At 42.3% G+C, this 288,358-nt stretch overlaps 10 protein-coding genes and 1 long non-coding RNA gene across 15 annotated transcripts; 6 read left to right on the forward strand and 5 right to left on the reverse strand.

Annotated features, from left to right (window-relative positions):
• Positions 1–1,100: 1,100 nt before the first annotated feature.
• Positions 1,101–3,859, forward strand: LOC139221343 (uncharacterized). The gene is made up of 4 exons (XR_011585880.1): positions 1,101–1,192; positions 1,429–1,488; positions 3,468–3,593; positions 3,728–3,859. It is a non-coding gene; the product is annotated as an uncharacterized lncRNA (long non-coding RNA).
• Positions 3,860–4,007: 148 nt separating this feature from the next.
• On the reverse strand, positions 4,008–8,313 carry cdv3 (carnitine deficiency-associated gene expressed in ventricle 3). 2 transcript variants are annotated; one of them, XM_070853281.1, is made up of 5 exons: positions 7,901–8,313; positions 7,053–7,126; positions 6,456–6,592; positions 6,075–6,237; positions 4,008–5,827 (listed from the first exon to the last, which is right to left on the reverse strand). In XM_070853281.1, the coding sequence occupies exons 1-5, from the start codon at positions 8,084–8,086 to the stop codon at positions 5,701–5,703; spliced, it is 687 nt and encodes a 228-aa protein (XP_070709382.1). In that variant the 5' UTR covers positions 8,087–8,313; the 3' UTR covers positions 4,008–5,700. The 2 variants fall into 2 exon arrangements, with proteins under 2 accessions (XP_070709382.1, XP_070709380.1); XM_070853279.1 differs by having other exon boundaries at positions 7,053–7,129.
• Positions 8,314–13,105: 4,792 nt separating this feature from the next.
• On the reverse strand, positions 13,106–55,862 carry tmem108 (transmembrane protein 108). The gene is made up of 5 exons (XM_070853136.1): positions 55,699–55,862; positions 29,954–30,037; positions 17,019–18,311; positions 15,804–15,955; positions 13,106–13,733 (listed from the first exon to the last, which is right to left on the reverse strand). Exons 2-5 carry the CDS (start codon positions 29,991–29,993, stop codon positions 13,617–13,619), a joined length of 1,602 nt encoding a protein of 533 aa, XP_070709237.1. The 5' UTR covers positions 29,994–30,037; positions 55,699–55,862; the 3' UTR covers positions 13,106–13,616.
• ccr9b (chemokine (C-C motif) receptor 9b) lies at positions 18,482–119,612 on the forward strand. 2 transcript variants are annotated; one of them, XM_070853137.1, is made up of 3 exons: positions 116,570–116,808; positions 116,963–117,021; positions 118,206–119,612. In XM_070853137.1, exons 2-3 carry the CDS (start codon positions 116,968–116,970, stop codon positions 119,262–119,264), a joined length of 1,113 nt encoding a protein of 370 aa, XP_070709238.1. In that variant the 5' UTR covers positions 116,570–116,808; positions 116,963–116,967; the 3' UTR covers positions 119,265–119,612. The 2 variants fall into 2 exon arrangements, with proteins under 2 accessions (XP_070709239.1, XP_070709238.1); XM_070853138.1 differs by lacking the exons at positions 116,570–116,808; positions 116,963–117,021 and adding an exon at positions 18,482–18,500 and having other exon boundaries at positions 118,225–119,612.
• topbp1 (DNA topoisomerase II binding protein 1) lies at positions 58,063–70,437 on the reverse strand. Its single transcript, XM_070853407.1, has 28 exons — positions 70,287–70,437; positions 69,927–70,020; positions 69,691–69,825; positions 69,446–69,589; positions 68,668–68,849; positions 68,286–68,479; positions 67,925–68,101; positions 67,609–67,775; positions 67,344–67,507; positions 66,952–67,196; positions 66,534–66,865; positions 65,916–66,088; positions 65,348–65,559; positions 64,927–65,243; positions 64,624–64,806; positions 64,426–64,541; positions 63,640–63,763; positions 62,646–62,804; positions 62,447–62,543; positions 62,120–62,321; positions 61,735–61,964; positions 61,304–61,446; positions 61,043–61,139; positions 60,368–60,531; positions 59,770–59,895; positions 59,580–59,669; positions 58,638–58,799; positions 58,063–58,268 (listed from the first exon to the last, which is right to left on the reverse strand). Exons 2-28 carry the CDS (start codon positions 70,011–70,013, stop codon positions 58,140–58,142), a joined length of 4,551 nt encoding a protein of 1,516 aa, XP_070709508.1. The 5' UTR covers positions 70,014–70,020; positions 70,287–70,437; the 3' UTR covers positions 58,063–58,139.
• Positions 72,009–103,146, reverse strand: LOC139220772 (dnaJ homolog subfamily C member 13). 3 transcript variants are annotated; one of them, XM_070852605.1, is made up of 56 exons: positions 103,120–103,146; positions 98,533–98,613; positions 92,739–92,814; positions 92,022–92,171; positions 91,544–91,585; positions 91,243–91,443; positions 90,924–91,130; positions 90,481–90,576; positions 90,211–90,302; positions 89,841–90,007; positions 88,782–88,861; positions 88,513–88,682; positions 87,523–87,622; positions 87,300–87,407; positions 87,043–87,198; positions 86,877–86,933; positions 86,637–86,758; positions 86,373–86,448; positions 86,091–86,186; positions 85,843–85,983; positions 84,781–84,798; positions 83,786–83,868; positions 83,373–83,526; positions 83,153–83,256; positions 82,888–83,047; positions 82,744–82,806; positions 82,548–82,649; positions 82,256–82,360; positions 81,924–82,126; positions 81,751–81,835; positions 81,479–81,633; positions 81,183–81,228; positions 80,915–81,069; positions 80,600–80,801; positions 80,385–80,500; positions 80,125–80,203; positions 79,905–80,040; positions 79,540–79,724; positions 79,342–79,416; positions 79,109–79,228; positions 78,159–78,554; positions 77,962–78,075; positions 77,644–77,760; positions 77,184–77,361; positions 76,981–77,072; positions 76,799–76,898; positions 76,627–76,701; positions 76,430–76,542; positions 76,150–76,319; positions 75,974–76,016; positions 75,710–75,883; positions 75,432–75,611; positions 75,073–75,213; positions 74,833–74,976; positions 74,619–74,718; positions 72,009–73,123 (listed from the first exon to the last, which is right to left on the reverse strand). In XM_070852605.1, the coding sequence occupies exons 1-56, from the start codon at positions 103,143–103,145 to the stop codon at positions 73,026–73,028; spliced, it is 6,825 nt and encodes a 2,274-aa protein (XP_070708706.1). In that variant the 5' UTR covers position 103,146; the 3' UTR covers positions 72,009–73,025. The 3 variants fall into 3 exon arrangements, with proteins under 3 accessions (XP_070708706.1, XP_070708708.1, XP_070708707.1); XM_070852607.1 differs by lacking the exon at positions 103,120–103,146 and adding an exon at positions 101,487–101,651; XM_070852606.1 differs by lacking the exon at positions 84,781–84,798.
• lztfl1 (leucine zipper transcription factor-like 1) lies at positions 104,715–111,047 on the forward strand. Its single transcript, XM_070853016.1, has 10 exons — positions 104,715–104,973; positions 105,311–105,435; positions 105,584–105,778; positions 108,006–108,063; positions 108,573–108,644; positions 108,745–108,810; positions 108,892–108,969; positions 109,256–109,432; positions 109,619–109,722; positions 110,023–111,047. Exons 1-10 carry the CDS (start codon positions 104,971–104,973, stop codon positions 110,039–110,041), a joined length of 897 nt encoding a protein of 298 aa, XP_070709117.1. The 5' UTR covers positions 104,715–104,970; the 3' UTR covers positions 110,042–111,047.
• Positions 119,613–131,653: 12,041 nt separating the features above from the next.
• gli3 (GLI family zinc finger 3) lies at positions 131,654–219,448 on the forward strand. Its single transcript, XM_070852789.1, has 15 exons — positions 131,654–131,740; positions 148,215–148,388; positions 165,548–165,793; positions 180,016–180,121; positions 196,923–197,128; positions 200,450–200,611; positions 203,909–204,110; positions 205,672–205,891; positions 207,020–207,133; positions 208,036–208,176; positions 214,086–214,235; positions 214,353–214,517; positions 214,615–214,905; positions 216,100–216,493; positions 217,036–219,448. The coding sequence occupies exons 2-15, from the start codon at positions 148,256–148,258 to the stop codon at positions 219,417–219,419; spliced, it is 4,914 nt and encodes a 1,637-aa protein (XP_070708890.1). The 5' UTR covers positions 131,654–131,740; positions 148,215–148,255; the 3' UTR covers positions 219,420–219,448.
• Positions 219,449–222,379: 2,931 nt separating this feature from the next.
• Positions 222,380–232,276, reverse strand: prpf4bb (pre-mRNA processing factor 4Bb). Its single transcript, XM_070852948.1, has 16 exons — positions 232,185–232,276; positions 230,796–230,874; positions 228,976–230,120; positions 228,453–228,620; positions 228,056–228,214; positions 227,486–227,567; positions 227,143–227,344; positions 225,862–225,935; positions 225,578–225,668; positions 224,977–225,124; positions 224,672–224,809; positions 224,434–224,587; positions 224,227–224,341; positions 223,991–224,142; positions 223,774–223,860; positions 222,380–223,578 (listed from the first exon to the last, which is right to left on the reverse strand). Exons 1-16 carry the CDS (start codon positions 232,241–232,243, stop codon positions 223,375–223,377), a joined length of 3,057 nt encoding a protein of 1,018 aa, XP_070709049.1. The 5' UTR covers positions 232,244–232,276; the 3' UTR covers positions 222,380–223,374.
• Positions 232,277–240,789: 8,513 nt separating this feature from the next.
• Positions 240,790–250,488, forward strand: pxdc1b (PX domain containing 1b). Its single transcript, XM_070852677.1, has 5 exons — positions 240,790–241,165; positions 246,728–246,819; positions 246,958–247,075; positions 247,184–247,295; positions 247,808–250,488. Exons 1-5 carry the CDS (start codon positions 240,910–240,912, stop codon positions 247,929–247,931), a joined length of 702 nt encoding a protein of 233 aa, XP_070708778.1. The 5' UTR covers positions 240,790–240,909; the 3' UTR covers positions 247,932–250,488.
• Positions 250,489–251,800: 1,312 nt separating this feature from the next.
• tmx3b (thioredoxin related transmembrane protein 3b) lies at positions 251,801–282,293 on the forward strand. Its single transcript, XM_070852676.1, has 16 exons — positions 251,801–251,862; positions 252,096–252,153; positions 252,678–252,717; positions 253,525–253,648; positions 254,811–254,856; positions 257,641–257,721; positions 258,159–258,258; positions 258,519–258,596; positions 258,878–258,944; positions 263,575–263,673; positions 265,387–265,444; positions 265,662–265,715; positions 270,949–271,005; positions 274,282–274,411; positions 276,013–276,081; positions 280,511–282,293. Exons 1-16 carry the CDS (start codon positions 251,829–251,831, stop codon positions 280,778–280,780), a joined length of 1,365 nt encoding a protein of 454 aa, XP_070708777.1. The 5' UTR covers positions 251,801–251,828; the 3' UTR covers positions 280,781–282,293.
• Positions 282,294–288,358: the final 6,065 nt, after the last annotated feature.

A 288,358-nucleotide genomic window follows, 5' to 3' on the forward strand; every position in this document is an offset into this window, starting at 1 on the left:
CTGCGGACAAACACACACCAAACGCAAGATGCATAACAACGCCAGCCGTGACGTAAATTATGAAAGCAAAAGTGGGTAGTAAGTCCTGACAAAAGTGAGCAAGACACTGTGTACTAACATGAGCATCAACACCAAATTAACCACCAAATGTTTTGATAATCGTTTAGTCTGTGTTCAATCCAAAATGCCAAATATTGTCTAGATTCTCTAATGTGAGGATTTGTTGCTCTTGTATCTTCGGGTTTTGGCTTGACATTTGGACATGTCACCATGGGCTCTGGAAAACTATAATGGATATTTTTCACTAGACAAAACAGATTCATGGAAAAAAAATCTGCAGATTAATCACAATAACTAAAACAAATTGCAGGATTACGTAACAAAAACATATTAATGCCCAAATTGTCTCAGCTAAGAGACCAATGCTGTCTGATGTCTGTTTGAAACAGGCTTACGGGCTTTAGTAATGCTTGATGAGTAAAAGCCCCAATTAAGTCTTTTATACTGGTGTTTACAAAGCACAAACAAACTATGAACACAATGAACTCAATATAGGCAATCAACCTTGAAAATATGCATTCTAAGTAGTTTTCTTGTCATAATTTTCTTGACAATGTCACACCTTTGACCATTTGGTGTGAAGCCACAGTAAAGAATTCCAAGATTACTTTATAAAGGCAGCTGCAGTACATACTAAAAATTAAAAGTATGTGATCTGGCATCTAGCATAATATTGTGAAATCTATGTGATCTTTGATTTCCTGTAGTGGGAGGACTGTTTTCTTTGGCGTCTGCCCTGTTTCCAAACAGACTATTGGGCCGGCTGAAAGCCAAAGACTTGTTTTCAATAAATTTTGCTTTGTTCAAGAGTACTCAAAGAGCTTTCTATCAAAACTGTTAGACACAAAATATAAGATCTGACGACAATTACACTTTTGAAATCAAATGTCAATTACCTTTTAGGAGCAGATCTCAAGAACAAAAGCTCAAAAAAAGGGGAAAAACAAGTTGGACTTTGATATTAAACTGCAAGTGAAGCACAGAACACTTGTGCATACAAGAACTGTGACAAACTCCACCTACTGACATGTCCACTATAAAGCAGGTTTGTGAGCAGACGGGAGGTTAATTTATGTTCAAGATGAGAGGGTTTACACTTCTGTGTTTGGTGGGATTCATTGTCACTGCCAAGGTAAGACAGTGTTGCTCTGTAGCTTTTACATGTTATTGACAAATGTATTACTCTGACTGTAACATTTGGTACTCACTGCAACCTGATTTGTGTTACCTGGAGCTGGGACTAAGCCAAAGGTTGTGTGCATTAGTCTTTCATGTTATTTAGTGTGCTGTGTATTAAACATTGTAAGTCTATTGTGTCTTTAGTATGAGGTTGTACTTTTTTTTTCATTTAAGTGCTATTTATTTCAGTGGTCTAAAGGAGTCCCAGTGGCAGATGACACTCAGAAGACAACAGACGAGAATGAGGAAGTAGGTGGACAAAGTGGTTCTAAGAGGACTTGTGCCATTAGTGGAGGCTGACTAGCAGTCATTACAGCACAGATCAAAAAGGGTTCCCAAACCTGCAGTTACATGTACACATTCTGGCTTTTTTTAAAAAGAAGAAATGTTTCACCATTAAAAAGACAAAGCATGAGGCTTTTAAGATGCCGTACTTCACTTTAGGAGTGTTACATCTACACCCATTGATGTATACGAGTTGGACTTAATAGAAACACCTCTCTATATAACTCAATACAATTAAACAGCATCGAATTACAGCCTCACTCAACATTAAAACCTTCATTTCAGGGCGGTTGCATTAGACAGTCGTTGCGGATTAACAGATTCCTCAAACTTATAATATGCATCATTATAGTTTTATGTTAAAATCCATTCATAGCTTTAAAAGTTGTTGTAGGTTGTACATTTAAATATGCTTTTTGAATATGTAATATAAGTCAATGTCTACAAACCAGTGCCAGAATTGTATCACTACACTAAACAAACAGGTCACACCTCTTCGTATTGTGTTTTAGTGTTTCTTTTAGTGCGTTTCTTCTATTTCATATGAATATTTCTCCTTTTAACCCTTTAACCTTCTGCTCAACCATATGGTAGAGCACATTTTGACTCACTATATCTTATTGAAAACATGTTTTACTTACGACATCTCAACCATTTGGTAGAGGCCAATATTTCAAAAAATGTGGTGTCTGTTCATAAAAAAGCATTGATTTTTGTAATTAGTGCCCCAAGGAAATAAAATATATAAAGAATACATTTTTTCATTGCTTTTTTCTTGGTGAGGAGATTAAAGGGTTAAAACATGTGCACATTTACATAGACACTATATTCCCATAGTCACCATATTGGACTGGGCAAGAAATCACACAGCCTTAAATATAAAAACGACTATTGTGTGTTTCTACACAGAAAAAAACGCAGTTCCTTGCTCACCTGTATGTTTCCAGACTAATCTTACCTGGTCCAAAATGGCGGCTACGTTAAAGTAGAGCAGCAACAGACTGAAGAAATCAATCTGGAGTCTTCTATGTCTCCATCTGTAAATATCTATATATGTGTGACTATAAATCAATACCGGCGTGTATTAGGGTATCTCCGGTATAACTAAAGTGAATATCTGTCGAATATCCAACTTAAAGCTAACCGAGGTGAGCCGCTGTCACCTCCGATGCTAACTGTTAGCTAATAACTAGCATCAACATAACAGCGGCAGTGAAACTTACTTCCACCGCTGGTTTTATTCCTCGACTTGTTGCCAAAGTCGGTGCCTTTATTCGCCATCTTCCTCTGTGTAGTTAATTGTGTTTTCACTTTCCTCTTCATACTCTTAATTAGTTTAAACTTGGGCGGCTTAGCTAGCCCGCCGTTTCCAATTCTTCCTGTTAAACATCCTGGACGGGGCGCGGTGCTCCGCAGCACCGCCACCGTGCGGCCGGCGACAGTATCGACACTCAAATTCACCTTCAACTGGTGAATTTAGTGCGACGAAAAACTTTAAACTTCAATTTATAGGAACAACGTGGAACAGTTTTCCCGCTTGCATTAACAGCAAACAGACATGTTGTGCTTTACGAATTAAATTAAGGAAAATAAGTATAAAAGTTAGTTTGTTGTCATTACCTGACTCTTAGCATTCACTCTGTACTGAGAGCCACATGCATTAGGTCAGATAAAACAGGGTGGAAAGTGGTTCAAGGTGGCCCATATTAACTTCTGATTCTATAAACAGTCTTAAGTATCAATCTATTTATTTATCTAATCTTTATATATATAGCACCAATTCATAAGTGTTATCTCAAGACACTTTCCATAAAGAGCGGGTTTAGATCAAACTCTTTGATTAAGAGAGAGCCTCAACGACTCAAGTATTCTAAATTAAAGAATCTTGAATCCATTTTGGAAGAATTATTCTCAGATTAATCAACATCTCTCTTTTCCCTCAGGCAATGATCTGGGGCTTTCTTGAGAACAGATCTGGTTTTCAGACTTTACCACCTGACGGAAATGGGACTCAACCATCAAACAGTTCGACACTCAACACAACCAGCGTTACTGATGTGGTGTTAGAGGTAAAATGGCATAAAGTCTGAAAAAACAATCTTGAAAAGTGCATGTTTTCAGAAAAAAAAACAAGTGTGTGGCAATTACAAATGGTTTATTTAAAAGCTGTATTCTTTGAATGTTGGTCATCTTGTCTTTTCAGGGGAAGCAATAGTGAAGATGGACAGGCTCCTCAAAAGATGGCAACAAAAGCGATCATTTAAATATTCTGCTGGTTACTGCTTCCTTAAAATAAACATTTCAAGTCTGATGTGTAGGAAGTTTTTTTTATTTGTTTATATGGTATGGTATATGAGGTCATTTGAGGTCTACTTTTTCACCGATTAACACAAGCCTAACAAAATGACAACACTTCCTCTTCCGGGAAAAAGACACTGTAGAAATGTCCATTTTCAACGTTTAAAGATTGAGACGAGACTTCATTCACAAGGATCACTTTATTTTTTGTGTTAGGCTCTTCTCTTTTCTTCACAAACGTTACCTACGTCCACCCAAAGTGTCTCAGCAGGGATCAGCGCTCCCTGACATCTTTGATTGAAAGGACAGAAACACAGAACATAAATCCAGTTCTTCAACGGTCTGAATATAACTATACTTGTAGTAAAAACCCATTTCATCTTAAATGGGTGTAGCACGGCATTGTAAGTGGGTGGTACTCTATTGGACTGGTGACAGTTGGTTTTGGCAGACGAGTAGTCACTGTAACTGTCTGGAAATTAAGCTACCTGTTCTACACAACTGCAATGAGGGCTGACAGCATGTTTACATGAGAAAAAATAAGTGTCTTAAAACTGGGGTTGAAATACACAACTTTACAACAAATTATAAAATGGTGTGAACTCAATATGGCCAAATGACCTCAACAAATATGCTGTTACAGTAGGTTCCTGTCACTTTTCTTGATATTGTAACATATGACCATCTTGTGTCGAACCACAGAAAAGCATTTGTTACCAAAAGAATGGTTTCGGATTACAAACAAGCTTTAATTTCTCTTTTGCTGATTCCTAAAAAGACCAAAATATAGTAAGGGCAGCAAAATCAAACAGTGGATATGAAATACAGTTAGTAGTTGTAATCACCAGGCAAACTAAAACAGAACTACATTCTCCAACAAAGGATTTTTTTTTGTTTGTATTTGGGTTTTTGTTGTTATTTTTTGTCACAAAGTGGTGAGATCCAGAGGCAGGCAGCAGCCTGTGAGACAACAAGCAAAGTTTTCTTCAGATGACAAAGCTGACAAAGTTTTTTCTCAATCAGTAAGGCCACTTTATATAGAAATTCTAAATGAGGACCACAACCTATTACTTCTTGTCCGTAGATCTTTGCAGAGCGTCATCATGAAGGAAAAAAAAAAACAAAACAAAACAACAAAGCTTCAAGTTTCTAAATTAAAGAGCCTGATGGCCAGCTTGTATGTGAGGGGGGCTGGTGTTTGCCCCATTCACCACAGCACAAAAAAAAAAAAGAAAAAAAAAAAAAGTCCACATCGTCACCACCAGCTGTACAGCTGAGGTAGTGTCCCCACTCCCGAAGCCCCAACCGCAACTCCAAAAACCACCCCAAAATACCATGTGCGATTGGGTTATAATGATCTTGCAAAAAAAAAAAAAAAGAAGAAAAAAAAAATAGATATTTTCACAGAAGTTTGTAAAATCATCTTGCCTAAAGTTATCTTTGATCCTCTGTGGCTTTATCGAAGCCAGTTGAAGTCCAGAGAGAAGTTACGCCACACAGCTGCTGCTCTGAGTACAATCCACAAAAGGACAACTACATTGTCTTTTGTTGCTGCTGCAGTACGTTTGGGTGTATTTTGCTAATTCCTTTTCAATTTATCCCTCTTTCAACAGCCCCTTCAGGTGCAGTCCTCAGTTTTGCCGACCAAATGTATGTAAGGTGTGTTACTGGTTTATTCAAAGGGAGTGTAACTGTATGTGCTGCGGTGGTGTTGCTGTGTGTATATGAGAGTGTGTGTGTGTCTGAGTAAGCAGTGTGGTGGTGACGGTGGCAGCGTGAGCTCGGCCAGGACTGCGGTCATCACAGCTGGAGTTCAGCTTCCTTCATGGGGCTGGGCTGGACCGTGCTGAAGGGGCCAGGGGACGGAGGGGAGTGGCTCTACTTATCCCCCAGGATGGCGTACTGGTTGTCAAGCTGCAACTGCTGCATAGAAGCGCCACTGGTCTCATCTCTACCACGGTTCCTGTGTTTGACGACCTCAAAGGTCTTCTCCATTTCTCTATCCCTGAAACACAGACAGGCGACGCTTCAGTGAAACTGCAAAGCGCCGTTTCTTTCTAGAGCAGCTTTAACTGACCGAAATGCCATCCAAAGACCTTTAAAATGTAATAAAGTAAAAGTACAAAGAAAAACAAACCAACAAGGCACAGACCACAGTTATGAACATGACAACAGATTGAGAACCAAGACATCAACCTCCAAAAAAAAAAAAACCCAGCTAATAAACCTTTTCTAACTTGTGCTCCGCTTACCTTCGCGTCTCCACATGCTTGGCGGTGGAGAGTAGAGAGGGGAACTGTGCGTCACTGAAGATCTCAGGAGGGCCCTGGTTGTGCGGGCGTTTGGTGGTGGTGAGCCGAGCGCCTGGCGGGCGATATACCCCAGCAGGCTTTGACTCAGGCACCTCTACCTCCTCTGTGATCACAGAAAGGACACCAGTTAGAAAACTGCATTAACCTTGGTTCAGGCTGTGTGCATTGATTGAAAAAAGGCTTATAAGTATAAGCATAGAGTAAACTAAATAAGGGTGTTTGTGAAAACCACTGGTATGTTCATCCCATGACTTTTTACAAAAGGCATATTTGTCCTGAGTACATTCACTGCTGTGTTCATTCCAGATCCTTTTTACTCACCCACAGGTGCAGCAACAGGAGCCGGAGCTGCGCTAGACTTGTTCCAGGGACCGGACACTTTGTCTCCACTGACCAGAATGATCTCTCCATCCTCACCGACCTCCTCTTTCTCATACTCCTCTTCCTCTTTCTCGTCACTGTAAACAGCCAGAAGGCAGTTGAGCAAAAGCGAATCCATGATCTAGGACTTCCTTTCTCCTCAGTTTAGAAATCCGCTCATAAAACAAGTTTATTTATGAATTTTTGAGTGCATACAATGTGTATTTAGGCATGGTGGCCTTATAATTGCATTTAACCGTCCTGTGATTGTAACTGAAATGCTGAAAAAACTCTGATCTGGACCCAGGCTAACTGTGTCATTACATCTTGAATCTGCCCCAAAACAAATGCACACAGGCAGCCACATGAACTCACTGTGTCTGAGTGCAGGGAAGTTTTAAATTCTTAGAAATACTGGCAGTAGTGTAGTTCAACGATGGTTAAATGGTATTTTCCAAGTGTTGGAAGATGGAGGACCACTCATAGGGGCCGTAGTCCATGCTGCACCCCCCCGTGATGGCAGTCATGACAGCCAGGTGCATGTTTGACTCTCTTTACCTTATTTGTAAAGCTTGGAGCCGAAGCCCACTGTAGTCCACTTCTTTCTGTTCAAACTCTTTCCATTCCTCGTCCTCCTGGGCAGAAGGAAGCATTAATTCACCGTACATTACAGCAAAATCACTACATTTTCTACATATTTTATCGTAACGAAAAAAGGGTTATTTGAGCAGTAAGGCTGAATTTAGTGAGGTTCCTCTGTGAAAAGCCACATGTACTCAGACTAAGTCTGGCCTAACAAACAGTCACCAGCTCACAACAGTTTGAGTCAACTTTACCAACCAAGTGTGACAATTAGTTTCACCTCATGACAGATAATTTAGCTTTGCCACACAACCACATATTCGTGTCATCTGGGGCTAGAAACGGACCAAGCCCCTGAAAACTTGTGACAAATGGCGGCTCGGCCTAGCTGGACAGCCACGATTCAAAGATGGGGATGACAGCTTCCCCCCTTCAAACGCAAGGCCACTGACAGCATACTAGCAAATAAATAAGCAGCACACATCTACATCCTACTAATATTTTGACAGGAAACGCGCGGCTATGGTTGTAAAAGACGGACAAGAGGAGTGTCGTGTCAAATGTCGTACCCTGTCTGAATGTGTGCCAGGAGGAACCATATGCTAGCTAGCAACCGGCGTTTTCTCCCATCATGCCAAAGTAACGTTTCACATCAGTAGTTTCACCCTCGTGAATTATCGAAATGTTAAGGAGTTGCTCGGTGGCAGGCTAAATGTAAGAAGGTGGAAGAAGACGGTGACAGGGGAAACAAAATTTGACACGACACTGATATCTGGAAGAGGCTCAAAAAAAAAGTTAGCGGAGAGCAGAACAGCGCCCGTTACCTTTTCAATCTGCGCGTCCTGATTCTCGTTTTTCGCCGATTTCTCCTTCTCCCTCTTGGTCTTCTTTGTTAAAGCAGACGTGGGCCCGGCAGCGGACTCCTTGCCCTTTCCTTTCTCTTTCTTCTTCTTTTTATCCCGCTTGGCAAAGAAATCGTCCAAGCTCTTCTCTGCTGGCATATCCGCCATTTTCAAAGAGCAACGTTAACTGTAGTTAGCTAACCGAGCAATGACAAACGTGGAAAATCTGCTCTCGGAGAATGTGAACAGCGGCTAAAAAGGCCAGAAAAAGACAGAGTTGGTCCTCAATCTGTCAGTTTAACTTGTGCTACAGGCTAATAAATGTGTCTACTCTGGATCCCAGTCCGAATCGTTAGCTACCCTGTCAACCATGCCATGCACGGGCTATTTGACAAATCTGCACCGTAACCCGGAAACGCTCCGGCCGTGAACCGGAAACACTTAAAAGCCTTAAAAAATAAAAGTACAACATCAGGACATTTTCTCATACACATCAAAATCTTTAAAATTGAATGAAAAACCTTTAACTACAACGCTTTAAACACTCTTTATCTTGTTACTACATTTTTTGGCCATTCTTCACATTCAAGGAGTCAAGATTTTATTATTGGTATTATTCAATATCAGTGCTGCATGATAAAATACAGTTATAGCCCCCTCTGTGCTACACACATAGAAAATGAATGAACAGATATTCAAATAATGACAGAAACAGTAAAATAGGCAATAAGATAGGAAAAACCTATACATTTAGTCATTTATATATGACTAAAGCCGGATTATTCCTTTTTTAGTCACATGGCAGGGGAAATTTACAAGAAAGAAGAAGAAATGAAAACTAAGTTTTATTTATCATTTATAAGGAGTTATGTAAAAATATATGTACATACGTATTTCTTTATAATAAGTAGTTATAATATGCCAGCAATTGCAGAAATTCAATCTAATTTATATGATTGATCTGTCTAGAAATTACAGTACAACAGAAATTCAATAGGCATATTTACTGTGAACTTTCAGGAGTCAAATCAATTTTATGTTTAAAGTTCAATATCACAAGTCCAATTTGCTTCAAGGGGGTTTATAATCCTCAGATCCTGAGGACCTCAGGAAAAACACCAGAGGAGGGATCCCTCTCCCAGGAGGGACAGATATGCAACAAATGTCATGTGTACAGTTCAGACCAACAGAGAAAAATGACAGTATGGACAATCAAAATGACAAAATTATCGATAGATTGTAAATATACATGAAGAAAAAGGATAGGAGAAGAGAAGGAGAATAATATGGGAGGACACTGAGCGCCCTCAGGTGACTCCAAACAGCTGGGACCTGAACCACATGACCTCCTCTCCACCATGGAGACGGACAACACAAACACACAAGAGGCAAAGCTCAAGCACAACATTCCCACTGAGAGGAGAAAAGAAACAAACACAGAGGGAGAGAGACAAGGACAACATGCACACAATGGGCAAGTTATGAATTACAGTTATAAGCTAATTTCCTCCAGGTGAAGAAAAAAATTTATATAAACATCATTAGATCCATCCATTGTCTATAATGCTTATCCTTAAGGGTCGTGGGGGATTGGAGCCAATCACAGGGAGCCAATCACAACCATTCACACACACACCTACAGGCAATTTAGAGTCACCTATTAACATCCATGTCTTTGGACTGTGGGAGGAAGACAGAGTACCTGGAGAAAAACCATGCAAACACGGGGAGAAGAAGACAACTCCACACAGAAAGGTTCAAGGTTCAAACCAGCCGGCCAACAGATTCAAACCTGATCACTGCACCACCTCATTAGATGATAAGTAAAAAACATGACCTAATCAAAATTCTGACTTTATCAGTTTGATTTATTGTCCCCAAACTTTGACTTAAAAGTTAATTAGATTTAACCACAAAACTCAACCATTTTAATTTCTGTAAAATTTTAAATTCATGACTTCATGTATTATTATTTTGCCTTCAAAAGTCATGAGCTGATATATAATTATTTAGAAATTCTGAATATCTTTCTGTTGTTATTTTTTTTGCCTGACATAATTGGGCTTTGCTATTAACGTGCATATGTTCTGAGCTTTTTGTAAGTTTAAATGCCTTGACAACTGTCATGTGGATCTCAGAAAAATTCTTCCTTTCTTCAGTTTTAAAATATGGCTCAAGGTAAATGCAATGTTGGCTTGTAATGTTTATTTCTATTAATCAAATCAGATCAAGAAAAACACATCTGTGAGGAGTGAATGCTTCTATGCAGTTATTTACAAAGGAGGTTAAATTAGGAACTGACTGGACATAACCATTACATTTTTAAGTAGAAGAAACTTTAAACTGCCTCTTTGGTAATGTCTTTGGATCAAACTTACCAAACAGGACGTGGAGTTTTTTCAAGTATGGGCATAAAAAAAGACACTACCAAAAGTTGAGCTGTCATGTTTTGACAGATTTGAACAGGCCTACAAATCTGTTTATAACACTCACATCAAATTAAGCCTCTCCTCAGCAGTGAAGCAGGCTCGTAAACAGATTATTGAACTGACGTCATATTCCCCGTGCTGGAGGTCACTTGACCAGATGCAGCACTGGTGCACAAAGAGAAAATTCCAGCACCCTGCATCACTGGATGTGCTGTGGTCGGCTGTTTGCACTGCTTTGTTATGTGGCAAACCAGGAAGTATGATACTTAACTCACACATACAGTACAGTGGTACTTGATATTCTCCAAAATCCATCACTTACAAGAGGATAAATCAGTCAAACAGAGCAGTCACTGTGTTTTTTCTTTGTTTTATTGCTCAGCAGTAAAAAGTACAGTGTATACTACAGTACAAAAAATACATAATGTTGAACACTGCTCCACCGTGCCACTGTACGTTTTGTAAAATATCCACTTTTGAGCGTGCAAAACAAGAAGCCCAGCTGTGAGCATCCAATGCAGGAAATATCAATATGTTTAGCTGTGTTATTCAACATCACCTTTTGAATCAGTAATTTCAGAACATCTCACAATGCAGAAAATCTTAAGCGACAATAGAGGCAGGCAGCATTGATTATTGAATAAAACTGCAGCAATGCAAAGTAAAACAGATGACAGAAGGACCACAAGTTTAATAATTAAACAAAATATTCCAACGCATTTTATTAATTAAATTGCCTCTGTATGTGCTCACAGTAAAATATTCAGCATACATTATTTATCTCAGTGTTTTTATTGGAAAAGATTTTTGACAGCCTCTAACACGTATTATGTGGTCCAGCAACTAACTCACAATCATTCAACATTTCAACAAACACAGTTTGCATTGATGGACAAACACATTATTTATGGAGGGAGACATTTACAGTAGCAAGGTTGGTCTAATTGTTTCCTACAGCACTGAGAAACTCTTTCTTACACTGGGCGATAACCAGTAGCCACTCCACGATACAGACAAGAGACAGACAGACACATACAGAGGCACACACACGCACGCGCACACACACACACACACACACACACACACACACACACACACACACACACACACACACACACACACACACACAGAAACAGATAAAACTGAGCTGAAAGGGACACAAAGTCTTTTTTGACTTAAAGTAACAGTGACTTTTGGTTGAGGGGGCAGCACATTTTAGCTCATCCGTCTGCACTCACATAGCTAACATGCACAAACAGGACATTCACACACACACACACACACACACACACACACACACACATAGTGATATATGAAGGGCCAACATAAGGAATTAAGACATCTATGTGGTCCCTCTGAAGAGAAGCTGGTGACACATGAAGGGGGAGAGCCATCTTAAGTCAGCCAAACTGCAGGATGTTGACCCCAAATCACCCAAATACTCTGCTTAAATCAACCATTAACATCTGGGCCCGTATTTATCAAACTGCTTAAAGTTCAATTTTGAACTAATGTGAAAGTAAAAACCTTTTGCTTTTACTCAAATGTAACAAATTTCTTCCGACTTAATAATGCTGTTACTCCAGCGGTGCCAAGGGTGAACACAACAAGAGTAAAGTTGGCATTGAATTTGTTTGCAATCACTTTTGATGCAACTTCATCACTTCATCATCTGCACTTGCCAACATTGTAATAAATTCCCCTTATATGATTTCTCTGATGTACCTTGTCTACCAGCAGCAGAATTTATTTCCTCCTCCAGTTTGCACATATATAAATGTGCCACATACACATAGTACATGACACACAATACATGTATGTGATGTATATGTAAATAACCTTTTTGAAACTGCTTTAAACCCACAATAACTGATTTTTTTTGGCCAATTGAGGCAGCAGAAACATGTTGTGAGCACAGCGCTGACAGCTCTTCACTTTCCATGGTGAACTTGTTAGGGAACAGTTGCTTATTTACACACCCAGCAATTATAGAGCAACATTATCATTAAATTGCAGTCTTGTTTCTGCTCACTTAGTGAAAGTCTCACTCTTTGAGGGTTTTTCTGTCTTTTCGCTCTGTTTTTGGCACAAACCCCCAAGAAAAATGTTCCACTATCAGAGCTTTTTCAGTGAAAACAGCTGGCCACTGTGGCTGGAAACAAGCGGTGAGAGTGAACCACAAACAGTAAAGTTGAGGCCAGACAGCTAAACAATGAGCTGAAACGCATTATAAAGCTGAGGGGAGCAGCAGAGTCAGGTGATGATTCTGTGCAGGTTCATCACTATGAGGACCAGTCACATTGTGACATTGTTTTCACATTGTTGCTTTAAATGTTTGTTTTCTGACTTGGTCCTGATCTATTCTGCTGTTATATCATGTTTAAGTTTCTCTAGGTTTTAGTTTATTTAACTCACATAATCCATTATAAAATGTATCATTACTGATCATGTATTATAAATAGATTTTTTTAAATTGTTAAGTTCACATTTTCATTGCAACTGAAGACATAACTGAATAAAATGTGAGGATTTAAGAAAAAAAGAAAGAAAAAAAACCTATGAAAATAGGGCAGATGTACAGCAGAGCACAGCAGCTGCTCCTAAAAGCTACTCTTACACTTTTCTGTAAGTAGAAGGTTGATTGATGAATGTCTTATTCTTTACTTTTATTAAATAACTTACATAACTTAATTCCTAAATTTGCTTTTTGAAGAATTGTGAAAGAAGAATGTGTCAGTTTGATAAATATAGGCCCTGATCTCAGTAACAGCCACAAATCTCTGTCCCCCCCCCCCAAATACGTAGGTGCTATATTCAAGTTCAACAGGCTATAAGTATTTTGGGATTGATTTTAAAGGAAAAATAAAATAACAAAGAACAGCTTTAATGTTTTCATAGCACATCTCTCTCTCTCTCTCTCTCTCTCTCTCTCTCTCTCTCTCTCTCTCTCTAAAGCAGATTTCATGTGGCAACATCCACCATGAAGCCACTCTAATGAAACAAAACCACATATACTCTGTATTTTATAAAGACAATAAAAACCTTTTATCACAATTAAGCCTTTTGTAGAAAATGTACATCAGAAAAATATGCGGGTGCATTCTCATAGTAAATAGTGTTTACATCACTCTTCTTTCAGGTTGCTCTTTGTGTTTGTCATATACAGTATAAAGTCAAAGTCTCTGAATAGTTACCACATATATAAAATAGACAACAACAGCAGGGGGAGTAGAAGAGGAGAATCCAACAGTGTCTTTCTTTCTTTGTCTCTAGATGGCAGAAGCTTTGTCTCTGTTGATGAAGAGGGTCTCCCGGCAGAAAGGGTTAACCAGGACCACACTGCTGCCGCTGTAGTCTCCATTAGGGGGGAGACAGGTGTCCTGCTCCTGTGAATGCACATGCATGAAAAAATTTAGTGCGAGAGGGTAACTGTTCCACAATAGCTGTGACGCATGATTCACGCTTCGGGGCTCACCATAAACACACACACTGCAGTCTACTGTATCACTAAGTCACTCTACAGGCAATGGGCAGAGTCAGACAATCTAGTGTGGAAGCGAACGAAATAAAATATGGGCTTGGTGCACCCTGGGGCTTTTAAGGAGATGGTGAATAAAGATATTTGACAAAGCTAGATGAGCAGAGATACAAAGGGAGGCGGCGGGGAAAATGTAAAAAGCTTCACGAGCGGAGAGACAAAAGGGAGGGCTGAGTCAGAAGAAAGAAGGCAACAGGGGGACTTAATGTAGTGGGGGAGTGATGTAGAAATGGTTGTTGATGGTGAGTCAGCAGCAATAAGGCAGTGCTAGAGGAGAGAGGTGTGAAAAACAAAATGATTTGTCTTACAGCAGGAATCAGGCCGTTTCATCAGCACGCTCCAATCAAATCAAACTAACAGTCATTTAGGTTTACGGTCATTTCTCCCAGAGCACTGGCATTTACCTACAGCACCAGGGAAGCTATGAGGCGGCTGCTCTACAGAGACAGGTAAAGCAGGGGAAAACAACACCTGGGTGTCACCAGGGGCATCCCACACATGATCCGACCTCAGCTTCCCTCTCCTGACGCCCCCACAGGTGGCAAAGGAATGCAAATTGAGCAATGGAGGTGGAATAAAAGAAAGGAGACACACGGTGAAATGGTCATTGGAGAGAAGATGACAAAAAACATGCAAACAGAACAAAGCAATGCTCGACCAAAATGATATGAAGAAGAAGAGGAGGTGGACCGCAGGTACAAACAAAATAACTAGGAAAAATGATGTTATATATGACACATACCACCAGATGGCGCTGCAAATGCACTAACGTCTCATATTTTGCACAAACTAATGCAGTTAATCCAAATAATATGTTGTTACTTTTGCTACTATAGATATATTCTTCCTCTATAGAAGGCTACATGTTCTGTGGTTTAGTGACTGAATATCAAACAGGAACGCAGTCTCAAAAATCATGACAATATGTACTGCAAACAGTGCACAATACATAGGCGCAGGAGATTTAAAGGCTGTATTTTCAGCAGAATATTCTTGAAAGACCTCACTAATAATCTGTTATTCTAATCTATAATCACCACCAGGGCTAAAGGCAGGATTTTTGAAATACTGAAGTCACGAGTCCAAATTTCCACTGTAGAAAACCACCTGCTTAAGACATGTTTGACCAGCCACCAACCAAACTCTGGATAATTTAGTATTAAAAAATAACACAGAATTTCTCATTTATTCGTGTAAATGCTCTTTTAAATTTTCTGTAATTTTTGCCACCTTGCATAATGTTATAAATATTCTTTTAAAGCCTTCTCTACACTGACTGGCGTGTAATTCTAGGGTGCAATACTAAATAACTTACGTTTTTTTTTGCAGCAAACACTAAAATGTTAAAACATTCAATGTAAACAGTGTGTACCTTGTGTGGAATCACATAATGAAAGCACCCCTTTGTGTCAAAACCCCTCATATACCCAGAAATATTACAAAGGACACAACTTCAGTGTCTAAATTGGTAGGTATGGAAACTATACTTAAATTAAACTGAAGAGATGATATGTTAATAACATATTTTAGAATTCAGCAGCAAGATTTTAAACACCAAAATGCACTGATATGCGCTCATGATAACAGTATACCAGCATACTGATACACTGACACTAAAATACTTTAAAATTAATTTACAAGATGTGAAAAACTAACAAGCAGATACTCTACAGGGAAATTTTCTTTTTGCTTGTTCCAAATAGCATCCCTATAAATTGTAGTAATACAGTGTCATGCTCAAGTGCACTTCAGCAGGCTCCAGGCTTGCTGACGGGAGAGATTGGACATGGATCGTCTTGTTGTTTCCATACTCATTAAAACCATTCTGCTGACTGATAGTGAAACATCAAGTAAATGTCCCTCCACTTCTGTGTGCACTGCTGTACACTAATAGAGTCAGTGTGCCAGTACTTTGTACCTCACTCTCCAGAGTGTGTATCTCTCTGGGCAGCTCCACAGCGTGCCTGCTGAAGTAGTCCATGGTGATGGCGTTGTTCCAGTAGCTGAGGTTGTTCTCCTGACTTGACGACTTCTTCTTCCTCCTCATACAGCACACAGTCAAAAGCACAGCTAGAGCAGGAGGAGACAGGAGAGGAAAACGACGGTTAGTTCAGAGACTGGAAGAGCTGCTGCTGCAAATAGCCGCTGAAAGCGCCCACACTAGGTGCTCAGGTAGCGGCTGCCATGTTTCATGACAACATGCCACTGTCGGGAGAAGAATATGGTTGAATGGAAAAGAATCCACCTTAACATACTGTTTGAAATGGCTACTGGTGCCTTGTAGTAATTCTGAGCTAAATCTAAAACACCAAACCTGCCAGTCTCTTGGGACGGGTCATTTTAAGGAATCATACAAGACAATAATTTACTATCAAAGGGGAAGAAATCCAGACTTATCCATCTCCAGCAGACCAAAATGCAAATATTGTGTTTTGCCTAAGGTACAACTCTTCTTGATGAAAGAAACTCTCCCTCCCTTGCTGTTATGATGTGATAGACCTCTCTCCAATTTAATGTACCAAGATAAGTGTAAACCAGGAAAGTGAAAGAAAAGTAAGGGCCAGAAATGCATACATTAACTAACCCTAATATTTCATTACAAAATAACTCTACTGTGACTTAGAGTGAAGGTTTCGCTAAAGGAATAGTTTGATATTTTGGAAAATACTTTGCTTTCTTCCTGAGATTTAAAAGCAAGGCGATACAGCCTGGCTCTTTCAAAAGTAACAAAATCCATCTATTAGTGCCTCCAAAGCTCACTAATTAATACCTTCTTTGTAACCCGTTCTTCACACCAAAGTACAAAAACAAGTTGTGATTTTACTTTGGGTCATGGGCTGGACTTTTTATTGGCAGGGTTCCTGGATTTTGTTACCTTCATACTGAGCCAGGCTAGCTGTTTCCCCCTGTTTCCAGTCTTTATGCTAAGCTAAGCTAACCTGCTGCTGGCTTCATATCTACTGTATGGACATGAGAGTGGCATATTTTTCTAATTAATTAATTACTCTAATTAAATGTTTTATTTTTTGTATGATAGTAACATTAATAGATTTAAAGTCAAGGGCAGTCAGACTCTACAGTAATCTGCCATTTTTTACATACATTAAATTCAAGCTGCTCCCACATTACTTACAACACGAGGACACCGGCACACTGATGGCCAGCACGATCCACACAATGTCCATCCTGCTCAAGCAGATGGTCATGCGGGATGGCGGGGAGTCAACAGTTGGGCCTGAGCTGTTGCCGGGCGTCCAGGGGTCCTGGGTAGTGGCAGGCACCTGTCTGTTCAGGAAGCTCCCAGTGTCTGCGGAGGGGGGCACCGAGCTGTTCCCCTGAGCAGGCGCCTCCTCGATGGAGCTGCTGTTGGAGAGCAGGCCTCCATATGCAGTTACATTCCCCAACCAGTGTCCCAGAGGGGCACTGTCTGTGCCGTTACCTTGAACAACCTGATCATGAATCTCCTCGGTGGTGGTCTCGTTGGATGTAGTGTGGTTGCTTGGGGTGATTGTTGTTGATTGCTTCTGTGTCTTGAGGCTGGGCTCAGTGGACAGAGCTGGAGTGGACGTGGTGGATGTTAGATTCTCTGGTGGGCTTCCGACTGGGGTGATGGGCCCTATCTTCGGCTCTAACACCAGTTCATCAGTAGGGGGCTCGTTCACTCCATGCACCTCCCTCAGGGTGATGGCGTGGTGTGCACCATGCTCCCTGAGTTTCAGGCCTAGTGCAGGGTCAGCAGCCACTGATGACGGGGAAAGGGAGGTCAAGGAGGAGCGCTCAGGATCTGGAACATAGTGCTGGCCAGGGTCAGAAGGTTCCTCCACGCTCAACTTCTGAAGGTCTACATGTTGTGCAGCGAGTGTATCTCCTCTGTCTGATCCAGGGCTGGACATGAGAGCCAGGGGGTTTAGAGCCCCTCTGGCTGTAGATTCCACATCTATATTTGGGTCCACTGTGCTGGGAGATTTAGTGCTGGCCTGGTTAGTGCTGACAGTATCTAGGTTATAGACTTGAGGTACCCTGACCAAATTGTGCATGTGGCCTTGGTTTACAGTATCAGAGCTTTGCTCCAGGGGCTGATGCACATTACTTTTAGTGCTCACAGTGTTTGGGGTTACAGTATTTGTGTCATGAATGGGAGGGCTGTCATGAGCCAGGCTGGAAGTTTGGGTTGTGTGAAGCAAGGCCGAAGGGTGGAGGATGACAGTAGAGAGGATGATGTTTAAAGGTTGAGCGCCTCCTTTGGATGACCACTCGCCACTACTGGAGCCTTCGTGATACAAGTCCAGCGGGGGATGTTTGGGGGCAGACAGGGGGCTGCTGTGGGCGGCTGCCATGGAGACAGAGTCCTGGGATGTCTGGCTGGGGTACAGCTCCTGTGCTGATGACACCAGTCCCACTGGCAGTGCTAGGAATGCTAGAACACCTACAGAGAAAAAGAGATAACGCTGATGATAAGCACATAAGTGATGTAGAATATTGTTTTAGCTCCACGAGCCTCGCTGTAAGTGTGTATCTTCAGCATGTCTGTCTGCTTATACATCATTTTTCTCAAGGATCTTGCAATGCAAAGCGAGAAGAGAGTGCAGCCCGGCAGCTGAAACTGACTAGTCAGGTGTTCAGAGGAGACGTGTAGCCTTGTCTTGCATTCATTATGCTCCTCAGCCTTTAATCTACTGAACCGCTGTGTTTGTCACTCACCTAGTTTAAGTAGGGTGCTTTATTAACTACATTATTCACTAGAGGAGTTCCACTGTGCATGTACAAGCTGGCAGCTAGGACTGGGAGGATGCCTCTGTCACTAGACGCAGAGTTCAAACAAAGGTGTTTTGCAGAGCTAACTCTGCGCTGCGGTAATAAAATAACAAGCAATTATTTTGTTTTCATCTCAAGATAACACTGAAAAATGTCATTCAATTGTATAACATTCAGTTAAATCTTGTCCTCTTTTCCACAAGTCAAAATAGAATTATTTATATTCATAAATTTTCTACATAGTTTAAATAGCTTTGATAATTTTTAGTGCTTTGAATTAAAATGCCCATAAGATCCAGTGTAGCCAAGAACATGTCAGTAAACTGAACAAATGCATTTTCTGAAACAAATTGTGAAATAAAAATGCATTCACAGTTGATGAAATTGTTACTTCCTTCATTCTCAACACTACACAGAATGATGAATAAAGATACTTTTGCAGTGAACAGAGATAAATAGATCACAGCATCAAAATAGTCCACTTAACATGCTGAAACGATCTCAGAGTGCCTGACAGATTCACTTTCTCGAGCTCAGTCCCATAAGGAGGATGTGTAGTGACAAGTCATTAGCAGGTGCCTGTGGGGAATATTGGTCCTATTATGTTATCCAGACAGCAAGAAAGTCATAGAGGGAGGAACGTGCAAAGGCTTATTAATTTCCCCTTTGCTCCCTCCCCTCTATTCCTTATTGACATTGTTAAATGCAGCGAATGCGACACATTAGCAGAGCTCCCACCGGGCTGTTTCCATGAATCCAGCTGAGAACAGAACATGCATTAATGCAAAGCTAACATAATTTAAATTCTCCTCTGAATGAGGTCATATAGCATGTTTTTGCCACAAGATGTTGAATTGAAGACGGTGTGAGAATACTACAAGTTCCTTGGTTATTTTGAGACATTTGTCACATTTGTGTTTGTCTTTTATTTCCATACATCCTAAACCAATATTGTGTAATTAATAGAGGGATAGGGCTGGAGATGTTCTATATTTTTCAGATTTTTTCTGACCAAAATCAACAGTGTGTTGGGTTGTCTCTCAATAGTCTCTGACTTCTGAAACCTATCTGTGGCACTCAGCCCCAAAACTAGTTATTCCTACTGAATATGTAAATCAAAAAGTCTCAATAATTTATATATATATATATATAAATAAACAGCTGGGCACCGTAGCTTTTAGCAAACTTTTATCAAACAAGAAGAAATGGTGCATTCACTGGGGACTATTTTCAGCTGTGGAGTCATACATATCTGGTGCTACACTGTGTGGGCTGTGGGACGGTTTATGTGGGAGTGAACAAAATTAAACTGCAGCGTGTGAGATGGTGGTAATAAAAGGAACGTGTCAACAGTGTGGCTCACTGGTGTGCTTTTAATATCTTTTGGACAACAATGGAGCTCTGTGGCACAGAGGAATAAGCTCAGGATTTGGATACACAAACATTTTAGCAGGATTGTTGGTTTTGATCTTTTCATTGGATTTGTTGACAATAAGAAAAACATACAATAGCCAGCCTTATCCTTTAATGATACAGATCCAGAGTAATTTACTGGACTGGCAAGTCAGATTACAAAAAATGCTTTTGTAAAGCCATTTAAGAGAAAGCATAAATGCCACAATAAATATCTATTGTCAAAAACCTTATAAAAAATATTTTAATATATAGACATACATGGTATTCATGAGGTGCTTTGAGGAGAGTTCAGGATAATGATTTGGACGATATTGTTTTGAAATGGCGCTACCCCAGTAACTATGAAGAACTGGGGTAGGAGGAGATTGGAGAAGAGGTGACAAAAGAAATGTTGAACATGTAGAAAGAAAATGGGAAGGAAGGGACAGATTCTTTAAGAAAATGATGAATTAAAAAAAAAAAGCCCAGGCAACAGTAATCTCAAATTTCTTTGCCACAGAAAGCGTCTCCATCCTCTTTCCTCTTTGTTCACCAAAGGATTTAAAATACACCACAGTAGAACTCCAAAGCACTGACTATTTAAACTCAGCCACTGAATCATTAATCATATTCCTCCACACTCAATCACACAGACTAGCAGGATTGAGGGTCCAGGCCTTGTCTTCCATTAACCAAGCCTGTCACGTCTCTAATCCACGGAGCCCACTCCAGACCCATATTTGAGGAGATAACGCACATGGCCATCCTTGATTTATGACTGCTCATCTTTCCTAAGATGATCCTTTAGGCAGGGAAATGGAACACAGACAAACCCAACCTATCAAGGCTTAAGTATTCAGGCTATTGTTGATCATCAAAACGTGAAGAGTGGTCACATTAGGACGGATTTAAAGTATAAGGGCCTTTGAGATGCTCACAAGACATTAAGTTTCACAAATTATTCTACACTGAAGAAGGTGCAAGAATACAAACACAAAGGGAGACAACAAGACAAAAGAGTAAACCTGAATAACACATAAAAGCATTATTATGACAAATACCTCAAAACCTCAAAACCTGGCATGCCAACCCTTTGAATAGCTATGAATAAAAAATACAGCCTTGACTCCCTGTATAAAAAAAATGATGTCTGAGATGGGCAAACTAAACGCTCTGGCACACACATAAACAGGAACACATTCTTCTGATTTGTCTGGCTGATCAGAGACTTGTGGTTGCACCCTGATCTGTAACCAACTTAGAGATTAATATTCATTTGGGACTTTGCAGTTTAATCAAATCATATTTTATTGAAGACTGCATCTAAAATGTTCAAGGGGAGTATCTGCCTTTTAAGAAAGCTTGCACTCAGACATCTGACTGCCCAGATATTCATTAGTGCTGAATACATAGCGAGGATAACACTGGCCTTTAGATTCTGCCTCAGATGCTGTGACGAGTTCTGAGATTTATTACTTGGAAGTTTTTGAGTAAGACTCCTTGTGTGACTTCAGTAGGAAGCCCTCCTCATTATCAAGGGTCATAATAACAAGGCACACAGTTTACCAAGTGGCTTGTGGGTGAGCTGCACGTGCATGCGAGGGGTGCAACATGTGTGACTTAGAGCTTATGAGGAGATCAATATGTGTTTTAGTGCCTTCAACCAGTGGTTCTCAACCTGGGTTACCCAGAAAGATGGAGAATACTTTAGTTTTAGCACACAGCAGCTACTTCATACATGCTAATGCTTTTTAAAATGCTAACATCATCACACACTTTTCTGTGTTTAGTCTTGGAAGCTCTGCCAAGAGCTAGCCAGCTGGTTAGAGTGAGAAAGGAACACTGAAAAAATTACAGTGCAGATAACAAAGTGGTCGATGGAGAAAAAAAACTGTCAGCAATGTAACTCTTGGATTAGCCTTACTGGGCAAATTTAAAAAAACAAAACAATGAATGGAACATGGAGACGGAGTAGATGCTGCATAGAAGAAGGTCTATTTTGGCCAATATAATATATATAATATTGCTGAATTTCTGCATGTGTGCAGGGATTACATGTGCATCCGTGTGGTTTACACATGCACTGAGTTGCACACTGAGGTAAATGGGTGTAATTTGTCAAAGCGGTTGGGCGTCTGGCTGATGGAGTGAGAGTGTAAGCAGGGTGAACGCAGACAGAGAGCCAAGCCCTGCCTCTACAAAGACATGCAGCAGAGAAGCAGGCACAGTGAGTGTATTAACAAGAGAAATGATTGAAAAGGCTCGAAAAGTGAATTGAGCTTTATGAACATCCATTATTGAGTTGAAGCACTGGGAAGAACATGAGAAAATTGGATGGAAAGGGGGAAGAATAGCGAGGTCGGACAGGGTGGGACAATGTGCAAAGAGGAGGCCAGAGGTGTAGTGGGCAGTGAGAGAGGGAGATGTGTAGGTGGTGTATTAGTGATAAGACATGAACAAAAGCAAAAAGGTTGGATTAGACACATTAGACCAAGGACCAGAAGGGACATTTAAAGGAAATTAATGTGTGTGTGAAATGGGAGAACATACGAGGCACTTTTCAAAAACATTTGTCTCGCTCACCATCACTCGTCCACTCAGCACAAAAAACACCCACAAAGAGAGTCAATTTTCAGTAGTGATGATGCAAAAGAGGAGGCGGTCAGGAATTCTCTGAATATTTCCTCACAAGAAGACATAAAAACAGCCAAGTTGTGTTAAATTTCAATGGTGACATTGAATTGAGGGTCGCTGTCCTTGTCCTTCTACTACATGTTTTATAGGACTGGAGGGTGACACATAGCCTGCACTGTTATCATTCACACAAACCTGTTGCCCTCACTATCTATATCACCCAGCTGATCACCTCAGAATAGCACACGGCGACAAACAACGGCCACGTAAAATTACGGCGAGATTATGCCCCCATTTGTTTGACTAATGGTGTCAACCTGTTTTCCATAAACTGAGCTCAGGATGTATGGAGGGAGGGGCAATTTATGCAGGAAAACCTGCTGAATTAGGGCTCCTTTGAATGCATAGGAAGCCGGTGACATTCGTTGAAGTCCTCAATTGATGCCATCAGGGACATCAATAAATCATGTTGCAAAGCAGGTTCCTGCGCACTGATCCGATGCAGGCTTTGTCCCACCAATCATTCATTATTAGAGTCAATGTCAGGGGACAGGGGCCAGAGCGGCCGTCACTGAATCTAAAGTTACACTGGTGAAATAAAAAACATTTATTCCTGCTGATGAAATTCTGTATTAAATGTTTGCCATGGATTCAATCATAAGCTAGGACTCAAGTCCAGAAGAACAATATCGTTCCGGCACATACATCATGAGTCTCCCAGCCTAATCAATCATACTGGAGCACTTAGTGTGCGGTATGCAAGCTATCAATGCTTATGCACTAGCCTGAGGAAGGGTGGATGTGTGTGTGTGTGTGGGGGGGGGCTATTTGCTGTGAAGGGTGGGATATTTGTCTTCTTTCCAGGGGTCACCTCATGCCTACGTGCAATAGAGAATGATATGGCTTGAATGCACGCCGACAATAAAGCCAGGCTGGTTGTGTCGCATCATCTGTGGGCAGCTGACAGTGGCACTATTCGAATTGGTGGCTCTACAGGAAGCCAAAAACAGGAGCTGCAAAATCATCCATCAATAAAGCTCGTCAGGCTCTACTTCTGAGCTGTAACTGCTCTGTCATCTCCCTGCTCAGGCAGCATGACGGGGAATGAAGGAGGGACTGTATGTATTGGGAGCAAAATGCATACATCGGAAGAGAGAGTGGCCAAGGTCACATGAAGAACTGACTGAAACCGCAGCACAACGGTAAAACCTGCATTAAGATTAAATGCCTGATAGCATAATGATGTCCTGTATGACATCTTTACTTGCATCAACTAAGTAATATCTTGATTTATGAACAATTCTGGTAACTTTCCATCCCAAACAGCAGCTGGTTCCTCTAAAGAGCAGATTAAGATCCACTGCGATTCTTCAAATACTTTTAATACTTTTGAATTTAGGAATCACACCAAAACCCCACAGAGAAATCACATTTAACATTTCTTTTTAGAAATGTCATATTTCGTTTTTGTGGTTAACTATTCATATATAGTTTCTGCAAATTCTGTTTTTCAACATGAAGGTCGAAATGGTTCAGAGACCTTCTCTTCTCTTCTAAAATCAGGAATAAAACTCTAGTAGAGAAATACTGAATCATTCCTATATTTAATCATTGAATGGCCCCACAGTAGGCGTTTCACAGAATAAGGTTAACCATCCCCAGGTTGCCACAACATCCAAATATCCAGAAACATTAAGAGAACATGACCTCTGTGTCCTCAACAGTAACTGTGACCCTGATTAAAATGTTAAGGTTTCTGACAAAGCCTTGGGATGTTTTGCAATCAAAACATTTCTTTTTAAAATATATTGAAGATATTTGTCAGTTTCCACCTTCAGTTTTCTGGCAGCTGTAATGTGGATGTGGATGTGCTTGACTATATTGAAGATGAATAATAAATACAAATCAGTATATGCTTATCAATAGCCATGCCAAAATGCTCTTAAGAAAGACACAGACCCTCTGCCTACATCCTCTTTGTATGTTGTTCTGGATACAATTATTAACTTAGATGTAAATGTTCAAGAACTAGAGGGAATTACTGTATGTCCACCTCATTATCCAATGGGATAAACATACATAACTGCTAGTTTATACACCCCAGGGCATTGAAACATACCCAATAATTAAGTATGTCCTCCTCACCACCCAGCAAGCCCTCCTCGGATCACATTTAGCCTTGTTTATGGTAATCACAACCACTTCACTGTAGTGGACAAACCTCAGTGGGCTTCTCCCCAAATCCCTCGGGGCAAATGGAGAAGGCTTTATCTGCAGTGTTCATCAGAATACCAATGAGCCTTTATCACATCATACCGGCGCACACACACCACGGCTCTGCTATCTAATACAGACTGAATTCATATCTCACTCTTGAGGATAAAGGCTCAAATCATAAGCCTTAAATGGGGAGTTTGGTTGAAGGTAGTCCAAGCCTTAAATTTTAAGCTTTGATGTGCCGTCAGAGCGCGTCACAGAAACAGATCAGATCCATCAGCTTCAGCCAGACAAAACCTTTTATCAGCAGGCCGACCGGAGAGCTGTCTGACTAACTGCTGCTAAGATTGGATTATCACGCCTGGACAGAGCGCTATCGGCCCTCACTGACTCCAATGGACCCACTGCACTTCTACAACTAGTACCACTACCAGCACAAGTACTGTAGTACTATTACTACCTGTGCCACCATCACTACCAATACCACCATTAATATAACTAACAGCACTACCTGCACCACACAACTAATAACAATACTGCTGCAACTCCTACTATCCCTAAAACTACTGCAACTACGTCTGGTCTGTACTGTAGTCCTGCAGCTGTTAGTTCAAATATCATTACTTCTATGAGCCCAACTGCCAACACAAGTGCAACCTCTAAAACAACTACTAACACTACTACTATAATTACTAATATCACTTTAGCTACTACTGCAAGTCCAACTGCTAACAGTACTTCCATGACTACATCTAGCAGCACTACTAATACTACCACTACTAATACTACCACCACTATTATGACTTTGATTACTACTACAAGCTACTAACACTCCTATCTCTACTGCCATTACTACTACAAATACTTCTTCTACCATTTGTGCTAATATCACTCATATCACCAGTGGAATCACTTCTACTACCACTCCTCACCTCACTACCACTTCTAATGCTACGACTTCTACTATTAATACTACTGCACACACTATTCCTACCACTAGCTGTCACTACTAGTTTCTGTTGCTGATACTTCTACCTGTAGTACTGCTTGTACTATTGCAATTACTACAGCATCTATTAATGCTACTACTAATTTCCCACCTGAAAGACTTCTATTTGTAAGACATTTGTCTTATCTTTTCCACACAGACATAAAATTACCAGCCACGAGATGGCTTATAAATCTAAACCTGCGTGAATCGATCAGCTGAGATCAATTGGACACTTATCTTGACCTTTGATCGATTATTCACTTGTTTTAAGAGGTTGAATTAGTGCTGCGGTCACCATTTTAAATTTGGGGGATGGGGGTCCTTCACTTGTACTTGTGGAGCTCAGTGGTGGAAAAAGTACTCAGATCTTTAACTTAAGTAAATACCACAGTTTAAAAATACTCACAAGTAAAAGCTCTACATTTAAAATGTAATTTGTGTAAAAATACAAAAGCATTAGCATCTAAATGGACTTAAAGTACCAAAAGTTAAGGTACTCATTATGCCGAATGGCACATTTCAGAATAATGAATATATCATATTACTGGGTTATAAATTGTTCTGTTATGTGCAAGCATGATGATTTCAACTACTTTATATACTGCCAAGTATCTATAATAATACATTATAATTCATTAGTTGATTATACTTTGTATTGATATTCTTAATATGCAAAGCAACTAAACCTTAACTAATAAAGGGAGTGGAGTCAAAGTAAAAAGTAGAATAAAATGGAAATACTGAAGTAAAGTACAAATATCTCCAAACTGAGTACATTTCACCTCTGCTGGGTGTGTGTGTCTTACTACTACGACTGCTGGTCATCCTCCTCTTCCTCGTGTCACTGTGAAGCTATAAAAGCTGGATGAGTCAGGCGATAACACGTCCCATCATCCATTTCACCCTAAAAGGAAGCAACCGCTTTTCCTTCCTGTTCGGTGATGTTTTAGGAGTGCCCTCATCTTACAAGAATGTCGCTCTCTTCAAGTAAAAGGTTATTATAGGTTTTTTGTTTTTAATTCGTTTTTATTTTTATTTCATTTATGATTTTTGTTTTAAATTCTGTTTAATTTCAGTTGGTTTCAAAGTGGATTTGCTCGTGTGAGGTTACATTTTATTGTTTTATCATTTTAGTTTAGTTTTTATTAGTTTCAATGTTAGCTTCTTTTATTATGATATGGGGGGTATTTGTGAGGGGCAGATTTAAGATTTAAGACGTTCAGAGTTTTTATCACAATACAAACACGACACTTTGTGAGAGCAGGACTGACAGTCACATAGACACCTCAGTCTCAATAAACATGAGCACCAACGCCTCCTCATGGTGGTTGTGATAAAGATTGATACTAAAGACAGTTCTTGTATGTCTTTATTCTATTTCAGTTAGATTTATTGTTTCAATTATTTTTTATTTCAGTTAAGTAAAATGTTTTTTTAGTATTTAGTTTAGTTTTAGTTAACTAAAATAACCTTGATTAAGATACCAAGTTTCTTTATTAACCCTTGTATGGTGTTCGGGTCTGTGGGACCCGTTTTCATTTTTATATCAAGAGCAAAATGATACGATTAATTATTTTTTCAAACTCAGACTCATCGGCCTTAGTTTGAAAAAATGATGAATCGTCTAAATTTTCTTTTGATAAAGAACATGAAAACGGATGAAATCGGGTCCACAAACCCAAACACCATACAAGGGTTAAACAATGTTTTCATGATTTTCATGAATTCATCGTCATGTAAAGACACATATGTGTCCTGGGTGTATAAATAGAGTGACATCTTTACAGTAGCACAAACAGACAAATTCCTTTGGTTTGCTCCTGGGTGTGTTCGTCTGCCATTCTGGGTAGAGTGCCTGTCTCACGGGGGGAAACAGACAGATAGGGCACGTCCTGTGGACCACTGGAACCATCCCGCTGGAGGAGGACTGCATGGGCGGAGTGGTGGAGAGGCGGAGCGGGGAGAGCGCTACAGATGTGAGGCCTGAGATAAGAGGGAAAGCTTTCGCAACAGGATAATGGCTTCCTGTTTGAATGCTCCACAAATTGTTTGTCAGGTTACAGCAGCTTTGAACAGAGCTGTGTTTATCTGGGAATCAGGCGGAGAGAGAATGCGAAAACAAGCACAACAAAGAGCCCTTGTGCTGTTTACTGGGATAATGATTTAGCTATGGTGACTGTGACAGCGGCGAAGGGTCGAACAGGAAGGAGACACGTAAAACAGGAAGTCCTGTGGAATCTGGGGCGCACACTACATTGTAGCCCTGCAGTTATTCACTTCCATTAAAGTCATTGCCAATGTTTTCCACAGAGTTTCGACATTTTCACTGTTGTTGGCGGCTTTAAAAAGACCACAAACTATTGCAACAACACGCTTTAATCATATAAGACAAGACAAAGTCAGATTGGAAAGATTACTCAAGCTTTGTGTACTTCACACCAGCTGGTCTTTCAAGTTATTCATTTCTTAAGAACTTCAAAACACAACTTGAACGCAATTGCCTTCTGTGTGCCTTTGCTTTGAAGACTGAATTGCGAGAAAAAACCTAATTGGCTAGAAACAAGAAAGTTCTCTCCATTGATTCAGGCGTATTATGTCATCACAACGTGATCACATAAGTACATGGAGAGCACTGACAGAAAAGGTAGAAAACAGCGGGACAGAAAAACGGCACGTAGAGGAAAAGGGAGAAACTCTTCCTGCTCTGACGGCTGTCATGATGCGGAATCATCCATCTTAGTTCTCTTCTATCTGCAGCCTCAGGATGTAAGACACATCTGTCGGCTGATGCAGAGAGAGATGTCTCTGTACTGCACAGAGACAGAGATTTCAGGTGGGCCTTTGAGCTCTGCACACTGTAAAGATGCAATGTACCCGAGGTAACTAAGCTGCACCTAGATCTCCAACTCCAACCACTTTGTTTTTAAAGACTGGATCAACCTGAACAAAACGCAAAAAAGAGGCTCTAAAATATGGCCTTCATATAAACTCTATACAAAGCTAGTCTGCAGCTGCGACTCAGGCTTCCCCCTTTCCATATTAAACCTCTGCAATGTGACCTCGCCCCACCTCTGCTACAGCTTAAATCACTTCGCTCACAGCAGTCCAGTCCAAGTTTATCACTTCTGAGGGATTGAAGCAGATTTGTCAGAGACGGCCTTTGGCTCTGCCGCCCTGAGTTGGAGCTTGGGGGTGCATACGAGATATCATCAGCCTGTTTAGCTAACCGTCCAGGAGCCTGGTGGGTCCCAGTCTGACCCCCATGTTCCATATTCATGTGACATTCTGCGCTGGTAGCCTGCCAGAGCTTCGTACATCCACTCCCAAAGACTTGATCCTGCCTTTTGAATTTAAAGCAGCACAGACTCAAACTATAACAAGGACTAAGGGGATACAGCACTGTCTGTACATTATCTGACGCATACAATTTGATGTTCCCTGAAGGCATTCATCAGGGCCTCCAGCAATAAGAAGCCAGATTTGTGGTTAGGGAAGGCATCATTAATGGATCAGTTCTACAGTTTGGTAAACACTGTACATGTTGTTGTTTTCTTTATGGGAGTCAGAGCGTAAAACACAGTCAGTAGATGGTTAGCTTAGCTTAGCATAAAGACTGGAAACAGGAGGAAACAGCTAGCCTGGCTTTGCCAAAGGTAAAAGGCCATATGTTGTTTGTTTAATGTGTACGACAGGTTTTACCTGGGATTTTCTGTGATAGGTAATACAAGTGTTCATTAATGAGAGTAGAGATGCTGGTAGGTGCGCGATTTTCATCTGGCTGATTTTCTTTTTAGTTGCTGTGTAAAATGTTTAGGAATTTACTCCTAACAAATAAATAACAGTAAACCAATTATGGTTCTCATTTTTCTTAAATATTTTTGGTTATCATGTTAATAAAAATGTATGTACTGTTTGCAATCTGTTTCGCTAAATTCGTATTTTTGTAAGATAGTAACAAATACAGAGATATTTTGATTTTGACTTTGCATATGCATTGCCTACTGGCATTCTGGGTCCCTGTCTGCACCCTGAAGAAACCCTGCTGATGCCCTCGTCTCCCCCATAGGTGCACTCACTCAGCAGCTGGCAGCGCAGGACCTGCAGGCTTGTCTTCATGGTATCATGTGATCCGGCTCCTCCTCCACAGTGCTCATGGTTCTCTAGTGAAGAGAGACAGAGAGAGATGGCAAAAAAAAGACAGAGACGTAAGATGAAACCCGGCTGTCAGATATCAAAATCACATTCAAGTCATGGTCAAGTATCAGTGGGATTTACTGTGATATTGTCTGAGCAGGTCCATGTAGGGTAGACACAGAAAAGGAAAAAAGATTGCAGACATGATTGTGCAGAGTTTAATCCTTAATGACTGCAAGACAACACCCCTCAGAATGGATAACATGAATAACACCTTGCTAACATTTCACAATAAATGACCAGGTAGGACTGCAGTGGCAGTCGGCCTCAGCTGCCTGGCTTCAAATCAGCACTGGCATCCTGCAGGCTGCGCTGGTCAGTAAAACCAATTATGGGGCATTAAACATTGACCAGTAAGCCTTGTTCTGAGACAGCCACTGCCTGTGTGTCAGCAAGACAAGCACCCAAGGGTGCTCTTTAGAATGACTCACTGATGGCCCTCAGTTAAATGAAAGGCCACACACACACACACACACACACACACACACATCTCATTTCACCCTCTGTGTAGAGCATGCATGTGTGTTTACCTCCCTTTTGGAAATGCCCTTGGGCAACACATGCGCCCACACAACTCATTCACAGAATCCACTTCTTATAAAGAAGTGTATACGAACATATATACACACACACACACACACGCACGCACGCACACACACACATACACACACCTGTGCACCCTCCACCCTACCTTCATGAATAATCTCTTGTGAGTGTGACATGTGAAATTGGATTTGCGCCCTCCAGGACGAGGGGTCTGGTTGCAGGCAACCTGTATTTTGGTGCAGGATGTGTGAGATGAGAGGGACAGACAACAAAGGCGCTGGGTAGTATGGTACTGATCCTTTCATAAGGCTTTATTTCTCATAAATGCAGCCTCACTCTGGAGACTGAGAGGAGGGAACACACAACATCTGAGTCATTCTGTTTATATCGCTGCCATTGAGGCAGCCTTTTAATGGTTGCAAACTACAGTATGTGGAGCTATAAATCTGAACTATGCAAGCAAAGACTATTTTGAAAATTCTGAAAACTTTGTTGGATAAGTGTGGGACTATGGGCTGAAAATGCACAAGGATGAAAGTGTTGAGGAACATAATTGATATTCAGTGGGATATCTTCTGATGCCAGCAATACATCACCAAAATGTGGAAAAATTTAATAGACGTCTGGTGTGCTTCTTAACAAAGGAAAATCAAAGGCACAAAAATAATGAGCACAACATTGCAGTAAATTCTCTATTTGTTCTCCTGGCTCCACTCCTCTATTGCAACAGATAAATAAAGAATCAAATGAATGAAAGCATTAGCTATCAAGGCATGTTTTATACAACAAATGCACACAATTTTTGTGCTTCTAAAATGAAAACAAAGATGGTCGCTGCTGTGCCACTCTTAACTCACAGCTTTTACTACAATAGTCTGGGTTCAGTCATAATTTAATGCGAGTGATTGAAAAAGAGATGAAGCTGCAAGAATACAGTGGTGGAAAGAGTTTTTCCTAGCTTCACATCAGAAGAAATGACACTAGCTGCAGCTATCCCAAACCCCTTCGCGCATCCACTCATAGAAACATCAGTGCTGCAGAGATTGCAACTCTACCATTGGAGCTTTATTCATTCCCTGTGCTTTATTTTTTTTAGTGTCATGTTCCTGGCCTAATGAGCTCAATGGCAGGGTGTGAAGAGAGCAGCTGAGCCTCTCCACGGTGATTACACCTCATCAGCGCTGCCAGGCCAACGCAGGCTCCCAGACACACTCTTTAATTTGTAGGGCACAAGGGGTGATGCTGTGGTGGGTGGGTGGGTGGGGGAGAGTACAGATAGTCACAGGGAGTGTTTCATTTATACTTGTTATCACAGAGGAAAGGAGAAAAAGCTGCATGGTCAAAACACAGGCTGCTCAGGCATCCTGCTGTGGAGCTGAATCATAGTTCAGCTCTGCACACACGTGCAGGTAAAAGATAATACGGGGCGACAGTCAGGGTGCGACCCTCAGCTCCGTCATTACTAGAGTTGCCAAAATCCCAGACAGGATGAGAGATTCACTGGCAGCTGCTGACAGTTTTGTTGCTGCAACGCTTAACGCTGTCCAACACAGAGACCTGGAGTCACTTCCACAAACATGGGCTTTTTCTCAGATGGGAAGCCGGTGAGGGATCATGTCCTTGTTGCTGCACAACTGTGTGGGTGGAGGCCCTGCATATGGAGGCTCACACAGATATAACCACTATATTATAAAACATTATCCCCTCATTCATTGCAATGACTCCAACACACAAAGGGCTCAGACAAAAGAAATGTCTGGCAAAAACAAAATTAAGCCATAACCACATGGGATGTCATCCAGCCTAGCTCTTTGGTGGCTAATCATTCCAGTGACTGAGAGCACATTCTTAATAGATGTGTTTTTAAAAGAAATCGCTTAAATCATTAACTTTTCCTTGTTAAAAATCCTCCCTAATGATTTTATCAACTTTTGAACGCGGAACAGACTTCCGGCATCAGATTTTTTTGTCTCACTGGCACCTGAAGGAACACTCTCCCACCAATGCAGCCCTTTGTGTTTTTTTAATGCAGTGCTGCTCTTGTTCTGAACTAGCAAGACCTGGAAGGTGAAGAGCTGAGTGAACAGCATGTGTTCATGCAATAATGAAATTTCTCACTGGAAAGTGAAAAGAAGGTAAGATCAGTGTGTTGCAAGAAAGCAAATGGGTTTCTAAACCCTCTCCAAGCCAAAATAGTGTTAAGATTGCAGCGCATAAGAATAAAATTGGCAGGAAAATTGGGAAAAATTAAAAGCAGAAACAAAAATGGAAAATAATAAAAAATCATACCTTTTAAATGAAACAACCTGACCTCAATAATAACAGAATGATTCACATGTAAAATGTAAAATGCATTACATGATCACAGCTTCTCAGCTTAGCACTTTGCATGTAGCAGCTTCCTACTGGAGAGGAGGAAAAAAAAGTTGCATGGCAACTGACATGCACATGGACGGCAGCCATCACCATGGCAACCCTAATAGCGCATTATATTCAAATTCATTCACAAGGACATTTTGGGGCTCAAAGAGAATTGGAAAAAAAAGAAAAAGGGAGGAGATTTGGAATTACAGAATTTCTCACTCACCAAAGGCAAGAGTGAGAAATCCAGTAACAGTCTGCTCGTCTCTTGGACTCGGTACAGGCTTTGTGTTTGCAGTCTTGCTGACAAGCCCTGGTCCCCAAAGGTCCCAGACTGAAGCTCTGAATAGTGTGTCTGGAGGGGGTGCAGACTAGAGGCCAAAGCCAAGGTCACCCGGGACGTCCCAATGAAATAAGCCTGTCATCTCCATCTCTCAGTGGCCACCAGCCGCAGGGATAACAATGCTTTTAATTTTGGACTTCCCTGTTTTCTGCGGTTATGTATAGGAGCTGTGGCAGCGGGCTGGCTGCTTGCCCACAGCGGCTGCAGCCTGAGAGCTTTTCCATAACGAGGGAGGAGGAGGAGGAGGAGGAGGAGGAGGAGGGAAGGGAAGTGTGGGAGTTGACGGCGATGGTGAGAACTACAGTGTTATGTTCTCACAGTACAACTGATAACTGGACCTCCAATCACAACAGTTCTAACTGATGCTTTTCTTCCTCCAGTTTTGGTGTCACACTCTCACGCTTTGGTTTATCTCTTTGTTATGCACTAGAAGGAGCTTTCTGCCAGCTCCTGTCTGAGGAGGGAGGTACAGAATAAAGAGAGGTGAAGAGTGAGGCAATTGGACAGATACATGCAGCAAAACACAGGGACGTGTACAGACCAAGCAAACTGGCAACAGAAGCTGGTCATGTCAGTGCTGAATTCATTGCATCAAAGGCGAGGCTTGATGTGCTCTCAGTTCATATCATGCCGTGTGAAACCAACTTCCTTCAGCCCTGCCCTTCCACACCAGTGACCCAGGAGACATGCCCACACAAAGGGTGTCCATTTTTCCTTTGAGGGTTTGGCCCTAGAAATCAGCACACAGTCCTAGATTGCACTGAGGCTGCAGTCTGTCTCTATCCATGTGTTTCCGGCTTTCATGTTGGTGAGGTCCAAACCAGGAGGAGATTGCAGCCGTGATTAAGGACTAAAGCTTTACCTCTGGGGGTGTTGCTGCCATTTGGTGACCTTGCAAAATGACCAACTGCTTGGTACCAATCATCTAAGACTGTGGCTTATTATGCAACGAGGAAGCTGATTACTGATTACAGCCTTGAACAATTCTGTTCTGTTATGAAACCCTTTTTTCCATCTGTGGGAGGGTTAAAAACCAGTGCCAGTGACTCAAGCACAAGAGAGACTCTGGGGCTTTGATGACTTAATTGACCAGCCAGGATACGCACAACAACTGAGTGATTACGGGTATTGATTCAATGCAACAGCAGGCCTAAATGAAATGCAAGCAGCAAGACAACAAAGCAAGTTTGCAGGTAGCTTTCTAATCCTGCTATCCCTGAAGGCGGCCATATTGCTGAGTCACTGTAGCAAGCTGTATGTGTGAGCGCTGACAGTGGTGGCCCTGGAGTTGCTGGTGCTGCATCATGAAGGCTGGCAGAGGATGGCCAGGTTATCAATCAGCGCCATCACTCCCCTCTGGGCTCTGCCCGCGGTACAGCAACACACCAGCCATTAAAAGAACATTAGGCTCCCAGCATGCCGTTCACTCTGAGTGTAGCACTAGAAGGAAACATCACCCTCCCCGTCCAAGCCACTCACTACTATTCCTCATACACCTCATGGTTATATAAAAGCAGGAAACACGAAGAAAAAAAGTCATAATGTGCATGTATTGTGTATGAACCTGTATGAGAGTGATGATATAACTTATAACTTAAGGTAAAGAGTAATGGGGATAAAAAGTAGCCTGGTTCCAGACCTCTGCACTCATCTCCAGTTTTTTCAGCTACTCAAATAGGATTGGTGTTGTGCCCATATGACGGCTTTTCCCTGGTCAGTAAAACAAGTGAGCCAGTCAGAGTGTTAGAGCTTTGTGAGTGGGATTAAGAGTGAGCACACCATCGTCTTGTGCTGCAGCAAGAAAAGCCTCCACAAAAATTAAAAAAAAAAGTGCAATCACTGGTTGAGATTGATGCAGTCGAACAGGTTACTATAAGTTGGCATAGAGAAATACCAATGCGACAACAACCTCATCCGGATAGAAAACCTGACCACCACGTCTGAGTAAACAGTGAAGTCAAACAAAATGGCAACTCAGTCCCATCATTAAGCTAGGGCTAAATGGCTACATGGACCATGGCTTTTATCCAGAGGGGGAGTTCAGCTAACCAAGTAAAGCTCTGCTATGTGTGCTTAGAGCATCTACTCTACGAGCAAATCTCCAGGTATGAAACAGTTAACTTCTAAAACACCTCCAGGTTCATGTTTATATGTCAGCATCATGCTTTCACAGATAGATTTAATGTGCTCAGTGAGCGAGCTGTCAGCTCAGATCCACGTCTTGGCTACAGACCCCAGGTTAACATACTGTATATGCCAGTACTGAAAAAGCAGGACAATGGGGCAGTAAAGATGATACACTTGTCAATAGTCATTAATGTAGAACCAGCAGAGCAGAGCACAGGAGCAGGAACATACTTTTCTGAGTATGTGTTAGTGACTATGTCCTCACAGACGTTTCTTTAGCATACGTCTTACACACCGAAACACAGATTCTCAGCTTCACTCTCACATCACATTGAATGAAGTGAACTGCTGTAGTTCTCGCAGGATGAATGAATCTTTAACTCGTTCAGTAGAGAACTCCCACTCAGGAAGAGCAGAGCACCTGTGCTCAGGGGCGATGGAGGCAGAGTTGAACAGCATCTCCAGCCTCTTCATTACTCATTACACTCACACACAGCCAGGGCCGATGACTAAAGGAATTCATCAAAGGGCTCATGGCCGAAGCCCTCTCTGTAGGTGTGTGAACAAACGTGAGACACAGACAGAGAGATAAGAAAAAAAAAAACGCCAGCCAGAATTCTTGCACGTTTGTACAGCTACCACAGAGTTCATTTACAAGAATACATTTTGCATCTAAGTCATCCAAGTCAAGTCTCAAGTCCCTTAGGGCGTGTCCAAGTCAAGTCCAGGGTATTTATAGTTTCAATACTATAATAAGTCAGGTCTCAAGTAAGTCACATTGGTCAAGGTCAATGTAGTTGTTGTGGCACAAGTTCAACTCAAGTCAAAGTCTAAGGAAATGTCCTCAATGAGTCAAGCCCCACAGCAGTCAAGTCCAAATCAAGTCTTAATACCTCATTTTGAGACTTTTTTGCGACTTCAGTCTGACCTGCATCCATGTTCCAAGTCTCAAGTAAGTCAACTCATAGAAGTCAAGTCCAAGTTAGGGTTAAAGTCTTTACTTTCATGACTTAAGTCCAACAAAGTCCAAATTAAATCTTTGGGAAAGTCCTCAAGGAGCAGAGTCTCAAGTAAGTCAAGTCATTTTTGTGGCCAAGTCTATAGTCCCACATGGGGGTCAAGTCCCTCACCAATCAAGTGCAGTCTAAACTCCTTAATCTGTTCACTTAAGTCCTACCAGAGATCAACTCTCTAGTCTCCAGTCAAGTCTGTTTTTAGTCAAGTCTCAAGTAATTAAGTCATGTCTCAGTTCAAGTCGAGTTCAGGTCGTCTCAAATCCTCATTTTGTTGACCGAAGTCTGACCCAAGTCTCAAGACTGAAGTCAATTCTTCTCTTAGTCAGGTCTTGAGTAAGCCAAGCCTGACAGCAGTCAAGTCAGACACGATTCCAGGTCTCAAATCTCAAGTCACGTCTTTAGAGAGTCAAGTTGAGCCAGGACTGGTACTGACTACGCTTTTTAAAACCGGGAGAGAAGGTGTCACAGTCAGGCAGCTTCATTGCATCACACTGGGCAGTCATTAAAACCAAGGGAAGGCCAGGCTGTGTGACAGATTCAGCAGGGGACTGAATCAGTGGAACAAAGAGCGAGACAGGTAACAGAGCCCCAGGAAAGAACCTGTGACAGACTTGTTATATCACTGGAAAGAGGACACCACAGACTGAACATCAAGCACTTTGAATGATTGGAGGAGAGCTGTCAGCTGATGTGTTAGATTAGCGTTGCGGTCAGACCTGACAGGCCAACAGCACACAGATAAAAACTTTTTGCCGCTTATGTGTTTGCACCCGCACTGTTGACTAGTTCAGCATGATATTAAGATATCACATTACAACATTAGCAGACAACGGAGAATCATAGCTAGAATCAGAGAGTAAGTTATTTTGGACCACAGTTCAACAGCCATTCAAAGTGAAATCCATTACAGAAGATACAAATATGTCAACCAATGATGTATTTTAAGAAAGGGAGTGGGCGATTATGGGAAGCATAAGCATTCAACTAAAACTAAAATTGAAGAAACAGGTTGAAAGAAAGTGCTTCATCACAAAAGTAACTCAATGTCCTGAACACCAAAGACTGTGAGATGATGTCCAACACTGAATCTGATTTGATGGATTTCTCCTATAAGACCTCCCGAGTGGGTGATATTTGGCTTTTCCATTATTGATATTTCACAGCGACTCACACACCTGGACACTCTGAGCTCTGCACAAGCTTATTCCTTCTCTCCTGAGAGAGTTCTTGAGCCAGGCAGTAAAAGAGCAGACATCGGGATGCAGCTCACCCTCGCCACCGTCTGAGTCGTAAATATCCTCCCCTCTATCTCGGCCTCCCTCCTTCTTCTCGTCGTCCTTATGTGACCCACTGACTGAGTGACTGACTGACTGCTGCTGCGAGATGGTGATGAAGAACAACGTGAAACTACAGCATGTCACGTACCGCCACGCTTGTCACAACCGGTAACGCAATCAAAGACTGACATCGCTGCAAAATAGGTGAGAGGGGCTCAGGATGACAGATAAATTCACCACACTTACTGGATGCATAACGGCACTCTTGTAGAATCAATAGCATCGTTTAAATTACTTCTTAAAACATTTCTCTTCTTAAAAAAGCCTCATTTCATTTGCCTGGTTTCTGGTTGCCTGGTTTGCCCTGGGGCAGTTATCTAAAGCACTTTCTTTTGATACGTGCTGTATAGATAACATTCATCATTACTATTAGACTACAGTTTTTGATGCATTGGCCTGAACACAATCCAGACACTCATGGAAATGCACGTTTTAATGCATCCCAGCTCTGCAAAGGTCACATCAGAGCCAATCTACAGCATGTATAAATAATAACGGAGTGGCTGTTTGCACTCGGGTGCAAATAACGAGACGGCCACTATTCAGCTATTTACACCCAGTCTGGTCACGTAGTATAAAGGCAAAAAAAAATCCACAGCTGGGGATAAGTGAGGCGGCTGAATGGTTTACATGCAGGACTTTTACCCATAAGACAAGTCCCATATAGGACCTGCAATGAACACAGGCTTAATTAACTACATTTCACTTTTCTTTATCATTATCGCTTTTCAGTCGCAGTTTGGTTAGGTTTAGGCACCAAAACTACTGCTTAGGTTTAGGAAAAGATCATGGTTTGGGTTGAAATAATAAATCAAATATAGTAGATATAAAGGTAGAGTCCATTAAACACAAAATATACTCCTCCCAACATACACCTGGCTGTAAATAGCCACATTGGCTGTTTCACCCTGGGTGCAGTAGCAGTAGTAGTAGTAGTAGTAGTGGTAGTAGTAGTAGTAGTAGTAGTAGTAGTGGTAGTAGTAGTAGTAGTAGTACTGGTAGTAGTAGTAGTAGTGGTAGTAGTAGTAGTAGTAGTACTGGTAGTAGTAGTAGTAGTAGTAGTAGTAGTGGTAGTAGCAGTAGTAGTAGTAGTAGTAGTAGTGGTAGTAGTGGTAGTAGTAGTAATGGTAGTAATAGCAGTAATAGTAGTGGTAGTAGTAGTAGTAGTAGTAGTAGTAGTAGTAGTGGTAGTAGTGGTAGTAGTGGTAGTAGTGGTAGTAGTAGTCATTTTCAATCCTAGAACGCCTCCTGGAATATAAATATTTCATCACACAAAAGTTAGACTGATCAAGTTGATATGCTTTCAAAATTACATCTGAAGAACATCAAAGGTTCCTAAATAAAATAGTATAAATGCTTTCTCACAACGTTTGGTCGAGAGAAGATTACCTTGTTTCAGGCTGTGCTGTTTTCACAGGGGATATTTGATTTTTCTTCACACTTTCCTCTTTCCTGTTTGTGATTCTGCACTAATGAAGTGAAATGAGGTGCTGCCTGGAGAAAGCACTGCTTATTACTTTGTTCACCAAAAGGAGAACAAGACAGGAGGCAGAACAGGTCAAAACGCAGAATGAATAATGTAAAAAAAAAAAGATCTCTTACAAGAGAATAAGTGAATGATTAGATTGCATATGGAGCCTAACCTAGCTAAAAAAAAATCTGTAAGCTAAAATGAAAACAAACCATTCTTTGCCCTTCTTCTCTGTCAGATCTACGACACTCAGGAAAAAAAACATGATCAAAGCCTCATTTTTGGCTTCTGTCTCACAGCCAGATCTCCAGACCGTTACATCTCACCGTACGGCTGGGAGCTGTCAGGCCGACAGACAGATTGATATGTAAAGTCTGCCTCCCTAGCTTGGCCACATTGATTATTGGACCAGCACTGCTCAATAAGGCCACAGTAACAGATAACAAGCGCATAATCCTCCACGTAATAGCTGTCAAAGATCTAAATTTACATCAGGATAACAGGCTGGAAGACCTTTGATGAAGTATTTGACCTCATCTATCATAGATTTTTATCACCGTTGGATAGATGCGCCCCTGTAGACTCTCCTTCTTTCTCTAACTTCTAAAGCTTTATTTTTCCTTTAAGTCAGACTATATTCAGAATTGATTTAGACTCAACTAATGTGCGTTTGACTACAGCTCTCGATTTAGCTTCTCAGAGACTGAGACAACCGGTTTGTTGAGTGTCTGTTTGCTGATAATTTTCATTGCTGTGTGTTCTGCGGGCATGGATCCTTGGCAGGCTGGGGATGATAGACTAACTTTGCATAAGTGCACGGCTGTCTAACTCCCTGAAGCAGCAGGCGTCAGTGGGAGAAGCTGTTACCGCTCTGTAAAGTGATCTCCAACAGCGGTTCTAACACAGGGCTTGATGTTGGAGAAAAGCCCTGAGCTGCAGGGCCTTTCTTCTCCTTCATCTCCCATCTCTCTTTGCTCCCCACTTCTTTAATGTCATGTCATGCTTTCATCCGAATACGTATCTTCCTTTTACCCTCCTCTCATCTTCACTTCAGGCTTGCTCTGCATGCTCTGAGTCCCTTGAACCAAAGAGGGCATTTTAAAGCTGGCAGAGTCTGGAGGCTGGCAAATGAAAAATTAAAAAAAAAAAAGAAAGAAGAATCGTCAAACCCAAACCAGCAAGTAAACAGGAAATCTCAACCTTTATTTTGCTATGTGTGTCTCTGTGCTCACTTTTAAGTGCATCTCACTTTTTAAGTACATCTCACACTACAGGCATCAACATCAAATAAAGAAAAATACTTTTACTACAAACACATAATATGAAAGGGGTTGCTCAAAGTGACAAATCCACTGAGCATTATCACCCAAACATGCAGCGTCTCTCTATGGCCCTCAGCTTCACTGTTTTTGTTCACTCAAATAAGTGAACAGCTAACATTTAGCGGCCAAACAGCCAGATATTTCCCTCAGGAGCTAAGAGGAGAGTGCATATAAGACTTTGTTGGGTTGCCAGACACCTGCCATTTCTCCACTGTGAACACAATTAAAACACAGTGAGTATTAGGATATAGTGTGCAATTTTCATTCAACATGCAAATGTCAGCTCTCAAAAGAAAAAGAAAACCATTACTATGAGTGAAGAGTGACATTCATTTGAATAGAGGCATTTTCAAACTTTATGTAAGCTGTACTTGAGCACTGGAGAGAGTTCTGACTAATAGGGTGTCGGGGAGCCGCAGAAGATTGACTCAAGAGGAAAAGTCAGGGTCACAGGCTTCAATTACAGACAGGTGGCTGCACAGTAGAATGAAATCGTAATAGTAGAATGAGAGCCAATATAGGAAATCATGCCAAATCCAATTAGACTGCGAAACAAACATTTTCTTTATGTCCTTATGTCTAAAACTTGTGATTGACAGATGTACTTTATCTGTTAGTGTCTAGGAGTGGTGGACGTTAGCACTACATCAGATTTCCCATAAAGCCAGGGACGTGGGTGTCCTCCATCTGACAGCCCGTCTGCAGCAGGTCGAACACCTGTCACACTTCACTTTCTGCCAATGAAGGTGACAGCTGACCTGCGGGTGACCAAACTGCCCTCCAGGGTGAGCTGACACAGTCAGAGCACAGCCAACGAAACAGAATGACTCAGCCGGAGAAGCGCTGCTTTATCAAAATGCTAAGCATGAGTCAAGATAGATTTCTTTATTTTGTACTTTTTGAATGAGTAATTTGTTGAATTTTGGTCCAAGATCTGAGTGGGGCATTAATATGAATATATTCAAAGTGCACCAGGGGAACTCACTGAATATACACATCCTTTTAAAAAGCAGAGACAGGAGAGCAGCCCTTCTGAATAAGAACCTACATCAGGGATGTTTCTAGGATTTGAGTATATTGGGGGCTTAGCCTGGACATCTGTAGGGGGTCCGGTGGGATCATCCCTCTGGAAAAATGTTTGATAAACAAGCTCAATTTTGATGCTTTTTCGCTCACTCTGGCACCTTATTTACATTCAAAGTACATTTCACTATCATTGAAAAATATTGAGTACCTCAAAAACTTGTTTACTTTCCATGTCCTGCTAGCTAAAATGGTGCCTACAATCATGATGAAGAGAAATGTGCTTCATATTATAAATCAACAGGCAATTTCAACCATTACTTAAAAGATGCTAAACAGGCTAATCTCGTACCCTTCTCTCTCCTTTGGAAAAAAGTTTGAGTTGTGTTTTTTTTCCACCTGGATTTATTATGCTCATCCATTTCTCCACCACTCTACCTGCTCTAACTAGAGTCCCTCAGCACTGACCACCAGACCCCTTGTTATATGATTATAACATTAAAGAATAGGGCCACGCTTTGTTTGTATGCGGTTGAGCGAGTGAGAGAGAGTGAGCGGTAGAGAGCGAATGCAAATGGAGCCTTGGGGGCATTTGGGGCAACATTCATAATACTCAGGGCTTATACCTTGGACCCTGAGGCCTAGCAACGTCACTGCCCTGCACCTTACCTTATTTTCACCTAATTATTTTAAAATTATAGTCAGACCTCCAAAATAATTTCAGTACGGAATTAAACTTGAGTGCAAATTAAAAAAAAGCAGCAAACAAATTGTTGAGAGAAAAAAAGGACAAGATGGAAGATTTTCTGCACCTCTTCATCTCCACCAGCTACAAAGAGGGAGAAATGTGCAGGCTGATCTCTGAATGAAGAATCCATCATTAAAAAAATGATCTGTCAGATAAGGCGGCCACTGAAGTGTGAATTTGCCTGGTGCAGCCTTAAATTCTGATTTTAATTCATGAGCATACTTTGCCACCCTGTTTTAGATTACTCTTTTATATTTGTTCAGGTTTGAAAACGGTTAGCAACCTCCACGGGACATGCAATCCAATCGCACCTCACTGTTCAATCTGTACTCTGCCCTGATTGGTGTGGCAGAAGGTATTTTTAGCTCCAGATATTCAATAAAAGCAGACAGTTCTCCAGAGATTTTAAATTGAGACAAACAGACAAGCCAACAACACAGCAAAATAGCATGACACAGCAGTAGCACCGCAACACCAAGGGTGCTGTCAGCCAGCATCTATCCTCCAGCCTCCCAGCGGGCATCACAGTTAACACAAGGCCTCCCTGAACGCACCTTTACCTCTTATACTGAGCAGGTAAATCGTTAAAGAAAGTCAGCGATACTTTATCATAGACACAACACAAGTCCAGGCTTTGATATACGGAGCGAAAACTTCTGGCCCAGTGAGAGTTGAAGCACTATTAGTGCACTGCAGCACAACTGAAGCACATTACACTGAAGAGGACCATTTGTTAAAGTGGTTCCCACTAGAGGTCCCCTATGTGAAGCTGCGTGTGTTTCTGAGGTTAGGGGAGTTAGTGGTCTTAAGACTTGTCCACTGGCCTCAGTAGAAATGTTTACTCATGCATCTATGAAAGTTAACTGAACTGCCCTCACGTCCAGACAAGTTGTGATGAAAAGATGGATATTAAGAAGAAGGACGCAGTTTGCAGTTGAGTTACACGTCTAAATGATTCATGTCATCTAACCAAGTATCATGTGTGAACATGAAAGCAATTTTATGTGCCTTGAGGGTGAGAGATTAAAAATGTAGTGGTGCAAGATGACAAACCAAGAGTTGTACCCTGTGGGGGTGAGCTCAGCCCCACTTTTCAAGGTTTGACTTAACGCAAAATAAGATGCCTGTGGTTGCCACCAACATAGTGGTTATAGTACCATAAACAAGCATAATCCTCTCCAATCAAGATTACAGATGTAACGGGGTGGGACAATGTGCTTATTTCAACATAAGGATAAGGGTTGAGGGCAAAAACAAACTGCTAAGAGTCGTGTCAGAGCGGTTGTCTGCTGGGATTTGCCAAAAGAATCGAGTACATTTTGAGATCTCAAAATTAATGATCCCAAATGAAAGTTTAAACTTTTCAGGCCACTAAGAATATTTCAAATAAAACAATGTGAGAATGAACGATCATCACTCTTTGGTTGAACAACCAATCATACACGTATTCAACTTATAGCCTTTGCTGTTCTTGAAAAGCTAACTGAGAAACGTTGGGAAATGCTGATTGTCTTTCACAAGTGAGCCTCAAATGCAACTAAGGAAACCAAAGAAAATGGAGTAACTATAAACGGAAACAACTAACATAAGAAATCCCTTTGTTCCAGGACAATACTGTTATATGCATATCAGAGGAACTCAAATCTGACAATGGGCAGTGGAATTCACTCTTTCCTGTGGACATACGATCTCGCTGAGAGTCTCTATGAACCACACAGAAGCCATGTCCGGAGCACGACAGGAAACAAGGCCTTTTGGTGCACACAGGAATGTCCATGAGGTAGACACAGCAATCCTGTGCTGTACACAAGGACTTGCATTGCAAATGAGGAAAATCATATTGTTTACTCTGTGTTTCTACACTCTCTGTCTCAGTTCATGGGCTCCAAACATACTCTCTACAAAAACTGCACAGCACACACCTCAGAGTCCAGGAAGTGCCTTGCTCCACATTCACATTCCTAATTTTACCTCTTGACGCAGCCTCTTGTCTGGTGACAATGGCAGGAACAAAAAGCAGTGTGGAAGGATGTTTTTTGGAAAGGGGGAGCGTATTGTACCTCGTTTCCTTGAGCGGTGCAGCAGAGACCGCTGAGCGCCAGCTGGGACGAGTGAGCGAGAGGAGCAACATCCGTAAAGAGCGTCCAAGGTCCAGAGTTTTCCCGCCGGGCAATGACCACGTGTCCGGAGACGGACGGAGGGAGAACTGTTGTATTGTTCTCCCCTCTCATCCTCCTCCTTCTTCTCCTCCCCCCTCTGCTCCATCCCCCACTATTAGTGAGACGGATTAACTCCAAGAGCTGCTAGTCCTGAGAGTGTCTGGCCCGCTGTATGCAGACACACACACACACACTCACACAACGCATCAATTAGGCCTCCTCCGTGTGATTCCGGGTGACAGACAAAGGCAGATGCTCGCTACAAAAACATGACAAGGACAATTGGCCTGAAACTGGAGAATTTACTCATGGATGAGCAGCCCAGTTGCTCAATTCTCCAAACAGACTAAAGGCCTAATAAGCCAATTACACCAAGGCTAAATTGCATGTTGTGCAACACAGACACACATAGACACACACACCAAAGAACGCATTCAAGTTTGTGATTGGCACACTCTGGAGGTAATTCAGAGTGATGGAGCTTGGAGTCTTTCTTCTGGACAGAGTTGACATTTCCACTTCAACCGCCAGAGGAGAGAACAAGAAAAAGTCGAAGAGGGGAAGCAGGGTTTGGTTTGGAGCTGGAAGTTTAAATCATGATGGAAACAGAGCAGTGGCAGCCACAGCTGTAATGACTTGAGCCGGCTTTCCCTGCGGCTCTGGGACTGGTGTTTACCTGGAGATGACAGAAGACATGACGGCGTGGGGTCCTGACAGGGTTGACATTTTAAAGTGAGACCGTACTGAGGCCGGTCCAGTGGGAGTCCAGTTACAGTGGAGGAGATGTCAGAGGGGCAGAGCCGTGACACATTATTTGGATTAATGTCACTAAGCAGACAGCACCCTGTGGTGCAAGTATTGTTATCAGTGGAGCAGCTTATCACGAATGGCATATATCAGAATAGGAACAGAATTTGAACAGTCTTGTGTGCCAGTATCCTGGAATAAAGTATCAAGTAGACGATCACTCGAAGATTTGTGAGAAAATAACTCTGAAAGAAGCCATGCATTGTCATGAATAGTGTCAATCACTTTATTAGTTTACTAAGTGAGAGCAAATAAATGTGACAATCTGGTTCTTTCTTATGATTTGTCACAGCTGTGACTTTAAGTGGAAAAATGGCCATCACTACATCTAAAAGCACAAACTGGCATCTTCAAACTGCTTCTTTTATCTGACCAACAGTCTAAAATCCCAAAAAATTCACTTAACACTGGAGATACTTGAACCACTAAACATTTGTCACTTTACTCACACTGTGAAAGAGACAGCTGGAAATCAGTGGATACATTTTTCGGGAGTCACAACCCCCACGAAATGACTGGTTTCACCATCAGAATTTGATCCACTCGGTCAGATAACATTTGGAAAGTCTGGAAGAGATGCATGGTTAAATCATTTCACTCCCATTCATTATAGTGGAGGGCTAGCCAGTTCAGCCCAACAATGTGGAGTATCCGGGTACTTTTATACCCAGGAAGTCAAACCTTTTTTTTGACTTCATGCACCACTGAGCAACTTTCATAGGACTGAACAGATCGCCGCCTCTAACGCTGTATCCAGTTCTCTTTCTACATCAAAGTGTGGCTAAAAATAACATGACAACCAAATTGTTGTGTACTGCTTTTCTGACACACAATAATCAATAAATTTAGCACTGAATTCAAAGCACTGAGCTGCATGTTGTTTACTTTTCTCTTGAAACTTCAGAAATATTGGCCACCTTGGAAACAATTCCAGTTTCAAAGACACAGATTAATTATTGTCAATCAATTCAGTGACTGAAACCCTAAATGAGGAACGATATCTTGTAGCATACAGAAATAATCCTTGTCTGTGAAACTGGGCCACGCCGGTGGATAATTGTTGTCCTGCTCACAGCATCAGGCTGAACCGCGGAGAGCAAAACAAGACAATTATTCGGACTCTTCCTATGACATTAAGCAAACCTCTTACACAACGAGCTATAAAAGGATTCATATGTTCAGGTTGAGAAACTGTGAGATGGTGGCTGAGCTGTGGTGTTGCATTGAGAGAGACTGATGCAAGAGGATCAGGACAGATCAGGGTGTTCGCTCCTCTGAGGCAAACCTGCATTCAGTAAATAACATTGCTTCTGTAGGTGTGAGGTAAAGTTTGAAGGGCGTGATGTTCACAACAGGAGCTTTAGCATGGATTACTGTCAAACATGCAACATCCATCAAATATCACAGATGCCTATCGGAGAAATAATGAAGCAATCAGTGCAACCACTCAACATGCTAATTACCAATGCTAGCCCGGGACGCATCTCAGTGTGTGTGTGTGTGTCAGAGCATGTGTGTGTGTGTGAGAGTTTTAAAAATGCTTTCCAGGAGAAAAATGCCTCACCAACAGACGTTTAATTACCAGAGGATGGAGAGCTTTGGTTCGCCCGTGCCATCACTCACGGCTGAATTAATGAATAGGTAAACAGCAGAGGAACAAGCCAGACTCAGCATGGTTTGGATGAGATCTGTGACACCACACAGCCTCTCACACACACATACACACACACACACATAGAGTCAGCAGTGCTTAATATTATGGATGAAGTGGTGGTTCAACGCCATGGTAGGCTGGAGCTTAGAAGAAGAGCCGAGCTTGTGGGTGATTTGTTTGGTAGGCTTCACAGAGCTGATGATTAAGCGCTAAACCGGTGATACACACCCCTTTGTTCTTACATCCAACAAGTAGAATAATGAACAGCATGAAGAACATGATTACTGTATTTCATCAGAAAAGTCCATGGAGTTATCATAAATCTTGGTCCCCGCCCATTTGGGGGACAAATAAACACAGATGGGTGACAAATTAAGAGAAAAACAAGCAAAAAGTATTTTTCCACCCTGAAGCACCAGAACAGATTTGATGGTCCTTGGTGTAAACTTTCAAGGTCTCTGAAATTGTACTAGAAGAATGAAGACCATTCTTCCAAAAGATATTTTGGATATCTACATATTTTTTTTTAACCTTTATTGTATCACTTTAACCTGTATTGTAAACAATGCTGTCTAACAGACCAACATGTCCCACATTTTTTCAGTTGTGGTGAGATCTGAGACTGTGGAGGCCACAGGTATTCACGTTCAACAGGTAAAGCTCCTTCGTGCACTGTGTGGAAGCATCGTGATTATCGTGATTAAGTCTACAAAGATTTACTTCCAGAATCAGGAACATCTTTTAGCACACTAATTTCCCTTTAAACTTAAAACCCAACCTTTCCTGGAAGCGTGTTTCTCTACCTATAAAGTACGTAAAAAAAATACCCATCACAAATTCTCAGAGCACCAGGTGATATCTTCAAATTGCTTGTTTTGTGTGATCAACAGTCAATTTTCACATTTGAGAAGCTGGAATTACCAAATATTTTATATTAAACATTTTCCTTTCTAAATTATAAATAAAAACACAATAATTGATTATGAGAAGAGCGTATGATTAGTTTTCCATTGATAGATTACTAATCTTTTAAGCACTAAGTAAAATGTTTACTCACTAAATTTGCTTGCTGCTGACTCCCATTTAGTTTCAGGCTCCAATCCTGGGTTTAAACCACCACGGAGCAGAACTGCGGAGACAAAACCCACCCAGCGAAAAAAACTGCGCCAGACAAAATGAATGTCAATGGCATTCCAGTGTCCTGTTTACGGCTATCGTAGTTAAATGTCAAATGCTTGCCCCCGCAGGGAGACAGAGATGGCTGGGAGAGAATTTGCAGGTGTCTCTCCCTCCATCACCCAGCTGCCTCTCTCTTCTATGTGGTGCTTCGGCATGCATGGGACAATACGTCGGGATGAGCGGCAGGATCTATTATTAGTGGAGGAGTGAAGAATGGAGTGAATGCCCAGGGGAGAGCAGTGGAGCCGGCCAAACCTCACTGACATTATTTTAAGAGTTGCTGTGGTGACAGTTTCTGCAAAAGATGACTTCTGCACCGCAGATTACAGTGAGTGCATCTCAATTTAAAGAACCATTCCACTGGTTCTGCATGTTAGCTTATGTACTACAAATCACTTATAGTGATTCAGTAAAATGTCAAGTATACCTGTTGAAGTATCATTTTCATTAAGCCAAGCCCCATTTTTCATACAATCTACGGGCTGCTTTAATCTTCAATAGTCCACAGTTTGTTTGGCTGCACTGGAAACAAATTCACATCTCAGTTTTCTTTGTCGTGTTTCTGACTCTGTCGTTGCTTAAGGCATATTTGCTACTCCGTGTCCGCAAATCAACAAGGGCTGAATTAGATGAGAAGATGAAAAAAAATATGGAAAACTCTAAAGCTCAATAATTGATATGTCATGTTTTAATAATATGTCCACAAACATAAAAGACAAACTTTGTAAACAGTGGTTGGGGTTTGTTTTTTTTACCTTTGGCCAAAGCCAGGCTACTTGTTCTTATCTAAAGATAAGCTAATTGCCTTCTTGCTCTAGCTCAGTAATTAACATACAGACATGAGAGTGGCATTGATCATCTCATCTAACTACCAGCAAAAAAGCAAGTAAGCATACTTAGCAAAATACCAAACTATTTTTAGGGATAATAACTTTAATGAGGTCAAATTTGCAAACACGTGGTCTTTAAAGTCTGTGTGCAAAGGAAACAAAAAAGATCCAATGGCACCAGATGCATAAATTCTCATTACAGTGTTGAGAGGGAGAGAAAAATCACTGCAGTTCCAACAGCATGTTTGACATATTGTATACCACAGTGAGCTGCAGAGTTTTTACAGCACAAACAGCCTGCACAAAGACCAGTGTGTCCAATTTATTTGCAGCTTCTGACAAACCCAAAATGTCCAGTCATCTTTTCTGCCCAAAGGACATTCTCCTCTTCAGGGAGGGAGGGATGTGGGATGAAGGGGGGGTGGGGGGTCCAATCCAGCAGCTGCAGCAGCAGTTTCATTTGGCTTATGCTGCCTGTCGTTCACAGCAGTGCCATTCTCAGTGTATAAGAGATAATCTGGGTGTGAACATGGATCTTGTGGTTCAGTGGATCAGGGGCAGATCCACGTGAAAGTATAACTGTGAAGACAGTGAATTTAGCAGCAAAAGGCAGTGAAGGACAAAGAAGAAAGAGGAAATATTTCCAAGTGCCTTGCTTGACATAAAGCCAGACGTCTACCCAGTGGCCCGGCGGATTTTGTTGTTGCCATGTTGCTCCTTTCTACTGCCAATGCTGTACTCACTCCGGCATCAATATCCTCCCTACACGATAATGCCACAGTCTCCATGGTGATGTAGCTGCCACAAACCACCAACCCTGCCACCACTTCCAGCACCACAAACACGTTCTCACACAAACACATACCAGACTAAATCCCACTGTGTCATTTTGCAGGTTTTTTATTTTTTTTTTTAAACGCCGCTCTGTGTATGGAAATTAATTTGCAGGGCCAACGCCTTGCTCCATCTTATTCAGTATTAATGCTGTCTCAGATTACTAGACAGCTTTCCAACCCCCTGGGGCCATGAAGCTCTTCGACTGGAGAGCGAGACAGAGGAGGAAAATGGGAGCTAAACCATATAAACTGCTCTCTAATTGGGATGACAAGCGCTGATAGTTTCATATTTGGGGAGTTCTCCCAGAGGTGGTTAACGCAGTGATTACAATGAAATGTCAGCTCCCATGACATCTTTGGCAAGGAAGACATCAGAAACATACTGTATCACCATTCTGTCATGTCGGAGACTTCCAGGGAAAGACACCTTTAGAGCAAGAAGAGCGTTATAGCATTCTGACGAACCCTCCTCCTCCTTCCATCTTCTATATATTTACTTTTACCTCATGTGACCTCGCCGCGGACTCTCGCCTTGCCAAACAGCGTACATGAGGAACAACAGCCCCACTGCTCTTCAGCCCATCAATCAGGCTCTCCAGCAGCCATGAAATGAGCCATATGCGGTATGGGCAGGGGACGGGGAGAAAACAATGGTTTTATATACTCAAGAGCTCCATGTTTCCTTTCCTGGCATTCACACTCAACTTGGACTCTAACAGCTTGAAAAAAGGTCGTGCAGGTCACAAAAATCAAATGCTGGCTTTGGCAAGGTGATTACAAATGCAGATGGTGAGTGTTTTGCATGTTTGGAACGGGAAATGCTTTGATTTGGGCTGCAGGGTAAAGTTGAGGAGCTGTTCCCTCCGTCACCTCAATCCTCCACAACAATTAGCTGCTGACAGTGACATAGAGCTCAATAATAAGCTCTAACATGGGGTGGGGTCTTGTCAGTCCCCAGCATATGGTGCCACTTTAATCTGCAGCCTCTGTCATGTGAGTCTGGCCAGTAGGCAAGGTTTGATTGCTACTAAAAGCTTGTAGGCTGGATGGAAACAAAAAGACACAGACTGTGACTGTGATTTGCTGGATCCAAAACTATGACTGACATTTATCACAAATTGCAAATGAAAGGATGTTTATTTTTTTGATGTTGCAAGAAGTTCAGCGCTGAAAGACCAAATATCCAGATTAAAGAAGTTGCCAAGGAAACCAAAGACTAGAGGCTCCATCTCTCTCTCTCTCTCTTTTTTTTTTTAACTTGATAGAATAGCACTTCTCTGGGTGAGAAGGTGGTGATTTGCTTCCTCACTAGCCAGGGCCATAACCTGCCATCCATTAGAGACTCTGAGTAATCCCCCTAGGTGAGCCCAGCCTCAGCTCTCGTAATCATCGGGCTGACACCTGCTAGTATTGTCCCCCTCTATCACATGACCCCACCAGAGGCTGGCCGCGGTTGGGTTTGCAGGGGTAACGTGTGCCCCCCTGGATTTCTTCTCCTCCCACCAAGCCTTCTCATAATCCTATTAGACCCAGTCATCTGCGCTGCATTAAATAATGTGACAAATGATCCTAAAACACAAACCCTCTGTGTCCCGAGTGTTTCACTTTTCACATGCAGGTACAAAATAAACCACAAAATACGAGACAAATATTATACTTCTCTAAGATCTTTTTTTTTTTTTAAGTGTGGCAAGACAGTTGGATTAAAGGAGCTCTCAGATGTTAACAACACAAACACTTCTCAGACAGACATCAGTCCTCAAACAGAGGATAAAAATTGCTGTTGTGTTACTAGTAACACAAATCATAAGCCCAGCCTCATGATTTCCTTACACTAAAAGCACCATAGATTCTCTCAAGCCTTCATGTTTCAGTTATAGATATTCTAAGTTATGACCCCACAGTTAACAAAGTATAGTATATATACATCTTAACCCTTAAAAGAGTGAAGTTATTACAGTTCATGTTAGGGGAACATAACTGTGCCAAATTTCACGTCAGTTTATCCAACTGGGTTTGAAGATTTTCACTCAAAAGTACAAAAGTGAACCTAATGCTGGTGCTATTGGAAAAGTCAGGGGACACTGACAAAAGTCATTATGATTCATCATGATGTGATGTTTGCACTGACATTTGTGAAAATCAAGTCAAGTAGATGACAAGATAGTTCACTGGATATCAGATAAGTAAAAACTTCATTTCAAAACTTCACTCATTCAAAGTCATTAGGATTCATTCTCTGAGTTATCATGAATCACTGTATGAAACTTCATGGCAATCCATCCAATGGTGCTCAACACACGATCGTGCCGCTTGTTGCATCACAGCTGCTCGGCTCACAACACAAATGACACCTAATTTCATCACTTGAGTAAATAACGTGTGTGACATCGTCACCCGATTCAACAACAGCAAAGTGAAATGAATGAAAAAAGCTCCATTATTTCGCTTAAGCTCGAATTTGTGGAAAACTACAGATTCCAGCTTCGACTCAAAATCTCCTTTGTTCCGCTCAAAGCTAAAAAAAAAAACAACCTTTGTGTGAATTTTTCATCTCTCCGGGGATCAACTGCACGTGTTTCTCAGACTGCTGTATTAGTTCTATCAAATACTCCTAAAAACCTCTAAAGCAACACTCAGAAATCACCTTACATAACAAGTTTACAGCGGCTACTTCCTGAGAAGGAACTTATTGGGCCCTTTCACCCCTCGGGTCCCTCTTGGCACAGAGGGTGACCATCAGTGGGTGGAGGTGCAGATTGGAGTGGCATGGCTGCAGCTGAGGAATGTGAGGAATTCCCCTTGTAAACACCTCATGCTCGGACGGTCACTACACTCTTATCTCCCCGTGCCCATCTGCCCCTTTAATCTTCATAATGGTTAGTTATTCATTACCAGTGCCTCCCTCTTCCTCTAGCTGTGGCCTCTGCTTGGCCGGGGCAGGTGGGGGCTGCTTCACCTCAAGGTTTTTGTTTACCTGAGGCCCCACATGGTATATCAGTCACTCTGATACCCCCCAGTGGGCAAACAGAGCTGCTATGATACTACTGTATACAGCACAATGGATTTCAAATGTCAACAACTTGAAAGAGAGAGGTTTTTTTTTGTTTCTGCACGACTGACCCAGGCTCCTTATGGTCCGATGGGAACGCTCTTTAGCTGATAGGATCATAAGTGGCTGAGGGGGGGGAATTTATTTTTCTTCTTGGTTGAATAGAGCGGCTTTCGCTTGCTTTTCAGCGCGGCACCTCCCCCTGTGGTTCCTGTACATGAGCCCCATCACAGCTTAAATGAAAGTCATTTCCAAAGCAAGCTGAGAGCCTTCGTTAATACTGCGTGGCATTTAGAAAACACAGGAAACGAAAATGGCGCAGGCACAGGCCGGCTTTTTCCTCCCTTTGCTTAGGTGAAATCCTGTTTTGGCTGCTCGCTGTTTTGGCCAGAGCTGGAGGAAGGTGCGAAGTCCATCCTGAGCACATACTGCGTAGCATGAGGCGCCCATGGGGGCTGCATTCCTCCTCATGGTGTACCACTCTCCACCAGTCATGAGGGACGCTCACTTACAGAGAATCCCGCTAACACTGCCATCGCAACATTCCCCAACAGTTTCCCATCAGTTCTGCTGCCAGAGTCAGAAACCAGAGTTTCCATTTTCCTGGAACCTCCTGAGAAACATTTGTCCAAGGGAAGTCTGTTGCTCTGGATGGGAAAGCTGATACTTTCCGGGTGTTTTTCAGTGTTAAGACTTTTCCTGACAATGGTGATAAGAGAGCAGCTGTGGAGATTGTTCAGCCGCTGCCCTTTTTCTTTCTAATTCTTCCTGATGTTGACACTAGAATAGATATCGCACCAAGTAGGAAGGCGTTGAAATGACTGACACACACTTTCATTTCAACGCCTCCATCATAGAATAACATATATAAAGACTGTGAAGCCCATTGGGACAAAGTTAATGTGATGATTATTTTTTGTAGTGCTCAACTAATTTCTAAAGAAGTCATCACATATTCCTAGAGTACAATGTATTTCTGATCACCACACCAAAATCAGAAAATGTTAAATGACATAAATCAGCAAATCTTCACAAGTAAGAAGCTGAACCCAGAGAATATTAGTGTGTTTAGTGTTTCTATGTCTCAAGCAAGCCCCCAGGAATTGCGTCAAAGGGGGGCAATGCTCCTTCACCACTTTTAGTCCAGGCTTGAAAATCACCAAATGGATTTTCATGAAATTTTGAACAGATATTCGTGGTTCCCAGAGGATGAGCCCTAATGAATTTGGCAATCTCCTGACTTTTCCTCTAGCGTCACCATGTGATTCACATTTGTGATTTTGAACGAGGTTTCGTTAAATCTGGTTAAGACATTCATGGTCCCCAGAGGATGAATTCTTGAAGTTTACCTCTACCACCATCAGGACTAACAGCATTCCCATCAGACTCAGCTATTCCAACACGCTAAACTGAGATGGTGAACATCGGTTCTGACGATCAACGTACCGATTAATCGCCACCTTGTTCCTGCACTAGATTGAGGACGATATCCTGTAAAGAAACTTGATTTAATATTTAAAATTCTAATTATAACAAATAAGCTCAACGAAGTGAAACGTCACTGAAAACTAAAGGATTTGCTGGAAGAGAAATCTATAACACAACTCGCCTTCATGTGCCAAATTACATTCAATAAATGTGGACAGAGTTTGCAGCATTGCATGATGTCTCTCTGGATGTCCGACTGGTCCCCCGAGCATCCAAAGAATAAATGTCCTCATTAGTGTTAAGTGCTTCGCTCATATGTTCCCTAATACCCATTCATAGTTTCACAGCATGTCAGCTCACCCAGAGGAAGCTGCCATCTACAGATGTCAGTACCCCCGCTGACCTCTCTCTCCCTCCCCCCACCACAGCACACACATGGCACTGGAGGATTGTCCCCCAGAACAAAGGAATGGGGGGTTTCTGTGGAGAACAGGCAACCAAACATTCCTGTCACAATGGAGAGAGTGGCCGGCAGGTTCAATTAATACACACTTTAAACGGTGCTCTGTATGATCTCACTGTGCTGGAGAACAAAGCTGGAGCCCCACAGTCCAGTCAGGTTTTCGGTTTGTTCGTGCTAGTCTTACGTTTTAAGAGAGTTTCTCCTATTATCTGCTTTGTTGCTGCCATGTTGCCAGAGAAATAAACCACTTGGAGGACACTTAGGGCAGAGATCTTCCAGTTCCAAGACTGGTGGCTTCCTCACTCTCCAAAAACTTTTTATTTCTGGAAACAAAGCAGCATTACCACTGCTGTAAATAAACTGGGACTACAGCCACCACTAGGAATCTTTACCATTAATCTTGCAGAGAATAGTGCCACCAAGTCTAATGAAACACTTCAGTGCACATGTTCTCTTTTGCCCATGATGCCCCCTCTGATGTTTATCAGGAGGCTAAACCTGATCAGATGGATCCACCAAGTTAAACATGTAATGATTCCTTATCTTCTCTCTACTCTATTCTACCTATTCTTTTCCTGGAAGCTTCCAGAGAGCTGACCGACTGCAGCCTAACTTCTGATGAAGGCATTCTCCTGTCATGACATCAATGCCTTTCTGTATCATGCAGTGCATTCAGTGATGCTCCACACCAACAGGACACATATTGAGAAATGATGCAGTGTTAGTTGGATGCAGCACTGACAGCGATTTGATGCTTGTCACAGTCACCGCTGCTCATAATTGCCTGGAAACCAGGATTTGATGCTCAACACTATCAATACGCAGAGGGATTGTGAGATTGGAGCAGCCAATAAAACCCGCTACAGGCGCAGAGTCGAGGCTGAGCTGTCTGGTCTGAAGTGGGGAGATAAACTGATGTACTTACCTATTAGACAAGGTGCGCCGTAACGTCGGGTACTTGGCGTATCCGAGAGAAAAGAATCCCCAGAGCCGTTGTCTCGCACTTCACTCCATCCGGGCGCACATGTTGCCAGTCCCCGCTGAGAAATGTCACAATCATGGGCTGCTGCGAGGAGCCAGTGGATCCCGGGCAGCGGACTGCAGGAGCGGACCGCGGCGCTGTGGGTCGCGGCTCAGCGTGTCCAGGCGCTGGATGAGATGCGTAAGGCGCCACCCTGCGCTGGACCTCTGCGCCCACCTTCCCTCCTCTCAGCCTTGACGCCGTGAAAAGCGGGACATGAAGCAAACTCTCCGCGTCGGGGCAGCGTGATCCGCGGACACTCTGGTGACGAAACTGGGATCGCTCGTTAATGCGTGGTGCGCAATTAAGAGGCGCGCAGGACGCCGGTGCCACCCACTGAAGGAGGCTTTCGTGGCGAGTGTACGGGCAGGGAATGTTAATGAGGACTGCTGCAGAGACTTTGCTCCCTGATCGGAGAGTCGTGCTCTGTGAAAGCCACCGTCCCGACTAGTAAACCTTAAAGTTAGCCCACAGGAGAGGAGGGGGCGGCCTCCTGCCAGTCAGCCATGTGGGAGAGGAGCCCACCTCGATGGGACACCTGTTGGCTGAGAGCAGTTCAGACACCCTGAGTCAGTGCTCAGACCCTGCTAAGCCCACTGTGACGGACCCTGCACCACTTCATCTCTACCGAGCTCTTCCTCAGTAGTTACACTAAAGCTGCAGGGTTGTTTAAAAAAAAAAGAATCAAATAAAGCTTTTAAAGCAGCTGGAGCACATTCCTGTGAAATGTCCCATTGATTAAGCAGTAATCCTTTCATAAGCCATTAATTAGAATTATAAATAATACCTGCAGCTTCTCAAATGCCAGAATTTGCTGATTTTATTTGAAACTCAGATCAGACAAAATAAGTATAAATATTCAGACATAATTTGGCCCCCAGAATCTTATCATGAGCATAATTAACTAAATTAATTAATAAAAAAAAAAAGATATTGCTATTGCAGAACAGTCCTGTTCCACATCACCTCTGAGTTATATTTTGGGACGTTAAAGAGAAACTAACTAACTTGGTGGCAACATTTAGACAATTATGTCTTTGAGTTCGTATTAATCAATGGTAATAATAAATGATATTGCAGCCTGCAGGCTACAGCGGTACCCAGATAGGTTTAATCTTTTTTAATCTAACGACTAAACCATGGGTTTTCCAAACCTTTTAGTTTGAGATTTACTAAAATAGACACACATTAGACTATTTCATAAGACTTTGGATCAGTGCAACAGCTCAGCAGTTCTCAACCTCAGCCTTCCTAATAAACAAGGAAGAAGAGATGATGAAACATTTTTCTTTACAGGTTTTTTGTGTGTGGAATGCTGGTTAGTTTTACCTCTTCAGGTTGTAAATGTAACAAGAAGAGCCTCTTGAAGTGACCTTAAGCCACTTCTTAGTTATCTGGAGGCTCCTTTAGGCTGCCGGACCCCACAGCCTGAGTTCCTCTGTCAGTCTGGCTCTTTCGCCTCTAATCCCACACCCACCTCTCAAACAGCAGCTCAGCTCTGAGTCTGTAGGGAGGCTGTCAGCTGGTCCATCTATTATGAGGTTAAACCACTTATCTGTCCATATGGGAGGGAAAAGGGGCATCTAACCTCAGCTGGCACCCTGGTATGAAGCAGCACATCTACCACACTCTACCCTAAACCAACACCGGGTAAACAAAATCTGGTGTTTACTGCATGTGGAGATCAACAGCCGACACAAGTGGCCCATAATCACATGGGTGTGGAAAAGTACGCCGGGCGATTTAGGTTTTAGAGGGTTTTGATGAGTCATTTTGGCTACTAGGTGCCTCTTTCACTTCTTGTTACTAAGTTAACAAGAGAAGAGACACAAGAGCTGCCAACATTAAACTGCTGTCCTAATAGATACAGGGGTTTTATTTTGAAAAACAACCAAAAAGTGATTAATCATATGTATCTTAATGAGGACAGAGCTGCTGGAAACAGCCAAAGGAGGAGCTGTTTTGGTTTGAATGTAATGTAAATATGAGTCATCCCCTGACATTAAATAAAGTTATTAAATATGCACGGCAATCAGTTTTTAAAGAAAGAAAACAGCACATTAGAAGATTGCTTTCTCATTCTGTTGCTGAGGAATGACTTCAGAGCCATAAAGTGAGGATGCACTGCCCCCTACAGGCCGCAGGACATCACTGCACCTAATTACAAAACGTGACTCAACATTTTCTGCAGACCGTCATTGAGTCATCCATCACAGCTGCAGGGCTCTTGCATTAAGATGCCAGAGTGACTTAACATATGGGCTACATTTATTTTTATTTTAATACAGGAAATAAAATGCTATCTTATTTACAATCATTTAATGACAAAATTCAGTGGTGCCATTTCAGTTCAGACGTGTCTTTTTCAGCCTGGAGTTGTCCGCTTCTGCTTTACGCTTACGTGACGGAGTACCTGGAGTTTCCTCAGAGGGACCTTCAGCCAGGTAGTACAGCTCGATAGGTGAGGTTGGCTCCTGGAGGGAAGGAAAAAAAAAAAAAAAAAAAAAGGCACCTTTAACACTGAAATTACAGTCATGAGAACTCACCTCTGACTTAATACTAATGTCGAGGTCTCATCTCTTGCAACACGTCATTTAAAAACCCTGAAACATGTTAAACGGTTTATAAAAGTGGGATCATGTCATTCTGTTGGCATGTTTTAGCTCCTCTTTAACAGTTAGACCATCTGAATAAAACATTTGTTATTTGTCCATTATCACAAAGCCAATACCCTGCTTCACTTTCAGCATGCAGTTATTGTTGATTGGTTATATTTTCATGAGTATTACAAAGAGATTTTGTGATTCAGTCCAATGATAATTCATATGAAGAGCTCCACATACGTGCATGAGGTAGTCTGCAATGTACTCTGGCCTCAAGCATATGACTCCTTGAGAGGTAGCCTCTGATACATTGACTCTGAAGTCTCCGGGCTTCAGCCGACTGAAGTCTGCAAACAGGTGAGTGGCCTCCTTGTACAAGGACGGGGAGGGACTGGGCAGGACCTGGAGAGAGATTACAGCTAAGAACTATGGCTTCACAGAAAACCATGTCAGCCTTTTGATGAAAACACAGTGGAGAGGTGGGTCACGGTAGGGGAACTGACAGACCGGCCGGCTCTGACCGCACACAGGAGAAGTTTGCCTTCAGGGCTGTCTGCCAGGAGGCCTTCCTGACAGAAATCCAACTCGTCTCCTTCACAGTCAGGGTTAGGGTTAGTGTCACCCTGAGGCTTTATGGCAGAAAGCCCTGACGGCAAACTTGTCCCAAGTGTGCTCTGCCCTCATATTGCTGTCATAAATCATGACATCCTTTTGATGTGAACAGCAGCATCTGCTTAATTCTTCTATTCATCTATAAAAAAACAAAAAAACATCCTGTCTTTTTTTGCTTAGTCCACATTTCATTTCTTGAAGCAGCATTTTTGCATGCCTACAGTCTGGAGTAAGACCGAATGTCTGAATCTTAATACAACAACTGATCAACTACAGTCATTTAAAGGTAAGAGTCAAATGTCAAGCTCTGGGTGGCTTACTGCCTCGGCTGAACCATTTCTGGAGGAAACCCTGTGTTTGTAAAGATTAGATTCACAATAAAAGTAACCCTGCTGCTGAACTAACTCTGTTATCTTGTGTTGGATGTCTCTTCAGTTTGCTGTTTTTATGTTGGACAGAGATTCTCTTCAGAGCCACTGATAAACAACTGACTGTCTCGCTTTGAAAATACAATAATCACTAAAGGACAGGCGATGCTGGATTTAACAGAGCAAATAAACAAGCAGCAACCTTGGCCGTGCCAGACTGCAGTAACCGCCTGAAGCCTGATTCTCTGCTCTGGTCGATGTTCAGCATGACTGTCCATCCACTGAAGGCTCCCTGAAACCCAGGAAAAGAATCCTCAGTATACTTTAACACTCAAGTAGCAGTGCAGCGGTTCGGACTGTTCTGTAAGTGATGTGTGTATGTGCCTCAATACCTCTTCAGAGCGTCCCTGCAGTGTTTTTCTCCAGCGCATGGCAGCTAATGCCAGTTTGCTCTGCTGGGCGGTGATGGAGGGCAACGCATCCAGAATGGAGCTACTGCCCCACTCATACTCATCCTCCTGGAGCACAGACACATGCATTTGTCAGCATGAAAAAAATTCATCCCTGTCCAGTTATTGGTAGTTCAATCAAAACTCAATCAAACTTTTCGCTGATGAAAACCTTTAAAATCCTCTGAGTACGCTAAAATGTTTATAAGATAATGACAAGACTGCATGTCTTAGTTTCTGGACAAGTAGATGTTTTGAAGATTTTTAATCCTACAGATGCTCTATTGTATGAGCTAAAAATGTAGTTGGTTGTAATAGAGAGCTATTTTAGACAATAACTCTTTTTGTAGTTGATTAAAACACAGTATTCTAAAATGAACATAGCAAGGAAACCCTGAACTCTGGTCAGTATAACAAGACATTAACCAAGGTGCTACACATTAAACCAACTTTAATATTACATAACAAAACTCTAACAATACTGTAATTGCAGGGTGAATAAAGCTTCTGCAAACACAGTGTTAAATCTTCAGATCCTGACCTTGATGAAGCGGCCCACAGAGCGACAGGCTTCCAAGTACGAGCGGTGCAGGATCCATTTACCGGCCGCCATCGCTGCCAGGTACTTCTCGTTGCGCAGAGGAGTCCCGACAATAATGTGGGAGCAGCTGGGGTCGAAGGACTGCTTATCCAGGACGACACCACCTACAGTACCCAACAGGAAGGGACCGAAAGAAAATGAAGAACTATAGATGAGATACGCTGAACCTAAACTGGAGTTATAGTCATCCTGGTTAGACATGATAATTAAAGATTAAGACTGCTACATAAATGGATGTCAGATTCCCTGAACAGCTGTATGCCCATAAGACACTTATCTGTTCCTGCTGACTATAAGCTGCTATACGTGAGCACAACTTTCTAGGAAGTATTTAATCTCATGTCATCAGTCCCTTTATTCTTAATGTTCCTGTTTGTAAGGGATGAATTTTAGTTCAATACATCAGTTTAAATAATGGTTCAACTTCTGAACTTATGAACTCATTAAAAATACTGAGCTCACAGCATTTATGTCAGAGGAAGCATCTGCAGGAGGAAATATTCCCTGACCCCAGAGGCAGATCCTCCTTTTTAAGGAGGCCTGTGATGTGCCCCCTTTGTTTTTACTACAGCATGATGAAAATCTATTTGAGCCCTAATTAGGTGGAAGACTCACCAAGCTCTTCTATGAGTTGACTGTAATCAATCCGTTCCTGAGGGCTGAGGGAGGACAGCTGAAATCTGGGCGGCCGCTTTTCTTCCTCCCGCACATCCTGAGAGAAAGATCGATCCTTTTAGCACCAGCAGCTTGTTTGAGAGGCAGTATATGGTGCAGCTGATGTACAGTAAACTAGATGTTATACATGTTATGTAACAGAATTTGCTTGTGTCTGCGGAGGTTTGTAGACATGTTGTTGACGTAGACATGAATCTTCACCTTCGGCTCCGGTGCCACTGGGGGATTGGCGAGAGGGAAGGCGATGCTGGGGGCTTCAGGAGTGAGGAGGTCATTTGGTTGCCCCTTTGTTGGAGGCGTTGTGACTTTACAGCCCATATGCTGGTCGATGACATCGCAAGCAGCTGGGAGAGGATACAGTGGTTACAGTAAAAGTCAAATTCATTAGTTGAAACCACACTTACAGTATGTCAGAGGACATGTTACTTCTTTTACTCTTCCATCTAAACGGGTCATATGTCATATGCAAAATAAATGTACTTTTGTCAGTTTGTTCAGTTAGCTAGGTAACAATCACACATGGCAGTCAGTGTCACTTGAAAACACCACATTAAAAATCAAGCACCCTCACAAACCCTGAGTTATAACAAGGCTAAGTCTGGACTTGGTGCAACCAGTTCCTGATCTCTTACCCATCTCCACCAGTTCAGAGTCTGTCATGGAGTCCCTGGACAGAAGGCCGTTTTCTGCAGTGGGAGGAGGTGGAGGTGCGAAGGGCTCTGAGTGTTGTGAGGGACTACCAGGCCACTGTAAATTATCAGCCAGCTTGGCCCTCTCCTCTCTGGCTGTAGGGTCATCCCAAACTATCTGTTCACTCTGAGACGGCTCTGTGTTCAGGTCCATGGCTGCTTCTCTGGAAACCCTGAAACCACGACAGAATGAGGTGAAAATATACATTTATATAAAACCATTTAAAGTACATCAGATTCATGGGTACGAGTCTGCTTTGAGATGCTTTACATGAACAGCTGTTCTACTTTGAACATAAACAATATTCTCACTCCATGGCTTCCTTACCTCAGAGCTTCCAGAGTACGTCTGCTGCCACTGCGTCCAACCCGGCTCCCATCAGGTGTGTGGGGGCCCGAGTCGGCCCCTCCTGATCCCATCCGGCTCAGTCTGACTGAGGTCCGCCTCCCTGTCGTCAGCTTGGTGGCTGACATGATCTCCTGGAGCTGTCTGTGCAGGTTCTCTCTCATTTCTAGAGTCTCTGAAATATCTGGACACAAGGAATAACTCGAATGAACTACCATGTTAATTTAAAAGAGAAAAAAACACATTGATTCGATCATGTACATGCTAAATCTTTGTGGAATTAAATGAAAGTTGGAAAGAGACACCCACCACTTCTATCTGCATCACTGTGCTTCTCTTCTTGATCTACGCTTCCATCACTTACACGACGCAAGGTTGAAGCCTCTTCTGCGGCGACACGTTCACACTGAGGGACAGATAATTCATGTCACCAATGTCTCACTGAATCTTTGACTTACAGACACAACATCTTCGGCCACAGAGATGAGATTCCATATTTTGCTCCCACCGTTTCGTCCTTTGCTTCGGTGACATCTTTGTGGCGGGTTGGTGTTGAAGGTGGAGGCCTCTGAGAGCTGTTTGGCACCTGGCTGAGGTTTAAACTCATCTTGGGGTTGTAGGTGAAAGGGTACAGAGACTCGGGGACATGCCTCTGCTCCTCAGCACACTGCACACCACAACATGGGAGGCTTGTTAGCACACAGAGCACATATTCGTACACAGAAGTTCATTACAGCTGTCACAAGAATTAATTGAACGAAATGATTCAGAGGGGAGACATAGCTGAAACTCCCGTCTGTCTGCAGAATTACCATATCAAAAGTGTCTTTGATTAAATATTCTGCTTTTGTTGATGGGATGATCATTATTCCCCTCTGGTGAAATAAGCTAAGTGAATACTGAATGATAACAGGAGGCACAAAGCAGCACCTTCCACCATGAAAATGAGTTCAAATTAAATCAAGTGTATCTTAATATTGCTTCATGCATCTTGTAGAAGACATCATTTCTTTATAAGCTTGTATAACAAATGTTAACAAAATATTTTGCCTCATTCTTTGCAAGAACGACATAGTGGTTACATTTGTGCCCTAATCCTTTCTTTTGCTGTTCATGTCCTCAATTTGAAGGAAAGCAGCAGTGAACAGAAGACTTAACTGTCTTATGTCTGAGTGTTTTGGATTAAATGATCGACAGAAAATTACTCCAATAAACTGATTATTAACTAACCTAACGTATGTTTTAAAGCAAAAATGCTAAATATTTTTGGATCCAGCTTCTCAAATGTTAGGATCTGTTGCTAGTCTGTTTTATAAAGTGAACAAAAACATTTAAAAAAGTTAACAAGTATTTATAAAAGTGAAAATGTATTAGCCACTCTACAAAGATTGTCATTAAATAGTTCAGTATCTTCCTATGCAGTATTACTTAAGAGTTAAAAAACACATTGAGCAGTACAAAAGAGTTTGGGTTCAACTAAAATTTTCTGCTGGAAAACGTACAGCCTGCAACCAGTACTGGGAGACCACATGCAGCCCTCTCTCCTTCACTCCTCTGTATTCGCGGGTGTTGTCCCCCACACGGCCCTGGTAGATGTAGTGTGTCACTGTATCATCACAAGCCCACCTAAAAATAAGCAGACAGAGATTTTTTTTGTTTTTGTTTTTTACTATTTACACCCATGTTCACTAAACTAAACACTCCAGGATAGGTTGACATTTTTAAAGATTTCCTTAAAACAATTGTAACATGCTCATGTGTACATTAAAAAGGTTGTTGGTCAATGTATTCACTCCTTCTGTCCGTACTGGCCACAGAGACTTGGGGATACAAACTCCACAGTCCTGTGCAAAATACACTCGCAAAGCATCAGCAGTCTGAATTAGACAAATCAAGTGGACATCTTCCAAAGTTACTGTGCTTTTCTAATGAAATTCCCTCTGCGCCTGCAGACAGAGGGAAAGAGGGCTGTGCCAGGGCAGATGCATGGTAATAAAAAGCAGGAAATTTGTACTAAAAACACAGTAACTTTGTAAGATACTCACTTGATCTGTCTAACTCAGACTGCTGAAGCCTCTTATTAACTTCAGATAAACTTTGGAATGCATTTTTCCACAGAACGAGGACTGGGTCTCCCATCACTTAAGCTGAAGAAAGGGCCAGTATGGACGAAAAGAATGATTACAGCGACCAGTAACGCTGTTAATGTGCATATAGCTACGTCAGTATTGACTTGAAAAAATGTGAACCTATCCTTTAATTTAAGTTTGCAAGAACATGTTGAATACCTGAAGTCAGCCCCAAGCGAGGCAGCGATGGCGTTGAGTTCACCCTGCATTTTGCTCAGTTTCTTTCCCACACAGATCACAACACCAGCCAAAGGGCCGACTTCTTTTTCTGGCACCTTAAAAACATTTTATTTGACAAATTAAGTGATTCTGAGATTAAACCACCAATCTCCAGTATTTTTATGTATTTTAGTTTACCTTCTCAGTCGTCTTGGTAAGTTGGGGGCTAGCAGAGATGGCTTGCATATCTGAGGTGCTATTTCGGGTGCTATTAGCCAGCGCCACCTTCAGGTTCCTGTTAATGACATCAGTCAGTGGGGTCTCCACCTTCTCTCCTGGTTTGGATCTTCCCCCTGGAGTCTCCAATGCTCCTAGTGCATCCTTATAAAAAAGAACAGTCCATGTATTTACACGATCACAATTTATGGCTAAAAGCCTAAAACATAAAGCAAAAATCAGAATTCTAGCACCAGGTTCTGTTGCTACTCAGTGGGTCTCAACCTTGACATTGAACGAGGGCCTGAAAAGCTGGTCTCTGCTGAGGAAACGAGAGGGGGTGTCCAGCTGCAGTGACGGATCCTTCTGAAGGGGGTTCCTCCTGCCACCCTCCTGGTTTTGTTTGGGGGTGCTCATGTCCTCTTTAGGCTTCATCTGGTCCAACACGGAGCGGAAGACTTTGCTCTGGAAGCGACCTAAATCCAGCGGGGTGACAGCCTTACCGCTCTGGAGACCCAGCAAAGGGATCTCTGGAGACGAACGTGCTGGCGGAGGCATGGCTGGCTTCTGGGAGCCACCAACAAAACTCTCATCATCCCTCTCTGTAGAAGAAGTGAAGAAAGTCATTGTCATACCAAATGAAACAATAAACAAGAATGAATAATAAAATATCTACATTACATTTAGCTTTAATCAAGACCCTAACCTGGTGAGGGGGGCAGATCAACCAGAAAACGCCCCTCTTCTGCCCTCTGACCAGTCCGAGCAGACTGTAGTATCCAGTGCATGGTGACGGCTGGAAGCCCCCATTTCTTTGCTGCCTGGTACTTTGTGCCTTCAGGGCTCTGCAACACCAGGTGAGAGCTGGCCAGCATGCCTTTCTTCTGATTGGCCAGGCGCACAAAGTAATCCTGGACACTGCAGGAGGGAGAGACAAGAAGATGATGATCTAAGACAGGTAGTTCACAATGGGCAGACAGGAGACGAGGCCAAATATATGCAGGAGAGAGAACAATGTGCACAGCCCAGGAACTCCTCTAAAATGTACAATGGTAATGGTAACATTCTCATTCTGAACATAAAACATCTACTATCACAGCACAAGTGTCCACACATAATAATATGAATTAAACTCATTAAGTTTGTCTTTTACCTTTGCCTTAGAATCTTGGCCCAAAATACACTTCCATGTCAATTTAGAAAACAAACATCAAAACACTCATGCAGCTTTTAAAGTTTGCATCATGTAGCCTAAAAGTCAAATGTAATCATACTTGGCTCCAAGGTGCTTGGCAAGCTCCACCAACGACTCCCTCTCTGCTCCGGTGAACTGGCTGACAGAGAGGACGCAATCTTTAAGTGGAAACCATCCGTCCATCACAGGAACGGGGGTGAACAAAGGGTTGGAGGACAGCTGCAGAACACACTCCTTCTCCACACACATGGCCTGAAAATGAACAAGATCAAAACTGTAAAGTATCAAACTTATAAGCACTCTTACATGACACAAATTTTTCTAATTAATTGTCAAAAATGGCTACAAGTTCCAAGAACCCAAGGAGACAAAAATATTCACAAAGATACTCAATCTAACATGATAGAAAACCGAATAACAGCAAATCCTCACGTCAGATGCTGGAAACAAAGAACGTTTTGTATTTTTACTTTACACAATAAATGGATTATCTCACTTGTTCTCAGCTCAGAAATATGTGGCTGTTGTCTCTCACATGGCACAAGCAACATAAAAATACTCTTATTAAAGGATGATTGACAAAAAAATAAATATTTGTCCCTTCGTCTGACCACTTGACAGATCACCAAGAAGCCACAACCTCCTGCTGACACAGAACAAAAAAACCCCATAATAAACAGTATGACTATGATCTTACCAGCCAGGTATCAGTGACCACCTCGTCCACTGTGGCCTCCACTGAACAGCCCAACAATGGGACCACTGCATAGTCTGCGACGACACGTGTACGACCCATCAGCACCCTGCCACCATTCTCTGTCACCAGCACAGAGAGCTGGGCCTCGGCCTCAGTGCCAAAACCCACAAGAAGGAAACATTTCCCAAAAAACAGGCCTGCCTCGCTGGCTTCCTGCAGGGTTGAGTCCAACTCTGGTCTCCTAGTCTGGTTTGGTGCCCAGGGATCAGGCTGAGGCTCTGCAGCTAGACTGATGGACTTGCTGTTGCCCTCTGTTGGTGGGGGCATCTCAACTGGAAGATAAAACAAAAATAGAATTAGCTGTAAAATACAAGTATATCTTGTGTCCAGTTATAATAAGCATCCAACAGATACGCACCTACTGTAGGGTCATCATCCATGTACTGTGAGAGCAGATCTTCCTCTGCTCTCTTTCGCCTGGGAGTGCAGGGGCTGCCCACAGGGGGACCAGCTGAGGGCCTGGAGGTGGAGGTATGATGGGCAGGCAGAGATACAGCAGCGGTAGCAGGTGGCAGACAGTCAGGGTGCAGGTAATCTGCCTCTGGAAGTAGACTGCCTTTGTTGAAACTGTCCAGCAGCCACTGCACTGTTACTACATGGGGTCTGGGAGGTAACGTACAGACATAACATCAATTATTTAACATATCATAAATTTGCCAACTGTACTTTCCAAGCAAATTTAACATTAAGGCTTAAGATATGTCCTGAATTTAAACTTAGACAGGATTTAAGTCACTTTGCAGAACAGACCTATGTGTTGCTTTGGACAGAAAATTGTTGAGGTCCTGGTCCAGCTCGCCCATAACCACATGCGTGAGCTCCTCACTGGGCTGGTTGAAGCGCAGACCTCCTGCAGCGTTCACAAGACGCCGCAGCTTCTCCAGTTTCTTCCCCGGCAGACCACACAGATACAGCTGCAGAACATTTAACACATGTGAAATACAACCACAAATTTGACTTTAGTATTACAAAGGAAACCTCTACAGTATATGAAAAGGAATATTCTTCTACTTACCTTACAGCCATCCAAGATATCATCAGCGGGGCAGACGGTGAGATCAAGAGTATCGATGGGGTCTGGAGCTTCCAGGCGGCTGATGGTAACGTTGGTGAGGGCTGTGTCGTTTATTGTCACGCTGGCATTGACAGAGATGTGGCTCAAGCCCAACAGAGACGGACCCTCTGGAGTTTAAAAATCATGATTCTTCTTTATAATATATTACAGACCAATACACTTAACACAAGATATTAAATGTTGTGCTCGACCCCCCATCACACCGTAGGGATGAATAAGTAAATACAACAAACAACAAAATCAGTCTGTGGCTCACCCTCCTTCTTGCTGGTGCCAGTAGGTGTGGAAGTGTGTGGTCGAGTGCTCTTTGATGCATTGCGCTCCACAGTGTACCTGCTCTCGTCTTGACAAAAGCCCTTCTCTATGCTGTCAAACAGCCAGTGCAGCGACACACAATACACATTCCACTTTCGTGCACACTCGTACTTCTGACCTGCAAACACAAACAAGTACTCAGAGTCTAACCTTTTTTTAATTAGTGTGGTGATTAGCAAATAATCATCAAAGCTGCTTTATAAAATGATCCTCTTACATATTGAGCAGATATTATTTACGCAAACTAAAGATATTGGATGTCCTATCACTAAGTGAGTCTTACAGAAGTGCAGGTGACTCACCTGTTGGTTCACTAACGATGAGGTGTGTGCACTCATTCATTTTGAGCTGACCCGTGTAGTTGGCTCCATGCTGCTCACAGAGCCGTTGCACCTCTTTACGCTCAGTGCTGGAGAGGCCTGTCACGCAAACAGTACAGCCGCATAGCACGGGGCACAGATAGTCTTCTGTTGGTAGATCAGTGTACCTGAAAAGACTGATGGAGGCAAAACTAGGTGGTCAAAATAATGTTTAAAGTGCCTTGTTTTTGTCATAATCATGAGCAGTATTATAGAGCTGCCTAATTTTATATAACAATTGTATAATTTGATGCTATGGTAATATTTACTGGATTTTTCAATAAATACGACTAATAAGAATAGGAGTTTTGATGAGAGTACACACCTGTCCTGAGATTTCTCCCAGCAGGCTTTGACCCATGTGGGCAGCAAGATGGGTTTACCCAAACTGGCAGCTACTAAGTACTTCTTGCTGCCCACTTCTCCTGCTATCAGGTGTGTGACAGATACATTTAGGTCAAGATAGACCCGTCCACCCATGAGTTGGACCAGATCCATCACCTCCGTCTGAGGAGAGAGGAAGACATTCAGTCAGACACAAACGTACAGAACTCTTTAGAAGGTACTGTGCTGAATGAAGAAATATGTAAGATTATGCACAAAAGTAATCAAATGTAAGTAAATTCAACTTAAATCCTCTGTACAAAAGGATTAGACCAAATCCAGTGTCATCTGCTCACATGCTTCAATGAAAAGGAAGAAGAGTTAAGTTGGTCAATGCCACAAATTTGCTTATGTTTAATTGCTAAAAATGGTGCAAAATCTTAAATATTTCTTCTCTATTTTTCATGTCATAACATCTTGTGTTTTTATATGTTTCTGTATCCTCAAACCATCTGATTATTTCCAGGTTTATGAGGCAATATAAGAGATTTTTAATGTGGTCTCATTCTTTTGCTTCTTATTTACCCCTTAGGTTCATTATTATCATCATTATCTGTATGACATCATTCTGATTTCATTGTCAACTTTTTGCCAATTTTAACAATGCAGATTGTTACTTCGATTTTCATGACTTAGTCATTCATATCCTTGCTGATATATTCAGCATTTATTAGACCGCTGATTGAGAAGAGTATCAGTATCAGACACAGTGAACTAACCCGTGTTGCTTTCTCCAGGCTGGTGCAGGAAATAGTGATGCCCGCCATGGCCATGTTATAGACGGGATTCTCTGCTTTGGGGACACAATGCTGCTGCTGCAGGCAGTACAACACCACCAGCGGACTCACCAATCTGCAGCCAAGCTACACGACAAACAACCATGAGAAAGAAAAGAATTAGCCTTTCTCCAATTCTTGTGAAATTTCAATAGCGAGGTTTCGATGGATCAAACACTGAGTCAGACCTTTTTGCAGTGCAGAAAGGCTGGGGTGGTGAAGCTGCTGAAGACAAACAGAGACTTGTCGTTCTGGTCCATCTGTAAAACATCATCTTCATCGATGGTTTTCAAGTACTTTTCAGACTGCAGCTCCACAATGGCCTGTGTGAACACAACACAAAAATGATCATCACCTGCAAACAAAGATGCAGTGGAGCAGCAGCAAACCATGTAATCACCAGTAGCCAGATGATGGAGTTTACCTCGTAAGCCTTGACAGCATACTCTGTTTTTTCTCCTTTACTCTCCACAAACCTAACAATGAAGCCTTCCCTGTCTTCTTTGGACATGGTCAATCTGTAAGTAAATAAGAACCAGTGTAAAACCTTGACGTTTCTTGCAGTGGCATTAGCTGAGCTTAGCAGTAGCGTCTGACTGGACAACTACCACTCACAGGGAATGTACTATGACTACAACGTTAAATCTTTTTTTAATGCGTTTGACATTTTAGCAAGGAAACGCTAAACTTGCTGTATGTATAAAATATTAGCCCGCTACTAACTTCAACATAGTCTGTCACGTTAATGTTAGCTTAAACTAAAGTGATGACTAACGTTACTTACGTTCCTCTTGGTCCTGTAGTGAACTGTGTTAGCTTGTGTTAGTTAACATTCAAACAAGCGAATATAACTTTAAAAATGCTTAAAATATCATTCGTATTCATTTACTCATAAGCAAAATATTACTGGTCTCCACGGCATTAAAGAAATTAATGTACATTTTATAATAATTTAAGTTGATGACAATAGTGCTAGTATTGTTGTTGTTATTCGCGCCAACGGCGTAACTTCCTGTGTTACCTGCTAATTCGACCGGTTGGAGCCGAACTATCGAAGAAAAGGTCCGCAGCAACAAAACATTCAGTGCATGACACTGTAAAAACACACTGGAAGTAATACAAGCATACATTAGTGTAAGAATATGAGGATAAAAGGAGGATAATAATACTAAGAATAATAAATTATAAAAGAACTGAAAGAATTTAACAAAAACTGTTGGTTTAATTCATGTTTAGGGCCACATTTTTTTTTTTAAACAAAATAAATTTTCCTAATCAGCATCTTTAGCCTGATGTGAATTGAACTATCCCAGCTCATGAGGGAAGACCAAATCCAAATTCATAATATCTACATAGCCTTCATATTATTATTATTATCATTATTATTACTACTGTAGTTGTGTTATTATAGCTCATTTTAACTCTTTGTCTACAACACAGTGTTATATTATTTATATTGATCATATGTTTTGCTATAAAATGTTTATCTGAAAACTAACTAACAACTAACGCTGTTAAATAAAAGCAGGGGAGTAAAAAATTTTCTTCTGACATGTGGCAGAGTAAATGTATAAAACAACGTATTGAGATACTCAAATAAAGCATCTAAAAATTGTACTTAAGTACTGCACTTAATAAAACACACTTACTTAAATGTAGTGTAGTACTTAGACTTTTCAAAAACAAGTTTACAAATGTAAAGTCAAGATACCATTGGAAATCTATATTGATCCACACTTACTATTCTTGAATTAATTCACAGAATATGAGCTTTTTAATGTGAGTAATTTTTCAAATGATAAAAATTAGAGGATTACATTGATTATAGCAACGATCCTTCTTCTTAAACATGAACCAGTTGAAAACTGACCATTTTAAACATATTGCTCCATTCAGTAAATATGTCCTGTCAGCCTATTAGCCCCACAGACAAGAAATTAATCTCTCAGCCGCCTTACTGTTGATGTTTACCAGAGAGCAGCTGCCACCAAAAATACAAAATATTTGTAGAATATATACATGCATATTACAAATATAGCTGGCTGTGAAAATTCAAGAAAACCTGAGAACTTTTCATACAGTGGTTACATTGTTTAACTTTAATATAACTGTTTATCCTAAAACAAACCTTGTTTTTGGATGTACTTAATCATTTTCTTGTCTTTAAAGTGGTCAAAGAAGTACTAGAATCTGCCTGTTTATTGCCCACTAAGCGTTTAAAGTGCTAAAATCTGCAAACTCTTACAAAAAGACCAAAAGACCACAGTGATACATTTCATGTCTTACACTTACAGGTAAAAATAAATGATGGTGGTGTGATAACGTGGCTTGGCATGAAAAATGCTTTAATCACTTCCCTCTCTGTGAAAATAAATGAAATAATTTCATCTTCAAATGTAAAATTCTTTGGCTTCCTGCTTTTTATGATCAATCAACACAGCTAATTCTGCTGAGATCTGTAACTTCCACAAGCACAAATGTAAGTACAAAAGAACAACACTGTGGGTTCCCTTTTATTCTTAAAATTTTATGTACAAGTGTGACTGATTTATTTTTTTTAATGTACATTCAATATAGAAAGTTTATATACGCAATATTACATTGAACATTTCACAAATTGCACTAGTCTTTCACATAGATTCATTATCAGAGTCAACGTCATTCGTCATGTCTTAGCAGAAGCTCATTTCCGGTGGTTATTATTCACTTATAAATATTCTAGTGCTTTTTGCATTCTGGGGGGGGTGGGGATGAGGAGAATTACTTTAAAAAAATGTGAGGCCAGAAAGGCGAGAGAGCAGAATGAACTTTGAATTAAGATCAGAGGAATGAACAGGCTGGACAGTTGGAGAGCAGATCTGTGTCTGACCAAACCAGACAAAAGGGGTCAAGTGACATTTTCTTCTGGGGAAACAGGTCAGAGAAATCATACACATATATTTTCCTGATTTCTTATTTTAACATTTTTTCTGTTTCCGTATGCAAATCCATTACGTAGACCAGCAAATGAAATGCTAATGTAAGAGGTGGATAGGTCCAAACAAGGCCAAATACCCCCTTTTCTGGATTTCAGGTAAGTGGAGCCAAATAGCCAATTGGGATATGTCAAAGAGGAATAAGACAATAGAGAAGAGACAGGTAACGTGTAATAAACCTCAATGTCTTTCTCATGAAAAAAAAACAAAATCTAGAGTAAAAAATATATTCATACAAAAAGTAAACTCTTCTGTGTGCCATTGGAAGAAACAAGAAAAGTCAGGCAGAAAGAAAAGAAATGTGGTCATCCATTAAAACAATTTCAAAGTGTTTATGAAGACTTGAGTGCCGTTTTTAAGGGGAGAGGAGAGTGATGCTGGAGGAGGTGTTGCAGAGATTTTGGTGACGGTCAATGACGGCCTGCTCTCCTCCCGTCTTTCCTCGCTCTCCGTCCCCTCGTCTGGGAGCTGAACAGTCCCTCTCTGAGCTGTGGCCGTGAAGCTGCAGGGCGGTCTGGGTGCCTGAGCGTGACGGTGTTGTGTGTCCATCAGCCTTGGTCTCCGATGTCGTTGTCCACGGGGGGTGGGACGCTGGGCATTACCGTGGTGCCAGTTCCTGCTGTAAGGTAACCTGCTACTCCTGGACCTGCGGGTGACAGCAAGACGGGTGAGACTCAGCAGCGGTGTGACTGGGCCGGACAGCTGGAGCACTAATGGTGAGCTACAATGATGCACTAAACCAAGAGACATGGAGGAGGGGGGATCACATCTGATTTTGGCCCAATTATTAGACGATTTTACCAAATAATCAAGGAGAGGTTACAGAGGCTGCTGAATATAATAGAATGTCCTACTGGGCGTGTAACAGAAATGTACTAATTTATTTAAATGATATTAGTTTAATAATTAAAAGTAGGTTTATAGGAGATGTTTATAAGCTAACCTGTGAGTCTATCAAAGCTGTCCTGTCCTTCTGGACATGGTTGCATGATAAATGATCTAATGTTAACCAGAAGGGGGTTATTATTACTATAAGTCTTTATTAGGCTTTGCTAAAAAGCATGTGTAGAGGAATATTAATAATAGAATTCTAAGCAAATATATTGCAACACTTAAGACAAACAGTCTTACCAAGACAATTCAATAATTTATGATCGTATTTAAGTCAACGATTCATCTGGGGAAGATCAGGGATTGATCAGTTTAGCTAATCTTTAGGAGCCTTTTCATCTTTGTTGGGGCAACATCTTTGTCCTACTACACAAACACTTGCTTTGTATGACAAATTTGGAAGGTTGGGTTAGGGTTATTTTTTGTATTTTAAATAAGAATACACTACACCACTTTAACAATTACAATCAGGGATTGTTTTAACTCAGCTTTTTAACGAGTAACTTCAACAAAAAAAACTTTTTTGTGGGGGGTCAGTTATAGGGCAAACTCATTTTTTGTTTTATTTCTACAGGCTTTATTGTTTTCTGGCCGACAGCAGACTGACGGTCCCTTGGCCTTTCCCAAACCACATCACATGGGGGAATAATCATATTCATGTGTGAATGTCAGGGGCATGTTTTCCTGCCAACTTTCGAGGTCAATTCCTGAAACTGATAAAGACTGGATGGATGGAGGTGAAGATGGTATGACATTATCCATAGCGCTGCGAAGATGGAGAAGGGGGAATGGAAAGTTGAGTGTGGGTCAAAGATGGAGGTTAAGCGACAAGGAATGGCAGTAGGAGCAAAGTCTACCTGCATCAGAGCAAGAGAGAGGAGGGCTGTGAGGCCCCTGCTTAGGAGTCTAGAGCCCACCTCGCAGTGGGCTGCTGGCAGCCAGGAGAGAAGGAGTGGATACCCCTAAGGAGGAAAAGTGGAGGACAAACAGGAAGGGAAGGACAGAGCCAGGAAGTGACAGGATGTGGGGAGAGAAAAGGTTGCTGGGTTTAAGCACAAGTGAGGAGACAGCCACAAGGTGGTTTTTAGGATAAAGCAAAGCAATAAGATTTAACAAAAGGTCAGAGAAAGGCGCTCAAGACTTACCGTTTAAACGCTCAAAGAAAAAAGTGTCAACAGCTTTGCCTTTTAATTAAAATGTTTTGTGATTTTGTGTTCCAATTGCAGGTCAAGTCCATAGAAATACTTTACCTGTAAGGTAACCTGCGGTCTGAGACTCTGAGATGAAAAGATCATGTTTCTGGTCTTTGAAGGCACTCCACACCGAGGACCTCGCTAGAATCTCATTCACCTGTAAAGCAGCCATTACAAAAAGTGTTTCAAATAAATAACTGCAATTAATAATAAACAACAATTAATACTGGATTTAACGGACTATCCTGCTGCTTATGAATTCATACCATACCTGTTCTCCGAACTGCAGACTGCGAGTCATGGACTTGAGAGCCTTTACTATCTGGGCCTTGGTGGCTGATGGGTTATCTAACGTTTCCAGGCCAGTTCCTTCCAGTAGCTTCAGGAGGTAGGGAACCAGCTCCACTCTTAAAGCCTTTTCAATTCATATGCAAAATATACCATCACTTATTTAACATGGTCATCGACATGATGTTTGCAACAAAAACAGAAATAAATGGTGACAGATTACCTGAGCCACTAGTTCTGTCTGCTCCTTCTGGAACATGCGATTGAGGGCTTCACAAGCCAGTCCGGCCATGTCTGCCCGAGATTTCATTCCAGCCATGAGGGGTCCGATAGTGTCCAGAGAGGCCATGGAGCGTACACACAGCTATACGTGACAGATAGAAGTAACAAAGTTAGTGTATCATGCTGCAGAAGGTCAGTTATAAATCATTTATTGATTGGAGTGTTGTGAATATTTTGAAAATGTTATATCTGGATTCAGATATTAGTACTTCAAATACAGCCGCAGTAAATATTCAGAATTGATTGTGGAAGTCCTGAAAATGAAAAAGGTCAACTCTAGGTCTATATTTGGCTCCTCACCTCATTGTCTGATAGCACGTGGATGAGGCGGATGGAGCTCTTGGGCACGGCGTTGTTCTTGTGGTTGAGTGCTGCCAGGACGCGAGGCAGATGACCCAGAGGAGGAACCTGGTCGGCCAGCTGGCTCTGTGTGCTGAACAGACATACTGCTGCCGTGGTAACTGTCTCCAGGGCCTCACCCTGCAGGACATGTCGAGGAGAGGTGAAATTATTAGAGTAAGACAACAGAATGAGCGAAAATCTGAAATACTTTTCTGTCTCTCAGTAAAGCAGCTCACATTGGGGTTGTTTTTCTCCAGCAGCTCAGTCAGGGTCTCCAGGAGGGACACCAGGAACTCTCGGGGTTTGCGTAGCACCCAGCCTGGCTGAGCAATAAAGATGCGCAAGAAAACTCCCCCAACTTCTAGCTCGCCCTGTCCTGCTCCACAAGCCACTGTGAAGTCTTCTGGCATCTGAGCACACAAAGCAAAAAGTCATTGTCACATAAAATCGTATACAACACAGTACTGTTTTGTAGTAAGTTATGTATTTATTGCACTTACTCTCCAGTTCACATCAGGATTATCCTTCTGCTGTTTAAAGTGCCTGGAAAAATGTAAGAAAGTAAAGAACATGATGTTAGTCATTGTATATACTCCAATATTTCACACTTGTCACTCTCTAGTCTACTTGACTGGCGACAGGCTGAATGGGGTATCTAATTGGGCTTATGTCATACTCGAGCATCATCTCCCGCACAGTGGTGGACACTTTCTCCCTTGAGCTGTCATTCCAGATAAGTTCAGGGTTCTCGTGCGTTCCCTCGAATATGTGCACTGCTGCCTCGGCGTTGTCTCGCATGGCGTCCATGAACACACCAGGAAGGAAACGCATCAGCGTTAGACGCACCTGGAGAAAATGATCAAGGAGATGAGGATATATGATGACGCACGATAACGCAACAAGGACAGGAGTGATTTCTCTTTTTAATTTTTACATTTACATCTGACCAGACTGACCTTTGGCCCGACCAGCTTGTCTGAGGTCATTTTGGAGAAGAGCTCTGCAGTCTGTGTGCGAACCTGGGGGTGTGTGCAGTTACAGAAGAGGTCTAGCAAGTAGATCAGAGCACCTGGGGAACAAACAAATTAACATAAGTCCATGCTCTCAGAATTCACAAATATTTTTCAGGAAAAAAAAAAAGAATTACACCAACCTTTGGCCATCGCCTCTTTGACAATCTTTGTGTTGGAAGTCAGTGCATACAAGGTTTCCAGCACAATTTGCCTGCCTAAATGATGCAAAAAACATGTTTTACAACACACAATAAGTATTGAAGAGGCAGCAAAATGTAGAAATCAGTTTTTCTGTATACAGTGTGTCCTTACTGGAGGGCAGTGAGTGCAGCAGCAACAGCAGGTTGGACAACACCAGCGACTCAGCAATGTTGCTAACGCATTCTTGGTTTGACGTCACGGTATTCACAACCTGCAGAGGACACTAATATGACTAGACAGCACAGACATACTGGGAACTACAGTTATCAGATATCAGGACCAAGAACCTTTACCTCCAACACCAGCTGCTGTACTCTGCCAGCTCCATGAACCCGCAACAAAGAGAAGAGCAGTTTGAAATGGCCGATGCACTCTGACTCCGAACCTGAAATTATACAAAGATAGCTGCTTAGAGGCTCAAAACCTGAGACATCTAAATAAACCCCAAAAAAGCAACAGGTAAACCTGTTTAGACAATAAAGATGTCATATCTCACCAGGGTTGTTCTTGATGACATTGCGGAGAGCCTCTAAAGCCATCTCAGCGAAGCGGAGCCTCTCGGCGTGCTGCTGGGACTCCACCTTGTTACTTTGACTCATGGCCAGCAGAGTGTGAAGGTACTGGGCCTGGGAGCCTACGTAGTCCAGCAGACTGGCTGCAAATGCTTTTGGGTACTAAAAACATAGTAAGCATAGTAAAACACATAATGTCATTACAAATGGTTTTAAGTCTATTTTGTACAGAAAATAAGCGGCATAGATGATTGAATATGAAAAAATACTCCAAATAAAATTGATTTATAGTCAATGCTACTGTCGATATTCACAGCCATAATGAGTAGCTCTGTTCATGCTGTATTCCATATAAAACCCTTTGGTAGACAGAAGACTGACGAGACAGGGGAAACAGTAAATAAAGCAGAATTGGTTGTAATACCATCTTGTTCTTCCACTCACCTCAAGGGGGAAAGATGGTTGCTCATTGTAGACCCGAACAAAGATCTCCCCAACTATCAGCTCTTTGCTGTGATCATTGAACACAAACTCTGCACCGAAGCTTTCATCATTTTCTCCCTTTGAGGAGAACATAGAGAAGATGCACAATTAATTAATTGTCTTTGATTACCGATATAACTCATCAATAATGTGTCTGTTGTGTTTTATTTATATCGATTTAATATCTTAATTGACGCTCAACATATCACCTGTTATATGTTGTTGTGTGGAAATGTAATAACTTTGGAAAAGGGAAAAGTAAATATAAGTTATTCCTACCCTCTTGATGTTTCCCTCCTGTTGACCATCCAGGAACTCCATCAGTTCGGCTCTTGTTCCGTTGTTCCAGATCAAGTACGGGTTCTCCGAGTTACTATTGAGCAGCTTCAAGACCTAAATGCACAGCAGGGCATATGGAGCTCAGCTTTGTGTTGGGGTTCATGTGTGAAAATGTCATATCCCCTGCACAAACTTACCTCAGCAGGAGATCCTGTTCCCAGCTTCCTTGAGATGTATGGTGTCAGCATGGCTGCTAAGCTCTTGCGGATGGTGGGGTTCTCTGGAGGCGTGCCCTCGATGCCGTTGGTCTCTGAAACAGGATTGTTCCCGTCTGGGGTGAGTGGTGTCTGGGCGTAGCCTCCCAGACGGCTGAGAGCCACCAGGCTGAGCTTGGCCAGACTATTTGCAACCTCCTGTTGGTTTGTTTCTTGGCTAGCCTGCACGCCACTCTCCTCGTGAGTGTAGTCGTAGTTGAAGAGGTTGACCAGCAGGTGCCAGAGCACACCAGCGTGATACAGATGGGTCTGTAGGAAGAAATCCACTGCGAAGGAGCTCACACATTGGACTGCCAGAGCAGCAGTTTTTGGGAGTCCCTGAGAGGAAGCGAGGAAGACTACATGAGTCAAAGTTGAGAGAAATGCATCTTTCTAAATACTTGTTTAAGAAGCTGTTTAGCTGCAGAACAAGTATAATGCTAACATCAAAGGAGCTACGTGTAGAAGTAGAATACTGCTAAATAATGAGGAGACCAAAAACTGAAATGAATCACATCAGTGGAGCTTTTACATTTCAATCTGCACTTTGTCCAAATCCAGCTTGGAATGAAAATATTACTTTATGGCAAAAAGAAACTGTTTGTTAGAAGCTGGATTTAAAAAGAGGATGGCTTGTGCTAAAGATACACTTCCAGCATCTTTGTTCTCTTTAGTAAAGCAAAAGAGGAAATCTAAAATGGATAAAACACGCAACAACATGCAACTACAGGCTCCAGTATGCTACTAGCATCTTTTCAATATGGTTTGATGTCTCACAGAAAATTTAATGACAAATGGATGCTGGAAAAAAAAGTACAGACAGAGGATTATTTTTGTAATGACAAACTGAAAGTTAGGAATAAAGCAAATACAGTGGTTTGCAAGGTTCTCACCTTTCCATAGAACAAAATGTGACAGAGGTCTCTGATGATATTGGGCATTTCAATAATTTTTTCCCTGCATTCCTCGAACTGGGCTGCCACACTGTAGCACTTACAGATGTGCCCGCACACCTGTGACAAGTGTTAAACAAAGTGTTAAAGAAATCATCACAGATCGAACAGTATTCATCGCTGTAGAGAAAGGTGAAAAAAAAAAAAAAAAGAGTGCTTTGTGATCCTTTTACCTGTACAGCCATGTCATCAGGTTTGCTCGATGCAGTTAACACGGCGACACACCGAGAAAGAGCCTCCAACAACACCTAGTTAAATACAACATTACATTTATCATTTATTCAATCACAATTACCCACACCTACGTGTAGGTAGACAGCTACAACGTTTCATACTGGTTGATATTTCAGGATTTGTGAATGAGTGCACACCTCGATGCCGCTATCGCGGCGCAGCTCCTCTGCATTAAGAGCCGAGCAGTTGACAGTGTGAAAGGCCAGTTCAACAGCAGCAGGGAGGAGAGGGGAGGTCTTGGAGAACAGCAGATCATCCTCGGTTTCCATGGTGATCGTTTTGATGAGCATGGGGTAACCGGCATATTTGTAAGGTTCCAGTTCTGTGTTCAGACAATGAAGTGTCAAGAGGAGCAGCAATATTTAAAAATCTCTATCAACAACCAACACACATCAATGCACTTTTTACTGTAACAATTCAGAAAAATGTGTCTAAATTTCTTTCTAAATGTATGGATAGAAAGAATGAAAATTAAAGAAAGAAATTTGATCTATTTACATACCTTGTTTGTGTCGGTTGAACAGGATGCTCTGAGTTTTGAGGATGAGGATTATGTTTTCTGGGTCGGGGCCGTCCAGGATTCGGGAAGACTTTGTACAAAGGAACTCGTAGGCTTTGTTGACTTTCTCAAACATGTCCTGAAAGATACAAATTGAAATGAAATCTGTGGAAAAAGCTACAGTAAATAAGCCCTTCATGTCAGTAATGATTGTAATACGTACCCTGCCTTCTGGGTTCTTGTCAGGATGGTACTTCTGCGCCAGTCTGAAGTAAGCTTTCCTGATTTTACTCTCTTCATGCCTGGAAAGAAAATGCCAACATTCATTGAGTCATACTGTCTAATTCCTCATTATCTAACATTTTGATCTGTGGAAATACAGAGAGGTCTTCTCTGTACATCCTTGGTCAGATGTGTTTATTGCTACTCATCAATGAGGATGATTCAGGATACAAGACGAACAACAAATCAAAGGCCACTCACTGCCCCTGTCCTTTTGGGAGGTTGAGGACTTCGTAGGCATCATCTACAGACATAGATGGAGGCTTTTTCTCCACCTCCCTCTTCCAGGCTTCAAGAGTGTCTTTTAGCAGCTTTACCTGCAGGAATAAAGGTGGAGGATCATAATTTCATCAATGTGTGACAGACACTGATAAGAGGGTACAGGCTTGGATGAAGAAGGAAAAAAAGAGACATACAGCATCTCGAATGGGCCAGTTGGGGAAACGGGTGGTGTCGCACAAGTGCCTGAGGTAGTAGATGTTGCAGAAGAGCTCGTTGTCCAGCTGAGGGAAGCTGATCACTGGGATGGGGCAGTACTGGTAGAGAGCCCGTGTGTTGCTCTGCAGCCTGGGGCTGAAGTCAGCGACGTGGGCCGCTATCTTCTCGATCATCAACCGCCTTTAACAGACAAATCAAACACAATCTATTCAAATTTCTTTAAACCACATGCTGACTTTCACTCTACATTGTCCTTTAAAGCACACCCTGACATAATAGAGAGTAATTTCTACCTCATCTCGCTGCTCCAAATGGCCTCGGGTGTGTCAAACTCTCCAAGGAATATCTCTGAAAAGCGCTCAGCCTCGTAGTTCTCCAAGTAACACACCATGGCCTCAGGCAGCACCGGTCCCAGAACACTGCGCTGCACTATGTCCTGACCCTTAGACTGGGGAGGAGACACCACAGACAAATGTTCTTTTTAAAAGGTTGGATTCATATGATACAATCTGTTGTCATTTATACGGTAAAAATCCATATCAAAAAATAAATCAATTGTACCTCCTCTGATTTGAAGGCTTGTTTCAAATGCGTGTACTTCAGGAACCTAAAAAAAACAGGGGAATGTATCTGAGGTCATTATCAACACGTGCAATGTTATCCACATTATTCAGTCAAACTACTGAACAAAACGCAAAAGGCTAGAATGTCAAAGGAATAATTACTATCACGCAGAACAAAGAAATACATCCCGATTTTCAGTTGGTGTGGTGTTTTCAGCGTCAGTCATCAAGAGATCATGACAATAAAGAGACTGCATATAACGAGTATGTGTGCAATTTGTTATGTGTTTTCACCTTGCTACAGGAAGCACGTTGGAGCCCGTGTACATCATGATGAAGAAGAAGACTCCCGTTAAATAGAGGCGCTGCAGATTAGGGTTGTCCTGCATCACCAGGTACAAAACGTTTGCAACCTTTTCCACCAGGATCGGGTCAAAGGTCAGCAGCAGCTGGAGTGCACAAAAAAAGACAATGGAAACCATCAGAGTGTGATTTTATTTAACTCACAATTCGTCAAAGTGTATATAACAACATATAGAAAAATCTGGTTCAGGTTGTGCAATTACCTGGACAATGTGAGGGAGGCAAGCATTGTCAGTGATCATCCTCTTGATCTTAGGTAAAGGACGAATAATGGCATTATCTTGGTCCCTGAGTAAAAAGTAAATAAATCTGTTATAGTCACGGTCTAATGTCTCAAACAAAATCATCACAGGAGGTATTTTTCTGCTATACCCACCTGCTGGGGTAGTAGGAGCACATGGTGATGAGCATGTTAAGGATTAGTGTAGCCAGGTCGGACTCGTTCATCACTGCCTGTCCAGTGGCCAGGAGGCACCATTTTAGCTGGGGGATGGCCTGCAGGGGACGCCAACCATCCATCCCTTGAGCCCAGCAGCGTGTCTTCGGCGTTAAGACGCCTGTGTCCCAAAACTCCTGCATCTGGACACGGAAAGGTAAGAAACATAACATGAAAACAAGTAGGGGTGATTGCTGCAAAAGAAAGTAAGTAGCAACACTAAAAGAACATTGAACTCTTGAATTTTCAAATTGATTTCACTGATCACATACTTCCTCAAAACTGAACGGTCCTCTTCTTTCCTTGTCTGCGTTACCAAAGTACCACTCCTTCTCACTCTCCCTCTTCATGTCTGGTGATGCCTCCAGTACGTTGGTCTGTGGAAATAAACAAGACCTCTTATTGACACAATTGACAATAAGATTTAAAATTTCATACTTGGGTCAACATTTAATCAAAGCTCATGTGTGGCTCATGGAGAATTATAATACCACGTGTGATTAGCAGAACCGTTCTTCTTATATTGTTCTTTTCATAACTCATTAGTCAAAGCCATGTTTTTACCTGTAGGGGCACAGTCGCCCTGCTGGTATGCAGATGGGCCAAGGTGAGCAGATCCACCAATATTCGCACTCCGTTTGAGTCCATCACTTCCTTTACGTTTTTCTGCAGAAAATGAATTATCACTTAAATTAGATAGATGTGGGTGATGTTGGTAATCAGATAATTCTAAGAGGTACTGTTGAATTTAATAGTTTACCTTGTTGAGAATGAGTTTGTTGAGGAAGAGGATGAGTCTGTCTCTTTCCAGTTTGTCAGTACACTGCAAGCAAAGGAGAGCATTTGGATTACAAGGCAAGACAAGAACACAACATTAGTCCTTGTGATGAGAGTTAGTACTCACCCGGTCCAGCATGCCCACAATGTATTTTGTGTCTGTGAAGGGGCCAATCTCCTCGTAACACTTCCCATAGACTATTGCGAGCGCCTGCAGGCACAGGCACTTCATCGTAACTTTGGGTGTAAGCAGAAAGCGATGGTAGAGTTCATTGAAGAACTCATATCTACGAGTGAAAGGAGGGAGAAGCATGTATCATATTTTGTGGATTCTGTACAGAAGGATAATATTCGTGCAGTTTGTTTGGGTTGTTGTTGTACTGAAGTCTTACGATCTCTTGATGGCACTCGATTCTTCATTTTCATCCTCTTCAAGCAACAGACGCAGGTAATAATCCCCAATCTTTATCTCATCTGAAAGGCACTCATATTTCACCTGCAAACAAGAACGTGTGCAGACAGTTTTTGCTCACTGCATGTGTATTAGTTTAAGAAACAATCCTGAATTCCTCTGCAGGATTCACAGAGGTATCACAACATACTGGTACAAACCTCAAACTCTTGGTGGTTCCACGAGATGACGGTGGCACTGCCGAGCTCACGGTCCACGCTGAAGGAGCGCATCTCTCCCTCCAGAGCGTCCCGCAGCTCCTCCCTTGTCTTCAGGTTCCAGATGAGGTTGGACCGTGCGTGGTCGAGCTGGAATCTTAAGGACAGATGAGCAAAAAAATAGTGTTCAGTCCGTTAGATGACTTGAAGGTTGGAGGTTTATTGACACAAAAGTCACATTGTGTCCATCATGTGCTATGAATGCATCACATCTCAAAGTCCTTATGTAAGGCAAGTGTAACACGGCAAGCAGCAATTGGTCCTAGTGAGATACACAGCTCCTAAATACCTGGAGGTGACTGCTGTCTGAGTGAGACAAGAGCAGGTTCACTATAACACAAGCTGAAATTTTCTACCTGTAGTAGAAAAGCTCCCAGTTGACTTCAATCTTTATTCTCTGCCGTCTCTTCCTGAGGATGACAGGCTTTTGGTTTGGGTTCTGAAAACAAATGAAAAGCGTTAAACCTTGAGGAGCCGCTTCAAGTCAGTACATCATCAATCACAGCATTCAATATCTGTCCTTGTGAGTTGTGAAGTCAAAATGGCGACAACATGAAAAATGTTTTACGCAGACAAGAACACCAGAGATGAAATGAGTGGAACCAGCTTGTATAACTAAAAAGAAATGTTTTTGAGAGGGGAGAAAGTCAGACATTAGAACAATGACACAAAAGGAAAAACACCCCAAAACAATGTCATCACTGCACCAACACAGAAAAGAGGGTTATGAAAAGCAAAAACAAAAAAACCAAGATGGGATCCCAAAATTGGCTGCGTTCTGTAATTCTTCTTAGGCGAGACATAACCTTGCAGTTTATATACTATGTGAGGCATTTTGTGCTTCTCAAAATTAGAATTTCTCAAATCTGTTGAGTCATGGGGAAAGATGATGATGCCACTCAAGCCTTACAGCCTTAGGTCATGTACGACTTGTTATGTGCAAAATAAACATTTTTTCTCTTTGGTGCCATAAAGGAATAAAGCACACTTTCAGCATAATCAGAAAGGGTGTGAGCAATATAAAATAGTGTTCCAGAGGCTGTGCAGGCTGCTTGGTAAAGGTGCTTCCATTTATAATAATCCTAGACATGTCTCAAACTAAATGTGGTCATTATTTATTGATGAAAAACATTACAACTCCTCACAACATGTCCTCTATTGACAGCAGGACAACAAGAGATTATTGCATCTGTTTGAAGACACGTGGAAATCCTTTGCAGATGATAATAGGTCATCGCCCAGCTGAATTGAAAAACACACTCAATATGTCATTATGGAGATGGAAAAAATGGTATGGTCAAGAGAAAGAACATGGACAGAGAACAGGATCCCACTGGCCAGTCCTACTTACCAGATTATTTCTGTCCTGCTGCATTGTTTGACAGCAGGGAAACCACACAAGACAAGGGGAGGGCGGGGCAGAGACAACACAGAGAGATTATTGTTCCTTGGATCAAACACAGTTGAATCGAAACAAAAAGGGTCACAGGTCACCAGAGTACATACTACCAAGAGACTGATATGCAAAACTATCACTAAATCCTTCAGATTTATTAGCTGAAAATTCACTAAAATTATTTCAAGACTACATAATGAATTGCTAACAACAAATATACATGGAGCACGTGGCGCAAAGAAGAAACGATGGATGTGATTAAGGAACATTCAGTGAGAGCAAGCCAATCAAAACATGTAGTTGATCAGTTATTTTGTATCATTCAAAACAAAAGTGCAGAAAAGGAAAAGGAAGCCCATTGACATTCAAGTGCATTCACTTTTGAGGTAATAGCTTTTGATTTCAGTTTTGTAGAAATGCCAAAGAGCAGGCAGTAGTGGCCTGAGGTTTTATTAAAGCAGTTTAGACAACACTGCCAGTCTCAACCCACTCACACACATTTCAGAAAAACTACCAACTCAGCTTCAGTCTGAAGTGCCTCATCAACTGCATATAATTTTGACATTTAGTTCAAATTTCCATCCTGTGTTCTTTAAAAAAATAATAATAAGGCGACATTTGAATTCAAAGAACCCTTTGGTCACATTCTGACATTCCTGAAATGGAAAACTTTTGTCATAGCTAAAGAAAATGTCTGTCAATCACATATAAAAATGTGCACAAGCATTCTGAACAGCAAATATGGAAGGCACAGAAAAATCAAATATGATTGTATCTTCACATGTACGGTTTCCACAAAGTCAGGCAGCATCAAAGATGGCAGCGCTCTTCATGCAAAATAACAGCAGCACCTGAAAGAGTGTTATTGAGTTTGCCTCTGGGTTCAGCAGTACTGTTCAGCATCAGCAGGAGGAGCAACAGTTAGACACCTGAGCACACAAAGTCAGCAGCAGCAGCAGCTTGGCTGAGAGATAAATCAGCCCATTGGTTCTTTAGTAAAGAAAGAACAATCCTCACCTCCTTCTGGGCTATGCCCATTTTATCTCTCCAGTGCATCAACACTACATCAGCCTTCTCCTTGGCAAACTTCTCCACCTCTTTGGCTGCTTTGCCTGCTATCCGCTGCCACTCAGGCACCTTGTTTCGGTTTAGCTGGTCCTGTGACGAACAAATATAAAACAACAATTACAGATGGCAAACACTTTCTTATTGAGTTTTTTGTTCACTCTGCAAGAATCTACAGATGCGATGTCTTGTTCAGATACCGTGGCGATTTTTAAGTTGTCACGGATGTGCATTCTGTCCACATCTTTCTCCGGAACTGGATCAGGACTGTCCAGGTAAGCCAGCAGGCCTGTTGGCTGAGAGTGCACAAGACAAAATGAAATGGGTACAGGGTGCCTCAGCTGCCAGAGAAAAGCATTGGCTTACATCCTGGAATACTTTGCCTGCATCAGTATCATTAAACTAATAGCTTTTGCTGTGCATATTGGACAGGCATCAAATGTTTGTTTAAAAGTTTGGACAGGGGTGATGAGTAAACCTACCAGTATCCTCTTCAGGAGGTTCATGGCAACAGGGTTCTCTGCCGTCCACAGGCCCACAAGGTGACGACTCAGCTGCCTGATGAAGGAAGATCTAACATAAGCAGCTGAACCATTTGTTTGTTACAGCGCACGTCTCCCTGTTTATATACCGTCTCTGGATAAGAGTATTGGTAAAATACAATCGTGTAAATAAAGCAGCTGGAACCAACAACTCCAAATGACTACATTATGTGTGGGAGGCTGTGAATGTATTATTGGTTGGACCTGTTGGTGAGCATCCGCTGGTCAGCGCTGATGGTGAACAAAGACGTGTGCAGGTGTCTTGGTAGAGCTCCTTCACTCAAGGCCAGCTCCTGCATCTTAGTGGCTATTTCCTTGTCTCCCTCCTAACATTTGAACAAACACAGATTGGTTTCATTAAAAAGTATGAACACTAAAGACAATCCAATCATCATGACATTGTTCACACTATAAACCCCCTAACCAACCGGCATAAAGGCTTACCTCAATAATTGCCTTCATCACCAGGCCTGCTCCCTTAACTATCGCCATAGAGGGATGCTAGAGACAGGGAGAGCATAATTCAATACATAAGCCTCTACTGAATTTATATGAGTCATAATTAGGGTGAGAGAGCTTATCTAACAGTATGATCACAAAAGTGAAGTACCTGGAAGAGTTTGAACAAGGTGCGTCCATCGGCGGCAACCATCTCAAGCAGCATGTCAAACTGCTGCCCCTCCGTGGTTTCACTGTAGGGGGCGCAGAGGGCAAATGTCAAGAAGTCCAGTAAGGAGCTGATGACCAAAGCTCCCGTTCCGTGGTCCTGGAGAAAAAAAGGGAATGAGATTTTTGATACAAAAACATTTTATGAAACACACTGAGCTGAGGCTGCAACCAACTCGCTGACAATAAAAAGAAATGTACCACATTAGTGATGAATTTTTCAAGGAGGTTTTCCAGGAACTTCTTAGAGGACAGCAGAGAGGCCTTGTTCAGCTGCTCCTGCCTCAGGTCGTAGTCATCGTGCATCGGCTGCAGTGACACACGAAACAAAAAGGTTAGGTCAGTGGAGTCCCACCTTGGATGCATTTCAGAGTATGTGATAGTGTTCGTGTATGCATTTGGTTGATATTGAGGGGACACTTACACACATAAGAGCGCAGAGCATGTCTACAGCAGCATGTGTCACACCGTTGTTGTTGCGTTTTAAAGCTTTTACCGTCTTTACTCCCAACTTTTCCCTGAACCTGGAACACACAAACGCACATTTACAGATTTACCAATAATATTTAAACAACCATGGCTTCAAAAAGTTGAGGACCAACAGAAACATAACAGAATATAAACCATACACAATATTGTATTATTTAAAGAGGTCTGGGGTTGGATACACAAAGAATTCATTGCTTCAGAGGTGGCTTGCTGTTTCTTTTATTCATTATCAGTCACATCTTCCACTGAACTACAAAGTGTACCGATATAAAACAAGGTCTTCCCTAATAAACCATTGATGTTTGTATATTTTTAGTGATCTGTGTCTACAAGCTGTGTGAAGGAAACACCAAGATACTCTGGCAATGAATCTTTCAGGAAAACCAATTATGGAGCATTTGCTTCACAGGAACAAATAATAAACAGTAAATACAGTTCCTCTCATACATCTCAGTGACCCATAAAGGTTCTTGAATATTGTGATGTACAGAAATCTAAAGGACAAAATGGGCAATGCAAAGTGGGAGAGAGGAGGAGGCACAAAAATAAGTATGTATGAGATGGTGAGAGTGGAAGGTCAAGACAAATCGAGGCAGACAGATCGACTGAGTGACATAACCTCCCTTTCTGAAGAGCCCGTATAAAAGCCCGAGATGAAAGCAGAGCAAAGATAAAAGAGGAGAAGGCCGACTGACAGACAGCTAAGAAAGAAACTCTGGAAAAGAACAAGAGGGACAGAAAGCAAAGACAAGGGCAAAAGGGCAGACTGAGATGTATGGATTCATATTTACGTTGCATCTGTGACTCCAGACCCTTGACCAGACCTTGGAATGACAGAGCGTGCCTGTTACCAGCAGCTCAACAAAAATCTTATTTCAAAGAAGTAGAAGGTAGAGATAAAGTGGAATAACTGCGGCATTCTTACTTGGGCAGCTGCGTGAAAGCCTGGAAGCCAGCCTTGGAGGCCACCAAGCGTCGAATGGCCTGGAAATGGCTCTCCAACTCAGCGTTAAGAGCCGGCAGCTCTGCCTCCTGGGATAGAAGAGCCAGGATGGCGTTGTTGATGAGCTTCTCTTTGTTCTCGGAGAAAAGACCCTGAAGAGAAAGGAGAGAGAAAGAGAAAGAGATCAAGACAGTGAAATGTGTATGAATCCTGCCTGGGCAAATGGATACACAGAAATTGAACACACTCACATCTTGGGTTACTGCATGCAGCACTCCGCTGTAGGATATGTTGGCGTTGAATCTGTAGACGGCATCTGCAAAGTTTCCGTCTAAGCAAAGGAGGGAGGGATTAATATATATCACCTAAAAGTCTACAGCTAAACTTGTGGCTGTGTGACACACTTAAGGCACAAAGTGGCCCCAGTTTGTACCTCATGTACAACTATTTAATGGAGTCACAGACCTAAGCATCCAATGAAACAAGAAACAAAACCACAAAACAGCAAATCAGGTCACATAACAGATCTGGTGGCATTTATAGAATCCTCAAAACCTCCTCGAATCATCTGGATGACAAAAACGTTAGCTATCAGTTATATTGACATACATTTATGTTCTGTTTCAATATTTTATATTTTCATACACCATAACTCATTAATATGCTGCTTGTCTTACAAATTATCTTTTTTTTTGTCTACCTGGATTAGAGAGTTAAGATACAACCTGAGAAATATTTTAACATTATTCTCTTACAACTCAAGAAATATTTTTTCATCCAGATGGTTCAAAGAGTCTTTGAGGATTCTGGAAACGTGTCCAGGACAGCAGTAAGTGTTGAGAAAGTAAGTGAAAGCTCTGTAGCTGGAACGTAACGCTAACATGTGAGAGGCATGAACTGAGGAAAGGCACAGCTGTGCTTTGATGTAAATGCTAATGGTTGCACACTAACATTCTCATGATTACCACGCTGACATGCTTATGTTTAGCAGGTTTTCCATAATACCATGCTATTGCTTGCCAATTAGTACTAAACACAAAGTACAGCTGAGGTTGGTCATAAACTAAAAAAAAAAATTAAAAAAAAATTAAAGTGATGACCAAAGTCAGAAGGATTCATCCTCTGGGGACCAAGAAGGTCTTTACAAAATTGAACGTCAGTACATATAATAACTGCAATTACCGTGGCTAAAAAACACTGCTAACGTGCAAACTACGGTCTAAATTCAAATAAACATCTACATCTAAACCAACTTAAACTAATGGTATAAAATCCAGTTGAACCTGAAGAGAGGAAGGTCTTGGACTTACTAGGAGGTGCTGCCAGGAATTTAAGATGCAAACTCTCCACCTCTTCATCCACGGGCATGCTAAGTAGGCCCCATCTTTGTCCTCGCTGCGTGGGGGCCATCTTGACACACACGTCCCTGTTGCCTGATGCACGCACTCCATCAAGTAGGCTGGCTAACAGGGAGTCCCTACAGACACATACAAACAGACTCAGGTAAATGCTTTACTAATGATCTGTGTTATGAAGAAAGAACAGCGAGCGCTCAAAAGCTGGAAAGAGTTGAGGATGGAAAGAAGACACATATACACAAGCAGATGACTCATCTTGCAAATAACGTAAACAGCACAGCTGGGCAAATAGTGTAAACATTTAACAAACCCCTCCGCGTACCTTTCTGTGGAGGAAAACTTTCTGATCTGACCTCTGATGAATTCAACTGTAAACACCTGAGGGTTGTCTACGTCACAGATGAGAGCAAATACCTGAAGGGAAATGAGACAGAAGACAAGAGTGAGGGAAAAAAAAAGAGAGGGAGGGGAGGGGAGGGAAGAGCGTTTACTCATATCACACAGACACAGACAGAAAAAAATGGTTTTCAGACTGAATGTTTCAGCCAAAACTCTTCCTGACTTGTTGTCAGTGCAGTTCCTGCTCGCTCACCTCTCCGAAGGGTTTGATGGTGACTATGTTGTATGAAGCTGGGTCTCTCTCCACTAAACACGTCTCTGTCAGGGCCAGTATGCGCTTAACAGGCTCCTAAGAAAATACAGCACAAAGATGAAAACTGACACTAAGAAAACTGATTAAGTACATGGTAATTCAAGAAAGAAAGACTAAAATACTAAGACTAAAATAATAAATGTTGCCATCTAAGGTCATCAAAGCACTGGGCATCATAAAGCACCAGTTTATCACCATAATGATCTTAAATACCCCAAAAGCCAAATCTTAACGATTTACAAATCTTGTGAATGCTAAGATTCTGTGAATTTAAGACCTTTTTTGAAATAAAAATTCAAGCTCTCAAACACAACATACATAAAAAATTCAGTTCAGAAACCATAAATGTGCAATATGGAAAAATACAAGGAGAGTGTTCTAACCACGTGTCGCGGGGTGATCTTCTGCACCACAAACTCAGCCAGTGAAGTGATGCTCTCGTCTGAGCTGTACTTCCCCAATCTGTCCGTCACAAAATTCTCGAAAGTCAGGGCCTCCTTCCTCAGTCGTAGCATAATACCAATGAAGTTCCCAGCATGCTCTATGGCGCTGCGGATGATGTCATCTCGGTGCTCTGAGGCGAACAGATGCTGAAAGAAAGAATCAATGGGAATAGGAAATCTTAACGTTGTCAAGACAACGCATAACAGTAGCACTGAGTATATGCACAGACACACGCACACACACTCTGTGATTGCATACCAGCCTGCTGAAGCCCCCATAAAGGATGCAGAATCCTCCCTGGTAATCAGAGACCTCGACGAAGCCCTCTACGTTACGATAGTCATAGGAGCACACGACCCGGTTGGTGTGCGGGTCGATCTGGTCGATGCCGCCGGGTGTCACCTCTAAGCTCACTGGCTTCCGTGTGTCACTCCAGTGGTGCTTGTAGCAGTTGTAGCGCTGTTTAGCACACGTGTTGGAAAACATTCATTTTGGTGTTACCACAGAGGCGAAAATATACTCAAATTAATAACATTTCTTTAAAGATATCATGACTTACCCTGCCGGTTATCTTTCCCTCTGAAAATTCTGTTCTGAATCTCTGCGAATAAGAAAAATAAAGAAACAGGGCATAAGTCAAACAGGTGGCTGTTAAATCGCCCCTGTGTAGCACTTATGAAGTGCTGTCTTTGTTGCAAAATTGCAAATAGATTTAATTAGCTCTGAGGGGAAATAGCCCTCCTCATTGCTGTTTCAAAACACCTCAGCATAATGAGTTTATTTCTTCAAAGCAACAAATTATCTGCTGATTCACATTTGTGCTAAACACCTACAGTGAGTCAAAGGGCCTGTGATTTGCAAGCACTGCATTCCTACACAGAGCACTGTACGTTTTTTCAGACAACGCAGCAGAATGTGCAGCTATGGCAACACTAGAAAGCATGAATTAGTCACATCAAAGATCACTTTTAATAAATATGTTTGTTAGGTCTGGTCAGTCGTTGTGAAGTGATGCTGCCGAGAGCGTTTGTCCTCACCAGCGCTTCTGTGAGCAGCTCTGTCCGGTGCTCTGTTGAGAACTTGAGCGTTTCAGACTTCTTGCCGCTGCCTTTGCGGAATGTGAGGTTGAACTCTGTTCCCTGACCTTTTCCTACTGGGCCAATACCACAGATGTCTCCATAAGGCCACTGGTACCAGACGCAGCAAAAAAAACAGAAATAAACATATTGTTATTCTCACACATTCAAAAATATGTTATGGCATAGCATTTATAAGCAGTATCTAGACATTTAATACATTTTTCTGTACACAGATGTGCTTATTCATGTATTTAACAGTTTGTAATAAACCATTTATAAATGCAAAATGGGGCATTCAGAGCAAAGTGTTACCAATGTTACTTTTCCACTGCTTAGTCTAGTTATTCCTTTAAAAACAAGCATGATCTCAGACTGGGGGAGGTTATGAGTGAGGTTTCTTTTATTAGGGGTATTGATTATGACATGTTCAATGTTCTAATCATTGTTATGACATGTTGTTGCACGTTCACTGCAGTGGCTTATTTAAAGGCTGAGCACAAGAAGTTAAAAACACTGCGTTTCAGCTTTTAGCAAAAGAGTAATGTGCTTCAAATTGATTTTCAATAGTCATGTGGATCCATGAACAGCACATCCCACAGGCACCTGTGAGGCGCTGATAGCTACAGCACAGAATGACACTGGAGTCTCTCTGTGACAGGCTGCATACATACTAACCTGATTTGTTACTTCTAGCGTGGTAGGGTTGTAAGTGGTAATGCCATGCGTACCCACTGAGAAGACTCGCTTGTACCTGGAACACAGAGATGGGATGAGTCAGACACACATCCTACCCATCATCAACACCTACAACAGCACAGGCAGCCACATAACGTTAACAATGAATGTGGGAAAGAGGCTGAATGTGTGGTGGCCTCTCAAACGTGTCAGGGTTAGCTGAAGCAAAGTTATTAGATCCAGACAGCCCTGATAACTCTGATCATTACTCTATTCACTTGTGGTCTCAAGATTTCCAATGTGCCAAACATACCTCATCACATAAAGCTACATTACATCTGAGAGAGGGCAGGATGGTGTGAAAGGAAATGGTCCATCTGCAGCCCCCACATCACCCTCTACAAGCCTATTATGAGTCAAGGACAGGTGACCTCACTGGGGCTGAGTTAACAGATGATATCATCCACATACAGGCTTATTATGGCTGTTTCTTTTAAGACATTTTTATGAGCCTATAGTTGAGATAAGACACAAAACGGGTGAAAAGATGATGAGAAACGATCGATAACTTCCACTTTCAAAACCGCACCAGCCAGACATTTAGCTGGATTGAAAATGTTTAACATGTAGCCTTAAAGGATAACTCCAGTATTTTTAAATCTTAAATCTACTCAACCAATACCAAAACGTTTTGTACCTACATTTCAAACCCAAAATATGTAAAATTATGGCTCATGTCATGAATACTTGCCAGGGAATAAGATTTTCTTTCTGTATATTTACTGCATTAGACCTCCCAGGGATTTACAATGAAATGTCACATGTTTTTGTTATAGGAGTTCTGTTATAATGAGTCACATTTACACACTGAAACAACTAATACGAATTTATCTGAACCGTAATGAGAGTAAGGCTCTCTCACGTAGTAAATAGGAAGTGAGAAATTCTCTTTTGCCAATCTTTCTTCATGTTATGCTGAGTGTGTGCGTGTGTGAAGCACATCTGTGTGCGCTGTGAGGTTTGCCAACAGTTTCAGTTGGTGTTTAATTTGAAAATGGGGCATTTGGCGGTTTTGGTTATGTAAAAAAATAAGTTGAGTGAGTTTGCTTTAGATGTGAACAAGTTTGTATTTGTTTTTGTATCTGGTATACATGCCTGTTCATCTGTGTACAACATGTTCTTTGCACTATTAGCCAGCACACTGAACATGCTGACTTGGCTCCTTTCTTTCTTGCACATCCCCAGTAGGCCTGTATAACATTAAGAGGTCTGGTGAAGTTACAGCTAGTCCTATCAAAATGAAGAGTAGAAGGAAGTCAAATTGAGAGGTTACTTCCGCATAATGCATTCCTACTTGTGTACTGAGCACATGACTAACATAAACAGACAGGGCAGGCAGTGACCTGAGGCAAGGCTGGAGTGGAATATTAGGTCCAGGCACATCCCACAGTGTGTCTCCTTCCTTCTCCACAGTTATACAAATGTCACGTCCTTTTTGTGCACCTCCCCCACTAGAAAGCCTATGTAAATGTATTCATTCTGTTTTCTCGTCACACTGAAGTTTCCTTTCCACTACTTTCTGCTTCCATCATCTTAGGACACAAAGTCTGAGACCGTGACTTTTTCCTGATGTCAGATTGCTGTCTCTCTGCCTGTCTTGACCTTGGTGCTAAGTGGCTGGTTTAGCTGGGTGTCAGCACACACCTAGTTAATTATTCATTCTCTGTGGACTGATATTTTTTTCTTAATTCTATTTTAGCACACAGGCATTATCCATTACTCTCTGGCTATTGTGCGTTTGCAAGGCCAATAATGCATAATAGCAACACAAAATACTGGATAACAAGGCCAGTCACTATGGTTTGTAGAAATCTACAAGGTCAATCTGTGAAAAAGTTTGTCCTGTATATGATGATCTCAGAGTTACTCTCCAAATCGTTTGAGCGGTGACCAAACAATTTCTTGCTTTTCCATATATACTACACTCAAAACTCTCACCGTAGAGATTTAATAGACACAGAGCTCATCTTTAACATTATGAAAGCATGCATAGCAGCATTAAGTTCACCATGAGGAACATTCCTCTGAAAGTTAACCAGACAGGCCGCTGAAAACAGACTGATTTTCTGAGTGAAGCATGCTAATAACAGTATAAATAGAAATGCAGTAAGTGCCTCTTTAGCCAACTCAATATGCAAGTGATGCAGTGATAAGTATGGCGGAGGGACTGGAGCTTTGCCTATAGAGATGCTGGGGTGAGTTGAGATTGAAGTGAATTTGAAGGGTAAATTACTGCATTGATTTAAAGATTCCACCGCATTGATTGATTGTAGAGAGATATATCTAAATAACTTTACCAGTATTTTTGCATGTTTTTGCTCATCTACAATAAATCACATATACTTGACGCCTCTGTTGACCATTTTACAACTCATGCTGCGGTGGTTCAGATTTCCATTCATTCAACGATATGAAAATCAACTAAGCAAACCTGAAACACCTCGACTGCATTTATTATTTAGTCTGTTTGACATAAAGTGCAGACGTAATGTTCACATTGATTTTCATACAGGACTGGAATGGATGGAAAACAGTAACTAACATGATACCATAGCAGGAAAACATTCACAAAAATCTGAATTACTCTGGTACGGTATGCCTTGAAAAACAGACGGCACTTATGGATATGTGATTTGTACTGAATGGCCCAAAACAGTAGTATGGTCCTTGAACTCTTCTATGAAGGAAGTATATGAGGAGAGATCAGTTTCATTCAGTCATACTGTACAACGTTTCTTAAGTGCTTTCCCTCCCACTTCAGGATTTCATAATGTATCATATTAAGCAACTTCCTGTGTCTGACTAAACCCTCTGTATAACCGCCTCTCCTTTTCTTTAAACTTAATTTCTCACAAAGAGCTGAAGATTTGTTTGACTGCATAAAAAGCCAGGACAACTCACTAGCAAACAAACACTAGCTGTGCAGAGAGTAGAGGAAGGAGAGCTGAATGTGAATAACAGGCCCACTACACAACGATGGGAACTGCTGAGTAGACTGAAAACCGTTATATGTAATTGACATAAAGTACAGAATATAGTTACAGCACATTACAGCACAAATACAATGAAGATGCAAGTAACAATGTTCTTTGAATGCCTTCATACTTCTGGTGCAGATTTTGAACCTATGCGCTCCCCCTTGCCATTTTCCATTCTATTTGTGCTATGCTTGAAACCCTTAAATGACACCGACAAGTCTTACAGAATCAAAAATCATGCAAATGCCTTTTATTAGGACAATGCAGAGAGACAGATCAAATATTCTCTGCAAGCTGGAGTCACAAGACTTGAGTTAAACATGATGAGCACAGAGAGAGGATGCAGTTGTAAAACTAAAGAAACACTAAAACAATAAAGGTCTGCTCTTACTTGAATTCTTCTGTAGAAAAAGATTGTTTCAATCTGAAACACTGTGAAACACTTTTCCTAAGAAATGTACAAAGGAAACCAGGCAGGAAACAAGGGAAACTGCAAAGCAACATCACCTCATGATGGCTATTTAAATTTCCCTTCAACTCCCCACACAACAGATACAACCAATATTTTCTCCTGACTCTCTCCTGACCAATCAGTAACTAAGAATTTGACAAAAACACATTTGAGCGTTTGTGTTAAACTTTGTACATGTGTTTGAATTAAAAAACTAGACATTTCTATCTGCACATTATAATTAAATAATGTCCTTTACACAGATGTAGTAGTTTTTGGAGAAGTTGTCACATCAAGTGATGCTGAATACTGTCTAATATACTCACCATTCATGTGACAAACATACTTTTTATAGATGGCTCAAGGGACATGCTAATCATAGATGAGTCTAATTAAAGTTTGCTTTTGGGAACATGCTCTGTATTCACAGTGAAGACCTCTGCTCCTTTCATCTGAGGCACAGTGACTGTTGAAGTCTGAGATGAACCTGAAACAGTTTCCTCTATCTAAGGCTATGGTTAATTAAACGATTAGGATCAGCTGCTATGTTTTCTAAATGTACCACTTTGCCACAATAATGCAAAGTGATTGCTATGTTTTTATTCCAGACTAAATTGGCTGATGAAAATCAAACTGGATAACTAGTTTTCCTGATTTACTGCCTGCTGAAGATAAAAGTAGCCCATATTATTGGAGGATGAAAGAGGATATCCCTCTCCTTCTCTTTCTATTGACCTATTAAAGCTCTATGTGATTTGAACCCTTTTCATGCAGCAGACAAGCAGAGGACGCAGGTCTACTGAATTGTGTTGGAACCATTCACATGCGACTCCCGTCAAAAAATGTACATAGGGTTCCTAGCATATGTGGACTTATGCCTGCAACTGTGTTTACCCTTCACTGATCAACCACATAATTACTTTACACGAGAAAGATTTTCGTTTCTCCCTGATCACTCGCTCTCAAGTTGTCCTGTGGTTTCTCGTCTTTCTGTCACTTTCTCTCACTCAATTCAATGACCTTCAAATGTTCATATCAACATTTTAACTTTCCATCCCGGACCAAGCCTCGCAGCGTGCGAGCCACGTCCCAACCATGTTATGAGGATGGTCAAGGGCCAGGTCAGCTGATGCGACAACCCATTCGAATCAAACTGGTTTAAACTGCGTCACGGTTTCGTTCTGGATGGGGTGTCGTCTCCACTGTCCACCACACATAACTCAACACTCGTCTCTGACGGACACTTCAGGAAGCATTAGCAGGATGAAGCTCTGATGATGGCTAATGCTCTACAGCCCTGCTTAAGTTACCCAACTCAATAGGAGGCCTTAATGGAACAAAGACACTTAGGTATTGGTAATGTGATCCCTCTGGCTCACTGCTCCATCTGGACATAGTCCATCCTTTGGCTTTGAGGGCCACCAAGTATCTACATCAAGGCCTGGGTGTGTAACTATATATAATCTATGACCAATGAAATGAAAACAAACAGCTACCTTATGCACGGCGAGGAGTTTGATACTGTATAACATGCACTTCATTCGATAAGTAGATGATTGGGGACATTGGACCATTCAGATATATGTTTCCTCCAGTTCTGAGTAAATTCAGAAAAAAGACATACTGCGGACATTTTTTTTTGTTAAAAATCATACTTGTCCTACATTATAGAGAGCACAACAACATCAGCATCACAGTCTTTACAAGGGAGATAGTACACATGAAAGGCAGCATATATTATGTCTTAACTCTTGAGACAACTTGTTACTACATATCAATATACTCTGCTATGATAAAGACGTTGTCTTGTCCCTACTCAAGATGTAATACAGGTTTTATAACACAACGGTTTATTCTTTTTACTGAAACACATGTAAAATGTAGGCAGAAACCTAATCAGTAAAAATATTAAGAGAAAGCACATTTCATGCTTTTGTATCCATACAATACATGATTCTCCATACATGGATGTCATCTTGCGTAACACTAGTTCTGTGCTGTGCAGTATCTGAGTGACATTTCACAAAAAAACACATCACTAGTTCTGAGCAGTAACTCCTGACAGTTGTCTGCAGGCGCCCCCCCCCCCCCCCACCCCTTGATAAGATAAGGAAGTCAATACAATGGAAGCACTAAGTCAGGAAAGTCAAACTTTTCCCAAACTGTCTGTACAAGGAGATGAATGGAAACGTTTGGGTTAATGTTGCCTTATGAGCTAACACAAAGAACATGTGGAATAGACTGACAATGCAACAAGCCCATGAAATCCTATCGGTAGGGTTGAAAAACAAGTTGTGGGTCTTACTTTCCCCTCCAGGAGTGTTTGGTGGTGTAGAAACAGGCCAGGTCTTTGTTGTCTTTGACGACATTCATCTTTTCACAGGACCTAGAAAACAGAAGAAAAGTTATTATGACTTGAATAAAAAAAAAAGCCCCTCTGCAATTTCAACTCTAAAAAAGGGTTTGAAAAATAAAGAGGTGGAAGACATTTCTTTGAGCATTACCTGAGGGAATGTTTTTGTTTTAGTTACACAGAAGAGGAGAAGACTGATAACCAATGTTAGCTCTATAAGAAGTCCCCAAATAGCCTGCACTTTTACAAGTCATTACTACATCAGGTTTATGTAACACACATTCCAATATACTGCCACACACACTTCACATTGCCGTTCAACATTTTGCAGCCTAAAGGGAGAGATTCCCACCAGACACTCCCCTGGCTACAGAACTAATCCTGAGTAAAGAGAGATTATTCAACGACAGAGAGAAGTCCGTCACTCCATGACTGACTGATTCTTTACTGTCATTTCCTCAGCCATGAGCCATAACATCACTCGATAGCAGCAACAGAAGCACATGATGTCCAGTTTATGATAAACCACCTCTCCTTCATTTTGAAAGGCTTACTTGGAAAGAGGCATACTTCAGAACCAGTAAGATGCAGCCTACTCAGCAAAACAGAAAAGTAAAGGTCTGTCATTCCAGCCTGATATCATTGGTGAAAAAAACACAACAGCGCGCCAGCAGAGCATGAGTCAATAAAGTCTGGTGCAAAGCCAGTGTGGCCTATTGATCACTTTCGACAAGGGGTTAGGCCTGTGTTTTAGTGTTCTGGCCCAGTGTCTCATTTGAATGAAAAATCATTGTAATTTGAGGCAGCGAGACGCTCTCAAACCTGGACAATACATTGACTAGGATCAATGTTTTTGACGCTAAACCCGAAGAGTTTCCTTTTCAAATAAGGACAGAGCACAAAGCATTTGGTGGGATGGTTTAAGAGTGATACTTTATGACAAACTGTTTCAAGAAAACAAAAGATAAAGGCATCAACCCAGTCGACAGATCAGAGTAGAACAAACAGAGGGAATAACCACCTCTCCAAACCTTAGTGCAGTAATTTGCTGGCGGCTGCACTGTGACAAGGGGAACCTGTGTCAGCACTCTGCCAGGATCCTGGAAAAATCTGACTCCAGTTTTCCTTCCTCTCCATTTCAGTGTGCATCTCTAGCAGGGAGCAAAATAGCCCCAGATGATGGAATCCACGATTCACCAAAGAGACAACTGTCTGGTGTTCAAAGAGGGCAGGGCACTAATACAGACTACTTTAAGGTGCCACAAGGGACGAGGGACTTTTAAAAAAAAAAAAAAAAAAAAAAAAGGCTAGTTTCTGCACCTCAATAATTGATGGCTGTGCTGGAGAAACAAAGGCACAAGGAACAGTCCAGAGCCAAGTTTTGCATCAACAGTTTTTTTTCCCAAGCATGCATTCATGGAGCTGCATAATGAATGTAATCCAAAGCGGGGAAGCTGATGGAATGCACAATAGGAGATGTTAGCAGCAAGCAGTGCACATCGTGCTCTATGCAGCTGCAGAGGGCAGTGCAAAAAAAAGAGCAAGGCACATTACAGGATTGGATCATGTGATTACCGTCCCAGCTCTTCCTGCCTGTATTCAGAATAGCAAATTACACATGAGCTATCTTTGACAGTTTATAAAAAAAAACAAGAGACAAAGAGTAATCAGAAGGATAGTGAAGTAAATATAGCAAAGCACACAGCATTTACATGATCACTTGCTCCAGACAGGTCTCACAACTTTTTTTCAAACTATAACAAACACAGCATTTAATCGTTGCCAACTTAGCTGTCATGCTTCAGCCACATAGCCCTCTTAAAAAGGATAGTATCAGACCTCTGAATGGGGCCTATCCGAACAAGTGATCAGACTTTCAAATGTTCAGGAGCCACAGGTTACAAGTGTCATGACAATTAACATTTAACACTGTGCAAACAGCTCTTCAGGTCTGCCTATTTGTTTGGCAGAAGTGTTTTTCCTACCTTGTTGGGGGGAAAAGTCAAGTTTATGAGATGTATAAAGAATAGGAAGACTGCTTCAGAATCAGCGTGGGTACAACGGTCATACTATCATGTGCTGTTACATCATTACATAGCGCTTTCACATCTGCAGTTAAAAGATTGTTGAACATAAACCTATTACCATACCTATACTGTGCAAAAAAAAAAAAAGTATGACAGGTCAAAGCAAAGCACTGAAAGCACTAAACCACATACAGCTGGAATCAGATCAAATATTTCAAGAAGCCAAAACATAAAAGGTATATCAGGTTCTGCGATGTGGTTTTCCTCTTGAAAGCTTTTTTCTGCACTGACTATATGTTGCAATGTCCTCCCATTATTTGCCAATTTCATGAAGCAATCTCCACACCAGAGACAGGAACTCTGAGGTTGGGAACTCTTCTTCATCTTATGGGTTCCTGTAAGGATTTCTTGCAAAACATAATTGTCATGCTAATTCTTTTAAATTGTGTTTTATATACACGTGACTGGTCATATAAAGACTGAAGTACACAAAAAGACTTAAATCCACTTGAGGATGTACGCTGGCTCCTGATCTATGGAGTAAATCCGTGACAGGCAGCATTAACGTTACCTGGCTTTAAAGAAGCTAGCCAAACTCTGCTTCTTTACAGCGGGCCTACAAAGGGTAACTAGCTGGCTAAAAACAAGCACGACAGCATCGCTTGTTTGCGATGCCGACGCTGCTGCCCCACCTAACCGGAATAATAGACAGCACAGACACTTTTGTTATCACCGTTTGCTTGGCAAATGCAGAAAATGGGCTGTGGCAGGCTAATGTTGGGTTAGCCTCAAGCTAGTCGCATTAGCAGCGGGGTTCAGTCAAGCAAACATGGAGAAGATGGCTTGAAGAGAGTGGCAGGTGGTCGCGGGTGCGTTTACCTGTAAAATCGCTAACGGTGGTTATTCGTAGCCGTCCCTCAGCCCCCCACCCTCCTCTGAGTGCGGCCGGTGCTTCTCAGTTTTCCCACTCTGATGCTGAAGGTGCTCAGTTACGGCGTATTCCCCCCAACAGGGCTCAGGACGCTGCCATATTCCTGATACCAAAAGTGTGCGACTGCGCATGCGTGAGGCCTGCCTGTCATGCGGCTGTCAGCTGATTGGTTTGTCGAGACACGAAATTATCGGGATCCCTGACCTGAGATCAGCTTCCCTACATTCTCCTCAGCGTCTGTATTGATACATACAGCCCAAACTGACCTAGGAACAGTTTATTGTGAGGAGCGACTGCGGACGGTTTTACAGTACAGACTTACAGTTTCCATTTAGACTAATTTGAAACTAAAGATGTGATTTAAAGATCACATCGAAAATATATTCCATGCGCCTGAGAGTCAAATATAGATTAATATTGACAATAAACAGATACTTTATGTATGTATTATGTATGTATGTATGTATGTATTATGTAACTTTATGTATTGATCTAATGAAATGGAAACTAAATTGCTCCTCTCTCTGTTTCTACCATTACATTTCTCTGCATATTTTGCCTCTTAAGAACGTATAGGAGGTTAAAAAACACAGAAAGTGTAATTAAACCCATACATATTTGTTCTGTGTGTTTCCAGGTTAATAGTGGCCTGCAAGGTAAAACTTTGCACCTGGAGGGGGGAGAAGGATTATTGTGCCCTCTAGGGACACTGTTCCACCAATGCAGCAAGTTCAGCCAGTCTACAGCATTTGTCAAGTTAAACACCGACATGAAAGCTGAGACATAAAATAACCAACCACACATGCACACATTCATATGCAGGCATATACATACATTTGTGCTATCAAAGTTGCAAAAAGAGTCATTTATAAGTCATCAAACTCATTAACGTATAAAACACCCTCCCTTTTGCAATAATATTTTCCTGTGGTCCACCATTTACAGTAATATACATCAAAATGACTGTAAAAACTGAGGTAGAGAACAACTGACAGCTCAGTTAACACACACAAAACTTTAAGTAAATTATATGTAAATTATTGTATTTCTCGGTGTTTCCACACGTATATTTGTGGCTTACAACCTTTGTGGCTTAGGACCTGAGTCCAAAATTCCGTACCATCTCATGTAAATGTGTGCTGGTATGACAATAAAGTTCCTTGAATCCTTGAATCCTTGAATACATTTGCCCACTGCTTGCTTGTATAAGCCCCCAGTGTTTTATTGTGATGTGTTTGTGCTCTCATTCAATTGTTTTCTTTGCAGACTTTTGCTGTTGTAATGGCCCACAGTCTTCTACAATTCAGTTTCTTTGACAGTTTGCTAAAGTAGCTTGTAGAGCAGCTGCAGGTATGACATCAGTACCCACTGATTTTGGTTCTGCTACAAGAGTTAAAATACATGTGAATGATGAGAAGCAACCGCCATCGTCTAACTGACCACTGCAGATCAGCAGCACCAACACAGGGGAGTCTGACAACAACTCTCACAAAAACTGGCATGACTATGACTTGCAACCCCTTTGAGTATTGTTTTAACCTCATGGTGTCAAACCCCTCTGTCAAAATATAAGAGACTCACCGCGATTGAAGGTAAAGGGGAAACATCTTGGCCTCTGTGACCGACTGATGTTGCACTGGGATCTTGAGTGGGGACAGCACAGAGTGGTCACGTTATGAGGCATCTGATTAGGTGACCAACCATGCGCTGCCCGTTAGTCTAATTTAATTACAGCTAGAGAGACATGAGGAAAGAAAAGTTTCCTGCTTTTTTCCTTCTTAACTTAGTGATGTCCTTCTGACTTCAGTGACAAATGATTAGTAGACAGTTGCAACAGAATCTAAATGAAGTTTTTATTCGGCTCACATGAGTTTAACCAGCCATGTTGAGTCCCATCAGTTTATCAATTAAAACATGTATTAAAATAATACTACTAGCAGGGTGATTGTATTATAAATTTGCTAATGAAAACACTGCAATAGAGTAATTTATCAGGGTGTTGCTGGAGGCCTTATCTGCCATTAGGAAATTAAAGAGACATGGATGCTTCATGGTTGACAATGAAATGTGTTTCAAGTAACAGAAGAAAAACAGTAATACTACAAAACATATTGTTAATGGATTTATGTGACTCAAGCTGAATAAATCCCAGTCTAAAGCTTTTCTGAGGAGCTATTAAACCTTAACCTGTCTACAACTACTTCTCAGACCCTCTCACATCTCCAGCTCAAGGCTGCCACCCACTGCTTGATAATATGAATTAACAAACAGGCCCTCCTCCATGACATACAGTCCAGCGGTGGTAGAAGTTCTCAGATTATTTACTTGAGTAAAAGAATCAAATTTGCTCCGTAAAAATACTCTTTTACAAGTAAATGCCTTTCATTAGACATTTCACTCAAGTAAAAGTACAGAAATATTAAGAACAAAATGTACTTAAAGTACGAGAGGAAAAGTGCTTGTTGTGTAGGATGGTCTTTTTCAGAGAGTTATGTTTATTATGATGATGATGATTATTATTATATATAAGTAGCATTTCAGTGGCACAGCTGATAGAGGTGGAGCTCATTTTAACTACTTTGTCTACAACGCAGCATTATATTTCCTAATATTGATCATATGTTTTGCTGTAAAATGTTTAGTATAGTAAAAACTGAACCTAAGTAGTGTACTTAATTAAATGTACTTACTTAAATGTAATGTATCTTGTAACTTAAATCCTCCATAATTTCCATTCACATAAAAGGCAAAATAGTCCAAGAGTCCTGGTGGTCAGCATGCTCTGACTAAAAGTAAAAATGCACCTTTTTAAGAATAACACCTCTTAGAATCACCAAGTATGGGTGTTATTAATAAGAACAATTTGATACAGCGATAGATAGATAGATAGATAGATAGATAGATAGATAGATAGATAGATAAACAAAGATCTGCATTGTATACATATATTAAAGGTTGAAATTACAATTAAATATTTGCATTCGTGTATATGCAATTGGGCTATTATACAATTATTATACACTATTGTTGCACTAACACATCTTATATTTCATCAGTCATTTGATCACATTGTGTAACATTTTCTTTCGTTTTGTACGTAGCGCCGTTGAACGCACCTCTAGTAACCAAGGTGATGACGCTATTCTCTGTTACCAAGGCATTCTCAAGGCAAACACTAGCTGGGTAGCTAGGCTAGCCAATCTGTCAGATAATCTTATAGCTATGATATAACCTCCGTTTAGCGTATAGACCGAGTTTAGCTTTCACTAGACTTCACTAGAAACATCGACTCCAGCAGCTTTAGCGACTTTAGCTTCTAGTCAGGTCGCCGCGTGGCCTAAATTAGAGACTGAAACAACCATTTTTCTCTTGGGTCAGCTCCCTTTACAAGCTAGCTAACTCAGTAACATTAACGTTAGCTCCGCAGCCACCATGGTAAGTAGCTGCTATCACTTGCCGCTTTTGGATAGCCAGGCCACCTGTTTGCTTTTAGAAGTCAGCGTGCTAAACGTCTCGCTCCGTTTTTTCATTGTATTTATCTGTATAAAGACAGTTAGCAAGCATCACCATAGATAGCACGTTGTATGTGCAGTCTCATGTGAATAGGCCTTGTCACATATTAGCAAGGGAAAATCCCTTTCAAATTAGCTTATAAGCTAGTTGTGGTTTCCATTACAATCTCTCTCTCTCTCGCTCTCTCTCTCTCTGTCTCTCTGTCTCTCTATCCATACTTCATGTTTTCACCAGTCTCTCTCTTCTTGTCTCCATGTAGGCTGAATTTGGGTTTAATGAACACCATCAGAATGAAATCATCAATTACATGCGATTTGCACGTTCAAAGAGGGTCCTGAGACTAAAGACTATTGACTCATGCTTTGAAGAACTCAAAGATAGCAGGTGACTAGTTTTTGGTATCATTGTTTGTATATAAATTCAACTTAAGACTCATATTCTGTAGAAGGAAAACATTATAGCACAACAATTAAGAGCTTTTTAGTTCAGATGGGTCTGTAATATGTGCATGTGTGTGCGTTTCTCTCTGAAGGCTGGTGGAGGAAACCTTCACAGTGGACGAAGTGCGGGAGATGCTGGACGGGCTCCAGGCGGTGGTGCGTGGGGAGGTGGAGATGGAGCTCATCAACACAGCCCACACCAATGTGCTGCTGCTCAGACAACTCTTCTCCCAGGCTGAGAAGTTTTACCTTCGACTGCAGAGTGATATCTCAGAGCTGGAGAACAGGTGAGCAGCGAGGAAAGAAATTTAGACTTCCTGTTAATGATTCAATGAATAGACAAAAAAAAAAGACTCATTTGACGAAAGGTGACTTAGTCAGGTTGCTCCCACATTAGTGCAAAATATTCAGATATTACAGAATACACTGTACAGTGCCACCAGTCTTGAAAGATAATATTTTTTATTTAGTGTGCATATTGTGTATATATATATATATTCTATTCAGTGTTACATTTTTATCTTTTTGCACAAGATATGGTCTTACATGCATAAAAATCTGCATCTCTTGTACAATTACAATAATTCACATTAAATTAGCTGTAACACATTTTCAGATTTAAATGATTTAAAATGATGTGACAGTTCAAGGTCAATCAGAGTGCCACACCAAGGTAAGAAGTGAGCCAGACCTCTGAACACACAGCACACCTTCACGTTCATGAGAAAAACTCCTCCACTTTATACCACTTCCTCCTCAGTACTGTTTAGCGTTAGATAGCTTGCATGTTACATATGTGCAAGAAAAAAGGTCACTGTCAAGCCACATGCTTACATGTTTTTTGTGAATCCAATCCCCCCCCCATTACAATGGTTTCCTTTGCGCAGTGCTGCTCAGTTAGCCTGAAAACCACAACTTCTGCCACATATTCACAACACTTTAGGGTCAGTTTCACTTGAATTACAAAAAAACATACTATGAGACTTCTGCTGCCAGCTTAACACAATATAGGTGAGTAGAGCCGTGGAAGCATCAAATCTTTAAGCATTAAAAAGCTCAATTTAAAGAACATGGCAGCAATGTGTCAGCCCATTTTTAGGTTTTTTTCTACCATCAGAAGATAATTGTTCTTAATGAAAACTGCTGATAGGGAGGCCTATGTGTTATCTTGGGAAATAAGGAATCATTTGTAGAAAGAAGTCTTTTAGGTAACTTTTCAAATGAAATTTTGGTTTCTTTTAGCTTCTCAAAAATTCCACTTAGTGATGTCTCAAAGCTTTGATGTTTATACTTAGCAAAATTAAATTCCAATTTTTACTAATTGTTACTCATTTACAGTATTTTTAAAATGTACTAATGTTGTATTTAATAAAGTCCTGAAGTTAATATTCAAATTTTGACTGCGTTATGAGCAGCTCATGTTTTATGAGTGCATACTTTTGAAACTTTGAAGTTGTACAAAGTCGTGCTTGCATTAGGTGTCATGTGTGAAGTCTGTATAGAAGTAGATTTACCTAAAAGTCCGTTCTCACTGCCGAAGAGTGTTATATTCATATATTCATATTATTATTCATATTCAAGTCTGAATGTAGAGGAATGCGGGCATGTTCATGTGATACCGTTGATGAAAGCTAAATCACATTTGACCTGTTGACTTTGCACTCTTGGCATTTTAAACGTAAAGGATGCATTAAAGCTTTGAATGTCAAAGCCCAAAACATCGTCATTCTGTTCCTCTTTTTGTGAGGAAGTAAGCCTTTTCCAGCTTTTCCATGTTCCCTGCTGTCGCATTATCTGATCTGATGTTCAGTATTAAAGCTAAAGGTCATAACATTCACACTTCTGCAGCTGACTGTTGTTAAATGCTGTTAGCCAATATGATCATTGCAAAGCTCCTCAGTACCTCTGTGATATTCAGGCGACCTTAAGGTAACTTCTGACCTCTGTAACCTTTCACCTTCTTATAGCACTGAGCATGTTTTGAAAATGGCCTTTTTGTTTGTAAGGTGCACATAATGGGTGGATAAGGAAGCTCAGAAGCTTTTTTTTCCACAGGGCTCTACGTGACTGATATGGTGTCTAAAGCAAAGGAATACGCCCCGTGTCACGGTCTACGTGTGTTTAGCAGCTTTTTAAAAACCACATTTAAGCTTTTCAGAGAGCTGTTCTGTTCACCACAAGCATGTGTCTTGTAGCATAAGAGCTAAACTGCCATACAAAAAGGGTGTTTGTTTTCCATGCCAAAGTTGCACAACCACCAGATAGTAGATTATTGTCATGTAAAAAAAACAAAAACATCTACATTGTGATGGCAAGCTGACAGTTATGTGAGGAGATAGTACAGAAAAAAAATACTGACATTAATTTTCCATACTATATATTCTAAGTTTCATTTATTCTTAGAATTTGTAGATAATATTTGATAAGATTTCAGGCTTTTTTGTATTGCCTTCTGTGTATGTCATTTTCTTCATTACTCTACTGCCATTTCTTTGCTCTTCTCTACCCCTATAGGGAGCTGTTAGAACAAGTGGCTGAATTTGAGAAGACTGACTTTAAAACCGCTGATAAGGTGAGTGCAATGTGCAGCTCTGTCACATGTACACCTTCAAACATCACCGTCAATGTAGTTGTCATTAATCATGAGTTCAAAGGATATTTATACCCACATGGAATTCAGTAACGAGAGAGCGGTGCAGTGTTAAAGTGCATTTTAAGCAGTTTTACATGTCAGGCCGCCTGCCCTTCTCACGTAGCTGTGTGCTTTAGTAGTCACACATCACTGAGGTTGACATGTGGTTTTTACGATGGAACGTTAGAGAAAAACAAATCAACTTTGTAATACTGTTCTCCGTTCTTTCATGGGTTTGGCTATTCACACCTTTCTCAAAAGGTAGAAAGCAGTTAACTTCACATTTCTAAGACAAACTACACTAGGCTATATGATATAAAAATAGTGTTTTGTTTTTACAGTTACATCTCATGGTCAGTAATTGCATTGTAAATTTAACATGGTTTAGACTGAGAAATAAGAACTGGTCTGTGATTGTTTCAGTTGTAAAAAATTTACTTTGTTCCCAGATAAATCAGGAAACAAGCAAACCCAAGTTAGCCCCACTGAATGAAGGTGGAGTGTCTGAACTCCTTAACAAGGTAAAGAAATACATTGCAAAAATTCCATGAGCTGTAGAAAGTTGTGCCCTCGTTATTGTATGTATACACGCCTTCACACCTGTCTTAAATATTTCTTCAGGAGATATCGAGACTACAGGAGGAAAATGATAAACTGAAAACCAGGCTGCGGACTTTAGAATCCCAGGTATAGAAATTACAATTAGCCATGCAATTTCTAAACACACAGCTTATGTTGCTAAGTCTCATCTCTGAATGATTTCTCAAGGCAATGAGTGCACTAGATGAGAAAACCAAGGCAGAGAGAGCTCTGAAAGACCTTCAGAAGATCCAAGGGGAACAACAGGTACTGTTTGGAGTGTTGCTTGGCAGTGGCAACGTCATCTATTGTGACATTTTGAGTTTGCTTTTCATTTTACTACTTTCATTTTGTAACTCTTTATGTAATCGCATCTGAACATTTGCTGTTTTATCTGCTGACTTGGACCTGAAATGGTAAGTATCCAGCTGACCGCAGTGTTGCTTCTGTCTGTCACTGTATATAGGAGTAGCGCATAGATTCTGTAGTGGAAAGATGTAATTTGAGGGATTGCCATTAATTGCATCTGAATTTGTATTACTCTCCCTTCAAGCTGGCTGCTAAATCCCAGGAGATCAACAGTCTTGAGGACACAGTGGCAGCTCTGAGGGAGGACTACGAAAGGTCTCGTAGTGCCAGTGCTGTCTCCCAGAAGGATCTGCAGGAGAACCTAATCTCTGCCAAACATGACCTTCTGCGAGTACAGGAGCAGCTGGCCTTGGCAGAGAAGGTACATCACTGTGGTGTTTACCCGCAACTGACGGTGTAAAACATCTCAAGTTAAAACTCACCAAATGTCATGTGTGTCTGGTTGATAAACTTGCACTTAGTGTTTAGTGATTGGGACAGTCTGTATTAGTGCATTGAACTTCTGTGCAGTTATTTTCATGTGTTCATGTATGTGTATGGTGAACAGGAGTTGGACAAGAAGTTCCAGCAAACTGCGGCCTACCGCAACATGAAGGAGATCCTAACCAAGAAGAATGAGCAGATCAAAGAAATTAGAAAACGATTGCAGAGGTGAGCATTCATCAGTAAGGATAAAACTATGCATTCATCATAAGGTGAGTCCAGAATGTGTCATTCTTAAAGAAGAATGGCTGCCTGAATGGCACATAAAATGTAATTCAGAAATCTAAAAAACTACTGTATGTTATTGAACATGTATCACAGAGTTGTAATACAAGCAAAAACACTAGTATGGCCCTTCAAGTTGAATCTTTTTTTTCTGTTCTGTTTTTTTTACTTGTGAAATTGGCTTTCTTACTAAGGAATTGTTCCAATTTCAGGTTTGTAACGCTGTTGTTGGCTCTGTTTCAGATATGAGCCCAATGAATGAGTTCTGCCCAAGACAGCTGGTTTAACAGGTGTCCAGAGGGTAAGACAGGAAGATTTACGACTGTGGTTTGGACAAGAAACCATCAGTTCAAGTTCCACTGTTGTAAGACAAGAGAGGCCGTAAAAAAGCATTTCCTTGAGGAATTGTTTTTTCATGCTTTATCTGGTATCTTCGGTAGTTATTGGCTTTTAGTAAAGACTGAGAGTAGGGAAGTTGGCAGTACACGCAACAGAACACGCAAATGAGGTAGTGGCAAATGATAACCTTCCTCAGTTGTGGGTTTTTTTTCTACGTCTCAATTTGGAGCTCACTTACAGTAGCTAGCATTCTTCCCTCAGTGCTCTATGCAATTACTATCATGTCCCTGTTTGAAGAGGCCTTGTCCATTTGCTGAATTTGACAGATTCGTACTGTCTGCCTGAAGCTTTGCAGTGTTATCTATCACATGGTTGTAGGTAATATTTAGCTTTCTAGCACTGGCTTATTGATTATTGATATTTTACTGAGCAGTCTTTCTTTTAGCAACCCTTTTTATAGTCAAATGTCAAACTTTATCAAGTTAAAACCAGATTTCCAAGCCATTTTTGGATTAAAAGTCAAGTTTCAGAGTAATGGTTACTGACCCCTTAAGGTCACTCCTGCTTTAATTTGTTACCTGAACACTAAATAGCTTTTCACGCAAAAATATTTCCGATGATCTGACGTTCTGTGAAAGTCTGATCATCGGAAATATACCGGATTTCAAGCATTTATTTTTTCTGCTCTTGCATAAGTGAATGACATGGATAATGATATAGAATGACTTCCCTACTTCCCTACACAAAGGACATAGAATATTTTTGTCTGAAATCTTTAACTGTGTACTTTTTCGCATTGCTGTGGGTGATTGAGTGTAAAAGAAAAAAAAATCAATATATACATGATGTTCATGAAGTAATGCTCTTGTAGAGTATGATACATCAATCCAATATTTCACTAGATGTGCGTTTGTTTGTATTGTGCAAAGTATGGGGTAATAAAAGCTGTTACCAAATAAATAGGTGGTCATTTTTACTGCGTTAGATCATTGTAGGTGGTCATCATGTTTTTATTTTTTTTACTTTGAGGATATTTTTAATCATCTAAACATCAAGTGAATGCACTGAAAATTGAAGAAGGCCCACTGCTTACTGGTGATGCTGATAAACAACAAGAGGATGGAAGAATTAAAAGGATATATGAATTAATTATCATAGAATTAAAACACTGTGCCTGGAAATGACTTGTTCAACAAGGGGGCGCCACACTGCAGTAATGTGAAGATTGATAGACTATACGTGGCTGTCTATAAACCAACTGAAGTGACATGAGAATGTCTACGTGGCTAAATGTGGCCTCAATTCATTTACTGTCTGCTTTACTGTGTACTGTATACACAAAACAGACAAGGCCTGGGTTATCAGATAAGGCTGCACACATTTTCACTGTAATCAGGGCTATTATGATCCTATCTTTATTTGTTCTTTCTTCTATAGACAGACTGTCTATAAAATTAGCTCATTGTTTTTGCATTGTGGATCGAAATAGTGGCAGAGTGAGAAACAAAATGGTCACCAGTCAGTCAACCGTCAACCCCCTGTTGTTTTCAGTGAAACTCTTCAAGCCACACAGTCTGTCCTGACTTAAACTTGTGCTGGTTTTGCATGATGTGCATGTGCTGTTTACATGGTGCACCTGTCTTCTTATTGGTGCAGGAAAAGAGGGGGGGTGGGGGGGGAGGCACTAATGAACACGTACAAGGCAAATAATATAAGATTCTTCAAAATCCATGATCCATATATGAAAAAGTATTTCATCTCTTATTCCTACACCAAAAATAAAGATTAGAATAGAAAGATTAGGCTACTGTGGTGCATTTGTGTGCTTATGCGTGACTTCACACTTGCTTTTGTACATTTGTTTTCTATTTGTAGCAGCTGAAAAGAAGCTTACATGGGAAAACTGGTGATAATTTCAGATGCAAATGCTAAACAGTTGTGTATCAGTGCATGAAATAAATCACAGCGAGCAGGAACACAGGAAGTGGTGACTGTGTCTCTCAGTACCAAACTCAATCTCTCGCACTGCGACAGTAGCTGTACTTTCCCACAATATGGGGCATCTGTTAATATGTCAGAGAAATGTACCGATTTACAGTACATTGCTTCCTGCTCACTGCCAAGGCATCAAAGGGGTTTTCTCGGTTTCTTTGGAGAGACAAAAGCTTCTGTTGTTCGCCTTTTCTCCAAAATCATCAAACAGACTTCTACTTGAGAAATAACACAAATTCCAAGGGGGTTTCTGAATTTATGATGATGTCCAGAATGCTGCATGACGTTTAAAAACACTGACTGTGGGATCATTAGAGGAACAACAGTTGGTTTAACCTTCCAAGTCATACAAGTTGTGTGACCAAAGACCTGCTGCCCTCTTTGGTTTCACACAACTTTACAAAGAAAGCAGATGTTACAGAGAGACACTAACATGTTTCTGTCTTATTTCATTTGTGCAAGAGTTCATGTTATGATCAGGATTTTCGCCTCCAAAGGGCCTCTTCAAAACACAACGCACACAATGCGAGACACTGCTGGCCACACAGAGACAGACTATACAGCATATGATATGTTTGCTTGTTTACTTAAAGGGAAACCATGCAACTATTGAAAGAGGAAGTAACACTTTGTTCTCTTGACAAATGAAACGTTGAATTCATAAGCAATCAAATGCACCCTTACTCAGTTAAGTGTACTCAATGGTTTTGCTGCTACAGCCCAGTCAGGGGATCACCAAAGTCATTCCTGTTAATGGTATGGAAACATGTCCGGGAAAATGGCGAGCCAAACTAAAGCGATAGCTAGTTACGGTAAGTCAAATAAGGAACACCTTGCCATAATATGTCTTGTCCTGTTCTGCAGAATGAACTGAGTTGTTGGTGAATGTTGTATCATCTCATAGAATATTGTAGTGTGCCAAACAGTGGCTCAGTGATACAGAAACACTGTTCTCTCTGAGAGGCTTGGTTTTAAGCATGCACTGTAAGGGGCCCTAGCGGTCAGCTCACTCTTTAAATGCCATTTGGTCTAGGGGCCCTCATATTATAAGTGCTGAGGGGTGTGGGGGCAGTAGTGATTAGTTCACACTATAGGTGCCCAGCAGCCTATTGGTCAGCTTGTGTTGTCAACTTGTCCGAGGTCCCAGTGGCACTGGCCTCACTGGCCCAGTTCATATCCCAGCATTGTACATCAGAACCTCTCTATTTCAAAAGAAAGCTCAAGGATGAACCATAAAGCACAAATGAATGTAATATCTGTACTTCTTCCCACAGATCATTTGTCTCTGCCTCCATGTCTGTGACTCACCCTTTGGCTCCTCAGAGCTATATCCTGATCAGAGCCTGATCAGTGTTTTGGCTTCATCCATGTGGGTTGTGATGGAGTAAGAGGCCCATGCCAGTCTTGGGGCAGTGATCAAGGCTGTAAACTGTTATGTTGTGTTATGTTATGAGTTAGATCTCAGTTACCCAGAGCCCCTGATATCACTATATAACCTGAGTCTGCCAGTGTTTTAGTCACTTCTGAGAATGTGTTAGCTCTGATCTGTTGATCTCATAATTTTTCCACAAGATAGCGTATCTTCAACAGTATATGACGAGTTCAGCAAATGACGCAACACTGAAACTGTCTTCTCTCAGCAAGTATATGCTTTTGATGATTAAGAACTGCAGAGTGAGTTCTGTTTGTGGTGACATGATAATACAACAAGAGAGTTGTCGTTATTATCAGCATGATCAATGTCCTTACTTAACCGTAGCACACCAACGTCGGATGATCTTCACCCACGCGACTGTGGTTCCCAGCTCCATTATTTTTTATCAGTCACACAGTTGTCAGCGATGCAGGGAGACTGTACCTTCATTGGACAAGGCTCACGTGTCCCAAGAACGGGTGGCCCGAACAACAACAGTTCTGACAACTGACAACTGTGTGAATGATAAAAAAATAAGCTGAGCTGGGAACCACAATCGCGTAGGTGAAAAACATTAGTGTTAAGGGCCAGTACTGTTAAATGTGAACATTTGTGTCATAGATTTTGAGTGTTACTTGCATTTTTTTCAGTTTTGAGTCAGCAGTCATATTCTTCCCTCAAAGACATCAGTTCATATGCAAATCCTGTTCAATAAAACATCTCACTCAACACCCAATTTTTGATCAAAATTAAAACAGTGCATTACTGCTGCGTTTCCTATTTTATGCTCATGCACAATTATCCTTGATGATTTTGATGAAAATGTCCTTTTTTTTATTTTCAGGCCAGTGACTCGAGCTGTAAGTTGTAACAGTTGAGTCCATGCAGCTGCATCATTTGGCCACACGAAGGTTATTATTTGTGAAACTGATTGGATGAATTAAGTGAGACTGTAAGAGAGTGATTAGTCAGTCTAAGGTTTTCCCCGTTTGTAATCACGCACTACTGTTCTGTACCTAAAACTGCACTGCATACAGCATCTTATACTGATGACTAATTCATGACTACTCACCCTTTTCTCACAAGTGAACCCCAACATTTTCACAGCTTTAGCAGTTAGAGAGACATTTTTCAACAGCAAAGAGGACGCTTCAAATTGACTGAACTGATCGTATTTCAAAGATGCTCTGTTACTATTATGATATGTTTTAAAATTAAAGTTACATTACATACATGTAGAGGGTTAGCAGCCGAAGACCTTCAGTAAAAGGTAAGAAATGGACAATCTGATGCAGATTTAGTGCCTTTTTTATGCCATATTTCTGAATGTTTTGTGAACTTGCCATTGTGACTCTCAATAGCAGGAGACTGACTCGTCCTCTTTTCTGCTCAGTGTTTTGTAAGCCCATGTCAAATCAGTCGCATCAGAACAATGCAGTCAATTCAAAAACCTTTGGTGGTTAGTGATGCTGTGTGAGTGAAACCTCTCACTCTGCCACTTTCTTAAACAGCTTGTTCCCAGAAGGAAAACACTCATCTGATCATGACATGGCCGTTTTCCTCTTCCTCACTTTGATCAAAACTGAGAAACGAAACCGACTTTTACTAAAAATCCGAAGAGCCGATTGCCCGCGTGCTCTGCATCGCAGATTTACGATATGTGAAGACTGAAAACGTTACAAAATGCAGACTGTGAACCTGTTCACACGAAACCAGGAAACACAACCAGAGAGCTGATTTAAGCACATCCCACAACTAATAAACATTTCAAACCATCGTTTTGTAAACTCAGACTTGGTGTGTCTGAGTCAATGCTGGTCGCATGATGACATGATGACATGAGTTTTCTTTAAACTTCTGGTGCAAGCAGCTGTTATGACAGGGACTTTCTTCTGTCATGTTTTCTAACAGTGTGGTCAGCTATGTGACTATTTGTAATTTTATTCATTTCCCTTTACTTTTAGCAATACCAATGAAATGACCATTTCCCTATCTTCACACAAAGTTCTTGTTTTTCAGAACACGCCACATGAAGGCTTTTTAACTTGACAGCAATTGATACTACAATATATGTGTTGTTTTCTTTCATAGTGCAATGCCAATGACAGTTAAACTTTATTTGGATTTAACAAACTCAAATCCAGTTAAAGGCACAGTTCAACATATTGGGAATTATGTGGATTCACTTTGACTTATATTTGAATGTTAGTTAGCTTACCTTAGCTTACTGTACCTTAGCATAAATACTGGAAACAGGGGGAAGGAGCTAGCCGGGCACAAGAAAATCCACCTTTGAGCACCCTTAAAGCTGACTCACGACCTTGTTATATCTTGTTCGTTTAATCAGTTGAAAAAGTAAGTGCGTGGAGTCATCTGCCTCCAGTCTTTATGCTAAGCTAAGCTAAGCTAAGCTAACAATTTCTTGGCTCCAGATTCATATTTACCCTTCTGACGTGAGTGTGCCATTGATCTTTTTATCAAACTCTCGGCGAAGAAATCACATTTCCCGATTGCTGACTAATTCCTTTAAATAAACCAACAAGTTGAACATCATTTTATTTTATGTATGTTTTTGTAAGAAGTTCGAGGCACATATTATCACAGCTTATGTAAAAGTGAAATTCCCTGAAAATCGAAACCTCAGAGACACTTATTTATTCAGTAAGAGCTTGTTTTAAAAGGATAGATGATGGTTACTCGGACAATCATTTTAGGCACCTTGCCACACTGCCTGAGGTATGAAACAGTAAGGCTTACAACACCTCAACATCCACTACCGCCTCCAGCTCTGTAATCAAACCTCACAGTTTTCAGTTTCATGCATCACTCATCTGGGGTGTTAAGTGCTCCACCTGTGTACACAATCTGTGAAAAAAATGGGCTTTGACTTGATAAAACTGTAGAAGGAATGTGGGTGTATTGTTTTGGTTCCAGCCTGATGGCCATGATTCAGTGGGTTATATATCAGTTGCAGCTTCCCCTTGAGACTGACACACTGTTGTCACTGTTCAAAGATCATACTCGGAAGCAAGTTCCCTTTCAATTTGATGTGTATTTTTCTAAAGTGCTTTATTTGGAGAAAGAAATCCCCAGCACCAAGGGTCGCGTGTTGTTCTTTTTCTGCGAGACAGAAATGGAGTGATACATATATCAGCACGTGATCCTGTGGTTAAAGGGAAACCATATAAGCAAGTGAAGATGACTCTGGTTGTTAAAGTTACCAGTAGTACTACCCAGCCAAAGAAACAGAAGCAGGTTGCTCTCTACATCTCATCACTGAGCGGGTAAGTGCAACCAAATTGTAGAAGATTTGCAGGGAATTTTCTAATTAACTTGCAAGCAGAATGTTTCCTCATGTGTCAGATTATATCCTTGCTGTGTTTTTAAAAGGTGACATGGTTGCGTTGCCTTACGTTAATGTCCTCTGATTCTTTGCAGGTAACATGGATGAGCCGTTTACACCTTTTATGACCACAGGAGTGGATTACGCTGAAACTGTGAGTGTTCATTTGTGATGATCATTTGTAACCATGAAAAAAGTGACAACAAGTATGACGGAAAATGCTGTAAGATTGAGGAGGTTCAAAAGGCTGATGCTGCTGACTACTTATCATCACAGATTGGGAAACACACTTCCACATTTTTAGTGTGTGTGTCACGGTGTTTGTTTATCATGTGGTATTTAAAGTAGAATTTTAAAGAGTACCATTTAGGACTGAGATTCCTGCATGATCAAAGCTGTGCCAGAGCTCTGTATTAAACTTGATATTTAAACTTAGTATTATTAGTATTAGTATTATTTTTTGTTCTGTTTACATTTTTGATTTCATGCTACAGGTACAGTAGATTTATTTAAAGCTGACATCTGTAGAATACATGCGTGCAAATTTTCCATTGTTTGTGTAAACCTATGCCCCGGCCTCACCCTGCTGTTTATCTCTGACCTAAATCTAAACTTGATGCTTCTGGGGGACTGAGTTCTGCTGCGGGCCCCTTTCTGGAGCCCCTCAGGATCGTTTACCCCCTTCAGGCTTGGATAGCAGCAGGAAGTCGTGCAGTAGTGTGGTTTCTCCTGCACAGACACAACACCTGCACCTGACAGCAGTTTTTTTGCACGCTCTGGTTAGCTCGTACGTCACAGACAGCGTTTGATGTCATATCACTGTATCCCCACAAGATGCATGTTGTGTTCTGAAACCCCGACAGCAGTTACTGAGTTGGGTAACAAGGAAAGAAGAAAAAAAACACGCCTGACAGGAAACGAAACAGAGGAAAAAAAGCATCCGTTGTATGTAGTCCTATCCATCCATCCATTGTATATACCACTTATCTTTAAGGGTCACGGGGGAGCTGGAGCCAATGCCAGCTGACTTTGAGCAAGAGGTGGGGTACACTCTGGACTGGTCACCAATCAATCACAGGGCCAACACATAGAGACAGACAACCATTCACATTCACACTCACACCTACGGACAATTTAGAGTCACCAATTAACCTGCGTGTCTTTGGACTGTGAGAGGAAGCCAAAGTACCCAGAGAAAACTCACAAGTGTGGGGAGAACATGCAAACTCCTCACAGAAATGCTCAAGGTTCAAAACCTGCTGGCCAGCGGATTTGCATGTAGTCCTAATCCTCTTTAAGACAGCATCAGATTATCTGCTTTTCTGTTTCTGATTGCAGGACCCTTCAGACTACACAGAGGACTATGATTCAGGGCCGACTGAAAGCACAGGCATGTGTGACAGGAGCTGGGTCAGGGCATTTCGTGGGCAGTATGAACCACCTCTCTTCTGGATCATCTTCATCCTCGGTGCGGTGGGTAACCTGATGGTGGTTTGGATCTACACCACTGTGCGAAACCGCCTGAAAACAATGACTGATGTGTACCTGCTAAACCTGGCTGTGGCTGACCTCCTCTTCCTCTGCATGTTGCCCTTCTGGGCTGTTGATGCAATCAAGGGCTGGGACTTTGGTATTGGTCTCTGCAAAATGGTATCCGCTATCTACAAAATCAACTTCTTCAGCAGCATGTTCCTACTCACTTGTATTAGTGTGGACCGCTACATCGCTATAGTACAAGTCACCAAGGCCCATAACCTGAAGAAAAAGAGGCTGTTCTACAGCAAACTTGCCTGCCTGGGTGTCTGGCTGGTCTCCACTCTCCTGGCCCTCCCTGAGTTTATCTTCACCCAGGTGAAGACGGACCCAAGTGGGAAGTCCTTCTGTGCTCCGGTCTACTGGAACAACACAAACAACCAGACTAAGATCCTGGTGCTCGCCCTGCAGATCTGCATGGGCTTCTGCCTTCCTTTACTAGTCATGGTCTTTTGTTACTCTGTCATCATTCGCACACTCCTGCAGGCAAAGAGCTTTGAAAAGCACAAGGCCCTGCGTGTCATCTTTGCCGTGGTGTTTGTGTTTATTCTCTCTCAGCTGCCGTACAATAGTCTGCTGATAATGGAGGCAGCGCAGGCAGCTAATACCACTATCACCGACTGTAAAACTGTAATTCACTTTGATGTAGCTGGACAGGTAGCCAAGAGCCTGGCCTACACTCACGCCTGCCTGAACCCATTCCTGTACGTCTTCATTGGAGTTCGGTTCAGACAAGACCTCCTGAGGATGGTGAAGATGTGTGCTGGTTGTCTGGGCAAAGGAGGGCTCAGTAAAATACAGGCCGTCCCCAAACGTCCCTCCGTCATGTCAGACACTGATACTACCCCTGCCCTTTCCATATAAATGCCCACTTTCTTCAAATCCTAAACCTGAGACATGAGCCTTGTTCAACATAATCGTACTTTTCATTCTGTTCCTCATGCATTAAATGCCTCTAGCCGAGCAATGATAGCATTTTCATCTTTGAAAGCAACAAAGTCTTTAGAGTTTACATTCATTACATTCATATTCTGATAGTCACAGGCAAATGTTTCCTGGAATAACTGCATATACTGTATATTAGTGTAAATACTGTTTTTAAGGTGTTTGTATTTTTATATTAGTTCCATCATGTATTTGTCGTGTGCTGCTGTAACTGAATTAAAAAAATTTATTTTTGTCTTTCAGGTACAAAACAACAATTAAAAAAGAGAAAAGTCTAATGCATACTGCAGTTTTGTTCATTGCCATTCTGTTCTCATTGCACTAAAATTATCAGGAGGTGCAACAGTAGTTTTAAGTACATACTATAAATGAATGCAGTGGTAAGTGATGCGATCAACAATTTCTATCTCCTATACATGGGAACGTATTTGAGTGCTTTCACTGGTGTAACGTATCTGTTGTGGGGGGGAAGCACGCTTGAATGTGGCTAGTTCAATCCACAATGTTTTCGATCTGACTAGACATCCTCCTATTGACAGTCTGTGCCATTGTCTGTGCCTACACTTTTAACTGCTGAACCTTGTCTGTGTCTGGTGATGACTTGGCAGTTTCACAGTTGATGCCAACGGATGCTGGCATTAACGAGGTTTCCCACAATGGCCTCAATGGCTGTAGCTCAGACAGGTGGCAGACAGACAGGTGTCACTGCCTCAAAAACTTTCCACAACTTTCGAAGCGCAGGACTTCAGATCTGTCAACTTCAAAAAGCAGCATGCTGAATGCTTGGATGCATAGTTTTTTTTTTAGTAAGAGCAACACAATCTGCATGACATTCAATGCAAAACCCGGCAGGAGTGACGTTTTTACTTGTCTGACCTGTGCCACTAAAGACTGAGAACATCAAAGCCGTGCCAACCTAAGTGGTGGGCCCGCGGCCTGCTTTCCATTCCTCTGTAATGGGTGAGCTGTGGGCGATGAGCTCTGTTTCATGACACCTTTGAACTGAAACTGTTGGTATCAATCTGACATAAATCTGAAATTAGGAAATACAGACAAAGATTAAAAGTTGAGGTTTGATCGTGGCATCATGGCTTGCATGTTATTGCCACGAAGCAAAAAAAATCAACTCATATTCAAAATCATCACTGATTCAGGCATTTGATTAGGCTGTAAAGTATCTTGAATTGCGCACCTATCAAATCTTACTAATGCATAGAGAGACAAGGGCAAAAGACAGATGGAGGGAGAAAAACATCACTAACATTAGCTACAGTTTCAAACATTGACTGCAAAAAACAAAACCTGGCCTGTTTTTGTGGTCACTGAGGTTGGCATCAGACAACTCTGTAGACTACCTGCTAAATTCTGGTGAGACCGCGTTCTTACATTTCCCTCATTTGAACAGTTCTCACGACAGGAAACTATCAATCAAGTCAATAACAACAAGCTCTTAACTGCAGAGTGGGGGCCTCACCATGGATGTCTACGGGGACATCCTGGCAGATGTCTTGACTCTGTCTTCAGTAGAGAATGCTAATGGCAGTATAACCACTCAGCACATCTCTATAGTGTATTCTAAATGTCTTTGTGTAGTTCAGTTAAATCTACAAACCTTGCTCTGATTCTTGCATGTAACTTAATCTAAAACTCGAATCTGCTGTGTGGCTTACATAGAGTAGATCCTTCCGGTCATGTTAAGTACACCAAGGAGAAGTGCTTCTCACACCTCGTTAAATAGGAGAAACTGCAAAAATGTGTGACTAATGATGTATGTAGTAAAACTGGATGTAGTCTGAGAATTTGCTGTGTGAGTGAAGCAGATCCTCAGCAGATATAGTGTGGGTCTACACAAGTTCACAATGAGAATAACACCATGAGATTTAAACAACTGCTCTGGAGGTGGACAAAATAACGTGGACACTTTATAATATGATACAATTCAGTACAAGACCAAAAAAGCTATGACCTTACTTTATTACTTTATTAATCACTCATGGGGAAATCTAAGTGTGTGAAAGTGAAAGAAACTGAATGACTTAATCATCTATCCATTATTATTAGTTTTCAGGCACAACTGAACCTGAACTGCTACAACTGTCTTGCATTAGTGGAAACTGAGGCATGTCTCGTGCAGTGAGACTATCGTTGGTTATAGTAAAAATAAATGTACTAAAGACCAGAAACCAGTGATGGTAGAATTTAAAGATAATTTGCTCAAGTAAAAGTACCAATGTAAGTAAAACTGTTGCATTTTGATTTTAACTTAAGATGAAGTATTAACAGCAAAAGTGGTTATGTGAATGAAACCATCTGAAACATTTCGAGGGGAAAAAACTTTGCAGTGGAACTACTAACAAATCAGACATCTATCTGACACATGATAAGAGGCCCCAGGCAGCCAAGCAATATGGAACCACTGTTTTTTTTTTTTTTACATTTTAACAACGTGTTGAATTTTAGAAGCTTGTCCAGTTTTTAAAATGTAAAATCTTAAACTGAAAAAGTACCTACAGCTGTTAATAAATGCAAATAGTGTGAAAAGTACACTGTTTGCCTCCTAAATGAAATGTGGTAGAAGTACAGAGGAGCATAAAATGGATACTCTAGTGAAACACAAGTACCTAAAAATTACATTCCACCACTGTCTGGATCACACCAATTTCTTATCCAATTTGTGCATTTAAACACAAATACATGGATAAAGACTCTTTTTCTCTTCTTCCAGATCAGATGAATCACTCCACAATCTCTCCGAGTGCCCCCCGGTAGTACATTGTAGTGTTATTTTTCCACCCCTGCATATCACTGTCCAGATAAACAGTATGAACCAGACTGCGTTGGCACATACAGCACAAGATCTTCTTTATTCTATTACAGGTTGTTGGTCATTTCTACCACAAGGTGGCGCAGCTAGCACAGCAGAGTCAGCCTGTGAGTTAGGTGTCAGTGGAGAGTTACCAGCAAACACACAAGTTGGAAATGAATCTCACCCCATCTAGTGGCAGCCTGGATGGGAGGCCACGTCTCAGTGAGCAGCGTTGGACATCAAGTTTCAAGTTCATGAGGTTTGTCTTGTTCTCTTTCCCACAGAGCTGCTAATAGACAGGCAGATTGATCGTACGCTGTATTACTAATATTCTACGTTCCTCATTATCCCGCAACTGAAGCACCACAGTAATCACCGCTGGGGAAAACAGTAAAAAGCGTAAAAAGTGAGAAATTCTGGACTATGAGGTGAAGAATGCAAAAGACTCACAAGTAGAGCAGCACCTGTGGTTTGGGAACATCCCATCCATCTTTCTGCACAGGGGGGAATTGTGTGTGTGTGTGTGTGTGCACATGAAGGAGATGCGTGAGAGAAAGAAAAAGAGGGATAGAGGAAGGACATGGTGGAGTCTATGAGTAATAGGAGAGACAGTAAGCATATGTGACCCATTGACATTGAGCGGGATGCAGTCTGGTTTCAGCTGGCCTACGGTCTGGTTCTGTGGACCACAAAGAGCCTCGAGGACGATGGTTTATGTATCAACAATGACCCACTGAGCACCATTTACTGCTAGAACAAGTCACAAATAGCTCATCATGAAAGCTACAGTGTGGTTCATTGGCACATTTGAAGCATATTGTGAGGAAAATAGTGAACTGATGCACATTAGATAGGAAGCAGAAAGGGAAAGCTGTCCTTTATCAGAGCAAACAGGATCTTCATACGGCTCCTCACCGTAAAAAGAAATGTAATAGAACTTGGACCTCCACAATTCCAGCCCAAACAGGGAGCCTCTTATCATCCGCCATCTCTCCCACAGCTAATATTTCACTTCAGCTCCCAGGCCCACAGAATGAGAGACGTTTCCATTTCATGTCAGTCATTTCCAGGCCTGTGTGTTACCTGTGTGGTGATAAGTGTTTGACTGACTGGGAGTGTCGTTAGTCACTGTCCGGCTCCGACTGACAGCCACAGATTGACGCCGATGATGAGAGGAGGAGAGGCCCGGTGTGTTCAGGGACGACAGAAAACCATGGTTGATGTAAAGGGGGAGGGAGGAAACACATTTACACACATATAATGACAAACACAAAGCCCTACACAAACACATCAAGGTGGATTAAAGGAGAAGGCACTCCATCTTTGTAATGACACAATCAAAGGACAGGAGGGATCACATGCCTTCCTAATTTGCAAAAATGTGTTTACTTCCTATTACATTTGACATCTACTGTGTCTTTAAGTATATCACTGCTAAATAGTACAATGAACTCAACAATTGTTAAACCATTTCTGTAATGTTTTAGTTTGTGATTTCTGTCAATTCTTAAGAACTTTTTAGTTTCCATCAAAGAACTAATTAATCACAGTGACAATAAAGATAAAGTTTTGACAAAGTCATTGGATATTAGTTCATTTCGTTGAGTTTATTGATTTCAAGTGATTTTTTTTTCTCTGAAAATCAACTGCGAGCACCAGTGCTCCATTTAAATCCCAGTAAAAATCAATGTATTATTTATATTTGCAAAGTGTATTGTTCCCATACATTGATTTTTTTGTTTGTTTGTGGACACATTTCACATTCTTTAATATCCAGCTGACCTGCTCTGTGCACTGACTTTAGACTGTTCAGGTTAAACTATTTAATTGGAGTTGCTGCACAACATTTTATGTTTCCCCTATAATTACTACCAAATGATTAGGAACCTTCCTCATAAATGTGCTGCTTAATATCAATTACTCTTTAAGAAATTATTGAAATATATATAGTAACCATGAAATAACAATGTTACTCTCATTTTCTTGGTGTCTACTCCAAAAACTCTCACTATCAGATCATCCACAGATGTAGGCCTCTTGAGGAACAGAATACAAGGTTTAATCCCAATAATTACGACCTTATAGCATCTAATATATTCTCCACTGTGAGGAGAGGCGTGCACCCTGCAGCTGCTGTGCCTTCAAGGTTTTGGCTCATGGTGCGGATGAAATAACACAGATAAATAATACAGTCCTCCTCAATTAAATGAAACAAGTGCCCCACAATTTCAAATGCAGTTTTAATTCTGCAGCACTTCTGCAGAGTTCAACCATAAGCAAAGCAAACCAGTGTTTTATCGTGTGTCCAGTGCAACACAGAACATACGTTTGCATCTATGAGCCAGAAGTCTTTTGCCAAATGACACCAGCAGTCTAAATTATTGCGTAAAATCATATCAGTTCACCTTTACATTTCCACTTTAATCTTACCTTTACAGTCAGATAGTGGCAACTGTGATGTTAATGATGATGATGTTAAGTTTGGTGTTGAACAGGTAGTCTACAGTGGGCTTTTAGCGCTTTTTCACTCAAGTGTGCTACTAAACCTGGCTCCTCTCACATTTTGACATTGTTTTCCATTCTAATTTGATTCATTGTAATTATGAAAATATTGATGATAGCCACTTTAATATTCACCTTTGCTTCGTATTGAAACTTAAGTTACATTGCTAAGTGAAAGCAACTATTCCTGATGTTTTTAGATAAAGACTTAACTCTGTCTGGCGCCGGCTTCAAATTTTTGAAACCTTTATTCTATTTGTGACAATATTAAAAAGGGAGATTTTACTGCTTTTTCACATCTAGACCACATTGGACCAAGCCCAAACCAAAAAAAATTAGATTTATCAATACTGGACTAGATTATATCACAGAGGCCAGAGACAGTTTTCTATTTTGTCTAATATGCTTCCACAACAGTAAGAGGTGGGAAATCAGAGGCTTGGTCACTCAGGGTTTGGGTTTCCTTTAACTTTCCCCTTAAATGCTGAATTGGAAGCTGAGAATCGGAAGCGAACTTGACCACATGCTGTAACTCTGTTAACTAATGAGAAAAAAAGACTCTTCTTGAATCTTGAATACAATTACTAAAATGTACTGTTTTGTAAATTAATTCTTAATATTTTGCCACTAGCAGCTTCAGTTTGTTGCTAATTTCAACCACTACTGGCACCGTGTTGTTACATCCACCATTTTGTCAGATCTGTTTTCAAAATACTGACAGATGTCTTTGTCTTAATTTTTTCACCTTCATGATGCTTCCAGTAAAGATGTCAAAGGCAAGTCATGTCAGGAAAGGCATTTCCACCTTCTCTGTACCACGCAGGGCTCCCTTGGTGACTGCTGGCATCACAGGATCTCCAAATGAGCGTAATCAAAGGCAGCAGATACATCTAAACAGTAGTGATAATGCAGATGACAGTGAAGAATGAAGTAATCATCACTTTTTTGGCTTTTGAAAGATGTGATTTGCTTTCACCATTAGTCTCACTATGGGCCAAACTGGGGAGAAAAAACAGGAAATAATACATGACTACAAGGCCAAGAAGTTCAATCTCTGGACATCTCTGGAACATGTTTTCACCCTCACAGTCTCTACCCTTCCTTTTACCTCCTCTTCCAAAAGCGAGGCAGTAAGCCGTGAGATGGATGGGCTGAGCGTTGCAAGGTTTCCAAAAGCGAACAGAGTCTGACTGCTGCTCTACCTGAGGAGCAAAAACAAAAGAGCCATCTCTACCTGTAGGACTGTGGGAGTCGAGGCTTTGATCTGGACCAGAAAGAGAGAGTAGTTTGATGAAATATTGATGCTTTTTTTTAACTGTGTCCTGTGGGAGCTCAGTCTGCTCGCAGGATGTGTGCGCCGATGCACAATACTGCTCGCTAGATGAGAATGGACTTGACTCTCCGGCTCAAGGAGTCTTATCGGCCCTAATGGGCCTAATGATGACCCCCTACCCTGGGCCTGAACTGGTCAGGGACTTTTTTTTGTTGATCAAAAGAAGAGGTACTTTTAATCAGTCCACACCTATTGCAAAGTACACACACATGTGATATGTGTCTGACAAGATCTTTACAGAATCTTGACAGCAAAGCCTGTGCATGACTTCAATCTTTATTTGGTGTTGGATGGGTAATTGTTTGCCCTTGAAACAAAGGTGCAACAGCTTTAAGCGTATGTGTTGTATACTTTAACACATATATCTGTAGTTGGAGAACGCCAACCTGAAACTTCATCAGTATTTTTAGCTTGGACATCACGGATGTATGCTCTGATGAAGGTCTGATGGACCAAAAGCTTAGCTATTAAAGTGATTTACTGCATAGATCTAACTGTGCGGTAACTTTTGTCCTCAAATTTGCAGTCTTTATGCTTCCAGCACCGTAGCAAAGATTCAGCCAGGTGAAGCGGTGGTTAAATCTTGCATTAGCTGGAACAACGTAAAAATCAAGTGAATCTGAATTTTAGACAACTTTCACTCAAAAATTACAATCTTGAAATAACAAACAAATGAACACTGGGAAATTTGATGCACATGTTGAAAGTGGCTCTTCACAGTGATGCTTTCTTGGCCCAGTATTGAAACATGAAGGCTCCGCTAAGCCCAGTATCAGACCATGTAATATGATTTCAAGTGGGTGCTCAGAAACTTTGATTTGAGTTTGTATGAGTGACCCACATTCTTCAAGCAACAATGATCGCCGTGCAAGTAAAAAAAAAAAATCTGAATATTGATAATTGCCTAGAGTGCTTTTGTCGGGAAATTAAGAGACCAACATGCACCAATCAGACCAGAAAAGAGGGTGAAAGGCGAGGGGGGGGGGTTTATCACTCTCCCATGCTCACGTTCATACACAGAGATAGACGGCGGGCATAATGACTTCTGTGCAAAAAACTAGAACGATTATTTAAACTTAAAGGAAGAGGCAGAGAAACGGGTCGAGGGGGGGTGGAAGGAGGGGTCTTAGGAGGAGCCAGGGGCAGGAGATAGTCTGGGAAAGGTCTCGCATTTAAGTGGAATTAACATGCCTTTCCATTGGAGTCCATTAGATAATCATATTCATACCACACAAGGCTCCAAACCCTCTCTGTTTCATTATTCCCTTTTAATCCAGCCTGATAAGGGGGCGCAGGCGTTGTGGTTTTATTATGTCGTCATTTGGATTCCACATGAAATCCCCACGGGATGTTATCACGGGGAAATTGCTTAAATAGCCCAAGTGGATATAGTTTGGCGTTTATTATTTCTGACGGATTCAAAATAACTGCAAATATCCTTTTCTGATTATTGGGGGCTGAGAGTCTTATCAGTCATTCACACTAATGGCTCACTCAAGTCACCCGATACCTCTGGCAGCGGGGGGTAGGAGGGATGTTGGGAGGAGAGGAGGGGAGTGCTGTGTTTAGTGTCCCGAATGTACAAGTGCGTACAGGTACAGTACAGGTGAGGGAAAAGGGAAAGAGAGGGGGGAGAGCGACAAGAACAGAGAAGAGACAGAGACAGAAGGAGACCTCTCTTACTCTATGTACACAGCTTACGGATGGATAACACTCTTAATACACTCCAGAGGTCACCGAGGCTCCCCTTTGTGGTATGTTTGTTTGGCCCCAAATCCCTGGTCCCTGGCAAACAGGCCTCGTGTCAAGTGGCTGGAGTCATTTGTTGGCTGGCACACTTGTACTTGTAGTCCCAAGATTAAGAGCAAGTTATGTAGTTCTGTAAGAAGGGGGGGGGGCAACGAGCAACAGAGTTCTCTGGCTTTATATTTGCAGTTATTGTTGCTGTCTCCAAATTTGGTGAATTGAATTGAATAACAGAGCCATCCTGTATGGGCTGAGAAAAGTCTAAAGAAACCATTTAAAAACCCTATTGAATTGTGTAAAAACGTGTCGCCACAAACCTGAAAACGAGATTGTTATTCCCGTAAAAAAACTGACAAAATTATGTGTGCAGTTTTTAAAGGAGTGACGACTTCTACCAGAAACAGTGTCTTGTTACTCTTACTTTCTGGGCCTTTTTTAATTAAATAGTGACAGAGTATGAGACAGACAGGAACCATGGGGAGAGACAAGGGGATGTAACATGCAACAATTGGCCCAGGTTTCAAACCAGGAACACTGCAGTTAAATCACAAGATCACCAGATACCTCATCCTGATCACTCTAAATAATCCACAGGACTAAGTGAGTATTGCCATTTTATGTTTACACTTCTACTCCATGACATTTCAGATGAAAATGTACTCTCACATACTCACACTTCTAAGACTAAGACTGTAGTCCTGGGTTACTTTGCAGGTCAGGATTTTAATATAAAACATACGTGATAGTTTTAGAAAATGTTACATTTTTAGTATTGAATAAACTACCCAACAATAAAAGCATAGGTTTAAATTACTGTATCTCCACCTTGAGAGCATTAAAATGCTGCTTATACATAATAGTAATATATTTTCCTGCTAATGCTTCCATATTTCAACGTAAGTACATTTTTGAACGCAAGACTATTTGCAACAGAATATTTGCAAGGCTTTTTTTTTTAAGTTGAAGAGCTTAGTAGTAAAGACACTTCAAGTATTCCACTATCCTAAAATACTTCCTTTCAGCCTTTGTCATTCCTCCATTCACTCTGCCAGTGCATTTGCAGCAGTCACATCTGTGTGGATATAATATGCTTATTCTGCCGTATCCATTTCACAGTGACATCTGTCCAGCGGCGAAGAATTAAAGGCAAAAATCCAAATGCCTACACAACATTCTGCCAAGTATTGATTTACTGTTACTCGTGTAACATACGTGGACACAGTGAGCACTACATATCATTTCAGTGAGATCATGGCAGAAACTGGAAACACGCTCTGTCAGTTGGTCATTTATTGAAAAATAAAGCACGGGACTCAGATGTTAGTCTTCAGCATTTCTTTTAGGCTCACTGCTGTGAGGAAAAGTGACAGTATGTGAGTGTGCGTGCATGCTTGTGATTGGTTATCACGTGCATGTGTGTCTGTGTGTGTGTGTGCGTGTGTGTGTGCGTGTGTGTGTCTGTGAGTTTGTGAGTGTGAGTACACCTCCCTGTCTGTAGATCTCAGGGTCTGGAACAAACAGTAGTTCCTTCTTAATTGGGGTGAGATCTGGGGCTTAAAGGGGGCCAGGAAGGGACCCGAACCCCTTTTTTTCTCCTCCAGAATCGCTTTGGCTACAGAGGTGCTTTTGATGTGTGCTTTGGCTCTGCGAGCCCTACTCTGGAATATGTTCTTGGGAGACCATTGGTTACTTGCCTCCAGGCAGAATCTCAATCCCCAGGATCCTGGCCCTCTTTGATGAAATACTTTCGGGAGCCGCTAACCCTACTGATGCCCATGTGCAGCCCCTCCCTCCTCCTTTACCCTCTTGTTCTCCCCCACCTCACCCCCACCTCCACGTTCCTCGGATTCTCTTTGAGAGATTCATAACAAGGACTTTATCTCTGTGTAGTCCAGGCCAGATGAGCACCGCCTGACAAACTGACAGGAGAATTAGTCATGTCATACAGAGCACCTTTGACTGTCTCCGCTCTCTGCCCAACTTCCTGTCATCACGGACACAAGCATTTTCATTGCATTAACACTGATTTATATCACAGCTCATATTCTAGCATGTGTTATATTTCTGTATCCTATTCGTTTTTAACTCAGAAACCTATTTGTTACATCTGGATTGTGATGTAAAACGATGAAATATAATCCTTCTGCTTTTATTTGGACATCCTGGGGATTATAACCATGTTTTGCTCTGGAATATTTAAGGTAGTTGCTCAAAGGCTCATCATAGTCGCCCAACTTTTAGATTCAAAATTCATCTTCATGTTCTGACAGAGAAACATTTAGAGGTTTATTGATGACAAAGACGTTGACAGATATGACAGAAGATCTTCGGCCCTGATTGATTAAGACGGTAATTAGTCAATGCAGACTTTATTGGCATAACAAGCACCAGGAAAGTGATTATGAAACATCCTATTTTTAAGAGAGAAAATCGCTCTAAATGACAGACTTCTTTATTTGCCACAGTGGCTGATTGGATGTGTGTTGTTATCTGGACAAATACACTAACTGCGCTTTGATGGACTTGACCTCTCAGCCACACACACACATTCAAATCCTGGTTAAACGATTAACTGGTGATTTTCCTCTTCAAACTCCCTCCTCTTCATTGATTGAAACAGCACCCTAAAGACCTCTTTTACCACATAATTTCCCTGTATATTGATTATGTATATTGATTATAACCTAACCCTACAGGAAGGCTTCCCTCTGCCTTACTGCAGCATTAGGTATCACTCTGAAGGCTGAGCCCAGGAGACTACTTTAGCTTTCCAGTGTGTGAGTGGGATTACTCCATAATGTAAATTGGGGTCTTTATGGTGGATAATTGAGAAAAGGGCCTGTGCAGATATACCTGGATCAAAGCAGAGAAAAAGTGATGTATGCATCACTGTTTAATTCAATTACTCATTAAGAAATCCTCATAATTACAAAACAACTCAACATTCTTGCTTGATGCTACAGTTCTCATATGCAAATGTATCAAGCGATACAGTTTAAAAATATAGATTCCGTTTAATGTGAATGTTTTTGGTATTGAGTACTGAGTTTTGCAGACAGACATTATGCTGAATTTAATGCCACATATGTCCCACAAGTGTAATCATAAGTCAGGCTGCACTGCTGCAGTTTCAGCAGTTGAAAACAAAATAACTTTTATAAAAACAAGTTCCAGTCCTTGATCTGGTCCACTGCATTCCCAGGTTCATTCAAGCACTCATAACTAAGTTACACTGACATACAAGAACAGGAGTAATGCCAAGGATAATAAAAGTCTAATTATCTTATCAGTGAAAACATCCAGTTTTTTTTTTATTTTCCTACTTGGGTTCGTTATGGACTTTCTGAAGTGCAACAAAGGCCCATGAGGAACGGGAAGGCTGATAAACTAAATTTAATATTGGTTTAAGCTCCATAAACTGTAATATTATGACTGACAAGAATTTGGGTTTTTTTTTCCCCCCATTTTTCAAAAAAAAAAAAAAAAAAATTAAGCTTAAAGAAAGACAGGAATGACGAAAGGGCAGAGAGGGGGTACACAAAATGAAAAAGGAGGGAGGCAGTGAGTAAAGGAGGGAGCAATCCGAAGGGAGGAGTCAAGCGAGGGAAGGAGCAGCTGGAGTCCCACACTTCGCCCTCTCTCTTCTCCTCGAAAAAGCGCACTAAATGTAATAACAACTCTCCATGCGCTTCCCTGACGCCTATGTTGCTTTTACGCGCGGCTGCGGTCTGCTATCGGCAGATATTATCGGCAGGCTGATGGTGGTAGTCCGGCGGTGGTTGAACACAGCAAACTGTGAGAAGGAGGAGAAAGACAGGCAAGAGGAAAAACTCTGACTGCGCCGTTTTGGAGTTGGAGTTGCAGCGTAAAAAAAAAAAAAGTCCCAGGCAACTCCAGAGGCACATCTGCAACTTAGGAGGAGAAGAAGACGAAGGAAGAAGAGAAATCTTTTTTTTTCTGTGAAGATAAAAGCCCAAAAAAATTAGAGGGGAAATCACCCAGAAAGAAGTAAGTAAATTCACACACAGGCGGAATAGGCTCTGAGCGTTGTTGCGCACATTTGTCTACTTTTAAAGTTAAGTTAAAAGAGAGGCAGGCAGACTTTGTGGAGCAGCGGAGGGTTCGCATTTCAAAACGGTGGGATTTCATACGAGTTTAGATGCAGACATGAAGTGGATTAACAGCAGGAACGCTGGTATGAAACAGCAGCTTTTTTAAAACAACGATGAAAGCTTCGTCCATGGATCCCAAAACAGCCGAAAACGCAGCACAGACTGTGTTCCACTTGGCCTGGGTGTGATTTATTCTCTGTGAAATAAGCCTTGGTTGTTAGAAACCCCGGATGGCACACTTAACAAGTATCCCTCAGACAGATGTGCATTTTAAAACAAGTTTGAAGTTGCATAAAGTTTAGTAGTAATGAAAAACTTGTCTTTGGATCTTGGATGTGCCACTAAACAGAAGAAACACGTGTAATCCTGCAGGGAGAAGTTTTGAAATGAAACTTTAAGAACTTCTGCAGACGTTAAACTTTTTTGGACCTCTGCCTGAACAAACGCGCGTGGGGGTGTAGGGGGGGAGGGGGGTGGGGGGGAGCATGCATATTTATGTGCATGTGTGATCATATTTCAGTGTCTGTTATTGATTCGGTTCGTCCTCATGGACTTGTGCAGAAACAGCTACATGGACATGCTGGGACACAGTTTTAGTTTTTAAATCCACCCAAGCCTGTGACTGACCCTCGCCTTGACCTTTACCATTTAGACATATTTAATTTTGCACCAATGGTACAGCTCAAACCTTTTCACCTAGCTGGTTTAATAATGATAATAATAATAATAGTATTTTCAAAACTCAAAACTTCAAATTCAGTTTTTGGCCTTTTTTGATGCACACAAGAAACATTTGCACTACAAAAAAGGTCCATGTAAACAACTTATTTTTGTTTCAGATTATGCACTGAACTGATATTTTAAAACAAGTAAAAACTGCAGTATGCCACCGGTGAAATAGATCTTTATGTCTCTGGTGCATTTTCATTTTAATTTCTGCAGAAACAAGCATCAGTATGTGGAAACCTGACAGAGTCAAAGCACTTAGAGCATTTAGGAAATCTTTCAAGTTCAGTCTGACAATTTGACTTGCATTGGGAAGTTATGAAATTATTATTGTTTCATCTTAAAAAAAGAAAGAAAAAAAAAAAGGCGGAATGTTTGAGGATACATCATAGCGTGTTTGAAGGCATGTGCATGTGCTCAGAGAAATTTAAGCCCATTACAGTGGGGTCTGTGGCCCTGCAGGGGTCCATGTGGGGAGTTTTATGGGGCCCCAAGCAAAATTAGAAATGGTGTAAAATCACTATAATGTAGTTTAGTAGAATTCAGTGGATTTATCGCAATTAAAAAGGGATAAGGAGGACTAATACAATCACAGGTTTGTCCCTTTTTATAGACAGCACTTCTTTTAAAAACAAAATCAACACTAAGAAAACAACATGGACTTGTGCAGGGTGAAAAAAAAATCTCCCTAACAGAAGTCTGTGTGTTCGTTTTGGGGGTCCGGGACATGAAAACGTTCGAGAGCCCCCCAGCCTCCACATGTGCGGATATTTGTTTGAAACTTTCCCTCCTGTCCTCGCCAGCTGTTCCACATTTTATCTGCTTGTCTGCTCTCGGGTTTCATACAGACGATGAGGGTCCGAGGTGCTCAGCCATGCGGTGCAGCTCAAATCCTCCTTTTTTTGACACTTGGCAAATTATTAACGGAGGTCTGGCTGCCTTGAGACGGAGCAGCGAGTGAACACACCAAATAAGATGTTTAACAGCTCAAGTACACACAGATAAAAATCTCCTTTTGGCTATTTTTATGAGCGTGTTCCATCATTCATCTTGGCTCTGGGTTTGGCTTCGAGCAGAGTTTTTACAAGTCTTGGTTACATTTGTCTAATAAAATTAAAAAGGGACTGTGACATAAACTGTCATTTAATATGTCCCTTATTTTATTTATGATAACAAAATAACATTTCACAGGGCCTACAAGGAGGAAATTAATCACTGTCATATCAGTGGTGCAGCTCAGTTAACATGAAAAATAATGAATAGATGGATCAGGCCTCTAAACTCTCCGATTTTAGGCCTAATATTTTATATTTTAAAATAACACCATGGGAATAATTAGTAATTCTAATTTTCTTTATTAAGATTAATCCAATAGGACCATATATTTCCTCCTGTATGTTGCTTGTGACTTGTTAGTCATTTTAAAATAAAAATGTTCCTTAAAAACACCTTACAATTTCCTCAATTTAATTATTAATTGTGGCCAAAATTTATAATAGTATCTGATTCTATTTTCAAAGGGTAAGGAAAAATATGAGATATGAGACAAATTCCACGGGCCTTAAATTAGGTGTGTTCAAATAAAATTTCAGTGACTGACTGATGATGGAGAAATCTGTGACATTTGTGGATTTAATATTATGCAGCACAACATAACTAAATGTAATTTCTTTCATCACTGTTTGACACAACATGTGGATCTCAGTTTAAAAAAATAAGGATGTGATATTGATAATAAAACATAATACAGCTTCATAAAAAATATTGTCATCCAATAATAAATATGTATGAATATTTTAGGAGAACATGTTGTATTGTTTTGAGTAAAATTACATTTTACCTAAAGCAAACTACCAAGGCTGATGCTGATGTCAAACAGGTGCACCTTTTACCAAAAAAAAAAAAAGGACTTTGTCTCATTATGATGCAGCAGCAGTGATGAATGCAGCAGTGTTGAAGATGCTAATCTGCTGGAATGAGATGCACAACTCGGAGCCATTCGCGTACTGTAGCCAGCAAAGATGTATCTTTGCCGCTCTCTGCTTCTTCAGCTCCACGCGTGAGGAACAGGCGGATAACGTTTCCCTTTGCAGGAGTCAGTCCGTCAGATAGCAGCAGCGTACAGTTTTATCTCAACTTTTAAGCACTCCTTTAAGTGAAATTATGCATAGCGACGCTGGCCCGGTACACCCGTGACCTGGCGACCTGGCAGAATGGGGGCTGTCATGTTACTGCGGGGAGATGACATGCTATTAGCTTTTGAGGTATTGCCCTCTCCTCTATTTAAGGGCCTTGCATTCACAGCTTAAGGCAGGCTCTGTCCTCAGGCCTTTTACACCCTGCAGGACGAGTACCTGTTATCAGGTTTGTATGCAAGAGGCCCTAATGAGGTGTGTTGTTGTGCTAATGCTGCGACCTGAAGCCCTCAAAGAGGTGGCAAATGTTTTGTTAAAACGAGGGTAATGTGAGGAAGTTGATTTTCTCTAAGATAATGAGGACTGGAGTTTATTTTGAGTGAAAGCTGGCTTGTTTTGCAGGTTTTTCTGCAGGTGCTGGTGGGTTATGTGTGTGTGTGTGTGTTTTTTTATTTTTTTTACGCGTTTTGTGTTTTTTCTGAATGATCCTGTTTCTTGGGTTACACAATCACACAAAGGTGTACACAGTAACAATTGTTTTAGCTTTTAAAATGCGCAGTAACCACCTGACCAGGGAAAGTTTGGAGTAATTCCCTGTATGATTTGATTAGTTGTTGCTTCCCCAGCACATATCTGGTGTAGTTGAGTAGATGGCCCCCAAAAGAAATCCCTCACTTTGATGATTTGGTACTTTGATACGTTGACATCAAATGAAACAGACACAGTGGGGAAAGAAAGAGGACAAGGCAGATAGAGGTAGTGATTGAGGAAAAAAAGGCTGTGCATGGGAGCGGATAGAAATGTGTGTGTGCGCTGGTGTGGTTTGCGAGGCGCGGAGGAGTGCTATGAAAAGTTTGGCTGAGATGGCAAACCTGAGAAGCGTCAAAACGTCTGGATGCATTTGCGTGCGAGCAGAGACAAGAAGGGGTCTTCGGCTGTGCAAGGGCTTCTCCTTGGCCTCCTAATCCCCAGGCCCAGCCATCCCTTCAGGGCATGCCTCAGATCTGGCTCTCTGGCTCTCCGCGCGGACGACCCAGCTCCGCCAGCAGATTTAATATGCTATGTGTTCCTGCTCCCCCGGCTCCCCTCCACCTCAACCATCATTGTCCCAGAGCGGGACCCCCGCTCTCCGCTTCAAGGAGCCTGCTAAAGGCACCTTTCAAGCCGGGTGATGTCTTTGGATAAGGCATACAGGGGGAAAGTGGCAATGAAGAGGGTGCGAGAAGATATCGTACAGCAATTTTAGATATGTATATTACACACATTCAGGAATCTTAATACACTCGGGGCTCTTGCAAACAGCATACTGACAGTCATGCACCTCACCACTCGAAATGCACACCCGAACATGCACTCTGCTGCTCATTCACACTTCTTCTTCTCTTTCAGTTTCTTCTCCGCTCACTCATTCACAAACACGTGTGTTTAGTTTTTTACTTTTGTCTCTTTTTTTTTTTTGCCTCTCTTGTGAAAACAACTTTTTTTTCATTACTCTGACGAAATAAGAAATGAGAGGGAAAAAAGTGGGAGCTAAAGTTGCTTTAGCAGGGGCTGGTTTGTTTTCCATGGCTTTGGCCTGTTGGAAACTCCAACTGGACCTGACAATTAGTTTGGTCAACTGCTCTCCCAGAGTGAGGCACTGACGATGGCAACTAAAAAGAAAAAAAAAGAATGAAAACAGTCAAGTAAATGTGAATCAAGCGATCAGAATTTACAAATGATTAAGTTGTGTTTTAACAGCCTAGCATAAGCCATGTTGTACGTTGTGCTGAATTTTATAGTTAATATGCAGGTATGTGTGCAAGGACGCAGAGTGTGCCATGCTAGCGGATGCGTTTTCTTTTCTCACATAGTTGAGGAGAAACAGGACAGGTCACGCCTGCATGTGGGCGCCACTCACCCCCTCCTCTGTTTGCTGTAGCTGTCGTAAAAATGTCTTTAAGTCTGCAGTGTGAAGTATCGCAGCAAGAGGTGAAGTGCTTTGGTTTGGGGCCCATTTGCTTGTGGGCTGCGTGTAAAGTTGAGCGCCTAAAGACACCGGGGCCGCGGCTGTTATTGCAGATGTGGCATTGTGTCAGCTTTGATGGGAGCCGGTTGTGGCATCCATGAGGGGGTCTGTGCTTTCTCGTCCGGGGTGGTGACTGGGGGACAGATGAACTGGCTGCTTGCTGTGAACAATGATCTGTCACTTACCCCTGCGTCTTGATGTGTGAAGCCATGAGTCAGGCTCTGTCTGCTCCAAGGCACCAGTGCGCACACACTTTTTTCCGCCAAAATAATTTGAACTGAGCAAGAAGAAACTACATTGTTAGCGGCATTTTCTAAACAAAACACCCGTCTTTACACCAGTAATTAAGTTTTGCATTGTCATGCAATAATGCTGACAATGTGAACCCCATGTGTTTGCAGTCCCATGCTGCTTGTAGTTGTCTTTCTGTGGGAGTTATCCTTGAGTTGTGCTGCATCCTGGAGTGGAGGTCAAGGAGGGGTCTATTGTTTGAATGTCAAATGTAAATCCCAAGGTTAATACCTGAAAGAAGCACAGGCCTAGACATTCTCTGTCCTCTCCAAACATGTTTAGATGAGTACCTCTTCCCCCACTTCGGTCGTTCATTTCCGTCTGCTTCGGACCTTGGGCAAGTTGGAAATGGAGGGGGTCGGGCAACCCGTATAAACCCCTCTAGTGTGTTCTTCTCAGCAATGAATGCTAACAGACCCTGCCTCTAATAATGCCTCATCTTAGAAAAACAAAAGGGGAACTCTACTATCTGAGCAAATTTCTGCCCCAACCTGAAAGAGCCCCCCTTTGACAGCGCAGCATTTGAAGACTAATCGTTTTTTCTCATGCAAAGCACGCTGTTTTAAGAGCCTGGGCCACGGAAAGAGAGGGGGCTGTGTTTTAACAATACTCCACAGGGAGTGAGGAACAGGGTTCGGGGAGGGGAGGTGGGGTTGAGGGGGGGGATTCCTCTCTCCTTTGCTCCTCAGACAAAGCCCAGTTCCTTTCAGGGTTGCATGGGGGGCAGGGTACGTGGGTAAGAGGAGGGAGCATCCGAGAGTTTGAGTTCCTTGAAAGAGAGGGACTCCAGCCGTTTTTAATGACAGTTTGTCATCATGGCTCCTCCGTCTTCCAGGGAAAATGCAGGCCTGGTCCTGCAGTGACAGGCCTGGAAAGAAGTGGGCCTGAGAAAATTTATAGAGAAACAGAAATATTAACGTGTACATGGGGCCCTAAAACGGCTTTGGCTATTCCTGCCAGACTGGTGTTTTTATTAAGAGGGGTCGACATGCTTTGGAAATATATCTTATTCATGAAGAAAGCCAGGTTAGACTTCCCAAAGAATTCATTATATTCCCCCAGATGCGGCTTTGCGGGTTGCAGCCGTCCCTCGGAGGATGTGGAGCGTGGAGCGCGACATTGTAAAGCCTCCCTCAGTGGGCACGGGAGTGCGAAGGGTTCCATTTGTCAAAGGTGCTGTAGTCTTTTTCCCTCCTCAACACTTTCCCGGCTCAGTCTCAAACTCATTGTCTGAGCAAAGGCAGGACATTAGTCACCGCAACACCACGGGAGCCTGCAGGGCTAAGGACCAGTGCTCTGGAGCCCGGGCTGGGACAGAGGGGAGGAGAGAGGGGAGAGGGAAGAATGGAGGGAGGGAGGGAGCGGCGGCAAAGGTGAGAGAAGGGCAAGAAAGGAGGAGGAAATGTGGGGTAGACGAAAAGTGAGGAAGAGGGAAGACGAGAGCGCGGAGTATGTGTGTGGGAGAGGGAGAAAGACCGTGGGGGGGTTAGAGGGAGTGGAGTCTGAAGCTCTACCTCAGGGCTCAGTGTGTAAGCCCCTGTCTACCCCCCAAAGCTGCTTTCACAAAGAGATTTACAAGACAGGTCTCCGGTGTGCTTTGCTGCCCTGCATTATGAGTGAGTGAGTGTGTGAGCGTATAAATGTGTGTGTGTGTGTGTGTGTGTGTGTGTGTGTGTCTTGCTGAAATGGACCTTTTTGTTTTCTAGAACTTGGTTTCTTTTTATGTCATTTATGCAAGGATAGATAGTTACCCAAATTTACCAGGCAGGTCAGACTCATAACAGCCCCAGTGGAGTAGTGTAAATAACCTATTCCCCCTGGTGGTGGGGTGTGTGTGTGTCTGCGGGTGTGTGTGCATTCATGTGTGAATGTATTTCACAGATTCACACATACAAGGGATGCTGTTAGCTTTTGGAATTATTTATAAAGCCTGGCTTTTGTGTGGCGCTCTAAGTCCCTGTCTCCTCCCATTACTGCCTATGACTCTACCTGGGCTTCCATCAGCCCCCAAATGCTCCCTCAGCCATCCTCCCAGCACAAGGAACTGAGTTTGGTGTTATATCTAAAGCCTTTACAGCTACTAGTTTCCAGAGAGAGAATCACTTTCTTTGTCTCGCTATATACTGGGTAAAGATCTGCTCCTCTGGAAAAATAGTTTTTCTCATTTAGAAGGCCATAATCTGTGGAAACACAAGCCGTGCACTTCAGAGAGACACACAAAGTTCTCCCGACCCATCCCATATGGCCCTAATTACCCTGTAATCCAGGAAAGTTTTTTTTCCCCTCTTTCTTGCACGGATCGAGCGGGAGTGAAGGTTTTAGTGTGTTTGAGATGGTTTATGTTAATGTTGCTTTTATTGAAACAAGCTGGGATGTGATTATAGTCCTGCTCGGTACATATGAGCAGCGAACTGCTCTAGTTTCCCCATCTCCCTCTGGCATAGAGATCAATGCAAACCAGCTAACGCAGGGTAATAAGCCATTAGTACACACATTGTTGGAGAGATTTACATACATCGACCGGTGAACTGATAAACTAGGTTCCGTGTCCTAGAGGTAAGAATTATTGTGTGTGTGAGTGATTAGCTGAATGAACTCTGGGTTAGAGTGTGTGTGTGAATCATCGCCGGGTGATCTCTTCCCTGTGACTGCCAGTCCTGTGTGATAGGTGCCAGATTGCGTAGCTGGGAGCCAGGTTGTCTCTGCTTGTCAGGAGAGCAGGGTGGAGGAGGGGAGATGTAAGGATGATTACTGTACACTGTTCCTCTGATCTGATTCATCACTAACTGTCTCTCCTGCAAAGGGTGAACTTATTATCCCTGTCTCAACTTCCACCGTGGAGCCAGCTGCTCCCCATGCTTCCCAATTAACCCCAGGCACCCGTCAAACGCTCCAATTAAGGCCTCCTCCTCCTCCTCACAAATTTATTTGCCTGCGTTAGCTGTGTTGGCTGTGGTTGGGATGCTCGAGCATGCGGAGGGGAGTGAGTGAGTGAGCCGGCAAGCGTTGAGCATGTTTGTTTAGGAGCTGTCCTAAGCAATGGCGTTACAGCCCCCAGATTTATTCGAGGCGGGGTTGCAAACAGCTGAAACGAGTAAATACACCCAGATGTTTGGCTTCCTCATGATCAAGTCGGCGGGCCTGAGGGGGCTGCCTGTCTAATGACGGTCTTGTTCCTCGCTCTTAATGCCGGGGATTTTCAGGGGGCCATTTTGTGACTGTGCTCTGCAGAGTTTATGGGAAGTTTTTCGTGCTCTCTGCAGTGCTGCGAGGTTTAAGGCATCTCATTCCAGTGTTGTGTGGTGTGATAACGTCTTGGTACTTGAGTTGCTCGAGTCTTTCTCACTGGGCTGAGAGTTTCTTCCGAACTCAGCCTTTCAAAATCCGAAATATTCAGCTGTGTGTTTTTGATGCATTGGTTTCTGATGAGCAACAGTATGTGTGTTTGTATCTGTGTGCAGGAGTGTTGCTGTAGCTGGGGTACAGGTGTGGCAGCATTGCCAAATCCTCTGAGACTGCCTGTGTGTGTGTGTGTGTGTGTGTGTGTGTGTATATGTGTGGAGCCTATGAGCTGGCGCAGAGGGATGGGGGGACTCTGTGGCTGATATGAAAGTGAAGGGAGAGCGTTGTCTCCCGATGCTGCCGTTGGGAGAGCCGTCAGGCAGTTAGAAGTCTCCGGGACTCCCTCTGAGCTTCAGCTGTCTTTGATCTCACACCTCCGCTGCTGTATATTCCATATTACTCTATAGAACACACTCTCACCTGCCACCAATCCTGCAACACAGACCCACAGTTGACTTACAGACCTACACAAGGGCTATTGAACCCATTTCTGATGTTGTGGTTTTGAATGAAAGCTCTACTTATGCAACTAAGAAGGAAGAAAACTTTTAAAACAGCAGCTACAAGAAGACATAATGAAACTAATGGGCTGCAGCCACTGACTATTTATATTATCAGTTCATATTTTGTCCATTAATCGATAAATAATTCAATGAATAAAATGTCAGACATTTGTGAAAAGTTAGAAGTTTCTAAAGCCCAAAGATGATTAGTTAACAGTTATAAAAAGCAAAGAAAAGTAGGACATTTTCATTTTTAAGGAGCTGGAACCAGCAAATGTTTGGCATTTTTCTTGATAAATGATAATAATGATAATGTAATTCATTCAACAAATCGTGTTTCAGCCCCAGATAGTACAGCTCTAAATAATACGTAAATCAAAGAAGCTGATGAAAATAAACCCATTTCATCATTGGTTTGTGTGATTCATTGCGCTGTTGGTTTAAGACCAGTCCAGCCACTTCACTAAAAGCATGTACTTAATGTCGAGTATACTTCCTCCCCCTTTTATTCCTGTCCATCGCAGATATGTTGAAATAAGGTTGGAGTGCTGATAGAGTGGCCTTATTTTGAAGTATTTTTCAACCTGTCTGATGGAAGATAAGGAGAATGCGAAGATACAACAGCATCACCCGTTTCTTCATCTGTGGAATGTGTGACCCAGTGTTACCCTTTTGGATCTGTTCCCATCCACACAGGAAGTCTAGCATTAAAGCAATGCCATTTCTCCCTTTTCTCCTCCTCTTCCCCCTCTCTCCCTGCATTCCTTTTGACTGACTGTGGCACACTTCAGGACAGCTTCATTCAGCATTCCTTTACATCCCGATTTGGTTGCCCCCCCCTCCTCTTATTTTTTTCAAGTCTCACTCTGTTTAGGTCCGACTTTATCATGCGAGAGCCAAACACCAAGACAACTTCATCTCATCCAATTTTCACCCCTTTAATTCGGTTTAAATGGCATGGCCGCGAGGGCCAGAACGGGAATTAATAAGAGCCAATAAAGCTCGCCACTGGGGCATCGAGGCCAGTCTTTAAGTAAACATTATGACTTCTTGAGGGGGGATTCAGGGGCAGCATTTGATGAATTGTGGCGGAGCTTGGGAAGGGCTAATTTCTCACTTAGCCGTCCTGATGGGGCTAGCTAATAGGCCTTGCTTTGCCTGGCTGATTGTCTGCTGGCTTTATTATTGTGCATTATCGCGCTGCCCCCTGGCTGTTGTTAGCGCTCAGCCCCGGAGACGGCAGGGCCCGTCATTAATCATATAGCAGCATTGACTCACTCCCCTCCAACACTTATCCCAATGACACAAAGGAATGAAGGAAAAGGAAGAGAAACTGAAAGGAGGTGGGAAAGAATGATCGTAGGAGAGGGAGCTCGCATGAAGCGAGTAAGGAGGAAAGCTGAGCGGAAGAGAAGAGGAACATCAAGTCTGAGTGGGCAGGACAGTTTCACGATGACTCTACAACCTGTAGCTGTACAGCCTCAGGATTGCTCTCAGTGGTTTAGTCACCTCCAATAGCACCACTCTTTGTTATATACTTCTGTCTAAGGCAGAGAGGATAAGAGGAGTGTATTCTACAGTCCCCTGGGTTAAGTGTGAAGACCTTATGTCAAAGCCATACCTGCTGCCACTACGCTCACACAAGACCATCTATCTGCTTGATCCTTCTCTGAAAGCACGTGTGAGGAGGTGGGAGGGAGGGAGAGAGAGAGAGAGAAAACAGGAGTTTCTCTTCCTCCACTCATACCTTCCCAGGGGTCCCCTCTCTTATTTATGTTCTGCACACAGTGAATCGCACTTGCATACTGAGAGGCGTATAGAGCACCTGGTGCGTCTAACTCCTATACAGCAAGGCTCACACACTCTCAAACACACTCCTCCTCCCTGCCATGTTCTCACACACACACACACACACACATGCACACATTACATACGAACTGCGCTCTGAAAGAACGCAGCGCACAGCGGCGTAACATGTACTCTTCCGCTGTGAAAAACACAGTGAAGGATGTTGTTGTCGTGCTCTGGTTGTGGCATCGTGTAGAGCGCTCTCTAAAGACTTGTGTGAAGAAGACTGTTTTCACTGGAGATGAGAGGCCTCCTGACAGGATACAGACCTCACTCTCTTTTGCTTTAAGGTGTATGCCATGTGCAGGGGCCACTCAACTGGAAACCTTAGTGGTGGTGGCTGCTCCTGCAGTTTACTTTCTGTGTGGATACAAAAAGTAGGGAATGTATTTGTAATCATGCTAATCTTAGAAAGTTATCAGTATATCCACAACTCAGAAAGTTCAAGGCAAAAAACTTTAGCATATAGAGATTTTTTTCTTTTTTTTTCCAAGGACCTTCATGGTGTTTTGCTGAAGTAATAAGCTGCATTGTTTGCTTTGGCTTCCAGTCAGTAAAAGGCTGAGCAAGCATCTTTTCTTCTGAAGAAGAATCAGGAGAAGTGTCTGATCAAACAAAGACTCTACGTTTTAGTATGGGAAGAAAATGAATAAAGTGGAAAGCAGGGGAGACCAGTACTGCATAACTGGGCCACCACGACAACAAAGCTGCCTGCATTATCCATTGTCTCAGTCTTCAGAGCCCCACTTGCCCTGACACAAGTGGCTCACGAACAAATACAAAGTCAAAATAAATAAACAATCTTATAAGCAGGGGGCTGTGGGGAAAAGGCGCAAGATTTCCATTGTGGGGCTTTCTTTATTTGCCCCTTATCTACTGGGTAGGGAGCGCAAAAGAAGCATCGTGTAAGCATTACGATTACATCGTGTGGGTTTGTTACCCAGGAATGTAAGATGCACTCAGCTCATTCTGCGGTGCAGCACACAGGGTCCCTCACCATCCCTCCAAAGCATCTTAAGTGGAGAGGTCTGAGGGACCGAGACGCACGCGAGGATAATCTTATTAGCTCCGCTGAAAGCTACTGATGGGCTGTGTTGTTGCACTGTTTGTCCTTGACAAAAAATATAAACACTCCTCATTTGCATAGGCTTTCCTTTTTCAAGTTTTGTGCAGTGCACTTGTGATAGCGGCCTAGATTGTTTTCTGATGTAATGATTTTATGATGCTGTGCCTCTTGGTGTAAAGAAAAAAATTAAAGACAGGTAGGTGTTTTGTAAAACATTAAATAATTAAGTTAATTTTTCCATACAGTATTCTCAAGATGATTGGCTGATTCAAAACATCCTGATAAATGCATCAACTTTAAGTTTTAGAATGTAAACAGGTAAAAAGTGGGACTGGCACTTCATGGTAGGATGATATAGAAACATGTAAATGAGCATCAATCTCAAAAGCTCAACCATGTCACTGTATACAAAAGGGTGAGAAGACCTCGTACTAAACCAGTTTGCATGTGCATATCTGGGATTTGATATGTGTGTGTGTGTGGCGGGGTGTGACTAATTCCTGCTAAATGGCCCTTACTTGAGGGGCTGGTCCCCATCAGCTGTAGGCCAGACTTAGTGCCATCTGGGCACAACGTTAAGTTTCACTGGTGAATTGGAGCCACAGCCACCAAATCCCCAACCCCTCCACCCCCACCCCGTCCTTTTTGCCTTCCAGGGCCAAGGGCGAGCCATAAGTGCAGTGTTGAACACAGCATGGAAACCTAAGTATGTGGTTTCCTCACAGAGCCATTGAGTTTGGGAACACCTCCTCAGAAGGGATTTTGAGCCCATGACAGGTCCTCTAACCACCAGCTAGCACTTCCACTGTCTCCTTAAGGGGCCTCATCCCCTCACTGACCTTATCCAATGCAAACACATGCAGCCTGAGCCAGCGCATTCTGTTTTATTGCTAGATTCAGCTAATCTCGCTGAAGGGCTTAGACTCCTCCTCCCTCTTTGCCCCTCAGTGTTTTAGTTATTCCAGCTGTGCAGGAGCCCTTAATGTTGTTGGCATAGCTGCGAAATGTGCAAAAACACACATTGTACACACAGGAAAACATGTGCAGGCATGCAGGGGCACAGTGAGGTGCACACACATACATGAACACACTCACACATTCTCATGCTCCTCCCTTTCTCCATTCATTTTCTCCCCCTCTTATCCCACTTTTGCTCACAATCTCCCTCAATCGTCTCCATCTCCCATCTCTCCCCTCCCCTCTAACTCGCTGCGCTGCGGTGCGTTTGTGCGGTGTTGATAAGCCTAAGATAGCAGATCTCGGTGGTCGCTGATGTAATGATGATGAATGCTGCAGCGCTGCCAGTCTCCCCCCTCAGGGGGCCCTCGACACTGAACAGTCGCCCTAATGAAATGAACACAAATACAGTACCCCATCTGTGAGGGGGGGTTGCCAAATCTAAGAAGACACTTCAAGAGTTTATATGAAAATGTCCCCTAGTTTCTAAGTAAGTGTGTATGTGTGTGTGTGTGTGTGTGTGTGTGTCATGCATTTGTAAATGTGTTCCTAATGACAGAATGTAGTGGAATTGGAAGTACACCTTAAGCAGTTTCATAGAATTAAGCTTGTAAAGATGTAGCCTTTAAATAACAAAAGGCAGTGATTTTTTTGATAGTGTTAGCAGTCGCTTACGCTTGCATCAAGAAAAAAAGAAAAACTGAATTTTTTTTCTATCAAAGGCAAAAGTTTATTTTAGTGTTTCACTTTGATGTGTACAATTTGCAGATGACTTTCAACTCAGTGCCTTTGTCAGCAAGGCGTATAATTTATGTTAAATTGATTTGCTTAATGTGCTTATAAAATAAGAATGTTTTTTTTTTCTGAGTGAACCGTCTGAATTGTGGTATTTTAAACCTGTTTAATCGCCTCCCTTTCTGTGTGGAAGGATTACAGTTGAGCACAAATAAAGATACACCCTCTTTCTCTCTTCTCTAATTGGGTGTAGGACAGACATTTCATGGGAAAGGCATTAATATGAAATTAACATTTATTTTGGGTAACAACAGCAACCGATGCCTAGTAGTAATTCCTCCTTTTGTGCCAGGCTTCTGTGACACATCACTGATGCTAATGTTTCATGCTGTCTCATGTAAATGCATATAAAAATCTGATGTCTGCATTTGGCTTGATAATGCATTAGTTGCTAGGTGCTAAATGAAAAGTACATGGCACTAATTTCGTAAGGATCTCTGTCCTTAGATCAACATCCTATGCCAGAGGATAAACACAGAGAAACTTGTTCACATCGAGATGCATTCTTTCCACATGATAAAGTCTTGATGTAAACACAGATGGGTTAGTGTCTTTGCGTTGGTGAGTTTCGGAGTGTTTTTGGAGAGTTGGACAGGGTGAAAATGAGCAACACGAAAGGCGAAAGCAGAGACAGGAACATCTGCAGGATTGGGTGTGGGCGTCCAGGTCAGAGGGATTATGGGTGAAAAGGTCCTGCTTTTAATTGCTGCTTTGGAACTGTGGCCTGCCTTGTGGAACACAAAAGGCCGGTCAGACACGCTTCAGTGGCTCGGACTTGTGAATATTTGCCCGACCAGTGGAATGCCCGTCTTTCTTCTCACCTCCCCTACAAAACCCAATCCTAACCCTCGTACTCACTGCACTTTCAGCTCTTTTACTTCTGGTCTGGAGGCGACAGGAGGATACAAGCATACATGTATGCACCCTCCACACGCAAAGCATGTTGGGAGGTATTCAGTAACAGCTGTAAAAGTAGGTTCTTTTCCCCCTCACTGTTTTTGCTCAAGTTCAAGCATTAGAGCGACGTAGTGACAGATTCAAAGAGGGAGACTGGAAATTTTTCTCTGTTCGCGCTCTTGTTTCAGTATCTGCTGATGAAAGTGAAAGAGTGGCACATATGATCAGTTATCATAGTAGGAACTTACATATATGCATGCACAGATGTGCATGCACGATGAACGCACTCACACTGCAAAGACCCCCAGAAATGAAAGCACTGGCTCAATCAAACATACGCAGCAGTGATTTGAGAGGATATCTGTGCAAGTAGGACAAAAATGTCTTTGGTTGGGGATGACGGCTACACATGTATTCATGTGGGAGTGATTAGAGGACGAGCTCTTGTTTAATTCTGTTTTGATTGGTAAGGGAGTAATTGCATTGTGTTTTTTTTTCCTTTGCTTTTTTTTTGTAAGCTAGCAATTGCTTACAGATGTTGTTGTTGGGTCAGAATGGAAGACAGACTCTGGTTTTTCAGGGGGTTGGGAAAAAAAACAAACAAAGCGCACAGTGTTTGTCTGAAGTTCACCCCTCACCACTTCCCCCTCGCCTTCCCTCCTTGGGGAGTTGGTAAAAATCAGCCCCCTCCCTCCCTACTCTTGTAGTTTCAGCACCACTCCTGTGTTTGCATTATAGCTGACTTTACTGCTGGCCTTTGTATCCATACATGTTTATAGGGTGGGGGACAATTAAATTGTACAGTTGGGTAATTAGCTGGTCTTTATTGTAAAGAAAAATTTTAGTCAGACTAAATATTTCCAGTAATTATCCATGAATTATGGAGTCTAAGTAAAGGCTTTGTATTGGACCAAATGAGGCTGTCCTATACTTTGTGTAAATGAGTGGTTGTGGTGTATCACCGTGTTGTCTCCATAATCAGAGACCTCCATGACCTAGATAGAGTTGAGTTTGTAGACGGCCTCTGAGGTGCTGAACTGAGCAGCATGTCTGCTAGACTGTTGGCTGAACCCCTTCTAAACCCACAGACAGTATTAACTTGAACCACCTTTATTCTTTGAAAGAAAAATTGCCCGGCACCATGATATTCCCAAAAGGGCCTTCAAACAACCCTTGTTTTTTTAGGACTGTGAACGTTTCTCTCTCTGTGGTATCCCCTTAAGGTTTCTCCTTTCTCTGTGGAAAGACTGCTAGAACAGGATTATCAGTATATCCACAAGCTGCCTTTACTTCTATTCTGAGATATAAAACCTAGTCAGGATGTCCTGCCTCACTATGTTTATAGAGTTGTTTTTATGACAAGAAGTCAAAAGTTTAGTGTGACACAGTTAAAAATAAAGTAAGCTAAAATTTGCTTTTGGATATTTAGTAAATACAGAGGGAGATCAGTCGCCCCTACAAGTAGATTAGAGCCCAGCAGGTTTTAGTTTAAATAAATCAGAGTGAGCTGGTGGATTAACCTGTGGTCTGCTCTGGGCATCATGAAAAGGGAGGATTGGATCTGAAGTTTTCCTCATAAGGTTCTCGGTGCTGAAGTCTTTCCTTGAGGCATTCTATTGTTAAAATGTTTAACTTGGCTCAAACAAGAAATACTTCAATTTTTAAACTTGATGCACAAATCAAGCCAATTATTTACGTAGCTTGTACAAGCAGACAGACGCTAGTAAAACAACGAGCGGATTCACTTTGTCTTCGTATTCACCCGTCCTTTCTACCTTCTTTATCTCCGTCTTCTCCATCAGCTATCCCGTCTCCATGAGGTGTTGAGGAATGAGCAATCGCCATGGAAACCCAGTCCCAGGCCAGTTCAGCAGCTGAGAAGAAGAAGAGGGTGGAGACCATCGTGGCGACCAAGGGCTCATCAGGGCGCAATGACATCAGCGAGAAGGCGGTGGCCTCCAGCACCACCTCAAACGGTACGCGTCACCTCTAACTGCACACTCGGCCGCTGTGGTTAATGTAAATATAATTTTCTTTTGAAAATACTCCCAGTTGTGGAGACATTGGTCCTTCAGTCAGCTTAGCAGTTGAGTAACGGGAACATTGAGCCCAAAGCCGTGAGTAAAAATCACTACACGGCTGATATTCATCTGTGTTTTTTCACCTGAGAGAGATTTGAAAATGAGCCTGGTAAATGGTGATACATTTTCAAAGCGTCTTTAAATAATAATATTGCTGGTGACCTGTTGCCACATCTCCATTTCAAGTTCATTAAAGCAAGGAGAAATTTGAGTCTCTGTGTGCAGGTTCAGGTCGATAACCACTGTTAATCAAGCTCCATCTCTAACTTGTGGATAAACATACCATTGAATCTAACGTTTCATCAACTTTTATGCTAAATTTAGCCAAAGTCACAAAGGTTTTATGTATTGATGTGTTCCAGACGTCTGTGAGCTACAGACGGCGGCGTGGATACCTGCTATCACTCAACATATTTGAGTATTGGGTCCACTGACCTACTGGGGACTAAGGAATGTTTTCTTGTGCCAATGTTCTCATACTTTAAAATGAAGTCTACCAACTCCCCAAATCGTGATTTTAAAGATTAAGGTCTTTGCTTATGTTTCTTGTATTTACTTTCCCCCTATTCTCGTGGTTCACAGTGAGTCACATACAGTCCTCACTGGTAGCAAAACCTTGGCATGTTTACATAGCAATGTCTTCAACACATGCTATTACAAGTTGTGTAGAGCTTACACTTCGCTAAGCCTGCCGCCATTCAGCCTTTCATTTTCAATTCAGATGCCTGAATGAGGAATATTAGATGGCGATTTTTTTTTTTTTGTTGCCGGAAAGCCTAGGAGCATCAAGCTAAAGTCATAACAAAACCAAAGTTGAGATCATCATGGCCTAAGCTGCAGCTGTGCTCATTAGCAGTGAGTGGATTTTTTTGGGTGTGGAGGGTTGGCCTGAGTTTTCTGTCACCCCCTCTCGACTCTGCTGATGTCAAATGTGATCAACCCAAGTGTGAACAGGAGATCCAGGAAAGGCTAAATAAGTTGCTGTGACTTGGTCCCCATATGGGAGTTAACAGGAAGTGGGTAAGGTAATGAAGCATCTTAGGAACACTCTCACTCTTACTCATTCCCAGATGGCCAGCACTGTTTTATTAATTAAACAAGTAGCAAGGAGAAAAAAAGAAGTTTGTTGTGGAAAAAGCATGGCTGTAATTTGCCTCCATGATGGTGGATGTCTCTTTGTAGTACTCTGGTGATTACAGCTCTGAACAGCACGAGGTTTGACTTGAAAACGTTGCTGAGGAGTCTCCTACACTGACTCAGCCATGTCAGAAGATATGCTACAGCTTTAAGCAATGTTGCATTCTCTAAAATACAGTAGTCTCATAATTCACTTGACGAAGGGAGGGATGATACTTATCTGCAGAGAAAGGTCCCTTTTAGATCCCAATCTCTCTCTTGGAATCAGAAGATAGCTTACACATTCTTTGTGTTGTTATAATTACAGCACATTCCCGAGTCGCCCCCAGAACTCATAACCTCTTATCAGGTGTAACCCTACACTCGCCTCAACTTTAACCCCCGTAGCCCCTGCCCGACTGCCTCCATCCAAACAAAAGGTAATTGTGAGCAGCTGTGGAACCCCAGTGACTGGTTCCTCTTAGGAAGGCCCAGCAAAATATTTCCCCCCGTCAAGCAGAGTAGCGGCCCCTGATCTCAGCGCAGCGGAAACCCCGTGGAGCACCCGGCAACAGCGTGCTACGATAAGTTGTGAAAAGTGGAAAATAAGCAGAGGGAGGGGGCAGGTGGAGTGGACATGGTGGATGTTTAGCTTGGTCTTTCCAAAGCGATCTCTGCTACTGAGAAGTACAGCCTTTTTTTTCTGTGATTGGGATCAGCTCGCGAACGGGCATTGATCAGATCTTGTGGCAACTTTAATCTGTTCTAATTACCAAACTACACTTTAGCTCTAAAATCTTCACTTTATGTGCACCACAGGGATAATTCTGAGCATTAACACTCTTCTACTTCCTCCACTCTGTCTTCGCCTCTTGTCCCTAGTCTGTAAGTTTTGTCCAAGTTGAGCAGGCCCAGAGTAATTATTGAGTCCTGGTAGAGCGTTCCCACATGGTTGGCTAAATGGTGGCTTCATCCTGTGTGCCATTCATCTCTGTGCCCCCTCCTCTTGCACTGACAGCTCAAAAGAGCCGACTGTGCCACAACAATGCTGTGATTGGTGCTCTTCAGGAGGGGTTCGGGGAGGGGGTGCTCTCCCCTCCCACCCTCATCATTCGGCGGGCAGGTGGACCACAAAGTCCCCTGATTCTTTTGTTGGGTCCTAGCTTGAAAAAAAAAAGATGTCCATGCTCCTTGCCTGAATAAATCCTGTCGTCATGGGATAATTTGCTTATAAAAAAAAGAGAAAAAAACGGGGTGGGGTCTAAAGGATTGGTTATTTGCAAATGAGAAAAAGAAGGGGAAAAAGTTTTTGGTTGGTTGGACTTAGTTAGGAGTTAGTGTAAGTTGTTGGATGAGAATTGAAAAATGAGGAGGAGAGCAACTGGACACAGTTCAGAAAATTGTCAGGGAACGCTGTTTTAACATGACAGAGCCTCTGTAACGCAGGCTATGAAGTGAGTACGTGGGGACCTTTTAATGGTCACGGTTAAAAGGGCAAGAGCAAGGGTCTCGGAGGCAAACAAGTTAAGCCTTAAAGGGCAACAAATGTTAGGCTTTCGTGTAGGTTACCAGAGAAATCCCTAAGCAAATGGAGAGCGTAGCTAAAGTGTTTAAGGAAGAAAAAGAACACTTGACTGCTTTGAAAAAAATCTCCTGATGGGCCAAGAAGGAAGAGTGATACAGAGAGCGGGGAGAGATAGAGGAAGAGTGAAGGGCCACCTTCTTTTTAGGCAGCCATTTAAATGATCAACAGTAAATAGAGGGGAATGTCATCTGACAGAAATAAAGTTCCCGTTAACAGCAGGGATGGAAAGTAATTTACAGATACGCTGTCCCCGCCATCTTTGTGCCTCCTAGATAAGGTTTCATTTCAGAAACGGATAGGAGACATTTTCACTTACGGGCCCCCATTCTGGGACACCTGTGATAACAGCTTGTGGACCCCTAATTGAAAATGGGTTTCAAAATGGATTTTCACTTTTCTTCCTCCCTCCTCTCCCCCTCCATTCCCTCCCTCCCTCATGACTAACCCCCCTCCACCCCCGTCAACACCCAGCTCCATCCCTTTTTTCCTTGGCGTTGCCTTGTCGTTGGCAGAGGGAGGCAATATTGGAAGGACGGGGAGGGAGAAGGGAGGAAGGGAGGGAGGCTTGGGGGGGGGGGGGGGGGGGGGGGGGAAATGGAGCATTGGGAGCGGATCATCCCTCAGCCCGTGTCACAGCTATGACAGCCGCGTGATCTGTCTTATTAATGAAATCATTGATCACTTGATGGGACTCATAATCAACTGTTTCTCCACTGTGTCCTGCCCCATCTCCTCCTCCTCCTCCTCCCTCCTCATGCTGCCACCTCTGCTTAGCACTTTTTTAGCCCTGCTTTATCCCCTTTAAAAGATGAACCACTTTGACAACTTATCTTTTCTGTGACTGAAGAAAAAAAGATTAATAAATACATAAAATTAACAAGAACACCCAGACGGTGCCTAAAAAACAAATTCCGACAAGTGATTAAACATTGGAGATCTGATGGTGAATTTAAAATTTCACAAATTTTCAAGAAACGTTTCTACTCACTCTCTTAAATTGGCACACAAGTTGGTCATTGTTTGTGCATCACTGCTGGTAAAAGGTGATCTCTGTCATCTGTATTTGTGCTGTATGTATTTCATGGGGACCAGAGGGGGAAGCAGGGGCCCCTCTGTGTTACCCTACTCTGGGCTCTGCCTGTGGGGGCTAATGAGAGAGGACTGATGGAGGGATAAGGGACCTCATGGGAGCTCTGGCTGGCCCACGGGTCAAACAGCACAATGGAGGAGGCGTTATAGAGCCTGACACACAACCCCACACAGGAAAACTGGCTTTTAGTGTCAAACGACCTCTGTATGGTACATCAATTATACATAAAATACATAAACACGGATTGTATAAGCAGAAATATTTAAAAGAAAATGCTAATTTATCCACAATGTGGCTGTTTTCATGATAGTACATGATGATTTATGAGGCATATAGGTATCATATATAAAATCTACCTGTAGATTAGGATTTGTAAAGTCACACTGGTCCCATGTGCATGCACAGTGGATGTGCTTTGCCTTCACTGGTGAGCTAGAGCCATTTCATGGACCTCTGCACTGAAGGCAATTTCCTGCAGCAGCAGGGGGACAGGCTTTGGCAGAGCCACCTCACAGGGGCCTGAGGCGCAGGATTAGCTTAGCCTCACTGCTACTCAGGGCGGAGGGGAACCTTAGCTGCCCAGCCCAGCCTGGCCCCTCTTGTCTGGCACACTTTCACATATCCAGATCTGCCTGCTGGAGCTCCACCGCTCTGTCACTGCTGGAAGATGCATATAAGCCACTGCCTCAAGACTTTTGCACGCTGTGGAGATGCAGCCAGAATTTAGCTGTAGTGGAATTGCATCTTTGTTTTTTTCACCCTATTTGTTTGCCCTGGAGGGCGCAGCAAGAAATAAACATTATTTGAACCCAAATGAAAACCTCAATATTAGTCCCAGAAGGACATTCTGATTTTATTACAACTTGGGTCATGTTTTTGTAGTTTTTCCGTCATTTCTATCAGTTATGATAACATTGGACTCACCAGAGCAATTGCAGAGATCTTGGAACATGCAGCTACAGTGAAGTCAGACACGGAAAGACTAATAGATATGTTGTAAATAAGATGTATTATTCAAACCCCTTTACTTGGATGGATAAAACCTAAAGTGAGCAAACCTGAGATGTAATATTCATTTGTTGCACAGGGATACTGGACAGCAGGTCAAAGTTGAATCATGTACACGATGGATGTTTGCAACAGACAGTTTGGGTGATAAATGCATTGCTTGCTTTGGTTTTCTTTTCCAAATAAGTATGGCAGCCTGGGATTATTAAAAACCTGCATGATACTGTTCCTTGTTTGGATATGCTTGCCTGCGTTACCAGATCCTGGCAGTTAAATACTTGTCCAACACAGTGGTAGCATTACCAACACGAGAAAATGGATGAAACTAGAAAAATAAGACCCAAGGTGTAATTGAATATCCCTTTAATTCTCTCTGAAATCATGTTATGCATTGATACAGAGAAAAGTGTTGATTCAACATCTCAGTCATTGATTTTTAATTCTAATTTAATCTAATAAAGTTGTGATAATTCATGCTGACCATCACAATGGCTCCTTAGAAGAACCTGAGATCATTTTCACTGACACGCTGAGAGCCAGAATGGCTTGGGAGTCAGAGGTCACCCAGGTCAGAGACTCTGAACCGACGACCAGCCTCACAAAGACAAATCAGCCTTCCCTGTGTGAGAGGATCGGGCCTACAGCGAGCAGGCACCGATGCATCCCAGCGGCACTGCTGCCGGATCTCACTCCTCTCAGAGAGGGGGGGCGCAGAGGCGGCCAAGGGCCCCATAAACTCATAAACCCATAAAGTGGGGAAACAGTAGTTGATTATTCTACCACTCTGTCCATTTGTCGGTAGGCATCAGTGGCCTCCCTCCTGCCAGGAGGAACAAAGCAGGAGTGTCCTGACCCTGCCAGGAGGATTTATTGTAGTGTGTTCTTGTCTGCGTCCTCTCTGTTTTGTTGCTCGCTCATGCCTCCTTACCACAGTTGGATTCTTGTTGAACGGGACTCAGAGGATGAAGTAGCAACCAGTGTCCTTGCCACCAGGGTTGGAGTATATACGAAGGCACAAGTCCTACTAGCGAGCCGATCTTTTGGATTCTGTATGTGATTTTGTTTACCCACAAAGGTACTGTAATCAATCAAAGATGATCAAGATGATGTATGTTATATGCATGTTAAGGGATTTTCTACTTTTTTGACATATAAATGGTAAGGACATAAAAAAGAAACTTTACTCTAGATGAATAAGACACTCTCTGTGCTAAAAGACACACAAATAGTGCATCATTAGGTTCCATATACATGGAAAGGTAGAGGGGAATCAAGAAAACTACTTGTGGTGTGTGCACTTATTAATTCAGTTGCCAGATGCAGAAGTTTACAAAACATGCTTTCATATACTTATGCCTTGTACGCCCTTTCCTTCTCATCAAGTACATTTTTCTTTCACTGTATTGGCATTGTGGCAACTATTATTTAAAATGACAAATCAATATGTTGTTTGTGCTTGAAGTAAATAAAAACAGAATGATAAAAAAGACTTTTAAGGAGACTGCATGTGAACTTGGTTTGCTGTTCCAGGATGACATGAAAAGCTCTTTTAGTCTGTGGTTGATATCCAGTTATGCAAAACATCCAGAAATATCTGAACATAGCAGGTTTTTTGTTTGTCTCAAAGCGGCCTGACTGTTTCAGGCCTCTTTCCTTTTCTCCTCAAAACTGACTGGATTAAATCAAGACATGCTTTTTGGTTTTGAGAGAGCAAAAGGCCCTATACCCCCTAATCTCTCTCCCCTGACCTCCACACCCTCTGGGCCTTGACTCTCACCCTTCTCCCTGCTCCCCCTTCCCTTTCCCCGCCCAACTCTCTCCCTTGCAGTGCGAAAGAGGAGCTAGGATCAAAGGCCATAAACCATGGCAGTGATTTCTGGTGATTGATTAGAAGCAGAGGTTGAGAAGCAGCAGCTCTCTCTCCACCATTCTTCCCACCCTCCGGTGCTGCGTACGCATTCTCTCAGGGCTCTCGTAAATAGCTCAGGCTTCAAGTGTGAAAAGAGTTGCCACGATTGGCAGACGGAGCCCAGAAACACATCCGTGCTGGAGCGGCTTGGCCAGTTTTTCTACCTCTTCCTCCTGGATGGCAGGGGGGTGTCAGTTGATAAGAACCATTTGTTGTCTTGCTAGGATCTGGGGAGGGACAGTGTAATCCCCTCGCCCTGGTCTGTTCGCAGAGCTGGAGGAAAAGAGCAGAGGAGAGGAGGAGGAATTGATTTTCAGAGAGAGGGCATGCGGAGAATTGAACTCAGATGTGTAGCAGAGACAGGGTTTGAAAGAAACATTCTACTTGCGGGGAAACAAATGTCTGTAGCTTACAGCAGAGGGGCCGTGCAATTTGAACTTGAGCAAGTCCTTCTAATGTTAATCAATTGCATAGCTGTCTTTCACCATTCTCTGTCCGCCTCCTCCCCCTCCTCCCTCTGTCCTGAGCCCAACTCAGCCTGGAGGCCTCTTGACAAGCAAGTGGTCCAGCAAAGGCATTTTAATAGGCCGTGATATTCAGAGGCATTGAGATTAATACTTGAACCACATCTCTTACGTGCATGCCTTTGCACAGAGACACAAATACACATGCAACTCTCTCTGTCTTTCCTACCCTGCCTGATCTCACCTGGAGCTGTGAGTCTAATGATGTTCGGAGTATGGGCCTTGCAGCGACAGCTCCAGTCCCGGGGAGATGTGTCTCATGTCAGACTTTGCGCCAGACAGACTCCAATAAGGAAAGGGGGGCGGTGGTGTGGTGGGGTGGGTGTTCTTCCGTGCAGCTGGAGCAAAGCCAAAACTAAAAGAGCAATTCTCTGAAGGTTTTGTTTTTCCTCTGTGGTATTTACAAAGTGATTGAATGCATTTTTGAGTGTCATGGAGTATCTCATTACGCTCTTAAAAGCTTTTTATCCATCCACATGCTCTAAGATATGTACACATGCGTTGCATACTGTAGAGACTCAGTCATGCATGCATGCAGACACATAATCTTTTCTCTCACTTTCCTCGATGGCATTAAACTGAACACACACGCTTGGTGCAGCTGGAGGATGGGCCGTCATTATTAACTGTTTGGCGACCTCATGACTTCATCTTCGGTGCTGTCAGAGGCGGCCCACATTATGTCTCTGCTCGGCTCAATGGGCTCTTTGTTCTTGCTTGGCTCTGGAGCAGCTCAGCATGGGGCTGCGTGAGTCCAACAGTCCCACTGCGGCTCTGGAGGGAGAGAGAGAGGGATGGATGGAGCGAGGTAGTGGAGATTTGGGAAAGACACGAACTGGCAGAAGACCTGGGAGAATGAAGGATTAGATCAGGAAACCAGGTGCGAGTAACAAGAGATTAGCGTGAAAAAAGTGTGAATGAGATACAGAAGGTGGGATGTAGAGAGATAAAGGAGGGGGAATGAAGGACGGGGAGGGAAGGGAATGCTACATGCTACAGGTGAATCCCAAAGTAGCCTTGAGCGGTCTTTTGCAATGATCAATTTAAACACCGCTCTCCTTCCATCCCTCTGAGTCATTCCAATATGATCACCAGATTATGAAGAGCTCCAACGGCCATCCTTGTGTGGAATGTGGGATTAATGGCAAAGTAATGCAGAGATTAGAGAAGGAGGCGAGAGTGGAGCGGGAGAGGAGGATTCGACTGGCGGGAGTGACAGGAGAGGTCATACATGAGGAGAGCTCATTACAGAGGGGGGACAGCAACAGGAGGCAGAGAGATGGGGTGAGACTCGGGGAGTAAAGGGAAAATGGACAGCGGTTAGGCAGGTGATATGGTGAGAAAAAACAGGAGGTGAAAAGATGAAAATGTTTTGGGAAGCCAGACATCCCATGTATGGAATTTTTATAGGAGTTTTAACTTTTGTAGACTTTTGCCTATTTTTGTTCCAAACATCTGCAGTTTATAAGTCAGACCAACACTATCCATTCAGAAATGTGTGCACAAGACATGTTTTCACCATTGTAAACCTTTTTAATACATTCCCCATAGAAACGACAAATGTTTGTTTGGTTATGAATGATTGAATAATAATAAATATATAAAATGAAATAAATAATGATCAATAAATAATTTTTTTTAAGACATAAGATGTTTTTTCTGTCCGTTTAGTATGACGAATGGCCCTGAAAGTGGCCTGTTAGATGTTTTAACACGGTCCCACAAAGTGTAACCTGTAGCGTCATCCCTCCCCATTAGCGGTGCAGGAAATGGATGCTTTGAAGTCATACATAGTTTCAAGATAGTTGCTTATCTTTCTCATCTTATGCCTCTAAACCCACCTCCCCATCCACTGTCACTTTGAAATATTTACACTGAAAACAGATATTATTTTTATAACTCCAATAAGTCATCACTCTGTTACTCTCTATTAATACTGGCTGATGTAACCTGTGACATAAAATCACCACTAGTCCATCATATTGTCCAAACCTACAACTTCCACCCTGCATTATGCTTTTTATTGCACTACAGTACCATTTATCTAATCATATAGAAGGTCTGATGCCTTTTACTTTCCCCTACTCACCTCCAACTCTCAAGCCCCTTCCCTGCAGACTGTGGTTAAGTCTGTTTGGCCAACATAGCAGATCCTCTAATCTGTGGAGCTTTCCCTGCCTGCTGCAGACACTGTAATGACTGGGTCCAGGTCTCACCTGTACTTTAAGTGGGAGAGGGGTGAATTACACCCTGTTTATTAAGCAGGCACTCCCATTCATATCACACACTGGGGGCGGTTGTGGGTCTGGTCTGGGATTTTGTAGAAAATGTGGCCCCCAAGGTCAGCTGCAATGATGATAGGATGTTGGAAGGCAAATGGTGATTGATAGGTTTATAAAGTGTTCTTTGTGAAGTGATTTGGCACCTTTAAGGTCCTGATGGTAAAAAATATGGAAAATGAACTAATGTTATTTTAGATAATTAATGTGTCAAGCTGCTAAGGCAAAAAGTTGATTCAGTTAGAGCTGGACAGTTTTTTTTAACACCCTTTAGGTGACTTAATGTGTGCGCAGAACAGCCCCTCATTGTAGGAGCAGAGTGAAGGAGTCAGTTGAGTTGTGTTATTTTTATGGCATTTGGCTTGTAGTTTGGAATTCTGATTGTCATGCTCTCTGGTAAAAAAGCCTTATGTCCGAACGTGATGGGTTAGAAACTGTAAGCATTACCAGCTGCACCATCAAAGGCCCCAGCATGCTGTTCATTTAACCCAGATCCGTCACACTCATGCGTAGCCCCTGATTCAACCTAAAGTAGACATTCAGCAGAAGGCGTTGGACTGAGACTAATGTAGAGTTATGGATGTGCGTTAACTTGCTGCACCTCTCTACCTGTAATGTGTCAAAGGTTACTGACTTTATTTGAATATGTTTGGCTGGGGTGCTGTTGGAAATGAATACACGTTTGCAAGTAACAACATAAATACCAGCAAAAATAACCCACAATTCTGTGTCGGCACACAGAGAGTACATCCACACTAAGCTGGATGAATCTGAGTCTGTGACACCTGTAAAAATGGTGTCCAGAGTTGATGGGTATGAAAATGGTACATGTTTTAAGGTGGGTGGGAGAAGCGATTCAGTAAACCTGGTCACTGGACTGTGTTGTGACGTTAAGAAGCCAGCTTTGCAGCACAGCACTGCACGACTTACTGGTAGATTTACTGGTGAACATCACATCACTATTTTTTAACAGAATCAAAAAAACATAAAGTAGAACAACTAAATTACATTAATTACTACATTATCATACTGTTGAGGCATTTTTGTATGGACTGAGACTTCCACCAAAATGAGCCGGAAATGTTATTCTGGATTCACGTCATTTTCACACTTGAACAGCTTTTTGAAAATCAGCCTTCTTAGTGTGGTGTTGTTAAAAGATGGCTCTTGAACCAGTTCAACAGTTTTGAGCTGCATAGCAGGTGTGAGAATAGATCAGCAGCAACAGGGCAGGCAGTGAATTAGACAGATCCAAACATCCACAGGCCTAATCACCACTGAGGAGAGAGAGAGAGAGAGAGAGGGAGAGAGAGGGAGAGTTCACTCTGGACTTAGACGTTCACCAGTCATTGATAAAGTGCTTAGCAGCAGGAAAATTAATGAATCCGGCCTGACTGGGAGAGGGGGTTTTGGGGTTGAAGGGGAGGGAGAGGAAAAGGAGGAGGGCTGTTGGGGGTGTGCGGGGGGGTAATCCTGTTCCAGCTAAATGGCTGATCCCTCTCATTCCTTAGATATCAAATGTCAAGAGTTAAATTAGCCTGCTAGCCACAGATAGGAGTTAACATGCTTTTAAATGGGGCGGGGCAATGTGATTCGCGCCCCCTCTGGGATGCTGGGCAGGTGCCTTTGATGTGTCTAATTATCCAGCTCCTAGTAAGTGCTGGCTAACTATCTTAATGTAGACCTCTATGCCTCAATTCCATGCACAATTATGCTCTTAAACACATGTACCAGAATGTGTGGATGTGCATTTTTACGCACACAAAACACACAACTTCATACTTTGTTTACATAAGAGGAACAAATGCAACATGGGCATAAAATCTGAAGTATTAAAAGTTCAGTGAAAGAACTTTTTAATATCATTCTGTAGGAAAGGTGGGAAACAGCCATAGTGGGATTTTGGATCATATTTGATGTGTTTGAAATTACTGTATTATTTTTTTTATATTTTATCCTAACTGTTGGCTCTGTGTTTCTTTGGTTTGGCTGGACATCCATTTCTCTTGGCGAACAGCTCCTAATCTGAGTGCCACAGACTTGGTCCGGATCACTCTGGTGTCAGAAGTGGGATTCCAATGCTGAGGCCCAGTGGAAAGCTGGCCCACTCTGGTCTGGCGGGCAATGTGCCCAGATTCACCCTAAAAGACCCACTATCCCAAATGGACATAATTCTGCCCTAGTCTGCCCTAGCACACAATCACTTTATATTGTTACCGTGGACAGTATAAATAACTAACAGGTTATGGCTAATCATAGCTGGTTTGTGACTATCTGAAGTAATGTTAATACAGTCTATAAGCCAATCAGAGCACTAAATGGCATTTTTTGCTTTGAAGCCTTGATCAAATGCATCTCTTGGTGTTTGATTCCTCAAAGAATGCAGGCCAAGGTGCCCTTTGAGTGAAAAACCTTAAAAGCCATAACTATCCATGGTCAGAAATGCATCAGTGTGCATTTTAGAGTCAGGGCTTTCAGCTCTCTCGCTGCAATGCTCATTGCTCCCTCACAATGTGGCCCTGATGAAATGGTAGTGGGGTTTCAGGCTGCTCTATGGTGGGCCTGTGCCCCTAATGGGTGAATAAGGGATAGCTAGGGGCAGGCGGAGGCTTGGCACGACACAACCCTGCTGTGAGGCTGATTTGAGGTGAGCGTAGGGAAGATGGAAGGCGCCAAGCAGGCTTTGATTTGCCCCTCCCCAGCCCCGGGGCCTGGAGGCTGGGGCTGCGAGATGCTGCGCTCTGGGTGCGTCCCAGCAGACCCCTGGCGGCAGAGAGAACAGGCTGGGACTGCGGGCCATGGAGCAGGGGGTTGGGCCGTGGGCTGCTGAGAGCCAAATTGAGATGTGGGAGTTGTTGAATTTGCCTAGATGAATATTGAAGAGGGCATTTGTGGGCGCTGTGTGGGAAATCAGCTGCTGACAATAGACTGCTAACCAGGGGAGGGAACATCCTGACCGGCCCATGCCTCTCTCTGAAAGTTCATCTAAACATCAGTCACACTGATGGTAAAATAATGTACCACTATGGATTCACTCTGCAGAGACAGAATCAAACAGAGCACAAAGTTAAAGGGAGTTAACTTTATATGTGCTGAAGTTCTCCAAAGCTCTGTGAAATATTTTGACTAGGGATTGCTAACTATCATGCCCTCAGACATTAGGGCAATGACCTGATTTTGCCTTCTGACATTTAGAAGATTTGTTTGTCAAGGAGTTTCATGAATGTCACCCTTTTCAGGCAGATACAGGAAGCTCCATTAGGACTTTGTAACCTTGACATTATGCAGAGCTGAACTCTGCTGTGGGGAAGGCACCCAACTCCTTGTGGCACTGAGCCTGTCAGCCGAGAAGTTGATCAGAAAAATACCTCACACAATTGCAGTAATCCCCTGTGCTCTTGTTGTGTTGGGTTTGGTAGAGTGAGCATTCTCTCTCTCCCTCGTCTTTCAGCCTGTGCTAATCGTGAATGATTCCCTCTGTCTATAGCGCCAATGCCAGGGCCGGTGAATCAGGTACATAAGCCTAAGCCGCTTGGAGAGGTGCTCTTATTAAACTCTAGCCAGCTGCTGGAATTTTTCTTCCCCCTCTCATTGTTAATTGGGGAGTCTTGAGTCTTTCCCGGGAGTTGATTTGCAAGAGAAAGAAAAAAAGGAGCAAGAGATTATTGCACAGGAGGAGAGAAGCTTTGAAGAAGTGTTTTGTGATTTCACTGTATATCCTCCACTCGTCTCCTCCTTGTTCACTCTCCATGTGCTCCCCAGCCAAAACCTGTTTGTGCCACTGACAACAGTGCTTTGAGAAGTTCGAAGGTGGAACTCAGAATATGTCTGGCTTTGGCTCAGAGGTACAACAACACCTCCTCTGATGTTTAGGCTTTTAGGAAAGGCGGTAACGGGGGTGAAGAGTTGCAATGTGATGTGCAATGGCCCTTTGTGCACCCCTGAAACATACATGGCCCACCTTTAGAGACTCTGACTTACTGAGTTCAGGCTGGAGGGCAAATCAGATGCTTTGAGAGTCAAGGACAGATTGGCATGTGGAGGAACAACATTCCTTGTTCTTAACCTTAGCCTCTAGAAAATACCTTCAAAAACAACAAGCCAACGGTTTTGTTTCACTTTTCATTTCTTTGAATTGGCTGGGCACCCTTAACTTAAGCCCCCCTTGTCCCAGAGCCCAAACTCTCAGAGGAATTGGCCCCACTCCATATCTCATTATCTCTTTTAAAATTTCATTTTGTCATTGCATCCACACTCTCTTTTATGCCGCCATATTAAAGGCCATGCATAGGGTTTTCTCTGAAGGTATTCGCACCAGTTTTACAATAGAGACCCCAGACAAGGGGAAAAAAGGGAGAAACCTGGGCTTTAGGATTTAATGAGTGGCTTGCTGGGGGTGAAAGAAGGATAGAAAGCAAGTGAGAGAGAGCAAGAGAGTGCATTTGTAGAGGGTTAGAGAGAGAGAGAGAGAGAGAGAGAGAGAGGGGAGAAAGAGTAGTAAGGGAGGAAGAATGCAGGAATGGAGCACCAGGTACCATAATAGTGGCAGAGAAAGCTCCTGAAATACTAGAGCTGGGGCGTGTGCTCTGATCAGGACGGCAGTGAGCACAATTACCTTCTTTTCAAATCCTTCAGTGACACTGCGGGAGGAAGGAGGACTTTGAAACTTGAAAGGCAGGAGCTCGCTTTCAACCTCAAACGCGAGCAGGAAAGGGCTCTGAAATTTGTTCAGTGCTCCCCATCCACCATTAGCTTGTTTCTTCCTCTCGCCTCCAGGCATTTAAGCGCTTTTTGAAAAGATGTTAAGAAATTCAATCACCATAGAGAGAGAGCGGGATAGTTCTTTTTTCTGTTTTTTTGAGAGGCATGCTTTCCTCTGGTCCATAGAGGACTGGCCTGCTGCTTTTGTATTGGGCTGAATAGACCTGCAAACTGGTAGAGGACTGGATGTGGCAACCATGGGAAAAGAGAGGGAAATAAAAGAGGAATGAAAAATGAGGGAGGGAAAAGGGGAAAGGGTCTGTTGGGCGGATGGTCAGAGTTAGAGAAGTCTTGCAGGGTGGAACTTTTAAAAGTTGCATGTGTTTACCTGTGTCTGTTCTGTCTTCATTAGCCCACTTTTGACAGGTACCTGACATATCTGGATACAAGGATAGGATACAAAAAGTTTCCACTTGCAGCTACAAAGCAGCACAGTAGAGAAACCTTGCTTGAGACTTCTGGGTCTCTTCCACCAGTACAAGGAGTCAATTGACCCTTGCGCTTCTGAGTGTTTGTTTAACCATTTAAGGTGCTATAAACTGAGGTAATGAAGCCCCTTAAGGTGGTATATGGTAGAATGATGAACCCCCTGTGGGCTTTCCATGGTGACTGGAGGGGGATGGCGGGACTGTGACACTGCTGTGATTGAACTATTAGTCGCTTGACCTCCCTTGGAAGAGAAAGACATATCTGAATAGCAGCGCAGGTCACTAGAGAAGGAGAAAAAAGAAAGGAACAAAAAGAAAGATGGGTGAACAGTGAGCGAGAATTAACAAAGTGAAAAAATAGTAATGCATACTATATTTTCCAAAGTAAGCAGTTGAGTCTCCTAAGTAGTTTTTCATAAGCTTGGCAGAATGTTTTAGGCCAGTTTTAGTGCCCAATTGCCTCCTAACTGCTGCACTACCTAAAGCCCCAGTGATGGATCTATTTATAAAACATCAAATATCTGTATGAAAGTAAGAAAAAGGGCTCATAAATATGGAGACAGTTTTTACTTTCCCAGATGTAATGCTAGATTTTCTGGATGTGAAAGAGCTGAGAGTACACGGTGGAAGCCTGTGCTACACACAGCTACATGCTCTACCCTTAGCAATGCTTGCTCCCAGCATAGTTTACAGTCTCGACTTCTTTCAATCCATGTCAGGAGATGAACCCAATTCCAAAATCCCTTTATGTTAATATTGCGCTTTGCAAGAGCAGACCTATTAATCCAGCTTTAACCGTATAAGTGCCATTATTCCCTTAATAAGATCACTGGCTGTGCAGTATAGGATTAAATACTTATATCATAACTGACACTGTCATTTCCCGCGGATGAGAGTGGCTTGCCTCTCTGGCTGTCAGTTCCGCGTTAAGATTCCTTGAATCTGCTGCCAGTGCTGCGCTGATGCACGGCTGGCCCAAACGCCGGTAATGGATGTGGGAGAGTGAGGGGAATAAAAGCGGGACCCGTGGGTTGCTACCCTGCTCTCTCCTCGCCTCTCTCAATCTCATTCTCTCTTTCTGTTTCTCTCTCTTAACCTCCCCCTTTCTGATTGCTTCTCTTCTTCTGTGAAGTGGTACAGCATTATGGCGGCCCTCTTCAGTGCTTAAGGTAGTGCTCTTTAATCTGGCCCTCTCCTCTGTTCTTAATTGGCAGTTGGATGCTGTTGGGTTGCTGTGCATAGAGGGGGGAGTCTTGCACCGCTAGGCTCCTAATACTACAGAACCTCTGGCGCCAGCACAGGGGCATTTTGCCAAGTTCTCAGTGAGCGACATTAACGCAAGAAAGAGCATTGGACTCCACTGATGACCAACACCCTCAAAGACTAGACTGGACTAGACTATATGGATCGAACTGAATGAAAGAGCTGGATTGGACAAATGTGGCTTAGGGCAAAAAGTAACAGGCTTCACTAACTAAAGAGCGCACAGCTTTTTTTTGGCATCTAGCCTTCATCCATGTGACTTGCTATGCAGATTTCTGAGTTAGTCTATATAGTATTGTACTATAGAAAAGACTAATACAGGTCAGAAGGCCAGCTGACCCTTATATATATATCAGTTCAGAGGTCAGGCCAAAGGTCAAGGGCCATGTCTTTCTGGAGAAGCTCAGCCCCTCGAACTCTACATCTTTACCCAGCATGCCAGGAAACTTTCTCCAGAGCCACCACTTCTCCTAATTTTACCCCCAGACTAAGAGAGATTTAGTTAATACAGAGGGAGAGTGGGGAGAAAGAGCAAACAAGAAAATTATGGAGGGTGGGGTTGATACAACCCATGACGCTGGTTAATGGGCAGCCTGGAATGCAGGCGGAAAGCCTGCGCTGCCTCCTCCATGGGAATCCATTTCTTTATAAAAAAGAATGGACAAGGTTGAATTTAAGAACAGACTTTTGGGAAATGCTGCCTCAACTGTGCAAAAACTCAGTGTTTTTTTTTTTTTTTTTCATAAATGGTGTCCATACACCGTCTGTCTGAACTCCCACATCTGGTGCTGTAGAAGGCAAACCCTGCCAGATTTACACCCATAATGCTCAGTAGATTTAAGGTGTGCAAAGCTGATCTCCAACTCCTCCCTCTAACCACGCCTCTACGTGAACTAACTTTCTCAGCCTGTGTATGGGTTTTCAGAACATGCATGTGTTCTGCAGTGTGTGTGCAAGTGTAGGTATATGTATGAAACCTCCTGTCTGCAACTTTTATTCTCATGTCTACACATGATAAATCTGCAGCTCATTGTCCTCCTTCACTAAAGTTTTAACATTAGATTATCTTCTCTCTTTGCCTACCCTTGCAGAGGACGAGAGTTCCAGCACACCTTACCATCGCGAGAGGCGCAATGCCATCAGCTCCCAGGTCCCGACGTCCCGCGCCCCCGACAGGAACGTGAGCGAGGAGCCTTCCACCTCCACGGAAGAACGCCCCTCCCTGCTCAAGAAGGAGCTGCATGGTTCCCTGCCCCACCTGGCTGACCATGCCCTGCCGTATCGAGGCACTTTGTTCGCTATGGACCCTCGCAATGGCTATCTAGACACACACTACCGTAAGTCCTCTAGTCACAAAATAGTTGGTATTATTCATTTTCGAGGTGGAAAACTTTCATATTTTTGTAAAGTAAAGAAACTACACAGCTCAAGGACATACTTGTAGTACCCCAAAAGCTGAGGCCAAGTTTGTCTTTACTGTAGGTGAGAGGCAGGACTCCCAGATGCTTGATTAAGTCTGACAGATTAGTCTCTCTCTTATGCTCGCTCTCGCAGTTACACGTACACACACACACACACACACACACACACACAAACACATTTGTGAACACATTCACGCACACTTGTCTTGTTTTGTGCCTGGGAAGTTAGTATGGGGAACGGCCAGCGTAGCTTCTTAATTCCCTCATTAGGGGCCTGTCTGAACACAGTACTCCGCTTTCTCTCATCAACACACACTTCAAAGCCCCAAAGCAGCGCCGAGTCAAACCTCACCACCCCCTACTCTGCCTCTCTCTCTCTCTCTGTGGGACTCAGAGACTGTGTGAGAGAAAGGCAGCGAGAGAGAGAGGGAGAGAGAGACTAAGGGAGATGAAGCCTGAGAGATTGAGGGGAAGGAAGAGCTGTGGCTTGAGTGTGATACTGAAGATAATTTGAAAAAGAGGTGAGATAGTAGTAGTCAGATGAAAGTGAAGCTGTGTGTGTACGTGGAAAGTGAGAACAGGAGATAGATGATTGGGGAGTAAGAGGCTGATTAGGAGGTTAATTCAGCGGCCACTGTAGCCAGGACTTAGCCTGCAGACACGGATTTGATGTGATAGCTTGTTTAGTTTGGTTAAATTGGCTCTGAATTGGGGCAGACAGAGTGGGACAGAAGGATTTTAATCCAGTGGCAGTAATGAAAAGTCCAATGGACCCCAACCTTATACTGTAACTCTATTTATTCAACCACTTCATTAGGTACTGCTCCCTTGTGCTTGGGTGCCTGAGAGTCACCAAGGTGCCTCTTTAAGGGAAAGGTTACTTAAAACCAGGCAATGGTGCTGTGGACAGGACCCTCGAGGGCAGAACATTACTGCCCATTACATCCTGACCTAACTCAGCAACACTGCCACTTCTCATTTTATGAATGTGTGTGGGTATGTGTGAAGGAGCTCTGGAGGTTCCAGACCACTGAAGCCCCGGGGTAGGAGTGGGGAGAGGGGGGTCACTCTGAGGCTTAGGGTCATGTGGAAAAGTCACAGTCTGAAATAGAGAGTTCAAAAGCAGTAGGAAAAGTCAAAAGGGCCGTAGAGCTTCAAGAGGCTTTCTTTGTGCATTGGGACTCAAGAGGCTGGAAGACTGCAATCACATGAGGCAGAGTGGAGGAGAGCACAGTAATACTTGCTGAGAAGCTGGAGGCGCAAAGATTTTACTCTCCTTCTACACTGCTTCTTCCACATCTTAATTTATACGTCTTTAGTGTTAGTGTTCAACCAATAAGTCCATCAACACAAACCCAATCAGCAACAATTTGTTGTTGTTAATTCATCAAGCAATAAGACCAAACATTTGCCAGTTGTTGCTTCTTAAATTCAAGGATATTCTGCTTTTCTTTAATTGATATCATTGTGAACTGAATATTGTGAAGTACTGGTCAGAAAGAAGCAATTTAAAAACACAAGCTTGGCATCTCAGGTAAATTGTGAAACTATTTTCTGCGTTTTTATCGAAACATGACCCATTAATCAATTGGAAAAAATTGCGGAGAATTGTCTATGATAAATATAACTGCAGCCCTAGTGTCAGTGGATATATAACAATTACACAAGAAAAAGTTAAGACCTGATTTGTTGCCAGTTTTATAAAGAGAAATAACTCAAATGAAGATGAACAACTCACAAATTTTGACTCGAAAACGGTCTGAATGGCTTCTAGTGTTTTTCACTGATGTTTCTCTGATCCTGACTCTGCCCAGGAAGACTTATGATCTGACATGAGAGCATTGCTGTGTAAAACACCTCCTCCTGGCCCCAGGTGTTGAGGACATGGGGTGTCCCTAAAGGCGGCGGTCCCATTCTGTCTGATTGAACCCAGTACTAGAGCTCAATCCCCATGAGCTCCAACGGTCTGAGGGTCAGCAGAACGCAAGGGTTCCCCTAAAACCTCCGCTTCCCCTCCCTTTCTCCCTCAGCTGCTTTGAACCAGAAGCCTGTAGCGTCTGTCGCTACTCCTGCACCACAAGGTGTAAAAAGCCACGGGCTCCTGTTCTGCTTTCTGATTCCATACACATGTGAGCACACACATTTTACGCACACACACACACACACATACAGCCCGTACTCCACCAGCGGTAGTCCCTCTCTATGAGGGCTTTGTCACCTCCTAAATTCATCCCAGGTGTGTGCCTGTGTGTGTGTGTTTGTGATGGAGAGGGGGCCCTGAGCCTTTGTGCTGTGCTTGCATAGCGTGCCACGCCACGCAGCAGACAGCCAGGTAAATCCGATTACTCTTAGCGCTGGTGTGTGTCAGTGCTTAATGTGCCTAAATGCGACAGCACCTGCAGCCTCCCCACACCTGGTCGCTGGGTCATTAACGTGGCGGTGAAGCTCTGGGAGGCGTGGGAGTTGAACAACGAGAGGAGAACAAGGGGGGTTTATCTTCAGGGGTCTGTTCTCTGGGTAAATCTCGGCTATTCACCCAGACTTGTGATCTCCCACTCCTCTCGCGTCCGTGGCCTAAGACTGTGTTTACTCTGGTTTTTACACCCACTTCTGTGCAGAAAAGAGGAGGCACTAAGGAAACGTTGCCCCTATTGTTAGCATTAGCTAATCGTGGTGATGCCTGAGTCTTAGCCGCTTTTCTTGGGCAAACACTGGATAAGAGTCCACATCCTTCTTACCACAACGCTAATACATGAAGCTTTGCTGTGGGATAAGGAGAAAGGATTGAGATGGGGATTAATGAGGGAGAAGTGTTTTTTTATGATCTTAATTGTGCAAAAGTGTGAATGGGATGCGCAGCGCCGACTCTGTTTACATTGTGTGCTGATTAGCCGGTCAGTGGTCCTGCAGCAACAGTGAGCCCACTTGCTGGCGAAGCATCTTTGCTTCCTCCAAGGGGATCTTCTTCTTTAAAGTGTCTCTTTCTTAAATACTTGCCCTTCGTTGCCAGACTAAACACATCCGTGGAGGGACTTAAAGCACATTGCTTTCAGGGGCTTTCTTGCAAATATTCAACTGCATTGAAAAACCCAAGAATGTTTAGTCAAAGGAAGGCAACCAGAGGAAAGTAAATGTGCCAAGGTTTAGAGACAATGCTTAAGTATTTTGGCACTGAAGTGACAGAAGTTTTGTGGCTATACTGTATCTGTTTTACAGTAGGTCGTTGATTGGAGTACATCAGACACATTAAGTGTGGCTCCAGGCTGTCATGGCTGCCTATCAGTCCAATAGTGTTTGGGTTAGCTCCTTAAAAAGTATATCCCAGATCTGGCAGTCAGGGCCTAATCCCCACACCAAAGCCATGCTCTCCTTGACTGATCTCAGAAACCAAGCCTGCTAAGCTAGAGGCAGTGGAGGTATGGATCTCTTGGTTGCAGGATTCCTTCACATGTATCACTATAACCCTGCTCTCTGAGCCTGGCCGAAGGTGACTGCTATCTGGATCATACTGGCCCCGTGTTCTGGGAAAACTAGAACACTGAGCCATGGCATAAAACTCGTCCCAGGGTTTTATCATGTGATGGGGGAGGTGGGTGTCCAGTCACAGGGGTTAAACTCTAAACTGCTGTGCCGAGCTGATCTCAGGCCTACTGGGCCGTAGCACGCTAGCCGCTGCCTCGGATGTCTGTCTATCTGCCTCAGTATCAAAATGCAGCTGACCACTGAACTGAATGAGCTAGCTGTCACCAAACCGAACGTGATCTGCACAACAATGGCCCCGGACTCTCTATAATTAATTACAGTGCTTGGCCTTTTGGTTCATATGGACTGCACAGGGGCTTTCCATTGAAAGAGTAAGAGTGCAAAGAGAGCAAAAAAGAGCAATTATAAAAAAACCAAAAAAAATGTATGTATAGGTGCCTCAAAGAAGAAACTTCCTGGCCTCTTGGTAGTTTAAATGTGACAACTACTAGCTGGAATACAGGTTCAAACATCCTCCCCCAAAGAAGTGGGGAGTACAGAAGAGAGCCTGGGGTGAGAAGACACGTGCCTGTTTCAAGGGTAAGTGTTTGTCTTTGTGATTGTTTCAATATTGGCTTTCTGAGCGTGGTGGCATGGTGTAGTCCCCCAGCGGTGTGCCGGCACAGAGAAGCCTGGGGCACACTGCAGGCAATGGAGAGGGATCCCTTCCATCCACCTCCTTTCATCAAGAAAGAACAACATGGGCCTGTGCTCTGCTGTGGCCCCTTGGTCCAGCGCACCAGGGATAATCAGATGATCCCCTTTTATACAGCTTATTAGAGGCATCTCATGCTGTAAGATAGGCCATATTCTCACATGCATGTGCCCCTTTGTAGCGCTTGATGATTTCAGGGGGTTAAGCAGAGTTTGAAGTGCTTCGAGAATGCACTTTCATACCATCTTAAGGTCATGTGGTGCATTTACCACAAAGCTGATGCGTTTGTACAGAATATCTCAGAATAATGGCAGTTCTTATTAACAATGACATGATTAAATGTGAAGGGGCTAAGAAGAATTAAGAAGAATTTCCAGAGAACTTGAGATGTTCAAAGAAGAATACTCAGCATTTCTTGGTATCATTGTCACAACATCTGTCAGTGTGTTTTACTTCTTTTCAAACGAGATTGGTTAATCAGTCAAGCCACAGAGGCAAGTAGGAACAATAGCACTTTGCTGATGTTGTGAAGGCTTAAAATGAAGATTTGCTGCATGTGGTACATCCAAAATGAGAGTCAGCTGCAGCAAACACCACTGGAAACAATAACATTAAGCAGTACGCTAGAAAAACAACAAGAGTAAATGCTCATTGGGGCTTCTCCTCAGCTATCTGGTTGAGCTTTTTTTTCTCCTCCTTAAGTAACCCTTTTAGTCTCCAGTAGGATAATCACCTCTGTGTGCTACGGGAGAATCAGAGTTATTTAATGGCGTTCTTGATGTTTGTTTCCAGTGTATCCAAATCTCATCGCTCCTTTTTGTATTTGCATTCCCCTCACGTAGTGGCAAAGATAAGCGCCCTTATCCCTTCAGTCAGCAACCCATATCTTGCTCTTGTCTCTGGAGGGTCGCAAGTATATATTGTTCTACACGAAGAGGAGGCTGATGAACACAGTATAATTAAAATGTTTCTGGTAAAATATACAGATATCTCTGTAGAGAAGAGAAAGAGGAGGGGAGTCGGGGCTGTGTCTGAGGGTAAAAGTGAGACAGAGGGGTAAGAAACAGAGAGAAGAGCAAGAGAGAGTGGAGAAGAAGGGGGGGAGGTGTAACAAAGCAGAAAATGAAGAGAGACATAAAAGAATGGGAGCTCAAGGAGGTCAGGCCCATCACAGGCTTTAGTGTTGCCTTTAAAGATGCCTGGGACAGGTGGCAGCTCCAGACAATCTCGCACCACAGAGCAGCATCCTCTCAGGAGGAGATAAGGGATTCCTCCATCCAGGCACCCTCCTCTCCCTCCTCCCACCTCTCCTTCACTCACACTCTGTACTTCTCTTACGCCCACCCGCCTCCCCTTCCTCCCGTCTTGGGGTTCTCCCAGACAGGCTGCTTTGATGTGGCTCAGTGTGAGCGGGCAGCTGTAGGCCACAGGGCTGCAGCAGTGCTGCTGGGCCACTGGGCCGGCGGACCGTTGGGAGCCGACTCGAGCGCGGCTCAATCAGTGGGGCTCTCCGGTGCCCGGCACTTTCAGGTCTCATTAAAGCGCTCCGGCAGGGTTAATCCTCTTTAAGGTTTACATGGGCCCCAGTTTGTCTCTCTGCCCAGGCTGAGGGAACCCCTGGGCGCCACCTGCGTGACAAAGACTCAAATCTGTGACACAAGTTCCCTCCGTCTGTTGCCTCACTCCTTCACTCTCCTCGTATGTTCCCCTCTCTCTTCCTTCTTTCTCTAAGGCTCTCACTTGCCGTCCCCTGTGCATTCTGCCTCTTCTTCACTCCCCTTCCCTTGATAGTACCTAGGTCTGGTTGTAAGTCTTTTAGGATTATTTGGGTGGAATCTGTTGACAGGGGTGCAATAAATGGATTACAACTTTGTCCTTGTTTTGGGATGCTGTGAGGAGGGAAAAGGGAGAGATCAGGAGGATGCGCTTTGAATAATGAGAGAGGCAAAGAAAAAGAGATAGAGAGAGAGAGAGCAGGATTAACTGAAAGAATTAGGAAGACGATGCAAGAGTAAAAGAGAGGGTGAAAGAGAGGCTAAGGTGACAGCAATACAGAGAGCAGAGAGAGTGGAAAAGAGAGAAAATCGTAGAGTTGCAGATGTTGTTACTCTCATAAGATCTAATTGGTCCAGAAGTGTTGACCCCTGACTGGCCCTGCGGAGCCCAGCAGCCATTTGTCTGATTGCTGTGACACTGGGCTTTGTCTTTGCTCTATGATACACAGTTTCCTCCATTAGCCCAAATAATGGCCACTTACCTCTAGAGGCCTGCACAGACTTTGTCTAATGTCTGTACGGGTTTGGTGGAAAACAGAAGAAAAAGGCATATAGTTAAGGGGGAAATACGATTTGATTGTAAATCATATTAAAGGACTGCACTGGTGGTCTTGAATCTTAAGCTTATAAACAACCATTGTCCAAAGCATACAATATGTTTTTATGTTTCCCACTGACCAGGTAACCACTGGTTTCCACTAATTTTAACACATGGAGCTTTCAGAGGCTTGCAGGTTGCTTGGAATAGATAATCTAGAACATTTCATGCCACTTATAAACTCAACTATTTTGCTAATTCAAAGATTTTCAAAGACTGAGGTCCTAAACAACATGCTACCCTTTTTGCAACATCCATGTATCTCCACGCTGGCTTAGATGTCAGAGTGCCCTTGAATGCACCACAGAGGAGACCACTGACCCCTTCTTCTAACCACACTACCATGCATTAATACATAATTTTGACATAAAAATAAAGATGACAAAATGCTCACTGTGATGGATTACCACTCTTTAACCAAGATTAAAGTCTATGCAAGTTGATATTCATAGCACACAAACTGAACTGAGAACAATGGCTACCTGGAAATGTAATTTTGGAAACAAAAAGCACTTCAGCACGACGCTGTCCTGTTTCCCCAAGCAGTGTCCAGCCTGTGCGTTATTATAATGCAGGTGCATTAGCCTCACAGTCACTATCACACAGCCACATGCAGTTTTTGTATCACCTGCATAGGGGCCGAGGGAGGATCTGTGACGGGTGAGGGTCAGTCTGTCACAGAGTAGCCTGATACAGCAGTAGCAATCATGAACACCGTCACTGATATGACCCCGGCTCATATATAGATGTAGCAGTAAGTTCGAATTATTTATCATACATTTTCTGTTATACAGGCATTTAAAAGACAGATTGCGGACTTATCTTTTCATTTTTCTGGTGACTCCAATTCTTAAATAATGATCTCAAAAAAGATCAGACCCTAAAGTGGCCTTGTATTTGAGAAGAATAAATCACTCAGGGGGAGTTGAAGTGGAATAAATGTAGCAAAGTCCTGGTGAGTTAACCTGAGGTTTAAATCAACTCCCTTCTCTCTGAGAGGTATCATTGTTTGTAGAGAAGGAGATGTGAGCAGATGTGAGAGATAAAGAGAGAGAAGGGGAAAGAAGTGTAGAGCAGTGTTTCAGCTACTAAACTGCTGTGTAAATCTCTCCCCAGCTGGGTGGGGGAGAAGAGGCTGGAGGGTGGGGTAGGGTAGCTAGGGTGCTGGAGCGAGGGGGGAGGGCCAACGCATACCGCTTTGTTCTGCTCCCCAGCTTATCCCAATCTGGAGAAATTCACCAAATGTAGGAGATAGATTGGCGCTCCGCAGAGGCCTCGTGAAATAACCTTCACTCCCTGATCCACACTGGGATACGGGGAGGAAGGGAGGTGGGAAGGGGAAGTAAATCGGGGGAATAGCTGGGGTTGTAAGGTGCTGGGGGCCCCTGGAAGAGCAGTGTGCGTGCTTAGCTTTCACTCTGTAGCAAGGCAAGGGTCCTTGTGCTGGCGTGCAATTTGTTAAGATTGACTCGGCTTGGTAAATGTCTTGCAGATGCTGGAGTTCCATTAAGATATTTGTGTGACTTATGGAGAAGGGAGGAGGTAGAAAAAGTCACTGTAAGCTACTTGGAGCGCAGCCTGCACCTTAATCTTCATCATCCTGGTTGCTAAAATCAGAGTTACTTGCTGTATAATATTTCAGATAAATTCCCTGCAAAAGGATACATATTTTACAGGGGATACACATCTGTAAAACTATGAACTTTTAGATAGAATTTGGCACGGAATTGTTGCTTTGGTGCACGGATGATGTATGAGCATAGTGAACCCTTGGCTGAATGAAAAAGTATCGTGGACTTTGTAAATATTCGCACAATAAGATAACCTGCTTGAACTGCTTGAATTATATCTCAGAGCAAATATGCATAGACTTGTAGAACCGTGAAGAGACAGGATGGGCATTGACTGACTTGTTCAGTCTAGACAAACAAATTACATCTGACAGCGAGTAACGATGGAATGTATACATGAACAGAGAGCATGTCATCGCACATAGCTGACGTTTCTCTTTTTACCTCTCACTTTCTCTTCTCTCCTCTGTTTTTCTTTTCCACCATGTTAATTACATTTACCCACAAAAAAGACTCCTCGTGTTTAAGGGTGTGAGAGCAATTGAGCAAACTAGACAGGGAGAGCGAAAACAGAGGAGAACACAGCGGAAAAGAGAAAAAAAATCTATTGATTCACAGAGGAAGGGCAGAGTGGGATCTGCCAGCCTTGTGTACAATATATGATGAATGGCAGAGAGATTGGCAAGGCAACACTTAACATTCTTCTGTTATTTAACCTCTCTGCTTGCTTTCTTCTTCCCATTCTCACTACTCCTCTTTGCTGAATAAAGGCTTTCTCTGTTCTAGTGCCCAAGCATCGCATACAGTATAGAAAGCTCTGCACAGCAAGAACATTAGGCTAATTTATACAGTGGTAATTAGGCCATTAGACCTGAAACAATCTGGGACCCATAATTAAGCAAAGCGCTCCAAAAGTCAACAGCAACTCCCATTGAGCTTAGCTAAACAGTCTCCGAAAGTGTTATTTACATGTCCAAACAGCTTGAGGTCTCAGTGTAAGCAAACATGATGAGAGACGGGGTGTGAAGGGATTGAGCAGAGGGAGAATTCGCCCTCATAAGAGAGCAAGCTTCCAAACTGCTTCTACTGAGAGCCTGAATGGGGCTTCTCCATCTAATTCTCTTGCCAGCCAAAACCTGATGTTAACGGTTGATGTTGTCAGAAAAATGTTTTGGCAAATGCTTAACTTTACTGTGCTCTATATCAGTGATACCCAGCGTGGGGTTGTGAGCTATCGCAAGATGACGGAATAGAAAAAACTCTGTCAAAAACGTATCAAGTTTTTGTGAGATATTGAATAGATTAACTTCTTCGGGCTTATAACATTTAGTCATGTCAAACAAAACAGGAAGGCCAAATTGCTTTTTGTTGGAACTGCTCACAGCTCTTATATGCTTAGTGTGCTGGTGTTCATTTTAAGGGGTCATTTGGTAAAATGGTTGGAGACCACTACAGGAAGCATCTCAAGGTGACATCTTCAGGAGTCGGTTAATACCACCAGTAACAGAGGACCTGGTTACAGGGCATGTTGCATCCTGCATCCTGCATCCTGCATAGTCACAACTGTCGCCGGTTTGATTTGATTCCACCTGGTGATCTTTGCTGTATGCCAAACCCTCCCCCTCTTGCCATTTTTTTGTCTTGTCACTGCAGTGTCCAGTAAAGGCAAAAAATGAAAAAAAAAAAACCTCACTAGATACAAAATATGCTCTGAACTGCATCATCCTTTTTTCGCACTGTAAAGTCATGTACATGTGCCTCAATACGCTTCCAGAAAGGAGCAACACAAGTTGCACAAACATGCAAACAAGCTGAAGATAAAGTCTGGAGCATCTTTCACACACTCTGCAAAGTGTTGCAGAGTTATGGTGTAACTGCGGGTCTCGCCTGCAGACGAGCGTGCCTGAGCAGTGAGATCATGAGCGGGGAGAGAGGTGGCATAATGAAATCTGGCAGTCACAGCCCCGACACAGGCTTCATATGTTCCACATTAGCAATTCACAAACCTCTGGAGCAGGCCCCAGCAGCCCTTTTCTCACTCCGCCTTAGTCGCTTATGACAATCTGTCACTGGCTCTTTGTGCTCTCGCAGCAGAGCGTCGATGAGAAGTGCAGTGTTTATGGAAGAGAGTTTCGTCCTCGGCTGCGGGTGACACTCTGTTAGAGCGGAGTCAGTGAACCCTCACCAGAGGGGAGGAGGAGCCCAGGTTTAGCAGTCAAGACAATAAACTCACAATGCTGAGGTGACAACAAAAGAGAAAGAATAGAAATTGTTTTTGTATTATCAAAACCCAAATCAGAATTGTGAGTGACAGCCCAAATCCTCTCAAAGTATCACATCACATAAGTTCCAAAGTAAAGTGAAGATCCTTTGTGGTAAAACTTCCATTATGAAAGGAGATTAACCAATAAGGATATTGCAAATGATGTGCTTTAGGCTTCATCCTCCCCTTGTCCTCCCCCTTCTTTTGAAATTATTCAAGTGTCCAATAAAGGACAAGGCAATTACCGTCCTCTCTTTAATGAAGGGGAAGCTGGCTTTTGGTCCTGAGCACGGTGTGTTTGTGTAGAATTAGAATTAATGAGCCTGGTCAAAGTTTGCCTCTAATTGCCCTTTCATTAAGACCCATTTGTAATCATGTCTTAATGACTTCCATCCCCTCTCCTATAAGAATTAAAAAAAAAAGAGGAAAAATTTAAACCAAAAATGAATACTGCTTCTCTGAAAAGTTGCACTGGGTGTCATTGAAATGACTGAGAGTAGTTCTGAGGAGCTGATGAATTAATAGACAGTGATAAAACCTGTGTTATCCATTCTATATTTCAAAAGATGCATTGCAAAAAAGTTTGAAAACTATGACATTTCAGCATTTGATAGGTTGAGATGAGTTCTTTGATCGCTCTCACTTTGCCAGTGGTGGTTTAACAAATGCAACTGGGACAAAACCGTTGTGATTACACTCTCCTCAGGAATGCTGGAGCTGCTGTGGTGTGTGGCCGCAGTGGGAAGGTAAAAATTGTGACGCGTGTATTGGCTTCCTATGTGCCTTCCAGCTGTATTCTGTATTAGACGACGAGAATACCCCTGAATATCCAGGAGAGCAGGGGCAATTTAGTCGCGGAGTAAACAGTAAGGAGTCCCTACAGGAAACACTGGAGATGGATTGCAGGATGGAGTCTCTCCCCCTCTCTTCTTCGCCCTCTGTTCTTTGCGACTGTATACATTCCCTCCAGTGACACGGGGCTGTTTGCCTTGCTAATGGAGAGCTGCGCTGGCGTAAAAGAGGTGGCAGGCTCTATTTAGATAGGGCCATGGTAAAGTAAACTCCTGAGTTGGATTTAAATAAACCTCAGCGGAATGGTTTGCCATGTGGCAAAGTCATGGGCCACAGCGAGAGGAGGGAGGGAGGGAGGGAAGGAAAGAGTGATGAAGCAGTAAGAAAAAAAAAAAAAGGGTCCAGTCTAGGCGCAGGGCTGCGCTGAGTGAAGAGCTCCATAGACATAAACAAAGGGGGATCTGGGTAATTCAATGAGGAGTGGCGGATGTGGGAATGTAGGTGTGTGCTGTGAGGGTGAGGAGGTGGAGTTTTTTAAAATGATTTCACAGTTTGTAATCTCTACAGTCACTCCACATTGCCCAACAAGACAGAGGTTAGTATAAAGTTCCTGCGATGTGGGCAAGGATCAGTAAGATTAGAGAACATGAAGCTTTTACTCCCATTGAGGTGGAATACAGCACATAGACTCCGGTAAACCTGAGGGTTCATTTCCGACTCTGACAGCCAAGTGCTGACAGCCTTGGAGTGAAGCTGTGGAGAATAAACAAAGCAGATTCTGCTCTTGTCTACTACCAGCCCATTCCTCTATCCCAGCATCCCCTCATCCCTCCCTCCCTCAGCAGCTCTGGAATCAGCCGAGGTGAGCCAAGCCAAAACTGAGTCATCAAGAGGAAACTATCAAACAGACAGAGACTGAGTGGTCAGATACTTGCCAGAGCTGTGTGGAGGAGGCTTTTGCCACTTATCTCTGTTCTTGTGAAAACAGGAAACCCTTGTTTGGTTTCTAGAAGTTTGCCCAAGTTTTCTTTTTATTTGTTGAGCTAATTTGCTCCAATATTAATCTAAGTGATATTTCAAGGTGTATTAGGGAATGTTAATGACCAACAAAAAGTTATTGAAAATAAGTCCTGGATTTAGAGTAAACTATTTCACTTGATTCCTTCTCTGAAGAGCCAATCAGCCCCCCTTGGACATCTTCTGCTTTAAGAACGAGTTTCTCCTCATTCATTTTGACAGCTACACCTTGACACCTTTGACACCTCAAAAGATGTGCTATCATCTGACTGAGAACGAGTCCATATTCAGTAGATTCTGCCAAGCAGGGGATGGAATCAGAAAAAAATTCAGTTTTTCTGGGGCATGAACACTGAAAAATAATGCGTCAACTGTTGCAGGGATGTGGGCCTCCTCAGAAAGGAATTTAGATTGCGGTCTTTATACATGCTGTAGTCCGTTTTCTTTCCATGGGGAGTACTGTACTGACTGTGAAAACCGCTATAATGTCATCTGTGGCTCTGGGGAGACTTTTTTCAAAGCCTCAAAAAAAAGTAACCCTACCTGGGTATCTCAATGTGATCTTATTAGGGACGAAAAGTCAGGACATCTGGGCAACTTTAGACCATTCAGATTTTAATTTGTCTCTTGCAACTCCCCTAACTTCATGGAAGTCCAACCCTAAATCCCTGCTGTACCTCTTTTAAAGCTTGAATTCTGATGTGGTGGGATTACAAACAACACCACACTGATCCCCTCTTAATTGCTGCCGCGTCGGCCGAGCTGGCAGTGATCATCCCGATGAATGAATGAGCGGTGAGGTAAGCAAACCTGAGAGGTGCTGGGGGATCAACACTTGCTGCGTTGCCCAGCGATGCAGCTGCATTTGGCATGGACCAACACTTGTAGAGCTGTTAGGCACCCCACTGTTTGGCCATCTGCCCTCTTGGCACTCACTTCCAAATGTTTACAAGCAAAAAACACATAGCTAGCAGCCTCAGAGACTTGCTGCGTGAAGGTATGCAGCTGTTGACACATGCTTTGCCTCAGGGTGGTGATATGCAACTTGGCAATGGACTCAGTAACAGGCAATAAAGTGACATGTGTTCTGGCAGTGAGATGTGTTCATACAGTATGTGAATGAAGAAGTTGTGTGTGAAGTTTCCTGGTGTGTGTTAGTCATTGGCTGTTTCTGGCTTTCTGTACAAGTTTTAACCCATTTCAGTTTCACAACTCGACCCTCAGGTAGGCAGCATTTTAACGAAATTACCACTCAAGTTTTGCTCGTTGCAACTTGTCCAACAACGGATGCACAGTTGCAACACAAAATTCCAGCTTTAGTTTTAAAGATTATGGTTTGGAGTGCAGTTAAGGCTAGAAGATGAGTACATGCATATGCGACTCCAGCCTGGTGGCAGCGCAACAGTTTCAATTTCAGGGGTAAAAATAGGGAAAGGCTTGGAAGCTCATATTATGCAAATGTTTTAATGTTTTATCTGGAGGGGAAAAAAAGAAGCCTCTCGATTCTCTCTGGCAGTTGTGACAAAACACTGAAATGGAAAAGGATGTTTTTGTTCTCATTTTGTACATTTCAGTGGTTGTACTTAAACGTTATCCTTTGTACAAAACCATATTATCCTTGGTGCGGTGAGAAACAAGCTATTTGTCTGCTCCTCGTACGGTTATTTATCGCTGTTTATTTTGAGTTCTATCAGCCTTGAGACATTTACAAAGACTTCCTCAGCTAACATTTTGGTGCAGCACAGCTTTTAGTGCATTTAATGAGGTCTAATTTGGGTGGGTCTGCCGAAAGATAGCCATCAACCACTGCCTTTCATTATAGCTTCTATTTAGATTAGCTGAGCAGGGGATGAATTCACATGACAATATGTTTCAGAGGAACCATGAGGCGCGTAAAGAAAGAGAAATCTTACATTTCTATTCTCTTCCTGTTTTTTTTCTACAGCTGCACCGCAGTTCTTCCCCACCTTCCATCCTCCCGTGCCAATCGACGACAGACATACCCAGGGACGTTACATCTACGAGCCTTCCCCTGTGCCCCCTCTTCACGTGTAAGTCTCTCAAACTGGTCGCACACGCACGCACACCAAAATACTGCTGATCATACCTGAGAACACATTTGATTCAGCTGCATCACACGCATCATTGGCGAGCTCCCCGCTCCTAATGGCGATACAAATCAAGCCCCTCAACTTCCTTCCGCCTGTGGGCGTGGAGCATCCTCCTCATGGGTGCCGGGTGCCTCTCTTTGCCTTTCAGGATCAAAGGCCACGGCCCTGTATGTGCGCAACATGATCCGCATGTCAGAGACACGCAAATGAACATGTGTCAGAGACATGGAAATGAGAGCAGGGCGAGGGGAGCCTGGGAGCGAGCGATTCTCATAAGAGCAGTGATCAAGCCTTGTCAAGAGAAGGAAGCAATTGCTCTGCTGACATCTACCCATCTCTGACAGACACAGATGGGCTTCTGACACATGAACTGTATACAACTAACCATCCCACCTCATCCAATCACATGCATGCACAGCCTATCAAATACGAAGTTAGGTAGAAACATGGTGTCATGCCTCGTAAGAGATGGTGGTAAGTATTTAGAAGTAGGGGAACTCTTATTACAGTGGTCTTGTATTTCCCTGGAGTGCTTCTGACGGCGCTGGCCAGGTCAGCAGAGAACTTCAAAGCATTCCCTCAGCTCATTCACTTACATACACTCACGCACAAATTGCTCCTTCTTCTCCTCACTTTTAGTCGCCCTCTTTCACTCTTTCTGTCTCTTTTACTCTCTCCATCATTTGTATTCTTTGCGTCCAAACAGTAAATACCATAAGGAGATGCTTCGGCGTCCTTGTGGCGCTTGTTTCCTACCCGCAGACACGGAGGAAGCGATCACCGTGCGACGAGGACAAATTGGATGGGGCAGCTACTTGGGCCGCATTATGTTTGATATTCTTCATCATTATCAACTCCCCCCTTCTCCTCCTCAGGAGTCATATCTCTCCCTTGCTGATGTGCCACTAAGCGTAATGAATTTTTTATGTCCCCCCCCTCCGCCTCCCCACCTCCGGCCCACCCTACCTCTCAACCCCTCATCTCCTGCTCAGGGGCTGCAGCAGAGAAAAAAAAAAAGGGGGGAGAGAGGCGAGGAAATAAAAAAGGGAGGTGATTGATGCCCTGTGTCACTGCAAACAAAATGGCAAATATAATTTAGCATTTAGCTTATGCGGAGATAATGGGGCGAACACGCGCCGGCAACATAGGCTCGAACAAACAGCCTTGCTTGTTATCCGTCAGGAGTGCTTTGGTACGATCTGGAGCACAGGTTAGGGAGGGGGTGGAAAGAAATGAGGAGGGGGTGGAGGGACAACACGGAGCCAGGGAATTGAATTAAGGGAGAGAAGTTATGCAGTGCTGGTGTCTTCAGTCACTCTGTCCGGACAGGAGTTATCTGCGCTTGGTTTGCTGTCACTGGAGACACGGCCGTGCTCTGCCATGCTACTTATGGCCTATTTATCCAAGCCATTAAGCATAGAGCTGTTTAATATGACATGCTATGCTGAGGGAAACTATTTGTCATTATTATAAGACAGGTGCTTAGCTCCCAGCATTATTTGAATCAAGGCTGTGAAATCACTGTCATGCATGTTATCTATAAACTTACGTGGGTTTCATGCAAAACTGATCTCAACTTCTCGCACTGTGAAGCAACAATATTGCCTTCTTGATTAAAAAACAGCGCTGAATTCCTCAGTGAGAAGGAACCCTCATCAGTTGTGGTATTACATCTGGGTCCAACCACCTGAAATTGGAGTTAATTACACTTCCAGCTTCGACTTTGTGCAAGTTTTAGCTGTGGCCAAACTTTAAGACCGTAGAAGTACAGCCAAAAAGTAAGCCTCTCCGAGGCTTTAAAAGTGATGCATTCTGCTTGGTAATGTTGCTTGTAGCCAGCCCGAGCAAATAGAAGCAGTCAACGTATAGCTGTCGCTTCAGGGAAATGGAAGGAGGCGGCTTATGGAGAAATATTGAATTGTTTTAAGACAAGTTCTCCTCGGTGAGCAGAATTAATCGTTATTAGCCCTCTCAAAGATATGCCTAAGTACACAGGGACTATTATTGCAGTACTTCCCCATGCAGCCTCTCATTACGGCCTGTAATTACAGTTGGGTTGGCCCTGCGGCAGTTCCATCAATCCAGCCAGCTTCCCCCGCCATGCACACAAGCCAGTCACCACTGGGCATCCATGGCCGGAGAAAAACACTGTGAACGCCCAGCAGCTTGTTTCCTCTCCGCCGCAATGACACATCCACCATCTATACGTGGCAAATGAACAGAATCATATCCTATTACTGTGAAGGGCCTAATTGAAACATGTTTATTTATGGCCCCCGTTTTCAGCCAAGGAGCGGGTGTTAGCAGCGCAGCTAACGGGCTCCAGCGATATGAGGCGGTAGAATTAAATTAAAAGCTCATAAAATGAAATATGCTCTGTATTAGCTGTTTGACACTTAATTTGCCTTCAAATGAGCAGAGGAAATCACAAATTAACTGTCCTTTGTTTTTTTTTTCCCTCTTTACCTCAACGCCCCTATTAGGCAAGGGAGAGTGCAATTACAGACAGAGGCTAATCGTTTAGTTTATGAATTCTTGTGGGGAAGGTACCAATGTGCCATTCAATATTAAAGCCTGAGGGTCGGGGGGTGGGGGTCCCTTCTCGTGGACGCTTGCTTTACTGAGCAGAAGGAGTTTCAACAACCCCAGTTTGAAATGAACCCAACTTACAACAAGCCTCTTCTGAGTTTCCATAAAATCCCAACTTAAGCAAAGCCTTAATGACCTGTACTGATCTAGGACCAGCAAAGGTCTTTCTCGTCCTGAAGCTAGTGGTTTTTCCTCTGCATGTCTCTGGTCTGGAAACAGCTGACGTCCAGCCTCACCAAAAAAGAAAGGGCCTTCCTGCTCCAGAGAAGATGCTTCCTGCTTAAATAAACACATTGATTGGTGAAGAGCAGGCTCTCCATGGGAGCTCTCACCCCCTCTGCCACCACCATTGTGCGGGACTGGCTTAATGGGAGTTTGGGGGGAGGCTGGGGCCAAGAGAAGAGACTGCTCCTTTCATTCCGGCTTTATTGCCTGACCACGGTACACAGCAAAACAAAACAGCCCTCTCATGCGGCTCAGCGCCGGCTCTCGGTCACCCGGAGACCGCTCAGAACAAACAGAGGTATTCGTCACAAGTCAATTATCAGCATCGGAGGTTACTCTGGAGTCCTGGGCCCTCGTGCTGTGAACAGGGCCACTAAAACAACAAAACATTCTTATGGGATAAGCAATTTACTCACAAGCTTTTTGTGGTTACCGAATGTGGATTTAGGAAAGAATCCCTCAAATTGAGAGAGTCCATTTAGGAGTTTATAAAGTTGAAAAGCAAAAAGAACGTTGACTTTTCTTTTGTACTACATATACAATCTTAGATTCTTCAGAAAATAGATATTGGTTTACATTTAGTAACATAAGAAAAGCAACATTTATAACTCCACATCTTCTATATACCTAAACACAAATGAGTTTATATGCTGTATTTTTTTATTTCTGCTGTGAAATTCATGCAGAGAGAATTTGATACAAAGGCTTGTATTTTTTCATAACTGCATTAAGGATGTTTTAATGGATTTAGGAAAATGCAACAATTGGAAGCTCAAAGATGCCATAAAAAGGTTGATTTTCAAGAAAAGAAAACTTCTCAGTGTGACTCATGAATTAAGTCATGGACCGTATTTTCTGTCAGCGTGGGGGCAGATTGCAGGTGGGGCCTGTGAGGGTGCGTTTCCGTGTTCCCAGCCTGTGTGGTTATTTCATTCAGGACTGTGTTTGTTCAGCTGCGGGTCCGGGCCTGACTGGAAGGTATTCTGGAGGTACCAGGGGAGAGCTGTGGCACGTCTCTGTCATTGCAGCACAACCTCCACTGCCTTCGCCACAACCAGGAAGAAGTTAATGGACTTAAGGTCTGCATGAGCTGTTGCTTCAGAAGCATCATTTTATGTACAGATTGCAGTGTTGCATAAAAAAAAAACGAGCAAATCGCTATGTTACCTCTGAATTCCAATTTTATTTTTTTTTCAGCACCCAAGATTCTTACCAATTTCACACAGTTTCTATACACCAGTTCTCACAAGCTTCCCCCTCGCCGTCCTCTGGTGGAGAGAGGTTTTTTTTTTTTTCTTTTAAGATGTGTGCCGTGTTGTTTTGTTATTTACATAAACTGTTGTCAGAGCGCCCAATCTGGGCATAGAGGAGCGGCGTGTTGCTTAGCATAAAGACCACGGTCTTATCTCAACACCTCCTTCCAGATGGGACGAGGCAGAGCATTGCAATACACACGCACGCGCGCTCTCACACACACACACACACACACACACTCACACACACACACATAATGCAAAACAATAGAAAGACAAAAGGGGCTAGTGTAGCTTTTATAGAAGCTAGAGAAAAATGTTTTGTAAGTGTGAAGCTTCATCATTGGCTATTTATGGTGTGATCTGACTTTACCGTGTCAAGGCCTCATTTCCTAGTTGAGATTTTTGTGTTCAGGCCAAACTTCAACACAATTTTTACCAATTTTGTCATTTTTTTGACACAACATGTGACACAATTGTAACCATATATTTTTGTAACATTTTTGTAGACTCTGTGTATTAAAAAAGAATAAAAGTTGTAGCCTGCTTGATGCTTTACCATTAATATTCACATTTGAATATAGTCTAGACTAAAACAGAATGTGAAGTGGAGCCATAAATTACATTAAGAATTAATGATTATTTCATAATCTCATCTGATAATTTCTGTCCAGATATGGCTGCTGTCACCGTAAAAGCAGGGGAGAGAGGCGAAGGCCACTTTTTCATCCTCCTCTCCAACTGTCCAAAACCCATTCTGTGTGACTTCATAGGTCACCCCTCTCTGGTGCAGTCACTGGTTTCCCCTCTATCCTCCCTCCCTCCCCCGTCTCTCAACCCCCTCTTTAATACTTTCTCTATGGAGTAAGTCGGGGGGACAGGCGGTCACGCAGTAGCTGGCTTCATGATTAATGGTGTTTATTCTTGACAGAAGGCTCCTTTATTTATCTGCATTGCAGTTTCACTGATACTATCAGTCACCTGAATGAAAAATATTCAGTCATACCAATTTTGCAGTATAATTGAGTAGAGTCACTTCCTTTCAGTTTTTTTCCCCCTCGCTCTCCTCTCCCACTCTATCTGGCAGCCTTATCATCGCCACAGTAATTTTCGCGCTGCGTTGTTTGATATGGAGAGGCTGGCTTTAGCCGTATTTGACATAAAGCCTCTTCAATTTTCACAGGAGAAAAAAAAAGGAAGAAAGAAAGTTGTGCACCACTCTGTGAAAATGTGCGAAGAGGGGAAAGTAACTCTCTCTTTTTTTTCTGAGGCAATTTCAGGATTTAGAGAGAAAGGAGATAAATGCCTAAGCAGAAATGTGGGCAGATTGAAGTTATAGTATATCTATTTTTTGTAATACACCAGTTTCAGGGCCCTAAATGGACAGTGTAGTCTTTTTTCTATTCAGCATGTGCACAGAGCCATGATATTTTCAAGGCACCTGTGTATTTTGAGAGTGATGGATCCAGCAGGTTGGGGGGGGGGATAGAAAAAAAAAAAGAGTTTGGCACAGCAGATATTTGACAAGGCCTGTAAAGGTTTAAGGGTTGAGTCATTACCCGTGGAGATCTGTTAAGACATGTTCCAACACTCTACTTACCAGGCTTGGATTACCTACGCTGAGCCTGTGTGTGTTTTTGTATTTTCTCCCTAGTTATTAAAAAGCACATGCATTTTTAATGCTTTTTTTTTCCCTCTTTGTTAAATGGTTTATGACTAATTTAGTGTGTCTTAACGGCAAATAATAATCTTAACTAAAAAAAGAATTCCTAGTATTCCTAATCTACAAATGATTCCTTACATAACACTTTTAGTCATGCAAATCAAATCCTGTCGTTCAACAAATATTTCCTGTTCATTGTAATTTCTTCAGTGTTCGCTTTTGGTCGAATTTAATTTTAGGCTCCATTATAAATATCTTTGAAAAAGGTACATTTCAATAAAACATTAATCTCTAATACGAGGCCTGTGAATTTGCACATGTAACACATTAGTGGATTTGATTTTCTATACACAAGTCATTTGCCCCCTCTTTATGTTTGAGATCTCAATTTGTAGCTCTCCCATGGAGCACAATGGAGAACCAGGTCTGAGGGGAAGAGATAACAGGCAGGTGCCAACAGCTCTACGCTAATGTGTGTGTGTCTGTGTGTGTGTGTGTGTGTGTGTGTGTGTGTGAGAAAGAGAGAGCATGCGTGCTTGTGTACGTGTGCATCCGTGCTACATGCACACACACACACACATACACACACATGTTTGAAATATTTTCTCGTCAGTTTATTTATTTCTCCGCCATTTTTTTTGTTTGCAATTCTTCTCCTTTTATTTCCTTTTAAATGTGAAGTAAGCTAAATTACAATTATACATTTTAATGTCCCATTTATTAAAACTTGTGTTGGATAGTCACCCTCTTACAGTTCAGGCCACATTTAATAATGTGTAGCTGGCAAAATAATAATTTTACTGAAACACTTAAATAATTATAATATTCAACTACAGGTGCTGATTATTTTCATCATCTCTTAATCGAACAATTATTGTCTTGATAAATCCTTTTTCCTGTAAAGTGTCACTAGAGTATAGTGAAAAATTCCCTTCACAATATCCCAAAACAAGATGACGTAGTAATATATACATTTTTCTTTTTAGAATCCGACAATCAGCGCTAAAAATTCAGTTCATGAAGACAAAGAAAATTTGTAAATTCTCACATTGGAGAAGCTGCAACCAGACAACATTCTGTATTTTAGTCTGAAAAATAAATTAATTAAATTGTAAAAATGGTTGCTGATTAATTTTATTTAAATCAATGAATGAATTAATCTCATCAGCTCTACTTCCAAAAATAATGCGCAGCGCCACAAGAGAAACCTTGAATAACATTTCATTTGCATGATGTATTAAGTTCAAAAAGAGCGCATAAGTAAAAGCTTATGGTTCTCAGTGGCTTTGGTGGTAACTTATGTGATGGGTGTGGCAGACTGTCACTTTTACGAGCCGTGCCGGTTCTTAATTGACTTTGTAAAAGACCCTCCTCTCATTGGCGGGGAGCTATTACAGAACAGCAGTGACTGTCAAGACATTACCCAGCGCAGGCATCGTCTCCACAACCTCAGGCAGCCGCTGTCCTGACTCTCTTCACTAATAGTTTTTATAAACGGGCCTCCCTCTGAAAGAAGCTGTCACTTACAGACACCTTTGTGCAATTGGAGGAGATTTGAGGGAGGAAATATTTTACTCCTTACATAATGCGCAATAATTGATTTTAGTTCTAGACTATTTAGAAACTGAGAGTTCCAGCTTTTTTTTTTTTTTGGACTCAGCCTATGCCCTACAGATGTCATGCTGTAGCGGTGTAGAAATGTGGAATTTCCATTACTCTGATCTCTGGGCTGTGGGCTCCAGACCCTGCGATCCCACTCTGGGGGCCAGTTACAGCAAGTAACGAGACCAGGGCAACAGGGTCATAAATCCTCTCTAACTCTCCTCATTTTCCATCCTCCCTCTGTCCCTCCCTTCCTTTCCTCCCTCTCTCCTTTGCTCCCATCTTTCCTAGTCAGACCTTCAATGTATGATTTACGAAACCTAAATGCAACACTGTGAAATATTACCACATGTTTAAAAAGCCTTTACTCCAACTAAAAGTCTGTTAAAGACCATTTCGAGTTTTAATTTAAAAGGAAATGAGTTCATTGTCTCCCTCACAGTTTCTGCACCTCTTCTCCCCCCTTTTCCAACTTGTTTATCTTCCAAATCACAGAGAATTTCACTCCTTTTACATTCTTCCCACCAATGAAAATTAATTCATATCACATAAAGCGATTCCATTCTCTCAACCCTTCGTTATCTCCCTTATCAGATGTGGTGTCCATTACATCTGATAGTGTGATAGAGAATACTTTCATCTAATAATGCTGTTTGGAGTTTGGAATGAGCCACAAAGAAAGTATTCGCTACTTCTGTCTCCCATGATACTTTACTTGTTTTTTTTTTGGGAGGGGGTTATATTGTGAAGTTTTTTTCCCCTCCTTGAGTGTCCAGTGGGAGCAGCACAAATATGTGCAGTCATGCACACAGCTGCAGGGTGACCACACTCGTAAGAATGCAGCAACCTTTTTGTTTGCATGTCCATTATTTCTTTTGAGTGATTTTACTACACTGGGAGTGAAGGTTTATTTAGAGGGATTAAATGAAGATGGGGAAACTTGCTCCTGGAGCCAAGGTCAGAAAAAAACATGTTTCTCAAAGCAGGCTTATTAGGAATTCCCTCCCATTAATATCAGTTTTGAGTCACTTGTGTAGCAGGTTTGTTTAACATCCTGCTTTGGGTATATCCAAAATTTACACAGGTCTGTGTTTAAGCCTCCCAAAGCCTCAGCAAGCCTGAGCTTGGCACCACCACGCTCTCAGCCCCTTCATGATTAAATATCAAGGAACTCCACTTGACATTTTATTAGTCCAACAAGATGGATGAAATGGCTAGAATAAAGTAGGCTGTGTCTGTTCACTTTCCCACCAGCACTTGCCTTTCTTCTGTCCAGATTTTCTTTCCTTCCACTCCTCTACAAGAAGTATGTATTAGGAAAACGTGATGGATTTCATTCTGAAAAAGAGATTTTCAGGGCTGAGAGGGCAACATATATTCTTGTGTCTTGTACCTGATGCTCCTGTTCTCCCCCCTCTGTGTTTCAGCTCTCCCTCCAGCTCGCTTTTTCCTCCCGATCCCCTTTTTTCTTTTATTCTACCTCAGATCTCTGTCTGAAGGATTAACCATCTCCTGCAGTGTGTCTCTGCTGTCTTGTAGCGCAGTGTATTGTTTGTGATTTGCTCAGGCCCATCCGTGCGGCTGCTCATTTCAGCTGCCCAGCGTGACGTGGTGAATTGAGGGGGATCCACGCCGCTCCTCGCAGCCCTGGGCCACACTCATTCTGCTCACCTGAGTTGGGCCGTACACACACAGACGCGCACGCTCATTATCCGACTTGTCGGGGTAGAGGAGGCGCTGGGGTGTGGAACCTGAACCCTGTTTAGCTGCAGGCGTCAGCTGAGTTTCTGTGTAAAGGCACAAGGGCCATCGAGACATTACTTGAGAGGAAAAGGAAAGATAGATGTGCTTCCTCCCTGTTTTCAGAAGTTTAACACTTCAACACCCAGGAGTCCCCTCCTGTCTTCTCTTTAGCCCGGGGCATGCCAGAGGAAGTCAAAACACTGACTGAGGGCAGCACTAATTCCACCTGTGCCTGCTTTGGAAAAAAAAAAAGCAGCAATCAAATCATTTGCAGCAAGTGGAGATGAAGGTGCAGAACTCCATGCAAAACGATTGTTCTATATGTAAAAAGGCAAAATCAAGCACGAGAGAGGGTCAAAAGGAAGCAGGAAAATATTGTATTTGTCCTCGTGTTCGCTCCCTGATTCCAGACCCCTTGAAATTACAGGAAAAAAGGCTGGCTCATTTTGTGTAATTTCACTTTCATGTTTTCATTTTCTGGCTATATGCGCTGTTGATTTGTTTTGGTAGACATTCTTATCTCAATAGCTGAAATTACACTTAATTGCAGTGTGGAAAAACCGTTTGCGAAACAGCCTGCGAACCCCCCCCCCCCCTGCTGTGCGGTAAAGCCAAACATAAACTTTCCAAAACTAAGCTTGTGTTCAGTTGTAATTTGGTAGCAGGCGATGAAATGATGCTGTTGTTTGTGATGAAGCGTAATGACATGACTTTGTTTAAGTGTAAAGAGTGCCGGGGAGCCTTGATCTAAAACAAGAAGCATTTTTCATGTGTGACACACCTTCTGTGGGTTCGTGACTCCTCTGGAGTTCACGTAAGCAGCAGTTACAACCTGATCCTCTGACACCTGGACCCGTTTGTTATGACTGAAGCTTGTCACACTCACTGGCTCCTGTTGATAAACATACGTTATCGCTCCAGCGGCGTGGAAGTGATCCGTGCCTACAGGGATGTACTGTACGTCTCTCTGGCAGTGTGTGTATGCGTGCTCCTTCTGCTGCTTATATGTAGACAATGTGAGTGTGACTGAAACACACGGGGAGGAGACAGAGAAACTGTAGGAGAGTGCTGGGTATTCAAGTGGACAGCGAGTGTGTGTCTGTGTGTGTGTGTGTGTGTGAACCGACTGTGCAGTGTATGGGAATGTCTGGCACGCCTCCAGAGGTATCCCACAGAGAGGGAATCCTACTTGATGTGACCATGAATAGAGAGCCATCCCCACCCCCCCGAAGCCACCAAGGCCTTTGATGTCAGGGGGTCACACAGAGCCCTTGCAGCTCCCGGGGTACATAGTTACCCTAAACGCCTGGCAACCTCACCGTACCATGCCAGGCCCGCGGTCTGCTCTGCCCAGCCAGGAGAGAAAGAAGCAGAGAGGAGGAAATTCAGATTACATGGGCAACAAAGTAGAACTACTGATGCTCGTAGAAAAAGCTAAATGGCAAGTTTCTGGCCTTCATTTATCACTGAAATATACCAAGTGAATTACAAATAGTTTATTTCAAATGTCTATATGTATCTGTATCTTTAAGTTTTATGTTTGCCTCATAATACAAAAAAGCTAAAAGCTTAATTTCCTCTTTTAACTTAAGTTTAAGAAAAATGGTGCATCACTAAAACTTCTGTTACTGATACATGTTAAGGGTTACTCCTGACGTAGCCATGGAGCATGGAAAGGTAGCTGCTCCCACAACGTAAAGATGCTGGCAGAAATATTTTGATAGTGAAGACATGATGAAGCTTGAGTCAAGCATATATCCAGCTTCCAAGCTCAACTTTTAAGATGCTCAACATTGATGACGTCCTAAAAATAAAGCTTGAAAGCTCTGGAACAAGCGAACAAGCCAACCTTGGTGAACAGTAATTTCGGGCCACCAGCATATTTGACAATAGCAACCGTAAAAACATGTCAGTGGCAACTCCTCTGCTGCGTGACAAGCCTATAACGAAAAACAAAATACACAATCAAAGAGAGTCGAAAGCTAAAAAAAAAAGTTGTCTTTTTAACATTGCTGGAAAGCAGACGTGCGTCACTCATGTTTGTGAAAAATTTATGACATGACAATCATGTGTCAGCATTTTGGAAAATCTTTATTTGCCATCTGCATCACACCATGTATCTACTTTGGAGTGTTTTCAAAAAGCTCCATTTCAGGGGCAGAACTGGCTGGTTTACGATGGAAATGTATATATTTTTGAATGTATCCACCTTTTGCATGGGGACATTTTTGCCATTGCAAAATCCCAGAGGCCTGAGGTTTGACTGAGGGCAGGCTGGATCTGAAAGCGAAATGAATTCAGTTTTCAATGCTGCTGTAATTGTCATTACCAATGTGGAAAATGAAGTCATTGGAATGTGCTTCAGCGGCAGGACTTAATGAAGACTTTCCCATCGAATCATTAGGAGCCCAGAATATATCCACCTTCCTCTGTTTGTGTCTGTGTCTCAGTCTCTGTCTGCCTGTCTTCTCTCTCTTGTCTCAGCTCCCTTTCCACTCTCCTTGGGTCCCAGCTGGCTCTGTTCCCCTGGCCCTTTGATCTCAGTGAAAGGGTTTCGAGCTTTAAAGTGCTTCTGTTTCCGCTGTCAGGAGCCCCTCTCTTCCTCCTCTCTGGTTTAGTCTTTCAGAGCAGTGGCAGCCTTGTGCTGTGGCTGGGTGGGTCAGGGGGTTGGGGGTGTACAGGTTTTCTGTGAGGTGGTGAGATTGAGGTGAGGAGGGGGAATGGGTGGGTGATGCTGTCAGCCTCGGTCAGGAGACGACCTCACTGATCCCAGTTCTCTCCCAGACCCCAGGTCCTACCGCACTCAGCCCCTTGTGGCCAGAGGTGTACTGTGTCAAGAAAGATGGCTCCACATGGGATTAATGTGCGTCCTTGTATTTATTTAATACTTCCTCCTCCTGTATAGTTTAGATTTGTAAATGTCCCCATTGTGGTTCTAATAAAGGAATATTTTATCTTATACACGAGGACACCATTTTCAAAGAGTTGTACAACCTTCCACTTCAAAATCATTACCTTGAAACACAGTGCAGCCATAGCATCATTTTGTCAACCAAGGACTTAATATACCCACTACAATAAAAGGGTGCCATGTTTTGTATGTGTTAATAGCTAAAATAGATACATGTATAGAATGGAAGTTTGCATTTATAGTAGCGACTTGTATTTGTGCCAAACCCACACCCTCACCAGCACTGTTTGCATTCTGTTTCTAGTCTAAATGGCCGCAGAATTATTAAGGGTCCTCTATGGGATATCTCAGCATGTCAGACCAAAACAAATGTGTGTGTGCCCCCTCCCCCACACCCTGCAAATGGGTCACGCTAACGTTTTCATTGCTTCCGTGTTAGCTCAGTAGCTTAGCCAAGTCTGTCGCTGGGCAGCAGCTCTGACTTTGAGTTGATTTCCCTGTGCTATGGGTTCGCTCACTGAACGGTTCACTGACACACATGCACAAACATGCATGTGCAGCCATCCTGATGACAGACACACACAGAGGGAGTGCGACTCCATTCTCTTCTACTCCACTGTATATTTATATAGCAAATAGTTGTTTAATGCTGTATTAATAATCTGAATGAACTTCAGCTAACATGGAAATAGGGTGCCTATGACATAATTATTTTATGCATATACCTGATTATCGTTACATGGGTGGCAGTGTTAGTGCTTCCCAAAATGAAAACCACATTACCCATTTGTAATGCTTTGCCTTCCGTTACTTTCCATTGTGTTTCATCCTCAGTTGTCTTAATGGCGATTTCTCATGTGTCAGTATTAATTAGGTAAAGATTTGTCATGATTAAATGCTTGGTTGGTATCGTGACTCACAGTGTTTATGTTTTCGTTTTTCAAATCTCCATCTTGGACCACTCCAGCTGCTATGGATAAAAAAATGATGGTCTATGAACATTCACAGTTGCTGGATTATTGGATTTGGACTCGCCAATTTCCTGCACCCCTCTGTGAAGTACACATCAAGACGTTTTCATTTTATTTCACGCGGAACCATTTCATGCTCGAGTTAAAAGTATTTTGCAAAGCACGGTTCCTGTTTTAGCAAGCCGCTGTGTCAATACCACCAGGTCTAACTGCTGCACCACAATGATACCTTCTGTCCTGAGCGAAACCATCAACCTTCACCGCAGCTGTGTGCTTCTGCTGCAGCTTTCGCCAAAAAAATTATTAGTGTTGATATAACCTTGTTCCAAACAAAGATTCAAGGCCTGTTTACATGAACACACACCCCTCCATGAAACCTCAAAATCATTTGGGGGCATATTTACACTTGGCAAGTGTATATTCATCCTGTGAAATAAGACGACAGTTTAAAATCCACAGACCGCCCCGTGTAAACATGAGATATCTTAAAGAGGCGCTCGCTGGTTTAAGCGAGGCCACGTGAAAGGAAATGACTTCCATATGTCCGGAGCGCAGTCTTTCCTTGTGCCCTGTTTGCAGGATGTCTTCTTTGAGGGTTAATAGGAATTATAAAGCTACGAAGGGAAGTGGGGGAGTGAAGGAAAAGTTTTTTTTTTTTTTACTCCGGTAAGTCAGAGAAGCCTGCAAACCCTGCGGTACAGCTTTGATGTAAATCTTAAATCAGGTGTAACTAAGACGCTACTTCTCCTGCACACACCTACTCGCACATCAGCGCACACACAGGGTGAACATTCCTTCACACACACTGCACGTTGTCAGATTACTTCCTTTCGTCATGTTGATTAATGCATACTGGCAGATGCTAAGGCGATCACGACCCTGCAGAGAGCAGCTGAACACGGAGGATCGGACACTCTCTTGCTTTTCCTCTCGCAAGTACAGAGATGCACCACACTCCTCCAAACCATCCGTCTCTCTGCTGTCCTCCTCAAATCCCCTCACACCTGGATCTGCACCCCCCGAGACCTCTTTTTCTCTCCTCCTTTTCCAGCTCCCCCGTTCTCCTAACTCTTCTCTGTCCACCCTTCCCTCCCAATTCATAGTCCATATCTTCACATGCTCCCTCTTTCTCCTCCCGACTACTGTTCAACGCTCTAACTGTCTTCCCTCCCTCTCTCCAGCCCTCCCTCATATCCTCTCTCCACATCTCTCTCCCTTCCCTCTCTACTCTTCAAACTTTTCTTTTGCTCTTCACCTCGCAAAAGGCTGACGAATAACTCCCTGTGCCACCATCTTGCTACCAATCAACATGCGTGCTCTCTTTTCTTTTGTTTTCTGGCCGCCTCTTTTTTTCAGTACTCCCGGCCTTCCAGTAGGGCTCTGTTCTTATTCGCTAAGTTAATTGGAAAAACAAGGCGAGCGGAGGCATTTTGCCAGGGTCAGTGTAGGGAGATGCAGCCAATGCATGACAGGGTTAATCAGTGTCATGGCAGCCGGAGTGGGTGTCTGGCTCTTCTCAAACAGCCATGCGGAGGGCCAGACGAGGAAAAAAAAGTCATAAAATGTTTCTACCTTTTCCTCTGAGGTCTTATTTCTATATTAAAAATATCTAAAATGTCATATACAAGGTTTTTGAAATATTTGTCCCATATACCCTGCCATTAAATCAAAATTTCAAGATATTATATCAGTATTCTACTGTTGCACTTTCTGATGTGTACACAAATAGTATTAAAACTTTTCTGTCTGAATTTTTCTTTTGTCATCAATGACAAAGCAGGTTTTTTTTTGTGTGTTTTCCCTCCCCTGCATGTGCTCCTGCACCCATGTGTACGTGAGAGTCACCCATGTGACTCTGCAGCTGTGTTGTGATCTGTGTAAATGAGGCATGTAATGGTGGCGTGTGGGCACATGACTTGCTTATCATAAACACACTCTTTTACACACCTGTTTTGAGGTGCACAGTTTGCCTCAGCATGACCTGCTAGGCGTGGAGGAAATAAACCAATTTCTCATAAATCCTTTGACAGGAGACGTGCAGGAATACACCAGTCAAATGGAGGCGGAAAAAAAAATTCCATGACCATTGTGTTGCAATGTCGGAGAAGATCCCTAAATCTGTCACCTTTGCACATTTTAACAATGAGGCTTTCACTGAAATTCCTCTCAGGACTTCCCCTCCTGAGAGTGCTGTTGTCTTTTTCTCATACACCTGCTTCAGCATCACTGAGACATGTTGTCACACATTTGAACAAGGTGAAAGCCTTTAAAATCATCCCACAGCCCCTCTGGGCTCATTACAGGAAGGCTCCTGAAGACAAACTTTGTGTGTGTGAATGCTTGTGTACACATTTTGTATGTCTGTGTGTTTCTATGTCAGTCCTTCAGTGTGCATGTTGTTTCCGCTCCTCGGTGCTCATTATTTGCCCTGGCCTGAGCTCTTTCATTAGGGGGATGTGAAGTGGAGGGACGGAGGGGCCGGTAGGGGATCAGGGGAAGGGGCGGAGGTCGTAATTGGGCTGTTCCGCTCCCCTGGCCTTGCTCAAGGTCACTGTGAGACAAACTCTTGGCCAGGTCTCTCACTCTTTCTTCCCTTTTCTCTCATCTTTTCCCACCATTTTCCATCTCTGCTCCTCCTCTTCACCTCCCTCCTAAAATCCCTCACTTTTTCTCTCCCCTGCTCATCCTCTCCTTCTCCTGGGGTCTTTTGTCACAGTAGACTGGTCCACTGGGGAGCCACAGAGAAGTGGAGGGGCTAATTCAGTCTAATCTCTTAGCCTGTTAATGTCTGGCTGATATGTGGATTTCTCCACACCCTCAGGGGAAGGCCTTTGTGGCGAAGGCCATCATTATGAAGTTTCCTAGCCCTCCTAGCCAATTATAAGAAGGGAGACAAATTAGTTCATCTCAAACTTGTCTCCTAAGAAGTTTTCTTGATTGTTCTCAACTTTATTTCACATCTCACACCATAGAGGCAATTCACAGTAAAGGTTTTTGATAAAAAAGAATAGACTGATAGTGTTCCTATGTTCTATTTAAAGAAAAAGATTGTGCATCTTGTGTGAAACTTGCTGATGGATTTTGTACAACGTTGTATCCGTCATGTGCAATTCTGTACACGGTATCAGCTCAAAGCCAAGTTTGAAGCCATCTGAGTAAAGTGGTGTAGTGTTGCTTGTCTGGCGCTGGCCAGCGGTGAGCTCGGTCTAACGTTTCCCTCTGATTAAGACACAGTGGTGAAAGCTGCCTTTGATCTGAGGAAATGTCTGCGTAGGGAGCAGTTGGAATGCAGCGCTCTCCTCTCTGCCTTGCAGATGGAGGGAGAGAGATAGTGTCACAGTCCATTTGTCTGGCGTTGCCACTGCCATTCCACCCACAGTAGTAAAGTCTGGATGATCACGGCCTAATGAAATGAGCGTGATGTCCCTGTTAAAATTGTGGCATCAGTTTACACAATGTTGGTGACATAAGAGCTTAGTTAAATCAAAAGATGTTATTATTCCACATGTGGTGAGCTAATAAGTTAATTGCAGACTAGCTCATTGAGGAGATTTATGTTGTTTAACTTAATATCTTATAATTCTGTTTTTTTGGAGAACTGTTTATTATGGTAGTCCATTGCAAACTTAACTTAAACTGTAAACAGCAAAAGTCCGTCCCATAAGCATCAGTGTTTACTAAGGAAAATGTGTGTGAATGCTGAAAGTTTTATTTTGAGCTTGTAATACATTTAAAATATGTATTTATGTTCTTCCGATATTTTCTTCTCCGTGTGTCTCTGCAGGCCTCCTGGGCTGGCAGGCAGTCCGGCTTTCTCCGACATCTCCCTCATCCGGATTTCGCCCCAGCGGAACCCCTCTGTGGGGGCGGAGTCGCCCTTTCACCCTCAGCACCCCTACATCAACCCATACATGGACTACATCCGCTCACTCCACAGCAGCCCCTCCATCTCTGTTCTGTCAGCCTCCCGGGGCCTCAGCCCTGCAGATGGTGAATAAAGTGAAACATACACCGACGCACAACGCATGATACATATATACACTCGCAGCACAGATGCACACTCAGCACACACATGCACATCTGCACACAACCCCAGCGGAGAAGAAATGGCCAACAAAGCCTCAGTAGACCCTTAAAAATGATATTTGAAATTGATTAGTGAGGTTTGATTGCTATTAGGAGGAATCTCAATTCTCAGTATCAGTTTAATTCCTGTTTGAGATCAGAAGAGGTCAGGTGAGAGGCAACTAGATCCATCTCTATTAAGACCCAGGGGTTGGTGAGATGTTATCAGAGTGAGAGAGCGGGTGGATGGGAGTATTATGAGTGCGGCGCGATCCGTGTGGGTGGGGGCACAGGTTGGAGGGAGGCTAATCCTTTTGATCTGTGAGTCATGTCAGAGACCTCTGGAGGATGCATCAGTGAGCGGCAGGGTCACGTACAGTTACAACGTGCGCACTGAGGGAGGGTTGGATTCAAGTTCAGGATGGGCGGGGGGGCGGGGAGGGGGGTAGCTGTTATGGTACCTTACAGGGAGCATTTGTTTCCTGAGATCTTAAGATGGATTTAGACTGTGAAATCAATTAAAGTGGACACCAGAAGCAGTTGTAAAAAATGGATCAACGTTCAAAGCTATTAAAAAGGAAACCTCACGCTTCGTAATATATATTTTTAGTAACTTGGTGTTGTGTGATTAAAGGTTGGTAGTGTTAAAATTATGTGATTGGCCACAAAATTAAACAACATCAAATTTATTAATTTTGATGACTATTTAGGTCACATTTCTGCCGTTTCCAGCTTTGAATTTTTTTTTTAGTTTTCGGTATTTTAGACTGAATATCTTTGGGTTTTGGACTGCGAGTGAGAAGAGAGAAGCAATTCGAAGACGTCTCATTCGGCTCTGAAAATTTGTGATTTTTTTTTTTTTTTTTACTATTTTTTTTGGCCTAAATTATTGAGTAGATAAAATGAATAACCAGCAATTAAAATATTTGCTGGTTGCAATCATATAGTAGTATTTTATTTGCTCTTTAAGATTATACAAAACAAAGCTGTTATAGCCAGAGGTGAAAACCATACAGCAAACAATAAAGCAAAAAAGTGCTTCAAACTGCTTCAAATGACAACGCCAAAAAACACATTCTTAATAAAGAGATTATTTACCAAATATCTATGTGCACCTTGAAGGTCTTGAAATGTCCTGACAATCTATTACCGCCCTGTTGTCATCAGCCATCAACCTTTTGGCACTTCAGCAGCAGAGACTCACTTTAGCTCCTCACCTTGCGCTGAAGTGGGTTTGTGAGAGGACAGATAGCAGGGGCATTTCCTCTGCACCAGCACACTCCGCTTCATCTCTCCCAGGTCTGTTAAAAGCTGTGTCTAAGTGAAGACCAAGAGTCTCTGTTCGCAGCCTCACTCACCCCATCTCCTGCTCTCGTGCTCACCAGCATCACTCTTTGAGAACAGGAGGTACTCAAAGTCTCTACCCTCCAAGTTTCTGTTACCACAACATAATGTGCTCCAATCTCATTTTGCTTTAAATCAAAATAGTTTCTCCAACCTACCACATGATCCCCTGTCAGCTCATAAAGCTGTGAATTGTGAATGAGGCACCTAATTACTCCTTTAATCAATCCAGTGATTAATTAACCCATCAGCTTTTGTGTTGTTAGTATATCACCGCGCTTACAGAGAGCCGCCTTCTTCAATATGCATTTTTTCTACCAAAAAGTACATTTGAATAATGATGAATTAATTAACAGAATCTAATGGAGATTTAAAGTGGGTGGGATTTAGTGCCACCCTCTTGCTGCCACACATTTGCTTTCAGATCTTCTTTTTTCCACTCCTCCCTCACAATATTTCTCTTTTCTATGATGATGGGGTTTTTTCTATGATGAGATGGGGTTCAGAGGTAGACTCTCCCCTGATCCTATTGTAATGCTGAAGGAGCACCCGGTGGCTCACCAAGTCCTGAGGCACATCTTTCCCTTCTCCACATCGAGTGCCACACTGACAGCCTTCCCCTACTCCCCCTTTTTGCCCCCAGGATCACACTCGGATGCCAGCATTTCTGATTTAGAAATTCCGTAAAGCCCTTTTCTGTGCATGGATACTGAATGGGCCATATTATGGCTGAATGCAAAAGCAAAGCTAAGGCGGAACAACAGAGACAATTAAGAAACTCCCCCCTTCCACTGAAGACATAATACCCAGATCGAATTAATTTAGAATTTTTTCTTACATTCATTCAACCAATCATGGATGCATATTGCAGGCATACAGACCAGCCTTAAGAGGAAATCTCCTCATACAGTGCTTCTTTATTTATTTTCTCTTTATTTCTTCAACTGGGGTGAAAAAAGAGCTGCAGCACTCTGTGGGTCTGAACCAATTCTATATTTGCATCCAAAACCACAGTGCTAGTCTTTTCCTTCTCTCTTTCTTATAATATTTGCATAAGGAAGCCCACCACCAGATGTTTATTTTTAGGCTACGGTTCAAGGACTTACAACACTATAACTAAGGGAATGACTTGGAAAAGAGAGGCATTTTGAGAAACGGAGAGAAGAAGAGTGAAGTGGAGGCAGAATCGTTTCCTGCATCTTTATGAATGCAGATATATCTGGGCAGATTTAGGCCTTTTGTTTTCCAATAGAGTTTAAGGGAGCACAGTCGAGGAGCAGGTTGCATATCTGCACGCTGCAGCCCTGCTGCGTACAACACAGAAGCGCCATCGCTGGCAAAAGATGTGTCAGCCCACATACTCTTACCACACACATGTATACTCCAGTGCGCTCTCTCCAAAGTGATCAAGGAACAGTAAGAAGAAGAGAAAAGACTGTTTAAGAATTGTACTGTAAGAAGATCGGTTATGCTGTGCTCGGCATGAATGCATCAATCAAAGACTAATGCACACTCACTGTAATCTCTGAGCAAGCATTCAGTAATCCCCAGTGAGGCTCTCCACTTCAGGTGATGCTCCCTGTGCAGCTGTTTTGCTAAACTTGATGGTGTTGCTAATGTGCTCATTACTGTTCTGCTGAGCTGATTATCATCTAATGTAAATGAACACAGGTTTATAATGTAGTGCAGGTGCTCTCCCTGTCGTGTTTTTCACACTAACTAATTCTTTTTCTGTCCTGCCTACCTTCCTCTGTTCTCGCTTTTCTTCAAATACTCCTTCTCTGCCCATGTTTTTCTCAGGAATTTCCCTCCATGCATTCTCTCCGTCCCCTCATCTGTCACCTTCATTTTTTTGGTTACCTTGTTTTCTTCTTCGCTGACCCGATCAATCTCCTGCTCCAGCCCCTCACACAGGTCTGACCACAGCCGAGTACTACCACCAGATGGCTCTGCTGGCGGGTCACAGGAGTCCTTACACAACCGACCTGCTCCCCTCTGTGGCATCGACAGCCGGCGCCACCAGCGCCAGTGCTCTGCACATGGAATACCTGCAGGCAATGGAGAGTAAGTGTGCAACTTTTCATGAGGTACAGAAATAAAAACACACCAAACACACCATCACCAAATGTGGAGATACATGGTTTTCAGTGGACAGCAGCAATGTGCATTTGGTGAATTCTAAAATAATCCATACCTATTTCTAGACATCTAGCTGAAAGCTTGGCTAAATATGAATAAAAAAATGTTTTTTACACGTCTAGGTTACATATAATATAATGATAATAATATTGTTTCAACAGTATTTAAATCACTACAATTCAATGTGTAGCATATCGTAATTGTACATTGAAATGTAGTCACTGAAACAATGTTTAAACAACAGTTTAAAGTAACATAGACATCTTAAAAAAGTGGATTTTTCAACCAGACGTAGCTTCAGTGTTAAAAAGACAACCACCAAAACCGTGGCTACGGGGATTGCACCTTAAAGTATTATGAGTGCATACCTGCACACTGTAGCATGGGTGGCCCCAGTGGGAATTCAACCTCTAAAACGCACCTTCAGAAAACACCTATCTCTTACTAAATATAGATCAAGCTGCAGCTCAGCCACAGCGAGGAGGGACCTGCAACTTTACTTTGACACGATTTAAATGAGCTATTGTCTTAATGTGTTGGGCTCTGGACTGTGTGCAGAGGACTTATGCTAATGAGTTATTTTAAAGTGTAAATAGGAAATTAAATGCACACTGAATCTTAGAAAGGTCGGACAGCCTCACCCCGCTCCCTTTGATGAGAATGTATTTAGTCAGGCAGACGCCGCTTTCATGGAAATCCGGGGTGAAGTTCCCCCTATTCCTCTGAACAAACTAATTAAAACTAGCCAAACTTGTGCGGGTATCAGAAAATTAATTGCTATTAAGTGGGAATTGGAATGTCCCACCATTCATCACTGGAGAAATCCTTTCTTCTGTGTCACTTTTTAAGATTAATAGACTGAAACAAAACAATTAGGGCCAAATTTAAGTGGAGATGCGATGCTCCTCACTTAAAAAACGCCTGTGATCATTGCTGGTAATAACTCATCATGTTTCAACAATGTGTGTTCCAACGGCTGAAAAATTAACACTTTAAAGCTTTGTTGGATTTCAGAAAAAAAAACATACAAAGAGCAGAGTCTATCAAGAGGCTTTTGCTGATAATCTGGGCTACCACGTAACTGCGGCTATTTTAGTCTATTTCACATCAGTGTAATTACCTTCAGTGAGAGTTGTGCTAATGAAACAATGGGCCTGCCTTGCCTATTTGTGCTTTAATGGGCTATTGTCTGTGTGCGTACTGCCTAATTAGTGCCATAGCTCTCATAGATCACTATACTAAAGTCTGTGGTCTTTATTAGTTCATTTTAATTTCCTTGCCATTTTCCTATCCGTGTAGTGTTTTTCAAATTAATAGGCTCACTTTTAGCAACAATTTGAGGGCTGAAACTCATGTTTGATACAAACAAACTATCTAATTATAGTTATTGATTATACTTCTTGAGCTGTAATTGGAGTAAATAGCCAATAATTGAATGTGTTTAGCAAAATTAACTAAAACACTTCTACAAACAAAAGGCGACACATAATATTTATATTAATAATTAATCATAAGTACGCTAATTCTGAGAATTTTTTTATTTTACTGTCCTACCAAAAAAACCCGGCCAGTCTGATATTTATGCTTCAGCCCTCCCCTGTGATAGCGTCCCTCTCAGGTGGCCCTGAGGCGTGGCGGTGAGGGTTCAACCCCAGTTTTGGAGCCAGCTTTTATTTCCAATGCCGTCAGTCCTGCCTGTCTAAACCCTCCCTGGCCACGAGAATTAATGACGCAGCGTGTAACCAGCCATCCCGTCCATAAATCAAGAGGAAATTAGAGGGACAGTCCTGCTACGAGCCAGGACGCTCCTCTCTCTGTCTCCCCGGTTGGCCGATTTATCATTTGGGCTGTACATTAATAAACACCACTCCCATGAGGCTTTGCAGTGGTGGGATGCTGGCCCTGCTCCTCGGCAGTACCCAACTCTCTTAAGTTTTTCGCTTTTGGTGGATTCAGCTGGTTTAAAAAGTGTCAGATGTGTCAGAAGGTTGGATTTGTCCAAACCAAGAGCACAAAGGAGGAATTTTTTTTTTGCAGGATTATATGTATAATTTGAACTGAATGAAATCAGACATGTCGAAGGTGCACCACATGACAAACGGCATTGTATTTAGCAATATGTGCGCTCAGGGATTTGTGTGAGTGTGTATGTATGCCCCCCACTCCAACACCCTCATTGCAAGACAGATTTTCCATACAATGACAATGTAAAGGGGGTGTTGCTCTCCGTACAGCTTCATGCCATAGTCGAAACTCAGGCCTGTGTGTGCCAGAACACCGCCACTGCCACTGCAGAGGCATACACACACACACACACACACGTCCACATCCACACACTCTGATTACCATGTGAATGGAGGGCTCCGTAATCGTTGGATGTGTCAAACGAGAGATGGAGCATTTACGTTTGGGAGATGGATGGATTGTGGGGGACGTAAATATGCAGGGGGGTTATCGGGGCTGCGTAAGCTGGTTTTGTTTGCCTTTATAAAATAACTCAAAATGTTTTATTTCCAAGTCTTGAGTCACAAAGTCATTGTGTCAGTTCATGCACAAAGCGCGACATCCCCTCAGCGCTTTTTCCCCCTCCTTCCATCTCCCTCTGTTTTTCCCTGTCTTGTTTGTGACATCTCCATGTGAAAAGACAACAAAAGTCATGTTTTAATCTCTACCCGTGGCTCATTGTATGTGCAGAGAGAATGGTTGTGCCGTTTCCGCCTTTTACCTTTTCAAACCCCCTTTTAGTATTTCCAGTCAACACTGATTGCATTTGAATAACGAGTCAAATTGGACTTGATTAAATATTACCATACACAGTCAGAGCATTTCTCCAACATAAAAGGCATGTTTTCTCATGGATGAAATGCAAGCAGTGCATCAAGTGACAGCTGAACACTCATTCAGATGAGGCTTTTGTCTGATGATTGACAAAAATGTCATCTGTTGGGGTTAGATTAGGTTAGAGTTTGGATGAAGTCAAACAGAAAATCACGTATAAAGGCAAACGGCAAATGCTCTTTTTTGATCTGTAACTAATTTGTAAGAATTTAGCTGATGCTCTTTTCCAAAAAACCTGCAATGAGGGAGCAGATAGGGATTCATTTACAGTTTTACACGGCATTTTAACCTTTTCACTTTCTGTGAGCTGTACTTGGCAGTCATTCAGTCATTTTTTTTTTCCAGTACGGTACGCTGATCTCACCCTCTCTCCTCATCCTTCAGACTCTCGTTTCTCGAGCCCGCGGCTGCCATCACGGCCCAGCAGGAAGCGCCCTCTGCCCATCTCGCCCCTCTCGGAGCACAGCTTTGACCTGCAGACCATGATCCGCAACTCGCCTAACTCGCTCGTCACCATGCTGAACAACTCGCGCTCCAGCTCGTCCACCAGCGGCTCCTACGGTCACCTCTCTGCTGGAGCCATCAGGTAGCTGACTGGGTCTTGAAATTTGTCCTGTGTGAATTATCCTTAAAGATTATTATTATTATCGTTGTTATTATTATTATCATTATCATTATTATTATATCATCTCAGATTATTTAGAACTGGGCTACTGACTTAATCAGAAGTCTACAAACTGGAAGTGTGATGTTTGAAAGAAGTGAGCTTGATGGTGTGAGACGCCATCAAATTGCATTTTGGGAAATGTAGGACCTGGTGTTTTTGGAGCCTTTTCTCCTTCAATTTTCAGAATTCTTCATAAAAAATCTGTCTATTGTAAGTCCCCAATCGTCGTGGAAGTGTGATACAAAATCACTGCATTACCTCTTTAAAGTTATAAAAAATGACTCTCACCCTGTCAGGATGTCTTTGAGGAGCTTTGATTGATTGTGGTTCTCTGAAGGTGGTCATTCAGGGACTAGCATATGCCAATGATAATCAAACAGCAAGATCTCCTTGGGGGGAATGATGTTGTAAATGATTTTCTGATATTATTGATTACTGTAGTTACGATGCACTCTAAAGCATTTGGGTGAAAGAAAGTGTGTGGTGGAGCGAATAAGAGTGTGTGTGTGTGTGTGTGTGTGTGTGTGTATCGTCCATGTCAAACCTCCATGTGGGTGACGGTCTCCCAGCCAGCCAGTCAGCCTGCCTCCCTGGCGGCTCGTGTCAGTCATCCAGCACACCTCATGGAAACATCACATACATCACGCGCCGGTACCAGAGCCGAGCAAAGGGGATAAAAAGAAAAGAAGAGAGAAGGGAAAAGGAAAGATCCATCGCCCCACCCACAGCCATTGATCAGCGATCTGTAAGAAGAGCCTGATCAATCACACTGCTCGCTCAGCCACTGTCCTAGTGACAGGACCCAAATAGCCAGAGCCAACAGACTGATGAGTGATATGACAAGCGAATGGGCCCCCAAATGTGTCTCGGCCCATTGATTTCCACTCGGCTCGTAATAAGATCAGCAGACATATGGGTCGCAGTGAGAGGAGAGCGTCAGGGCTCAGGATGAATGGAAGCCGCTGCTGTCGAGCCACACAGATCTGTGTTTATCCGGTGGTTCACCTGTGGTTATACACACCCCAGAGGAGGTTTGGTGGCTTCTGGGATTTTTAGGATAAACAAAGTTAGCTCAGGTTGAGGGTAAATAAACTGAGGAAACAAGTCTGTTGCAGGCACAGGGAAATCTTTTTTATTTACATGGCTATACGACACACTCCAGATTATTTATCTGTATCATTTGCCCAGTGGATGAATGACATTCTGCCTTACGCACCGACCACATGATAATTCACTGTGTGTTAACAAGCTGAACATTCATTGGCAGGGATTTGCCGCCAGCCCCGTGGTTCCAGCATTACCACACCATCTCCTGTCAGATTGTCCTCAGGGAGGAGGAGCAATCCAGAACAATCCATTTATTCCTTGTCTCTCCCCTTTTTTGCCTCATTGCTTGATGTTTTGGTGAAGTTGCATGTTAGTTTTATGATTATTTTGCCCATTATAACTGGTCAGCCTTTCCCTGTTCTACTCTCCGCAGCCCAGCGTTAAGCTTCGCCTACCCTCCAACCCCGGTGGCTTTGCATGTGCACCAGCAGCTGATTGGCCGCCAACCGGGCCTTGTGAGCTCTGCCTTTGGCCACAGTCCGCCCCTCATTCACCCATCGCCAGCGTTTGCCACCCAGAGGCCCGTACCTGGCATCCCCCCCTCTGGGCTCAGCGCCAGCGAGCGCTCAGCCATCTCCAACGACTCCTCACAGGTGAGAGCGGCGGCAGACGCCTGTGCGATTCATCATCACAGGTAATAGATAGCGGCTTCACATGCCAGCCACATCTCGGCGAAACGCAGCAAGCTAACATGGTACAGGCAGGACCCCCCTTCCACGCACACATCTCCTGGGAGTTTCCTCCTACTTGTGTTGTCTCTTGTTTTTAGACTGCCGAGCACGGCCCAGAACGTGCCTGCAGCAAACAACAAGGGGCTTGTTAGCATAGAATCCCACTGCTGACTCCATTAATCACTAGAGAGAGAACAAGGATATAGAGAGGGAATATTGACATGGATGGATGGATCCAAAGGGGCTTTTTCTGTCCTTCCTCAACCCTTACTGTATGTGCGGGCCCATGTTTGAAGTAAATATTCAATGTTTATTACCCATCCCCCCCTGCTGTTTCCCATTGCTTGAATTTTGTATCATCGCCAAAGAGCTCTCATTCAAATTGGGCACACCAAAATTGCCTTTTCCTTCTCCTGAATAGACAGAATATTGCTTTGGGGCCTCAGCTGAATCTGTTATGTTTCAGAGACGATAGCAGGGCAAATGTATTGCATGTTACAGAGACTAACTGGATCGCTACAACTTGGAGTGTCCTGTGAAAAACATCAAGATGAGGGGAGTTAACATTTTCAGGGAAAAACCAAGAAAACTTGTTTCCTTTTCCAGAAACTACTTGTTAATTCTTTAATTCTTCTGAGCTTGGTGTGTAACAAGAATTCCTCCAAAGGCGAATTTAAGCCAGGGCCAAAGTCAGGTCATCCATTGGATTAGTGAATGGTTCATTGAATTGGTTCATGAGTTTGTTTTAATTGCTGTGATTAGAGGACCTAATGTGATACAGTGAATTGCTTAGTTTTTCATCTGCACATTTAAAGCTCGTGCATAGGACTGAGGATACGCAAATCATAATTGTGCAACCACAGTTGTTTTTTTCTGCTTAATTAAGTAAATGATTGATTGACTTATAAGCATCACATGCATTTTTTATGATGCTATTGAGGATAACATGAGAAATATCAGTAAAATATAGAATTAATATAGTGAGATCCTACGATACAGTCAGACCGACATGGAACGCTCGAAATGATCAAATATTTTCTGTTTCCACAGACCAAACCAACAAGTGAATCTGCAGTGAGCAGCACAGGAGACCCAATGCACCACAAACGCTCCAAAATGAAACCAGAGGAAGAATTGCCGAGTCCAGGCGCCGTGAGCGTACAGGTGAGGAGTGTCCACATGTTTCAGCAATATGAAAATGGATTTTCAGTTACTGTCTCTGGTCTCAAAACTATCCACATTCTGGAAAAAAGTCCCAGAATTCACCAGCCTGTTTTTATTTTTAGATTTTTGCACTAGAATAGGAAGCCCATATAATGGCTGGTCACCTGCCAAAATGGCCGCAACAATAGACAAGCTTACCAGCCACAGTTAGTGTTTCTTTACCTGCGTTCAACTGTTCCTTGGTGTCAGTGTCCCACCCTGCTCTTATGAGTTGCTGTTTCCGAAGCGAAACAATTCATTGATCTTTGGGAGAGTAGAAGGAAATTGTTTTTGCTTTTGTTTAATCAAAATTTTAAGTGGCTGGAGAAATGAAAGAGAACTGTGATAACAGTAAGTGTTTGCATCTGCAGGAAAAACCTTATTAGAGTCGATATTCAGGCAGCAGCAGATTGGGCCTGAGGTGTGTGGTGGAAGCCCAGGCTCTCGTGAATTAGCCCACACCAACTCGCTGCTCCCTTCAGCCACCTAACTGTGACAGTGAAATATGTCTTGGCTAATAGAGCAACCTACAGCAGGAAAAGGGGGTTAGATTCCTCAAATAGTTGCCTTGGTCCTGTCGTATAACAACCCCCAAACACAGAGCGGAGCTTTTAGCGCTACATTTCCGCTCTCCACACTTTTCTCCCGGGCACCAAACAAGGCCATATTCACAGGGTCACTGCGGCTGAGACCAAATCATGTTTGGCTGTGCCTTTCATGTAAACCAGTAGGGATAAAAAAAGAAACTTTTATGGCAGATTGGGATGGACTGGAGTTTTCATTGCATTGTTGTAGTTGGCGTATTGCTTGTTGAACTGTTGTAAATTTTGAACTTGCTGAACTCTTACGCTGTTGTTCCTCAGGACCATCCGGACGGGATGACCCTGGTGAAGGAGGAAGGGGACAAAGATGAAAGCAAACAGGAGCCAGAGGTGGTTTATGAGACAAACTGCCACTGGGAGAACTGTTGCCGCGAGTTTGACACACAGGAGCAGCTAGTACAAGTGAGTAGCACATCCACAAAAATAGTCATATTTCAATATCAAGAAATCCTGTAATGGTGTGTTAGTAGATTGTGCAAACAGTGTTCATTTATAATGACTCAGACAGTTTAGAAAAAAGGAACAAGAAAAGCAAAACATGTCTGAACTGAGTGCTTGCTTGCTGCTGTTTATCAGATGGTTCCCATCATCACTTGCTGTGCACAGAGAAGCCTTCACATCTGACCCCAGTTGTTCTCCAGGACCAGAGTTTGTTGTAGGGAAACAGGGAGACACAACAGGGTGCTTACAGGTGTAAGATGGGTGAAGGCTTACATAAAAAGCTTTCCTGGTGCAGCTCAGAAAACACAAACCAAAACTACAATCTTTTTTTTTTTGTCTTTTTGTTTGTATGCTGTGAGAGTTTTCAGCGTTTCTCTCCTCAAGCTCAGTAGATCCCAGCAACATGAACTGCAGCTGTACGATTCTGCACAATGCCTCCTATCAGGCCACAACCCCTGCCTGCGTGTCTGTGCAGCAACAACTAGTACAGTAGAGGCAGAGCTGCAGGCATTGACTGATACTGCTGCTGGATTCCTGATTGGATCCAGGGACGGTGGTAATGGGCTCAAAAGCTGGAGAGCACATCTCACAGCAGAACGGGGCTAACTGATTTGGCGGGTTAAGCCTCCCAAAGTCAGGATGTGAGCTTTGTGCACAACTCTGGACCGGGCCCCCTCCTGTGTGTTATCAGAACTCTCACACAGCCCGGGAGATGGACGGCTCTCATCGTATTACGCCAGAGGGTTCACTGTTAAACTAAATATTAATGACATTATGGCCGTGTCACTCTCACTACTCGCTACTTACACTGAAGCTATTAGCTCTGCTGCTCTCTCGCGGCCTGTGAACCTCTCACCCGTCAGCCGACTGAGAGAGCGGACTGGAGTTGGAGAAGTGGTGAAAATACACCAATATGATGCTGTGAACAAGGGACGCTGGAGTGTACTCATGCACACACACACACAAACACACATGTGCACATGAAACACACATCACCACACATCTGATAGAAAGATCCTCAGCTCTCCACAGCTGTCTATTTGCCGTCTTGACATTGCAATCCTCAGCCGCGGTGGTAACCCCTATCTATAATTGATATCCTCAGCGCGGAATGGGCTGCCTCCCGTGTTTGAAGGGCTCGGCTCAAAGGTTGAGAATCTTGACAACTTCTTGCCCCTGTTTCAGGGGGCGGGATGAGTTAAGGTGGTGGGAGAGGAGGGGAGGATGTGAGCAACCCATCCTCCTCCTTCTGTAGTCACACCAGGTGGCCATCTGAACAAAACAATGTCCTCTCATTCCTCCACATACACTATCCAGCCTAACCTCGCCAAGCTGCACTTATTATCAGATTGCCGTGTAGACAGACACCAGCAAAGTCTTATTAGTTTTCCATTTTTCCATCATGGAATTGTTTATTTATTTTCTTTTTCTGGCACTTTACTTTCTGATAGTGCATTTTATTTCTCATTTTAAATGCACATGCAGATATGCAGAGAGATGCCAATAAAAGTCTTCGCCTACAGAATCCCTGCCCTCTAATTCAGCAGAGCGGACGAGAAAATGCTCTTATCTCTCCGCACCCCCACCCCCCTCAGTAATAGGATAAGTACAGTATTTGGACCACAGTGGCTCTCCTCACATACTGGGAGGGGTTTGGGGGTGGGGGGATTTCCATATAACCAAACAATGGATTGTCCCTTCCCCCTGTACTTGTCTTCTGAAATGGCTCTGGGAAAAAAAAAAACATGATGAGGAAAAATACCACTTTCTCCTTGGTTGTAACAGATTTAACCAGCAGCTTTTGCACAAAGTTTGTACACGGCTTCAAATTCACTGACGGCTTTTAATCGTGCATGAAAATGTGACAGCTGTGTTGGAAGTCTACGTCATGAAATAAATGTTTTTTTTGAAGTATGAAAAGTAGCAGCTCCACCGATTCAAATATCCCTATTTCCTTTGTGGTTGGCCTAATTTTAGAATTAAGCCTTCCCACCACCCTCATCGCTTTCCACCTTATTCAAAAGCACTCCTGCCGCGCTCTTCATGCATATTTTTACACTCTCCAGCATGTTCTCACCATGACATGCCACGGCGTTCCTTTATCATCTGTGTTTAAGCGCTCTCGGTGCAGCCGATAAGATAAACATCAGATCTATGCAATTTAGCTCACTTATCTGGCCTACCCAGTCAGCAAAAGCGAGGCGGGTGTCAATTTTAGTTTGCTGTATTTATTTCATTTATTACATTACGACTCTATACCTCTCCATCTCCCTCTCTGCTCAGCTCCACGTTCTTTTGCTTCCCCATTTTTGGGCATAAACCTCTCCCTCTCTCATTTTCTCTTTCATTTTCTCTCTCCCTCCCCTCTTTCCCCTCGGAGGGAGTACTTTTAAAGATAAGGCCTGGTGGCTTCTTTAATGTCTCTCTTGAAGTGGGCTTTTTTCACTCGGTTTTGTCGCCGGAGATGCCAACCCCACACTCCCATAATTTCCTAATATGGCCTTGCTCAACAGTCTTTTATTATTTTTTCATTGATTTAAACTGATACTTCACCATGGAGAACTCTGTGAGGGAGCTATGCATTTTCCCTGCCCTTGTATGATGAAAAAATGTATGTAAGTCATAATGTCTTGTGGCAAAGCACTTTTTTAGTTGTTGTCATCATGTTGAAATGCAAAATTTGTGATCTTGCATGCATAAAGCCTCCAACTGCTGAACCATTGCTGGCTTCCAAACTTTAGAATTTAGGTTCTGTCCCATTATTGTGGACCTGATAATAGACAGATTTTTGAGGATCTTTTAGACTACATACTGGGGGGGGATTCAGATGGAGTTGGTGGTCTGTATGTGTGTGTTCTCACAGCTCATCAGGCCTCTCCCACCCTCCACAGTCTACCATTCTGTTCTAGGTCATCTACATAGGTGGCGCTGTGATGTCCTTGTTCTTAGATGGGGAGCTGGCTCTCTGTGTGTGCAGCCTTGTTGAGGCGGCTGCTGTGCGCCTCCCCGGTGTTAAAGGGAGATAAACGCGGGCGCAGTCTGAAGGCAGCCCCCCTCTGAGGCTGCTGGCGCAGGCTTTTAATTGGTAAAATGCAGATTTTTTTTGATCAGGAGAGGGATTAGGCCCCTTATCTGTCAAGAGTATCTTACTCTAAGATGAAAAGACTGTGCTGAATTACACATGCCAATTCTAGCTCCCTGCCCCCTGTTCACTCACTCTCATCCTCCCTCCTTCCCTCTCTCACTCAATTTTTCCCTTTTTTACTTTCACCCTCCTCCTTCCCTCCCTTCTTTGGCTTTTTCATGCTCTTTTTTCCCTCTCTTTACACAAAGCACTTCAGCAACTGACATCACAAAAGAGCATATGATTTATTAGGCGGTGTTTGATAAAGCTAAACGGTGTTGCGGGTCCCACAGCTTAGTGAAATTGCCTTGTAAACAGGCCCTCTTTTCATGCACGCTTGCATTCTAATGCATGAGGGCTATGTCCCAGAGAGAGTTTGATAAGGAGACATGGAGATGGATAGTAAAGTGGGCAAATGCTTTGAAATGGCAAAAAAATGATAGGATTCTGTGTATTACAGTAATGTGTGTACAGATGCGTGGGTTTGAGTACCCAAATTGAGGGTCGGAAAATCATTTTAAATCAGAGGCTTTTATTTTTAGAAAACATAAAAACTTAGTGTAAAATTGTTTGCTCATGGATGCTTTTGCCATGCACCCAAGCAGCAGGGGTCTGGACCAAGAAAACAGTACCTGCACCTGTGTGTGTGTGTGTGTGTGTGTGTGTGTCTGTGCACCCCTCATACGTCACAGGCGGCTTCAGTGTCCCCTGTGTCCGTGTCCCTGGTGCTCCCTGTCGTGCGACTCCCTCCTAAATCCATCTTGGTGGCGTTTTTACAGTTGTTGGCCGATAAGCTGGCAGGGGGAAGATGAATAACCTGCCGTGCCGCTGCTATCAGCACCTGTTTGTCGATTTAGCTGGCCAACGGGGCCTGTCTGCTCAGCATGGAGATTATTGATTCAATAAGAATTGCCATTAGATCATGCCATTAGGTTTCTCGGCGGCCCCTCTCCCCGTGCTGTCTGTCCCCCTCTCTGTCAGCTCAGAGGCTCATGAATCACACCCGTCAACGACCTCCTTCATTTGTACTAACAGGGTGTGAGTGTGTATCCATCTGTGTGTTTAAGTGCGTGCATGCACTCGTGTCATGCCAGCCACCCGCGTGATCCAACACCATGGCGCTCTCCCATCGCTCTCAGCCAGGGGATATTGAATGCCGCTCACAACAGACCGATTGCTTGCCACAGGGATTCCCTCACAGAGAGGAAGAAAAAGAGAAGACGACTCAGGCTTTCTGAGGCTCTGACCGAGGTGGGGAGGAGATCAATCTTGGGGAAACTTCACTAACGTCTGTGGTCATCCAGTCCCCAATCATTTTCCATGGAATTAGTCTTGTTTTGTCACTTTGAAATTAAAAAAATGTCAAGTGAGAATAATGGAGGCCCTTTGCGGATACATTAGTGTCAATTTTACTCTTTGCTTTTGCTGTCACACCCTGCTGTTACTGCGCTGACTCATTTGTCGATACTCCTCCTTTAGTAGTATTTGGAACTGAATGCGGTGGTTTTGACTCGGGGTCAAAATGTGTTGAAGAAAGGCTGAAAACAGGGCGGGTTCTGCTGAATGTCATGGTGATGGTTGTATGTGGGGTCATGATCTGGCCAGTGGGCAGGGCACCGGGAAGGTACAAAAGATGCCATTGTCAGAGCATTGTCAGGCCAGGAGGGGAACTGACCCTGCAGACTTTATTTGCTTTTGTCCTGCATGTTTCAGAGCTCAACAATATTGCGAGTAAGTGCTGAAAGAAAGCATGTTTTCCCCAGACGTTTAAGAGCATTCAAAGTCAATTCTCTATTTATCTCCCCTCCATCCGTTCCTCCTCATTCACCCCCAAGGTAAAAAGACTCTTCTCTGCTGCTAAGGAATGTAATAATACCAGTTTCTTTTGGTCAGGATATTGTGTCTGTCTCCCTGGGTTTAAATTGCTCCCGGAAAAGGTACTTCAGAGGCCACCACAGTGTTGTCTCTAAAAGAGAGCCAGATGTTGACTTTGTCCCCAGAGGGTCTATGTCTGCATGGCTTTCTTTCTCCTCCTCACCTCCTTCATTCCTCTGTAACATCCACCACTTACCCAGTTTCAGAAGAAACACTTAGTGAAAGAAGAAGAAGAAGAAAGTCGGATAAAAAGGAGGTGGTGATGGAGCAAGAGTAAGGTGGTGCTCACAGATATAATGCTTGGCCGGAGTTGTAAAGCCCTCGCATTTCAGATGCCTCGACTGAACTTTTGATTTCTTGCCCTATCTCCTCACTTCCCTCCCACCTCCCCCCCTTCCTCCTAAGCCTCAGATTGTAAGATGCCACGGCAGCACAACTGTCAGCACTTGTCATAGAGGGGCAAGGGCCCGATGTGATGCGAAGTGACAGGGTTTTATTTGAAAATCCTGTTCAGATCGGACACTGAGACTCACAAGTCTGCCTTTTTTTCCCTGTGCTTGTGTAGACTTCAGCAGAGTGAGGAAAGAGAAAGGCCGGAAAGAAGTGAAGGAAAGAGTTAAGAGAAATGAGATGGAAGAAATTAAATTGTGAAAGTACCAAATGAAAAGAAATGGAAAACAGGAGAGAGAAGGTTATATACTTTCCTCTCATGCTGCAGAGCGAAAAATGTCCTCAAGCGGAATTACAAATCAATTCAAGCCAAAATAAAAATGCTCTTAGTCTGTACTTCATTCTCATTTACAGACACAGCACGATCTTATAATAATGCGCTTCATTGCTGTGGTTAAAGTTCTGTCATCTTCTTTCCCAGCACATCAACAATGACCACATCCATGGGGAGAAGAAAGAGTTTGTCTGTCGGTGGGAGGAATGCTCTCGAGAGCAGAAGCCCTTCAAGGCACAATACATGCTGGTGGTCCACATGCGCAGGCATACAGGGGAAAAACCCCACAAGTGCACAGTAAGGACACTGCTGTTTGCTCAGATGACTTCATTCATTTGTAGACGACACACTATTTTAAAGGTAGATTCAGGCTGTGTGAGTGATGTCCTTTCCCTCCGCTCTCTCCTCCTGCAGTTTGAGGGATGTGCCAAGGCCTACTCCCGCCTGGAAAACCTTAAGACTCACTTACGTTCTCACACCGGAGAGAAACCGTATGTGTGTGAACACGAAGGCTGCAACAAGGCCTTTTCTAATGCCTCAGATCGGGCGAAACATCAGAATCGCACACACTCAAATGAGGTACTGACGAATATTTCAGACGGTCATGATCCTTTGACATGACTTTGTTTACAAGCAACATGTTTCTCACAGCCCATCCTTCTCCTTTCATTTTTAGAAACCGTATGTGTGTAAAATCCCAGGCTGCACCAAACGCTACACGGACCCCAGCTCCTTACGCAAGCATGTGAAGACAGTGCACGGGCCGGAGGCGCATGTCACCAAGAAACAGCGTGGAGATTACCCGCGCCCCCCGCCCCAACCCCGGGAGCCTGGGGGCAACAGCCAGGGCCGGTCGCCAGGGCAACTGCCCCTGGGCGGGTATACGGACCAAAGGGAGTACAACCATGCTACCTCAAAACAGGATGAATGTCTGCAGGTCAAGTCCATCAAGACAGAGAAGCCCATGGTGAGACTTTATTTAATATTTAATATTTTTGCTGACAAACCTTTTATTTTGATTCTTTTCTAACACTTCTACTACTAATTCCTTTACTGTAACATAGTAGTTGAAATAACTAGTGTGTAGGTTTCTGTGTGATTTAACATTGAATTGGGGGCATGCGCATTTAACACCGAAGTCTTCTAACGAGTGAACGTTTTCTTCTATCCAATGCTTCGGCATTTCTCTCCCTCCCTTTCTAAGGACAGTGGGTAATCAGGTGAGATAGGTACCTCTTCGTATTGCATTTGTAAAATATTCTCACTTTTTCCTTTCTCGCTCATCATTTCATGGCCTGTTTTTGAATGGACTTTTTTCATCCCATCACTACTGCTTGACTTGACTTTCATCTAAAACACACCAAATTTCCATTGTAGGTTTTCCTCATCCCTCACGTTCATAAACAAGTATTATTGTCATTTTATTGTGCAACCCTTTGAAGAGTGGCAGTGATATTTGCTAAAGGATTTTTTTCAGCCTTTGGGTAGAACTGTGAGGGCACTGAAAGAATCCCTGACACTGCCCAGGGCTCCATTGTGCAGCCAAATTCATTCACACAGTAAACAGGGTGAATACCCTCTAAACACTGTTGACACTTGATGCCAAAGAAAGCAATTTCACTATTTCTCAGAGCAGCACAGGTCCTAAAATTCATTAAACAACCTAATTAGGCACTTGCTGTTCTCACAAGAGGCCTTTATCCTATTTTCCTGTCCTCTGAAAGCAACCCAAAACATGATTTCTCTTTTAAAATCTCTTTTTTTTTTATGTGTGTCCCAAATGGGTCACAGGAGGAGGCATTACTCCTGCCCCAGTAATTGTCTTCCTAACCACCTATTTTTCCTAGAAAAAAAATAAATGCAGAAGTTGGTTCTCTGGTTTGGAAAACTAGCTCAAACTGCAATGAGTATGCAATATGATTGTATAAACACATTAATAAAATTTCATAAATCTTTCATAATGGTCATCTTTAATAAGTAATTGTCATTGTGGAATGTTATAGGGAATTCATCCGTCAACAGATTACATTACATTCATTGTGTGTGTATGTGATAATTGTTCATACCTTCCCTTGTTTTACCTGAAATGAACTTGATAATCATTTGCTTTTCTTCTTTCTTTCCTTTCTTTTCTTTCCTCCCCGCCTCTTGTGTCTGTCAGACGTCTCAGCCAAGCCCTGGCGGTCAGTCTACATGCAGCAGTGACCAGTCCCCCGTCAGCACCTATCCCAGCAGTGGAGTCCAGCTTGCTGTGAGCGCCGGACGCTCGCCAGGGGAGGGGCTGGAGGAGGACGGGGAGAAAGAGGAAAACGAAGAGGAGGCGGATGAGGAGTGTGAGGGTGAGCCAGCCCCCATCATGGACTCTACTGTTTCCACGGCAACCACGGCCATGCTGACCCTGCAGGCGAGGCGAAATGTTGGCCGCCCCCTGCGCTGGATGGAGCACATCAAGATGGAGAGGCTGAAGCAGGTGAATGGAGCGCTGCCCAGGCTGGGGCCCCTGTCCCCTACACCGCCCCCAAAAGGTTCCACACTACCCAACATCTTGGGGAAGGGTAAGGTTTTGAACTTTCACACTTTTTTAAAGTTTTGTTGTGTTTAAAAAGTCCTTGAATTTGAGGTCCAACTTGGAATCTTTAGTGCTCTTCAAATGTTTTTCCCAAAGTCTACAAATGTACTACTGCATGTAGTATCATATTTTGAAATTGAGCTCATGTGGGCATTTTACAGTTGAAAAGCACCTGGATACAGAATTTACACATCACTACAAACACGTGTACAAATCATGCTTTGAGAAATAAATTATCCTGAATTCCATCTTGCCCATTTTTTCTGAATGCTTCAGCAACAGCGCTGGAAAATCGCATCAAAACCATATCAAGCAGAGAAATAAGCATGTAAGAAGTTTTCATAGCCAAGTGTTGCTTGTTGTCTATGGCAACATCCGTTTGAGAGATCTCTCCACACTTCCACTTAACTTCTTTTGCTCTTTCTCTCTCATCTTCCTGTAATCTCACTTTCACCATACAACGCCTTTGTTTTTTGTATCAGTGTCCAAACTTTCTTCATACCTTTTTCTCTGTCTGTTTCTCCCCAGGATCCTGTCTGGGCAGGCAGTGGGGGGTGTCTGCTCCTCAGCCACCTGTTCATGCTGAGCTGGGCAGCACAGAGCTAACAGTGCTTAATTTGCTCCGAGACCGGCGTGACAGCAGTGGTAGCGCCACCAGTTCAGCCTACCTGAGCAGCAGCCGACGCTCCTCAGGCATCTCCCCCTGCTTCTCCAGTCGACGCTCCAGCCAGGCTTCCCAAAGTGAGGGTACGATGGCGGCTGCCCACCACCGCCGCCTCCATAACCTTAGCTCCACCGACTCATATGACCCCATCTCCACTGATGCCTCCCGCCGGTCCAGCGAGGCAAGCCAGTATGGAGGTGGGACAGGAGGTGGGGGTGGAGGGATATTCTCAGGTGGGGGCTGTGGAGGTGTAGGAGGAGTAGGTATGGGAGGAGGAGGGGGGTCACGGGGGATGCTTAATTTAACCCCAGCACAGCACTACCACTTGAAAGCCAAGTATGCAGCGGCAACTGGCGGCCCACCTCCCACACCTCTGCCCAACATGGAGCGCATGAGCTTGAAGACTTGCATGGCCATGATGGAAGAGAGTGGTAGCAACCACTCTTTGCCGCCTCTAGTCAGGCCTCATCGCTGCAGTGATGGCACCAACGGGTACACCAATGGGTATATAGGACACGCAGGTTACAGGAGGAGGGTCCTCTATCCTGGCGAGGGACCACTCAATGGGAACCGGAGGGCCAGTGACCCGGTACGGACGCAGGCTTCTGATATTTGCAGTCTGCCCCCAGTGCAACGCTTCAACAGCCTTAACAACCTCCACCCTCTTCCACCTCTGTCTCATCATTCTACACCTGAAACTCGCAACTTTAGCCTACAGAACTACACGCGCTCAGAGGGCAACCTGCAGAGAGGCCTGCAGCACTCACCATACACTCCTAGCATTGCAGAACACGCAGCCTTAGAAGCCCTGGCAATGGAGGACGACGGGGAGGCTGGCCTGTTGCTTGGGGATGAGGATATACTACCAGATGACCTGGTGCAGTATCTCCACTCCCAGGTTCAGGTGGATGGTGGCTCTAACATGCACATTGTGGACCAAATGGCTTCTATCCAAAGGGACACCTCCCATCCATCGATGGAGGAGATAGAACAGATCCAGACTTCTGGGAATATGGCCTACCCTGGTTTCCACAGTGTCCAGCAGCAGTTAGCAGAGCGGAAGAGCCCTAGTAAGCTTCCCATCCAGTGGAATGAAGTGAGCTCCGGAAGTGCAGACAGGTCTCCTCAGAGGGAACAAAACCACCAGACACAATGTGGAAGGTGGTCAGGCACAGAACATGGATCCGTATCTGCACCTTTTGGGAGGTTTGGAAACATGGTGGTTCAGCAGCAAGTGTCGCTTGATTTTCAGAACAGTTGTGCGCAGGCTAATCAGGCTCAGAGTGCTTGCTGTGTCAATCCTGGGGTGAAGCTAGAGACATCACCTAACTCCTGCATGGAGATGAGAGGTACTGGTCACAACTCTACAAACCCCTTCGGAAGACCGAACTTCTCACAGATCACTAATGGGCCTCTGCCACCGCAGGGCTTCAAACAGCAGGCCAATGGACCTCAAAAACAGAGCCACTTCCAGCAGAACCACAACAATAGCACCTCTTACCAGGCTGGGAACAACCTCGTCCTTAGCAGGGCCTCTATGGAAAACCTACCCAGTGTCTCCCAGGGAACTGCTCTTCATCACAATCTGCAGATCCATGCCCCTCGCCCACCAATCAACAGTTACAGGAACTCGGTCAGGACCCAGCAGTACCTCAATTCCGAGAGCTCCAGTGAAATCCAGGCTAGTCTCAACCAGCAGCAACAACTGCAGAGAAGTGGAGACCACTGTTCCCTTGCACATCAGGTATCTGGGCTGAAACTGGAGGCCCCAGACCATGGGTACTTAGAGCAGGGCTTTGGTGACTGCCTCTCTTACGAGCCAGCGGATCGCGAGGCCTCCTCGTTCCCTGTCCTGGAGGACCAGTGCTTACTGGACTCCATGGCAGAGTCTGTGGGACATGGTGGTGGCAGTGACAGCGGGAACTCGGTTGCTCTTCTCTCCCCTGGTGCAGACCAGGTGACCAGCACAGTGGATGGTAATGTGCCTGTTGTATTAGATGAGGGGGTCAGCCTGGACTTTGGTGCCATGCTGGAGGATGGCTTTGACCAAGGTAGCCTGGTCTCAGGGGTGTTGAGTCCCTCCATCTTCCAGGGTCTGTCCAGGACCTCATCACGGCTGACCACCCCTCGAACATCGGCGAACTTCCACAGTGTGGCCCCTGGCCTAAACAACATGGCAATCGGAGACATGAGCTCTCTCCTCACCACACTTGCTGAGGAGAGCAAGTTCCTGGCTATCATGCAGTAGCTGCTCCCTCTCTCTCTCTCAGCTTTCTCCTCCCTTAGGAAAAATGGAAAAAAAGGAAGAGAAAAACTCTGGTGTATGTGAAGATTAAGACCAAAGTGGTTATTATGAGAACTTTATTATGTACTTAAAGTGTTGTGGAACAGGCAGTTGCCAAACCCATTTATTTTGTAAAAATATCATCCCACACAGAAATGGGATCTGTCAAAATTATGTATAGATAAATAGTTATATTCCTTTTCTGGAATGTAGGCTATTTTTGGAAGCTCTTCTCTTTGTATTACTATGTGATGGTGAGCAAAGGCTCACTTCTTTAAAACAGTATTCTGTGTATTGTCACTGTTTTTGCTGTACACACTGATGGTAAAAATGCATGTATTCGAGGTTAAACATGAACACTGTCTATATAAGTACATAGACTAGCCCACATGCCAAGTAACTACCGTTCTGATCCCACTGGTACAACACCGCTGAATCCATTCTTGTTACATCAGGTCAGACATGGGTCATTGATTTAACAGGCCCCGATGATAACTTTATATATCATAGGTTTTAATAAGTGGTGTATTTACATTTGTTGTCATTTTGTTCGTATGTTAATTTTGTGAATCTGTAAATGTGCTTCTACCAAGTTTTACCAAGTGGTGTTTTTGTCAAAAGTAACTGCGGTATGGTATTGATTCCAAAAAATGGACACATCCAAGTCTTCAAGGCACCGTAGATAGTCCTCTACTTGATATCTAAATGGCTCGATTTAGTTAGTCCGCTAAGGTACTCACAAGTGTATATAACAGTGTTTTTATATTCTGTTTGTGATAATCTGATTATTGACGTTGGATTGCACGGTTGTTTGGAGTTGACATGAAAATGGACGTTTTCTCCTTGATGATCAAAGGTCCCATTTGGTGCTTTACGTATGCTTACATGAATAGATATGAATACTTCATGTTTTTAATCTGTCTTAACGACCGACAGTGGTCCACAGCACATGAACTTCCCTCTCATGATGACAAATGCTGTACAAGTGGTGTGTTTTGTTTCATCGGAAATCATCTGTATTGTTTTCTCCAAAGCTCTTAAATTCAGAATGTGTACTGCCATCAAGTATTGCAGTGACTTTGTCAACAGTGTTAGTATTGCCTTGCAGTCTTATGTGACTGAACACAGAATATTGAGTAGTTTACCTTTTATTCAGCGTCAAAGCAATGAGGTACAAATTGTTTAATTGTTCTTTGGTACTTTTGTCATTTTTGTAGCTGTGCATTGATGGTGTTTTTTTTTTTTTCTTTTCTTTTTTTTTTTTTTCAAAAAAGTAGAAATCATTTCCTTTTGAAGGAAGGAAATTACATTGAGGTATGTGCCTTATAAGTATCTGCCTGTCGGTAAAGAGAAAGATCACTGCCAATCTTCCATTGTGAATTATGAAAAAAATTAAAGATAAACATTTAAAGTGTCTTGTGAGACCTGAAAAAAGATAAAATGACAGAACATTTATATAAGAAAAGTCTGAATATCAGAAAAGTTAAGATTTGCGAAATGCATTCTACTTTTCTTTGATTTTTTTTTTTTTTTTTTTTAAGTTTTCACATTTATTGTGCTCTTTTATATATAATGTGTAAATACAATACTCTTTCTGTAGGTTTAGCAGAGGAAATTGGGAGTATCCTTGGGCCAATAAAGAATTGACTTTGAAAGCAGGGATTCCCAGGCCCTGGGTAGAGGCCAGACAGATCTGGCTCGGAGCGGAGCTTCAAGGGCCCAGCACTGCCCCTCCGCCAGAAGAGCCACTTTGCTCTTTTATAACTGACTACAAATGTTTGTATGGTTTTAATAAAAATGGAAATTATATTTTAAGTCTCTTTTCTTCTTTATACACAGGTATTGATAATATATGAAATGTATTGGCTTGAATTTTGGTTTTATTTCTATGGAGACAACAACCAAGATAGATGATAAACAGAATAAATAAATACTTCAGCAATTGTGCAAACACTCCTGACGTGACAATAAATCAAACTCATTATCTCATCAAACCACATAATAGGAAAACTTGCCAAGACGGTAAATAAATACGTTGCCTAATTTTAGATTTTTGCTTGGAGAATTACTCCTCTTACTGAAACTAAAATAAACACAGTTCCCAGATTAGCCACCAGATTAGTCACCATCGGTAACTTCATTCATGGACAATACGTAGTGCTTCTGATGCCCTCTTCTGATCGTCACAAGACATTACAGTTACATTGTAAGGTGCCAGATATGCAAGTGTGTGAATTTCATCCTCATGAATTTGATACTATGGTTATAAATTACTTGTTTGGTTACATTCTCACATAAAAAGCAGCCATGCCTTCATCTCTGTACGTTGAGATTAAAGCCAGTAGGTGTTAGTGTCCCTGCTCATTCACACTCACATCTTTACCAGTGGTTATTCCACTATAGCCCACATATATTTTAAGAGCCTTTAAGGCTGCCAGCCCATCAGCTCATATCAGAAGTCCTTTTAGTGGGCTTCCGGCAAGCAGAGAGCTCTTGCATCATTCCCTAACTTTCCAGATGGAGAAAAATGGGAATCTATTCTAAGCGAGTCTCCCATTATGCTTCTTAGAAGCTCAACACAAGTGCAATCATGTGACAGAAATGAAGGGCACAGTTAGAATTTTTCCACTGCAGAGAGGGAGCGTGAGAGCTGTAAATTGTTCCAACTGGATACAAGATAGACCGTTTTTACTTTTGATGCTCTGAGGCGGCAGCGAAGTCCCCTTCCACTCTCTTGGCATCGTCAGTCTGCACTTTACGGGGTATAAAGGATTAAAAAAAGCCCTTTTTGGAGAGCTAATATTAAATTGAGAAATCTCTATGACATTTATATGAATCAAACTATTGCTTAAGAGACTGTACAGGACATCATGTCATTGGTCATGCCTAAATGATGGGGATGGAATAAAGAAAGGGGGTTTGGTATACAATAGGAAACATTTTATTACTAAAAAGTTGTATTATACTGAAGGTGCTCTTTCAGCAGCGTTTCCACAACTATTCTTTATTGAAATCACAAGATTGTTTTTTACCACTTAATGGAAAAAAAAAAAAAAATCACACATGAAATGACAGTAACTGTGGACTATATACAACAATGGGAGAGGAGGGTCTCAGGTGCGGCTTTAATAGGCCAGCATTGTTCGGTGTTTTAACACACTAGGCTCATACAGGAGGCACTTGAATGTGAGAGCCTTAAGAGCCAGGACCTAGCCAGAGTGCTGGAGGAGGAGGGTAAAAACATGGAAATGTCCAGCAACAGAAAACAATGACTACCTGCTTTGAAAATAAAATTTAAAAAAAACGTGTTCAAGGAGTACATAATATGCATCTATTCCTTCAGTTCAGACCTAAAGACCTGAAGATTTAGTTAGGGTTGGGGGGGGGTTGCGGTCACATGTGGGACACTGATGCACATAGAGCATTTACACAGGCCTGCACCACAGAAATCTAGAGCACATAGGGTGCACATTCAAAAGCATGCATCGCCCCACAATGAGAATTGTGGTTAAAAAAAGAAATGATGTATTTAGACATCTGCAACTACAACAAAACTCAACTGTCTGCTGCTTGAGATTGTTAATGCAATAGACATACAGTATTTACAGGAATTATATTTTTCTTTAAAACATCTGTCACTCCAATGTCAGTTAAATAAAAAAAAGTCCATAACTGCATTGCTGGGTATGAAGGGAAGTTTACAATGTCGCAAAATCAACGTCTTCCTGAATGGCTACCATTTCAATGATCTATTTACAATAAAACACAATTATGTATCCATAAACAAAATAAAGTTGAGGAAGAACAAAAATCCATGACATTCTGAATCGAAGTCTGTGGGTTGGCTGCAGAGTTCCCGTCAGAGCTGATTTAGTGGTTGGTTCTCCGTCTGCTCTGGGACAGTGTGGTGCTCGGGCTGTCAGATCTTCTCCTGGATAAAGGGGTGCTGCAGTGCCTGGTTGATGCTGATGCGTTTGGCTGGGTCGAGCATCAGGGTGCCGTCCAGCAGGTCCTTCAGCTGCATCACCTTCTTCCTCTGGTCCTCAGGCAGTCGCTGGCCTCCTATCATGTCTGCCAGCAGGTCTTTGGTGGGGTTGATGGTGCTCATCACCGTCACCTTCTCCTGATGGGGCAGAGAAACAGAGCAATGGCAGAAGATGCAAAGTTGAGGAAAAAATGAAAAAACTACTGAGCATTTACAGAATGTATCAAATATAAGAATATGAAAGTACATGTTATACTTGTTATCACCAATTGTGGGACATGTTAATATTCATCAGGTGAAAATGTACCGTGGAGGTAAGTAGGAACATCTTACCCTTTCTGTCACTTTGTCTACTTCAATGTACAAGAAGTTCAAATTCTGATCGAAGTGCTGGTCTTTGAACAAGCCTTTACGGATCATCTGAAGAAAGAAAACCACGACATTGCATCAGCCATAACCTCTTGAAACACTGCATGGAACAGCAACACAGCTCACTTCATATAGGAGATGAAAACAATAACTGGAGGATCTGAGACTGATGCAATTTTACCTTGTTGGGCATCTTGCCCTTGAGGTCCATAGCTAGTTTGATCATGTGATTGTTGGAGGATCCAGGAAACAGGATTTTGCCAGTGTAAAGCTCGTATAAAGTGCAGCCAACAGACCACATGTCAATCCCATAGTCGTACGGCTTTCCTATAACTGAGACAGAAGGAAATTGTGAGTGAAGTCCCCTTTTGAGTGCAACTGTCAAGATTAGTGCTTTCTATAAATAATCCAACTTACTGATTTCTGGAGCTCTGTAGAATCTGCTGACTAAATATGGTGTGATGTCGTTGTCGGCAACATGGGACGCAGAGCCAAAGTCACACAACTTCAAAATGGTCTTTGACTCATTCACCTTTTAGGGAGAAAACATAAGTTAGTACATGCCAGACTATCTTTCTATAACCTGCATTCGCTTGATTTAAAGATTGAGTATTAGCACCGTACCAGGATATTGTCCGGTTTGATGTCAGCATGGAGGATGTTGCATCGTTTGAGCAGCTTGAGGGCCAAGAAGAGCTGCTGACTGTAGGAGCGCACAGCCTTGATGTGGAGTCCAACATCTTTACCGTATTTCTTCAACACCTCTCGCAAATTCATACTGCAGATGAGAATGCAACAGCCGATTAGGACGAGAGGCCGTCACATGAATGCTATGATGATAAGATGTCTCTGTTTTCAGTACCTGAGAGGCTCAAACACCAAACAGAGATGCTGCTTGTGGTAGAAGTGCCTGAAGAGGCGAAGGCAGTGGAACTTGTCATCAGGATCGGCGTCATTCAGCTTCTTGAGGAACTCTAACTCTTTCAACCCGGTCTTCTGCCTGTAGACCAAAAAAAAAAAAAATCATCAAGTTGTTCAACAATGCAAATTCAATCAAACAGCATTGGATTGCTGTTGTTAAGACTATTGCATTTAAACTTGTCTGGTTCTACATTTTTGACTTTCATGTAGAAGTGCTGTTAGTTCATATAAAAAGGTTGGACTCACATGAGCTCATTGTTTCGGATGATCTTGACTGCCACCTCCTGGCCGGCCCTGGCAGTGTCCCTGGCTCTGATCACGTTGCTGAATACACCCTGGCCAGTGTAGCCATACACGTCATAGCGCTTGTCCAGCGTCTCCCCGATGTTCACTCCTGAATAACCACACAATCCACAGACTTCTTAATGGCAAGAATGGTGCTTAGAAAAGCAAACAGACGTAGATGTGTGTGATTAAGAGACAAGCCTTGACAGCAGAAGCTTCTTATGTCGTTATGGTTCACTGCCCTAACACTGGGTGAGCACTGATGAACGCAGGGCTTGACTTCAACTTTTTAAGGTACTTCTCTTTTGATCACTCAGTGATGCTGCTGCAGAGAATCACACCAATTACTCCATCCCGATCCATGAAGCCATTTCAAATCAGCCAAGTAATGAAGGGCATGTAATGTGAATATGCACTGTACTTTATTTGAATTCATCTACTTAACCTTTTTAACTTGTTATGTGGGGCAAGCACATTTCTCTTCCACATTTCCATTGATACTGACACAGCCCACGTCACAGGTCTGAGAAAATCTAAGGATTAGTACTGAGGCATTACTTACGGTAGTAACCCTCAGCATCAGTCCAGTTGTCCCTGAGGTTGGGGTTTTCCTTGAAGTCCTTCCCGACACCTGCTGCTCTCATCCTGGCACTCTGCAGAAACAACACAAGAATGAGGACAGCTGCTCAGAGTCTTCATGCGTTTCCTCTTATCTTATTTTTAGCTGAAACTTCAGACTAAGCCTGAGCAAATTACGCAGACACAGAAATGCAGAGGGAAATTATAAGAGTAAGGCTCGGATTTTGACTTTTATATCTTTCCTAAATCTTAACTGAAAATACTTACATCAAAGTCAGCAGCAAACATGTCATCCGACTCTGTAAACATGTCAGGGGCTGAAGGCTTCTTTGGGTTGGCTCCTGAAACAAACAAAAAGAACAAAACAGCACAGGATGAGTTTCTAGTCATCAACCATGTTGTAAAACAGAATATCTGAAACGTGTTTGATTCACATACTCTGCAGAGATCAAAATATGCTGCAGGTGGCAGAGACAACCAGGCTTTGGATTACAAGCCAGCAACTGAATGAACACATGACAGAAAGAAACAAAATTAAAATCCCTGCATCACACAACTCTGCATTTCTCAAACAAATCAAGCCACCAAATGCCAGTTTAATTTTGTATAGACTGGTATTCTTTGGCCAGTCTATGAAATAACATACTATTGTGAAATAGACCATGAAAAATGTAAAATAGTTCGAAACTGCAGGGAAGTGCAAATATATAATATAATCTATAGTTCAATTAATTTAGAGGCAGTGCAAACTTGAACCTCCTCCATATCTGCTTAACTGTGACTGAACTGGAACTGAAACTGCATTGTAAGAACACCTAAATATTCCCAATTTGCTCCCTGACAATACCAAAGACAGAAAACTGAGAGGAGACACTTCAAAAGTGACTGCTATCTCTGGTAGTGCTTTTAGCTGTCCTGGTTCTTATTTCCTCCATGATCACAGAAGACTGAGCTCTTCAATGATGAAGGGGAGAAGAAAAATCTTTTCTACAGCTACATTTCAAAGGCTTAAGTCATGGGCGAGGCTGCAGGGAGGATAGACCACAATATTCTGTGGTTGCCTAGTTCAAGCTAACCCCACTCTGCCACAGGTAACATATATGGAGCTACTTTTGTTCTAGACCCATCACTCTTCCTATTTTAACTGTGATTTCAAGCCATACATGATTGATGTCTTCTTGGCAACTAGTGTGAACACATTTCTGGCCAGCAGATATGGAGGGAAAGCATTCACTGGTAACAGTGAGAGGAAGAATAACTGCCCCGTGAGGAAAAACCACTTCTGAAAAGTGTTTAGGACAATGATTGACCTGTGTGTGTGTGTGTGCCAACTTACACACAAAGCTGAACAGTCCATGTGCATATATCGGAGGCAGATACTTAAATTTTGTGTCCAGTTGCAAGCCTTCACAAACATTTGACTTATTTTTACAGACATTGATTGCATGTTGACACTTGCACTTAACTACACAGCACACACCTGAAAGCGTGGTTCATTCAGTTGGCCTTGTATGCCAACACATATGATCATTTTGACCAGGACATTACCGTCTTTCTCCTGGGCGATGAGGTTGTGCTTGGCTTTGATGCTGGCCTCAAAGGTGTTGAGGTTCTCGCGTTCATACTCCTTGACATCTGCGGCTACTCGCTCCAAGATGTCATCGGGTGAGGGTGAACGGCTGCGTGTGCTGCTCTGAGGGCTGCTGGGCTCTGACACCATGTTGGTGTCGTCATTCACGACCTTGTATTTCTGTAAAATGGCAAAATTGTGTGATCATAAGAATACATTACCAACACAGCAAGCCATGGACAATAGTTGTGCTATTTGTTTCAAGACTGATACGGCAACAAATAAAACAGCAGGGCTGGATGAGCATAGGTGTAAACAGACCTGGACGATAGCCAAGCGTTGCTGGCGGCGCTGTTCAATGAGAGCCTCTTCATCTATCTCCTCTCCATCAAAGTCCTCTAACCTGCAAAAACAAACAAGGCTTTATGAAATATGGAGCACAATTTCCTGTTATGATCAGCTACAGTTGATCTTACCCATGCCCAATTGCAGTCTATTTATAAGACATCTTAATCTTTCCTTTTGGGCCCCAATGCAATTTGAAATAAAAAGCAGGTGCTTTAAACAAGCTTCATCCAATACGTGGCAGCCATAGCCCACTGTTTCTAAATAAACTTTCAACCGATTGCAAATAATCATCAGCAATCACTGCACATTTAATAAAGCAGAATCACAGAAGAAACCGGATCACAAAATGCCTCTTTCCATTTTCTTCAAGTCCTCAATTGCCTTTGCACTACTTGCTAAGAATGTTAGTTAAGTATCACATGTTGCCTTGATATACGTTCACATGGAAAAGACTATATTTAAAAAGCTGCCTTTATATGTGTAATAGATGTATTATGTATGACCTATAGGAAAACAAAAGGGCTAATATCCTCTTTTACTCACACTTCTTCCTCTGAGGACTCCTGGTCGACTTTCATGCCCTCTGAGAGGCTGCCCTTGAACTTGTCCTCATCCCTGCTGCGTCGTCTTCTCCTCTCCCGATCGCGAGAGGATGAACGTCGGTACTGTCTGAGCCTTCCATACCGGTCTCTCTCCCCAGACCTGCAAAGTATAAATGGTCAGAGATGAACAGTTCATTACCTCATTGGACTGTGTTACTGCTGGGGGACACCAAATACAAGTCAGGTCCCAAAGAGAAATGCTAGCACAGAATTTAATTCAAGATAAATGTCCAAAACCCCTAAAACAAATACCTCACCAAATGTAGACTGTATGTCTTTGACTACATTAAAAAAACATTAGCGTAACTCAGAGAAATATCTTCTGCTGTGACCATCACCTGTGTCCCAGTGGAGACCGTCTCCGAGGGGAAGAGCGGGAGCGTCGTCGTGGTGATGGGGATCTCCGTCTTAGAGGTGAGCGGCTCATCCTGCGACGAGAGGCTGATCTGGGACTGTTGTCTCGTGATCTATCTCTACCTGGCCCTACATCTGGCCGGATGCGCTTCCTGCAGAGACATCAGGGGAGTGGATAGACAAGCTGAACTGGACATTCTCAACAGTCCTGAGCAAACAAAACTGTGCAAAAGAATCCATCAATGACAGCTTACCTACTCCATATATCCCCTTATTTTCTTTACATTAGAACACTTTATTGATGTCATTAGTCACTCTGATAACTTTTGCTGTTTCACAAAGCCTATTTTTAATAACAATGAACTGTTTGTAACTGTAACAGTTATGTTTGGTGTCTGCACATCTTTTAGAATCAGGCAGACTACTATTTCTTTGTGTGGCAAGTCACAGTCAACTTTTTTTTTACAGTGAGAAGTTATACAAGTCAAAACAACTGTGTTCACCTACCTCATTGGTGAGTCCTGCCTGTCAGCATCCCTCCTCCTGACATCTCCTGAGCGGCTGCGGGCTCTCCTGGGCGGGGATCTTGTTCTGGATGGTGAGTGGCTCCGTTTAGATGTCCGGTCTGAGGCACCAGCCGAGGAGTTGTGGGGATCTCTGATGCGGGGGGAAGCACTACGTTTCCTCATGGGGCTGTGAGCCCCTCGTCTATGAGGAGAGCGGTTCTCTTTCCCCGATGAGGCGTCCTTGGATGGGGACTTGGCTGGCCGTTTGTCTCTGTCAGCATCTGGGCGGCTTGTCCGCTCTCGTCCAGGTGATCTGGATCGTCGGCTCGCTCTCTCTTGGTTTGGTCTGTCATCCCGCTGTGGAGAGGGACGTTTCTCAGTGCGACTGCTTTTCTGTTCTCCTCTCCAGCTGGAGGGGGAGTTGGACTTCCTGCTTCTCTCCTTGGACCTGTCAGTGCTGTGCGAGCGCTTTCTTTCTTTTGACCTGCTCCTGCCGCGACCTCTGTCTTTAACACCTGTGTCCTTGGTGGTTTTGGTCACCTTGTCCTGCTTAGATTCCTTGGCCTGCCCCAACTTGTCCGCAGACTTACTCCGACTACGACGCTTGGAGCTGGACTTACTGCCCTCTGTTGAGTCCCGTCTAGATTTCCCACTTTTTCCCCCTCTGGGAGATATGGGTTTACCTGAGCTGCCCCTTTGTCGCTGTTCTCCATTTCTGACCCTAGCATCTCCATCCTCTTCCGATCCCGAGTTATAACCCTGAAGGATCAAGCCCATGCCTGACTGAACCTTGCCCTCCATCAACTGGCTGTCCAGCTCAGCTTTGATCATGGCCCTCTGTTTCTCCAAATCCTCCAGCAAGGCCCTGTCATCCAGACTCGGATTTCCAGAGGAGGGAGAGGATTCAACTTTTCTGTGGCTGACGGAGCCAAAGAGGACAGCACCAGAGGGAGAGGAGCCCTCTTTGCGTTTGTGTTTCCTATGTTTGTGACGATGCTTGCGCTTGCGGTCCTTGTCCTCATCAGACGCATGCTTGTGCTTTTTGTGCTTACTGCGATGCTTGTGTTTTTTCCTCTTGTGTTTGCTGCCGCTGCTGTGATGTTTGGACCCCTCTTCCGTCTTCTCGCCATTAGTCACTGCCTCCTCCTAGGAAGAGAGAATAAACCCGCTTGAGAATTCATTCAGATATTAAACCATCTCAACATTTACATTTTTAGATATGTAGTGAACATAACTATTATCTTTGTATGTGGTTTCACTCTTCCAGATTGTAAGAACAGAATTGTAGATGGGGACTATAGTGTTACGAAGTTTCCATTAGGGTTAATTGTATGAAAAAGTAAAATATGAGCAAAGCACCATGAATATAGGTATTATTTCAATTATGTACATTTGCTCTTCTTGCATGATAGTTTTTAGTATAAGTATTTGTGATGAAGTTTTAGCAAGAATATAATTAGAGAATATAAAACAGTAACACTGTTCCAAAATCTATCTCCATAATGCCATAGGAAAATTAAACTTCATTCAAGGAAAAACAAAAGTACAAAGTCAGACAGGACCCTATAAATACAATCAGACGTATTGTTAAGCTGCTGCTGAATACAGCTTTCTCCAAAGCCAGCAAAACTGTAAGATGATTGACACTATTTGTTGTTAAATGTGTCCAGATCAATGTGAAAACAGGGAGCATCACTGCCACTACACTTTGAGACCAACAAAATGCAGACTGCCTATTTTAAAATTAATTTAAACTGAAGTTATGGTATGAAGTTCAGTTGAGAATCATGGCATTATACCACTGAATATATTTAGCCCTACCTCCTCCTCTTCTTCTTCCTCGGACATGTCTCCGCTGTCCTCATTTCCACTTCTTTCATGGCTTTCCAGCTCCTGCTTCCTGTTTGAAAGAGAACAATCTTAAGACTGAGCACACAACATTACACAGTAGTGCAAAAATACCAGCCCATCAGATCATAATGTGTTGACTGGCAAAATTACTTGGCCAAAATGAATCTGGATGTTATTAAAAGGCTCACTCATTAGCCATGACATGAAACATCCACAACAAATACACTTTACACCCAAAATTATGGAGCTTATATACAAGATGGAGAATGAATTATTTGAAAAAAGTAATCAATGCGTTAGCTGCTAATGATAATAATCCCTTCTTGTATCCCTAAAAAACAGTAAGGGCATGAGAGCTCGTACAGACACTTTCTATTGTTGTCTCTCCTCCAACAGTAGTAACCACTGGCAACCAGGGCACCGGTGCCTTTTAGTAGCATTAAAGAAAAACACCAACTTTCTGTGCTGTGGTGAAAATCCTTACAGTGTTCAGTAATAGAACCACTCTAAATAACATACAAAATAGCAGCATTTTTAACATTTGGCTTATCTGCACATTGTATTTACAGCTAACATTGGAACACCACGGAAATGACTGCCCTATTTCAGCATTAACTAGCGGAGATTATGCAGACATGTTGTAGGGGGGAAAAAACTGTTTGAAATATAACCATTTCGCTTGTTTAGAATAAAGTTGAGGCCATCACTCGGAGAGCAGCACTTGGGTCGCTACAAGCACAAGTTAGCTCAGTGGTTAACATTAGATTAAACCATGGTTACGTAATGTGCTGAATATAGCTAGAAATACTAACGGTAAGCAGTACCGCTAAGAATAATGGCCGCAACTTTTAGCGAAAGAAACCAGCTTCTTAACGAGGCGACGGCACTTATTTATCACCTAGTAAACTTAACCTGCACGACCGCAGAGATGAATTACCGATGTTAACCGCTCGTAGCAAACTTAGAGCTAGCATGCTACATTCGAAGATAGCCTCTAACCATGCTAACTAACGTTACGGAATCGTTGTGTGCGACCAAAATGCAAATATTAGACTGTATGTAATCTGACACGTACATTTTATGGTCGAAAACACGCAATACTGCAGCTAAGATATACTTCCATATGCAATGTGTTTAGCGAAAGTTAATGCTAAGCGAGCTAAAGAACATTAGCTTCTTGGCTAAGAACGTTAGCAAGCCGTTGACAAGTAATTTAGCTAGCCCCGGCAACAACGTGAACCCGCTACTGAGTTAGCCTCCGCGGTTCAAACTCACAGACCAGTTCCCGTTTCATTTCGGGTGAGGAAGGCGCTTGCACCCTATTACCACGAACGTCGTATCTTTAATTTAAGGACTTACACGTGTTCGTTGCCATTATTCATTCTTCTGGACGCGATGTCCATCTCAACGTCGGCCATTTTCCTCAGCTGAGGGGCCTTTTCTTTTTCGGTTATTAGGACCACAGAAGTGCAACGACGTCAGAACACTCATGTGCCCCCTGCTGTTCTGGCGGCGCACTGCACTTAGTATTTGTGCATTGAAACGTGTCTTTTGTCCACCAGGGTGTGTGTTTGTCTGAGGTAAAATGTACCACGTTGTTCTATATACATTCCAATATCTTGCCTAATAAGTTTTGGGGTATGTTTATAAACTTTCCAAAATGATCTATACTGGACTTATGGAGTGATCTGGCGCATTATGGGAAAAAATTATTTTTGCAGTCATTTTTTTATCTTTATTTTCTTTTATAAAGGTTTTGAGCATTAGAATTAAACAATGTTCAGATGTTGATTTTTCACAGCTTCTCTACAAACATTCAGTGCTGTGCAGTGAACAGTACTGAGCACCAGGAGCCTCAGTGCAGCATTTGAGACACAACCAAACAGGCTACAAATAGAGAGAGAAACAAAGGCCATGGCCTCAGGAGGTTGCTTAGTTTCCTTATACCACAGGATGGCCCTGGAAGTCAATTAGTGCATCATGTGGTTTTGGGGGCCCCTCATGCACCATGGGGTGAAAGTGGGGGTTGTGCTCCTCACTGTGTCACACCAGTACGCTTAGCAAAAACGTGCATTTGGGAAAGGCCATCTTGAATTGATGTCCAAAATGCAGATTTTCCTAACTGAAGCAGACATCATATGAAGACAAATGAACTCACTTTTTGATTGAATTTTGACACCAGAAATCAAATGGAAAGGTCAGTGACATGGCACAACCACTGTTGTTAAAAAAAACTAACACAAACGACACAATTTATAATCATGATATGACTTTTCGTTGTTTTGTTCCAAGATAGTTTCTTGCAGTGGCCAGATGAAACCAGTTTATTTTCTTATGTCAATTCAAGAAAGCTGCCAAACAAAATCCTTGGGCCATTAGCTGACCTGGGATACATGAAAGATTTTCTTAAAAATCAGGTCACAAGAAACATGCTGCTAGACTCTTAACAACAGTCTGGTTGATTCAGAAACAGCATTTGTACTGGTTGATGCTGAAATATTGCATGTAAGTATTTATAATCATTGTGCAATGTTGCTGTGTATTCATGCACAGTGTTGCACATATGCTGAAATCTTGTATTTTCAATATGAAATTCACAGTTTCACAATGCAAAATCAGGCCTTATGAGAGAATAAAGTTAGTATTTAGCTATGGAAGCTATGTTTGTAACAGCAGGGTGTGTTTAAATTTGCCCTGCGCTCATAATGAGAGTTACATTTCTGCCGTACAAGTGTGATTGCAGTTTCGGCTTTATGATACTCATCAGAACGTACACATGCTAAGAACAAGTCCATTATCAGAGATGCTAATCCTTCTCAGAAGTGAAAGCACAAAATGTGATTGTCAACCGGAAAGAGGAAAGCTACCAAACACCACATTTGATTTAGTGCTGCATAGAATATCAAACGTAATCTGATGAATTTGAGACATCATGCTGCAACACAAAAAGTTGTATAAAACTAAAGCAGCTGCTTCCAAGATCAGTGAAATCACATGACATTCAGGGATGCAAGAGCATTCAGTGGATGGTTATTATCCACACTTGACAGCTTTATATGAAGCAGTAAATCGTGTTATTATGAGGCACCTGTGGTTGCTTATTCACAGCAGTGTGAAAGTAATGGAGGCGCGCAGATATAACAGCATTAATGTTGACATCCTGGCAGATGGGACAAGGGCGTCTGGCAGATGACAGTCCTGCAGGTGTTATCATTATCATCGTGTGTTTTAGTGATGCCTTGTTTGTCTTAGACGGGACTAGACGTTTGTTTCCTTTGATTCTCTTTCAGATTATGAGGCAGTTATTATAGAAAAAATTTATAAAAATCTAAGTAGACTCTGGTGTTAGCTTGAGCCTGTCTGATATAAACATATGTGCTTACAGTAAACACAGAGGGTCTAAAAACTGTAGCTCATAGTGTGGGCCTTCTGCTGTACACTGGATCTGAGATTTATATGGTAAAGTTGCACGCTGGAGGTCTCGCTGCAGATTAAAGTGTCGGTCATGGAGACATTAGATATTCCATTAGTTGAGACCTCTGTCCCAGTGTGCCCAGTAAATCATGGACCTGTTCGGTATGTGGTTAATGTTGTGTGCTGCTGTGAAGACGCTGTCTGACTGTACGCCATACAGTCCATGATTTATCATGTTGCATTAACACGTTGTAACAATGAAAACATGTGATTCTCCCCCTTTTTTTAACCTTCTTGCTTTGCATTTTTACTCTAATAACTTAGTAAACAAGATAAGGAAATGCATGGAATACATGACTTTGAACATAACATGCTAGTTTACTATGAAGGTCATAAACCTTAAAGGGATAGTTTGATATTTCATACACATTTTTCAATATTACATATTACCTGTAAAACAACACATTTTTGTTTTTTCACTTTGGTTTTTGTACAGATTAAACAAACAAGATATTCCATGTTAATCAGTGAGTTGTAGGGGTGCTGGTAGGTGGATTTTGTTACTGTTGGACTCCCTAGCTGCTAAACTAAAAATATAACCATCTTTTTACCAAGATGTCAACTTTTTGTTTGAATCTAGTAGATCCAATGATGAATCTAACTTTACAAACTCATTTTGTGCAGACGCGCATTCCAGCACACAAAAGTGTATTAATAATGATAATAATAATAATAATACATTTTATTTTTAGGGCACCTTTCAAGGCTCACAAGGTCGCCGGTTATTAAGTTCCTATGTAGGTCCCATATGTCAGGCTGAGCTTTAGTCAAATGTATAATTTATAATGTCTAGAATATTTCCATGTGAGGTAATTCTACAGCCATAAAAAAAAAAAAATTTAATTTATGGAAGAGCTGCATTATCAAGAGCACATAGGCTACAGTAGGGCTATGTATTTATGTATTATTAAAGTCATAATGTCATAATGATTTCGCAGATAATGATCAAAATTAGATTTCAATAATTAACATGAACATTAAAACTAATCCCCTTAATGTCCCCCAGTCTAACAAACAGCCTAAAGAACTATAAAATCAGCACATCATTTCATGTCAGTTCGGGCACTAAAAACTGTGATAACACCACAGATTGAACACACTTCACAGAACCACCTGCATGGATTTCTCGATGCTCCAAGCCCACAGATCTGATTTATGACTTTTGTAGCTGGCACTTGGATTTCCATTGAGAGGAAATAAAGCAAGCAGACGTTTGGTCTGCCTTGACTCTTAGGGCCTCTGCTCTCCAAGCTTCACTGGAGACACAATAAGGATGGGACCATAAAACATGAGGTACAACAGATGCACAGTGAAGACAACCACAGTCCATTACAGAGCCTGTTAAAAACACTCAGGCAATTCGCTAACCCACTGTCACCCCAGCCCCTGCACTCTTCATCGGGTTTTGTGTGCTGGTGTGGATGAGGACAGAGTTATGGCTTAGGACGACTTCCTCCGAGTGAAGCTCTGCCACAGCTCACAATGCTTCTCAATGAAAAGGGAACGCCCGCTTCCATCAACGCAGATGTTCTTTGTTCCCTGACAGATGTGTCCAACTTTATGTTTTTCTTTCTTTTCTCCTCCTTTCTGAAATAGTTTTGCTTTACGAGCCTCTGATGTTTGGTTTTCTGAAAGAATAGGGGCTGGCACAGGATTTACAAGGGCAAAGAAGCAGGTTTGGGAGTACGACCTAAGCATATGGCCTTGTCAGAGGCTGAAATTTATATTTGCTTCAAGGGAAGAGACAAGGAAGTTTATATTGTCATGGCTCGTAAGTAACTTTGAAACGGCCGATGATTTCTCTGTTGTCATCATAGGTGATCTTAACATCAAAATCTACAGAAGTTTTTCATTTGGGGCAGACTGGACCATCATTTGGACTTTGACTGAAGACATTTGTGTTAACACCAACACATTAGGTGGTGGTTAGGAGTTTGGCATGTGGGGGCGTGGAAAATTAAAAAAGAGGAGATATAGAAGCTTTAATTTTCTTCCTCTAAGTTGCTTTAAATACGGGTGTAAAATTTTACTTTTGTGATAATCAAAGCCCCAAATGTGAGTCATTAGCTATGCTGTGGGTCCACCACCCAGGTCCCAAGGTAACGTATGCCGATTTACTTTTTTAGCTACTAATAGAGACCAAAACCTGAGTTAAAATCAAATGAATATTGAGTCATATCACCAGGTGGTCAGAGCATGACTCGAAATCAATTCTAATGTTGCTCCAGAACTTTCAGCATATCACATTAAAACTTAAAACGTAACTTAAAAGGTGATGATGCTGATATGTCATTGTGTTCACAGCTCATTTTTGTTGCCCGCATGTGGTTGAAAAATCAGTTACTGCAGGTTTAAGGATTATAGTGTATAGTTTATAAAGTTTGATGCTTTAAACACGCTTACTCCTTGCTTCCTTGTTGAGAGTCACATCAGATCGATACCATTCTCATATCTGTCTGTTAAACATGAAGCTGGAGCCACAGGACAGTTAGCTTAGCATAAAGACTGGGAGCAGGTGGAAACAGTTAGCCTGGCCCTGTCCAAAGCAAACCAGATGTGCTGTTTCCAGTCTTCATGCGAAATGAAGATAATGGTCTTCTGGTTTTAGCATCGTATTTAATGAACAGATGTGACAGCGTTATCAGTTGTCTCATCTAACTTGGCAAGAAAGCAAATGTGCATATTTCCCAACGCTACAATTTCCTTCAAATCTCAAAGGTTGTGAGGTCTCAGATGTTGTAAACTCTATGCCACAAACCCTAATTCATATGCCATAGCTCCTATCCTTATGAATATAGTAATATACAATTCTTAATCCTGAGCTAATCCTGAATTAATCCTTAATGATGACCTGGACCTAATCCAAATTCTCATTTATACCTAAACCCAGTTGCTAATCCTAAATTAGTCCATTAAAAGTGCAGAGTAGCAAAATGCCTCCTCAGTCTGGAGGATTTGTTCATATTTTTCTATCCTGAGAGGCCATGTGAGCGCACACAAACACACAAACACACAAACTGTCCTCTATCTGGCGACACATCAGTCTGTCATCAAACAAGCAAACCCTGAACAGTTCCTGTTGCTCTCTTACTTCTCCCCCACAGAGTTTTGGCATCGGCTTTGCTATAATGAGAGACGAATGTGTTTAGAATTCTGCATGGGAAGGCTTTTGAGGATGAGAGGGCCGTAGTTTATTTTTCCATTTCAAGTTTACTCTTTCGGAGGAATTACACAGGAATGGGGTATTGAGACAGAATGTGCTGACTCTGTAAATGTGGCCAAACCACAGACTGAAGCTCCGCTCAAAACAGGCAGATCCTATCATTACACAGGGGGAGAGGGGGTTCTCTGATAATACTGAGGCAGTTTATCTGTGTAATAAAGTTATTCTCTAAAGATTAGTGCTTAATATTAAATATCCAACAAACAGAATCCACACACTTGAAAAAAATCATGGGTTGGATGGGCTGTTGGTTGGTTTATTCACCCCCTTGTCCAGGACTGAAATATCTCAACAGCTATTGGTTGAATTTACTGAATACATTCATGGTCCCCAGAGGATGAATCCTACTGACTTTACTCATCCCCTGACTTTTCATCTAGCGCCACCATGAGGTTGACATTTGAACTTTTAATGAAATATCTCAACACCTATAATGGTACTTAATGACACAAAGCTAATAATTGCAAAGAAACCAATAATCAGCTGTGGCTTGTGCTCATAAGCAAGTGTCAGATGCTGACAATGGTAAACAAATCTGATATTAGCATCACCACTATAGGTATATTAGCACACTGTTAGCATTTAGCTCAAATCCCTCTTGTTTTACTTTATGTTAGTTTAATTTTTCAACTTGAAAACCTTCAGATGAAAGGCTACTTTGGAGGCACAAATCTCTTCTGTCCAATTAAACCTTCACAGGTGGTGCCAAGGAACCGCCGTTTTCATAATAAATGTTACATAATTGGCTGAGCTGAAAGAAGTTAATTTGGACTTAATTTGGACAGAAAGAGTTGGTCGACTTTGATTTTTATTCATTCAAGGCCAAAGGATTTAGGCTAATTGGCTGCCTATTCTCTTTCACTTTTTGATTCTCTTCTCTCTTGGAGTCTGCTGATAGTCAGAAAATTGTGGTTCTTCAAAGCTGTTTGCTGAGGTCAAACTCAGTCATTAAAAACAAAACAGCTAGCCTTTTGTACCACTAAAGACCAACCAATAGCAAATGGACAGTTAAATTTGAGGTTTGGTGACTTTTTTGGATGATTCAGCTCTGCCTCTGTGGAAAGTTTGCATAAAACTGTATCTCACAAGTCAGCAACCACATGACTACTCAGCATCCAGTGTTAGTCTGAGTCACTTTGTTATTACAATGCATCACAGCAATTTTCTTCCTACTGTATAATTACTGCTATTGTACTGGTACAGGTTAATGGTTGGTGTTGTGCAGAGAGCAATAGCTGAAGGAGCTCTACGTAACACAGTTCTGTTGTTCTCCTAAACATCCACATTCTTCATGTTTCACTTTAATTCAGTCTTCAATATTCAATACACTTAACTGCTCATGAAACACAATGGGAATCCTAGTACCACAACAGAGTTTCATTGTGGAATTGTCATTGATTTTACTCCTATAGAATTACAACGAAAGCCTCTTTTGAACTTCTCTTTAGTATTAGCCATGCATGTTATTGCAAAATTCTCATAAAGCAGGATTTAGTTGACAATTTACCTCAACCTCCATTTTGAATATCAATCACCAGTAGGCCTATCAGAAAAGGGGCATTCAAACTTGCTGGAGACACATATATACATATGTATACATTTTGGGGATTGTGGTGAAATTGTTATGACCACTGACTACAAATCTGTTGTTCTTTTCAAGAGGTGGACCTGCCGGGGACACAGTTGTACTTGTAATGTATATGAAGCATTACATTTCAAGAAAAATTGTCAATGAAGAACATTTCCTTTTCTAACATCGTTTAAATGCAGACAGTTTGACGTCACCACCATCTAATATGTCTTCTCACTAGCACCAGGGAACTGAAGGGCTGAAAACGATACTGGCACATGTTAAGGAGATCGATGCGGCAATTTAAAACTTTATATTCTCCTGACTGGCTGCATTGCCTTGTTTGGAGTCCTAACATTTGCAAAAGTGACACTGAAACACTCACAAAGGTGCGATTGCGAGCTCCAAATGGCCATGAATGCAGGATTTTGCAACAACTTCCTGCTCGTGAAATGTCTCATAAAATGTCAGACGTTGTAAAATGTAAAATGTGTTCATAAAACGTAATGTGCACATGACAGCATGATCTCAACAGTACAAATTTTCAGTTTTCTGTCCAAATTTATGAGCGTGTGCATTTGTGCGTCTGTCCATTAAGGAGTGTTTTACAGCTGGCTTTTACTTGCAATTAACATGCTACTTAGGAACTGCATGGTTATGAATTGCTTTTACCAGAACAGTTTGCAGACAGTACAGTAGTTAATTACAGCTCAGTTGTCATTAGCCGACATGACTTGGCATGACTTCCTGTAAGGCTCTTTTACTGGCCTCTGCCTCTCCACTCAGGGAAACATTAGTGTGCTGCTCAACTCAGCAATGCAGAGAAAATCTGCTCCTTTTTTGGTCACTCTGACAGGAGACAAATAATATGCTGCAGGGCATCATTTTTTGGCTGTGGCTTAATATTGGCTAAAATGCTGGTATTTTCTAAAGACGCTGGTTATGTGAGGTCAGAAATGGGGAAGCTTGCGTAGGCAAAAAGTAAATGCTCCTGAGCTGGCATGCAAACAGCTAGATTTGAGTTATTGGACTTTGCCTCTTAACATTTCATTTCTCTCTTTTTTTTTTTCTTGTGGTTATTTTCAAACATCTAATTTCAAGATTAAGTGCAGGCTACTGATGTAAGGACAGACGTGGCAACGGCGTCAAATCAAGGACTAATAAAAGCCTTTGAGTAAAAAAAGGGGAAAATAAGCTATGTCCCCTGACTATAAATAAGGAGATGGGTAGTTTTTGTCTTTGCAGCCCTTTGCATTCTTTGCATAATAATACCCTGTTGTCAAGGAGAGAGGAAGGAAGGAGGGAGGAAGGAGAGGGGAGGAAACTGGGCTGAAAGAAGATCAAATGTTCATCCAAACTGTGAGAGGTGAAGGGTTGTGGATTTAGAGAACTGAAGACAGACTGAAGGAGGGACTCTGAGAGATGCAGCAGTTTTTCCTGGGACTTTTTTGTTTTGTTCATTTAAATATTTTCCACATCTCGATGACCCGAAAATAAACTGTTGCTGGATCGATACTGTCAATTCCATTCTGCGGGGGCGGTTTCTATGACTCTAAAGTCTGTCTATTTTTTTTCTCTCTCAAATCATGCCACGTTTGAGATTACGCCTGTGATGGGCTGAGCCATCCTCCTCTTCCTCCTCCTCCTCCTCCTCCTCCTGCTGCTGCTGCTCACACACACACAGCTGCAGCTCACAGCGGTCTGACCCAAAAGTTGCCGAAGTTTCTTCTTCAGTCTGGGATTTTATTTTCGTCTTTCTGTGGACCCCTCCAGCCCTCACACACACACCCCCAGCATGCGGGACTGACGCCTGAGGAATGGCATCGGCTGTGTTTGAAGGCACGTCGCTGGTCAACATGTTTGTGCGGGACTGCTGGGTCAACGGGATCCGGAGGCTCATCATCAGCCAGCGGGGGGAGGAAGAGGAGTTTTTCGAGATAAGGACAGAGTGGTCTGACAGGAACATTTTATACTTGCACCGGAGTTATTCCGATCTGGGGCGGCTGTTTAAGAGACTGGTAGAGTCTTTTCCTGAGGACAGAAGAGACCTCTCCAAGTGTCCTCTGATAGAAGGTTGGTCAGATGGGAAATAAACACAGTGTGACTGTTATATGGCAGAGCAGTTAATACTATATCACAAGTAACATAACTGTGCATATACATTTCAGGGATACATGCAGATCAGGGGCGTAGCTGTGAATTATGGGGCCATGTGAGGTGGCCGGGCCTAAAATACTTTTTCATGCAACTGGTGATTGAAAAACTGCATCTAGCAGATGTTTGGCATGAATCACTTAAACTTAATCAAATATCAAAATTGTTTTAGATTAAGTTTCTCTCAATCAGCTAAATATTTTCGGTGCGTCACTATAATCCTTCTCCACTCTGCTGCAACAGAAATCCGCCTCAGTTGCAGAGAGGTGTCCTGGTGTCCGGCTGGGTAGAGCTGGTGCCATGACGCTTAGTCCTTACTGCATCATCCTGGGTCCAAACCTGACCTCAGTCTTTTTCCTATGTGCCTCTATATTAAATATAGCAGAAAAGACCCTAACCCTAAAAAAGAAAACACAGCTACTATACCATTACTGATCACTCCTTTGGACTTGTTGTTTGGCTCTACCAGAAAAAAAACTTGCTTCTGCCTGCACAGAAAAACCCCTACAAGATTCTATTCCTGTTTACATTTAGCCTCAGATACCAAAACAACTCCTGTTTTGTGCTTTTTGGAAAGTTTTTTTCTTTGCATTTTTGTGGGTTACAGTCAGACCTTGTAACTCAACAAGCACTCTGAAGTAAAACTATAAAACATTTATAGATTGAGAACCATTGAGAACCATAGATGGCATTATTAGGCATCATTTCACTTTCTAGCTTTCTAAGGTTAGGGCAGCAAAATAGGGATTTAGGGCCAATCTGAACTAAGCTGTTTCAAAGCTTAGACTTTAATGGTTTTGTTTGGACAGGTTAATATTTAACAAAGTCCACTTACGGCTGTCACATTAGTAGACCTATCACATAGCCTGTAAACCACAAGGCCAACATGCTGACGACATGTTTCTAGATCCTTGTCAATATTTTGGAGCTGAAAGGCTGTATGGTCTGTAAACGTCTGCTTTCACCTCTTTGTGGTCTAAATGTTGGATTCCCAATGGGAAATACCAGAGGTGCCAACAGTGACTTCCATGTGGAAGATGCATCTGATGCACCAGTATCACTAAACATCTGTGAAAAATAAAACTTCCTTGACAGGTTTAAATGTTCTAAAACATGAAAAGATGCTTTGACATCTTCTAGTTTCATCTGGTGTAACAGCAGAGTTTTAGGCAGGGCGTTGTAGTAACCCTATGGCCCCGAGGGTTTGGATCTTTGACACTGTGGTGCTGTGGCACTGCCAACAGGTTTGGCAGAGTTCCCAGCTTGTTCTCTGTGTACGATCTCCCCACACAGTCCTTGGCACTTCCCTTTTGTCTTTACCCACTGAGCCTATATGAATGTTTTGGAAACATCCCTTTAGTGGCGACTGGAAAGCTTCGCTTCCTGCCCGTGCACTGAAATAGCTGACGAGCTTGTTGACAGCTGGCTGCTTTGCCGCTGCCAGTGCAGAGTGCAGTGCATTTTGGGAAGACACATTTCAGATCTCATGACTCACTTTTTACTTCTGTCTGTCGCCCTTCATATCCAGATTACAGCTAAAAGAGACAATGCTGCGATATCAGTGTTACTTTAGTGACTCAAGCGGTTAATAACGTTCCCCTAATGGCCTGTCCTTAATTCCAATCTCAGTACAATATTTCATTTGCATCCCTTCTAGTTGCCTCTCAGAGTGAAAGTTCCCTTGAAAAAAAAAATGTAGCTCTGGCCTTTCTCAGTCCACTTTGCTCCAGTTTCTGGCTCAGCTCATGTTTTCCTGTTTCTGTGCTGCGCCTAGGCAACAAAGACGGCGTGCAGAGCTTTCAGTCTGATGTCATGATGAGAGGGAGAGAGGAGCACTGGGAGGAGGAGTGGACTTCCCATATTTAGTCCTTCTGAAGGCCCTCTAACACTCACCTTACATGTGACCCCGGAGTGAACACAGACAGGAAGTGATTGCTCACAGATTCCACAGAAGAACGTAGACGCAGAATCACTCCGGCTTACAGTCATTCACAACTCCCTACATGAGAAATACTTAATAGATCATTCTTGTACACTAATGAATCATCATTTCATTTGGTAATCATAGTGCTGATCTATCCAGCTATCAAAGGATGGGCATCGGACCATGTTTGTTCGTGGTGGACACATTATGGACGTGGTATTTTTCCTTCCATTTGTGGACTTGACACTCTTTGATACACATAAAACTCAATGGGTGCAATCCCACTTTTATTGTACTGTGACCTGTGAAAATCCTCTTCTTCTAAACTCAAGGTGAGGGCAGCGAGAGTGAGGCTCAGGTAAAAAGCTTTAAGTTTGTGGTGTTTGTCTAACCAATAATATCAAATAATAAACTTAAGTAAATATATTTAGATAACTATAGTGCACCAGGTAGTGATTATGGACACACAGACAATACTTGCACTTGTACACACTTGTACAAGAAATGAGTGTAACGAAGCCTGACCTGCTCATGGACATGAATGCCCACTGAGGTTTGATGTGCTCATCTCGTCGACTGAGGCGTCCAGAAATAACATGCTGACGAATGTTTTAGTGGTCAGATGATAAAGTCTTGGGCTGCTAACATGTGCTTATCAGATCCATGCAGAAGATGGCTGCGAAATACAGTAGCTGGTGAGTACGGCCTCTGATGACTGTTTAGATAAAGTGTTTGAGTTCCCGTTGTAGGGCTAGATCGACTGTGTTCTTTCAGATAACAGCAGAAGTGGTTTGTCAACAAGGTATGTTGTCACAGAACTAACAGACGGGTCATTTTAGTGTGCAATTACAGAAATTATGAGGCAGGCACATACGCTAAGATTCCTATTCCTGTTATCTATGTAATTACTGTTATTTTACCAGCTTGTTGCACTATATAATAAACACTCACTTAAGCTGATGTGACAAAATGGAGATAATTAAGAGTGAAGGCCATAAAAAACAACCAAAAGCACTCCCTCACTAAAAGAGTTTTGTACCCGAAAATGAGGAAGAAAATGCTGAATAATTACTTAAAACACAAGGGCCACCGTATCCAGGAAGTCCATGCCGGAAATAGACACTTTCACAGGAAATTGGAGGAAATGCACTTTGGGAAACATAGCTGCATTTTGTCAGGATATTTTCCAGAGGACAACCCTGCAGTTGTAACAAACAGAGCAAATTTGAGATGAAATGTACACAGATTCATATTTTTTAGTTTGAGATGAAATACCTGTTTGGTATTTTAGTGATTTGCCACCCGTCACAGAGTGAGGAAAGGTGCAGTAGGAGGCGTGCCTCTGGGAGCCCACAGGCGTACTGCAATTTTGTTGTCAAGATTGATTGCATTTTGTGCTCCCCGCCTGCTCAGACCAAGTCAGCAGTGCTCACTTTACCTTTGTGCCTTTTCTGATTCTTTAATTGATGGAGGCGATCCACATTAACCTCTCCAAAAGCACCCAAACCCCTTTTCTTCTTCTGTTTTACCTTCATTGTTCACTCTTTGACCTGTAGACATGTCTAATTGCACTGAATATGATACAGTATTGTATGAGCAAAGTGCAACTAGACACTCCAGGTCCAATGTGGTTAACACAATTAAATCTTGCGCAAGAAGCACCAAGCTGTTGCAAAAATAGCAGCACATACTTCTGTTTTGCACATCAAACAAGCCTGTTGGTGTTCGGCACAGCCTGCTAGTGTATGCAGTAAAGATAATCCCTTCGTCATCATCCCTACCAGAGCTATTGTTTAATTTAAGTTTGGAAGTACTGACATACTGGACACAGACACAGTGGTAGTTATATATTCTTATGTGGGAGTGATTCAACATCATGTCATCTCTTCTTCAAAACACCTTTCACACCTTCTTTGACCTCTGGACTTTCAGTGCATTCAGAAATATTAATCAATTGACAAGTGACATCTCCTGCTCACAGCAGTGTACCTTGGCTTTTTTCTTCTTGGTAGAAGTTGCTTTGGACTTTCAACTCCATGACCACGCTGTCACTATGTTATAGTGGAGATGAGGACTTGTGATGATTGTCACCAGTCCCTATTGATAGATATTGATAGATATTGCCAATGAAGATAATGGTGATGTGATTCTTTTTGCTGGGGTCTGTACAAAACAAGCATGCTCCCTACGCTTGAAGAACATGATTTGTAGGCCGGGGTGTCGCTGCAGTACCATAATGCTTCATTTATAGTGGTATGATGTGACACATTTTAGTGTTGTAGCCCTATTCTGGACTGGAGTTGTCTTTAGTATTCTGTCCACTTATCCTGCAGGCTCTTTCCTGACCACAGCTACAGGAAAACAGTCTGAGCTACTTTCAGCTTGCAGTCTGTACAATCACCTTCATGTAAACGTCCTAGAATTTCTCTCATCGTTCAACAGGAAGGGTGGACCACAGCGGGTCTTATTAAACTCTCAAATAGTACCTCTAATGCTATTTTACTTATACAGAATCACTTAAACTGCCTAAAAACTTGAAACAGCTGCGTGATTATGACAAAACAACACAACATATCAGTACAAGCCTTCGGCATGTATGATTGGTCACATTTACAGAGGGCAGACAGGTCTTAAACAGAAGAACATGATCCGGAGGCAGAGCGACGCTCAGACTGGGTGGGAGTCTGACTTGGTTCCTACTGATGATTTAACAGCCCAATCACTCTTCTCATCCCCCTGGGTATGATGTCATCAGCGCTGGCCATTATAAATGGATGAGACTGTGACTGTGCATAGTGTTACTTTAGGCTCCCTTGCTCAGTACTTCCATGTAACAGTAACCGCTGTGTGACTACGCTTTGTCCGCAGCACGTTCATCAGATGGAGCCTCATCAGTGTGGCTGCAGTCTTCATCATTATTCTCCTCAGCACTTCTCTTTGTCAGCAGGGCTGTAAATGATGCTCTGCTGACTGCTCGCTCACACGCCAGTCTTGTATTCCTAAAAGTGCTGATTTTACACTCCCACTTCTTCTTAAATTGCATTCCTAGTTTCATGTAGGATTAACATGTTGCAGGCTCACTTTGTACTGTGCACTGACAATGAGATGTTGGTCTATTTTTACCCTCCTCCTGCTTGGGGTAAATATCAGGAGACATTGTTGATAAAAAGGTCACAGTGTTAAACTGGCTACTACCTTTTCAGCTGCATTTGTTGCAACCTTTTTCATGACGCGGGATAATTTCAGACCTGTCTGACATTTTGTGTCCTGACCTCTATCCTGATAACAGTCTGATAGAAGTAAAGGTCATTGCAGCTGCCCTTTTTTATCGCACAGGCACAGAAATAGTTACGCTAAACATTCTGATTGTGGGCCAACTTTTTTAGTACATCAGAGGTCAGTGTTGTTGAATATGTATTTTGAAATATCTTTTATGTAATTCTCTAGGCCTCTTTAATTATTACTGTCGTTAACTATAGTAGTTCAGGTACTTTTGTGGGGGTTAGAAAAAAATACAGCTATCTGACACTGTAACAACACATATTTCTTTGTTTCAGGGCTGGTAAAAGTCAAAGAGGCAAACGACATAGAGGAGAAATTGAACGAGGTGGAAAGACTACTGAAGAATGCGATCAACATGCCATGCAAGGTCAGTTGTTAAAGTATTACCCTTCCATTAATATCTGAAAACAGTACTTTTTTTAGAAGGTTTTCATGTTTGGGGACAAAAGGAAGATGTGAAACTTATAAGTCTATGGACTGAATGACTAAAAAGCTGACTCCACAGTATTCCAGGTCAGAGGTGATGTTGACCTTCTTTGAGCGATCGCCGCTCGACCAGGTGCTGAGGAATGACAAAGTCCACAGAATCCAACCGTGCTTTCAGAATCCAATCAAGATATCAGGTACAAATCTAGTCGTCTTTTGCAACACACAGATGGAGCCACTGTTGACCCCCCTAATGTCATAACGACTTGACAGGCGACCCAATATTGCCCTCTTTACCTTTTTAGAAATCATGCGCTCCAATGGATTCTGTCTGGCCAATACAGAAACCATCGTATTCGATCACAGTCTCCCTGAAGAAAAGGAGAGACCCTCATCCACCGACTCTTTGGAGCATACGTGAGTATTAGGACCACTCCTCATTTTTTCTGTCTTCTCACTTTTTCGTAAAATAATTCTGCATCATTGGTTCTGAGCTCTCCAAAAATGCGATGCAATGAGAAAAACAAGCTGGTGTGCAGTGTAACTCAAATTAAATATGTGGATTTACATGTTTGCCCTCAAGTGTACAGTAAGTGTTTTGGTGAGGGTGGAATGTGAACCAAACCCAGGACCCTCCACCCCCACAGGAAGTGTGTCTGTGCACCTCTTCCTTCCCTGGGTGTGTGTAGGAAGCAAAAGAGGAACACATTGCTCTTAACACAAAACGAAACTTTACATCACTCTTAAATAGCTGAGATTTTTTACCACTGCAGTGCTCTGACGTTTTACTACAAAATAAAGTCTCTATGTGTTGATGTAGACAATTAACACAGGGCTTTAAATCAAATGCATCACATCTTTGATTCATGAGTTAGACTACAACACTCCATGGTGTCCACAGAGTAATGTGTCTTTCATTTTACTGCCAGATATGAGGATGGACCAGAGTTTCTGCCAATGGAAGCGGATGTGTGTGACGAGGAAACAGAAGCGTATGTTACCAACCTTTCCTACTACCATCTGGTCCCGTTTGAAACTGACATCCTGGAATGAGGAACTGACGCCTGTTGATGGACATATGATGCCATCACTGAGGAACATGTACTCTAAAATGGAACCGAGCTATGCAACGCTGCACAAAGCTGCTCCAAGTAGATGCTGCTGCTTATTCTAGCAACCTCCTGCGTTGCTTAAATCCTTCTCTAGGCTGAGTTGGGAAGATGTACAGTATCCACCAAAAGAACGCAGCAGCAGCAGCAGCAGCAGCAGCAGCAACAGCAGCAGAAGCAGCAGCAGCAACACTTTGTTTTTGCCACTTTAAGCGACATCACCAGTGTGCCTCATTCAGAGCATCACTCCAGCGTGTCAAGAAAAACACATGGTGGACTTTCAGGTGTTGTAATGCAACCTGTGGCAGCAATAATGGAGGTCCCTCAGTCTGTTAGCAGGTGCAAACAGCTGGAGAGGTTTCAAAACATGTAGCTTGATGACTTAAAAAGACTTTAAAAACATCAAACATTGATGTCTGTGGTTTGGAGTGTGACTGCAATCAGAGGGGATGAGTGCTGCACTGTTACCTAAAAACATGGCTGAATTGACCAGCGCTCCTTCTTTTTCTTCCTCAGCTGTTTTATATCTTTTGCATTCATTCTCCAGTGGACCGCCATGATAGCATCGGACCGGTGCGCTCGGAGATTTGCAATGCATCTGCAAAGCCTATTGTCTTCTGGTTTTAACTGCTCCCTGAAGTGTTGTTCACTGTGTCCACCACTCTGGTGTTTTACTCCCATGGGAACACAGGAAGCAGTCACAAAGCTTTGTGTATGATATTTTGTTTATGGTGCAATTTCCACCAGCATTTTTTATTTGTAAAATGCCAGCTTGGATTCCTGTTTTGTTGCTGTGAATCACAATTGTTTTTTTTGGCGTGAGCGTATTCTAAGATTCAAGTGAAAGCAGACTGCATGGGTTTAAACACATGCTGGCATAAGCATTAGGTCCATTTTTAATGGGTATACATATATACTGTTCATGTGTCTGTTTCAGTTGGTTCTTGGACTACTGCCAAATTGAAGTATATGAAAAAACATGTCATCATGGTTTTGTTACAACATTCTCCCAAGAGAGAACGTAAAGCTGCCTTTTTATTTCTGAATAGTAAATTAGAATGTAACATGTGTCTGTAATGTAGCGTGCAATGTTGCATATTTTATGCTGATAAACAAATAATTTGATCAAGCTTGACTGCTCTCGCTGCCATGTGACGAGTGATAAATTGGGGCAAAGAAAGCTTTGTTTTCTGGGTCGACTGAGGTCATATCTGACCCGTCCTGGAAGATGACATGTGTGGGTTCAGTCAGACAGCTGACTGCAGTCTTACTGAATGTGGGAGTCTGAAGCTCGGCCTGCAGCGGGAGAACAAGTCCCGTCTTTATCTAAAGAAGACAAACGACCTTGCTGTACTAAGTTTCTATGGGAAAAGTTGTGTGAAATAGGCAAACACTTGATTAAAATTCATGCTTTTTGTATGTTTTATGGCCCCTCCCAACACGAACAGGTTGTATTCACGTCTAGTCGCGCCTTTTATGAAACTGTGGAACTCTGCATTACATGTGTTTTGAATGCAAGTGAAGGACAACAAAAGTGTATATTTGTGTGAGGTTAACTGTAATGAAATCCGTGTGTATCTCGTTGTTTTGGCAGTTTTGTTAAAGCAGAAGTCATTGTGGACGTACAATGTGGGCTAACAGCGTGTGTCAGGGTTTCTGCCCCTCCAAATACAAAGGCGCTCGACCCTCACAAACTTGGCACACGGGACTTCAACGGGACGGCCCTCCGCATGAGTCTATTTAGTAACACAGTCATGATCACCATTCACCTCTTGAGAAAGTGCAGCTCTTTCTCAGGGTGAGAAACTATTTCTTCTTGTCTTTCTCCTTTGTCCAAGAATGACCTCTTGAATTAAGAGGATAATCTTTGGACCTACAAGTTCCTGTTTAAAAAGTTAGTCTTGCAGAAAACAACTTTGTGGTAAAGATTGATAAGATTGAATAGAAATAAACTGGAATTTAAATTTTTCATACTAGGGCCAAACTTCCTGTTTTTCAAAGAAGCGCTTGATTTTTATCAAACCCAGTATGAGTTCATAGTTAAAGATCAAGTGTCTATCTTAGGACCCTGTGCAGGCTTGGATAATTATAGATTTAGTTTTAACAGACTAAAATGGTACTCAGTTGCAGGAGTTGATGCTGGTTCCCTTAGTTTCAGTGAAGTTGTCAGACATATCAATATGCCCATCATGCCAGTCAGAGCTGTGAGGATCCAGAGGACACTGTGATAGATCATAAGAAAATAATATTACACGGAAGATTTTATTTATTTTCAGCAACACTCTGTGAGCTAACCAGTCTATGCCTCGTCACTTCCTTTTTACGTGCTCATGTGTGATGTGAGATCTTTTTGTGTGTAAACGTGTCAAACGTGTGAATGAATGAAGATTAATGATAACTTTTGAAAATGAAGTTTATGTGGTAACGTGTTTGATAAATTTTAAGCTATACAGACAGTATTAGATTCAACTTATTACTCTCAAAGCTTCTCAAATATAAGTTTCCAATAAAAGAAATGTTCATGTGACTGTTTATTGTGGAAATCATCTTGGAAATACTATAAATAATGCTGCAAATAGCAGGTCGAGAGCTCACGTACTGCATTTGAGTACAATTTCAAGGTACTTTTACAGTACTTCTTCTCATCCCCATGTCAGAGTTAAATATTCTACTTCTACCACATGAATGTGACAGCTTTAGTTACCAGTTGCTTCACAGTTTATCTTTAACATACACACACATGTGTTTCTCATTTTATGAAATATAATCCAGTACATTACACTACCTAAACGAATTAAAAGTAGCTCCTAGCTACATTAAATTGCTTCTTACATGTGCATCAGTAACAGTAATCTAATATAAATATGTAGGATATAAATAATGATGAAGGACTGCAGAATGAGCAAGGCTGCTTTACCAATAAGGCAAAAAAAAGGCAACTGCTCTGGGGGTCTGGGTTCACTGCACGTCAATGGGTCTTGGAAAATAGATTAATTGCAGCTTTGTTTTGGACTAAAATTCAATATCAGCTAAACTGAGTCCTGCATCATTACGTTGTCTTTCCAAATCTAGTTTCAAGACCTTGATTTTTTAAGTTTATATTAAGCTATATTCCTAAATCTGGACCCAGGTCTGTAAATTAGGAAGCTGCTATGTGTAATCTGTTGTGTGTACTTAACTTAATGGGAGCTTGGACACATACACAAGGACCACACAGGGTGGTACTGTAGATGTGGGGGGGCGGTCGGTCGGGGCCTGGAAGTAATTTGACCATAATAATGAGTGCCTTTAATTCCTACATAGTACATTTTGCTTTCTGGATGCAGGACTGTACTTGTAATGGAGCATTTTCATATTATAATACTTTATGCTTTCACACAACAAACAGAGGAGACAGGCAGTGAAGGCTTTGATCTTAGAGCGCCACCTTGTGGTGAGTATCATCAGTCATCATCAGTATCATTTTACCCCAATTTGATACAATTTAAGACGACGTATTGTTTGATAAATAAATATGATGAAATGTAAAACAATGTGAAAAAGTCCCATTACACATGTAGGCACATAGTTTCCTGTGACGGCCCATCTGTCACTGGACTAATGTTTACTAAAACATGTATATACTAGAACCGATATAGCAATACATTCTCTTCTATTTAGACTTTTTCAATCGTATGAACAAATGCGCACCACTTGTTTCTATTTAATAATGGACTTAACAAAGAAAACGCATCTTTTGGTGCCTGAAGCCTCCAGGACTATGCGTGACCCCCTCCCGCGCATGCGCACCAGCCTCTGATTTAGCAGCTGTACTTCCTGCTTGCTGTTTCCACTCGAAGCGATGGCAGAAGTGAAAGCTTCCCTGTTTTGTGGAGGTACGTTCGCCTTTTATTCCGCGTACATTGGACTCTAGACCACACACGTTATCGCAGCATGTGTTAAAACGAGCCTTAAAGCTCCCGCTGCTGAAACTGTGAAGGCAGATTGCTGCAGTCAGAGTTAGCAGGGGCGACAGCTTTAGCTGGTGATGCTCCAGTCATGAGGTCTCAGGCTGGAGCTCCTGTTCACGTTAAGATAACATCTACTTTTCTCTCTCTTATCATTGCAGTCGTAGCGGCTTTTCTAAGTTCAGCGGTGCTTGCATTTGTTGAAGATCTAGATGACACGTAAGTGATGCACGCCTGCATGCTGTGCTTCAGTGTTTAACCTTCCTGCCACATTTGAACATGAACATGTCCCGACTCCACCAACAGGCTTCAGCTCAGTGCTTCCTTATTCCACACTAAAACATGCTCTCATCCTGGTTTGGCTTCTTTCTAACTTGTGCAAGTGCTTGAAGCATTTTTAAGGTCCATCACATTCATTCAAAGGGCTACAGACTCATAATAAACAGAAGAGGGTTGTTTGTAGCAGTAAAAACGTGATTTTCTCTCAGGTTTCCAGTCTCAGTCTTTTTTAATTGGATCCATGTGGTGGGAAGTCTGTTTTTGTCTTTTGTGTATTTGTGTTTGGATCCTCTAGTGTGTCTCTTCTTTTGTTAGTTGAGGGCTTTCACTTCAATCTACCTAAATGATAACTACCTTTCTCAAACTGAACCATCTTGATTAGTCAATATTCTTATTTTATAATTAACATACCATTACAGTATATAGCACATGTTTAAACTGCACATCTTTCTTCTTTTTGACAGATTTAAAGACACCAGAGTGAACGATATCTGGCTGGTCGATGTGAGTCTGACATGACACACACACACACACACACACACACACACACACACAGTCTGGGTCCATTCAGCTATGCTTTATATCTTTTATATCCAGCACGCCATCGTCTGGATCATCCCCTGCGGAAGTGGCAGCAGTCAGGGTGGGATGTAGGGGGGGGCGGGGGTAGGAGGGGGTGTGCAGACTGTCCTCTGTGTTTGTGATTAGTGAATGAGAAGTCATGCATACCGGCCAAAGCCAGGGGGCTCGGAGGGGTTTATATCAGAGTTAGCGTCTGGGTCCATATAAGCAAATCTAGCTGGAGCACCCAAAGCGGCTTTCACTTCTAGTTTTGGTTGCAGGACTGAGTCCTTTTGCTGGAGAGTTTAAATACTGGTTATATAGTAACTGAGAAATAAATAAATACATTTGAAATGACTAAAACTACTAGAAAAGTAAACTTTTTTGTGATGCATTGTATTATATTGTGTATTTGACCTGGACTGTTGCCAGTTACCTGCCTGTATAAATGTGGTCTTTAAGCTCTATTTAAGCACTAAGCAGTTTTCTTATTTCACAGCGAATCATCTGTCTTAAGTAACTTATGAGGTGTCATTTCCAGTAATGAATTTGAACCCATCTCAGTAAAAGCACACAACATGAAACAGCGTCACTGCCAAATATTTAATTTGCTTTTAAAAGTCTTGTCCTCCCTCCCTTTTTTTGGTTATTTACTATATAAGTAATGATATGTAGTAATGTTATGCTTAAGATGTGGATAAAAAGTTGCACGTGATGTAAAGATTGCTTTCATCTCCTGGTTATTTTCAGTTCTATGCGCCGTGGTGCGGATACTGTAAAAAGCTAGAACCAATATGGCATGATGTGGGAGTTGAGCTGAAGAGCTCCGGGTCGCCGGTCCATGTGGGAAAGATGGACGCCACCGCTTACTCTGGTGAGTAGATGATGAAGCACCGTAATGTCGTCCCTTGGAGCCTCCTTGTCTCCAGGTGATTATTTCACGTGCTGGAGACGGTTCAACCTGACTGATTGTGTTGATCAACAACATGATGAAGCCTTTCAGGTCCTATTAAAAGCACCATAAACAATGGTAAAGATGGGTTTTTAAGTAGTTAACTATGTCTATAGTGACATTATAATAATATATAACAACATGTACACTACATCTCCTCATTCTGAGTGTACATGTTGTTATATGTTATTGTTGGTAGTAGTAGTATTAGTATTAGTATTATATAACACATGTCCTCACTCTGAAGGTACACGTTGTTATATATTATTATTATTAGTAGTGGTATTATTTGTACCATTATTATTATTATTATTATTATTATAATATGGTACAGCGCCTCACTCTGAGTGTACATGTTGTTATGTGTTATTGTTGGTGGTAGTAGTAGTAGTGGTAGTATTATATAATACATCTTCTCACTCTGAGTGTACATGTTGTTATATATTATTGTTGGTAGTAGTATTATTGGTATTATATAGTACAGCGCCTTACTAAGATTGTGCATGTTGTTATATATTTTTATTAGTAGTATTGTTATTAGTATTATTAATAGTGGTATTATTGTTATTATTATTATTATTATTATTATTATAAGACTCTGGACTCACCTGGTGCAGTAATTTACCTCTGTGTAATAATTTGTGATAATAATTTTTAATACATCTTTTTTTATTCATATTTTTATATATTTATATTTTACTTTGTGTTTGAAGTGTATTCTTATTCTTATTCTTATTCTTTTGGAGCTGTGTGTAACAAAAAGCTATTTCCCCTGGGGATTATTAAAGGAATTCTGATTCTGATTCTGATATCTTGACATTATAATTATTGCAATATTTTTGCCACAGTCATAAAGTGAAAACTGATTCATGTGAAAATGCTTGTAGAATTAAAATAACAATGCTGTGCCTTAGGAGTAATCCATGGACATGAATCATTTAATATTTTGACCGACAGTCTGAAACCCGATTTATATTCCACTCTGGTGTTAAAGGAGTAGTTCAACATTTTGACAATATGATCCTTTAAAACCTCTGAAGAGAAAACTGCTTCTCAAGATGTTTTTCTGTTTTCTGTATTGTAGGAATGGCATCAGAGTTTGGTGTTCGCGGCTACCCCACAATAAAACTGTGAGTGTCACTGATTCCTCTCAGCCTTCCCTGTCTGAACTTGAATTAAAATTTTGTGAACATTTTGAACTTATAACCCACGGTTGACTTTGATTCAAAATGTTTGTTTTGTGTAATTATATTCCAAATAACTTGTAAGCATGCACAATTTTAACTTTTGTTTGTGAATTGCTGTAATTTTCTTAACCACCCAGTGCAACACCAATTAGACTTAGAGAGAGAAATCCATACAAGATTAAAAGGTTTGTTGAATCTTGTATGGACCTACAGGGTCTGGACACAGTATGATAATTAGACCAATACAATTTATCTGCAAATTGCACTTCTGTGAAGCTAAAGTTCAGTGCTTGTATAGCCTGAGGCATTGATTCAACTTAATAGTAATTTTTCTCCAATTTGTGATTTTGTTGTTGTTTGATGTTCTCTACTGTAGCCACTACTTCCCCCCCCCCCCCCCTTCCTTCACCTCCTGTAGCTCAAGTGTCCTTACTCACGTTTGTATAACGTTTTTCCCTTGAGGTTTGGCCTGTTGAGATGCCCTTAGATGACTTATTCAGGAGGGAACAAGGTGTTGTTGCTGCTTCCTTAAGGCATAGCTAAGTGACAAACTCTCTTCACACCTTTTTGAGGTGAAACTTTATTAGCTTCAGCATTCCTCGATGCTTTTAATTATGCATAATTTGGGTGATTAGCTGTTTTAATAATCAGCTTCAGCAATTTGAATTTCTATTTCCCTATTTCTTATATTTTATTTTTCTCTGGCATGTCCCAAATCGCTTAAATTGATCCTGTGATCCATTGTTTAACAAGTCAAGAATGTTTGATACCATTTCCTCTTATGAACTACGGTTTCTCCCATGTATCTCATTACTTTTTTTTCTTGAAGTGCAAGTCACATTTTTTTAGATGAAATGAATGAACTGCCAGCTGCTCAACAGCAGAACTCGTGTCAACATGAGAGAAATGATCATCCTACATAGCAGAGTTTCTCAATCATTTATCTGCACGCCGCCATAATGGGCCCCCCATTTAGTTTCATCAAGCTCATTTGGGAAACTGACACAGGATCACGGCAGGGTTCATAACATTAAACCAAGCAAATGATGAAACATCCATTGAAGAACACAAGATACCTCCCTCTGTGACAGAAGGATCCTTGATTTAGAGTTCTGTTTCCCCCTGAGTTCATTAAGCCCTGTGGGCTGATGCAACCTTAGCAATTCTTAATGCATTCTGCTTGTCGTGGGAGCTCGACTCGAGCGGCGTCTTTGACACAGTAATTAGGTTTTTCTTTTCATTGGAGGTGTGAGGATTAAGATGAAGTTGACCTATGTGGTGAAGAGGCCGCTCCTGGTGGATTTGCTGTTTCATCAGAACATCTTGTAAGAGACAGGTTGTTGCTGGCATGCTCAGATGTCAGGCACAGACCTTAAGACAGGTGCTATGTTTAATTAGCTGTTGATTATTTTTCTATCTATTGTTTAATCTATGAAATGTGAAGTGAAAATGCCTCTCACAACTGTTGAGAGCCAAAGCTGATGTCTGTAAATGTCCAAACTCTGTTTACTTTATTCTGTTTACCACTTTTATTAAGTAGACGTGCCTGCAAACCTGTTCCATTCATTTGACAGGAGCTCAGTGTGCAGAGCAGACAAACTTGGTCAAGTGGCTGAGACAAAAACATCAGAATGGGGAATAAGAAATATGATCTCAGTGGAACGATAGTTGTACCAGTATGAGAGTGCCAGAAACAGCTGATGTCCAGGGATTTTCACACATTCTCAAGAGTTTACTGTGAAATGTGCAAGAAATGAAAACAAACGGCTACAAAACATGCAGTGAGCAGCAGTTTTGTGGGCGAAAGTGCCTTGTTAATGAGGGAGGTCAGATGCAAATTGACAGACTGGTTCAAGTTAACAGGAAGATGCCAGTAGCTTAATTAACCAGACATCACGACAGTGCTGGAAAAACATCGCCTGGCCTGATGAATCTCTATTTCCGCTTCCATGTGTAAATAGTTGTGTCAGATGTAAACAACACGAGTCCATGGATCCATCCTGCCTTGTGTAATGTTGTGGGGAATATATTCTTGGCCCTCATTAGGCGCCTTAATACCACAGTCAGCCTAACTGTTCCTGACCACATGCGCCCCTTCATGGCCACAGTCTACCCATCTTCTAATGGTTGCTTCCAGCAGGATAACGTCATCTCAAGCCGGTTCCACCAACATGAGAGTGACTTCATTGAAACCCAACGGCCTCTGCAGCCACCAGCTCTCATTCTGACGGACCACCTTTGAGATGGGAATCTTTAAGGAATATTTCCAGCACCTTGTTGAGTCCATGCCACAAAGAATTCAGGCTGAGGGGAGTCTGATACTCACTATGAGGAAGGTTCAGCCTGTCTGAGATAGTGGTCGATCAGAGTCTAAAACAGAAAAGCAGCAAATGTTGGAAAAGCTGAAATTAGCCACTCTTTACCATTTCTGCCTGCTTAAAACAACTAAAATGATTGCCAAAATAGTTGCTGATTATCTCTTCATTTGACTAATCAAACTATTTAATTTCAGTTCGCCTCTGCTGTAATATTCTTCCCCTTTTGTTCAATGAATGAGGATTTCCTGACAAACAGAATGTTAAATGCCAAGCAATTGATTTCCGTTTCAGTTTGTGGTCACATGAATGTCTCAATCAGTCTCTTGACTTCACAAAATGGTACGGAGAAGTTTTACTATGAAGATGTCCACCTTTTAACCCCTGTTTGGTCTCTGTGTCTCCCTCTCAGGTTAAAGGGTGATCTTGCCTATAATTACAAGGGACCAAGGACAAAAGATGATATCGTAGAGTTTGCCAACAGGGTGGCAGGGTGAGTCCAAGCCTTCAGTCACGTAAATAAGGAATGACAAGGAAATGATGAATAAATAGAACTTCCTTTATTTCACAGCAACACATGCTGTATTAATAAGAACCGTCCAAGTGAGCTTATCAAAGCAGGACATATTTGTTGCCTAGCTCTGTGGAATTCCTCCTCTGATGCTCCAGTTAAGCCACTGTATCAAGTCAGCCTGACAGATTTCCTCTCCTTGAGGGAAATCAGGCTCGATCCGTGACAGAGGGGCTGATCAAAAGCGTGCCTCTGATGTGAATCCAGGGCTGCAGGTGGTCGAATGCCCACTGGGTGGTGCCACCAGCACAGAAATGAAAAACAGAATTGTTGGCGTCTTCGCATTAGTGGGCCATTTTTGTGTTGAATAGGATTTTACTGGTTTAAATGAATCCCTGTTGGTTTTATTTCTCTCACAGACCAGCCGTCCGGGCACTTCCCAGCAAGCAGATGTTTGAGCACATGCTGAAGCGCCATGATGTGCTTTTTGTGTATGTCGGTGGAGAGTCCACCCTCAAAGTAAGCACCGTTTACATCACCCACACATGATCCAAGACTTCAGGTTTATGCTGAGCACCCGGCTTCTTCAGAAATACAGCAATGATAAAACTGTGTATTGATTAAATGATAGAAGCGGTGCTCTGCCGCGGTTGTCACATCTTTTAACAAAGAATAGGTTGTGAGTAATACCTTCTATTGGCTCAGCCTGTACAGCTGTTTCACAGTGATTCATTGGAAAGCCATTGTGTAAATGCTGAACGACTCATTTGCCGTTGCAGGAAAAGTACAACGACGCAGCGTCTGAGCTCATTGTCTACACTTATTTCTTCTCGGCTTCAGAGGAAGTTCTTCCAGAGGTAACACTTTGAAAATGCATCCAGAAAAGTACTGAAACCACCTGTGGAGGTTTTTGTCAACATATTTTATTGATACTCTTATGCATCCGATTGAAGTTTCTACTCCTGCTAGTTTGCTAGATTGAAGTAAATAATTACATTCTTTTAGCATCCTATAACTGCATACACAGATACCAGGCTTGCATGCTGACCCCCTGCCAAGAGTGCACATGCATTCATTAGAGTAAACATGATTTATGGAACTAGGTTTTAAATTAAGCGTCTTTTTTTATTTTCAACAGTCAGTAACTTTTCAAGAGCTTCCTGCGGTTGTGGTCTTTAAGGACGGAGGCTACTTTACCTATGATGGTGAGTACTGTGTTATCCTATCTCCATCAAGGAATTGTTTAAGGGTCCAGCAGGGTGCTGTGTTCTGCTCCCCATCCATCCCCATTTTCCCTCTTTGCTTTCCTGCGACCCATGTTTTCTCTGGCTCTGTTCCTCTAGTTTTTCCCGTCCCTGCTGCTGTTCTTTCATCTTCCTCACCACACTGAGTTATGGTGTGCCTGGCCCATCATAAAGCACCCAGGGCTCTACCCGCTATTGTGTGTGCGGTGAGGCCAGTGATGTTGTGGCGGCTTGTCTTTGGGCGGACGTGCATAGCAGGCCAGGGTGGATGGGTGTGAGAGACCACAGTTTAGGCCAAAGTGCAGTGCAGGGTTGGTGCTGCATATACAGCCGTGTAAAGTCCCTGAAGCAGCCACCAAGTCTCTGCAGAAACATCAGATTTGACACGAGGGTTAGAGGAGCTGCTTTTTTCCGTTGTTCAATTTGAAGCTTCTCACCGCAACAATGTGAGTGCACCGCATTCCTCCATGATGTCTTGTATTTTGCCGCCGCTGTGGGCCTCAGCTGGGAGGCGGAAGCGGAAGCGAAGAGCATCGAGGCACAACGCCAACACAAACGGGCCCCAGTAGTGGCTGTTGGGCAGGTCTGGTGCACGGTGCAGTGCCCTTAGAACAAAATCCATCTCTGCCTCCCTCTGTGAGTTCACATCTGTCTGCTCCACCTGACCGTTACAGAAGGGGGGCTTCCTGCACCAGAATCGCAGCAGTGTGGGCTCGCCACAGTAGACGTTGATGACAAAAACTCCACACTCTGCAGAGTCCTCCAGGACCTTGATACAAAGGACGTGGTCAATATCTAGCATTGCCATGGTGATGGCGCATTAAGCTTATCAAGGACTGAGAAGGTGAACAGCATGGCAAAATGACATGATGATTGTGTCCTTTCTCACATGGTGGATTCGGTGGCTAGAAATCATAAAAGAAAAATGTTTTTTTTAGCTAGATTATAATAGATGAAAATAACAAGCGTGGCTCATTAAGCGCTTACCTGCAATGCCAGCAAAAAAGAAATTCCCCCCAGTCTGCATCACAGAAAGTAGTTTGGCTGTTCCCTTTATTTACCACCTGTGTTCCTCAGCATCTGGTTTCTCTCCAGCTGTGCTTTGTTTCTCAGAGGTCTGGTCTCACTGAAAATCCACTGACTGAATGTTGGATTAGGGAATAAATGAGGCTGAGGTACCTTATATGGTTTTCTATGACACTCACTTTGCATGATGTTCTGTCAGAACATTATCAAATGTTATTTGGCTAAACGTCTGAGTCACGTTTGCATAGGCACTGTGATGTTATTCAAGTGTGTTGATGTGTGCATTTTTTAGTAGCTGTATTGTTTTTATCGACCAGCTACAGATGCTGGCAGTTCCCAGAATACACAAGCAACCTTTATCATCTCCCTGCTGGTATTTACTTTCTGTATTTATTTTGTAAAGATGCCGATTTAAGACTCACTAGCAATTCAGTGCACATTTATGGTTCATAGTGTGCATGTCTGAAATGTCGTGTCTTTACGAAATGGATGCCATTGATCAAATCCACACTGTCCCAAACTGGCCTCTCGCTTTGTGTAAATTGATATTTGAAGTATTATTGTGCTTTGATTGGTTCACCACACATCAGAAACAGTGGCATCCCTTTTGAAGGGTGCTGTTAAAATATAGTACAGCACAGAGGCTAATGAATATTTAATGACTCAAATCCTCAGTTTCACAGGTCTGCACTGTTACTGGGCTTCAAGAGCTAAATTGTTTTGATCACTGTGCGTGTGCAGGGAAATGTGGTCTACATGTTGGGACTGTAAGAAGACTGGAGAATGTAATTGGCATGATTGTTAATCTACACAGTATGCCATGTAGAGGCACTTCACTTGCCAGAATTGTGTTTTCAAACATGTTTCTGAGCATTAACAAGACATTACTAAGCACCTAGAGCCCAGCATCAGGCTTTCTGTTCCTCTGTTTGAGTCGCTTATGGTTTGGCCTCACGACTCCTTGTATGGTATGGTGCATAAGGCCGCCAGCTGGGAGGTCCTGTTTTGCATATGGTTATTAGGAGCGCTTGAATGACAGGCTGATTAACTGCCCAGGATGTGATGACAAGATGAGATCACACTTAAAAAGGTGATAACACACTGATGACATTTTATGACTGCGCACATGGACGGTATTCACTTCACTGACTATTTGCATTGGCAAAGACAACAAAGTCAGTGTGGATGACATGCTGATGGAACGTGCAGTAACTTGTGAACCCACTTTACAATACAATCAGGTTATGTAGTTAGTTTTCATTGCCAGCTAGCGTCTCTTTGAAGCTGTACAGTGGTGCTTTTAGTTAAACAGCAGCATGCTAACGTACCCACAGTTTAGCAGCTGTACTGTCTACCATGCCCACTATCTTGGTTGCGTGTGTTGGCATTCTAACCTGCTAATTAGCATTAAACAGAACAAAGTTAAGGGATCCCCGAATTATTACAGTTCTTCCTGAGGGGAGCACGCACGAAATGACATGGCAGTCCATCCAGTGGTGGTACGTTTCACTTAAAAGCAAACAAATGCCAAATTTCATGGTGGCATTAGAGGATAAATCAGGATAACAAAGGTCAGTAGGATACATCCTCTGGGGGCCGTGAATGTCTGTATGAGATCGGAATGCAAGCTGTCCAATATATGCAGAGATATTTTAGTCTAGGCCAAAGTAGTGCCACCCATTCTAAAAAAAAAAAAAAAAAAAAAAAGATGCCTCATCCGACTAATAGCTGGGAAACAAAGTGCACATGTTTCTTGACTAAAATCGATTAATTTGTTTACCCCAAATAAATGTTGTTCTCATCAGCTTCCATCATTTTTGCTGTTGTCTTGTCATTTCACTGTGAAGTACATCAAGCTATTCAATTTGTGCCACCTTCTTAGTCTCGCCCTGTTTGAATTATCTCGGATGATATTACCTTCCTGCTCTCCCTCTACGTTCTCCCTCTGGTTTTGTGTCTATGCCATTTGCATCGTCTTGGAGGTCTTGTGTGCCATTAACCTTCATCCTTGAAATGTGTCAGAGCTGCCTCCTCCCTCCACTCAAAACTCTTGACACTGAATCATCCTCACTCCACCCACTTGTCTGTTTTTATACCCCCTCCTGCCCCTCATCTTTCTCTCTCGCCTCCTGCTGTGTGAACTCTGGGCTGACAGGCTCCTGTAGGGCAGTATGGAGATGGCGAGGTTGGCGCCCAGGAAGGGAGCAGCTCTAATTTGTTTCAAGGTGAAGTAGGTTCAGTCGGTGTAGAGGTCCATCAGGCTGTACGCTGCCAGTATGGGGCCCTCAGCTCTCTCCCGCTTCTGGGAGCTGCATGCTGTCTATAAAGCCAGAACATCTGTGGAAAGAACTCTCTGGAATGTCTACCAGATTGACTGACTCAGCAGCTGTAACAACAACACTGCTCTGCCTTTTGCACAGCAGCAGCCCCGAGAAATACTGTAGAGTGCGTTGCATTAAGGCCATTGTGATTCTAATAGTAGTATAACCTTGGGGTTTTAAAAGCATGGTCAGGTTTCCGGTTGTCATGTTCTGTATTATGCTCCCAGCTCCTTTGGGGCCTCACAGCTTAAGAACCATGTAAAAGTCATCAGTGTTCTTGTAATTATTGTAACGGAGCAGAAAGGTCATGATAACTTATTAACAAGTCATAATGAGATCCCAGCTACATTTGACATCAATTATGAGCATCCTGTAGCCAGTCTCACAGTGATGTTAAAGCAGCCTCACTACACTCAATTCAAACTCTGGATCCATTTGCATGTTGCCTCCAGATGTTCGGGTAGCAACAACATGTGGTTCACATTCAGTAATCCGTTTTTTTTTTTCTTTTCATTTTTTATTTCTTTGCCGTATGTATCTCTTTTTTGGCTGCCTAATGTATCTGTTGAATCGTGCATTCATTCCAAATGTGTAAAACTCTGCCAAAACGGTGTCCTGAAAATAAATGTATGTATGTGTGGAGAATCATTTACAAACCAAATGTGGTGCTTTTTTGTTTGTTTTTTAAACACAGAAAGGCGTAATAGTGGTAAAAATGAGGTCAGGTGAGCCAGCCAGAAAAAATGACATCAATTATGAATGAAAATTCACCTTTTTAATATCTTGACAACCTGCTGTTTGGTAAATAGTAAAATAATGGTCTACAATGTGAGTGTTGTGGACAAACCAGACTGAACAAAATGTTCCATGTGCGTCTTGACAACCAAACCAATACCTTTTGATTGTTTATCTCTGGATTGATTCCCAATCTGCTCACTCAAACGCACAATCCATTGAGCTGTTTCAGATCCAGAACAATATCCCTGGCTGCTTAACCCAGAGGCAGCCCTCTGTCAAAACAATTTCAGATCATTGTTTAACTGCCCTCTGTCTATGACTGCTCAGCTTTTGTCCTGCTCTTTATCCCCTAGAGAGCGCCCAGGTGGTAAACACTGTGATCTTCTTACAATCCAGCCATCAATACAATGTTCTGCTTTGCTTTTAATAAAGACAGGTTGTGTGCTGAATGTCAATAAGCTTTTCTGTGCTTCTGCCTCTGAAAGATTATGTGTCATGTGTTCCAGAGTACGAAGATGCCAGTTTGTCGTCATGGGTGAACAAGGAGCGCTTCCAAGGATACCTTCAGATTGATGGCTTTACACTATATGAGCTCGGAGAAACAGGTGGCGTATGCATAAAATCTATCATCCACAATATGTTCTTTAAATCCCAAATTGCGCTTTACTATGTCAGTAATCAACATTTTTAAATTACAAAATGACTAGAAGCATGTATAATTTGAAGTGCATCCGCACTATGCACACAGCTTTACTTAGCCTGCCCCCTTAATTCCATTTCACACTAAAATCCTTAAAATTTAGCTTCCCACCCCCAAATATCCAGTCTACCACATGATGGCTTTATAATTAAAAATCAAACATTTTAGAGCTGCTCTCGTCAAAAGTTCCTTGTAAAAATGTCAGCGTTAGTTGTGCATGTGGGCTATGATAGAAAAGGCTGTCCTTTCCTTCTAGTTGCTCACTCAAACGCACACACACTTTCTCTCTCGCAGGAAATCTGAGCCCAAGAGTGAAACACCAACTGTCTCTTAAAAGCGGTAAATTGATGCTCTGTGCAGAGAAAAGTGTGCTTTCTAATATTAGCTACAGTGTTTTACCTCTGTGCGTGTAGTTTACTTAGATCAGTGATGCTTAACGGTTGGATTCTACATGCAGTTGTTGTACTTATAGTTCGTTTTTAATCCATTCATACCAAATTTGCTGCTTAGTACTGGTAGTTCTCAACACAGAATAGTCTCTAAAGGTCTTAATTGGATAAACACAGTGTGACTGATTAAACACAGCACAGACTGTGGCTTCAGTCTGTTACAATAACTTACTAGAGTTTAGTTCGAAGGGAATTTGTGAAAACGGTATGAAGAGCCCTGTCTCTAAAGGCTTTTCAATCAGTTATAAAGTTTCATGCATTTGGGCTCACTGTGGGGTGGTGGAGTGGCATTTTAATGCTCCAAAAGCCCCATCACACACGTCGCAAGTTACACCCACGCAAAACTTGGTACCCGTGTCTGAACACCAGCGTGACAAATCAATGAATAGTCTCAAGATGTAATTTAGCTCAATCAAAACTGAAGGCATAGAACACAGGCAGAGGGGAGGATTAAACAAAATTGATTTGGCAGATTCACAATACAACAGTTTTGTTTTCTTTGTGGTGTTTGGGGACCGTTTGGAGGCTGATGTTCAGGAGCAGAGAGTGGACGGCATGTACAATAACAACGAGCCCTTTAAAAGACGGACTACCGTGCATTTGTTTAACACCTTAAGCCAAACTATTTTACAAATGCACAGTGAGAAAATGCCACAATCTCACCTGAAACAAATGAAAAATGTAGCGTTGATGTAGCTTATTCTTCTCCATGACGCCAGGCTGTCCACAATCTTTACATAACTTCAACCTTGCATCATCAGCGACCACCAGGGGGCAGGCTTGTACTCTCATCCAAGCGACAAGGGGTTTCTTGCCTCAAACCATACAAGCCTGAATAACAGACCTTTTAAGTTGTGTAACAGTTTTTTTTCTCGTTTTTTTTTAAGTAGACCTCTTTGTCATGTCGTGGGTTTGGGTTTTGAATGGCACCGAAATAGCCCCTTCACCAGAAAGTGACCACTTGTTTCCTGTTAAACCAAGTTGAAAGCCCGAGCCAGTTTTATGTTTGAGTGATGAATGAATAAAGCGCTCTCGGTGCTTCTTTCTTTCTTCTTCCCCGTTGAGAGGTGATTCGTCTCCTCCGGAGCCTCTTATCTGCCTGCCATTGTCTTCTCGCCCTCTTTTTTGTGTGTGTGATTGTGATTTGTAATCCCTGTCTACCACCTCAGGCAAATTGGTGGCGATTGCAGTCATCGATGAGAAGGACCCCACAGAGGAGAGTGGCAGGTACAAAGAACACTGAAATTAAAATGCATGGCTCCGTATGAATTACTACCATACACTCCCACGGTTACCACTATAGTTGTGCTAAAGTGCATGGCTTTTAGATAAAGATAAGACTTGCTGTCATTGTTTGGACCTTCCCACAAATTGCAGGCATGGGCTAAAAAAAGGTTCCACTTCGACTCATGTGGTATTTCACTCTCTTCTCATTTGCTTTTAGATTAAAGACCTTGATTCAGAGGGTGGCGAAGGAATACAGAGAACATTTTAACAGGTGAGGCACGGATACGCGATGAGGTGAAAGATGAGCATCCAGTTTATACATTTATTCTAGGAGGGTGCACTCACTGGGGATCGCTGCCTCTCTATTCACAAGCAAGTTTATGCCTTTGTCAGGGCACGTCTGTTTTCGTTGAGGTTCAGTAGAAAGGTAATTATGCAAAATGTCAGCTTCCAAATATAGGTGTTCTTTTCAGTTGTCAGTCAAAAACTCAGCACGGTTTGTATTAATGCATAATTTTCTGTTTTCTCCAACTCCAATTGTGCTATAACAAGTGGAGATGGGATGTTTATGTTACGTACTGCCTTGTTCGACCTGTTCTCTTACTGGAGAAGAACCAATTTAGCAAGGAATGCACTCAAAATGTATAACTTCGCAACAGTAGTATTGTTATTTTTGCTGTTAGTGGACAGTAAAGGTTGGAACGAAGGATGGTGGGAAACAAATGATGACCACAGACACCCAAATGTTTAAAACACACACACACACACACACACACACACAGCTCTTGTATGTGTGCAGCAGGATGATTTAGTGAGTACAGTAGGTAGGTCATCCTTCAGCTGGAGGACCCAGGCTAAAACAAACACGTGCTCTGCTGAAGTGGCATGAATTCAAATCAGCTCTAAGGTCGCTGTTCTGTAGCTGACCCTTATCTGTGATCACTCCCAGGAGGGCGGCGGACGACAAAAGGATTTCCTCAAAAGGATTAATTTAAAAAAAGAAAAGAAAAAAATCACATTTTCATCACTTTGTTGTGCTTAAGTTCCTGATGTTGCTTCATCAGATAGATTTCTTCTTTTGAATGAAGAGGTGTATCTGAAACCGCCATGATCAAAGTGTTTCTCCCTCACCAGGTATTCCCATTAGGAGCGATTGAATTACACAGATCCTTATCGTCACTTACACTACTATTCACTGAACTACCCAGCAGGGAAGTTTCTTGCTATACACGGACTGTGCGGTTGCATACGGCCCTGGAGGCCGCCAGGGAGGCCCCAACTTGTCAGTCACTTTAGCCTCAGAAACAGTCGGCTGGAGACATGCAGTCTTCAGATCTCACGCTGAGAGACGATTTAACGGGAGTCAACTTGATGTTATTGGTCACGACTGGCTTGGCATCATGATAAAAACAAAAACACCCCCAAATCTCACAGTGGAGGGATGGTGCTAACAGTGTGCACAACTTCACTCATGGTACAACATTTTGTGGAATCAGTGTGAAGAACAGTAACACTAATGGCTGTGTACCAAGTAACAGCTGTGATGACTCAAAACACAATTTAACTGGAGCTCCACCTGCCCATCCACCCCCAACATGTTAGAATTATGAATTATGATAATATGTATTTGCACGGTTTGCACTGTTTCCATGAATAATTTCTCTGTGAATCAGCTGTCAGTGAGGTACTTCATGGTGCATTTAAGTGCACATCGTAAACTTGAATGGCCTTTGTTTAAAATGGTGAAGCTTCTATTATTTTCCTTCATTGAAATACTTGTTTTTGGTTTTGTTTAAGCATTTTAATTAAATGCTAATCATATCTGTATCCTATTCATTTCTACACAGATTCTCAAAATTATTTAGCAGTTTATAGAGTGATTTGTTGATATGGATATCATTGCTAGTTACATTATTTATGTTCATTCTGTCTTTAATGGCCTGATTTTATTTTATTTATACTTTTTTGAGGGGAATTGGACCTTTTTATATGTTTAGTATACATCAGTTGCAATGTTATCCTGAACTTTGATTCCTTGCTAATATTTAAATATTTTCAGGAAAATGCAGCATCTGCCTTAAGATTTGGGAGGTGTTCTAATGCAGAAATGAGTTTGCAGGAGTTTCTTGGTTTTCATTGTTATTTTCTGTAGGATTAAATTGCTGCAGTCAGCCTGAGACGTTTGATCTGAATTTGGAAAAAAGAAAAGAAAAAAAGAAGTTTTTTCATGGATCTTGTCTCTTGTCCTCTAAAGGGGCTCCAGATTGATGCATTTCATTGTTTAATGCACGCCCTTGGATCACCTTAGAGTGTTTGGCATCTACTCACCACACTTTCACAAAAAGAGGTGCCCCCAAACAACACTTTGCATAGAGCCAGAAAGAGCTAGAGCTGGTACTGATACCCAGTCTTGTTTTTGTTTTTTCCGTTTTTTGCCTTTTGAGCGTGAAAACCCTGCTGAGAACAGAGCTGCCTGCAGCGTTCTGACACGCCTAAACAGTACTTGTAATTACAAGTCGCGGGCTTGAGAGTCGCCCCTGGTGGTGGGCGGAGGCAGCGCGCAGCATCAACAGATCATAGGTGATGACTGACATTTGAATGAACTGATGCTGTTTGATGCAGTAATAAATGTCGTGGTATTCAGCTCACCCACCATATGTAGCATTCTGACAGAGCAACGAATGCAAATCTCAGATCAGAGAGGCAGAGAGTCTGTGTGTGTGTGTGTGCGTGTCGGGGGGGGGGGAGCACATGCCTACATGCGCACAAATTGCACTTGTGGGAAAGTCTGATTGTGTCGGTTAGTGGGTGTGTGTTTGGTTGAAATTCTGCACCAGTCATTATTGTCTTGGCTTTTATGTGCCAGTTGCTACATGGAAGGTTGGTGCAACAAGACGAGACGGGAAACCTTGGCACAAAGAGCTTCTTCACAAGCTGAAAAACATTTGACCCATGACTTTCTGGACTCTCTAGGTTTCAGATTAGATGACTGATTAGATGTTTACCTCTTCAGAACCCTTTTAGAACACATTAAAGCTGCACTAACAATATTTGTTATGCTTGCATTTGATTAAATGTGTAGATGTAGATGCTTGGATGGGTGAAGAAAGTGAACGTCAATGCTGTAAAACTGTTTGACACGTTCGCCATATCAGCTTTATAAGGTGAACCTCACATTTACAGCTCGTTGTGCTGCGCCAAGTTGCCAAAATGAATTAAATCACGCAGGTATAAAAACAAAAAAGCCACCACCAATTTGAAAACTGTTAAATATGGTGCACCCCCAGTGGCACTATCCAAAAAGACATACAACAATGCAAGCCAATATGGGTATAGTGTTTTGACTTGGGCTGATGTAAAGAAATTTCATAGTGGTCTGATATTAAGCCTAAGGCTTTACCACATGGTGTCAGATGAGAAAATATTGATCTTTAGAGAGAATTAGGAGGCCCACAGGACGCATTCAGCAAGAGTCTGAAGAAGGGAAAGTTAGCAGGTGTCTCATCTGCCCAGCTGATCGTTTTTAGCCTGGGAGGCTAATGCAACAGGGCTAATGTGAGCATCTGTTTTCTGTGCATAGCGCCCTGAGACCGGTCTGATCACATAAAACCTTTTATGGAGCTCTGTCTCTCTCTCTGTTTCTGTCTCTGTCTCTCTCTCTCTCTCTTTCTCTCCAGTTTTTCTGCTTTTTTGTTGGCTTTCGGGTTTTATCCAGTGAACTCCGTCATTGTTCATCACACTTGTGAACGCTGTGAACACACAACAGACGTTGAAACCAAAGATCAGTAACTCTACTCAGACAATTGCATAACAAACATAACATTATGGTAATAATACCGTCATATTGCTAATTATTAATGCAATACAAGTTGAATTTAGCGCCGTCGGCACAGGTTACTGATGAAGGCTACCTCCTAATTTGCCAGAAAGTCTCATAATGACAAATGCTGGCTCAGTTGGTGTGCATGAAATCAAACTCTAAGCTCTAAGCTCCAGACACCAGGTTCAGACTGGACCGTCAAAGGACCGACTCAACCCTTATAGTGTTCAACAAAACCTTCTGAACTGACATCTGAATAATTAAAAAAATGCTTAATATTATAGAGAGTTGCTTCAGGTTTGGTAACATTTAATATTGCAAGTGCTGATTTAAATCTTGTTCACAGTGCATATGTGGGTGATTTCTTCCCATACCTTAGTATTAATTATAGTTCCATATTATAGTTTTTGTTGTTTAATTACCTAACAGCTTGAATTTAAAGTCGATCTCTGAGAGCTTCTAGCCTGCTGGTGATGAGGGCCTGTTATTAACCACCTCCTTGTTCAGAAAGAAAGAAAACACTCTTCATGAGAATCACGTGACTTGACCGATAACGTCAATAAATATCTACCTTCAATTATAGAAATGTGAGTTAAATGAATAATTAAGATGCTCACACATTCCAAGAGGGAACAATCAAGTAATTAGCCCAAAACACAGACTCTAATGGAAAGTCTGAAAGTACTTATCAGAAAAAAAAGACATTGTCCATTCTTTCCCTCAGTTTGCACCATGCCTCTTCTGACATACTCAAGTTTCTCAGTTAGTTTCTCACCCCTCTTGGCCGCTGTGCTCAGCCGTCGGGCCAAGAAGTGTCAGTGGGAGTGGGAAGATGGACACACGCGGGAAACAGACTTGTAAATATTTAAGTTATTGAGCAGAGAGAGAGAGAGAGAGATTTAATTTCAACTTCACATTTTAGGTTCCTCCATCTCGATACACCCCCACCCCCACACCCATCAGTCTTAGACATGTACAGACTCTATGTCGGAGCAAAAGTTACAAACCGACGAACTTTTGATGAGCTTTATTCCCAGTCCATCCCACTATTGTCAGCAAGGTTATCACTAAACAGATTTTATATTACATCCACTGGATTTATTATACATTTCAGTCTCTTCATAATCATGTCATTGATATGAGCGCAGGCAGTATTGTGTAGCACCCAGGGGAAAAACGTGCTAGATGTAGCTATGCTTCAATATGAATATAATATATATGTAGAGGCTTCCATAATCAGTCATTCAGTGGAAGTCACTGGCTTCCCTGGACTTGTGCAACCCTCCTCCCTGGTCTATCCACAATACGCTCCGCTCAGACATGGTGCAGTACAATGAGATACAAATTGAATTCCTCCTCCTGCCTTATCGTTTAGATAAATCACCTGAGTCTGTGGTGGGGAAAGATGGGGAGAAACGGGAGACGTCATAGGACGGGCCTTTGGGGATACTTTTTTTTTTTTTTTCCCTGCAGTGACAAAAGTAATCCCAGGTTTCCATGGCGAGAACATGGGACTCCATTTAATGCGGTTTCATATTTGTGTGCCATTGTGCAGGACGAAGTTGGCGTCCCAGTTTTATGCAGTCCGCTGAGACAGGAAGAAGTGCTCATTTTATTGTGTTGTGTGTTGTTTTTGATGCACCGTTTTGTTTTCTCATGCCACTGACTTGTCTTGCGCCCACAGAGACTTCCAGTTTGGCCACATGGACGGGAATGACTACATTAACAGCCTCATTATGGGGTGAGTATCTCACATCCGGCCTACCTCTCTCTCCTCATGTCAACCTCCTCTTTCTCTACCTCATATTACCTTCTGTCAGCTACTTAACCAGGTTCGGACTGACTTGTAACGCCAGCCTTTGCCATTAATGATGCTCTCTTGTGGAGAAGTCAATTACACAGACAGACTGACATTTCTTTTTTTAGTGCTCTTGGCAGTTTTAACCCCCCACTGTCACGCACACGAGGATGCAGAAGCCCCTGCAAATCTGCTTGCGTGAGGATAGTAAGAGGAATATACGAGGAATTTATGATTAAGGCTGTGCATGGATTAAATCTATTGCGGTCATGTGTTTTAATAGCTTGTCAAAGAGCAGCGCTAATGATGCAGAAAGCCCTGCTATAGCAACTGTGCGCTCAGACTGAGGCTGGCTACTGGTGTGTCTTGCTCGAAGAGGCCCCGCAACTGACATCCCCCACTTTTAATTAGACAACCCCACCAGCGTTACAGGCCAGCAGGGCTGCAGCAGTTGGCATGTCTGTTTTGTGTCTACCAACATACAGTATCTAATTATACGTCTTTGTATAACGTATGTGCTCATGTGAGAATCTACAAGTGTAATAGACCGCTGCAGGATGTTATTTTAATTTGAGCATGTTATTGTTTGTATGAAGGAGATTATAGCAGACATGGTCTCCTAAGTCCTGTGTAATTCAAAGTGTATCAGCAAGTACAGTAGAAGCCGTTTTGAAAACATGACTATGTTCAACCAGCAGACTCGCAGTGCTAGACTGAAAATAGACAGGCGGTGTTTATATTTAAGGATAAAAGAGGTGATTAGCCTTCCTAATTTTGTATGAGTACATACAATATGTATTTTGCTGGGTTTAACAGGACTGAGTTTGGCTGCTGTAGCACAGGATTAATTGCCCTCCTTTGAGGAATGAAATCCTGGCCTGTCAATGTCCACTAATTCTCTCCCTTAGGAGAGCCATGGAAATAAATCTGATGGCTTTTTATCCCTCTTTCTGTCATCACAGCGATTACTGTGTTCTGGCAGCGGTCTGTCTGGCGTAAGGCTGCCCCTGCTTTCACCAGTGGCACATAGACACACCGACAAATACACACACACACACACACACACGCACGCACACACATACAACACGAGCACCCTCTAAGCCTGAGGCCGTCTCTGCCTCTGTTTAAACGTAGGATTATCGCTAACCCCTTATATGGAATGCATCGTGGGCTGTGAAAAACTTCAAGAGATGTGAGGTGACTGAAAAGTCTGTTTGTGAAGGGAAGACTTGGAGTCATAGAAGGTGAACGACTAGAAGGATCATGATTACCACACAAACCAGCAGCTCTAATACATTTATTGTGGAAATGGTATTCAATATAGCATGAATAACATTGCCACAGCTGAGAAGTGATAATGGCAAGTCTCAGCTCACACACAAATGAAGTTGATTGCAGTTAACTTTCTTTTGTTGATTCTATTATTTTTCAGCTTTTTTTTTTAGTTTTTATTGCAAAATACCTTGCATGCATTCAAAATGTAATCATTATCACAGTTTGCAGTTGTTTAGTTAAGTCCTCTTGCAATAATTAAAGCTCAGAAAATGCCTCTGGTAACAGAAAATGAGAAGAAAAGTTGTGGAAAAAGAAGTAAGAAATAATGAACTACTGATAATGAGCTAGAGTCCCGTTAGGTAAGTAAAAAAAAAACAAAAACAAAAACCCAAATGGATTAACTACAAATTGTTTGCAATGCGTGCTATTTTTAAAATCCAGTTTTCACCAGGATTTTCAGATTGTGTTTTAATCATGTTGTATCTGTTTGTGTGTGTGTTTTTTTTTTTTTAAATGGTTCCAACATTTTGTTTGGTTGATGAGACTTGGATGAGAACATCGATCCCACTCATGTATTTGTGTTGAGTACATAGCTAAAGCCACAGTTAGCTTAGAGCAGCTCAGCACAGCATGCTCGCTAATACATTGTTTCACCGTGTAACTGTGACTTCCTCGTTCGAGCTACATACTTACAGCACAGAAATGTGAGCGTTAATGATTTTCACATCTAACAATAGGCAAGACAGAAAGGTTGTGTGTTTAGAAAAATGTCAAACTGCTCCTTTTAATAGTCATGGATAAAGTTCCTGTATGTTTTTAAAATGAATAATTAGCCCTAATTATATGGCAGCTGTTTTGGCATCAGAAGGGGAAGGACCTAAATGTGTGCTTTCTGCCAGCTCTAATTCTATAGTGTACAATATATGACCCTTCATTATGGGCGGCAAACCCCAGTAGTCTCCACTCACAGAGGTGAATAGGCTAATCCATATTTATTTTAAATGGGTGCCATCTGTTGGAGTAGGCTGGATGTCAGATGGAATATGCAGTCATAATGTGTATGTGTGTGTGTGTGTGTGTGTGTATACATGTGATTGCAGAACTCAGCTGGACAGAGTAGCGAGGCGTAGATGACTCCACTGCACGGTCGTGTGTGTTTGTGCTCCTGATCTCAGCTGGGTGGTGGATTGGGACAGTGATGGATACGTGTGTGTGAAATTTGTTGCCAGGTTGAGTAACACCACGGGGATGTCAGGCGGCAGCGGTGTGATGGACTGTTTCTGTGCCTGTGTGTGTGTGTGTGAATGTAAGCACTAGGATGCCTTATCTAAGCCAGGTTTTGGTGTTGGTGAAGAAGTGCAAAATGTGCTCGTTTATATGACCTTGTCGTTATCTCACCGAGCTTTCTAATTCCTCTGCTGATGTGTTGAAGTAAGTGGGCAGGAGAGCGTACAGCATACATGTGTCTGTTGCTGTGTTTTCTGGTGAAATGAAGCAATATCACTGCACTGCTGGGCTTCTTTTGTATATGTTTTATATATGTCTCAGCATGGATGCACGGTTGCTTCCTCCTGAACTCCCTGCGATTCACTTGTCAGCTGTAATTTGTAAAGGTCTCTTTAGCTGTGACCGGCATAGACCCATAAAGCCTCCGAGTTGCACACTGTTTGCATAAAAGATAGAAGAAATGGAACTCTGCAACAGGCCAGGCTGCATCGCCTTTTTCCTCAGACGAAAAATTTCCTCCCTTTGAAAGAATTCCCACAGGGAATAGTTAGGTTGCTCCGAGTACAAAGGGTTTGTTTATCTCACAATTGTATCCTCTGTGTTACAATTTGTTCTTTACGAAACCACAATTTGTTCTCATCTAATGATGCACTTTGATAATGGCAGTCCAAGGTGCCGAGGTTAAGAAGATTAAAAGCTGTTTCTTGTTTTTCTCAGCGAGGTGACAGTGCCCTCCGTTATCATCCTCAACACATCCAACGAGCAGTACTTCCTGCCCAGTGAGCCGATTGAGACCATGGAGCAGCTGGTCCAATTCATCAACGGTGTTTTGAACGGTTCTGCACAGGTCCAAATCTCTCTCTTCCCTCCCTCCCTCTCTCTCTCTCCTGCTTCCTGTTTAAGCATTCAGCTCAGTCTAGCCCCCTTCCCATCACCCCCCTTCGCTTTGTGTTGTACCATTGTAATCACACCAGTAGTCTTCATTAATCAAGCACGTTGCCTTGAATTTTAAGTCCTCCCCGGAAAATATTTTCACCAGATGAGGAATTTTTGCAATCTCCTTTTGCATGTTTAGATTTCATACTGCTGTCCTTTCTGAAAAGATTATCTACAATAATTCTGCCTCCTAAGTCAAAGGCTGAAATTACTACATGGCTCTATTGTGTTGCATTGTAGTGTGCACACTAATCTGGAAAAGAAATGTCATCGTTTTCCTCGCGCTACACTGAAGTCACCAGATGCATGAAACCATAAGCCAAACAGCCAGAGGTCCTCTCCTTTTTTCCAAGAAAGGTCTGGGCTATTTTTTGCTTGGCAAAACAAACCACCTCCCACCAAATGAACAGCAACAGAAACCTCCATGTTTCTGCCGACCATTTCCTGCCATAGCCTGAGTAGTTTCAGCCTCTTCACATCACTTTTTTTTCTTTTCGTCTTCTGGTAATGTCTGCCATGAGGTGTCTCCAGGCTGGTTTATGCTTCATGTAGAAATACATAGAATAATGTGAATTAAACGCGTCAAACTGAATTCAAAATAATGCATATGGCGCAAAATATATCAAAAGTTACTGTCAAATTTCTTTTTGTCATTTTCCTTTTTCTTGGGGAATGTGGAGAGCTGAGTTTTGTCCCACGCATGACTAAAGTTCTTGAATTTTTGAGCGTTTTTCATAAGAAGTATGAAAAGCATGAACATTAAAGTACACAGACGGCTTGTTTAGCCTTGCATGAAGCATGAACCAGCCAGAGGAGGACACAGTTGACAGGCTGAGGCATCTCTCAAGCAGGTTTTTAAAGCATAGATACATTTTAAGTATATCCCCACTCTCTTCTCTAGAGGTACATATTCCAGTTTCAGTTTCAAAGTCCTCTGCCCCATGCAATTCACGAAAATGTTTGTAAAATCTTCTCAAACTGCTTTTGCAGTCCTCTCACTGCATAGGCATAAGTCGGCACAGCAGCTGCTTTCACAAAAATCATTGCACACTCTCAGCTTGTTCACAGAAGTCCTGCTTAGTCATAGCTCACTAATTGGCCTTCCTGACGAATTAGCTTTGGGACAGATTACTCACTGGCTGCCCAGGTGCTGTTTCCACAAATTGAGCTCAGACAGAGTGGAACTGCTGGACAGTGAACAAAACTAGAGTCGGACACATCAGATAATTTTGTGCAGAAAAGCGAATAATGAAACTGTTTTAGATGTCTGGAGTGTACTCAGCATATGACTGACTATATGTAACTTTGATCATTCTGTGAGTACTCCTTGAATTTTTTTATTTATACATCAGTGATTGTTTTGTTAATTAGGGATGGTCTCTGAGGAATTACATCACATTGTACATGTCAAACAGAAGAATGGATGAAACCCTGCATAAAAAGGGACTATAAAATTGGGATGAACTAGATGCAGTAGCTCCTGTCTCCATGAAACGATCTGTCTCCCTGCAGGCATATGGAGGTGATGGCATCATTCAGAGGATCAAACGCGTGGCCTTTGATGCCAGATCTACCATTATGGTAAGTTGGTGAGAGTTCGTTCTAGGCTGCCACGTGTAGTCAGTTGGAGAGTGTTTCCAAGCATAATGTTGGCGAAGTTCCAAATGCTCAAAAAGTATTATCTCATTAGTATCACATATATTCTTCTAGCAGGAATTAGAACTTTTTTACAAAAAGCACAACACCAGTTTAAACTTAAACTATATCACAATAGATAACGAGTGTCTACTGGATATCACCATCCAACTTTAATTAAAAAGTAAGAAAATTTTTTACCAAAATTCAGTTGTTTTTTCATGGATGTCAAATAAACCCCACACATTTAGTTTATGAGGGTATTTTTAGAAGTAGACATGGTACTGTAGCTTTAATGAAACCTGCATTAATTAACCTAACCTTTTTTAGGGCCATTTTGGAGCAGCACAGCAAGCTGAAAACACATTACTACCCAAATAAATACATTTATATGGCAAACTTGTTAGCATACAGTAGCAACATTAGCATGAAAATGGAGTTGTGTTTCTGGTCTGTCGTTCCATTTCTTAAATTTACAGATCGTATCATTTATAAATGACAGTGTAAATATGACCCCCTGGGGTTAAAATCTTTTTGTGATTCTTTCCTCAACTATGACAGTGGCATCATTTTAATAATTGAAAAGCACAACTGACAAACTCGGACCACTCTGAAAAGCAGATTTTTTTGTTGTGATGAGTGAATGAATATATATTTCTGTGACTTTGTTTAAATTCTCTGGAGGATGCTGGAAACCGCAGCTGTTTTTTTTTTTTCCTGCTGCTGCCGTCTGATCTCAGTGTTAACAAGAGCAGTGATAGAGAACAAAAACAGTAAAATCCCGACCAGTAAATCAATACAATGAGCTGGAAGATGCTGGAACGCTCCGTAGACCAAAGGGGAAGTGCAGACTTTGGTAATAATGTGTTTCTGTGCGACACCTAGTACATTGCACATTTGATCCATTTGTGTATAAAAATATGGATTATTGCAGCTTTAAGGTCCATTTTATAATAGCTTCAGGCTAATATTGTTATTTTGTCCTATTTTGAGTGACCTGTTGCACAACTGTAAGAGCATGCCCCAGTTTCAGCCCTTGTCTTTACCTCTGCAGTTAAGTTGCTCATTAATATGATAGAAGTGCACTTGTTGCTATGCCTCACAGCATGCCTCACCTTGCCTGTGTTTGCCAATTTAGGGTAAACACGGTATATATATGCAACCCGCACCAAGTTCAGTAACATTGTAAAACAAGTGCATCAAATCTTTCCCTGTGGGAGAAAAACAACACTGAGACAACACTGGGCGTACAACTGAGAATATGCAATGCAGGCAGTAAACACAGTATGGGGAAAGAGAAAGCAGCTACAGAGCGGGAGGAGGTAGAGTGATTAGGGCGGAGAAAGACGGTCAGGAGACTGAACTTGCTTCTCCTCCCACTTCTACTCTAAGTAGCTGGTTCTTTTGGGACAACTGGTGTTTATTTTTACTAAGGGTGTGATAGGAATGTAAATACAGATGTGTTGTAATGCTTCTTAGTTGGCACAGTTGTGCTATAAACACGGGTAAAGCTTAACAAAGCCCTTTTAGAACGTCCTTAAAGCAAAATTATAGATTTTATTCTGAGTAATGTTTAATTAGAAGGTGTAGTGACCTATGAAACTTAACCTTGAGGTACAAAAAAAGGCTTGCAGAAACAGATTTAACTTTAATGTCTGTCAGGCCAGATTTGACACTTTTTGAATGGAATAAGTGGAAGAACAAGACCTGTCAGAAATGGGCAAAGCTTTCAACACAGCATGAATATTATAGGACTCTGGGCTGTGTAAGAGCATTATGTGCAGGGCTTTACCCGTTTCTCAACAACTAGCAATTATCACAAAGGTAAGAATTCAAATCTGCAGGGTTTGTCTCACACCTGTGGGAGAAAGGAAACACTATTATTCTCTCCTTGCTTCTTTAAGTTTCAGAGCGCTGCAAGCATCACCGTGGCTGGTCTTGCTCACAGTGACGTGACATATGATACAAAGCAGACAGGCAGCAGCCATCACCTTGCCCCAGGAGGACCTATCTAAATGCATGTCTGACAGGAGCATGAGGAGGCATCCGCATTAGCCACAATGACTCATAGCCAGCTGTGTTAGCATAGCATACCCATCTCTACCTCATCTACCATCACACAGCAATGGCAATTACCATCCCTCTTGCAGTGGCAATGACTTTGGGGGGGAGTGAATAGCTCTCCTCTCAGCTCAGTAGCTGACAGAAGTTGTGACAGAATGCTCCCTTCTAGGTACACCGTTTCTGACGTATCCTGCTATATTAAGGCCAAATGACTAATTTGTCACTGAGACTGTTTAAAGAGGAGCTTGCAAAGTTGTCCTTCAGTGACTCTGGTGTTGTTGTGGTTGCATGAGAGGAGGGATGTTGTTTCCCAGGAGTGGAGCAGTGCACGTCACATATAATGTTCACTTTTATATATGCACGCTCAGGACCAGGGAGGAGATCAACTACCAGACATGTATTTACATCAATCAATCAATCAATACATCAATACTTCCATTTACAAAAACAAATAAAAGAAATGCACTGACCCTTTGGAGCCTTTAAGGGTTTGTCATCCATTTACATTGAATCTACAATCTACAGGTAGTAAAAAAAAAAGTGGAGAAAAGTTTAACTTGCTGAGGAATTGTGAGAAAAAATGTTATTCACTCTCAAAAAAGCATCACAGGATGTGTCCATGCAACTTTTGCACACATGGAGGTACAGCATGTGTTTGAGTTGTGGTTAGGTAGTGGAACTGTGTGTGTGTCTGCAGAAAATATCTTCAGGCAGACTAGTGTACAAAGGTGGACTTTTGCTTGTGTTTGAAGTTTGAGATTTATTTATTTATTTAAGTTCAAACTGAACAAAGTACATGTACAAGAGACCCAAAGGATCTTAGATAAAAGGATACAACTCTTCAATATCGCCACGAGTGTAAACTGAAACAAAAACAAACCAGACAGACAAGACAAGATAGAATACAAACAGTATAACATAACACAGACATCTTAAAATTACATGACAGAAATCTAATTAATAGTAAGATTTTAAACGCTGCTCGAGTTTCTTGAAATGATCTGTGACCTGCCTTCTGAACACACTCGCAAAGCTAAATGGAGTAATGCAAATGAATGAATAAATGAATGAATAAACATGCAGTTTCACCGCTAAAATCCTAAAAGCTTGTCTGAGATTTTCCCTACAAATATTTTCGGATCTGCCCTCTAAATAGGATTTTGAAATGACTACCTAATTGCTGGGAGGCTCTACTATTGTAAACACTGGCTTGTTTTAGAGAGATGTAACTCCATGTCTGAGCTATATTATATTATATTGAAGAAGCATTGGGAGAAACAGAAAGTGATGCATTATTAGTAGGGCTGATGTCTTCTGGTCGGTTGGTCGACCAGTTGGTCGATATGCTGTTGTCCGGACAATCGCTGGTGCTACTTTTAATAAGAAGAAATGATTTTCTTCTTAGCATTGCAGTGGAATAATCACCCAGCCCCACTCTTCAAAGTGTGTGGGTATTGCACGTTACCTGTACTTCTTAAAATTCACTGTATAACAACCTGATCTATGCTTGTCCCCATTTTTGTGGCCATTTGTCCGACGCTGTTTTTCATGGATGTATCTAAGTAGTTAGTTAGCCACGTTGGAAAATGGCTTCCCAAGTCTTAATCCTGTCAGTTGTTTCTCAAACCATGTCAAACAGCCATCAATGGGGCAGACACCAGACACTTAAAATGCTAAAAAATGCAAAGATGTGATGACGATGGCGATTTAAACGTCTGTAACCAGATTTGGCTTTTGGTAATTTAGATAAATACAAACCTATTTGGGGAAAAAGTACATGTACCACCAAGCATAGTCTTAATTAAATACTAAAAGTATTAACACTAGATATTAATGTTGGGAGGATGTACAAGGCAGAGTTTGAACAGTAACCTAATACTAGCCGAAGATGCAGTGATGCAGAATCGTACCCCAAAGTGCGTCAGTACACTGTGACATCACTGGTGGGTGTGGTCATGGGTGCAGCAGAGCACAACTTCAGCCATGTTAAGTTACTACTTAAATACAAACTGTGTTCAGATCCTTATAACTGCAGTGTTCACACTTTAGCGGCGCTCACTACCAAGCAAATTTGTAATTAATCAAATTAGCACAAACAAATTAGCACTCAGTGAATCCGGCCTTCGCTTTAAGAGTTCTTATAGTCGTTAGATTAAACAAGCTCACAGTTTTTCTGCAAAATACTTAGTTGTGAAAGAAATTTCATATATTGTTCTCTCTTCGCATCTCTTTCAAACGTTACTCCTGCTTCCCCTTACACTCCCCTTTTTTGTCTTCCTTTCATCTTCTGTTGTCTCCTTTCCTACATCAGTCGGTGTTTCGCAGCTCTCCACTGCTGGGCTGCTTCCTCTTCGGCCTACCGCTGGGTGTAATTAGCCTGATGTGCTATGGCATCTGCACAGCTGAGTCGGATGACGGTTCGGATGACATCGATGCGCTCAAGAGGGAGGGCCTGACTGACGAAGAGGAGGAAGAGGAGGAGGAGAGGCAACACGCCGCTGAGCTGGAGGGCCCAGAGGAGGGGGAGAATGAGGAAGATGATGCTGAGGAGAAGAATCCCGAGCAGAAGAAAACCGATTAACACAGGGGCTCCCGTCGGATAGTGGATGATAGGCCCAGTCAAATAGTGACATGAAACTCAAAGACATATCAATATATTACTGTTCTGCTTTGTCTTTCATATCACTTCCCCTCAAAGCCCCTCTAGCACAGACTGTTCCCATCTTTGAGTTCTTTGTCTCAGTGTGTAGGTCTACTGCTCAGTGAAGCCACTGAATCATGTTTAAAACCAACAGCCTTTTTAATGATGGAGTATAAACAGGGATGGCTGTCAACCAAACACACCACTTATTTATTATTATTCGACCAATCAGTGGTTTACCCCACGTGATGTGTGACCCATTCTCCAACATTGTTAGGTTGTTGTTTTGTAAACACTTAAATGCCCCTATTGTATCTTCTTTTTTTTTTTTGTCACACCCCAATTTCTTCTATTTTTTTCTTTTTCCAGTTTATTGTGATATCTTACAATAATATTAATAATATTAGATATAGTAGCTCGTAGGTAAATCTTGCCTTCAAACTAAATACAACAAAAACACACAGACATTTTGGCTCCCTCGCCTGCCGACCCAAAGTGTAGGCTTGTTGTGTATAGTGACTGATGAGAATAGAAAGCAAAGGAAGTGCCCAAGAAGGAAAATCTGCCATAAATGAATTGTGCTTTTTCTATTGTATGTTGTTGCCTAAAAATATTTCTTCTTCTTCTAGGGATGCAAAGTGCCGAGCATTTCAGCTCGTTTCTCATTCCAGCCACCTGTTAGTATCCATTTACGAAGAGAGTTGATGAAAAAAGCTGGAATGGTAATTGGTATCAGTCTGACCGATGCTGGAATATGGCGAATGCATTTTTTTTTTATATTTAACTCGTTTCGAGCCAACATGACCAACCTGCTAAAAAATCCTAGTATAGATGGCTTGTACCTGTACAGCAGACACCATAACATGCATCAGTAGTTCCTGCGGCTTTTAACAAGTCATATTCCTCAGATAGACCGGCTCTGCCTGTTTCCATATTTCAATCTGTCCTCCATCACTGGTTTCTATATTGAATTCAGTCGGCAGGTTGAAGTTTACATCCCGATGCACTGAGAGGTACACTGAGCGTACAAAATATTAGGAGCATCTTCCTACTACTTACTCTCATCCCTTTTTTTTTTATTATAACCCACTGTTGTCAGTTTTCTCGAGGCACAGAAATCCATCTCTATCCTATTTTCATACCTTTGTGACTAAAGTGAAATCATGTAGGGGTTATGGCTTCCTCTTGGATTCAGGTGGCCTGCCGATTTCATGACAAGAGCAAGTGTTCCTAAAATCTGCTGCACCCAGTGTAATACCATTTTAATGAAAAATGCACAGCACAGTGACCCTTGTTGGATTTGCGGTCCAGTGATGTCTAACAGTGGAGCATTTTTAAGCACCCAAGACCATGTTTCACTTTCTTTAGCACCAATAAAAGGAAATATTTGTGACAAATGAAGGTAAAAATAATGGTAAAATTATTTTAAAAGCTGTAAAAAGAAAAAAAACCAAGGATTAAGGGTTGTCCACACCAACTACAATAGCTATAACTATGTTAACATCCACTCTGAGGAACAATAATCTGTTAACCAGTGCCGAGCAGGAGCTGTGAGCTCCAGCTGTGTCGGCAGCTTAGGAAAATGGATATTGATGAACTGTTACTGCTGTACGTTGCTCAGAGAAAGAAAACCAGAGCGGTAGTTTCTGAATGGGGTTGTTTGAAAGGGCCATATGGGTTCACGATGTCCTTCAAAGACAGTGGTTTGAAGAATCCAACACTCTATTGCGAGAGTTGACATCTTTTGAGGACAAATTTTATTCATTCTTTCCTGAGAGTCCACATTAATTTGATGGTGTCCTGGTGATCGTCAAAAGAGAACATCAGTATGGACATCACGTCCTGTAAATCTGAATGGTTTTGATTGTCTGTTAGTGTTTCTATTGTTCACTAAATAGCTCTGAAAATGATCTCACCAACAATGCTTGCCGTTGTCGTTATAGTTTTTCAGACGCACTTCCACTTGAATTAGAGCAATTTTTTGAAAACGATATATTTATAGTAATTGCCATAGTTATCCGTGTTGGTGCGGATGGCCCTTCTGATTGTTGCATGGAAATACCTGACATCACCTTTGTTCCAGTACAGCCCCATTCACTTCAAACCAGTCAAAGAGCACAGACAAAACAGGCATACTGAATAAAAATCTCTCATGATAAATAAGCAGGATGGTTCCACGTTTGGCAGATAAAAATGTAAGCGTGTATCCCATCACTTAAAGGAAGAAGCTGATGGTTTAGCAATAGCTGGACATTTTAAGAAATATGCTGAGAAAGTCGACAACTGAATGAATGGAAAATATGGTTAAAAAAAACCTACCTACCACCACCTCTACTAATAATAACATCCTCAGAATACTTGCTTGTTATCTGGAAACCTCACAGTGAAGAGAAGGTTTAGTTGGGCACATCACTCCATGTCATTTTTACACTTTTGCACGAGTTAAACAAATGAGACATAACGTGTAAATAGTGAGCTTTAGAGGTGATGTTAGGCAGTTTCACCTCTTTGGCCATAATTGGGGTGCTTGGGTCTCCCTGCTTCCAGCCCTTATGCTAGGCTAAGCTAATCAGCTGGTGGCTCTAGTTTCATATTACCTTGACGGATGTGAGAGTGGTGTCAATTATCTCATCCAACGCTTTCCGACAAGAAAGCGAATAGGCGTACTTTGCAAAATGTCAAACTATTCCTTAAGAGGGTTACGCTGCATTATTATATGCTTTACAATATTCATCTGAAACAGTCATGCATTATATTTAAAGTACAGCGCTGCAAAGTAATTATAAGTTTGGAATGAGCAAAGGAGGCCTCTACACCAGGCTTTCTCTCAAGGGAACTTCACCACATAGTAATGTATGAGCATGACGTTCATTCTTGACCTTGGAAGGAGTATGACAAAGTATTCTTAAGTCTAGTTCCACTTTCTGACTTTTTCTTGAGCTTTCAAATGCATCTCACAGATCTGAACCAACTCCATGGCAACTAAATTGTCCAATACTGAGCTACAAAGTGGGCCTGGACTTAGGATGATATTTTCAAATGCAAATGAATGTTTTGAGCAGTTTATGTTTATCATTATGTAAAGTTATTTCCCATTCTGCAACCCTTAAATAGTAGCTAAATAAGAAGATGGCTACAGGATTATTCTTTCATCGTTGCACATTTCATCGTGCTTGTGTAGCTCAGCAAATCGTAACTTGATCGACTTAGGCACCTCAACCGTAAGCACACCTGTTGTTTTGAATATACAGAGGTTATCTGTATTATTGCTGTGAAACTGCACGAAAGGAAACCATGCCCTCGCCTTGCCTTCTGGTCTTTGTAGTTGCCTACCATTCTTTGCCAAACTTCCTCTTTCGGTTTGAATTGAGATTGTCACACTTTATTACAGGTTTGAATTAAGATTGAAATAAAGATTGTCCTCTTTTTTTTCTTGTTGACTGCCATCTCTTTTACATCTGCTGTGCATATGCTGCTTTTTTTGCTTTAAATTATCTGCCTCTCTTCAATTTAGACATCTATTTCTCCATCTATCTTCAATTATAACACGTCTGAATGTGTTTTTTTGCTCCACAGTATAATCCTAGGTAGAGGTGTCTACTCAATTATAGCAGATATAATCGAAATTTTGGAGATCTAGGTTTAACCGCGGCTGATTGCATTACTTGATGTGAAACTCATTTATTTCTTCTCTTTAGGGAATGACAGTGCTAACAAGCCAAACTCGGATACGTGACTTTACATAATGAAAAAGCACTATGTCACAGCGTACCTTCTGAAGTCCAACCCTAACACAGTTTGAGAGATAGAGGCGGAAAAAAAATGTGATGCTTTTGGGAAGTTTGGTTGGTTGTTTTTCAGGTGTGGTAAAGGAGGATAATGTTCATTTTCCATTGGATGTCATTTTGGGGATAAATTACCACAAAGGGGGAGATAATATATTACAACATCAGAATCAGTGTCATTGAGTGGTGCTGATGCAAAAGTAATTCATCGCTCAATTACCTCGCTATATATTCTGAGAATGAGTTTCATCGTGTGGCAAATGAAGGAGGCCTGCTGTCTCTTTTTCTTTCCGAGAACCAACAATCTAGCGCACTAGACAAGGGCAATTACACTCCGCTGCTCAGTCTGACGTCTGTCTTATGTTGAAATGGCAAATAAAGGCGAGATAGTAATCATCTCATTTCTGACTCACATGGGAGGTGTTTAATGATTTAGGGTTGCGTGTTGGGTCAAGGTAAAGAGGTAGATGGTTATTTGAGTTAATGCTTCCAGCCTGTATTTCAAGGGTATTCTGAGCTCAGTTTGTGTCACTCAAGAAGATGAGAAATGGCTGATTAGCTCTGCTCACCATGGAAACCAACCCACACTCATGAGTGGTTGCAGTCTCTGCCCTGTTAGAGATGCAGTGTTTTTTACATTATGGCTGGTAGATGGCTGCAGCTGCTGACGTCCATCTGTTTGATGCCACTTTAAAAAAAAAAATACCTCGATGCTTAATTACACAAACAATGCAGGCAAAGTTGCCCTTTGGAGATAACGCCTCCCTTCTAGCAAAGCTCTTTTGTGTGCGCTTTTGTTTCTGCCATCAGCAGTTTATTTATCGCAGCCCTGTCCGACTATTTTTGACTTCACGTCAACAGTTCAGTGGGGTTTAATAGTCGCTTGTCAGGTTGTCAGCCGTAGATGGTGCTTGTCTCTTCTGAATGGCCTGACATTTTGGGAAACTTTTCTTAGGGCTGTGTGAAAATGACTGCGTGTGAATATGTCTGCTGCCCATCAAAGCTGTTACAACTTCTTCTGCATCAGAAATCATCAAACACACACAAACACACTTGCAAAGGATAGTCTCTGCCACTTGGAAAAACACACTGGAGTCAAACACACACCGTTTCTGACAGATACATACTGCAATGCTTATTGATCACTGATTATCTCAATACAAAAGACTGAGGAAAATCAAAATTTCATGCTGTCTTAGATACAGTTTACATCACACATTTATTTATTTCATTTCTTCTCAATTTTTTATGTCTTTTTTTCTTCGATTCTGATGGAGCTGTTGTGTAATGAGAATTTCCCCTTTGGGGTATAAATAAAGGTGCATCTTATCTCATCTTATTTCTGTTTTGTCAGCCTGAACACTACATTAGTACTATCCTGAATTATAAATTATTTATGGTCAACACAAATATACACATATTTGTTAATCACTGCAGATACCAATTTGTGAGAAATCTATGTAACCTTCACCTATTCCCCATCTGTACGCTTTCATGGTTTCCACTCAACTACTCCTCTATTTACTACGCAATATTCCTGTTTTTGTAATTTTAGCAAAAATCTGACTAATTTCCAATGTGAAATAACAACTGTCACTATTTTTCAGCTATAGTTCGTTAGCTCAGTAAGCTAACATAAGATGTCCGGGTTTATGATAATTATATTATGGATATTGCCATTATTATGACCTAACCCAATATAAAGACAAACATTGTCCCACACGTCTGACGTCAACACTGATTGGTCCTGTATGTGTGTCAAGTGTGTTGTCAAGGCCGTTGCTTATGATGCTTTTGGCTCTTTCTGACAGAACCTGTCAGGATGCTAACGGTTAGCTGTCATGCTGAGGAAAAAGCTGGTATTTTCTAACGAGCCCCAGGAACCTTACCCCTTTCTTCATAAAGTACATAGCAGCAAAAATACTGTGTTCGTGGTGTTCACGGTGTGCACTCTGTGGGTGTGCTAAGTGCTGAAATAACACCCCCATCCTGATGAACACGCCTATGGTGCTTACATGTGCGCATGCATGAACTTGTGATAAACCTACATTTTAAAAAAGTAAAAGGGTGTTAAATCTACACTTAATTGCTACATGATGTTAAATAATATTTTACTATAAGTTTGAGGTTAATGTTCCTGGCAAAAGCAGTGCTCTAAACCTCTGAAGAAGCCTATTAATAAAACCTTCACTTTATAAATCATTACATATTTTTCTCCACTACATGATGATACGTTAGCTGCTTTTAATGATGAAAAGTATTGATATGGGAATTGATATTTGTGATCCTGGCCAATGTTGTGGTATTGCCAACCCCTACCTGCCCTGCCTGGTTAGGTTTGCTAAGCCATGATCGGACAATCGCTGTTCAGGGGGACGGGGTTCAGTAAATGGTCAATTAAAACTCATAAATTCAGTTGGACTGCAGCTCAGCACCTCATCCAGACTCCATATCTTGGTTTGTGAAAAATCTGTATTTATAGTTGAAGCGTACAAATGATGTGCAGCTCTGCTGAGAATAACAAGTGCACGGCCCATATTATCCCTGTCACCTCTAAGTGCACTGTAAGCTTCTCCCAGTGGAGTGTTGCTGCTTATCACTCTGCCATGGAGCTGCTGCCGCACAGCAGTTGCCTAATGATGTTGCCCTGGTCGTGATCATTTACTGATGGGACCTGTCCCCTCAGGGGGGTCAGAGTGACTTACAGTACCTGAGATGTAACTGTTTCTGGAGGAGGTGACATGTGCCCGAGCGCAGGTGCTGACGCCGTCACTCCCGTTGCCTCAGGCTATTTCCATCCTCCGACCTGATTACCCAGAGAGCTTAAAAATCAGCTTTCACAGTCAAGGAAGACAACAGGCTCATCAACACGTAGAGGAGTGCCGCGTGTTTAATCTGATCCTTAGTTCTTTCACTCAGATGTTCAGCGACGTTATATGACTCACATGCTGGGTCCACAGCTCCGCAGAGCCCCCTTACAGTGACTATATCCAGTTGGGTTTTAATGATGGTACAGTCACAGCACACTCATACAGACTTATACACACACTAATGTACAGACACACAAAGTGTAGAAATAGGAAGCCTTGTGGGAACAGTGAATCCCTTTAACCCCTAAAAACTGGATATTTCATGAAATACCACTGGGCCATGAGGAGCTGAATGTTATATTCTGTCAAGAAAACGTGGGATTTATTTAAGAGCTTTTCCACGATAATCCTTTCAACGGCATGTCTAGAACATTTTGAAAAGCTGGGCCACAAACTCAGAGGGGAGGGCTGTCTGTTTATATAGATTTTACTGTACCTAACTATATATTCTATCCTGTTATATACCTGCGTACATAAAGCCCTTGTACAAAGATGTATGTGCACATCACTTCCATAGTACATACATATTTTTACATAAAAAAGCATGATGTAAATAGGATCAATTTATTTTATTATATTGATCATAAAATATTAATGGAGTTCTCTAATTAGTATAGCTGAAAGGCCAATCTGTTTTGGTTTAATTAGGGTTTGGACTCACACTGGTGTATTAAATTATTTATTGCTTGTTAGACGTCTGATTATCCTTTTATTCTATTTATCTTTTATATCAACAGCAGCGTTTTATGTTTCTGTGTCAATTTTCTTATCTTGTTAACACCTGACCATATATTCACAGAACAAGAAAAATTTAAAGAAGAAGTCAAAAAAGGAAACACATAGTCAATCCGGCACCCAAACAA

Source organism: Pempheris klunzingeri, chromosome 21 (assembly GCF_042242105.1).
Source record: "Pempheris klunzingeri isolate RE-2024b chromosome 21, fPemKlu1.hap1, whole genome shotgun sequence".
Lineage (NCBI taxonomy): Eukaryota > Metazoa > Chordata > Actinopteri > Acropomatiformes > Pempheridae > Pempheris > Pempheris klunzingeri.

Coding starts and splice junctions, on each gene's coding strand:
- tmx3b (XM_070852676.1), top strand. CDS start 251,829: ATGGCAGAAGTGAAAGCTTCCCTGTTTTGTGGAG. Junction 258,597..258,877: donor CAGAGGAAGTTCTTCCAGAG/GTAACACTTTGA, acceptor TATTTTCAACAG/TCAGTAACTTTTCAAGAGCT. Junction 258,945..263,574: donor AGGCTACTTTACCTATGATG/GTGAGTACTGTG, acceptor CATGTGTTCCAG/AGTACGAAGATGCCAGTTTG.
- prpf4bb (XM_070852948.1), bottom strand. CDS start 232,243: ATGGCCGACGTTGAGATGGACATCGCGTCCAGAAGAATGAATAATGGC. Junction 225,669..225,861: donor TGTTTGCTGCTGACTTTGAT/GTAAGTATTTTC, acceptor TTGTTTCTGCAG/AGTGCCAGGATGAGAGCAGC. Junction 225,125..225,577: donor TGATGCTGAGGGTTACTACC/GTAAGTAATGCC, acceptor GTGGTTATTCAG/GAGTGAACATCGGGGAGACG.
- LOC139220772 (XM_070852605.1), bottom strand. CDS start 103,145: ATGTTTCCCCTTTACCTTCAATCGCG. Junction 91,586..92,021: donor AGCTGCTCACAGAAGCGCTG/GTGAGGACAAAC, acceptor TCTTATTCGCAG/AGATTCAGAACAGAATTTTC. Junction 90,008..90,210: donor AAGTTTTCCTCCACAGAAAG/GTACGCGGAGGG, acceptor ATGTGTCTGTAG/GGACTCCCTGTTAGCCAGCC.
- topbp1 (XM_070853407.1), bottom strand. CDS start 70,013: ATGTCCAAAGAAGACAGGGAAGGCTTCATTGTTAGGTTTGTGGAGAGT. Junction 67,508..67,608: donor ATATCTTGGATGGCTGTAAG/GTAAGTAGAAGA, acceptor AATGTTCTGCAG/CTGTATCTGTGTGGTCTGCC. Junction 61,140..61,303: donor CAGTGGCACCGGAGCCGAAG/GTGAAGATTCAT, acceptor TCTTTCTCTCAG/GATGTGCGGGAGGAAGAAAA.
- cdv3 (XM_070853279.1), bottom strand. CDS start 8,086: ATGGCGGATATGCCAGCAGAGAAGAGCTTGGACGATTTCTTTGCCAAG. Junction 7,130..7,900: donor AGGACGCGCAGATTGAAAAG/GTAACGGGCGCT, acceptor CCTTCTGCCCAG/GAGGACGAGGAATGGAAAGA. Junction 6,593..7,052: donor CTCCAAGCTTTACAAATAAG/GTAAAGAGAGTC, acceptor GGCTGTTTACAG/TGACGAGAAAGAGGAAGAGG.
- gli3 (XM_070852789.1), top strand. CDS start 148,256: ATGGAAACCCAGTCCCAGGCCAGTTCAGCAGCTGAGAAGAAGAAGAGG. Junction 165,794..180,015: donor CTATCTAGACACACACTACC/GTAAGTCCTCTA, acceptor TTTTTTCTACAG/CTGCACCGCAGTTCTTCCCC. Junction 214,906..216,099: donor TCAAGACAGAGAAGCCCATG/GTGAGACTTTAT, acceptor TGTGTCTGTCAG/ACGTCTCAGCCAAGCCCTGG.
- lztfl1 (XM_070853016.1), top strand. Junction 105,436..105,583: donor GAAGAACTCAAAGATAGCAG/GTGACTAGTTTT, acceptor TTCTCTCTGAAG/GCTGGTGGAGGAAACCTTCA. Junction 105,779..108,005: donor ATCTCAGAGCTGGAGAACAG/GTGAGCAGCGAG, acceptor CTACCCCTATAG/GGAGCTGTTAGAACAAGTGG.
- pxdc1b (XM_070852677.1), top strand. CDS start 240,910: ATGGCATCGGCTGTGTTTGAAGGCACGTCGCTGGTCAACATGTTTGTG. Junction 241,166..246,727: donor CAAGTGTCCTCTGATAGAAG/GTTGGTCAGATG, acceptor TCTTTGTTTCAG/GGCTGGTAAAAGTCAAAGAG. Junction 246,820..246,957: donor CGATCAACATGCCATGCAAG/GTCAGTTGTTAA, acceptor CTGACTCCACAG/TATTCCAGGTCAGAGGTGAT.
- tmem108 (XM_070853136.1), bottom strand. CDS start 29,993: ATGAAGACAAGCCTGCAGGTCCTGCGCTGCCAGCTGCTGA. Junction 18,312..29,953: donor CCTGCGCTGCCAGCTGCTGA/GTGAGTGCACCT, acceptor TTTTCTCTGTAG/GTGTTCTAGCATTCCTAGCA. Junction 15,956..17,018: donor TGTGCCGGTGTCCTCGTGTT/GTAAGTAATGTG, acceptor CTCCTGCTCTAG/CTGTGCTTTTGACTGTGTGC.
- ccr9b (XM_070853137.1), top strand. CDS start 116,968: ATGGATGAGCCGTTTACACCTTTTATGACCACAGGAGTGGATTACGCT. Junction 117,022..118,205: donor GAGTGGATTACGCTGAAACT/GTGAGTGTTCAT, acceptor TTCTGATTGCAG/GACCCTTCAGACTACACAGA.